Here is a 288,358-nt window from a genome sequence, read left to right on the forward strand (position 1 = left end):
GCTCATACATGACAGAGATGTGTTTTTTTCACAGTTCTGGAAAGCGGATGTCTGAATCAGGGTGCTAGCAGGGTCGAGTTCTGGTAAAGGCTCTCTCTTTTGGGTTGCAGATGGCCATCTTCTTGCTGTGTCCTCACAGAGAGCAAAAGAACTCTTTGGGGTTCGTTTACAAGGACACTGATCCCATTCACGAGGGCTCCACCCTCCTCGTCTAATTACCGGCCAAAAGTAACCTCCTAACACTACCCTAACATCATCACATTAGGAGTTAGGTTTTAACATACGGATTCTGGGGGGACAAAGTCTGTAGCAGAGGGGTGAACAGAATTTGAACATCTCCTTTATGGAATTTGGCAACATGACTCAAGAAAATAATTATAAGGAAGAGGAGTCTCATGATCAGTATAGTTGTATATATATTTTATACCACCAGCATCAGAGGCACCTCATTTTGTAACTTGCTCCGCCTTTGACAGAATTGTTTGTGCTCCTGTCTACTGGTCTGGAAGGGAGGAAAAGGCATAGGGGCCTGCTATTTCTCATTGCCGCATCCTCTGTAAATAGACTGACTTGTCAAGATGATGGGTAGGGCATCTCTGAGGGAGGAGGGGGAGTAACATGGCGGCTACACACACTCGCCTGTCCTCCCCTGCCTTTGTAACTGGGCAGTGATGAAAAATGAAAGAAGGTACTGGGGAGAGGGAACTTGCTAGACTGTCCCCTGAGGGCAGTGACAAGGGTTCTTCCATGTCAGCAAGGTGGGATGTAGGTTGGGTGAGGGATGGTTGGTGGTGTAACATGGAGGGAATGGCCCCACATGGAAAGAGTATGTACAGTTCAGTTCAAAAAGGGAGAGAATTAGGAAAAACATGCTGTCAGGATAAAGGTTGGAGCTTTGAAATTAGAGAGACCTGGGTCCACATTTTGCCTTGGTGATTAGCTGTAAAATAGGGCAGTGAAATGGGTTTATAATTATAATACCTGACTCATGGGGTTCTGTGTGTATCGTCTCTCTTCCCAATACATCAGATGCTTAATAAGTATGGTTTCTTCACCCAACTCCCCTTTTCTAAGCCGAAGCTCTGGTGTGGAATGTTTGGAATCCATCTTGCTCTGCGTGGTTGAGGAGCAATGGATTGGGTCATACAGACCCAGAAGAAGGAGCTCAGAAGTGGCCAGGCCTGGGAGGCCGTGTAGGGGCAGGGAAGGGGCACTTGTCTTCCAGAAGCTTTGTTTCCTTAAATGCAAACTGAGGGGTTTGGATATCTAAGAATCCTCCAGTTCTGAAATGTAATGAAGTCCTTTATAATTTCCGGAGGCCATGACCATCTCCCTCCACGCCCACTTTCTAGGAAGATGATGCAAGATCCACAGAAGAGGTAAAGCTCCGCATTCAAGGCTAGAAATTCTCTGGAAATCGGAATCTGTATTAAATTAACAGAACTCTTCCATCCCATTTTAAGAAGTCAGACCATCACACACTGCTATAAATAGTCAACCTAAGTATATATGAATGCTTTAAATATGTTTTTGTCACAGAAGCTGTGACACAAAATGAACAAAGAAACCAGAATGGACATAGATTTATTCTCAGAGTTCCCACATACATCTGGAAGGAATATGTGTAAGATTTACAGTAATTTAAGGCAAGGATGTCTAGGAAAAAATAGAGCTGACTTTTAAAGAAATAGTGGGTTTGTGATCCAGAGACCAGGAGTCTGTGAGCATGAAATTAGAGGTCTTAATCTTCTTCTGCATCAGAAGGAACATCACTTTTGAAAAGGCCAAGAATACTGCATTGGCCAAAAATAAAACTGGTCTCAAATTCATTCTAAAAATCAGTGTAACAGGTACTTAAAATATTAAGAACTTGTTGGAGAGCCCCATTGGACTGATTTGTCAGCCTGGGCAGAATTACCTGGATTCAGCCGCAACTTGTCTTTGTTCTGATGGGAAGAATGGGTACTTGATCTTCTTCTTCCCCTGGTAGCGTAAGTGAGGGGGCAGGGATAGGTTTCCACATTCTCTGCATGCAGGTGTCCAGCCATGGTGGCTTTCCCCACCAAGGTACAGCAGAAAGCTCTTTGTGAATGATCTTTAGAACCTCAGGGCCTCCACCTGGTCACAGGGATGGGGAGGCCCAGGTATGGGAGTGCCAAGGTCAATGCTTTTTTCCTCTTAGCGTCTTCCTTCTGGAAAATCTGAATCAGCTTTTCTGGCATCGATGCCTCAGGACCTCCCGGTGAAAAGGCTGAGGAGATGCATGTGCGTCTTTGTTCATTAGCTAGAAACTCACTCAGACAAAATAAGCAGCTGATGAAACATATATAAGGATAGTTTAATAGAGAGAGATGATTTACCTCATCGTATTTATGTGTGAGTTCCTTTTTTAAAATTAAAAAGAAATCTTCCCCAGTGATACTGAGGTATAATTGACAAAACTTGTATATATGTAAGGTGTACAACTTGATGTTTTGATATATGTATACATTGTGAAGTTTTCACCACAAGCCCATTAACATACGCGTTTCCTCACATCCTTACCTGTGTGTATGTGTGGTAACACTTAAGATCTACTCTCTTGGGGTTCCTGGGTGGCTCAGAGAGTTAAGCCTCTGCCTTCGGCTCAGGTTATGATCCCAGGGTCCTGGGATCGAGCCCCGCATCGGGTTCTCTGCTCAGCGGGGAGCCTGCTTCCTCCTCTTTCTCTGCCTGCCTCTCTGCCTACTTGTGATCTCTGTCAAATAAATAAGTAAAATATTAAAAAAAAAATCTACTCTCTTAGCAATTTTCAAGTACACAAGACCGCTGTGAACTAGAGTCACCTTGTTCTAGGTTAGAACTTCAGAACCTTGTTCTAGAACTTCATTTTGCATAACTTCAGCTTTGTATCCCTTGACCAGAATCTCACCATTTCCTCCTTGTCCCAGCCCCTCGTGGCCATCATTCTACTGTCTGCTTCTCTGAGTGTAATCATTGTAAGTTGCATACGTAAGCGAGGTCATACAGTACTCTCTGGGTTATTTCATTAGTATGATGTCCTCCCGATTCAGCCACATGGTTGCAAATAGCAGAACCTTTTTTTTTTTTTTTTTTTTTAAGGCTGAGTAACATTCGTTATGCATATGCACCGTGCTTTCTTCACCCATTCATCCACGAATGGGCATTGACGTGGCTTCTGTAGTTAGGTCAGTGTGAATAATGCTACAGTGAACATAGGAGTGCAGGTCTCCCTGAGGTATGGATTTCATTTTCTTTGCACATATATGCAGAAGTGGAATTAGTGGATCACAGGGTAGTTCTATTTATCGTTTTTGGAGGAGCCCCCATACTGGTTTTCTCAGGGGCTGCACCAGTTTGCATTCCCACCAACAGGGCACGAGGGTTCCTTTTCCTCCACATCGTTGCTAACACTTCTCGACTTCTTGATATCAACTACCCATTCAGAGACAGGCATGAGGTGGTATCTTCTTGTAATCTTGAGCTGTATTTCCCTAATGATGAGTGATGTCGAGGACCTTTTCACCTACATTTTGGCCATCTGTATGTCTGCTTTTGAGAAATCTCTATGTATGTCCTTTAACCATTAATTTTTTTTTTTTTTTTCCTGTTGAGTGGTGTGAGTTCCTTATATAGTTTGGGTATTAGTCCCTTAGCAGGGGTGTCTGCAGTAGTGAAGGGGCTGGAGGGGGTCATTGGCATCCAGGCTTTTGGAGTCTCCTGCTCTCCTTCTCCTCCTCAGGGAGAAGCTGTGCCCACAAGATTCATGGCTGCTGAGCGGTGCCCGGATGAGGAACAGACTCGCAGGTAAAATGCCACGACAGCTGATGCTTGAACAACTTGTGTTTGAACTGCATGGGCCCATAGCTGTGTGGATTTTTATTATTATTATTATTATTATTATTATTATAAATACAGTACTGTAAATGCATTTTCTCTTCTTTACGCTTTTGTTAACACTTTTTTTTCTAGTTTACTTTATCGTAAGAATACAGGATAGAATACATGCAACATACAAAACAAAAGTTAATCAACAGCTCATGTCATCCCTAAGGCTATGTAAGGTCAGCAGGAGGCTATTAATAGTTGATTTTTGGGTGAGTCATTCGTTCCTCATGGGTTTGGGCTGCTCAGAGGCTGGTACCCCTACTACCCCCCACAGTATTGAAGTGGGTCAATGCTACTTTTCTATGTGACCATCCTTGGTTTTTTGTCTCCCCGCAGGGTTCTTGCTGCTTCTCAATTTATTCGGGAGCTCCCCCCACCCCCAGCTACCTGCCTCCCTGAATGATTGTTCACTCATTGTTTTCGTGAGGGTATGAGGGCTAAGAACTCCTCCTCAGATGATATGATCTCATGTGTAGGAAACTCTGAGTGGCTCTTCGCTTCAGAGAATTTGCTTCCAGGTTGGTAGAAAGTGCTTTTTTTTTTTTTTTTTTTTTTTTTTTTTTTTTTAAATTAAGATTTATTTCACTTGTGTTTCTGGTGCTTATGCCTTGAGGATTGCACTGTGCTTTGTTGGCATAATTTCAGTGGGCTCCACCTTTGCTCACGGAATGGCATTCAAACTCCTTATCCAAATATTTGCAGCGCTGGAAATCTGGCTGTAATGTGCTTTTCTGTCTTTGATCTTCTGTTACTCCACATGGTCCTGCTGGTCTGTCGGTGTGCCTGCTGTCCCCTGAAGGTCAGGCCTCACGTGGGCAGTCTTTGCAATAGCGCGGAGGTTGTTACCAGGAAAAGAACGGCTGAGTCTGACTACAAACTAACCCATCACCTTGCCTTGAAGATAGAAGTTCCTCCGCCTTCCTCCCCACTCAGGGCACAGGGTGCTCTCTGCAAGGAAGCAGCTGGACTAGCCCTGCAGACCGCCTCAGGGAATTGCTTCAGGAATAGCATCACCATTTAAGAAAAAAAAGTTTTTAGTCTGTGGGAGAAAAATACATAGATAAAAAAGATCATGTGTCTGACAACTGCAGTTACCAAATTTCGGGCTAAATATTCTTGAGTAGTTCACATCTTGGACGGAATAGGCAGCAGATGGAAAATTCACAGAGTTTTTCGGGAGGGTCTTGGAGACAAGTCAGGTACTTCTAGGCATATCGTAGGTGCACAATAAATGTTTGTTGAATGATTTTCTGATTGGGGAGCAAAAGAAAATGTCTGAGAAATAACAGACCGACCAAATGGTTTTCTAATCATTTAAGAATAGTTTAAGAGGAAGCACAAGAGTGTGCCTTTAAATAGAATATTAGAATTTTTTTCATGCCAGGCTGTCTTCAGAGTAACTGGACTAAGGCAGATAGTTACAAAAGCGCTTCTTGTCTTGTCCCATATCCCCTCCGTAGAGGGACAGCTCGGAGAAGCTAGTGTTGGGGTAGTGTAATTTAAAAACCCCAAATCTTTTCTCAATCCAGAAAACCTCTCCACGGGATTGGGAGAGAAAGAACACCGTTTTGTTACTGAGTAGACATTAAACCAGACTGTAACATGCACCACAGGTGATCTGCTAAGAGATGGTAGAGACAGAGATGCCTTACGCACTGAAGCAGATGCCATCTCTCAGAAACACGTGTTCTCGAGATAAACAAGAGGAAGTTACAGCATCTTTTCCCACACATAGTTCATGGGAGCTGCAGAGAGGATCTGTGCTGGTTTTATCCAGCGGAGAACGGACTGGACTCCTCATATATTTAGGACAGGAGGTAGTTTTGCAAATGGAAGCCAGGTGCCCAATAAAGTTAGGTTCTTACCCTCCTAAAGGAACTGGGATGCAGGGGAGCTATCTCCCTTGAAGTTTGCATTTCAAAAGGATGGCTCCCAAGTCAGCGAGTAAACATTCTTGAATTGTGAGACCTGCAAAGATTACTTCGCCATGGTAAAGTTTTGCATATATTTGAAAAAAACAGAGAGACATTGTGAAAGAAAAGGAAGAGGAGGGGGAGAGGTCTCTCCCCTTCATTTCAACAGGGAGAATTAAGCCCCTTCTTGTTAATTTGTGTTGGTCCTCACCCTGGCTAGGGCTGGACTGACAACTTGGACCCCATCTGGGGTCAGCAATCTCTCCACAAGGGGCGGGTTGGGAGACTAACTTAGGAGGCTCCACCTATAAGCCGTTCTGAGCTTGGAGACCACCCAATAACCAGGAGAAAAAGAATTAACCAATTAAATTTAATTAACCAATTAATTTAATTAACCAATTAAAAAAGAATTCCATTTTAACTCAAGTTGCTAGGTTCTCTTTTTTCCAGTCACTTCACAGTACCAAGGCAAAGTGGCTGGCAACAGCCTCTCAGGTAATGTCACAGAGTCTGTTCTCAACTGCTTGGTGGAGACAGTCAATAACTATTTCTCTTGTTGCCAATTTGATTGGCATGATTTATAAGACACATGAGATATATCTCAAATCTATCTGAACATCTATCTAAAGATAAAGATACATCTGTCTGCCTGTCTATCCATCTTCAAATGAGTGTATCTTGTTTGAAGCATAAGTTGTTTGTTTGGTATCACTGATATGCATTTTTTCTTATTTTCTTTTATTTATTTATTTATTTGTTTGTTTTTTAGAGATTGAAGATTTGTGGTAGGCTTGCATCCACAGTGTTATTTTCTAACAGCCTTTGCTCACTTTCTGTCTCTGTCACCTTTTGGTAATTCTTGCAATATTGCAAAATTTTCATTCTCATTTTATTTGTCATGGTGATCTGTGGTATACCTATAGCTATGAACTGCACCTTATATAAGATGGAAAACTTAATATATATATAATATGTATAATATATCATGAATGTTGTGTGGGTTTTGATTGCTTCAGTGGCTGGCCATTCCCCCATCTCTCTTTCTCTCTTCCCTCTGGTCTTCTTTTTCCACGAGACACAATAATGTTGAGTTTAGTCCAATTAATCACACTACAATGGCCTCTAAGTTTTCAAATGAAATAAATTCACATGCCTCTCATTTAAATCAAAAGCTAGGTATGAGTAAACTTAGCATGCAAGGCATGTTGAAAGCCAGCAGAGGCTGAAAGCTAGTCCTGTTGCACCAAACAGTTAGCCAAGTTGGAAATGCAAAGGGAAATTCTTGAAGGAAACTAGAAGTGCTACTTCAGTGACTGCAGGAATGATAAGAAAGCAAAACAGACTTATTGGTGATAAGGAGAAAATTTTAGGGGTCTTGGATAGAAGATCAAACCAGGCACAACATTCCCTTAAGCCGAAGCCTCATCCAGAGCAAGACCCTGACTCTCTTCAATTCCATGAAGGCTGAGAGAGGTGGAGAAGCTGCAGAAGAAATGCTTGAATCCAGCAGAAATTGATTCATGACTTTCAAGGAAAGAAGCTGTCTCCATAACATAAAAGTGCAAAAGGAGGCCACCATTTATCCCGAAGATCTAGCTAAGATAATGAAGGTAGCTGTACTAAACAACAGATTATCAATGTAGATGAAACAGTCTTCTATTGGAAGAAAATGCCATCTAGGACTTTCACAGCTAGAGAAGTCAATGCCTGGCTTCAAAGCTTCAAAGGACAAGCTGACTGTCTTATTCGGGGTGAATGTAGCTGGTGACTTTAAGCTGAAGCCAGCGCTCACTGACCATTCTGAAAATTCCAGGAACCTTAAGAAAGATGTTAAATATACTCTGCCTGTGTCCTATAAATGGAACAATGAAGCCTGGATGACAGCACATCTGCTTATAACATGGTTTACTGAATATTTTAAGTCCATTGTTGAGACCTGATGGTTAGGAAAAAACATGACTATCAAAATATGACTGCTTACTGATAATGTACCTGGTGACCCAAGAGCACTGATGGAGACAGGCAATAAAATTAATATTGTTTTCATGCCCGCTATCACACTATCCATTCTGCAGCCCATGGATCAAAGTGTCATTTTGACTTCCAAGTCTTATTTAAGGAATTCATCCCATAAGGCTATGGTTGCCATAGATAGTGATTCCTCTGATCGATCTGGGCAAAGTACATTGAAAACCCACTGGAAAGGATTCACCATTCCAGATGCCATGAAGAACATTCGTGATTCATAGGAAGAAGTCTAAATAGCAACACTCACAAGAATTTGAAGAAAGTTGATTCTAACCCTCCTGGATGACTTTGAGGGACTCAAGACTTCAGTGGAGGAAGTCACTGCAGATGAGGTGGAAATAGCCAGAGACCTAGAATTAGAAGTGGATCCTGAAGATGGGACTGAACTACTACAATTTCATGATAAAACTTGAACAAATGAGTAATTGCTTCTTAAGGACAAACAAAGAAATTGGTTCCTTGAGATGGAATCTACTCCTGGTGAAGATGCTATGAAGATTGTTGAAATGATGACAAAGGATTTAGAATGTGACATAAACTTATTTAAGGAATACATCCCATAAGGCTATGGTTGCCATAGATAGTGATTCCTCTGATCGATCTGGGCAAAGAACATTGAAAACCCTTAATAAAGCAGCAGCAAGATTTTAGAGCATTGACTCCAATTTTTAAAAAATTTTTATTTCTTTTCAGCATAACAGTATTCATTGTTTTTGCACCACACCCAGTGCTCCATGCAATCTGTGCCCTCCCTAATACCCACCAACCGGTTCCCCCATTCTCCCACCCCTGCCCCTTCAAAACCCTCAGGTTGTTTTTCAGAGTCCATAGTCTCTCATGGTTCACCTCCCCTTCCAATTTCCCTCAACTCCCTTCTCTCTCCATCTCCCCATGTCCTCCATGCTATTTTTTATGCTCCACAAATAAGTGAAACCATATGATAATTGACTCTCTCTGCTTTACTTATTTCACTCAGCATAATCTCTTCCAGTCCCGTCCGTGTTGCTACAAAAGTTGGGTATTCGTCCTTTCTGATGGAGGCATAATACTCCATAGTGTATGTGGACCACATCTTCCTTATCCATTCGTCCGTTGAAGGGCATCTTGGTTCTTTCCACAGTTTGGCGACCGTGGCCATTGCTGCTATAAACATTGGGGTACAGATGGCCCTTCTTTTCACTACATCTGTATCTTTGGGGTAAATACTCAGTAGTGCAATTGCAGGGTCATAGGGAAGCTCTATTTTTAATTTCTTGAGGAATCTCCACATTGTTCTCCAAAGTGGCTGCACCAACTCGCATTCCCACCAACAGTGTAAGAGGGTTCCCCTTTCTCCACATCCTCTCCAACACATGTTGTTTCCTGTCTTGCTAATTTTGGCCATTCTAACTGGTGTAAGGTGGTATCTCAATGTGGTTTTTAATTTGAATCTCCCTGATGGCTAGTGACGATGAACGTTTTTTCATGTGTCTGATAGCCATTTGTATGTCTTCATTGGAGACGTGTCTGTTCATATCTTCTGCCCATTTTTTGATATGATTATCTGTTTTGTGTGTGTTGAGTTTGAGGAGTTTTTTATAGATCCTGGATATCAACCTTTTATCTGTACTGTCATTTGCAAGTATCTTCTCCCATTCTGTGGGTTGCCTCTTTGTTTTGAAGATTTTAGAGCATTGACTCCAATTTTGAAATAAGTTCTATATGGGTAAAATGCTTTCAAATGTACCAGATGCTACAGAGAAAACATTAGTGAAAGGAAGAGTCAGTTGCTGTGGCAAATTTCATTGTTGTCTTACTTAAGAATTTGCCACCCCCACCTCAAACTTCAGCAACCAGCACCCTGATTAGTCAGCAGCCATCAACATCGAGGCAAGACCCTCCACCAGCAAACGTTATGACTCACTGAACGCTCAGACAATGGTTAGCATTTTTGAGCAGTTAAATATTTTTAAATTGAGGTACATACATTGATTTATTTGAAGACCCAACTCTACTGCACACTTAATGGAGTACAGTGTAATTATAACTCTCATATATACAGTGGCAAACCAAAAACTTCACTTGACTCACCTTATCATGATACCTGTTTTACTGTGGTGGTCTGGAAGCAAACCCACAATCTCTCTAAGGTACATCTGTAGATATTTGTCTATCTCTTTAGATAGGGAGGTAGGTGGGTAGGTTGGTACATATAGATACAGATACCTTCTGGCAGGCTCATGACCAACTTGAAAGCACCACAGTAACTCTCATTTAGGAAGCATGCACTAAGGTCCCCCACTGTGCCAGATCATCTTTTATTCTCACAACGACCCAATACACTATCGATAATGTGCTCCATTTTATAGGTGAGAAAATCCCATCCAGGAAAGTCAGTGACTTCTGCAATGCTGTAATCATAACTGAGCTGCCATCTTTCTACAATAGCTCATGGGATACCCCAGGACTGGGAAACTTGGTGGCAGACACGTCAACTGAACTGGGTCTTGAGAAACAGAAAGATGTTGACTGTGTGGAAATGGCATTCTAGGCTGAAAAGCTAGTATCAGGGAGCCCCAGAGGTGGGAATTGGTGGGAGTTTATAGGCAGTGCTAAGAAATTCAGATTGCCTGGAGCACAGGTGCATGACAGGTGGAAATGGGAAGTCAGGTAGAGAGGCTGAGGACAAAATGGGTGGCCCTATATGGGTTTTCCCTAACCAGTGAAGATTACACAGAGTTTTGAACATGAATGGGGTTAAAAAACTGATTTTTGGAGATAATATTTTTATGTTTCATAAATAATAAATATTATTTTAAGTTAAAGACACTTGGGATTCAGCAGATGCAGGAAGAGGGCTTCTTGGAGCTTTCCTTATCTGACCAAGGCAGAAATTTCTGAGAACTGCCCAAAATTTCTCCTTCACAGTGGGTCTGTTTGTAGGAGTGAGACCAAGAGTAAACCTACTTACCATAAGTCCTCCCTCCGGGGGGATGTTACAGCCCTGAGGAAGATGGAAGACCACTCATCCCTCTGTAGACAAGCATCATTACAAACTTCTGAAAGTTTGTAATATTCTCTTGAAACCCTGTTTACGTTCCTTAAAGAAACCTATTTGTCCTTCCCATAGGAGACCTTTCTCTCCCCATCCATACTTTATCCTGTTAAGCCAGGTTATTTAAATCCCAAATTCTAACTACTCTTTGAATTATCCATTATTGGGCACTCCTACATATATGAGTATAGCATATAAGTGTGCTTCTCTTGTCAATTTAATCAGCAGGCCCTGGGTTCTTAACACAGGAGAGAAGAGGAAAAGTTATTTCTACCCTGTAGTTTATAAGTATGATGTGTACATTAATTAAAATGGGGAGAAAGACTTAGGATAGGGAGACTAATCCAGACGTGATTAGCAGGAGAGAAAGCAGAGACAAGTATGTCTTTTGGAGAGACTGTAGAGGCAGAATTATAAGATTTGGTTAAAAAAAAGGGGGGGGGGAAGGGACAGTTGACAATGACTGTGAGGTTCTGAGCCTGGACAAGTGGACCCATGATGGTGCCAGTAACAGAGTTAGGAAACACAAGAGAGGTTGAAGCTGTAAGAAAATAGAGCAAGTCAGTGGAAACTGAAGCCTGGGAACAAGATTAGAACTGGAGATATGGATTGGAGTCGAGGCAGCACTCATGGACCACTCCCAGATCATCTTGGGGTGAAGAGAAAGAGGAACATAACAGTAATTAGAAGTCACCCGAGTTTCTCGCCCATTTGGGGATTTTTCATGATTCCCAAAATTTACAACATCAACTCAATGCTAGCTACATTTTGATATAAGCACGACAAAACCCAAGTTCTTGGGGGCACAAGTAGGGAATTAAACTATTAGGAGGCGTCTTTCTTTCTTTCTTTTATTCCAGGTTTACATATCCACCTCTTTATCATTAAGTCACAATATTTTATCAAAATATACAAACAGCACAGATACTTAAAAATGTATAGCTAGAATTCTAGTTAAACAGGATCAACTGCTACCAGTAGCATGCATAGGTCTTTTATCTTGAATAATGCCTAACGGGAGACAAATGAGTCATCAAATCAACTTTAAGGGCATAATAAGAGATTGGTTTTCTCTTCTGTTGGAAGAATTGTGCACTTCCTTTCTTGTTACAGTGTGAAGCGGATGGTAATGAGTGACTTCCACTGATACTGAAGTCAGCTGAGAATGGGCGGATGAAGTAATTCTACGGGGAGGAGTGAATGACTCTATCTTGGTTCGACTCTAATGTCTGTGTTGACAAGATGGCCACAGCAGGTGTTTTATTAAACCCTCCATCTCAGTGACATGAGCTCTTCTTACTTTCCATTTCCTCCTTCCCGAGAACTTCAGGGCTAATCAGAATGAATGGATTTGTAAATCTCAAGTTACAAGCTACGTTTATTGTGAAGAATTCCCATAAACACCGATCCAGGCCTGCCCCCACCACCATTTACACTTCCATGGATGCGAACAGAACCAAACGGGTCAGTGGTTCCTTGTCTGCGTCTGGATGACGTCCACTCCTGCAGCTGGTGACATCCTGTTTCGGTCTTGAGAAGTCAGTGCTCCCTGTGTCCCTCAGGTCATTGATCAGCTGTTGGTGGCCAGGGGAAGAGCTGTGATTTAGAGCAGTATGAACTTTTCAGGTCTTTCCACAGTGCGGAGGAGAACCATCGTGCCAGTCAGTAGCTATGGTTAGTAATGACCTAGCTTCAAGAGTGACCACAGGAGAGGCACCAAAGGGCGTGGTTAGTAGTGGAGTGGAGTTGGCTTCTGCTGCGGATACGAAGTCACTGAGGAGCTAAAAGGTCTCAGCCTGTATGATTGAGTGTTTCTTTTCTTTCCCAAGGTGAAAAGGCATCCAAGGAGCGTCACTGGAACAGGTTTGCAGACGCAAGGCATATTCCCTCGTGTGTCAGGGGAGGTCCTTCAGGATATCAACCTCTCCATCCCTGGGTTAATGAAGGAAAAGTTTCTGAACATGTTCTGGTCCATACTGTTGATCAGGGCTCTGTCCGCAAACGACAGCCGGGGTTTCTCATTTAAGAATTCTTTGTCGAAGTTGCTGCAGTCATACGGTGATTTCTTGAGGAGGGTTCAAGGGAGGGGTGGAGGGAAAAGGGGAAGAAAATCAGCCACTGAATTAATGATCCTCATTTTTGTTATCTAGGCTAAGGTCGCGGTAGGACAAGGCGCGCACAGCAGGTAAACAAGGAATACTTACGGGTGGTTGCATGTGTGCATTTGTGGACTATTTCCAAGACCTTGAGGCATTCACTTAGCAATAGCACAACTAAATTCATGTAAAGGAACTTCACTATATACATTCAGATAGGATGTCCTGCTTCTGGTTAATAGTTTACATGAAACGGGGTTGGGGCACTTAGAAGCAGCAGGGAGCCCAAATTTGACCTGTTCCCGTTCAGTCTTCAGGGACAGTTTGGTGGGGGGGGCGGAGGGTGGGAACCGAGGGCGGGAGTTTCTCGGATTAGGTATTCCTGCTCTTATATGAATGTCCTCCACTACTGTTAGTTCCTCTACCTGTGCTAATTTTATTATTAACCACCTTGGACTGTCTTCCACAGACAGATTGGGACCACAGGTAGATAGATTCCCTCAAGCCACCCAGTCCACTGGTGTCCATGAGGAAAAAAAAAAAAAAAAGAAAGAATGTAAAAGCAAGCATCTATTTATAAATACTGCTTTCTGTGGTGGATGGTTCAATTTTTTGAATGTTATCAAAAAGTCCCCTTTGTATATATGAGCATAACTAAGAGTCAGCCCCTCAAGGGGGCTCTTAGCCTGGTGAGGCCAATGGCCTGTGGCTGAGCCTAAAAATAGTTCTTTATACAGCATTTGAGGGAAGTTCCTTCCCACTGGCAGAATCAAGAATTGTCCTATAGGGAAAGCATAGATCAAAATTTTTAGGGGCACCTGGGTGGCTCAGTGGGTTAAAGCCTCTGCCTTCGGCTCAGGTCATGATCTCAGGGTCCTGGGATCGAGCCCCGCATCGGGCTCTCTGCTCGGCGGGGAGCCTGCTTCCTCCTCTCTCTCTGCCTGCCTCTCTGCCTACTTGTGATCTCTGTCTGTCAAGTAAATAAATAAAATCTTTAAAAAAAATTCTGATTTTTAGGTGGACAATATCAAGTTGATTGTGATGTACCATGGCATTTGAGACAGGAGTCACATTATTCTGATGAGCTAAAACAAGGTAAAAATTCATTTTTTAAATTGTGTTATGTTAGTCAGCATACAGTACATCATTAGTTTTTGATGTAGTGTTCCAAGATTCACCCCATGCTCCATGCTCTCAATAGATGCTGAAAGGTATTCATCCTTTTATCACAAATTATTAGCTCATCGATTAGGCGTGGCACTTTCACAAATAATAAGAGTGCTCGAGGCCAGCCTGTAGAACACTTAGGGCATCCCCAGAGCTGGGGACAGACGCTGAGACGGACTCTGCTAACTCTGGGAACACACTTGCTGCTTCTGGCCACCTACTCTCCTAACAGGAGTAGCTCTTTTCTAAAGGGAAGCACTCTGCTTTGGAATCCACACGCCTATGCCCTCTCCATGCAAAAACATTTAGCAGAGATGGTTTTTATCTACCCAGGTCTTTCCTGCTTCTTTCCCAGTAATCACCAGGAGTGGGGATAGCTGGCAAACCCAGCACTTTGCTTTACTCTTAAAAAAAAAAAAAAATCAATTCTTGTAAAAATGGTGATAAAATAAACCATTTGAGCCATGCTTGCACCATTCTCAACATCCGTCTGCAGAGCTCCTTCATCTTAACCATGCTTTTTTGTCTTCACTTTATGGTGGCCGGTTCTGCATGTGGCCAGGTCGTTCTGCCTTTCCTTATGGAGCTTAGTGACTTTTGCTAGGGAGCATACACATGGGAATTTAGAGACCTGTCTTTTCCCAAGCCCCAACTGACTTTTTCCTTAAACAGAAGGACACAAAACAATCACTATCAGAGAATAGAGTTACGTGAATGAGTTATAAATGTCAGGCAGACGTGAATAAATAGCCCAGAAATGATGGTTCCCACATCCCTGACATCCAAGTCCGACTCATGTAGAGGGACCATGGCGCATGGATGTACCCATGCAAAGGCTCCATATCTTCTCAGAGAGTCCCTGGCACACGCATGTTAAGTCTGGTGCATGTACGCCCAGCAGTGCATTTTCCTGCAGGTACATGACTTCAGCCCGGAGGTTAGATATTCCCAACAAGAGTAACGTCCCCTTGCATCCTGCTCCCCCACCAGCCAAATAACTTGAACTATAGTTAAGGAAGCCCTTTCCTCTAAGAACTGAACCCAGGAGGAAAGCTGGGGCTCAGGCAGGGGTGAGGGGCGGGCAGGCAGCCCGGGGTTGGGGGAGAAGCATAGCAGGAAAGGCGGGGAGCAAAGGGTCCTGGTGGGTCCTTACCACTTTGGGCCGGAATGGTGGGTCAATCTCCTTTCTTTCAAGCTCTTCCCAGTTGATCTCCCGAAACAAAGGGTGCTGGCGGATGTCTCCCCTCACTCCCAGCCTCTTTTCTGGTTCCCTCACGAAGAGCTGAGCAGCAGCAGAAAGGGGGCCGTTACTTCTCAAGGGACTAGCTGGTCAGCCTCGGAGGACATCACATTTCTTAGTGCACAAGCCAAGAGCCACAGAATTTGACTTTTCTAACCTTAGTTTTGTACTTACCAGTTACCGGTACCAACCGTTGCCTCCAGTCACACTGGTGACAACATTCTCCCTCAAATGAGCCTTCTGAACATTCTAGAATCTGGGCTTTTGCTTCCTTGCCCTAGAAATGCTGTCTTTCAAGGGAAATAAACCTGGTTTGAAATCAGCTTTGTATACATCCTACATGAATAGGACCTCTGGCAGGTTAGGGGACTCTCTGACTCACAGTGTCCTCACATGTGAAGCGAGTGAGGTGTCCTTCCTGCGGGACGGCTCTGTGGGGGGGGATGGGAGCAGGACACACACACACAGACACACACACGCACACACACACGCACACACACGCGTGTGCACTGATGCCTGGTCTGTAAAACCGAGCCACAGAGAGTATGTGGATCATTTATTGCTTGGTTGACTGCGTATTAATCGACTTTGATTTCTGATGAAGCTGCCTTCTAAGGAAAACAGTCCTGCCATGAGGAAAAGCTCACTTTAGGGATAATATAAACCAGTCGCCGAGAGTCTGCTTTGGATAAGGCATCTGCAAGCCTGCTGGTAAAATAATATTTAAGTCAAATCATCTTTAATATTTTCTGACTTGTTCCATACACACACACACACACACACACACACACATATATATACACAAATATACATGTATATTTGTGTGCTGTTCCCTCTCCTGTTACTTTCTCCCACAAGGTCAAACTGAACATTGGCCAGGACAGGAAAGAAACTTGGAAACTCTTCAAATTCAAACACAGTAGGACAAGGGCAGTATGGAATAGGGGAGTCTAAACACGGGACCTGGGGAAGCCACAGGTCCCCAGAGCCTGCCCTGGGTGCCCCGTTTTCCTTCCCCAGCTAGACGTCTGTTTATAAAATAGCAGCTAACTACAGGGTCTCATAAGGACACCGTGGGTCTCTGAAACAGAAACCACAGTGAAATGCCGTGATTTTTTCCATGAGGCTCGGGCAGGGCCTGATCTCCATTAACAACTAATTTAGAGGGATCTCTTGTTTTTACCCTTTTTAAGAATAGCCAGTCTATGTGTTTTCCAACACTACTTGTCTTGTCTTCCTACTTGAAAATCTTCAAAGGTTCTACCAAACCCCTCCCCCCGCAAAAATCCCCAAACTAAAAGAACAAAACCAACATGCTGTAGCAAAGTGGAGATTTTTTTTCTTCTTTTTCGTAATTATGATAATTTTTTTTTTACTCCAAGTGTGATGCTGATATAACCTCCTCGTACATCCACATGGTTAGTCGTCCTGACGTCCTCCCCCGTCTTACCCTACGTGGGCAGAGAAGGCCTCTTAATGGAACTTACGGCTTTAAAGCTCTCTTAGAAAACCACTAACATGAGGCTGTCACTCAAGAGACTTCTTACCCACGTGGCCTCGGGCAGGTCGTCTCAGTGTCCTCACCTATAAAATTCAGGGTGAAGCCAGGTCATCCTATGCCACGGGGAGTCCTATGTCCTCTGCGCTTAGGTGGCCATCCCAGGCTCTCTGTGGTCTCTGCTGACACACATTCTTCCATTCCCGCCGTAACCCTCTCCTCTGTCCAGACATGTCTACTCACCGAATGCACCACCTGTCTTTCCTACCTCTGTCCTTCGCTAGGGACCTTTCCATCCGGAGAGGAAATACCTCTCTATACCCTCTGCTCCCACCCCTTCTCGCCATCTCGAAGTCGCAGCCCACTGGTCTTTAAATGCCCCCTCTTCTTTGTGAGGTTTTCTTTGATTCCTTTAACTCCTCGTGAGCTCTCCCCGCCCTTCAAGTCAAGCTCAAGGTCGTATGATTGATTCTGGGACTCAATCCAACCAGCGTTTCTTGGAGAGTCAGGCACGGTGCTAGATGCCTCAGCTGCATCATCCTGATTTTAAAAAGAGATTCCAAAAGCAGATATCACTGTCCCATGGTCAGCTGGGGAAACTAAGGTTCAGCGTAGCTCTGTCACCTGCTCAAGATCACAGATCCTGCCATCGTCAGGGGTAGATCCTAAATTACAAGCAGCCCCTCCTCGTTTTTGGTGTTGAATAATCTCTCCTGTGGGTTCCACAGAACATTCGAACATCTTCCCTTCGTTAGATAAAGAATCACTATATATAAATATCTTTTAAGAGTATTTTGGTTTTTTTACTAGAGTGTAGCTGAGGGCAGACGCCTTCTTCCGGGGGCACACAGTGCCGTGTGCAAAGACGCTCCGTGACTGTTTGCCGAATAAGTGAGCAAGTGGCTCTCCTTTACAACTTCCAGACCATATGTCTTCAGTCCTCACTTTCTGTTAGCTTCTTGTTTTTAGCATGTAGAACGGCATACAGAAAAGGCACCAACTTCACCGTGAACCTTTTTTTTCTGTAGACTCAGACACCAATGTAAATCAACAGATGGAAAACCAGATTGATTTTTTAGAAGCAGAGAGAATAAGTGACTTTCCCTATATCTCTTCCCGCGAAACAATCATAAAATACCCTATTGATCTCTACTTCTTAAGGACATTTTGATGAAACAAGATGAGAGGGAAGGTGTGAGTGCCTCAAGAATGGGCCAAAAACTAGCTCATGTTGTTATAATTAAAGGTTTCAGTGAATTAAATTAGAAGTAGCTGCCCTAGGCTGCATGTGTGCTATGCTGTTTCCCATTAGATTTTCCTAGTACCAAAGGGCATTTGTACCTAGGGCATCACGACAAAGCTTTCTGAGCCTGGTCTATGTACCTGTGAGATTTAAAAAAATATGTATTTTTATTTTTTTATCTTTTTAAAGTTAAAATGTGTAATGAGAATATAATGTGATCTCCAGCTTGGAGACGCCAGTTTCCTTCTACTATTGCATGACTTCGTTACTTCCTTCTCTGCCCTGCCACAGATCACCCCTCCTCCTTCTAGGTCACGAAGATGACGGGTGACCTCATGGGAGGCCATCGGCTCTGTGCCACGGAAGCTGCACCCAGGACCTCAGTGTCCGTGATTAAAGACGTGTCTTTGTTCACAAAAGCTGTCAGAGGGTGGTTTACATTTATAGGAAACAGCACCCCTCGTGCACGAATGGCCAGGATGCAGCCGCAGTTTGTTTAAAGTCATCGGGCTGTCTGGGCTGGAGCACAGTGCCGGGCTGCAGAGGGCGGCCACCAGCGCTCAGCGCCTGTCCTTGGAGTCTCCTCCCTCCTCATTCCCTCCTCTGATCTTTCTACACGAGCAAGGGCTGTTTCTGCTTGAGATCACTCATCTCCCAGCAGTTTCCAAATCAATGGGCAGGACATCCTGGATGAATACAGGAGGGAGAAAGGGGACGTGTCTGTGTGTCTGTCTTTGGCAAGAGTCAGGGGAACAGCCCAGTCGCGGTTCCAATGCAGGATGGAATGCAGCCTCTTCTGCCGAATACTGTGATCAGTGCCGGTGCATCCCTGCCCGCCCGCGGCTAGAGGGGCCGGAGTCCGACACGGATGCTGCGGCTGGAGCGGGCGCCGCTTTCTCAGAGGACCGATCACTTCTGGGTTGTGCGACACTTGATCTAGCTACACTTCCCTAGAGGAAGTTTCTCAGAAATGACACTACCTTTGATCGTTGTAGAAAAGGGAGCTCGAGGATGTGGGGGAAGTTGGATCAAAGTTCCCGAGCAAATGGGGAGCAGAGCTGAACCTCGAGGCCGGTCTTACTGTCAGCAGATCGCGTGGGGGACACTAACTTTTATCCGCCCAACTGCTAGGACACAGGAGAGGACTTTTCTTCCTCATGGGGCAAGGACAGGGAATTCTCACTCCCTCACATGGAAAGAATTAGCCGCACGTCCTCCACACGGATGTAAACCACTTTCACCAACTGGTCCCTCTCTCTCTCCCGCAGTCTTTATCCTCCGCTGTCCTGGTTCCTGCTCTGTTCAACCTGGTTTCTCCTCCGCCCTCACCGCACATCTTTTTCCTGCTATTGAAACTGCACGTGATTTTGGCTTGGGTATTTGCTGACATTTTTGCCTTAGATTTTATTTTGTTTATAACCTGTTCATTTTGAAATAATTATAGTGTCTTGGTCTGCTTGGGCCGCTATAACCAAGGGCCCTGGACTGTGTGGTGGCTTAAATGATCAACATTCCCTGATCACAGTTCTGGAGGCTGGAAGTCCAAGACCCAGGTGCCAGCCTGGGCAGTGTCTGGTGAGGTCCCTCTTCGTGGCTTGTAGGTGGCCACCTTCTTGCTGTGTCCTCACGTGACCTCTCCTTGGTGAGTGTACTGGAGGGGGAGGAATCTCTCTCTTCCTCTTTGTATAAGGGCACTAGTCCATCATGGTGGCCCCACCTTCATTGCGTCATATATGACTGACTATGTCCTAAAGGCTCCTCACCTCCTATAATCATCACTTTGGGATTGGGGGCAGCAATACAGCATTTGGGGTGGGCGCATTCAGTCAATACATACTGGTTCACAGGATGTGAAAAGCTAGTGCAGGTGGGGACAGCTGGGTGGCTCAGTTGGTGAAGTATCTGCCTTTGGCTCAGGTCATCATCCCAGGGTCCTGGGATTGAGTCCTGCGTTGGGCTCCTTGCTCAGTGGGGAATTTGCTTCTCCCTCTCCCACTGCTTGCCGCTCTCCCTCGCTCTCTGACAAATAAATAAAATCTTAAAAGAAAAAAAAAAAAACCAACAGGGCGCCTGGGTGGCTCAGTGGGTTAAGCCGCTGCCTTCGGCTCAGGTCATGATCTCAGGGTCCTGGGATCGAGTCCCGCATCGGGCTCTCTGCTCAGCAGGGAGCCTGCTTCCTCCTCTCTCTGCCTGCCTCTCTGCTTACTTGTGATTTCTCTCTGTCAAATAAATAAATAAAATCTTTAAAAAAAAAAAAAAAACCAACAAACCTAATATAGAGTCCTGGGTACCCTTTTCCCGGCTTCCCCCAATGCTTATATCGTTCATAACTACGGTATGATATCAGAACGAGGAGACTGGCATTGATAAAATGTGTGTCTAGCTCCTGCCATGTTACCCCACATGTAGATCTGGGTAACCACCACGGCACACAAGACCCAGAACTGTCCTGTCAGCACAAAGCTGTCCCTCAGGATACCCCTTTCCAGTCACACTCCCTACCCCCCACTGCCACTAATCTGACTTCTGTCTCCACAGTGTCCTTTCGAGAATGCTACACCAGTGGACTCACACAGGACGTGACCTCTGAGACTGGCTTTTCCTGGTCTCTCAGCCAAAAGCCCTTGCGATCCAGCCAAGCTATTTTGTGCACCAGTGATAGTTCGTTTCTTTTCCTGCTGAGTAATATTCCATACCAGTCTCCTCCTTCCTCCAACTGGGAGTGATCCTTTCTTCCTACTGTACTTCTGTCTTTGGAAACCATCCCTCCCAGCATTTCCTCCTGACTAACGCCACCTGGTCCCGAGGCGCAGCTGGCTTTGGGAAGCAGAGCTGTTGAGTTTTAGGGGACATCAGCAGTTGGAAGGTGGACCGGCTCCGGGCAGTCCCCAGACTGTTCCCTTATTTCCTCCTTCTGGTGGGCTGTGCTGGCGCAGGCTTTCTCAGGGTTCCAGCAGAATCCACATGTTGAAGCCCAACCCCCAAGGTGAGCGCCCCTGGAGGGAGCGAGCAGTTAAGGCTAAGTGGGGTCACCTGGGCAGGAACGGGGCCCAACAGATGAGTTAAGAGGAAACAGCAAGAGGCCGAGGCGGGCAGGTGCCTCGTTCTGGAAGACCGCCTCCTCCAGACGCCTGCCCTGCGGAGCCCTGCTCTTGGACTTCAGCCTCCAGAACCGTGAGTAGGTAAATGTGTTGTGTGAGTCCCTCTGTCTGTGAGCCTGTTTGCGGGGGCTGGAGTCAACCATCCTTGCCCAAAGCCGTGTGTAAAGCGGCAACTCGGGTAACACTTGAACTTGCCTTTACGTAAAGCATTCCAGTCCTGCTCACTTTATCCTCTTTTTAATTGGTGAATTTAGAAATCCACTTTCATCTTATACGTGTGTTGTCCCATCATTAAAAGTGTGTTGAACTGGCCATTCGAGCGTTTTCTGGGTTGATGGCTTGTTTGGATAACAGAGGCTGCAGGGAACCAGCTTGGGTTTTAATTGCCATCAGCCTTGGGCTGGGTGTCCTGGGAGGGCTTCGACCCCACTTTAGAATCAACATCTTGGTTCCTGAGGGAGAGCTCTAGAGTTGCCTCAACATTTCAAAGACACTGGACGAGTTGTCCGTTGTTTGCGAGCAGAAGCAGCGGCTGCCCTTCACCTGTCAGTCCGAGGAGTTCATGAGAGAGAAGCAGACTCGTGAGAAAAGGTGGGCCTGGTCCTGTTTTTTAGTTTAGGTTTAAAATCCACTGGTAAGTTCTAATGTTGGAAGGCCTTCCCCTGTTCTCCCATTTCAATAGAAATACAGCAAGGCTGAAAATTATTTTCCTAAAGGATGTTTTTTTAAAAAGCCGGCTGAAATGGGTGATGCCGGAATTCAAAACACCTGCGTGTCTGGTCGACTTCTTTCAGCTCTGTCAGCGTCTTGACCGCACCGGTACGTCTCCTTGTCCGGTTCAGGAGCTGAACCAGGGAATGGACTGAATTGCCTATGTACCAAGGGCTTCAGCCAAAAATGTTCCCATTCACCGGTACTTCCCAAAGACCCACTAGAATGCCTCACAAAAGTCAGGTTCAGAGCAGGTGGCGGCTCTACGTGATAGCCCCCCTATGGTGGAGTGCTGGGGTTTGTTTTTGCTTTATGTACTCAAAACACTGTTTTGCGTCCTCTACAACGGTAAACTGGGACTCTGCCTCAAATCCAGTCTTCAATGATGGCTCTCAGCTGCGGCTTGTCTCTTCATTGGTTTGCCCTAGGAGCTCCCGGGTCCCAGCAAGCGATTCTCTGAGCCCCGTTCCCCTCTGTGGCATTAACCGTTCTGCACTCGTTCTGGGCCGTCGTGGTCAGGGGTCTGACTTGGAGATTGCTGCAGAGATAGTGACCGTCTGAACTCTGAGTTATAGGGGGAAAATGCGTCAATATTTCCAGTGGACACAGGAAGGGAATGTGGCCGGAGAGCTGGTCTGCATAATTTTGAATATTATCTAAGAGGCTCATCCAGCAGGCGGGGGGGGGGGGAGGGGCTTAGTGAGATGGAACATCATGGAATTGGAGTTGGGTACAGGAGCTGCACCAGGGAATGGACTGAACTGCCTATGTACCAAGGGCTTCAGCCAAAAATGTTCCCATTCACCGGTACTTCCCAAAGACCCACTAGAATGCCTCACAAAAGTCAGGTTCAGAGCATGAAGGCACCAAGCCATAAAATGACAATTGTTTCTCCTCCTACTCCCTCTGTCCTCTTCCTGCGTTTAACCTGGTATGGTCTGAAATAGAAACTCAGGAGTTAGGGAGAGAACACCATTGGAGAGCACAGCTGACCACAATATAACCACATTCCCTTCTCCACAGGTGAGTGGCTGCCAGCCCTGAACCTGATGGGGGGGTGGGGGAGGGATTAGAAGTCTTTGCATCAGAGAGCAGGTTGATGTAATGACTTCTGTCTTGGGTTGAAGAGTTATAATTTCTGAACTGAGATTTTATGGCTTAGGAGTAATGAGAGATTTGTTGTTGACCTGAGTGAGCAGAAAAGTCCTATATCCTGTCCAGGTGGGAAGGGTAAGATTCACTGGACTGAGCCTGTTTAATGGGCATGATGGGAAACCAAAGGTTGAGTTTCTAACCACAAGTTGCCCTTATCAAGGTGCCAGTCACATCTCAAAGTGAGGGCATTCAATAATCCTGGGACTGGTTTTTGGACATTGCTTGGGTAAACTGTGCACATGAATGTTTATCTTCTCATTTTGGTGTTTAATGTCCATCCTGTTGGTGCCTCGTTGACAAAGATGTGCGCATACCATGTAAGCCCAGTTTGAGACCACTACTGGTTACCATATATCCATCGCAACCTAGAAATGAATGGGAGCACCAGGCAGAATGCGCAGTACTAATCCTATGGAGTCTCCTTGACTCCATATCTTACCTTCACTAGAAGGTCCTTTGCCTCCTTCTCAAGCCATCGAGGGTAGAAGGGATTGTCCATTCGGATGGAGTGGAAAAGCTCTTCTTCATCTTGTCCGTGGAAAGGTGACTGACCAATGAGCATCTCATAGAGGAGAACGCCGAAGGACCACCAGTCAACAGAATGGTTGTACTTCTGACCCAACAAGATCTGTGTGATCAAGAGGCAGAGATGTAGTTAATAATCATGAGGTAGATGTAGTTAATAAACTTGAACTTTTCGACACCACTCAGTAAATTGCTGACGGTGATGACAGTATGTGGTTTAACACAGATCGTGCCAAAAACGGTATCTTTTGAGAAGCGGACGATTTGAATAGAAATGACTGGACAGTAAACAAACTGAGCAAGCCTTTTTTGGTATTAATGTCTACTTTTCTTCTGGTCTTATGCACAACTGACCTGTGCCATTAGCTTTCATTTTCCCACCCGCGATGTGAGGACTTGTGTGGTGGACTCGGACCTAAGGAAGCTGGTGTGTGTCTATGCTCTCCTGTGAATAGTTAACCCAAACTCACCTGTTTTACTGACTTCCCTCCTGAGACTTTGCATAAACTCTGAGTACCTACTCACACCTCCAAAGAGGTCATCTGACCTAATCCATCCCATAAAGCCTGTCCAGCCATAGTTGTACAACTAAGGAGTCCCATCTATGGTCACCATTAAAGAGTCCGATTTAGCGGGGCACCTGGGTGGCTCGGTTGGTTAAGTGTCCCACTCATGATCTCAGGGTTGTGAGATTGAGCCCCGAGTCGGGCTGGGCAAGGATCCTGCTTGGGATCTTCTCTCTCCCTCTGGACCCCGCCCCCCCACCCCACTTGAGCTCTTTCTCTCTCTCAAAAAAACAAAACAAAACAATTCAGGGAGTATGCCAAGAGAGACCAGGATAATAGACTTCAGATGCAGAAATCTGCTCCCTGAGACTGGTGTGCAGCTCGACAGCAGTGCTTTGAGTAGAACTGGTCCGGTCTGTCCTTTAGGGAAGTGAGTTTAAAGCCTGGGATCTCACCTACGTTTTAAAAAGATTGCTACCCATCCACCAATCCACTCTCCTGGCGGAAAAGATTTTGTAATCCGTATTCAACCGCTTCCTTATTTAATGTTGGGACGTAGCTCGTATACCTGTGACACTGCTCAGTGCTTCAATCCTAACCGAACTGCGGCCTTCTCTAAACAGAGCCTTGTGTCCATCAGCAGATGGATGGATAAACGTTGTGATCTATACATACAGCAGAACACCACTCAGCCTTAAAACAGAATGAAATCCTGACACATGATACAACCTGGACGAACCTTGAGGACATTGTGCTTCAATGAAATAAGCCAGACTCCAGAAGACAAATACAGTATGATTCCACTTCTCCGAGGGCCCTAGAAGGGGCTGATTTATAGGGACAGAAAGTAAAATGATGGTTGCTGGGGTTCGGGGAAATGGGGAGCTATTTAATGGGTACAGAGTGTCAGTTGTGCCAGATTAAAAAAAATTCTGGGGATTGGTTGTGTAGTAACAGAAATATGCTTAACACTCATGAATTTACTCTTAAGAACGGAAAGATGGTGTATTTTACAGTATGTATATTTTGCCACAATTAAATCCAGGACATAGTAGGAACACAACAATTTGTTAAATGAAGAAAAGGAGAAAATCCTTGTCTTTCATGGCTGCCACTCCCAGGATGGGTTGGGGACAAGCTGCTTCATTACACAAAATGGAGAAGCGATAATAGTATTGAAGGACGAAATTAAAAAGCGAGACTCTCTTGGGATGGGCCATCCTCTCCACCTCTAGTTTAAAGCCAGCTCTGTGCTCCGCTCCCCCCCCCCCTGCCCCCACCACCCAAGTGAGCACATACACGTAAACCCACGAAGGTCATTTTACGGTTAGAGTTCCTCATTTGAAATGGAATTTCTTCTTAAGTGGGCCCTGGGAATGAACGGTAGAATTACAGCACTGGTGGCTTTAGGAAAGAAAAATGATGCTGGTTTTTAGACATTTCATGTCTCCATGTTGGTGAATCTTTTGATGCAGCAGAACGGGTGCACAGCTGCCAGCTCTGACTGCTACCCCACCCCACGCCCGTCCTTGGGGAAGGACCTACATCTGGAGCAAGGCTCCAGGTTATGGTGGTAGAAGTGCTTCCAACACCAGAGTTGATAAACCACAAGGAAGCTGAGATGGCCATGCAAGTTGTTGTGGGTTCCAGCTCTGGCTCAGTCCCTTCTGGTCTCGCTGGGGCAGACTCCCGTCACCCCCTCTGGACCACACTTGTGAAAGGTGGTGATCACATCTGGCTGGCTTATTACGGGGTTGTCGTGAGAACCCAGGGAAAAGTGGGGAAGACGAGTGCTGTGTCCTATGGAAAGGACTATAGATTCTAGGATAAAGACGCATCCGGATCCACAGCTGCCCATCTGTGAAAATAAAGACCAAGCTGCAGACAGATGTTGGCGATCTGGCACGGACTTCCAGCATAAAAATCCTAACCACTAGCCTGAGCTCAATTTTCAAATACTTAAATTTAATACTTAATATTTTAAAAGTTAACTTTCAGGTTTAGAGAAGATAGAATATTCTTTAAAGCAAAGTTTAAAAGTCGATCCAGGGAGAGTGATAAAGAAAACAGGGCTGCCTGTGTGAGCTCGGGCACACAATCTGGGTTCTGGTGTATTTGCCTTTAAATTGGGAGCGCCTGGGTGGCTCAGTGGGTTAAGCCGCTGCCTTTGGCTCAGGTCATGATCTCAGGGTCCTGGGATCGAGTCCCACATCGGGCTCTCTGCTCAGCAGGGAGCCTGCTTCCCCCTCTCTCTCTGCCTGCCTCTCTGCCTACTTGTGATCTCTGTCTGTCAAATAAATAAATAAAATCTTAAAAAAAAAAAAAAAAAAAGTAAATTGGGAGGGGCCGGGGAAAGGGGCTTCACATGCAATTCCCAGAGCTTGTCACCAGGGGGAGCCCAAAGCAACCAGAAACGGCTCTAAGCGACCTTCTTCATCAACAACTTCATCTGCATGGACAGATGAAAAGAAATTTGGAGGATCGCAGACGGCTGTGGTGGAAACGAAGCCTTCTAAAGCTAGGTGATGTTGATAAAGAATTTGTCTTAGGTCAGGAGGAAGAAGTACAACACAGGCTCACATTGCCTGACAGAAGTGTGCGGCCCTGCGTTAGGTGTTTGCCATACGTTTGGTGTTTTCTTTCTCTTCTCTTTCTCTCTCTTTCTTTCTTTTGTAAGAACTCCTGAGGTAGGTCCTGTGGTCCCTATGTCACAAAGGACAGTGACTAGACTTGAGGAGGTTGCCTGTCTTATTTAAGATGTCCTAGTGAGTGAGTTGAGCGATATGCTGGATGCTGGTCCTTGCTGGGAGACGGGGGGGTTACTACAAAATGTTCCTTTCATATTTAATGTCTCCTGGATTAAGCCTCAGGCTATCAGGGCCAGGCTCACATTGTCGATATTTTTAAAAGAAAGTGGTGGAGAAACCCTGACTGGAGCAGCCCCTTTCCCTGTTTCTGTCTTAACCGCTGCTGCCTTCTTATGGTCGCATCATCTTTTGTCTCCTTCCCTCCCCCAACTTGACTCAAGTGATTCCCATAGTAAAGACCTTGCCCCTTGACGTCAGAGTCTCCTTCCCCTCCAGCAGTGAGAGCCGTCTGCAATTCCATCTGCCTGGCAGAACTAGGGTGTCACATCTGTATAGGCTCACGGTGTTGATGTGCTGTCCGAGTTCATAGAAGGGACCTCCCCCCCCCCCCAAACTCCCCCCCACCCCCACCCCGAGCACCTGTTGGTCTTCAAGTGACTCCTGCTCTCCCCGGGGAGCTGCTTCTGGGCACCGGAATCCCACACGGATTTACTAAGTGGTTAGTATATACTAAGAGAGGGTGTTCCTGTGTTTCTTTCCCTAGTCTTTGTCAAAATGAGCTTGGACCTCCAATTCTATGTTCGACCCTCAGTCCTGTCACTGGAAGATGCAGAGAACCGTAGAGTTTAGTATCTCAGGAGACATGGACTGGGGATACTCCCCAGCTTTGGGGAGGGAAGTGTGTTTTTTTTCTTTTTTGTCCTGCTGCATCACTCCTGGTATTGTTCCCAAATGCATTTATTGCTGTAATTTGGGTTCTCCCGTCTGCCAGGTGGGCCTCATGGCCTTGTCCCGCCTGCTCTGTGCTCCCGTGTGGTTTTTTTTTTTTTTTTTTAATTAATATATAATGTATTATTTCCCCAGGGGTACAGGTCTGTGAATCATCAGTCTTCCACATTTCACAGCACTCACCACAGCACATACCTTCCCCAATGTCCATCACCCAGCCACCCTATCCCCACCCCCGGCAATCCTCAGTTTATTGTGTGAGATTAAGAGTCTCCTAAGGTTTCTCTCTCCACCCCCCCCACCTGTCCTGTGCCATCTTGTTTCATTTTTTTCCCTCCCTTCCTTCCAGAACCCCCTAGCCTCCCTCTCAAATTCCTCATATCAGAGAAATCATATGATAGTTGTCTTTCTTTGATTAACTTATTTTGCTTAACATAACATCCTCTGGTTCCATCCATGTCATTGCAAATGGCAAGATTTCTTTTGATGGCTGCATAGTATTCCATTGTGTATATATACTTCTTCATCCATTCATCTGTTGATGGACGTCTAGGTTCTTTCCATAGTTTGGCTATTGTGGACATTGCTGCTATAAACATTTGGGCGCACATGCCCCTTCAGATCACTATGTTTGTATCTTTAGGGTAAATACCCAGTAGAGCAATTGCTAGGTCATAAGATGGCTCTATTTTCAACTTTTTGAGGAACTTCCATGCTTTTTTCTGGAGTGGCTGTACCATCTTGCATTCCCACCAACAGTGTAGGAGGGTTCCCCTTTCTACGCATCCTCTCCAACATCTGTCATTTCCTGACTGGTTAATTTTACCCATTCTGACTGGTGTGAGGTGGTATCTCATTGTGGTTTTGATTTGTAGTTCCCTGATGCCAAGTGATGTGGAGCATTTTTTCATGTGTCTGCTGGCCTTCTTTGGAGAAATATCTGTTCATGTTCTCTGCCCATTTCTTGATTGGATTATTTATTCTTTGGCTAAAGAGTTTGATAAGCTCTTTATAGATTTTGGATACTAGCCCTTTATCTGATATGTCGTTTGCAAATATCTTCTCCCATTCTGTCAGTTGTCGTTTGGTTTTGTTGATGGTTTCCTTTGCTGTGCAAAAGCCTTTGATCTTGATGAAGTCCCAATAGTTCATTTTTGCCTTTGCTTCCCTTGCCTTTGGTGATGTTCCTAGGAAGAAATTGCTGCAGCTGAGGTCGAAGAGGTTGCTGCCTGTGTTCTCAAGGATTTTGATGGATTCCTATTTCACATTCAGTTCTTTCATCCATTTTGAGTCCATTTTTGTGCATGGTGTAAGGAAATGGTCCAGTTTCATTTTTCTGCACGTGACTGTCCAATTTCCTCAACACCATTTGTTGAAGAGACTGTCTTTTTTCCACTGGACATTCTTTCCTGCTTTGTCAAAGATTAGTTGTCCATAGAGTTGATGGTCTATTTCTGGGCTCTCTATTCTGTTCTATTGATTTGTGTGTCTGTTTTTGTGCCAGCATCACACTGTCTTGATGATGACAGCTTTGTAATAGAGCTTGAAGTCTGGAATTGTGATGCCACCAGCTTTGGTTTTCTTTTTCAATATTCCTCTGGCTCTTCGGGGTCTTTTCTGGTTCCATATAAATCTTAGGATTATTTGTTCCATTTCTTTGAAAAAATTGATGGTATTTTGATAGGGATTGCAGTAAATGTGTAGATTGCTTTAGGTAGCATAGACATTTTCAGAATATTTGTTCTAATCCATGAGCATGGAATACTTCTCCATTTCTTCTTCCTCAATTTCTTTCATGAGTACTTTATAGTTTTTTGAGTATAGATTCTTTGCCTCTTTGGTTAGGTTTATTCCTAGGTATCTTATGGTTTTGGGTGCAATTGTAAATGGGATTGACTCCTTCATATCTCTTTTTTTCTGTTTTGTTGGTGTATAGAAATGCAACTGATTTCTGTGCATTGATTTTATATCCTGACAATTACTGAATTCCTGTATGAGTTCTAGCAGTTTTGGAGTGGAGTCTTTTGGGTTTTTCACATATAGTATCATATCATCTGCAAAGAGTGAGTGTTTGACTTCTTCTTTGCCAGTTTAGATGCCTTTAACTTCTTTTTGTTGTCTGATTGCTGAGACTAGGACTTCTAGTACTATGTTGAATAGCAGTGGTGATAATGGACATCCCTGCTGTGTCCTTGACCTTAACAGAAAAGCTCTGTTTTTCCCCACTGAGAATAATATTCACTATGGATTTTTCATAGCTGGCTTTGATGATATTGAGGAATGTACCCTCTATCCCTATACTTTGAAGAGTTTTGACCAAGAAAGGATGCTGTACTTTGTCAAATGCTTTTTCAGCATCTATTGAGAGTATCATATGATTTTTGCTTTTGCTTTTATTAATGTATTGTATCACATTGATTGATTTTGCAGATGTTGAACCAGCCTAGCAGCCCAGGAATAAATCCCACTTGGTTGTGGCGAATAATCCTTTTAATTTACTGTTGGGTCCTATTGGCTTGTATTTTGGTGAGAATTTTTGCATCTGTGTTCATCAAGGATATTGTTCTGTAATTTTCTTTTTTGATGAGGTCTGGTTTGGGGATCAAGGTAATGCTGGCCTCATAAAATGAGTTTGGAAGTTTTCCTTCCATTTTCTATTTTTTGGAACTTGTTGCCCAGTTTCAGGAGACTAGGTATTAATTCTTCTTTAAATGTTTGGTAGAATTCCCCTGGGAAGCTGTCTGGCCCTGGGATCTTGTTTGATGAGAGATTTTTGATGACTGCTTCAAACTCCTTACTGGTTCTGGGTCTGTTCAGGTTTTCTATTTCTTCCTGGTTCAGTTTTGGTAGTTTATATGTCCCTAGGAATACATCCATTTTTTTCAGATTGTCAAATTTGCTGGAGTAGAGTTTCTCATAATATGTTCTTATAACTGTATTTCTTTGTTGTTGGTTGTGATCTCTCCTCTATCATTCATGATTTTATTCATTTAGGTCCTTTCTCTTTTCTTTTTGTTAAGTCTGGCCGGCGGTTTATCAATCTTATTAATTCTTTCAAAGAACCAGCTCCTAGTTTCATTGATTTGTTCCACTGTTCTTTTGGTTTCTATTTCATTGATTTCTACTCTGATCTTTATTATTTCTCTTCTTCTGCTAGGTTTAGGCTTTCTTTGCTGTTCTTTCTCCAGTTCCTTTAGGTATAGGGTTAGGTTGTATACTTGAGACCTTTCTTGTTTCTTGAGAAAGGCTTGTATGTACTTTCCTTTCAGGACCACCTTTGCTGTGTCCCAAAGATTTTGAACAGTTATGTTTTCATTTTCATTTGTTTCTATGAAGTTTTTTCAATTCTTCTTTAATTTCCTGGTTGACCCATTCATTCTTTAGAAGGATGCTCTTTAGCCTCCATGTATTTGAGTTCTTTCCAACTTTCTTCTTGTGATTGAGTTCTAGCTTCAAAGCACTATGGTCTGAAAATATGCAGGGAATTATCCCAGTCTTTTTTGTCTGTGGCAGCTGGAGCAAGAAGTTTGGGCTGGTCATATTGATTTAAACTGTAGTCCTAAATACTCATGGAGAACATATAATAAGAAAATAAGGGCATCAAGAATGGAAGAGTGTGGGACACCTGGGGGGCTCAGTAGGGTAAATGTCTGCCTTCAGCTCAGGTTATGATCCCAGGGTCCTGGGATGGAGTCCAGCATTGAGCTCCCTGCTCAGTGGGGACCCTGCTTCTTCCTCTGCCTGCTGCTCCCCCTGCTTGTACTCCCTGCCCTGATGAAAAAATAAAATCTTAAAAAAGAATGGAATAGTGTGAAGACAAGGATGCTGGAAGATCAGAGAGACTGAATTTGCAAAAAGAGAAGTCAGTCACTGATGCTAAATTCTGGAAATGGAATGAGGTAAAGGATCTGGCATAAGGCATTTGCAGAAAGAAAAGTTAAAAGCTATAATTTCTTGTTGCTCAGAGGCCAATTTTGCATTTAAAGAGGGTTAAATTAAAATTAAATACAAAATAAGCACAGGACAAAACCACAAATTTCTTAGAGCCCTGTGATCGGTCTGTGGATGTAAATTTGAGTAATGTACACTCATGTACACAAGGGATAAAAACCATGTGATGTAAATGGTATAGAACTGGATACATGTTATACCCATATCCATCCCCAGGTCTTGGTCTTGTAGCAGAGTTATAGAAGATGTGACCACTGGAGAAAACTGGGGGAAAGGTATACATAGGTGGCACGTCTGTACTATTTGTGCAACTTCTAGTTAATCTATAATGATTGCAAAATAACATCAATCATCAATAGATCATCAATAGATCATCAACATATCATCAATAGATCATCATCAATCATCAATAGAACAATCATCTGGTAGTACAGGGAGATTGATATTTAAAAAAAAAAGAACAACAACAATGAAAGTGAGTGTTGTGCTAAGATAAGGGTCAAGTGCAAAGGGGTGTCCAACCTCCTTGGAGTCAGCCATGGGGGAGGACTCCATAACAAGGGAACGGAGACATGGGTAGAGTAGGTCTGTCAGTGGCCTTCTGAGAAACTGCCATTCTTCTAAGGGTTTAGAATATGAGCTCCCCCCCTTTTTTAAACTTTCATAAGTTCCTCCATTTTACACTAAAAATAAGCTGGGTCATAAGTATCCTCCTCAGAAAAGGGGCTGTGGGTCTGCAGATCGCAACAATCTCTCTGTGGTCACACAGCGGCAGCTTGGAAACCACAGTTTAGGTGTTTCTGGTCCCAAGATGAAACCACTGGACTTATTCAGGTGGACGCTTATGAGTCTGTTTGGTGACCACCTGGTTCTTCACCATTGTTTCCTCTGGTTGGTCTCAGTGGAGTGAATACGGTTTAAGGCTGCAGTGGGAGGAGCCATGACTGAGGAGGGTATGCAGAGCCATTCAAGACTCAGAGACTACCTAATCAGCATGAGCACCACCTCCCATTAAATAATAACAGAATAAATAATAATAATTACTAAATAATTATATAATAACAGAGCCTCTGTGTGCAACTGCATGTATGAAATACTCAGAAAAACAAAGACCAATCCCGAGACAAACTATCAAAGTCTTTTGATTTCTAGCCCCCACAGGAGAAATGAGCAGTGGTGCTTGGGACATGTGGAGTTGGGCCAACGCCCATGCACACCTTTCAGGCAGCACATCCTTACCTCCGGGGCGATGTAGTCAGGGGTTCCGCAGAAAGTGTTTGTCTTGGCATCTCCTAACATGTTCTCTTTGCACATTCCAAAGTCTGCTATTTTGATATGTCCATCTCTGTCTAACAGGATGTTATCGAGCTTCAAGTCTCTGAAACACAAAAGCAAAGCAGAATCTCACGTATACATTTTTTGTTAAAATGGAATTTCCTCATGAGGAGCAGTCATTGTCCCATCACAGCCTGAGACCATCAGGAGGGCATGCTTTGCTGGTCCCCCTCTTCCCTTCCAGCTCCCTTCTTCAATCTACAGCTCTGCCCTGGGCTCACTGGCTTTTTCTTGGTGTTTCCTCCTTGACTAGCATCTTGTGTTTGGGACTCCCCCTGGCCCTTCTTGGCCCAGGTCAGCTTTCTCAGGTCCGACTCTGACAGACTTTTTATCCCCCATGCCCTGGGAAGCACTTGGTGCATCTCCAGAGCTCTGTATGGATGGCTGCATGGGTGGTGGGATGAGTAAAATGTGATCTCTTCAGGGTAGCGTCCTTTGGTTTTAAGGTGCCTTCAAGAAACAATACTGAGATGTAAGGAAACAGCCAGCGATGAAATGCCCTCAGGGGTCTGGAGTTGGGGCTGTGTTTGACATAGGGTGGTATTTAATGCTACACAACTCATACAGCTGTCTACTTGTGCAAAAGACAGTGGTGTAGATAGCACTGACTTTTCAAGGGAATGGCTGGTTTCTGATCCCTTTTTCTGATTGACCACGGAGTATATAAAATAAAATAGGAGTATATATAATAAAATAGGCAAGACCTGGACCTGAGGCTCTTTATCCCAGCACTTTTTTTCCATGGCAACGGAAGAAAGGCTTGAAACACACACTCGTGTTGTGCTATTTTCCAAGTATTTCTGTTTCTTTCTGGATAAATTGTATTGCACCAAGACTGAGTGAGGAAGGCTGCTCCTAACTAAGAATAATTCTACAACCAGAATCCATCCAATGCCAGAAATCACATCAATAAACTCCTCTTTCTTTAGAGAACCAGTAAACTTGTAGAGCACCCATTCCATTTTTAAATGGACTGATAATAAATGTGACTGATAATATTAAAATAAACCAAATCATGCTTCCCTGTGATTATGCTAGTACATTATTGCTATCCATAAATATTTGGAAAGTGACCTCAAGTTTTGTCTTGTCTTTTCACTGAGGTCAAGAATTTTGTTCCTCAGGTAGCCTGGTGTTCAGAAGCTTCAGCATTCTGATCCCTGCCCTCCAAATAGCTTGGGTTTATCAATTTCCTTCTTAAAACTTTGTACTGAGACTGGAACCAGTATCCTCCAGATGTATAATCACATTGTGCCAGTGACGGCAGCATTGCTACCTTCTGTCCGGACACCCTTGCCCCTCCCCGCTCGAGCTCCCCGCTCCCTCCCTGTTGCCCTGCTGGGTCCTGACACTCAATCACAGTAGTGGTTAACAGTGAGCTTACTGTAAACTAAAACCTCCCGGTGTCTTCTTTTTTTTTTCCTACATAAACTACCATTATGCTGGTTTCTTCTCACTCTGGACCCATGAAATTGATGTTTTAAAGATCATTCAATCATTCAAGTGTTACACTTGACATCACTTGCTTTAAACTTTTTTTTTTTTTAGTTGATAGCAGCTTATGAATTCTAGTTTGCTCTAGAACATCCCATTTTCTTTTCCTTTATGTCTTCTTCCCTTGGATTTCTGAACTTCCTGAAATCTAAGTTGAGGGTGTGGGGCTGGTGGTGACTACCCTGGTCTTCCTTATTAGCAGAGGTGGCTTGAGAGAACAAAGGAACAGCTCTCGGTTTACTCTTTTCTGTACCTCCTCTTAGACAATTTGCTCAGCATTTTCTTCTCAAAGATTTTGGTCCCAAAGGGCCTCACAAGTAGCCCTGTCCCCTCCACCTCAGATGATGGGACCTCACTGGATCATTCAGGTTTTCTCTTTGGGGATGTTGGGGCTGTGAAAAGGTAGCACTGACGTGTCTCAGTTAGAAGTCTGGTACTTAGGGTTGCTGATGGATGTCCTCTAGCAGGGCCTTATAGGAACAGAAGACCAGTTAGAGGAAAAAATGAAGTGGCTGGGTCAAGAGCAGAGACAGAACCTGTATAAACCCAAAGAGAGACAGTGATGAGAGAGAAGCTACTTTGGTTTCTGACAGGTCTGCATTCTCCATTCCAGTTTCTCAAGGAAGTGGAGATTTCACTTAAGCAAAAGTTTGGTCTTCGATATTCATATTAGCCTAAAGTTCTGATCACTGTTTTTTTTTTTTTTTTTTTTGCTTCTCATTAAACTGTGAGCTTTGTGAGAGTGGAAATGTGTATTGTTTACTGTTTGCTCTACTGTGACAGCTCTGGCAGGAGGGTACCATGTACAGAGCATTCAATAAATGTTTGCTGAATGACCCGTCACCCACCAGGAATTGGCTTGCCACCAGCAATTATGAGTTGCGACGAAGTCCCAAATACTGTCCCCTTCCATTGCTTTCTCCACCTTCTGCTGGAGTAAATTAGCCAGAGACTGTGAGCATGGAATGCAGCTGTGTTTTGGTGGAGTGACACTATTAGCAGATGTCCCTAGAGTGTCCATCTGGGCTAGCTTGGTCCATAATCTCCATAAACCAGGGCATCACAGAGTGTTCCCATCTGGCTGGGTGGCTGGGGCATCTCCAGGACACATGTCAGTATGTATTTCATGTTCACACCCCATTGGTTCTGTTTCTCTCTTCCTAACTCAAATGCTGTCACACTTTCAATCAGGACTAGCATGTCTGTCCAATATGTCTGTCCTTGGGTCTTCTACCTTCCTATTCCTTAATTTTAATTAAGTTCACTTTCATTGTGATTTATGAATTCCAATAAATCCAAGTATAGGTCCTACTCCTCATGCTAAAACTGCAGATTCGTTTTCTAATCTGCACTCCACGCAATATTTTTTCCATGTATTAGCTTATTTTTTTTACTTCGATTAGCCAACATATAGTACATCATTAGTTTATGTGCTCTATGCAATATTGGTATCATTTTGGGTTTCTGCTGTATGGAACATATTTGCATCACTTAGAGCCATGTACACATGTTCCTAGAAATTGGCCGAAGGATGGTTTGGGGGTCATCACTAGAGCGCCAAATATCCAGCTGCAGTGCTATCCGTAGGTCCTGAGGACAATGAACATTGTGTCTAATATTTGTATTGGATTTTCTTGCTCTCAGGTGCTTTTTTAATCATTTGATTCTCCCAACCACCCTTTGACTTGGAATTCTTATTTTTATTCACATTTTTCTGATCGAAAGCAAGACTCTTACGGTTTATAGGGTTTATGCCAGTCCATACAGTCAGTGGGTTAGGTTGCAAACCAAGCCTTCTCTTCTACGTCCTCTAAATCAAGCTTACCTAGTCTTTCTCCTTGAACTGAACTTGCTGAGATCCTGAGTCTCCTGTGATTACAAGGATGCATTCTCATCCTAAACATAAATGCTGTCTGGGCCTCAGGCTAGGAAAACGAGCATAATGTTTGATTTTCATTCCACCCTCTAAGGTGAACCAAGTGTTAGGGGTTGACAGAGAAAGGGTCATTGATGTTTTGAGAGATTAAGTTAGAATGCGAAAGGTCCAGAAGTCTGTCGGTCCAGAGACAGACCTCCATGAGGGTTAGGAATGAGGGCAGAGGAGAGCTAACTGGAAATGCCACAGAACCCAAAGGCCAAAGCCTTCATAGGCACATCAGCTATTTACTCATCACATATTCCTTACAGAACACCAGCTCAGCCAAGCCACATCCCTTCTAAGCCCACGGTGATTTATCTGGAAAATGGGTATAATGATGTCTGCCTTGCTTATCCCACAGGACCTCTGTGGGCACTGAATGAGGTAATCCAGTGAAAGCGTTTATAAGTGGTTTCAAATATAGGGGTTAGGCCAGTGTTCTCATGGATAAAATCTCAATTAAACTGCTTTTCAGTTCTAATAGTTCTAAGACTGGAGATTCTAGATTCTTCTCTTTCTGTGTCTGCATATTTTCCAGCGTCTCATTTTTACATTTAACCCAAACCATGGCTGAGGCACCCTTTAAGATGCCCCTACTTTTACAACACCAACAGAGATAAAAGATGATGTTGGCACCTGCTTCGCTACTTTTCTCAGACCCAATTCTTGGGACTGCTCAGCCTCAGCCTTTCCAATAAAACTGGACCCATTTATTTAATGTTCCTTGCTTGACCCTCTTGACTTCTGTTTCTGTGCCTTTTCTGGAATCACTTCCATGTGCAAAGTCTCTCCTCCTCTTAAAAAAAAAAAATCCCCTTTCTGATAAAAATTTTTTTTTGGCCAACCCTCCCCTAATTCTGAGGACACAACTTTTCTTCTTGTTGACACTTTTAATTAGCATCTTATCCACTCAGATTTTTTTTTTTTTTTAGGTGTCTTATCATGTGCTTATGCTTTTTCTCCAAAACATATAAAATAAAATAACCCAGGAAGTGACATCATTAGGTATCCAGGGATGGGGAGTTCAGTAGGTTCTGTGCACACTGCAATGCTTAACGGAGGGCTGGCCATTCTGGGGTTGGTCTGTCAATATCACCAGCTATAGTGGGTTGAAAGGTGGCCCCCAAAATAAGTTCATATCCTTATCCCTAGAACCTTGTGAATGAGACCTTCTTTGGGAAAAGGGTCTTTGCAGATGTAATGAAGGATCTTGGAATGAGATCATCTTAGGTTATCTGGGTGGCCAAGTATCCTCCTAAGAGACTACAAGGAAGACAGAAGAGGTGCAAGAAGACAAGGCTGTGGGGAGACAGGCAGACAGGAAGGACGCGGTCTAAAGCCAAGGAGCGCCCGAGCCACCAGACCCCAGCAGGGACAAGGAAGCATTGCCCTCAAGAGACTTGGGGAGTAGGGTGGCTGTGCCATCAGCTTGGTTTGGGACTTCTGGACTCCAGAAGTGTGAGGGAATAAACTTCTGTTTGAGCCATCAAGGGTGTGGTAATGCTATAGCAACACTTCAAAACTAATATACCTCTTTTGTGAATAAACCCAGAAATCCTAAACCCAAGTGGCCAGAAGGAGGAAGAAATTAATAGACTCCCCGGGTTAATTCAGTTGCTGAATGGACAGTTTAAGTCAGTAAAGTTACACATGGGGAGTTGAATGGTTTTTAATGCAAGCCCGTCTCCTCCTCGTGTTCTTGCTAGATGACCTCTCCTTGACGGTGTCTTTCAAGCATTCTCTACAACTTCAGTGAATACGCTACTAAATTAACCCAATAGTCTCTTACTGGTGCATAAAAAGCCGTAGAAAACACCACTTCTCATACATGGACCTAGGAAGGGCCCTCAACTGGATACAGTTTATGATATTAAAGACAATGAAGGACTATGGGTCTTTTTGTTCTGAGTGTCAATTTATATGATGAAATGCTAGAGAAAAGCACTGTATTGTGGAGAAGCACACTGTACTGGGGCGTGTGGGCTTTTCTCTTAAGAGGTTCCTTTGAGCTCTAAGACCTCTCTCTTTCCAATCTTATTTTTTCCTCACTCCAATTCATCTATCCTACACAAGCTACTGAGTGCTCCGGTGCCGGTATATTTTTATATGTATTGCCGGCATCATAGGTGTAAAGAGTTAAAAAACAACAACAACAACAACAAAAAACCCCAATAACCCATAGATTCTGATCAGGGTTTTCAATTTTCAATTTCTTGGAGATATAAAGAAATAACATAAAACAGCTTTTAAATATAATATTTTGTAGACAGACCAAAAAACCCACCATATATCCAAAGGTTGCTGAAGACTCTGCTTAAGGAGAATGACTCGCAAACCTCCTCTAGGATGGTGTTCTGTGATTCTACGTAGGACAGCTCTCCTGGGACTGTGCCCTCTGGGGATGGAGAGGTGTCTTAAAGTGAACTTTCAGCCTTCCCCGTGAGCATCTCAGTACTGACCATCTCTAATGGAATGCTTCTGCATTGTGATATACACAGTTTGCTGCCTTCAACACTCAGTGTGGCACATTATTTAACCTTTCTTCTGTTGAAGTATCGTTGACATACGGTATCTTTCAGGTGTACAATACAGTGATTCAACACTTACATACCTTACGCTACGCTCACCAGAGTGTAGTCAGGATCTGTCACTGTACAACAACTCCGCGAGATTGTTGACCAGACCCCCGTGCTGTAATTTTCATCCCAGTGATTTATTTACTTTATACCTGGAAGTTGGTACCTCTTAGTATCTACTTATTTCACCTGTCCCCCCACTGCCCTACCCTCTGGCAACCAGCAGTTTGTTCTCTGTATTTAAGAACCTGTTTCTCTTTGTGAGTCTGTTTCTGTTTTGGTTTGGTTTTTAGATTCCATATATAAGTGAATTCATATGGTATTTGTCTTTTTATGTCTGAATCCTTTCACTTAGCATAATACCTTCTGGATCCATTCACATTGTGAAAGGCAAGATTTTATTCTTTTATATGACTGAGTAATACTCCATCATATATGTTTATCACATCTTTTTCATTTATTCCTCTATCAATGGATGCTCATGTTGCCTAGGTAGCTTGGCTACTGTAAATAATGCTGCAATGAACATATGGCTGCATATAACTTTTCAAATCAGTGTTTTCTGTTTTCTTTGGGTACATACTAGAAGTGGTAATACTGGGTGATATGGTATTTATATTTTTAATTATTTTAGAAACCCTCATACTGTTTTCCATGGTGGCTACATGCACCAGCAGTGTGTGAGGCTTCCCTTTTCTTCATATCCTCACCAGCATTTGTTACTTCTTGTCTTTTTGATTTTAGCCATTCTGACAGGTGTCAGGTGATGTCTCAGTGTGGTTTTGATTTTCATGTCCCTGATGATTAGGGGTGTTGAGCACCTTTTTGTGTCTCTTGGTTATGTGTTCTTTGTAAAGATGTATATTCATGTACTCTACCCACCTTAATCAGATTATTTTTTGGTGCTGTAGGAGTTCTTTATATATTTTGGATATTAACCCCTTAATGCATATATTATTTGTAATATCTTCTTCCATTCAGTAGGTTTTCTTTGTTTTGTCGATAGCTTCCTTGCTGTGAAAAAGCTGCTTAATTTGATATAGTCCCAATAGTTTCTTTTTGCTTTTGTTTCCCTTGCCTTTGGAGTCAGATCTAGAAAATATCATTAAGATTGGTGTCAAAGAGCTTTACTTCCTATGTTTTCTTCTAGGAGTCTTATGGTTCCTAGTCTTAAATTTAAATGTTTAATCCATTGAGTTAATTTTTGTATATGGTGTAAGAAAGTGATCCAGTTTCATTCTTTTGCATGCAGCTGACCAGTTTTCCCCACACCAGTTACTGAAAAAACTATCCTGTGTTCTTGCTTTCTTTGTCGTAGATTAGTTGGCCATTTATGCATGGGCTTATTTCTGAGCTTTCTACCCTATTCCACAGACCTGTGTGTTCCTTTGGTGCTAATACTATGTTACCATACTGTTTTGATTACTATAGCTTTGTAGTAGAGTTTGAAATCATGAAACTTGATACATCCAGGTTTAATTTTCTTTCTCAAGAATGTTTTGGCCATATGGGGTCTTTTGTGGTTCCATAAAAATTTTAAGTTTTTTATTCTAGTTCTGTGAAAAATGTCACTGGAATTTTGATATGGATTGCAATGAATCTGCAGAATGCTTTGTGCAGTCTGGACATCTTAACAGTGTCCTTCCAAACCATGAGCAGCAAATATCTTTCCTTTTATTTGTTTTGTCTTCAGTTTCTTTCATCAGTGTGTTAGTTTTCAGTGTACATAGCTTTCATGTCCTTGGTTAAATTTATTCCTATGTATTTTTTTGATATAAATGGGGGTTGTTTCCTTGATTTCTCTTTGTGATACTTCATTATTAGTATATAAAAATGCAGCAGCAGGTTCTATATATTAATTTTGTATTTGCAAGTTCACTGAATTCATTTATTCTAATAGTTTTTGTTTTTCTGGAATCTTCAGGATTTTCTATATATAGTGTCATGTCTTCAACAAATAATGAATTTTAATTTTTTTTAACCAATATGGCTTTCTGTTTCTTTTTTCTGTCTGCTTCCAATACTATTGAATAAAAGTGGCATGAATGAACTTTCTTGTCTTGTTCATGATCTTAGAAGAAAGGCTCTGTTTTTCACCACTGCATATAAGGTTACCTGTGGGGTTGTCATGTGTGGCCTCCATTATGTTGATGTGTGGTGATCCCTCTAAACCCATCTTGAGAGTTTTTATAATGAAAGGATGTTGAATTTTATCAATGCTTTTGCTACATCTGTTGAGATGATCATATGATTTTTATTTTTCGTTTTGTCAGTGTGGTGTATTCACCTTGAGTAGCTGGTATTTAACCAATCTTGCATCCCCAGAATAAATCCTATTTGGTCACGGTGAATGACTCTTTTAATGTATTGTTGAATTTGATTTTTTTTTTTTCACTTATTCAATTTTGTTACTAGTAATCAGTTCAAATTTTCTCTTCTTGATTCAGTCTTGGAAAGATTGTATATTTGTAGGAATTTATCCATTTCTTCTAGGTTGTCCCAATTTGCTGGCATATAATTTTTTATAGTCCCTTATAACCCTATATATTTCTGTGCCATCAGTTGTAACTTCTCTCTCATTTATTTGGGGTCCCCCCCCCTCTCTGTGATTACTATGACAAAAGTTCTGCCAATTTTATCTTTTTAAAGATCTACCTCTTAGATTCACTGATCTTTTTTAGGTTTTATTTTTTTTTGTCTCTATTTCATTTATTTTTGCTCTGAACTTTATTATTTCCCATACACTGGGGCTTTGTTTCTTCTTGTTCTCTTTGGTTTAAATTTAGATTGTTTATTTGAGAGACTTCTTTCTTGAGGTGGGCCTGTATCCTTATAAATTTCACTGACAGCTTTTCCTGTGTCCCAAAGATTTTGAACCGCTGTGTTTCCAGGTTCATTTGTCTCCAAGTATATTTGATTTCCTTCTTGACTTCTTCATCTACGCACTGGCTATTGAGCAGAATGTTTACCCTCCATGTGTCTGTGTTTTTTCCAGGTTTTTTTTTTTTTTTTTTTCCTTCTGAGTTCTAGTTTCATATTGCTGTGGTTGGAAAAGACGTTTAATAAGATTTCACTATTCTTGAATTTATTGAGACTTGTTTTGTGGGCTAACCCATGATCTATCCTGGAAAATGTCCTACGTGCACTTGAAAAGAATGTTTATTCTACTGTTTTCAGATAGAATGTTCTGTGTATATCTGTTCAGTTCATGTAGTCTAATGTATTTAAAACCACTGTTTCCATATTGATTTTCTGCCTGGATGTTCTGTCTATTGATGTAGGCAGGGTGTTAAAATCCCTTATTATTGCATTGTAGTTAATTTCTCCCTTTATGTCTGTCAATATTTGCTTCCTATGTTAGACACTCCTGTGTTGATATATATTCATAATTTTTATGTCCTTCTGTTGGATCAGTTCCTTTATAATTATGTAATACTTGCCTCTGTCTCTTGTTACAACCTTCAGTTTAAACCTGATTCCGTCTGATACAATATCACTATAGTTTTTTTCTTCCATTTGCGTGGATTATGTTTTTCCACACCTTTACTTTATCTGTGTCTTGATATCTAAAGTCTCTTGTAGGCAGCATATAATTGGGTCTTGTTCTTTAATCTACTCAGTCATCTATGTCCTTGGATGAGAGCATTAGTCTTTTTACATATATAGTGATTATTGAGAAGTTTGGACTTATCACTACTTTGTTAATTGTTTTCTGGTTGTTTTGTAGTTCTCTGTTCTCTTGCTCTCTTCCCTTATGACTGGTGACTTCCTTTAGTGTTATGCTTGGGTTCCTTTCTCTTTATTTTTTGTTATCTATTGTAGATGTATAAATGCATCCAGAGTACGCAGCAGTCTATACTAGCTTAATGGTCACTTAAGTTCAGACTACATTCTTAGTCCTCCTTCTCTATGTTATATATTTTTAATGTTCTATTTTTTAAAAAAGATTTTATTTACTTATTTTGGAGAGCATGAGAACATGAGTTGGGGGTAGGGTTAGAGTCCCTGGTGGTGGGACTCAATCCTGGGACTCCAGGATCACGACCTGTGCGGGAGGCAGCTGCTTAACCAACTGAGCCACCCAGGCACTCTATGGTATTTTATTTTATGTATACTTTTATGTAAGGAATCCAAGAATTTTTGTACATATAATTGATTTTACATTTTAACCTTCAAACTAGGTTTACAAGTGGTTTTCTATTTACTTTTACCAGTGATTTTTTTTTTTTTTTTTCATTTCATCATTTTCTTCAAGGCCCTTCTTTTCTGCTTGAAGTAGTCCTTTTAAGTTTCTTGTAAGGCTGGTTTGGTGGTGATGAAATCTTTTAACCTTTGCCAGGAAAATTCTTTGTCTTCTTCAGTTCTGAATGATAACCTTGCTGGGTAGAGTATTCTTGGTTACAGTATTCTTCCTTTCCGCACTTTGAATATATCATGCCTTCTTGCCTTCAGAGTATCTGCCTTATGGAGTTTCACTTCAACATAACTAGTTGTTTTTCTCTTGCCTCTTTTAAGACTCTCCTTATCTTTAATTTCTTATATTTTAATTATTTTGTGTCTCGGTGTGGACCTCTTGAGTTCATCTTGTTTTGGACTCTGCTCCCTGAACCTGGATGTCTCTTTCTTTCCTTAGGTTAGGGAAATTTTCAGCTATTATGTCTTCAAATAAATTTTCCACCCTTTTTTCTCTTCTCTTCTAATACAAGCGTTAGCATAGGTTAAGGGACCTCTGTGATAACATCAAGTATACTAATTTTTTAAAAAAGATTTATTTACTTTAGAAAGAGTGAGTAGGGGGAGGAGCAGAGTGAGAGAATCTTCAAGAAGACTACCTGCTGAGCACAGAGCCCAACACGGGGCTTGATCTCATGACCCATAAGATAATGACCTGAGTTGAAACCAAGAGTTGGATGCTTAATTGACTGAGCTACCCAGAGACACCCATGCTAATTTTTAAAGTTCTCTTTTCCTTTTGCTGTTCAGCTTCCAGGCTTTCTATACCCCATTTTCCACATGCTGATCTGTTATTCTATATCCTTTAATCTAGTATTGATTTACTCTAGTGTAATTTTCATTTCTGCTACTGCATTCTTTGATTGGCTCTTTTTTTGTATTTTCTGTCTGTAGAATTTTCACTGAGTTCATCTACTTTTCTCTCAAGTCTGTTGGGCATCTTTATGACCATTACTTTGAACTCTTTGTCAGTTAGATTGCTATCTCTATTTTATGTAGTTCTTTTTCTGAAGTTTTGTCTTGTTCTTTAGCTTGGAACATACTCTTCTCACTCTGACTTTTTCTGTTTATTTCTATGAATTAGGGGATAAAGTTACTTTCCCTAGTCTTGAAGGAATGACTTTGTGTAGGAATGTCCTCTGTATAGACTGTGTTTGCCTGGGGTGCTCTGTGCAGTGGGCTTCTTGGAGGGATGGTTGGAGCTGATGCAAGTATAGGCTAAAGGGTCTTGGGGCATTCTGCACTATGGCTTCCCTGACAGGGTGGCTGGAGCTGAAGTGAACATAGGCTGGTATATCCTAGGGCAACTTATATCAGTTTGCCCTGGTGGATGGCTGGAGTTGGGGTGGGCATGGGTTAGGGGTGTCCTAGAGTGCTTTGCATTTGTGTTGCCAGGGCTAGATGGCTGGAGCCATAGTGGGTGCTGGCCAGAAGTGTCCTAATATGTATATACTGGAGCAGCCCTAGTGAGATGGCTGGAGGTGCAGCAGGCAGGAGTGGAGTTGCCTTAGAGGGATGGATGGAGCTGGTATAGGCTGGCACCCCGGGGCTCCCAGAAGCAGCAGCTTGACCAGAGGGCCTGGACTCTGCTCCTCTCTGCACTATCCAAGTACAAGGGGAGCTTAAACAGTGGTTCTTGCCAGCACCTCTGATTTCAGGGAGAGTTTCAGCAGTTCCCCCCACTGTTCGGTGGACATTAGTAGGATTAGTAAATGGGTCTCCTTCACTTGGAGCCTAGTTGCGCTTTAAACCACTCTTCCTCCAGGTGGGCAAGTCTGCATGGCCCTCCTCAGCGCCATACCTCCCTCTAAAGTTGGTAGTGTTGGGCTCCCCTCATTACTGTGCCTCTATGCTTTGCTGAGGAGAAGCTGTCTAGTTGGCCCTAAGTTCTTCAGGTGGAATTATTCCTCCGTATGTTGGAGTAGATTTGTGTGTCTATGGGAGGAGGTGGGTTTAGGCTTTTCCTAAGCTGTCGTCTTGGAACTCCTCTTTCCACTGAACCTTACTGATGATTCCAGGTCAGTGCTAGGAACACCTGCTACAGGAGAGCACACAATCCCACTCTCCCAGGGCCTTTTAGTTGTCCCACATCTTCCTTTTATGTCAGATTCAACACGTCCCTCTCACTGTGCTTGCTGGGCCAGCCTCCAGCAGCTCAGCCAGCCTCCTGTCTAGCTTTTTCTTTTTTTTTTTAAGTCTAATTTTTTCCCTTAGCCTGCAGTGTGTCAGAAACCAGAAAACTACGCTTTTGAGGGTTTCTATGTTAAATAAGTGTCAAACTGTATTTGGCGAAAAGAGGTTAAGGAGATTAAAGCACAGCAGCTTTCCTCAAAGAAGGATGTGAAAAGATGGTGTATGATAGAGACATTTTGGACAGACACGCATTCATGAAGGAGGCTACATGTGCGGCTTCTATCCACTTCTTTCAGGTGTAGGCAGATACGTTCCCACAGGTGCGTTTGAATGTTCAAGGAAGCATTCCTCTCCTTTCCTACCCAAGAGGAGAACATTCCATAAACCTTTCTAGCCGACCCATGCAAAACCAAGAGATGTGAAGGAGGCAGAGAGAAAGCCGTAGTAAGATGCCAAACAGAAATCAGGGCAATGGAAGGGGACGAGAAAAGTGGACACGCGAGGGGTGATAACTGTAACTATCAGAAAAAAGAACAAAATGAGGTCAGAACCTTACTGCTTTGGAGACGGGGGTTCCTGGGTTGATTGTCCTCATCATGGGCATAGAACTTCCTGCCACAAAACCACCCTGGCCCTTTCCCCTCACTACCGTGATTCAATTAACTGGACCGGGAAATCCAGATCTCTCAGCATGTGTTTCCAAAGAGTAAACTTTACCTGTACACAATTCCTTTGGAATGAAGGAACTGCAGACCGAGAATGATTTCAGCAGCATAGAACCTGGGGGAAGGAAAATCAAAGTGGAATATGGATGCATTAATGGAACGAAAGAAAATCCCCTTTTGTGTGTACACATAACTTCTGTCTATAATTTTGTTCAGTCCTAAAAAAAGAGAGATGTCATCCATTCTGTATGTGCACCCCCAGCCGAGAGGATGAAATAACGCCAGAATTTAGTCTTATCTGCACCTAGTGCTTATTCTTATACTTGAAGCTATGATTTTCCAACTGTTTTTATTTTTTTCTAATAAAACACCCATGGACACTAAACAGAATAGTGTAAGTAGTACAAGAAAATAATTTTCCCTTTTATTTTAAACTCTGCTTAGTGCCCTTAGACCTACATGCAGGATCATTCCACATAGATCTGAGTTGTTTATGGGCAAGAGATGTAGCCCGAGAGGTAAAGGAAGGATATTGGAAGATGGGAGTGAGATGCTGTTCCCCATCTCCAGTGATGACCGGCACCTGGAAGGCATTCAGAGCACGGCAGACAGCATGTCTCTGATGGCTTTCATGCCTTCCAGAGGTATGAGAAAGGCACGTTGAGAATCCTTTAGCATGAAAACTGCTTGATGATTTTTCTGCTTCACAGAAATCCCATAAAATTATCTCTGGGCACTTTGCTGATGGTTCCTGGAGGTGATGAGCTTAGTGGTATGCTAGGCAATGGCTTTGACAAAAAGTCATTTCACCCACGGGTTTCTGTAGGAGCTGGTGGGACCAGTCCATTTTTCAGCCCAGCTCAGCCTAAACCACTCAAGTGTGCATTAGGGGTGAGTGAAAGATGACAGAGCACCAGGCAAAGAAAGCTAGTTGTACCCATATTTTTAAGTGAGCCTCATGGCACAGTTTTCTCTTTTTCTGAATGTCACAGTGGTTTTATTATTGAGGAAACAGGGCCCACGGGAGGAGGAGTACCGGGGGTTTCTGTGGGACTCAGCTGCGTTACCACCTGGTAAATGCAGTCTGCCCATTTTCACTTGATGCCAGAAAAGGCGAAGATCTATTCTCAAGGAATAAATGCCTCTTCTGGTTTCATAATACTCCTGTCCCTGGAGCCAGATGATTTATGCCTTCACATAGAGCTCCCCATTAGTAAAAGCCTTAGTTAAAACCTTTAGTTAAAGGTTCATCCCCATGACCACCTTTTAAAGATCTGTGTTTCATCTGACTACTTCTATTCAAGGGCAAATATTTGCTTCTGTGTTTAGATTATCTAGAAGCGTGACGTATGGGGGTAGCTTCTTAAGAAACCAAGTTGTTGGTTTCAAAACACAAAGAAATGAAACAAAACGGACTCCAGTTTAAGCTTCACAAACGGGGAACGTTACCTTGTCTGGTATGTCCCCAGGCAGTTGCCCTGACCCGGGACAGTGGCGTGCTGAGTGAGGCAACAGGAAAAATACCACATGGGAGGAATATTCTGTGCGTAAAGTAAGTACCTGGTACCTGACAAGAACAGTGGAAAAACCCCAAACCCTTCAGAAGGCTCTTACGTTGCTCTGGAAAGATCAAACTTGTGGCAGCTTTGGATGTGGTACATTAAGTCCCCTCCATTGAGATACTCCATCACAAAGAAGAGGTTTTCCTAGAGAAAAACAAAACCATTCCAAATTTCAGCGTTTTTAAAAAAAATAAGAAAACAAGGACTACTTTTTAAATGGATTTAGATTATTTCAGAGAAACTAATTCTGTCTTGATCACATCTAAAAAGACGGTCCCAGTAACTTAGCTGACATATAGCGTTTCTGAACACCAAGAAGCTTGGGGCATATGGGAAGTGTACATGTATGTGTAACATTTGCTGGGATACTTGCTACTATGACTCAGCAGGTGGGTCACAGCCTGAAGGAGGGTCCCACTGGACTTCACCATCCGGCAGTGGGATGGTGTTGGGCACTTAGACTGCAGAAGTACTGAAATTGATGGTGTGTAGGATGGTAAAAAGAATACAGTTTGGGGCTCCAATTCCAGGTTCAGGGCTTGGAAGTATGCATTCAATACTCAGCTGGTAGTTCTGAACATATTGTACAGGTATGACACTGTGGCAAGAGTGGGGGACGTGTGTTCCTGCCTCAGCCATGAGATGAAACACAGTCCTGCCTTCAGGAACCTTATGATTAAGTATCGTCTTACTTCTTTCCAGTCCTGATTTCTCTTGTGAGTCACAGCTAATGAGCCAGCTCGCTGTTCCTAACAGAAGACACCATGCATGGTACTAGGGCTGGTTCCTTTGAATGGTGGCCATCCAAAGCAAGGCTGAGGGGTCTTCAGGTTGTGGTTATTGCAATGAGGTTATTGCAATTGCAATGAGCCTGAGTTCCCCCTACTGTGTGAGACCATACTTCTCCAATAAGTACTTTTATGGCATTTTGAGCATCTCGATTCTGAGTGTCCTCATGAACCACAGAATTAGTTATCCTTGAAGTGTGAAGACATTTAACATGTCTGTGCATGAATTTGCTCCTGAAAGTCTCACTTGGGTGATTTTTTAACAGAATTAACCTTTGAGTTTTGATGTGAGACTAACCAAGACCCTGGGGCATATGAGGTGATGGTATTCTGGTCTGACAGTGACGTACAGCCTGACATTTCTACTGGGAAACTAAATACTGGGGCTACTATCTCAATAGTTTAGGTGTTGTCCAGCTTTTTCTAAAGTGGGCCCCTGATCTAGTTTACTGGTTCCATATATCTTCAAGTGGATCCCTTGCCATTATGGATAGGCTGAAATACTCTGCGGATAGAAGTCCTAACTTAACATTGTTAATTCACACGAAACTTGAGATTAATCATTTGTCCAATCTTCACACATCTGCTTTATCAGCAGCACATCTTTCCTTTATCTCTTATTCTTTTAAGTACTGTATGGACTTCTAACTACTCTTTAACATAAAACTATGAAGGCCTGTACATACACAGTGGTAGAATTGCCTCAATGCTCAGGAGAAGGAAAGATACAAAAGCTTAAAGTAAGGTCATTTATAACAGTGCTCAGACAAAAGGATCCTCAAGAGTTAGGGAGCTTGCAAATTCCTATAAAAGTTGAAAATTTGGAATTTATATATTGTCAGCTAAGATTATAGGCAAGAGGCCAACCTTAACTTCTATACAACCATGGCATAGTAGTCCCATCAGTTCTTGGGCTTACATCAGCTCTGCACCTAGCTGTGAAGGACTGGGGGCTGAATCTGTGGTGAAAGAGTCTAAGATATCCCAAGGCATGGTCATTGTTTACTCCCTTGGGCATTCCAAGAAGACCACACTACCATAGTGGTTATTAGTTAAATGGTAATGGAGATTTAGAGCATCTTGGATACCATACTTATCCTATTAAAAGATTTTGTCTCTACAATAAATCTTTTTAAACCAATCTCTTCTAATTCTCATCTTTAGGTTAAGCCAAGGACACTGAAAAAAAGCCAGTCAATCCTCTTTGGTTATTTATGATGGTATTTTGCTTCAGTTGAAGTGCTTAGTTTGGGCAACTACCAGTTGGGCTGCTTATAGGGGTTTAGGGCAGTCCATGCCTGGAGGTCCAGCTTTTAGGTGGGCAGGATGGGAGAAACCAGTCATCCTGCTAGAAGGTGCTACTCTTTTCTAGAGTGTTCTAGAAACTGTTTGGAAGTCTTGGAGCTACTCAACCAGGGAACTTTGGGGTCCACTCTGGGCCCAAGGAAATGACTCTGTGATGAAATGAGAATCAATACATATAATACATACACAACACACAGTCCTAGGGTTTGGGTTTCAAGGATCACATTTGAAGGCTAGATAGATCTTTTAAAAATTGAGTCCCAAGTTCCAGTCATAAAAAGTAAATACAAATAAAACAGACTCAGACTTCCATAAATGGCTGAAAAAGGAGTGCTCAGAGCTGAAGGTGACCTGCCACTAACCTGGAACTCTGTAGGATCACTCTCAAAAAGACAAATCTGCCCACTGAAAAGACTCCACATTGGCTCAGACAGAACTAAACCCAGAAGGACAAGACTCAGGGTAATGGTCAAGACCAGAAGCTTTGTCCTTACTGAGAGCTGAGTTCATGGTTCCTATATTTGTGACCTTGGAGAAGTTAACCTCTCTTAAACCTCATCTTCTTTACTTATTTGCAAAATGGAGGAATAATCCCACTTCATAGGGTTGTCATGAGTATTACATGAGTCGATATATGTGGAGAGCTGGTTCAGGGTTAGCACTCACCATGCACTTGATAGTTGGTAGCTGTTGTTATAGGAAACAATTTGAAAAGCCAGTTAAAAAAATCCCAGCAGATCAGAAGAACTAACTAAATGGAGAGAGATTCCATGTTCATAAATAGGAATACAAGATTATCAAGATGTCTGTTCTTTCAAACTTGACCTATAGATTTAGTGAAATACCAGTCAAAATCCCAGTGAGGTATTCTGTGAATACCTAAAAACTGATTCTAAAGTTTACACAGACAGTCAAAAGACCCCAAATGGACAAAAAAATTTTATGAAGGAGAAGAACAACGTTGAAGGACTGACACTACTCTTCTTCAAGACTTACCATAAAGCCACAGGAATCAAGACAGTGTGGTATTGGGAAAAGAATAGACGAGTATATGAATGGAACAGAACAGAATCCAGAAATAGACCTCACAAATATAGTCAACTGACCTTTGAAAAAGAAGCAAAAGCAATACAACGGAGCAAAGACGGTCTCTTCAAGAAATGGTGGACACCTATATAAGCAATTCCACCTTTCTTAATTTTCATTATGTCTTACAGGAAGAATTAACACAATGTCCAAAACCAAACAGTAGCAGATACTTCTCAGAAAAAGGACCTGCATGGTCCTGGGGCTCTCGAAACAAAGAGGAAAGCAGGAGTCTAGATCTCCTCCCATGGTGTCCTATCTGTTCTGGTCACAAGCTGAGAGAAAAATGCAAAGCAGACTACTGAAGGATGTGGGCTTGTGAACCACACACAACAGTGTGGAACTCTCTTAATTCTGAGTAATACATGTTAACTGAAGCACGTAATTCTTTTGCGGAGGGAGACTTGACATTGTGAGGGTGTTGGGGGATGGGGTGCTCCAATCTGCCCTGGTCTCAGACTCTGTCAGCAGCTCCTGGCACAGCAACCATGGAGTCGAAATTCTTGTGTCTGTGCCATCACTGACCATCTGTGACCCGGAAGTCATGCCATCCCAGGCCTCAGTCTTTCAACCTCTGAGAAATGACGGTTATCAACTAAACTCTGCTTTAGTGGCCTCAGCACCCCCTGATTTTCACCATACATTTAATTTTTTTTCCCTTTGGGGATAAAGATGACTTAAACTACTGAGTACATAAGATCCATGGATCTTATGTACTTATGTACATAAGATCCATCCCTGATGTCAAAATGCATTTGAGAGGATGGGAAGCTTGCAAAATTCTTATGAGAAGTCCTTGTCTAGAAACAATGCATATACGAAATAAAATTAAAGAATAGAGGCGAGCCTTCTCTTGGAACTCTCCTCAAAGGAGGTAAGCGTTATGGCCCACCATGACACCCCAAAGAAGGCTCTACAATAGTGGTCGGATGACTTCTTCCCATTTAAGTAGTCTCCTGGTTATGCTCCTAGAACATGGCTATTGGTTGGGGGCAATAGGAAACATATGTCCCATGGGTTAGAATAGGATGTGCCTTAACACTGTTATGAGCAGACATTGAGTGGCAAGAGAATAACTTGCTGATTGTTCTATTCTGTTTCTGAATCATGTATTTTAGTGTCTTAGAACTCAAGCAGACTTGCTTAAAGAAGAATGTCTGTGACTTTGGAAAAGAATAGAAACAATGGAGTCGAGTCTGACAACCTATAGGGTTATTGTCCCCAGTTTAATCAGTGAATTTTTTCTTGTGTATGTAGGTGGCAAAAACACAACATTCTGTCAAGTACTCCTTGGAAATGAGAAATTTATAAAAGAAAACTTGCCTTGCGTTCCCTGCAGGAGGAAACAAGCTGAGGGTCTTGTAAGCTCTGTTGGTATGAACTCAAATGGACTGATTCGTAAAAAGAGTATTCAGTAAGCCTTCCTGGTCTTTAGAGTGAGTTCTCCAAGTGTCCTTCCTTCATCCACTGATTTTATTAGTGAAACAATAAAAACACTGAGCATATTCCCATCCTCTCAGTAAAGTAAGTTTAGCTGGGGTTTGACAGTGCAATGACATTGTAGCCACTGGAAGAAGAGCCGCCTTAAATAGTCCTGAAGCACCTCTAGCTAACAAGAAAGTATTTGACATACCATTCAATAACCTTTACCAGTGTTCAGTCTATAAATATACCTATGGCATACATGCTGTTCTGTATGCCAGACTATAAAAACGAGAGTGACAGTTATGTATTGTTTTACTGTGATTTTCTGACAACTGAACATAGTTATTGATGTTTTTACTCTTAGATGGGTATTGGAAGTTCTGTAGCTCTTTTTTTTTTTTTTTTTGGTGATTTAAAAAATGGTATTCATTATATTCTTATAAGATCACTTAAATAATATATATCAAGTACTTTCAAAAATTCAAAATAACCTAGCATTTTGCAAAGAATTCTTTGTCTTTGTGTACAAAGTACTGGGCTTTCCAGTTCCTACAAATATCTTTCATTGTGTGGCTGATGGAACCCTAAAGTTGGCTCTCCTATGTTCTTACAAAATATGAAATTGCTGTAGGGAGGCTCTACTATCTAAATACCTTTATATTTAGACGATTCTGGTCTGAATTTAAGACATTGCCTTGGGGCACCTGGGTGGCTCAGTGGGTTAAAGCCTCTGCCTTCGGCTCAGGTCATGATCCCAGCGTCCTGGGATCGAGCCCCGCATCGGGCTCTCTGCTCTGAGGGGAGCCTGCTTCCTCCTCTCTCTCTGTCTGCCTCTCTGCCTACTTGTGATCTCTGTCTGTCAAATAAATAAAATCTTTAAAAAAAAAAAAAAAGACATTGCCTTTGAACCTCTACCTTCGTGCCTCCCATCATTTTACGCCCTCGTTGAGTCTTAACTCATAAGTGGACATACGGTCCCCTTCAGAGTGTGAACGACCTCAGAAGTTTTTACTTCCACTTATTGTCCCCCCAGAAGAAGGGTTTAGTTGAGAATTACAACCTGGGAAAGTTGCCTTTCTGACACCCCCAGCTCTGTAGTCATGCAGAAATGGGAGGGGTTTCCTGTCTGGAAGAATACAGAGCTGGGGGCAGAGCTACCTGAGCTGTGTCCTCGGAAGGAGCACCCCAAGTGGGGGTGGAACTTGCTTCCGGTTGGCACAGGTGTGGGGCACACTGGGTGGTGGGCTCACCTGTATACTTACTCACATCTTATCAGTTTGGTCACCCCAACACTCAACTTCCTAGTTATGCATGTAGTTTGGAAGGGAATCTGGAGTATTATATCTATTGCTTTCTTCAATACTGAGCTATGTATTCCAACATCCTACAACAACAGGCTTATTTCCTTTTTCATTAAGGACACATCCTCAAACCCAATAGATAATCATATGTGTGCACGTTATATCTAACTAGGGAGTGTGTGTGTGGGAGGGGGAGAGAAATCCCTTTCTACAGACCAGCAAACTCCTTCATTAGGGCTGGAAAGTCTAATTAGTAAAATTCACTGCCTTTAATAGACCTATTAGTACATTTCAGAAATAATGTGCCTGAATTTCTAGAGGTCTGTATCTTGCAATGGGAACTCAGGCTCAGTTGGTATTTACTGGCTTAATTGTCCCACAGGGTCTTTTTGCATTAACTAACAAATTATTTCCTTTCATGACAAAGTACAAACAGAACTCCATTTCATGAATTTTAAAATTGTTTCCCCTGATAGGATTAGGTCTCTAATGAGAAGCCCTAGAGCAGTTAGGCCTATGGACCTCACCACTTGAACTGCCCGCGTTTAAATCCTGGCTCCCTGCTTAACGGGTGTTTGACTTTTGATGTGTTGCCTATCCCTTAAAGATCACCTCAATTTCTTTATCTGTAAAATGGGGATAAGAACAGTATCTACTGGGGCGCCTGGGTGGCTCAGTGGGTTAAAGCCTCTGCCTTCAGCTCAGGTCATGATCTCAGGGTCCTGGGATCGAGCCCCGCATCGGGCTCTCTGCTCAGCAGGGAGCCTGCTTTCCCTTCTCTCTCTGCCTGCCTCTCTGCCTACTTGTGATTTCTGTCTGTCAAATACATAAATTAAAAAAAAAAAAAAAAAAAAAAAAACCTTAAAAAAAAAAAAAAAAAAAGACCAGTATCTACTTCATGGGGGTTGCTATGAAGAGTAAATGAGCCAAAACGGGTAAGGGGGCTACTACACGGACCTGCACACAGGGAGTGCAATGAAAGTCCGCTGTTAGTACACTCACAATGGTAGCTAGTATATATGTATGATACATGTGCATAGGCATGTTGAGACATAAATTCACAAGCACAAAACGACCTCTTAAAGACCGAGTTCTAAAATAAAAGGATAGTTTTAAGCAATATATGGTTTTGATATGAAATGACCTAGTGTGCTGAAGATTTGTCACTAAATTATTAATACTGGATTTAAACTATTTGGTCACTGGTTACTAAAAAGGATGTAAAAAGAAGATAAAAATATCAAAATCCTATTTCTGAGTGCCTCTGAGTGATCTAACTTGGAACGACTCTCTCCTTTTTATAGTACTTTTATGTATTTTCCAATTTTTAATGTATTTTTTATATATTATCATTTTATAATTAGGGAAAATTTTATAATTTTTATAATTAGGAAATATTTTATATTTTTCTGAATTTTCTAATTTTGTAAAATTTTAAATTAGGGAAAATATTAATGAGACTTAGAAATTCTAAGTGGGTTTGAAAATAGAACTGCCCTATGACCCAGCAATTGCACTATTGGGTATTTACCCTAAAGATACAAACGTAGTGATCCAAAGGGGGACGTGCACCCGAATGTTTATAGCAGCAATGTCCACAATAGCCAAACTATGGAAAGAACCTAGATGTCCATCAACAGATGAAAGGATCACTAAGATGTGGTATATATACACAATGGAATACTATGCAGCCATCAAAAGAAATGAAATATTGCCATTTGGGACAACATGGATGGAACTAGAGCGTATCATGCTTAGCGAAATAAGTCAAGTGGAGAAAGACAACTATCATATGATCTCCCTGATATGAGGAAGTGGTGATGCAACATGGGGGCTTAAGTGGGTAGGAGAAGAATCAATGAAACAAGATGGGATTGGGAGGGAGACAAACCATAAGTGACTCTTAATCTCACAAAACAAACTGAGGGTTGCTGGGGGGAGGGGGTTTGGGAGAAGGGGGTGGGATTATGGACATTGGGGAGGGTATGTGCTTTGGTGAGTGCTGTGAAGTGTGTAAACCTGGTGATTCACAGACCTGTACCCCTGGGGATAAAAATATATGTTTATAAAAAATAAAAAATTAAGAAATTCTAAGTGGGGGATTTTTTTTTCCTATCATCTTATATTTATATGGTACATATTCTCAACATTTGTCCAGGGAGCTTGCTAATCCTGTTCGGATTTAAGCTACTGAAGAATGAATCTCCAAAAGTACAAGGAATGGCTAGAGCCTTGTACTCTAGCCTGTGTATCAATTTCAGAGAGGTCTGGAATAAGTCTGGTTCACTGATAAAATGAGTATTGCTATTTGTAGGGCTGGCATGGACTTTAGATTAAGTGTTTGATGTCAAGCAAGATGCTTTTTTTTTTTTTTTTTTTTTTGGAGGTCACCTAAATTGAAACTGGAAGGCTTAAACATTCTGACAAAAGTATGGCCACCCACAGGGCAGTCCTGTCTTCTGATTAGATACTTTTAAAGTCCTTTCTAATCAGAATAATATCAATAGACTCATTCTTTCAAAAGACTCAAAACTGAAAAGACCTAAAAAAGGAAGCATTGTTTAAATAGAAATCTGTAGTCACCATATGAAAGAAAGCTGATTGCATACAAGATTAAGGTGACAGATTTCATAAAACCAGTTGTGCAATTCCCATGGGGCTGTTCGCAGACCCAGATGTCATTTAGCAAAGTTAAGAATCCTAGGGCTTTCAAAACACATCCTTTTAAAATATTATCTTATGCTTTAAACATTGACATTTTGTGCATGAAAATTCTAGAATTAGTGAAGGAGGGATTCCAAAAGTTATGCTAATATAATGTATCTTCTATATGGCCTTAAGAATGACCACAATTCTTTTTATTAAGAGAATGAAAATGAAGAACACGAGAAATTATTTAGAGATGACCACTATTCAATATAGCCAAATACTAGGTAAATGAGAACAGTTGCCAAATGTTCTTAGATGAATGTAGACTTATAGCATTAAAGACATTAATAATATTATCAAACCAGTAATAACTTTGAAAATAAATGGAGAACTTTGCAAATACCCTGCAAATGAGGTCAGGAATATAGACTTCATTTCCAGGAGGAAAAGATCCATCGTAGTCCTTTTTCCTAGCTTTTTTTCCTTCCAAGGCTAGTAAGTTAATGTCATAAACTGTATACAAGAGAGGACTTGCAATGTCTGAAGAAATACAACTGGAATATTTATTACAAAGTATACCAGTACTTCCTTCAGAGTATCACATGTTAAGTCCTTAGTAAATGCTGTAATATGCAAGATCATAGTGTAACAGGATGGAGATTGAAGAATGGAATTAAACTCTTTGGGATATACCCTGATAGAGCCCATGGAAGGAGCTGGGAGGTGTATCCTGGAGAACAAAGAAGAGCTTGTCCAGACTAAAAGGAAATAATATACCTAAAGCTCTGTGCTTGGAATAGTATAAGAATTCATCACATGTTATTGTCATTATCTATCACCTAGGGAATAAAAACATTAATCTGTATTATACTCAGAGCAAGGATGGCCCCAACATTTGCAAGGTCCAGAGCAAGGGTACAAGTGGATGCCAATACCATATGCATAAAAATTTAAGTGTTAGGGGTGCCTCAGTGGCTCAGTAGGTTAAGCCTCTGCTTTCGGCTCAGGTCATGATCTCAGGGTCCTGGGATGGAGCCCTGCATTGGGCTCTCTGCTCAGCAAAGAGCTTGCTTCCCTTCCTCTCTCTCTCTGCCTGCCTCTCTCCCTACTTGTGATCTCTGTCAAATAAATAAAATTTTTAAAAATATTTTATTTAAGTGTTAAAAATCAGTTTATCAACAATTGCATTAAATATATTGTATATTTCTATACATACATACATACATACATACATACAGAGAGTGCTAGAGAGAGCAAGCTAGAGAGCTCCGCCTCTGTTGCTTGTGTCTAAGGCTTAAGTCATGAAAAGGATACTTATGTAACAAAATGAGTTGTGATTCGGATTTGGTGTTTAGGCACCTTGAAATCTCAGTGTCAATCCAAAATTAGAAAAATTATCTAGAAAAGAACACTGACATGTGATCAGCTAGGCTGACTCTTGGATGTCCATTTCCTTCCCTGCTGCTGACCCCAAAATTTCAACTCTTATGCTTAAAAAACTTCTAAAAATATATCGGTATAATTAACATACAATATTATACTAGTTTCAGGTGTAGAATACAGTGATTCGGCATTTGTATACATTGGGAAATGGTTACCACAATAAGTATAATTACCATCTGTCACTTTATAAAGTTTATACACTATTACAGACCATAGTCCTCTTGCTGTATATTACATCTCCATTATTTTATTTTATAGCTAGAAGTTTGTAGCTCTTAATCCCCTTCACCTATTTCTCCCCCACCCCCCTCCCAGAGTTCTGGCAACCACCAACCCATTCTCTGTATCCATAGTTTGGGTTTTGTTTTGTTTTGTTTTTTAGATTGCACATAAAAGTAAAATCATGTGGTGTTTGTCTTTCTCTGACTTATTTTACTTAGCATAATACACTCAAGGTCCACACATGTTGTAAATGTAAACATTTTATTCTTTTTTTCAGCTGAGTGGTATTCCATTACACACACACACACACACACACACACACACGCATATCTTCTTTATCCATGTAGCCATTGATGGCCACTTAGGTTATTTCCATGTCTTGGCTATTATAAATAATGTTGCATTAACATAGGAGTGCATAGATCTTTTCAAATTAGTGTTTTCATTTTCTTTGGATCAACAGCCAGAAGTGAAATTACTGGATCACGGGGCAGTTCTATTTTTAGATTTGTGAGGAACTACCATACTGTTTGGCATAATGGCTGCACCATTGACATTCCCACCAACAGTGCACAGTGGTTCCCTTTCTCCACATCTTCGCCAACTGCTGTTATTTTTGACTTTTTATAATAGCCATTCAGGCAGGTGTCAGGTGATATCTCATTGTGGCTTTGATCTGCATTTCCCTGATGAGTAGTGTTTAAACACCTTTTCATGGGTCTGTTGGCCATTTGTATGTCTTAATTGAAGAAATGTCTATTCAGGTCCTCTGCCCATTTTTCAATTGGTTATTTTTTATTTTTATATTGAATCGTATCTGTTCTTATATTTTGGATACTAAGCCTTTACTTGTTATCATTTGTAAATATCTTCTATCAGTAGAACCCCTTCAGTCCGTTGCCTTTTCTTTGTTTATGGTTTCCTTTCTGTACAAAAGCTCTTTAGTTTGATGGTGTCTCATTTATTTTTGTGCTTATTGCCTTGTCTGAGGACACACAAGAATGTCACTGAGACTAATGTCCAAGAGCTTACTGCCTATGTTTTCTTTTAGGAGTTTTGTAGTTTCTGAACTTAAATTTAAGTCCTTAATCCATTTTGACTTTATTTTTGTGTCTGGTATAACAAAGTCCAGTTCATTCTTCTGCATGTGACTGACCAGTTTTCCCAACCTCATTTAATGAAGAGATTCTTTTTCCCATTGTATGTTCTAGCCCCCTTTGTCAAAGACGGACTGTAAAAGCACGAGTTTGTTGCTGTACTCTCTATTTTTATTCTGTTCTATTGGGTCTATGTATGTGTTTTTGGGTCGATATTATTCTGTTTCATTACAAGACTTTGTAGTATACTTTGAATTTAAGGAGCATGATACCATCCAGTTTGTTGTTCTTTCGCCAGAATTTTTTGGTCATTTGACTTCTGTGATTTTATACAAATAAAAAATTTTTTTGTTCTAGTTCTATGAAAAATGCCATTGGTATTTCGGTAGGGATCGCACTGAATCTGTAGATTGCTTTGGGTAGTATGTATGTTTCAAAAGTATTAATTCTTCTAATCCATAAGTACTGAATACCTTTCTATTTGATTCTTCTTCAGTTTCTTTCATCAAGGTCTTAGATTTTTCATAGAACAGGTCTTTCACCTTCTTGGTTAAATTTATTCCTAGATATTTTATTCTTAATGATTCCATTTACAATTGCATCATTGTCTTCATTTCTCTTTCTGCTACTTCAGTATTGATACACAGAAATGCAACAGATTTATGTATATTAATTTTGTATCTATAACTTTACTAAATTCTGATAGTTTTCTGGTGGAGTCTTTAGGGCTTTTTATTTATATAGAGTATCATGTTATCTGAAAATGGTTTTACTTCTCCAATTTGAATGCTTTTTACATCTTTTGTTTGTTGTGGCTAGGACTTCCCATAATAGCTTGAATAAAGGTGGTAAGAGTGAACCTTGTTGTCTTTTTCCCCGAGTAAAAAGGTTTACCTTTTCACTGTTGAATATGAGCTGTGAGTGTGTCATATTATGCTATGTTCCTCCCATAACCTCTTTGTTGAGTGTTGGCTCTTGTTGAGTGTCTCACATCAGGCACGTTGGTCCCTGGGATCCACACCCATCTCTTGGTCCTTTGGGGAAAGTAGCTCTCTAATGAGATCCCTATTTCGTGTTGCTGCCCTAAGGGTAGGGTTTTGTGAGACTGTCTCTGCCTCTCCTTTAGGTCTCAACATGGCCCTTGTATCCTTTCTCGTGGTGACACCTCATCTAGTTTTCATCTCTTCTTCAGGGTAAGGATTCCTATGTAGCTGTGGATTTTATCTGTGCACGGGAGGACGTGAATTCAGGATCTTCATAAGATGCCATCTTAGACCCCTTCCCCAATGCCTTGTTTATTGAAAGTCGCTTTAATAATGCTTTATCTATGGAGTCTATCATTCTAAGAAAAACAAATGAGCACAGCAGATCAAATTAGAAGCTCTAAGCAACCAAGATGTTCCCCAGTAGGTGAATATATAAACAAGCGGTAGTCTGTCCAGACAACGGAATATAATTCCGTGGTGACTGAGCCGGTACGTCATGAAAAGACATGGAGGCACTTTACATGCGTATAACTAAGTGGCAGAAGCCTGTGTGAAAAGGCTGTAACACCGAATGATTCCAACTATATGACATTTTGGAAAAGGCAAAACTATGGAGACTATGCCAGGAGTGAAGGGAAGATTTCTAGAGCAGTGAAATGATGCTGCATGATCCAGTAATAGTGGGTATATGTCCTACATTGATCAAAACCTAGATGATGTTCAATACAAAAAGTAACCCTGATATAAACTATGGACTTTAGTTAATAATAATAATGTATTAATATTGACTCTTCGGTTGCAACAAATGTACCACACTGAAGCAAGATTTAAACACAGAAACTCCGGGCACTGCCAGGGAGGGATGAGACGGTCTACTTTCCACTCAGTTTTTCTGTAAACCTAAGTCTGTTCTAAAAACAGTCTATTAATTAAAAAAAAAAAAAAAAAAAAAAGTAGCTCTAGGCTAGCCAGTACATTCAAAGTGATGCTAATATATAAGACTAGAAGAAAAACATGCTTAAGATTCATCCTCACATGGAATTTGTACAAATATCAATAAAATAATGGGCTGAAGAATATGGAGACTAATAAAATTCTAAATTCTAATAGAGTTTATATGTCCTATAAAGGTAGAAATTTATACAAAAAGAAGGTAGAGCTCGCAGGTTTTATGTAAAATCTTCCTTGAAAATATGACTTCCAGAAACATTTTTATTTACTTTGGTTGATAGCATCTACTTAATCAAAATATTTGTAACTGCTCTTCTAGAAAAAAAAAATTAGAGTTTCATGGAGAATTATTGCTTATCTTTTATTATCCTTTATTATCTGTTAACCTATTAAACACTTAGGATTTAAGAGCTCATTCACATTCTAGCTAAATGCAAATCCTTATAAAGTGGGTAGAGGAGGTACACTATCAGTTTTATTTCAGTTTATTTCCCTAAAACCCTGCCAGTTTCCATCCTTGCAAACTCCCCTCCCCGTTTCTCTTCAGACTCTGGCCCTTTGACGGTATCTCACAGTTCGCGCTCTGTCTTGTACGCAATTGTTCCTGGTGCCCCTGCTGCTCACATGTCAAGCCTTTTCTATGTCGTCTTGTGCTCATTCCCATTTCTGTCCCTGTCATTGTCAGCCTGAGAAAGGTTCCTTCTTTCCTGGAATGGTTGCAACCATGACACACACAATCCAATTTTCTCTCCTGCCTCCAGCTTTCCGTTCATATCCTAGATGTGCCCCTCTCCTTACCACGAGTTTGCTATATGCTTTATCCCCAACCTCTTCATTTTCCAAAATCTTCCTCCATGAATTCCCGCCTCTTGTCTGGCTTCTTCCTCTGTCACCAGAGTCCTCCATTAACCCTTGAGCCATGTGATCACGCGCTGTCTGAAAGACTTCTGTATAACCACTGAGTCTACCCACCTGTCACTCAAGACGGACCTAGTCTCTCCTCCTCCCACTAGATGCTTCCTTCTGTTCCTCCTAAACAGCCCAGTCAACCCCCTCACCACTCTGGGTCCAGTCCTCTCTTTCTTGAAATCCTTCCCTGTCCATTTATCTTTCTCCTCTGATTCCCCCTCACCCCCACACTGCCCTCCCGGAGGGGTCTTTGTCATGTACATTTCCTCTTCTTTCTCCGACTACTTCCGGCTTGGAGGGGGGATGCTCTGGTTTGCTACTTGAACCTCTTCTGTAGGTTTATTACAACTCACATAGGTTCCCATAGTTCCAACTCCTGCCTGTTTGCAGAGTCTCACATGTACCCTTTCCCAGTGTGTACTCATAATCCCCTTAAATGCAATGTGGTCTTTGGTTTTGCTAAAGAGACAAAAGATGCAAAACACTCACTTGTACTAAACCCACATCAACAAACCAAGACTTAATATCTAACTGAACGGCAGTTTCAGCCTCTCTTGGGAATGTAACTTTTAACCAGCCAACCTGGAATTATGAGGCCACCACTTGGGAGGTAATCTGCATGATGGGACCCCCCCCCCACCCTTCCTCCAAAAGAAAGTGACTTTGCCTGAAACAATACACGTTCTTTGTCTTTGGAGCTCCTTTCTATTTGCTAGCTGGGGTGTTGCCTAACTTGTAAATCATTGGATAAAACCAATGTGATCTTTAAATTTATTCAGTTGAATGTTTAAGAGATTTGGTGGTAGTGAACTCCTGACAGCATTGGACACAATGGGAAAACCACAGTGTGATAACCCTGAATTCTGAGTACCCGCACCACCCCCTCCCCCATTTCTGAGAGCCCTGGGTAAGTTCCTCTCAGTTCTGTTCTTTTACGTTAAGCTCCTGATGTAACTGGCTCTCGGTCGGTTTTACAGAGGCAGCCGCTGGTACTTCAGGTCACAATGCTCATTTCATGGATGGAAACACCCAGCCCTTGATTCTGTCCCAAAATCCACAGGGGAACTGTTCAGGGTAGTTGGCAGTTCCCCACTTCTGTGGAGCTGCCAATCCACAGTCTGCCTTTGCTGAGATCTGCTGAGTCAGCCCCTCACCCAGGTCAAGGTTCCAGGGGGGACCTGGTACCACAGCACAGGAGGCTTTCTCTTGGCCAGGATGCAGTCACATCTCTTGCTTACTCCTGATAGAGTGCCCATGTTTGTTTGTTTCGGCATAGGGCCCTCTTTGGGCCAGGATGTAGTAAAATCTCTTGATTCCTACGAATATGTTAAGGCACATCTGCTTTTCGTCTCGCTTTATGTAGATAAATGCTGTTGCTAATGGGTGTCTCTGTCTGTTCCCCGATGGAATGCTTGCCACCTAACTCAAAAACTCCAACGTTAGGTTAAAACGTCTATGCAATGGGGCACACCATTGTGTGATGAAAACCCCACACAAACCCCAACCCAGCAGCTGCTCATCCCCCTTGGGTATTAGCTTGGGGCCAAGAGTCTTACTTAAAAAAAAAGAAAAAAAAGGATCCTTAAATTCTAATAAATTAAGCATGCTGCCTGAAAGCACACCTGCTTATTTTATGTCTCAAAACTTTGGCCCTGGAAGCTATAAATATCTACAAAAATGGCAAAATCTTACTACAGACAAGCTAGGATTCTAATGACTATTATGGGGAACATTACAACAGACAAGATCATTCATTTAAGAAGTGTACTTGAAAGCAAGAGCGGAATACGTAAACAGGTTGGAATAGCTATTTTAATTTATATGCATTTTTAATGCATTTAAAAAGGCTTCAAGTTTCCAAAATTGCTTTTTAAAAAAAAAATTATTGCGAATGGCTAATGAAAAATTAAAGACACAAGATAGAACTGATGGGACTCTTCCTGCTCCCCCTACTCTCCTTTGCCTGAGTGTTCTACTTGTCCTCTGTAGAGGAACTGTTTCCACTCTGGAGAGACCGTTAAACAGTTTTTTTTTTTTTTTTTTTAAGATTTTATTTATTTGAGACAGAGTGAGAGAGTGTGTGAGAGGGGAGAAAGTCAGAGGGAGAAGCAGATTCCCCGAGGAGCTGGGAACCTGACGTGGGACAGGATCCTGGGACTCCGGGATCATGACCTGAGCCAAAGTCCCTTAACCATGTGAGCCAGTTACTTTTTAAAATAAAACTACTTAAGGTTATGGGAGACTTTCCTCAGGTGCCTTTCGTTCCTTGGTCCAAGACTGAACTAAGGGCCACAGATTAAGGACTTCTTAAACCCAGGGAGGATACACACAAGTTTTCTGAACAATTTTGAGTCATTACCCCAGGTTTCCAGATCTTGATCAGCTTGTGCACCTGCTGGTGGAAAACTCAGATGCAAGAAGCAGGGTTGTGTAACCTTGTGGGTGAGAGCAAAGATTATGACCTTCCAACATGGTCCCCCAATGGACCAGAAAAAGCTGGCAGAGTACTGACTGATTTTTTAAAAAATCGTTCTTGGGGATGCCTGGGTGGCTCCGTTGGCTAAGAGTCTGCCTTCAGCTCAGTCATGATCCCAGGACCCTGGGTTCGACCCCCACATTGGGCTCCATGCACAGTGGGGAGCCTGCTTCTCTCCCTGCTTGTGCACATGCTCGTTCTGACAAATAAAAATCTTACAAAAAAAAAAAAATCCATTCTTGGGGACTTCCAAGCCCACATTGATGGGTCTGTTATTCAGACATGAACATCATTTGTTGGATGAATGTATGACAGACTTTTAAGACTTTTAAGGAAGCTCTCTTCCCAAGGCATTCTAGGTTCCATACGATAAATGAGGCCACCCAAACTGTTCTCGCTGCCCTGTTTGTAAATGGATGATCTCCTGAGATTAGCAGATTAAATAAAAGGTAGAGAATGGGAGGGGAGGCGATCAGGTTGGATGAACTTGGGACCATCAATGAGCACTTTGAAAGGACTTTGAAACGGGACTGTAAACAAAAGTCCACCGAGACACTGTGCTTCCTGCTACGACAGCTCCAAGGACACGCATCTATCCTAACACTGGGACCCTCCCCACATCACCCTCCCCTAGGGGTCCACACCATCAAAACAGTGGCCCTAGGGTCAAGCATCTGGGACACCAGAAAAAAAAAAATGTTCTCAAAGTTCTATGCAAATTCTTCCACATCAGCTCAAATGAAACAGATGTATCCTGCACAAATATTAGTAAAAAGCTTTAGCCATATGAGCAGGTAACCTCCCCTTGTTATGTCTGCTAGGAAAAACCACCTAGATCCAGCTTCTTTCTAACCTAGTGCGCTTTGGACTATACCTGATTCGTGGCAGTAATTTTAAGATGGAACCTATAAAGTGTCTCTATTTATATGTTAATGTGTGTTAGGATGGGTGGTATTTTTCTTCTCAGGATAGGAGTGCTATAATTTGTAAAAGAGCTCTATTTATTTAATTGGCTTCAAGAAAAGTAAGCACTTACATGAATCCTAAAATTCTCAGAAATGTAATGGAAATGAACCTAAATGTTTTTCAGGTTCACACAATCTGGGAAAATATTCACTACTAAAACTAAGTTTGTGGGTTTAATGAAAACAGACATGTCTTCAGCATTATCAACATTGAATATTGTGCAAACATACAACTTTTCTTCTGCCTGGGTTTACGAGTCAAACAAGTTCATATTCTTTTATAAAACTCGTCAGCAAAACAAAAACAAAAAAACTAAGTTAATTGTTGAGTACAAGTGAATTAAATAATGTAAGAAAAATAAATGTTTTTAGATGAATTTAAAAAATAGTTTTCCTAATCTTTTTGGTAACCTGAAACCTTGAAGTTAAGTAAGTTAAATTAAATGATGAATAGTCATTAAATATCTAGATCATTTCCAAATAAAATACGAAAACATTAATTATTGAACATAGGTTTGTCCAATTTTGTCTTCCTTTTACAGGGGAACTAAAGATATTTCGATTTATTAGTCAATATTTTGTGCCATGCTGAGATATATCCCTTATTTCTAGTAGTCTTAATTACATTAGAATTCTTGACTCTTAGTTTTCACTAGAAACTTAAGATTAGCAATTGTGAACTTTTTATATAAGTATTTTTTTTTTAAATTTTAAGATTTTTAAAGATCTTATTTACTTGAGCGAGCAAGAGAGAGAGAGAGAGATAATGAGCTCAGGGACAGAAGGGGAGAGAGAAGCAGACTGCCCAAGAGCAGGGAGCCTGGGGCTCCATCCCAGGATCCCAAGATCATGACTTGGGTCAAAGGCAGATGCTTAACTGATTGAACCATCCAGGTACCCTTCAGTATTCTTTCAACTAACAAACTTATGAGTGCCTTTACTGGAATTTAAATTTTAAAACTGTTATGAGGGGGCGCCTGGGTGGCTCAGTGGGTTAAGCCGCTGTCTTCGGCTCAGGTCATGATCTCAGGGTCCTGGGATCGAGTCCCGCATCGGGCTCTCTGCTCAGCAGGGAGCCTGCTTCCCTCTCTCTCTCTCTCTGCCTGCCTCTCCATCTACTTGTGATTTCTCTCTGTCAAATAAATAAATAAAATCTTAAGAAAAAAAAAACTGTTATGAGTTCTGACCTTGAACTAACTTTTGAAGGGGACTTTTGAAGGGGGTCCATAGATCGCAAAAGTTTTGTTCACTCTCTTTATAGAAAGTGAGATAGAAAAAGGATTAGGCTTTTTGATAGGTTAGCTTTGTTATATTTGTACAAGTATGTGTTATAAGTGTTCTACAAATTATATGAAATTCCTAAAAATCAGGTCTGTTCTGGTATAATGTGATTAGTCATAATTTCATATAGCATAAAATAACCATCTATTCGTGTCAATTCTGTTATAATGAACTCTCCTCAGATCTTTAACCGAGGACATTAAGTCTTTTGTCATTCACAAAATTAGCTTTACTGTGGTGCTTCTGCAAAAGTGTTCCTGCAAAAATTCTTCATCTTTGTGGCGCTTCATGGAAAGGGCTTTATAAGATCATAAGACTGAATTGGGTAAAGATTTCCAGAATTAATGAAAACAGCTGGATTCAAGCAGAGAAGGATTAATAACGGGACTGAATGAATGAGGAGGAGGATTATTATAGTTTTTATGAGTTCTTCTTTGAACAATTGCTTGTTCATTGGATTTGAGGAAACTTTCCCTGTTAAGCTGTTCGTGACTTACAATTTGGTAAAGTATCTCTTTGTAAATAAAGATGTAACATTTTTTTTCTTCCTACCTGATCCTTCCAGTGTTCAGAAACTCTCGAATATCCATTTCATGGCAGTATAGTTATTTATATAATAGGATACAACTAGAAACATTGGTTATATCATGACTCTGCTGGCATGGCCCTGCAGGTGAAATCTGATGGTGAATCCTTGGTAGCTTCCTGGCCTCAGGCTTCTGAGCGTTCAATCCCACACTCCATGTGAAAAGCTCCAGCAGAAAGTCTTTAAGAAAGAGCTTATAGGGTCAGTCGCCATGCTTGCTGCACTTACATAATCAGGCCAAATTTAATGCAAATAAATTTGTTTCACTGTGATTATGTTTGATTTAAAAATGGGGGTAATTAGAGAAATTATGTCTGCACCTTTGCAAATATTAGATTCTAGTCTTGTTCATTGCATTTGAGCTTGTGTTATGTACCTGCAAACTGGACTAGATCTAAATTATTGTAGCTTCCTTAGGTATCTGGCTACAGCTCTCCATTTCTCCCACCCTTCTTAGGAATTTCCAAGCTCTAAGAACAAAGACTGGTCTTGAATCTCCACGGAAGGGACTTTACGCTGTCCTTCTCCATCTGCCTGACATCTGGCGCCATGTAAGCCAAACCAATGAGCTTGCCTCGATGTAGACTACTTCCCCCCCCCCCCATGCCTGGCTAAGACTTCATACTTGAAGCAAAATCCTTCCTTCATTTTCTGTCCTTTATGCTGCAGCTTTCATGCTGCTCTGAAAAAACCCATCATCCATGTCTCCCAGGCCCTTGCTAAGGGAAGTAACGCTTCAGCCCATAGGATTTTGCCTCAGAAACTCTGATCTGTATGTCAGAGGCCCCTGGGTCCACTTCCCTGTTAAACTGAGATCCAAATGGGGGTGTTGTTTAAAAAGAGACCAAATCCTCCAAGTAAGAGTCACTTGTGTGACTAATGTGTCCCATTAGCAAACCAAGACTTAATGTCTAACCTAACTGCAGTTTCAGCCTCTCCCAGGAATGTGACCTTTAAGCAGTAAACCTGGAATTACCTGATCAGCACTAGTGTGGTAAGCCTCGGGACAGGCTCCTGACCTTCTTCCAAAGTGACCATCGCTAAAGCGATACCCTCTATGTCTTGCCCACTTTCCGCTTGTAAAAAGCCTTCCATTTCACACAGCTCTTTGGAACGCCTTTCTGTTTGCTAGAGGGGATGCTGTCCAACCCATGAATCCCTGAATAAAGTCCATTTGATCTTTACCTATCCTCAGCTGAATTCTTAAAAACAGATTAATAGTGGACTGCATCTCCAAGTACTCTGTTTTAAGAAACTACTGCTAAGAACAAAACGTTTGAATCTAAGTAGCCGTATACTATTTATCATGTATTTCCTTTAAGATTGTTAGCTTGATGTGCAGAGACCGGGGATGCTTTGGAGATGAAGGCAGACAGTCCAGAGAGCTGTAGTGGGCACAGGGTCATGGGGACCTGGGTCAAGGTCACAGAAAAGTGGGAGAAAGTATGCCAGGGAGACCTCTTCTCTGCACCTGAAGATCCCAGCAGACATTCTAGTCAGGGAATATAATTGACTATAGGACATTTCCTTTTCTTTTTCTACCCCCACTCTGAACATTAGCAGTCTGTGGGGAAAATATAAAAAAGAAAAGAGCAAATAAATGAAATCTTTTAAGAAAAAAAAAAAAGAGCAAACCATTTTTCTTGATATAAGGAATGTCCTATCAAACAAAGTACATATCAAAACAAAGTACATATGAAAACTGCCACAGAAAAGGCCACATGATACAGGGGGGAAAAAAAGCACCTTTCTGGGTCTTGTAAGCTGAGCAACCTGAGAAAGTGAAAGATAGTCATGATTAAGTAGAATTTAGTGACTCTGAGAGCCATTATGGAGCTTTGAGCAAGCTTTCCAAAGAGGGTATGTAGAGTCACAGAGGAGGGGCATTTTCCTGCTCTTAAAATGCTCCTGTCTTGAGGGAAGCCGGTGATGATACTTTTGGGGCTTTGAGACAACAGCTGACAGAGCAATGGACTGACAGTGTGTGCACCTAAGCCCTGAAGAAACATTAAAAAGTCAAACACAAAGGTGAGAAAATCTCTGTGAGCTTAAAAAGCAGGTGTGCAGAAAGGACATGACATTTCAGACTCACCAGGCAATGCTCATTGTCAAAGACTTCCTGAATATTTATTCACTAATTGCTGATTATCTCCAGTGTTTTGTGGAAGGCAGAATCTAAAACTTGGTGCGTGCAACCCCGATCTACCCTGACTCTATCATCTGCCAAATCACAGTTGAGTTGAGCAAAAAGGTCATCTCAAGGACATCAAAGTGAAGTGAAGTTTCTGAAATAACAATTTTCAAGTAGTCTTAGTACCAGAAAACTGCAAAAGTACTTTAAAGAAGAGAGACATATCAGTCACTATAAATGGGACAACACAAAGTTAATTCTTACTTCATGGATAAGTGTTTTTGAGGATGTGGTTTATGTGGCTTTTTTTTTTTCTTGCTAAAATTGTGCTAATTACCAGCACCCTTAACTCAAGTGCAGGGTTTATGGATTAAAGTGTTAGAGCTTCAGATGAGGCAGTTCTGAACAAAATACTTGAAATTAAAAACCGTCTGGCAATCTTGTAATTGGCCTTTAAACCATGGCAATACCAGAATGACATGCTTCAAAAACCTAGCACGTTGAAGGGGTTTGCCTTCTATTTCAAGTAGTAAGAATATCTTCTAGTGGGTACGGTACTCTATCCACAAAGGATTCAAACTTCTCCATACATGCTATTTTGTAAAACATGACTTCCTTGTTGAGAGTCACACAAAGCATCAGGCATAAACTCATACCCTGAAATCACAAGCACGGGGAAGTTAAGGTCCGGAAGTTAAGCTTTGTTTATTCTCTAAATGGAAAGTGAAACTCCATTTTCTTTTTCATAAAAGCTAATGTGCAAAGTAATACTGACATAAAAGGCTCAATTGGGTCAGACTGGGAGTGTGGAAGTCAAGGGCGGTGGTGAAAATCTATGAAGTAACACTAGTATCTTCACTCCTGACATCACGTTGGAGAGTTTCTTTACAGAGACTTGTAAAACCACAGTGCTTTCACTCACATTCAACCTGAGGGGCCCAGAGATCTATAATATACAATCTAACACTTCCCAAGTTCAAAGGAGACAAAAATGGAGCCTATAGTTTTAATTTCTAAGGAAAAATTATTTCCTTAAAACTGAGCTTCCAGTTCAAGACAGTCACCTAGGAAAACCTGAACTCATTTTCTCCAGGGACACACCAAATCTACACCTATTTATACAGCAATTCCTCTTGAAGGAGGACTGAGGGATGGCTAAACAGCTTCTATACAACAAAACCTAGACAATATAGAGAACAACAAAAGAGATAGAAACACAGTAATGAAAGGAACCCTTGCCCTTGAGGCTGGAAACTACAGTGGGGAGAGAGTCCTGAGAGCCTTGGGGCACAGAAAAAAAGCTGAGATCTAAAAAGGGCAACTAGAATATAAAGGAAAAAGCCCTAGAACCTTGATAAACAGTGGAAGAACTGCTGGAACTCTCTCTGGGTTGGAGAAGGAGGCAAGCAAGATAGATAGCTTATGCGCTGCCCCCCTCGTCATAGCACAGATGAGAGCAGGGTTTGGGTGCCCTGAAAAGCCTACCGTCTCAGTAAGCCCCGGGTCCCTAGCCCATACCAGCTCTGGATGCCCTAGGGCACAGAAAGGCTTTGAAGAGCAACTAGAATATAAAAGATCTAGCCCTCGAACTCACCCCAGAGAGATACATTCCCCTTCCACCTTCATAGCACAGATAGGCAAAGGGAGTGTCTGAGTATCCTAGCTAGGCTACCACCCCATCCCTGAGCACTCGGATGACCCGATTTCAACTGCAGCTGTCCTGGTAAGGTGCTGTCTGTACAGGGGGGCCAGTAAACACTCCAGTGTATGCCCACTTTATCTCTCACCATCCTACCAGCACCATCCCAGTACAGAGTTCCCCAGGACCCCATCCCACACCAGTTACAGCTCCGGCCATCCAAAGTCACTAGGTGCACAGTCTACACAGGGAAGAACCATACATATGACCATTCCTTTAAGTTTAGGAAATGTAGGAAACTTCTGCATAATTCATGGAAACACAAAGTCAAAAATGATAAGACCAAGGAATAAGCTCCAAACGAAACAAGATACTGGAATGAAAATAATATGTATTATCAAGGGTTTACATAATCATAAAGATCCTCACTGAACTAGAGAGAAGGGTGGATCAACACAGATCTTCTACAAAGCGTTAGAAAATATAAAAAAGAACCAAGCAGACTAAAGAATACAATAGCTGAAATGAAAAATGCACTGGAAGGAATGAAGAACAGATTAGCAGATGCCAAAGAATGGACCAACAATCTGGAAGGCAGGAGAACGGAAAATACCCCGGTTGGCCAGCAAAAACAAAACAAAAAGGCTAGGTTAAGGAATCTCTTGAACTTCAGATGAACATTCATATTATGAGGGTGCTAGAAGGAGAAGATAGAGAGAGAAATAAATGGACAGGAAACAGACTTCCAGGCTCAGGAAGCACAGAGAGTTCCAATCAAGATGAAGCCAAAGAGGTCCACCCCATAACACATAATCATTAAAAGGCCAAATGTTAAACATAAAGAGATAATTATAAAAATGGCAAGAGAGAAGCAAATAGTTGCATACACGGGAAATGCCATAAAGCTACCAGCTGATTTTTCAGCAGAAACACTGTGTCAAAAACAAATGATGTATTTTATGGTGACTAACATAACACAATAAAAATTAAAAAACCAAAAATGGAAACACTGCAGACCAGAATGGAGTGGCATAATACATTCAAACTGCTAAAAATAAAAACATACTTCCAAGAATATTCTACCAGGCAAGGTTATCCTTGAGAATTGAGGGAGTGATAAGGAGAAAAAAAACCAGAAAACAAATGGGAAATACATACCTATGAATAATTACTTTAAATGGTCTAAATGCTCTAACCAAAAAACTCTGCATGGCAAATTGGATAAAAAAAAAACCCAAACCCATATATATGCTGCCTACATCAGACTCCCTTTAGACATAAAGACACACACAGATGAAAGTGAAAGGATAGAAAAAGATACTCTATGCACATAAAGCAAACTCAAAGGCAGGGAAGCAATACTTACATCAGACAAGATTCATTTTAAAGCAAAGACCATAATAACAGACAAAGAAGGGTATTAGATAATGATAAAGGGATCAACTCAACATGAGGATATAAAATTGTAAATATACATGCACACAACACTGGCACACCTGAATACACAAAGCACATATTAACAGGCATAAAGGGAGAAATTGACAATAATGAAAATAATAGTAGGGGAATTTAACAACCCACTTACATCAGTGGATAGGCCACCCAGGCAGAAAATGAATATGGAAACAATGTCTTTGAATGATACATCAGGCCAGATGACTTAAGAGATATATACAGGACACTCTATCTGGAAACTGAATACATGTTTTTTTCAAATGCACAGGAACAGTCTCCAAGATAGATCACATGTTAGGACACAAAACTAGTTTCAGCAAATTAAAGAATAGTAAAATCATATCAAACATCTTTTCTGACAACAGCAGAATGAAACTAGAAATCAATTAAAAGATGAAAAAAAAACACAAATATGCAAGGACTAAACAACATGCTACAACGAGTCAATGAAGAAATCAAAGAGGAAATCAAGTACATGTACACAAATGACAATACAATAAGCCAAAATCTTTGGAACGCAGCAAAAGCAGTTCTAAGAGGCAAATTTATAGAATTCAAGCCATCTAACCTTATACCAGGAACTAGAGAAAGAACAAAGCCCAAAGTTAGTAAGAAGAAGGAAATAAAGATCAAATGAGAAATAGAGACTCAAAGAAATAGAAAAAAAGTCAGTGAAACCAACCTGGCTCTTTGAAAAGATAAACAAAATCGATAAAGCTTTAGCTAGATTCTACAAGAAAAATGAGAACTCAAATAAATTAAATCAGAAATGAAAAAAAAAAAAAGACAGCACAGAAATAAAAGATTATAGGACTTAAAAAAAAACAAAAAACAATCTGAGGGTTTTGAGGGGCGGGGGGTGGGAGGTTGGAGTACCAGATGGTGGGTATTACAGAGGGCACGGATTCCATGGAGCACTGGGTGTGGTGCAAAAATAATGAATACTGTTATGCTGAAAATAAATAATAAATTAAAAAAAAAAGATTATAGGACTGCTATAAGGGACGCCTGGGTGACTTAGTGGGTTAAGCCTCTGCCTTCAGCTCGGTCATGATCTCAGAGTCCTGGGATCCAGCCCTGTGTCAGGCTCTCTGCTCAGCGGGGAGCCTGCTTCCTCCTCTTCTCTCTGCCTGCCTCTCTGCCTGCCTGTAGTCTCTCTCTGTGTCAAATAAATAAATAAAATCTTTAGAAGACTAATGAAAAATTATATGCCAAGAAATTAGACTACCTAGGAGAAATGGATAAATTTAGAAACAAGTAATCTTCCAAAACTGAATCAAAAGAAAATAAAAAATCTGAACCGGACAATTACTAGTATGAGATTGAATCTGTAATCGAAAATCTCCCAACAAACAAAAAGTACAGGACGAGGGAGGAACTTGGGAAGATGGCAGAGTAGGAGGACCCTAAGTCCCATGTTAACAACTAAATATCACTCACATCCGAGTAAACCAGAGAGTGATCTGTAAAAATCAGTTAAGAGAAGCACAGAATAAAAGGATGCATAATAGGATAACAAATATCTGAAACATGGAGGGCAGAGGAGAAAAGGATAAGCTCAAAGGTAAGAGACCATCAGCTTAATATAGATTGCTATATGCTGAAGATGTTATATATAAAGTAGACGGTAACCGCGACTCAAAAAACAGTAACAGACATGCAAAAAAATAAAAAGGAACCTGAATATTTCACTAAAGAAAGCCAACTAATCATGAGAGAAGCTATCAAGAGACAAACAAGAGAGGAACTACAAAAACAGCCACAAAACAAGTAACAAAATGGCAATAAATACACCCATATCAATAATTACTTTGATGTAAATGGATTAAATGCTCCAATCAAAAGACATAAGGTGGATAAAAAAACAAGACCCATCTGTATGTTGCCTAGAAGAGACTTATTTCGGACCTAAAGACCTGCAGACTGAAAGGGAAGGGAAGGAGAAACAATCATGCAAACAGCATGATACTTATATCATGCTATTAATAATAGCAATACTTATATTGGAGAAAACAGACTTTAAAACAAAGGCTGTAACATGGAACAAAGGATACTACATAACCAAACAGAACAATCCAACAAGAAGATGAAATAGTAAATGTTTATGCACCCAACACAGGAGCACCCAAATACATAAAGCAGCTATAATAAAAACAAAGGAAGTAATTGATAGTAATATAGTATTAGCAAGGGACTTCAGCCCCACTTACACCAATGGCTGCATCATCCAAACAGAAAATCAACAAGGAAACAGTCACTTTGAACGACACATTGGACCACATGGATCTAACGTATATTCAGAACATTCCTTCCTAAAACAGCAGAATACACATTCTATTCAGTTGCACATGGAACCTCCTCCAGAATAGATCAGATATTAGGCCACAAAGGCAAGTCTCAACAAATTAAAAAAGAGAGCAGTCACGCCATGCATCTTTTCTGACCACCCCACTACGAAAGCAGAAATCAACCCCAAGAAAAAACCTGAAAGGCAAAGTAGTACATGTCCCGAAACAATGAACGGTCAACTAAGAAATCAAAGACGAAAGAAAAAACTACATGGAGACAAATGAAAACGTAAACACAGCGGTCTAAATTTTTTGATACATAGGAAAAGCTGTTCTAAGGGAAGTTTACAGTAATACCGGCTTATTTAACAAAGCAAGAAAAATGTCAAATAAATTTACAGCTAAAGGAACTATAAGAATAAATGAAACCCGAAACTAGTAGGAGGAAGGGAATAATAAAGGTTAGGCCAGAAAAAAAAAAAAAGAAATTAAAAAGTCAATAGAGCAGATAACAGATCAATGATATCAGGAGCTGGTTCTTTGAACAAAGTTCAACAAAATAGATCAACATTTAGCCAGACTCATTAAAAAAAAAAGGAGAGAGTATTTAGATGAAGTAAGAAATGAAAGGGAGGAAATAACAACCAACACCACAGAAGTATAAAAGACAGTAAGTGAATATTATGAAAAATTATATGCCAAAAATTGGACTACCCAGAAGAAATGGATGAATTCCTAGAAACATATAATCTTCAAAAATTGAATCAGGGGGCACTGGGGTAGCTGTCAGTTAGGCATCTGACTTCAGCTCAGGTTATGATCCCAGGGTCCTGGGATTGAGTCCTGCATCGGGCTCTCTGCTCGGCGGGGAGCCTGCTTGTCTCTCTCTGCCTGTGTTTGCCAATCCCCCAGCTTGTGCTCTCTTTCTTTCTCTGTCAAATAAGTTCATTAAATCTTAAAAAAAAATTGAATTAGGAAGAGATAGGGAACTTGAATAGACCAATTACTAGCAAGGAAATTGAATTGGTAATTTAAAAAAAGAACAAAACAAAACACCCAGCAAACTATGACCAAGGACGCAAGAATGTACCGCGGGGAAAAGTTAGTTTCTTCAATAAATGGTTCTTGGAAAACTGGACAGCTACATGCAAAAGAATGAAACTAGACCACTTTCTTACACCACACACAAAAGTAAACTCACAATGGACTACAGACTTCAGTGTGAGTTCTGTAATCACAATCTCTAAAACATAGGTGATTTTCTCTTTGACATTGGTCTTAGAAACATGTTTATGGATGGGTCTCCACAGGCAGGGGAAACAAATGCAAAATTAAACAACTGGGCCTACTCCAAAATAAAAAAGCTTTTTCACCGTGAAGGAAACCATCAACAAAATGAAAAGGCAACCCTTTTGCACATGATGTCCTCTAAAGAGGATAGAAATCATATGATCATCTCAATGGATACAGGAAAAAAAAAACACTATTTGACAAAGTTCAATGTCTATTCTTGATAAAAACTCTCAACAATGTGGGTTTATAGGGCAAATGATATGATATATAAGGGGTTAACATCCAAGATATATAAAGAACTTATACAACTCAACACCCAAACCCGATATCTGATTAAAAAATGGGCGGAGAACCTGAATAGACATTTTTCCAAAAAGACATAAAGGTGGCCAACTTACACACAAATAAATGCTCAACATCACTAATCATCAGGAAAATGAAAATCAAAACCATAGCGAGATATCACCTTATGCTTATCAGAATGGCTACTGTCAAAAAGATGGGGAATATCAGGTTCTGGCAATGATGTGGAGTAAAAAGAACCCTCACGCACTGTTGGTGGAAATGTAAATTGGAGTTGGTCACCGTGGAAAACAAGTATGGAGGTTCCTCAAAAAGTTTTAAATAGAACGACCTTATGACCCAGCAATCCCACTCCTGGGTATTTACCCAAAGACTACAAAAACACTCATCCAAAGAGACACATGCACCCCTATGTTTATCATAGCATTATCCACAAAAGTTAAGACATGGAAGTAGACCCAGTGTCCACTGACTGATGAATAGATTACGAAAGAGATCTTGCTATTTGCGATGACATGGATAGAGCTAGGGGGTATGATGCTAAGTGAAGTCGGTCAGTTAGAAAAAGACAAACATCATAGTTCACTCATATATGGAATTTAAGAAACAAAACCAACGAGCAAAGGGAAAAAGCAAGAGAGACAGAGACAAACCAAGAAACAGACTCTTTTAACTATAGAGAACAATCTGATGGTTGTCAGAGGAGAGGTGGTGGCGGGGGGTTGGTTAAATGGATGAGGGGGATTAAGAAATATACTTGTCATGATGAGCCCTAAGTGATGTATGGAGTTGTTGAATCACTGTATTGTACATCTGTAACTGCTACAATATTGTGATATTAACTGGAATCAAAATAGAAACTTGAAGGGGCGGGGAGATGGGGGAACCAGGTGGTGGGTATCATGGAGGGCACGTATAGCGTGGAGCACTGGGTGTGGTGCATAAACAATGAATTCTGTTATGCTGAAAAGAAATTAATAAAAAAAAAAAACCCAGAAACTTGAAAAAAGAAGTGGCATGTACATACACAGAATGGAATATTATTCAGATGTAAAAAAGAGTGAGATCTTGACATTCATGACAACATAGATGGATCCAGAAAACGTAATGCTAAGTGAAATAAGTCAGAAAAATACCATACAATTTCACTTTGTGTGGAATCTAAGAAAACAAACAAAAGCAGAACCAGACTCATAAATCCAAAGAATGAACTGTTGGCTACCAGAAGAGAGGGTAAGGATGGGCAAAATGGGTGAAGAGGAGTGGGAGGTACAGGCTTTCGGTTATAGAAAGAAAAAGTCACAAGGATGAGAGGTCAGCATTGGGGAATATAGTCCGTGGTTTTGTTAATGTTATATGGCGTGACAGATAAAACCCAGAAGAATGCATAGACTTGTTGAATCGGTATGTTGTACATTGGAAACTAATGTAACATTGTGTGTTAACTGTATTTAAAAGGAAAATAAAACCATTCTCACATTGTTAGATGCTTCTTTCCTTACCAAACTAATTTTGTAACTGACCCTCCTTATTCTTCCATAGTGTTATTAGAGATCAGAGAAATTTTGGATAATTGAATTACTGATCTTTTTTTTGTGCTACTATAGACAGGAATATTATTTTTCTCAGTGTTTTTTCTTCCCTGTAAGTATATGTTTAGTTATTACAGAGATGACATGTTGCCAAGACATTTACGGTGTATGAATACACAGGAGGCCGATATCTGGACACAGAGACGAAAGTAAGATTGCACACTGTTCCCAGTTCCCAGCTGAATGGTCTTAGGCAAACTTCATCTTTTTTAGCCTCAGTTTTATGATAAGTAAAATGAGGTTTATAACAATATCCACTTCACCTGAGTTAGTGGAATTCAGTGAAATAATATATTTAAAGTCCTTAGGAAGCTACCTAGAACAGACCAACCTTCAGTAAAGGTAGCTTTTACCCTATTTTTCTATATAAAAATTTTTTTTCTATTTTTAAAATATTTTCTATTTAAAAAAAAATATTTGTTGGGGCAGAGAGGGTTTGTTGCCTACCTTAGGGAAAAAATATTCTTGGTAGCAGTATGCCTAACTGGAAGACTAAGTTTATAGCTTTCCTTGCGGCTATAGAAGAGTCAGAAAAATGTAAATAGTTTTTTTATGGTCTTATGGAAAAGTGAATTAATAAAGAAGGAGCGAGCATGGGGTTGTTCTATCCTCTCCGTCTTCCTCCAGCCTCTTAACTGGACCATGGTTGTGAGGGCTGGGCTCCAGCAACCATATGGGACTAAGGAGTACCCTTGCAGATGGAAGCAAAGTGCTGTGGATGATAGAACAGGAAGTAGATGGTGCCTGGATCTCTGATGACACGATGGAACCGTCCCAGATGCTCTGAACTGCACATGCCTCACTCCTTTTAGATGAAGACAGAAACACTTACAGCTCATTGAAGCCAGGTCCCTGTTACCAGTAGCCAGTGGAAATTTCTTTTTTCTTTTCTTTTTTTCTTTTTGAAGGTTGATTTATTGGGAGTGGGAGGAGGGCAGATGGGAAGAGAGTCTCAAGTTGACTCTCTGCTGAGCTTGGAGCCCCATACAGGGCTAGATCTCATGGCCCTGAGATCAAGAACTAAGCTGAAAACAAGAATCAGATGCTTAGCTGACTGTACCACTCACCTGCTTCCTCACACCATGGCAGATTCTGACACGCTATTTCACATTTAGACAATCTAAATATTTGGAGATAGTTTCTAATGTATACAACTTTAAAATAATTATTTTATCAAGAAAATTAATAGTGCATAGAATTGTTAATGATATAATAAGATAAAGAAAGTGGAATATTTTTCCAAATTAGGTAGGACTTTGTTTTCTATTTACTCACTAGAATTAGGTAGGAAAGGGAAATAGCTTTGTGATTTAATCCTCATACAGTTTTAGAGTCTTGCCTATTTTGGGGAAACCTAGAGAACTTACAAATAGTAGGTCCACAATAAAAAATTTGAATTACACAGTAATCTTTGAAAGTAGGCTGTGAAATGAATGTTTTTCAAGGTTCCATGAATAATTAGTTTAATTCTAATAATTTTTAATTGACTTGTTAGTACATTAAAAAGACTTATGACAATTCTTCTTATAGATAAAACTTGATTGTGGATTTTCCTATTTTTACATTTTTTGGGAATGTAAGCAGTGGAACATATGGACATAATATATGGGCTTAAAATCTAGTAGTGTGAAGGTGGGTGGCATTCAGACTGCATTTGATACCAGGAGGACCATGCAATTTTAAGCCCTCTGGACTCTCATGTGAGACATGGAAAATATAAATATTTTTAAAATGGAAAAATGTTAGTAAAAGTAAAGAATAAAAAGCCATTCCCTCCTGCTAAGACAACTTCCCATAATCCTGATTTCTACTAGACTGATACCAATAATTTATGTCATAACCTGAATGATGTACAAAGTTATCTTGATGTATCACAGAGAAAAATTAAAAAGAATTTTTTTGAGCCTCCCTCAGATTCAGGTTTAGATTCAACCAGTATTGTTTTGCACATTTAGATCCCAAGCACTGTGATTTCACATGTGGTACCTGGTTTATACCTCCACAACCCTTTTACACAGTCATTCTTCCTCTACCCCATGCAGGGGAGGAAGGGAGCCTCAGAGCCCAGATGATAAATGGTTGAGTTGTGACTAAACTGCTTGAGGAGCCAAGCCCACAGCTATTTTCATTCTCCATGACTTCCTAAATGGCCTTGTCTTATTTGTACACTTCACATGTCACAGTCCCCTTCTACCAAGCTTTAAAAGCCTTTCAAGACTTAAACTAGTGGCCCTGATAGATGATAAATGGATAGGGTCCGTTCAAGATGGTGTCACAGGAAGTCCTGGACTCACCTTCCCTTGACATAATGAATCTATATCTACATATAAAGCAATCCCTCCAGAAAAAAAACTGAGGGCTAATTGAACAGGTTTGCTAAACAAACAAAAGTGAGACCACACAGAGAAGGGCAGGAGGGATAGAGATGCGGTAATGATGGGAACTCTACTCCGGATACAGTGATCTACAGTATATAGGATATCTGGATATCCTATATATATATATCTTGGTGATATCTCCTGGATATCACCAAGAGGCTGGTGCATACTCACTTGTCTGTGGCACAGCAAAAGTATCTGATTTAAAGGCAACTAGATTGTAAGTGAAAGAAATCCATTTACAAACCCTAGAGTGTCTGCCAAGGGGAGGGAAGCTGCTGGAACTTTATCTAGGGCTGGAGATGCCAGCAAGTGCCATTGTTCATGTTCACTCTCTACCTTGATAGCATAGACAGAAGAAGGGTTCACATGCTCCAGCCAACCTATTAGGCTTACCCCAATCAGCCCTAAGCCCCTTGCCCACACTGGCTCCAACAGTCCCCCAAGATGGTCCCAAGATCATGTGTCCCCAGGTACCCCTGCCAACACCTGCCCCAGATCAAGCCATCTCACCAAGGTACTCCAGCACAGTATGCCCCAGGGCCCTCAGCCTTTGCTTCCTGAAGCCCTTGCCATCACTCCAGGGTGACTGCAGTTCGCACTGGGATCCCCCAGCTTGCACCTGCTACAACAACTGCTGTTGTGCAAGGTAGCCTGGGTGTGGTATATCTCAAGACCACTCCTCAGCCTGCCCCCAATCCACATGTTTAATCAAGATGGCTATGGTAAAGCTCATTCCAGTGCATCCAGCCCACTACTTCAGCTCCAACTGTCCTGCCAAGGCAGCCCAAGGGAAGCATGCCTTGGGACAGTCTTGGCCATACCAGATCTAGATCCAGCCCTCCCTCAAATGACCCAAATATAGCATGCCCTGGGACCGCCAAGACTGTACCTTCTCCAGCTTTAGCAGGCCTGCCAAAGTTGCTAGACACATTCAGTATACAAGGTGATGCTGATTTTTTCAGCAGAAACTTTGCAGGCTAGGAGTGAGTGTCAGGATATATTTAAAGGGCTAAAAAGGAAAAAACTTTCAACTAAGAATACTCTACACAACAAGATTATCATTCGGACTAAACGAGAGAGAAGTTCTCAGACAAGAAAAACTAAAGGAATTTATCAGTATTCTGGCCTTTCAAGAAATGTTAAAGGATTGTCTTTAGTGGAAGAGAAGAGGTGAGAACTAGAAATGCTGAGCTCACCTCCACCCTCCACCCAACATGAACATGCAGAGCCCCACAACTCAAGTGATGCAACTCACTCAGAAAGACCTGAAGTCTAACAGTACAGATCTTCTACAGCGAAAGACACAAAGAGGAAGCCACACTGAGAAGGGTAGAAGAGGCAGAGATGAGGTCAGGAACTAAACTCTCAGTGTGGCAAACCACAAGTGGGAGGGATATCACAAGTGCTGAGGTTCTCTCTGAGGAATGAAGGGATTAAGCCCCACATTGGGCCCACACCAGCCCTGGGTACCTGTACCTAGAAGACAAACCTGCCTAATGTCTGGCTTTGAAAATCTGCAGGGCTTAACTCCAGGAGCTTTGAAAATCAGTGGGGCTTAACTCTGGGAGAGATGGAGGGCTATAGGAAACTGAGAGCCCATCCTCAAAGGGCCAGTGTACTACAGCACTTGGTTTGAAATATAGTACAGAGGTAGAATTTAAAAACCTCCTTATAGGTGAAGGAGATTTATTGACTAATTTTAGGACACGTGCTGGAGGGTGAGGGATCTGTGGGAGCTTTCTCCAGAAGGAGAAGTCCTGGCAGGCACCATTTTTCTTGGCCTTCCTCAGCCTAGCTAACCAGACAGTTGTAGGAGCCAGTTCTGACGCTTATCATCTACCTCGCTAGTTCTGTTCACTCTGGCAGACAACCCTCCAAAGAAACTTCTCCACCCAACCACACTTGGTAGGCAGGCTTGATCAGCACTGACATAGCCCTCAAAGTGACTATATCTACCACACCAGCAGGCAGCCCTGGAAGAGACTGGTGACTGATCTAGCAGAGGGGGAGCCCTGCCCACCAGTACACCCTTAGCAGTTGTAGTAGACCAGGTATGATAGGGCTAGCCACATCCGTAAGCACACCTGCAGTAGCTCTAGCTGGGCTTCTCAACTTGCCATGCCAGGAGTCAGCTCTACCAGCGTTCCTGCATTAGTCATAGTCTGTCATTGCTGATACCTGGGATGATTATCAACCCCATCAACCAGGATGCCAGCAGCAGTTCTGGACCAGTCACAAAAGGAGGGTGCATTCAGTCCCTCCAGAGGGACTGAACAGAGGGGACACCCTGTTTTACCTGATTCTAGAAAACAATGAAGAATTCTGCTACCAGGCTTCACAGGATACCTATATCATAAGACTACCACTTTAAAGATCAGAAGACATGCTTGACTTACCTAATACATAGAAACAAACCTACAGAGTCAGACAAAATGAGAAGACAGAAGAATATGTTGCAAGTGAAAGAACAAAGCAAAAGCTCAGAAAAAGAACTGAATGAAACAGAGATAAATGTTTCAGATAGAGGTCAAAATACATCACAAAGATGCTCACTGGACTAGAGAAGAGGGGGTGAACTCAGAACTTCAGCAGAATTAGAAAATACAAAAAAAGAAACAATCAGAGTTTAAGAATAACTGGAATGAAAAATATATTAGATGGAATCAACACTAATTAGATAATATAGAGGAACAAATCTACAATCTGGAATACAGGGTAGTGGAAAACACCCCAGCTGAAGAACGAAGAGAAAAAAAAAAACTTTAAAAAATGGGTTTAGGTGGGGACATATGGGAAAACATAAAGTGTACTAACAATCCTATTATAAGAGTTCCAGAGGGAGATGAGAGAAAGAGGCAGAAAATGTATTTGAAGAAATAATAGCTAAAAAGTGCTATAGCTAAAATGATGTCCAGGAAACCCAGAAAGCCCCCCAAAGATTAACTTAAGAAGCATCACACCAAGACACTTGATAATTAAAAATTTCAAAGATTAAAGATAAAGGATCTTAAAAGAAGCTAGAGAAAAGCAAACAGTAACATACAAGAGAAACCCCATAAGGCTGTCAGCTGATTTTTAATAGAAACTTTGCAGACCAGAAGAAAGTGGCATGATGTATTGAAAGTTCTCAAGATAAAAAACCTACAATCAAGAATACTCTACTTAAATATTTTATCTGGTTTTATCTATTTACTTTTTATTTAACAAATTCCTTCCTCATTTAACAAATAAATGATTTTTTTATTATTAAAAAAAGGAATACTCTACTTTGCAAATTCAGAATTGAAGAAGAGAGAGTTTTTCAGACAAACAAAATTTAAAGGAGTTCACCACCACTAAACCAGTCTTACAGGAAATTTTAAGGCTGTGGATTAAGCAGAAAGTTAAAGGCTAAAACTAGAAGCAAGAAACTTATGAAAGGAAAATTTCAATGGTAAAAGCAAATGTAGTACGAATGTTAAAAATTAAAATTAATTATATCTATGAAATTAGATAGAAAATTCACAAAATGAAAAATGTAAAGCGTGACATCATATACATAAAATATGGTGGGGGGAGCAAAAATGTAGTGCTTTTAAATATGTTTGAAGTTAAGCGATCAACTTGATATAGACTGCTACACTATGTTATAACGCAGAATGTTATATAGAAGCCTCATGATATACCCAAATGGTAAACCTATAATAGATACACAAAAAGTAAACAGAAAGGAATCCCAGTATAGTACTAAAGAAAAGTCAACAAATGAAAAGCTTAGAGTAAGAGAAGAAAGAGAACCACACAAAAAAAGAGAAAACAATAAGGAAAATGGTGGTAAGTATACATATCAACAAACACTTTAAATGGACTAAAGGCAGCAATCAAAAGACATGGTGACTGAATGAATTAAAACAATACAAAACAAAAAAAAAACCCCATGACTCATCTGTTAGCTGCCTATAAGAACATTATTTCCACCTAACGAAAGACATATACAGACTGAAAGTGAAGTTATGGAAAAAAAAAATTCTGTGCAAATGTAAATGAAGAGAAAGCTGGAGTAGTGTTATTTATGTCAGATAAAATAGACTTTAAATCAAATACTAACTAGAGACAAAGAAGGACATTACATAATGATAAAAGCTTTCAATCCGCAAGAGGATATAACAACTTTAAGTATTTATACACCCAACACAGGAGTACTTAAATACACAAATATTAACAGACATAAAGGGACAAATTGAAAGAAACTCAATAACAATAAGGGACTTTAATACCCACTTACATAAGTTGATAAATCATCCAGACAATATCAATAAAAAAACAATGGGTTTGAAGAACACACTTGATGAGACTGACCTAACAGATATAAATAGAATAGTCTACCCAAAAGGGCAGAATGCACAGTCTTTTCAAGTGCACATGGAACATTGTCTAGGATAAATGACATGTAAGGCCATTAAACAAGTCGCAATAAATTTTGAATACTGAAACGATATCAAACATCTCTTCTGACCACAACAATAGTATGAAACTAAAAATCAATTAAAAGCAAAAAACTGTAAAAAACATGAACACATGGAAACTAGACATCATGGTACTAAACAACCCATGCGTAGATGAGTAAATCAGAGAGGGAATTAAAAAATACGTGGAGACAAATGAAAATGGAAACAATGGTTCAAAATCTCTGGAACACAGAGAAAGCTGCTGTAAGAGGGACGTTTATAGTGATAAAGACGTACCTCAAGAAACAGCAAAAACAATCAAATAAACAATTTTACACATAAAGTAAGAAAATAAGAAACCAACAAAGCCAAAAGTTAGTAGAAGGGTGGAAATAATAAAGATCAGATAGGCAATAAATGAAATAATGAAATAGAGACTAAAACATGATAGAAAAGATTAATGAAACTCAGTGATGTTTTTTTGAAAAAAAAATTGATAAACCTTTAGCCAATCACCAAGAAAAAAAGAGAAAGAACTCAAATAAAATCAGAAATGAAAGAGAAATATAACTAACACCACAGAAATTGATAGTATTAGGAGTTACTACACAAAATTATATGCCAACAAATTGGATGACCTAAAAGAAATGGATAAAATTCCTAGAAATACACAATTCTATAAAGCTGAATCATGAAGATATGCAACATCTGAACAAATTACTGATAATGTAACTGAATCAGTAATTAAAAAAAAAAAAGAAATTTGCAACAAACAAAAGTCCAGGACCAGACAGATGGCTTCACTGGTGAGTTCTGCCAAATATTTAAAGAATTAATAGCGATCTTTCTAAAAATATTCCAAAAAACAGAAGAGGGAGGAATGATTCCAAATTTATTCTTCAAGGCCAGCATTACTCTTACACAAAAACCAGACAAAGAAACTGCAAAAGGAAATTGTAGACAAATATAGGTCAATATCTCTGATGAACAGAGATGCATAAATCTTCAATAAAATATTAACAGACCAAATTTAACAATATATAAAAGGGGTATTCATCAAGATCAACTGGAATCTATTCCAGAGGCTCAAGACAGTTTGACACTAGCAAATCAATCAATATGATACATCATGATAACAAAATCAAGGATAAAAGTCATGTGATCATCTCAATAGATGCAGAAAAAGAATTTGACAAAATTTAACATCTGTTTATGATAAAAACACAACAAAATGGACTTACAGGGAATATACCTCAACATAATAAAAACCATTTGTGACAGATATACAGCTAACATCACCATTCAGTGGTGATCAGGATTAAAGCAAGACCAGGCACAAGATAAGGATATCCATTTTTTCCATTTTTATTCAACAGAGTGGAAATCCTAGCACTAGCAAACAGATTAAAAAAAATAAAAGCTGTCCAAATTTGTAAGGAAGAAATAAAACTGAATTTGAAGATATATGATACTATATATATAAAGCTGTGATTACTCCACTAAAAAACTATAAGATAAATGAATTCAGTGGAGTTACCAAATACAAAATTAATATACAAAAATCAGTTGTATTTTTATACACTAACAATAAATTAACATAAAAAATTAAGAAACCAATATCATTTATAATTGCATCAAAAAGCTTAACATATTTAGGAATAAATTTAACCAAAGAGGAGAAAAATCTGTATTCTGTATTATAAACTTCTAATACACTGATGAAAGAAACTGAAGATGACAAATGAAGGGACAGATATTCCATGTTCATGGATTGGAAGAATTAATATTGACTGGATGTCTGTACTACCCAAATCAATCTACTATGTAATCCTTATGTAATCCCTATGACAATATAAATAGTTTTCACAGAACTACAACAAATAATTCTAAATTTATATGGCACCACAACAGACCTCAAATAGCCAATGCAATCTTGAGAAAGAGGAATAAAGCTAGGAGTAACACAACCCTAGATTTCAAACTATACTACAAAGCTAAAGTAATCAAAACATTATGGTACAGTGCAAAACTGGACACATATATCAGTGGAACAAAATAGACTAGAAATAAACTCATGCTTATATTGTCAATTATCTGTGACAAAGGTGGCATGAATGTGCAAAGGGTAAAATACACTGTCTTCAATAAAACTGGATGATTATGTGCCAGAAAAAGAAAGAAGAAAAAAAAATAAACTAGACCACTTTATTATACCATACACACATAAAATTTTTTTTTTTTTTACAAAGATACCATGTGTATGTATGTCTTAGTGGTTCATAAACTAAAGATGAAATGGAACTTGTGCAGTTTTTTTTTTCTTGTGCAGTTTTTTTTTAATTTTATATTTTTTATAAACATATATTTTTATCCCCAGGGGTACAGGTCTGTGAATCACCAGGTTTACACTAGATTAAAATCTTACTATAAAACCCAAAGCCAAAGAAGTCCTACAGAAGAAACATAAGCAGTAAAATCTTAGAGAGCAGCCTTAGCTACATTTTTCTGGATCTGTTTCCTTAGGCAAAGAAAACATAAGCAAAAGTAAATATTTGGACCACATCATATTTTAAAATTTTTGCACAGTGAAAGAAACCATCAATAAGACAAAAAGGCAACCTACTGAATGGAAGAAGTTATTTCAAATGATTATCCACTAAGAGCTTATTATCCAAAATACAGAAAGAACTCAACACCAAAACAACAACAACAGCAACAGAACAATCTGGTTAAAAAATGGGCAGAGCACTTGAACAAACATTTTTCCAAGGAAGACATACAGATGGCCAACAGACACATGAGAGTATGCCCAGCACTGCTAACTCTCAGGGAAATGCAAATCAAAACCACAATGAGATACCACCGCACACCTGTTAGAATTGCTAGTGTTAAAAAGACGTGAAATAACAACTGAAACTAATGTAACCTCGTGTGTCAGCAATGCTAAAATTTAAAGAAAGAACAAGCATGTCAAGGGTGTAGAGAAAAGGGAACCCTCATGCACTGTTGGTGGGAACATAAATTGGTATAGTCATGAAAAATAAAGGATATAAAAATTAAAATTAGAAATGCCATTATGATCTAGGAATTCTACTTCTGGGTATTTACCTAAAGACAAAGAAAACACCAATTCAAAGTGATGTAAGGGCCCCATATTCAATGCAGTATTATTTATAATAGCAAAGATGTGGAAGCCACCTACGTGTCTGTCAATAGAGAAATACCAAAGAAGCAGGCTGTGTGTGTGTGTGTGTGTGTGTGTGTAAAATTAAATATCAGCCAAATAAAGAATTAGATCTTGCCATTTACAACAACACAGATGGACCTAGAAGGTGTTAGGTTAAGTGAAAGAAGACAGAGAAAGACAAATACTATATGATTTCCCTTATATGTGGAATACTAAAAAGAAAACAAATGTATAAACTAAAAGCAACAGAAAAGGACTCATAAACACAGAGAACAAATTGGTACTCCACTCAGGTGAGGAGCTGTACGGATGGGCAAAATAAGTGAAAGAGATTAAGAAGTACAAATTTTCATTATAAAAGAAGTCACAGGGATGAAAAGTTCAGTGTAGGGAATACAGTTAATATTATAATACTTTGTGTAGTGACAGATGCTAACTACACTTATCATTGTAAACATTTCATAATGTGTATAGTTGCCAAATCACTATGTTGTACGCTTGAATCTAATATAATACTGTATGTCAAATACACTTCAATTGAAAATTTTTAAAAATCATAAAAAGAAAATATACTTAAGAATAAATCTCCCTGGCAAAGGTAATTATATAGTAAAGGCAGTGGATCAGCCATTTAAAAAGCTAGTATGAAAGTTGATCAGGCAAAATAGTAAAATCAATTATAACTACGATAAGTAGTTAAGGGATACACAAAATAAAGATATAAAATATGACATCGAAAACACAAGATGGAGTTGTATTTTCAGAATGTGTATAAATTTAAGCAACTATCAACTTTAAGTACATGGACCCACACAAATATATAAATATAAATATAAAAAAATATATATATATGCTGATAGTGTATACACACACACATATCATGGTACTGAGAAACCAAAAACCTACAATAGATATGCACAAAGTAAAGACAAAGGAACCCATATATAACGCTAAAGAAAACCATCAAACCACGAGGGAAGATACCAAAAGAAGAGAGAAAAAAGAACTGCAAAAGCAACCAGAAAACCAGTCAACAAGATAGAAGTACATACCTATCAATAATTAATTTAAATGTAAATGGACTAAATGCTCCAATCAATAGACATAGGATAGCTGAATGGATAGAAAAATAAGACCCACTGATGTGGTGCCTACAAGAAACTCCCTTCTGATCTAAAGACATGCAGACTGAGGGTGCCTGGGTGGCTCAGTGGGTTAAGCCGCTGCCTTCGGCTCAGGTCATGATCTCAGGGTCCTGGGGATCGAGTCCTGCATCGGGCTCTCTGCTCAGCAGGGGGCCTGCTTCCCTCTCTCTCTCTCTCTGCCTGCCTCTCCATCTACTTGTGATCTCTATCAAATAAATAAATAAAATCTTTAAAAAATAAAGACATGCAGACTGAAAGTGAAGGGAGGGAGCAATACTTCTATCAGACAAAACAGACATTAAACAAAGATTGTTAGAAAGCACACGCATACACACAGAAAGCATTAAATAATAACCAAGGGATCAGTCCAAGAAGAAGATATAACATTCATAAATATTTATGCATCCAACATAGAAGCACCTACATGTAATAAGCAAATATTAACAAACAGAAGGGAGAAATTGATAGCAATACAATTGAGACAATACAGTAAGAGTAGGGGACTTTAATACACCACCTATTTCAATGGAGACATCATTCAGACAGAAAAGCAGTAAGAAAACACTGACATTAAATGACACATTAGACCAGACTGACTTAATTGATAGTTCAGAAAATTTAATCCCAAACAACAGAATACACATTCCCTTCAAGCGCACTTGGAAAATTCTACAGGATAAATCATATGATAGGCCACAAAAGAAGTCTCAACAAATTCAAGAGCAATGAAATTATATCAAGTATCTTTTCCACCACAGCAGTATGGAACTAGAAGGCAATTACAGAAAAAAAGTGGGAGACACACAAAATATGGAGACCAAACAACATGCTACTAAACAACCAATGGAGCAACAAAGAGATAAAAGAGGAAATTTAAAAATACCTAGAAACAAATGAAAACGGAGACTTAACTTTCCAAAATTTATGTGATTTTCCCCGAAGAAGTTCTAAAAGTTTATAGCAATACAGGTCGACCGTAAGAAACAAGGAAAATTCTGATATAAACAATTTAACTTCACAAATAAAGGAACTAGAAAAAAGCAAAATTGAAAGTTAGTAGAAGGAAGTAGATGACAAAGATCATAATGGAAATAAGTGGAAGACTGGCTTAAAAAAAACACAAAACTATAGGAAAGATTAAAGATATTGGGGCACCTAGGTGGCTCAGTTGGTTAAGCATCTGCCTTCGCTCAGGTCATGATCCCAGGATCCTGGGACCAAGCCTTGTATCAGGCTCCCAGGGGGCCTGCTTTTCCCCCTCCCTCTCCAGTTAATCCATCAACCCTTTAAAAAAAAGATTAAAAAAAATCAAAAATGGTCTTTGAAAAGATAAAATTGATAAATTTTAAAGATTAAAAAAAAATGGTCTTTGAAAAGATAAAATTGATAAAATTGATAAATCTCTGGCCAGATTCATTAGGAAAAAAAGAGAGGAGCCAAAATAAAGTCAGAAATGAGAGAAGTTACGAACTGACCACAAAACCACAAAGGATCATAGGAACGTACTATGAGGAATTACACACCAACAAATTGAAAAACCTAGAGGAGTTGGATAAATTCCTAGAAACATACAGCATTCTGAGGCCGATTCATGAAGATACAGAAAATCTAAATAGACCAATTTTAATGATGAACCAGTAATTTAAAAACTCTTCCAAAATAACTAGTGTAGGATCAGATGGCTTCACTGGTGAATTCTACCAAACATTAAAGAAGAGCTAGTACCTATCCTTCTCAAATCATCCAAAGAAGAAATGAAAAGAAAGGAATACTTCATTTTACAAGGTCAGCATTACCCTGAAACCAAACCAAAGTCACCACACACAAAAAAGAAAATGACAGGCCAATATCCCTGATGAATATAGATGAAAATCATCAACAAGATTTTAGCAAACTGAATTCAATAAAATGTTAAAAAGATCATTCACCACTTTCAACTGAGATTTATTACAGGGAGGTAACAATAGTTCAGCATCCATAAATCAATGTGATATACCACATTAACAGAACAAAGGATAAGAATCATGATATGTTAATAGATACAGAAAAAGTATTTGACAAAACTCAACATCCATTTAGGATAAAAATGATCAACAGCCTGGCTATAAAAGTAATGTACCTCAACATAATAGAGACTGTATCTGACCAACCCACAGTTACTATCATACTCAATAGTAAAAGGCTCTAAGCTTTTCCTCTAAAATCAGGAAGAAGACAAGGATGCCCATTTTCACTTCTTTTAGTCGTCATAGTATTGGAACCCTTGGCCAGAGCAATAAGGAAAGAAAAAAAAAAGTAAAAGGCATCCTTACAAGATACAAAATTAACATACAGAAAGCGGTTGCATTGGTTACCATACACTAAAAAGGAACTATCAGAAAGAGAAATTAAGAAAGCAATCCCGCTTACAATGCATCAAAAAGAATAAAGTACCTACAAATAAATTTTATCCAGAAGTTGAAATACCTGTACTTTGGAGACCGTAAGACACTGGTGAAAGAAACTGAAGACAACAGAAATTGAAGATATATCACGTTCATGGATTAGAAGAATTAATATTATTAAAATGTCTGTACTACCTAAAGGTATCTACAGAATCAATACAATCCCAATCAAAATTCCAATGGTATTTTTCACAGAACTAGGACAAAGAATTCTGAATTTGTATGAAACCATCTGCGACAACATGGATGAAACTAGAGGGTATTATGCTAAGTGAAATAATAAGTCAGATGCAGAAAGACACTGTGTGATCTCACTTATATGTAGAATCTAATAAAACAAACAAACAAACCAGAAACTGACATTCGGATACAGGAAATAAACTGTGAGTTCCCCTGAGTGAGGAGGCGTTCGAGGGGTGATTGAAAGAGGTGATGGGTATTAAGAGATATAAAGTTTCTGTTATAAGATAAGTCAGTCACAGGATATAATATTTAGCATAGAAAATACAGTTAATATTGTAGTAACTCTTCATGGTGGTGGGTGGTAACTACACGTATCAGGAGGACCATTTTGTATTGTATAAAAATACTGCACCATTCTGATGTACACTTGGAACTAATAGAATATTGTATGTCAACTATACTTCAACAAAAATAATAAGTAACAGGCAAATAACTGTTCTTCAGAACCTCCTGAGTAACCTGGCATTCCAACAGCTGGGTTCTTTGGAGGCAGAAAGCCCATGAATAACTTTTCCTATAAACAACAATACCCCAGAAAAGTGAATAGTTCATTTATGTTATCTAATATCTTTCACTAGAGTGCAAAGGTAGCTGTCATTCCCTCAGAAAAGCAACTTCCAAAAATTTCCCACAGCAAATCATCATTCATTTCAATTGTTGCTTTTTACATTCACCTGTGGTATTTAGTCGGTTATTCTGTTTGACATGCAAGATCTGACTAAGTCAGGACATCTCGAAAAACAGGCAATTAGAACCTTTTTTTTTTTTTTTTTTTAAGGAATAGGTAGATCAGGAGGAGCATTACCCCAGAGTAAGAGAACCTTTTGACAGAATTCACCCTTTTACCTCACGGCGCAGGCCCACTGTAAGCCTGCGTCTCTGCTGGCCGCATGAGGGAATAGAATAGTGCGCACGCATTTTGATCTACTGTCCAACTTCTGTCTCTTCAAATACATATACAGTAGATGAACAAACAAGTATCCCGTCTTTGGCCCTCACAAAGCTCTGCTTCATTAAGCAAGTCACAGGCTGCTTAGAATCCTTGTTATATAAATAAAATAAAATTCTAAAACACAATCAAACAGACAAACCCAGAAGGAAAGCCCTTTCCCAACCAACTATGTTAAAAATTAGAAATAATGTATCAGCGGTGTTTGGAGAAGACACTCATTTGGACGAATGGAAGGTGAACTGAAAGGTAAAGGAAGATATGGAGACACTTCCCCGTGTCTCCCGGTGAGGAAGCCACAGGGGCAGCCTGCTTAGATCTCCACGTTTGCTGGGTGAGACGTGGATGAACGGTTGTCCAAGCCTTACCTTGGTCTGGAATGTACAGAACATGTGCGTTAAGAACGGATGCTCCCAGGCCAGGGAGAGAACTCTCTTTTCCACCATTGTACACTCAACATCATCGTCCATCAAAACCACGTCTTTCTTTAAGGCTTTTATTGCAAAAAACTGATTGGTTTTCTTGAACTCTGCTAGGAAGACCTAAAAGGAAAGGTAGGAAGTAACTTTATTTTGGAATTTGATCTCATACTCCTTAAAAAAGGACAAAGTCCTGAGAGAGATCTGTGTTGGCTGAGAACAGAATTTCTTCCCCAATCCGCCTCTATACCCCTTTACAGATACAAAATAGAGCATTTCAAAAACAACAACAACAACAACAAAAAACAAAATAGAGCATTTCACTGATTTTAGAATATTACCTAGTAGTTTCACACTTGCTTTGTACCTTTCAAAGGGTTCCACAAAACTCATGTACAATTGGATGAGTTATTGTCAGTCCCAGAAAAATTCTGTTTAAAAAAGTATGATCTGGGACGCCTGGGTGGCTCAGTGGGTTAAGCAGCTGCCTTCGGCTCAGGTCATGATCCCAGGGTCCTGGCATCGAGTCCCACATCGGGTTCCTTGCTCAGCAGGGAGCCTGCTTCTCCCTCTGCCTCTGCCTGCCATTCTGTCTGCCTGTGCTCGCTCTCTCCCCGCCTCTCTGATAAATAAATAAAATCTTTAAAAAAAAATTTAAAAAAAAAGTATGATCTGTCTGCCCAGGGACCTGAGTAAAATCATAATATAAATTCTCAGAAACTGAGTGCATACTGAAGGAAGCAAGAGCAAGGAGCAAAGAGCAGGGTTTGATTACATTTGAAACATCCGTGCAAATGAGCCTAAAACTGAGCTCTACGATTTACCCAGTTTTTTCAAGGTGAAAGAAAGAATACAGGGGAATAGAATTTTCCTTATAGGCTTAAAGAGTGCACACCATTTCATCTGATGGCATAGGCACTGATGCCATTTGTAGGTCCTACTGTGTGTCACATACTCTGCTTCTTACCTAATTCTTAGCTTGGGACTTTCCACAAGACAGATAGTAATAATAATAAAAAAAAGATCACTGGGTTTAAAGAGTAACTTCTCTTGGTCAAATTCATGGAACTACTCAGTGGAAAAAACACAATTCCAAATTTACTTTTTTTTTTACTTGATTTCATGAATCTTATATGAAAGGACACCAGATGGCATATAATGGAGAGTTTCTACAACTTCTGTTTTTGCAACTGATGCAGCAACAGATGACTGACAGTTGTGAGGACATGGCATTTGGAAACAGAAAACTCCAGCCTGGGTCTCTTCTCATGGACATTTACTAGCTGTGGGAACGAGGGCAAACCAATGAACCTCTCTGGGCTTTGGTTTCCTAAATGTGTAAAAGAGATAATTGTCATAACATTCTCCAACTTGCAGGACCATGGTGAAAATCAAATGACTGCCACATGGGAAAGTGATTTGGAAACTATAAAATGCTCTTGACATGACAGTTATTAAGAATACTTGTCATTTGTTTCTTGACTTTTAGGGAATGTCAAAGCCAATGAGACCAAACCAGTACTGAAAATGTATGTGTCTATATTTAAAATAATATGGTGCAGATACATAGCTTTGGGGTAGCTGGCTTGATAAAGGACACAGAACTGAGATAATATTGTAGGCAAATGGATAATGTGCATATTCCTAGAAAATAATGCATTTTTTTTTTCTGGACCTCAAAGTAAATTGAGAATAAGAATATACAGAGGCTACCATTTTGCTGAGAAGCCATACTTCCTATCTAGAGCCAAAAGAAAGAAGGAAAGCAGGTTTTAGAGTATTCTCAGGGTTGTAAGAAAGGGAAATAGGACTGTCCCATTTTGCTTTGGTGCTTTGTTCTCCTTTCTTTGGGTCCCACGCTTCAGTCTTCTCAGTCTGTAGGGATTCAGGGTCTTGATGGCAAAGGGTATATTGCTTTGGACATAGAACAGCGGATACCTGAGTCTCTCAGTTGTCCCTTGGGATATTTTATGAAGGCTTGTAGGTTTAACCTAATGTCTTTCTTATTAACCTTGTTCAAATATAGAAACCCACATGGGAACAAAGAAACATAAACATTTCGTTAACAATTAAAAGTGCTCTTTTGGTAATTGTTTCTTTCAATAAAACACCCCCAAACCAGCCATAAACTAAGAAGCTGAAAAGGCAATTTCTATCTCTATAATGGGCTTTCAATTTTTGGTAACAGGTTATAATTGCACATTAATTGATGCTAAATTATAATGAAGACTAGCTATAAAATTGCCTATTACACAGATTAACACCAAATGAGCCTGCTGTGTTTCATATTAGTGTGGAAATGAACTAAAAGAATTAATGGAGATCAGCTAGTTTGCAGGGCAGAACAGATTTTGCCAAAAGCAATGCAGTGGGGTTGAAATCCAAACCCAGTTGGAGGATAATGTGATTCAGCTGTGGTGATGCTTAGTTGCGTTCTAGTTTATTATTAAATAAACGGGGTGAGTTTCCCAGCCAAAGTCTGGTGAGCAGGTGTGGCGTATAATGCTGGTTTTGGATGTACAAATTCATAGAAGTAGTCTCTGGCTAAAATTTTCCTAGGGGTTTCATCCAAGAATAAAACTGAGAGTGTCATTAATATAATAGATTGCCTTAATATCTAGAATAATCTCAAGGCTCATGTTTCACATCATCTCTCTTTACATTCATGAGCTTGAAGGTTTTTTTCCATCACTGATAGTTGAGCGTAAATTGTGTCATCTTCCTCCTCTTCCTTTTGTCCTTTGTGACTGACAGAGACAGCCCATAACTCGAAGGAAGGATTTAGAGGGGGGACTTTCGCCATGGCATCTGTCATTTCCTGACTTGTTGATTTTAGCCATTCTGAGCCATGAAACTTTTCTCATGACTCTCAAGCTATGGCTTTGTTATGAACTGAATTGTGTCCCCTCTGAAATATTTACATGCTGAAGTCCTAAACCCCCGTTCCTCACAATGTGACTGTATTTGGAGGCAGGGTCTTCACAGAGGTAATCAAGTTAAAATAAGTTCATTAGGGTGGGCTTTCATCCAGCATGATTAGTGTCCTTATAAGAAGAGGAGATGAGGACACAGATACCCAGAGGAATGATGTGAAGACACAGGGAGAAGATGGCCATATACAAGCCAAAGAGAGAAGAAACGAGTCTATCAACACGTAGGTCTTAGACTTCCAACCTCCAGAAGGATAAGAAAATAAATTTCTGTTGTTTGAATCCCTCAGTCTGTCATACTTTGTTACATTTGTCCTAGCAAACTAATACAAGGCAGGACATTTGATAGAGAAAAAAAAAATATTGCATTCAAAGTAAAACAACACTCCAAGTTTGAGAAAAGAGCCAAAAAGAAACAAAAACCAAAAAAAAAAAAAAAACAAACCTGTAAGAAATAGAAACTGGCTGAGGCAGCTTTTCATTTCCTTGATGTCCAAATATATCAAACTCATAATTGTGTGGGATGTACATCTTTGAAACAAAATGGCTTGGCAACAATGATCCCCAGCAAGCAGAGGCCACTACTTCCTAGAATTCCTGGGTTTCCTTTTTACTCAGACCCCTCTCTACTCTGGCAAAAAAATGCACAGGAATGTCCTCTCCACCCCCATGACCATTTCTGGTCCCACGAGTTTAGGAGCTTTGCTTTTCAATTTCTCTAAGTTGGTCTGTAGAATTCTATAGTATCATACCTTGCCAAAACTTCCTTTCCCCAACATTTTGTGCAAGATAAAATCCTCGATTTTTAGTTTCATATGTACAGATGGTCTTTCTATGTTCGGTTCAGGTTCCGGACGATGGCACATTTTCTCCATCTCATCCAACGGAGATTCCCAAGAGATTCCCTGAGGCTCTGAAAATAGCAAGCTAGCAGTTAAAAGTAAACAAGAAACAATGGAGGATCATTCTAGTTATTTTGAGAACACTCTCTCTTCCACTTCCCACTCGCAGGCTCCATCCACAAAAATGGGGCGGGGGGGGGGGAGGCAGTCCCTGTGAGCCTGACATTTGGGGCATGGACTCTTATCTCTTATCTACTCAATCAACTGGGAGAAATTTCATGTTAAGAAACATATTCTAATTAGCAAAAGATCAAATATGCAAAACAAAGGAGCACTTTAAATCATGTCAAATCATGGGCAAATAGAGATTTTAACCAAATTTGAGGAAAAAAGGGTTCTCAGCTACTTGCATGGCTCACAGGCACAGTGGCAACATGTGATGTTGCAAGTGAGGGATGAGGAAATGGAAAGCAGACTGATGGAGATCTGATGCATTATCCCTCACTGTATTCAAGTCAGCCGATTTATTCCTCACCCAATGCCAGAGGAAGTACAGAAAACTTTGTTGGAAACTTTCTCCCAAGCCTTTACAACATTTCTTCTTTTTTATTGAAATATATTTGACGCACCATATTATGTTAATTTAAGGTGTACAACATGTTGACTTGATACATTTATATATATATTTATATATATTATATTTATATATATTATATATATAATATAACATATAACTAATTTAACGTTTTTAACTAATATAACTAATATAACATTATATATATATATAATGTTATATTAGTCACCACACAGTACATCATTAGTTTTTGGTATTGTTTGCATGATACATTTTTATATTGTGATACATGATGGCCATTTTGCAACAGCCTCTCTATCACATCACAAAAATTTTCTTTTTTCTGGATGGAATAATGACATTTCTTTTATTTTCAATCTCCAGATTTACCTTTCATCTTCTCCCTAAACCCAAGGGAAATCGATACAGGCATCCCCCAGGTTTTTGAAAGTTCACGTTTGCCACTTTGCTTTCATGAGTGGTCTACATTATTTCCTGTTTTTGCTAGCTGAAAAAAAAAATCTGGAGAGGATTTTCTCTTTTCCAGAAAAAAGAAAAGGACAAATAATACCCTGCATTGGTCTTGCAGCAAGCTGGCAAGAGTCAGCACACCTGAACATCGACAGTGGTCCCACCCAGCCCCTTCCCCAGGAACCACACTCAGCAGCCCAGCAGCCCCAGCATCCAGAGTTTTGAACTGTGTGAGCATCTGTGCTTGATGTCACATATGCTGTGCCTCAGTTAGCAATATGTGTTCTAAGCTATTAGAAAAGCCTAAGGTGATTTTTTGGGGTCTGAGAATACTCAAAAATTGTTCTATATAAAGTAATAGTAATTGTTCCTTTGCTTTATGCCATTCTGGCTTACAAAAAATTTCATGGGGGTATCATGGGGAAGATGGCAGAGGAGGAGGAGCTTGAGCTTACCTCGTCCCATGAGCACAACAAGGTAACAGCTACATCTATGCAACTAACACTGAAAACGACCTGAAGACTGGCAGGGCAGACCCTCCATAGTTGATCAGAGTCAGGAGGCCACATTTAGAAAGACGGAAGGAGCACAGATACAGTTGGGAACCAGACCCATGTGAGACTAACCACAAATGGGAAGGACACCACAAGCACAGAGAAGCCAGAGGATCAGATGCCACATAAGGCACCCTGGCATGGAGGTGAGAAGACAGATGTCAATAACATTTAGCTTGGAAAACCCATAGGCCTTGAAACTAGGAGCTTTAAAAATCAGCAGCCTTAACTCTGGGGAGAGCAGGAGGGTGACACAAAACTGAGTCCCTATCATACAGAACTTAAAGAACCATAATAATAACTTGGCTCAAGACAGCACAGAAGCAGCAGTTAAAAAAATGCCTGGGGGATACATCAAGATCTATGGATTAATCTTAGAATGTGTGCAGGAGAGTCAGAGATCTTCAGAGGATTTCTCTGGTAACAAAACTATTGGCAGGCACCAAGAGAAATCTCTTTTCCTTCCCAAACCTAGATAGCCAGATGACTGTGAGATCCATCTACCTTGACAATACCACATGCCCTGCCCCAGCAATCACCTGTGGACCTGCCCCATTCAACCTGCCCACTTCAGCAGGCATCCCTCTAAAGCAGCTCTTGCCCCACCAACCCCACAGGAAAACCCAGTAGGGACCAGTACCACTCCTAAGTAACTCCCCATCCTAAGTAACATCCCCATCTGCATAGAGGAGATAACTTCACATACTAGTGCGCCCCTTGTTCCAACATTCAGTCTCACCTAGTTGTGCGGAGAAGAATCAATGCCCCTCAGTGAACCTGCAGCTGTGGCAGAAAGGTTAACCCTAGATAGGCTGATTGTTGGCTCCACCCACCAACAACCCCAGAGTGGCATTAGACAGGCCTCTCAGTCGTTTGGGGAAGAAAGCCTGCCCCGTGCACCTGTAGCAGGCAAAGTAGGTCAGTGCAGCCTGCTCAGCTGAAGGCAATTATGGCTCAGCCTCCCCAGTAGGGTACACACAGTCCAGCCGGGGACACCTCTGGAGCTCCTAATTCTTATGGCCCCGGGGAACTGCACTTCATGACACTATAGGACCTCTTCTCGTCAAGGCCATTACTTTCAAGACTAGGAGATGTAGTTGAACGCCTAATATGCAGAAACAAACACAGACAAAATGAGACAGAGAGAGATCTCAAATGAAGAAAAAGGACAAAATCACAGTGAAATAGCTAAAATGAAAAGGAGATAAGCAGTTTTCTTTCTTTCTTTTTTTTTTTCTTTAAAGATTTTATTTATTTATAGAGGCAGGCAGAGAGAGGGAGGGAAGCAGGCTCCCTGCTGAGCAGAGAATCTGATGTGGGGCTCAATCCCAGGACCCCGGGATCATGATCTCAGTTGAAGGCAGAGGCTTTAACCCACCGAGCCACCCAGGCGCCCCAAGCAGTTTTCTTGATAAAGAATTCAAAGTAGTAGCCATAAAGATACAACCAGACTTGAGGAAACAGTGGATGTCTCAGTGAGATCTTCATCAAGGAGACAGAAAATATAAAATAAGAACCAGTCAGTGCTTTAGAATATAATAACTGAAATGAAAATACACTAGAGGGAATCAAGAGTAGGTCAGAGAAAGCTATCTGAAAGGGATGAGCAATCTGAAAGAGAGAGTAATGGAAAGCAAGCAAGCTGAATAGCAAAAATAAAAAATAAAAAATAATTTAGGGAACTCGGCAATACCATTAAGAATTATAACACTGCATTGTAGGGATTCCAGAAGGAGGAGAAAGAAAAAGGGGGACAGAAAATATATTTGAAGAAATAATAGCTGAAAACTTTCCTATTCTGGGGAGAAAATAAGCTTTTTTTTAGCCCAGGAAGCAAAGAGAGCCCCAAACAAGATGAACCCAAGGAGGTCCACAATAAGACCCATAATGATTAAAATGGCAAAAAGTCATGATAAAGAGAGAGATCTTAAAAACAGCAAGAGAAAAGAGAACAGTTACAAACAAGGGAAATCCTATAAGGCTATCAACTGATTTTTCAGCAGAAATTTTGCAGGCCAGAGAGCGTGGCATGATATATTCAAAGTGTTGAAAGAAGAAAGCCTGCAACCAAGAATAGTCTATCCAGTAAGGCTATCATTCAGAATAGAAGGAGAGATAGAGAGCTTCCCAGACAAACTAAAGTTAAAGGAGTTCATTACTGCTAAACCAGCTTTATAAGAAATGTTAAGGGGGAGTTCTTCAGTGAAAAGAAAAGGCCATAATTAGAAGAAAATTATGAAAGGAAAAAATTTCACTAGTAAAAGCAAATATATAGTAAAGGTAGTAGATTTATTATTTATAAAGCCAGTATGGTGGTTAGAACATAAAAGTAGTAAAATCAATTATATCTACAAAAATGAGTCAAGGTATTCACAAAATAAAAAGGTATAAGATATGACATCTTATACATCCTATACATAAAGGGGAGGAGTAAGAATTCAGTGCTTTTAGAATGTGTTTGAATTTAAGTGACCATCAACATAATATGGACTGCTGTACACATAAGATGTTATATATGAACTCAATGGTAAAAGCAAATCAAAAGCCTATAATAGATATACAAAAAGTAAAGAGAAAAGAATCCAAGTGTAATACTAAAGGAAGGCATCAAATCACAAAGAAAGAGTAAAGGAGGCAAGAAAAAAGAAAATAGAGAAAAAGTATAAAAACCGCTAGAAAACAATTAACAAAATGGCTATAAGTACACCTGTCAATAATTACCTTAAAGGTAAATGTACCAAATGCTCCAAACAAAAGGTCATAGCATGCCTAAATGGTTAAAAAAAAAAAAAAAAAAAAAAAAAGATCCATCTATATGCTGCCTACAAGAGACTCACTTCAGACCTAGAGACACATACAGACTGAAAATGAAGTCTGGGAAAACATATGCCATGCAAACAGAAGGAAAAAAAAAAAAAGGCTGGGGTAGCAATACTTACATCAGACAAAACAAGAGAAAACAGATTCTAAGACAAAGGCCGCATCAAGACAAAGAAGAGCACTACATAATGATAAAGGAATCAATCCAACAAGAGGACATGAAATTATGAATATTTATGCACCCAACATTGCAGTACCAAATTGAATAAAGCAAATATTAACATGTAAAGGGAGAAATTGATAGTAATACAATAATACTAGGGAAATTTAATATACCACTTCTATCAATGGATAAAAGGTCAATAAGGAAACAGTGGCTTTGAACAATATATTAGAGCAGATGGATGTAACAAGATATATACAGAACACTTCCACCCAGAACAGTAGAATACCCATTCTTCTCAAATACACATGGGACATTCTCCAGAATATATCACATTAGTTCACTCACACAAAAAAAGTCAATAAATTTAAGGATACTGAAGTCAGATCAAGCCTCCATTCCAACCACAATGGCTTCAGAATACATCACATGTTAGTACACACACACACACACACACACACACACACAAGTCAATAAATTTAAGGATACTGAAGTCAGATTAAGCCTCCATTTGAACACAGTGGTATGAAACTGGAAATCAATTAAAAGAAAATAATCTGGAAAAAACATGAACACATAGAGCGGAATTACATACTCCTAAACAACAAATGGGTCAGCAACTCAAAGAGGAACTCAGAAATTCATGGAGACAAATAAAAACAAAAAGACAGTGATCTAAAATTTTGGGGCCATAGCAAAAGCAGTTCTAAGAGGGAACTTTATAGCAATACAATGCCTATCTCAAGAAATAAGAAAAATCCCAAATAAATAACATAACCTTACACCTAATGGAGCTAGAAAAATAAAAACAAAGCCCAAAGATAGTAGAAGGAAGGAAATATAAAGATTAGAGAAGAAATAAATTAAGTAGAGACTTAAAAAATAATTAAAAAATCAATGAAACCAAGAGAGGGTTCTTTGAAAAGATAAACAAAATTGATAAACCTTTAGTCACAATCATCAAGGAAAAAGAAGACTCAAAATCGAATGAAGAACAACAACTTTCACCACAGATAAACAAAAGATTATTTTAAAAAATTATGAAAAATGGAGTGCCATCAAATTGGACAACCTAGAAGAAATGGATAAATTCCTAGAAACTTATTCCAATACTGAATCTTGAGGATATACAAAATCCAAACAGACTGATTACTAGTAATCAAATTGAATCAGTAGTCAAAAATTCCCAAAAAAACTCCAGGACCAGATGGCTTTCCAGGGGAAATTCCACCAAGCATTTAAAGAGGGGTTAATACCTATTCTTCTCAAACTATTAAAAAATATACAAGGAAGAAAACTTCCAAATTCATTCAATGAGCCAAGATTAACCTGATACCAAAACCAGGCGAATATGATACCAAAGAAAGAAAACCATGGGCCAATAGCTCCGATGAACTTAGATGCAAAAATCTTCAAAAAATATCAGCAAACTGAATTCAGCAACACATTAGAAAAAACAGTCACCACAATCAAATAGCTTTTATTCCAAGGATGCAAGAAAAGCTCAGTATTTACAAATCAATCAATGGGACATACCACATTAACAAGAGGAAGGATAAAAACCTCATGGTCATCTCAACAGATGCAGAAAAAGCCAGAAGAAGCATTTGACAAAATAAAAAAGAACATTCATTCATGATAAAAACTCTCAACAAAGTGAGTTTAAAGGGAACACCTCAATGTAATAAAGACCACACATGACATACACACAGCTAACATCATACTCGATGGTGAAGAACTAAAATCTTCTTCTCTGAGATCAGGACAAATAAGGATGTACACTCAAGCCACTTTAATTCCACACAGTACTGGAAGTCCTAGCTGTCGCCATCAGAAAAAAAAAAGGAATAAATAACATCCAAATTGATAAGGAAGAGGTAAAACTGTCACTATTTGCAAATGACATATTATCTTTAGAAAACTGTAAGACTGCATCAAAACACTATTGTACCTAATGAAAAGAAAGTCAAGAAAAGGCAAAATTAATATACAGAAATCTGTTGCATTTCTATACACTAATAACAGAGTAATAGAAAAAGAAATGAAGAAAACAATCCCATTTATAATTGCATCAAAAAGAATAAAATACTTAGGAATAAATTTAACCAAGGAGGTGAAACCTGTACTCTAAAAACTATAAAACACTGATGGAATAAACTGAAGATGACAGAACAAATGGAAAGATATTCTGCGCTCATGGCTTTGGAAGAATTAACACTGTTAAATTGTCCACACTACCCAAAGCAATCTACAGATGCAGTGTAATCCCTATCAATATAAGAACAGCATTTTTCACAGAACTAGGACAGATAATATTAAAATTTGTATGGAATCACAAAAGATCTTGAATAGCCAAGTCAATCTTGAGGACGAAGAACAAAGCTGGAGGTATCATAATCCCAGATTTCAAGATACATTACAAAACTATAATAATCAAAACAGTTTGGTACTCACACAAAAACAGGCATATAGATCAATGAAACAGAATAGAGGGTCCAGAAATAAAAACATACCTATATGGTCAATTAATTTATGACATAGGAGGCCAGAAAATACCATGGGGGAAAAATAGTTTTTTCTTTCTTTTTAAAAAAATAGTCCTTTCGACAAAGGGTGCTGGGAAAACTGAACAGCTACACACAAAAGAACAAAACTCCTTTCTTATACCATGCACAAAAATAAACTCACAATGGATTGAAACCTAAGTGTCAGACCTAAAACCATAAAACTCCTAAAAGAAGACACAGGCAGTAATCTCTTGGACATCAGTCTTAGCCACATGTTTATGGATCTATCTCCTGGGCAAGGGAAACAAAAGCAAAAAATAAAGTATTGGGACTACACCAAAATAAAAAAGCTTCTGCACAGCAAAGGAAACCATAAACAAAATAAAAAGGCTACCTATGGTAGAATGGAAGAAGATGTTTGCAAAAGATATATCTGATAAGGGGTTAATATCACAAATATATAAAGAACTTCTATAACTCACGACCAAAAAAAAAAAAAAAAAAAAAAACCCAACTATTAAAAATGGTCAGAGGACATGAACAGACACTTTTCCAAAGAAGACACACTGACGACCAAGAGACACATGAAAAGATGCTGAATATCATCAACCAGGGACATGCAAATCAAAACCACAATGGCAAGGATGTAGAGAAAAAGGAACCCGCATACATTGGTGGTGGGAATGCAAACAGGTATAGCCACTATGGAAAACAATATGGAGGTTCTTCAAAAGATTAAAAATAGAACCACCATATGATTTGGAAATTCTGCTACTGGGTATTTAAAGAAAATGAAAACACTAACTCAAAAAGATATATGCATTCCAATGTTTATTGCAGCCTGATTTACAATAGCCCAAGTATGGGAGCAAACTAAGTGCCCATCAATAGATGAATGCATAAAGAAGATATGGTATAAATATAAATAAATAAAATGGAATATTTCTCAGTCATAAAAGGAATGAGCACTTGCCATTATGACAACAATGGATATGGAGGGTATTATGGAATGAAATAAGTCAGACAGAGAAAGACAAATATCATATGATTTCACTTATATGTGGAATCTAAGAAACAAAACAAAACATACTTAAATATAGAGAACTGGTAGTTGCCAAAGGAGAGGTGGGTGGGGAAGCAGGTGAAATACGGGAATTAAGAGGTATAGAATTCCAGTCACAAAATAAGTCACAGAGATGAAAAGTACAGCATAGGGAATATAGTCAGTAACATTGTAACACTGTATGGTGACAGATTAGCACTGAGTAATACACAGAATTGTTGAATCAATATGTTGTACACCCGAAACTAAGCAATGCTGTATATTAATTATACTTCAGTTAAAAAAAAGGTTTCATGGAATTATTATACTTTAGGATAGTTGGGGGGGGGGAACCTGTACTTTCTCAAGTATGCTGAAATTATTCAGTTCCCAGGTTTATGTAGCCATATCCTCTCATGAATTACTTTCAGAAAGTAGGCTGGGGGAACTTCCATAGTGATAAATGTTGAGGTCCCACTATTCTTCCCCATTTCTAGTCTTAAATTTCCCAGAAAAGTCTCAAAGGTGCAGAATAAGATGGTCTCCTGGGACATTCCCTCCACGGAGATTTATGGTAGATTTATTTTTGCAAAACCTTTTACAGTGACAGGAAGTACCGTTCTAAAATTCTACGGAAAGAGACCTATCCCATTTTTTTCCCTGCCCCCACTTCCCACCCTCTTTCCTCATGGGGCACATTTTGGTTTCACTTCCAAGAAGTAGGAGCCTCTTATCTATCGGACCAGGTAAATGGAGAACTTAAATGCAGAGGACTCAGGTTAGGGTTGACCAAGCTTAATCACTGACAATGATTCCACTGAGGGTCAGGATAGCTACCTTTTTTCCCAGGTGCTGGTACACACGGCAGCCTAGCTTCACCTTTTATGGAGCACGGGAGACCGATTTCAACTGGACCTTCTCTGAAGATGTGTTCAGTATCTCTTAAGCAGCGAGCCTGGAGTCGGAACAAAGAGTCAGACCACTGACCTACCCATCCACTACAGCCGGGACAGCTCAGCCTGTTGCTCATGGGAATGAGATCCATTTAGCATTCCTAAATGCATTAGAAAACCAACATTCTTCTTTCCTTTAGCACTCCTTTAGGATTCCATACCCTGGAGGAGTCTATAGCCAGGGTTGGGGGCGGGGCGGCTAACTGGTTTTTCCTATGCTATCTACATCATTCAGTCACAAATAAGAATGGAAGGTCAATGGATGAAAAAATAGCTTTCATAGGCAACACCAAGTCTTAAAGAGGTTTTCTTCTTGGATAGGTAAATTCAACATGCTAGTGCACATGGGTAAATGGCAAGGCAGAAGTTTCCCTGGACTCCATGTTCTGTGCTCATTTTAGGGATGATTCTAGCAAGGATATAGGTATAAAGCTGGTAATGAATCCCCAATAATCTTAATGAATTTGTTTCTGCTCCTGCTTATCCCACAAAGAATTTAAGATCTTCTAAAGAACTATGCAATTCAAATGTATTAAATAAAAAGGCATATGAGGATGAAAGTCAGGGGGAAGGCAGAGGCTCAGGGACAGACCCCATGTTGTCCCACAGCTCCAAGGGCCAAAGGACTGGACTGGTCCTTGCTGAGTTGAAATCGCAGGAACTCAACCTAAATCCCTTTCCTACCTGTTGAGTGCTCTCAATCATCGCCAGTGCTTCAGCCATTAGCTTCTGGTTTATGCCACAAAGGTTGGCCACCTTTGTCTGGCATCTGTGGTGGACGTTCATGCCACATGCTGAAAAGGAGAAAGACACACTGAGCGAGAGCACCAGAACTCACTGAGTGGACTTTTCACAGGACTGTTGTAGGTACACATATGTTGAGGGACAACTGGTAAATATGTAGAGCCATCCTCCCAGCAGAAGGAGACACTGCATACAAATAAATTAGTTAGGGCAGTATTTTTATGATGCCTTTATGCTTCTACCTCCCTTTGCCAAGACTACCACACAGACCAGATGTTCCTCTATTTGATGCTGGGGAATGACTCCCACTTGAGTCAGAACCAGAGGCTTGCTGATAGGGGAGTATGCATTTACACTGTGCCCCTGCGGAGAGAAAAAACGTGATGCTGGCTCTCTGGGGGGGAAATGTGCAATGCTGGGATGCAAGGTGATTTACTCCCACTCTGGACTGGAGCTCAAACAACCCTTTTCCCACATGGACCCCAAGGAGCTTCTCTCCCTCTAGGTTGAAGCCCAGGGTGCAACCTCAGCCAGCAGAACTGAAATGGAAAGGATGGGGGTGGTCTGAGCTTAGGGGCAAGTGGGGGAGGACAGAAAGTAGCCCGGAGACCTCATCTTCATCCTGTCACAGAGTTGGGCCAGTTCAACCAAATGATTTATACAGACCTATGATCCTGGGGGAATATTCTGATTCATTAGGCCCGAAAACAGCACAAGAAAGGTTCACCCTCCACTCACTGTGATGCCATGAGCTATCTTGGATTGGGATGTGGGTGCACCTGTCCATCTGTATAAAGACAACCACAACTTCATGTTGCTAGTTTAGAATACCAAAATTCCACTTATGAAATATTGCCATTACAATAAAAAATAATAATTTAAGGTTTCCAAACTCTGGCTGATAGAATTCTATTCTCAAGTCCTATTTCATTCTATCAGGATCTCTCAGTAGGGCTTTTTATAAGGCAGTAGGCAGGACAGGCTATAAAATAATGCACTTTTACCCTCACCTGTTTATTAGCCCATTTGTGTGCAAAGAACAGCACAGTGATTGGCACTAAATAAGTACTCAACAAATACTTCTATTTCATCTTCATTACTTATTCCAATGAGATAGGTTTTAAAATATTTAAGTGAAATTTTAACAGGCTTCAGCCTTTGGTTTTAACTAGCTTACTCTTCTCAGAGAGTTCCTAATAAAAATAAACTAGCATTTTCTGTGTAAGTATAGACTAGTACTTGTCCCAGTCCATATGCACTGAGATAACCAAAATCTGTCCTAAGTGAAATCTTCTATGTATATCTAAACTCTGTAATACAGTAACAGTGCTGCTGCCGAGGGCACTCTGCCCTTCTGCATTTCGCACGACCCCTCCCGGACTTGAGGCAGGCTGCACACCGGGCAGCCCTTGCTGCATTTCCTTACTCGTTACCGCACGCCGAGGGGAGGCAGCGGACGAGGAGTGAGTGTGGGGGGGTTGGAGAGTTTCACTTTGTTTTTGAACCATGGTAGCTGGACCTAAGCTTTTCTCAGACACACTCCCGTAAAGGCAGGTCCCCTTCCCACTCTGATAATGTCGTAGGTCTCTGTTACTGACCTATTAGGTGGTAACTTGATCTCTTTGAGGGCAAACAGTCCCTTTGGATGGTGATTTTCATGGGAATGGAGGTGGGGAGAGCGAAAGATAGAGAGAGGATGACGGCCAGCCTTGTTTAGGAAGGTGGCTTAGGAGAGAACAAGACAGAGAGACAGGGCCAAGGCAGAGGAACGGAGCCCAGAGAGGAGACGGGAAGGGGAGGTAACACCAAGGGCATGGGGGGAAGGGACACAGTGACGTCTGCCGGCGTCAGCCTCGGGAGCAGAGGGTGTTGGGGAGGACAAGGAGGGGAGGAAAGGGGGGAGGGGGGGGCGGAGAGGGGCTGCCTGGCCTGTAGGAGGAGACGGGGCGAGAGAAAGAGAAGGGATGGGGAGAAAGAATGTTGGGGGATGGAACAGAGCAGGAGTGTGCGTCGCGAAACAATGGCAAGGAACCCTCATGGACGTTCTGAGCTCAGAGACATCAGTCAGGCTGTTGGCACCACTGGGCAGGTGGGGCGCTCAGGCTCCAGGGCAAAGGAACTTGCCCTGTGAGGGAGACCATCAGAGGACCCGGGGAACCCGCAGAGGGGATCCGACTGCTCAAGCCTGCTCGTTCAATTCTGAAGTTACTCTTGCCTGTAAACGCCTAAAGATAAGGATAGTCCGCAGAGGACCAGGGCCCCATGTGCTCTCGAACTGGTGTACAGAGCAAGGTGCACAGCGGGGTTCCTAAGGGATGATTAAGGAGAATTTTCACCGCATGTGAAAACCTAACCCTCCCCACCTCTGCCAAGACACCACTGCAGACTTCACCAGACACATGAGCACGGTGGGCATGAGGAAGAGAAGGCTGTTCGAGGCGACCCTCGCCTTCATCACTTAAAAGATAAGAACTGTTGGGCGCCTGGGTGGCTCAGTGGGTTGAGCCGCTGCCTTCGGCTCAGGTCATGATCTCAGGGTCCTGGGATCGAGTCCCGCGTCGGGCTCTCTGCTCAGCGGGGAGCCTGCTTCCCCCTCTCTCTCTGCCTGCCTCTCCGACTACTCGTGATTTCTCTCTGTCAAATAAATAAATAAAATCTTTAAAAAAAAAAAAATAAGAACTGCAAAAGATGAAGCCAGCGGTGTAAACCAAAATGGGACGGCCAAGAAAAAGCAAAGTGGCTTCCATATTTAATAATTTGAAATAGAAAGACCTCGGCGGCAACCGGATGCCCTCCTTTCTGAATGGCTAGCCCTGGCCCACCTGTCCTCCCAGCGCAGAAGGCACAAGTGCCCTACTGGACTTTCCCTCCCTACTGCAGAATCCTGGTGTAACAGATCTCAGTTTCCAAAGGTGATTGCCTTAGAAATTTGAACTTTGAGAGCAAGAATATGCTTTTTGCTTTCTTCAGGGCAGGTCTGAGAAGCTCAGTCAGGCCCTGCTGCAATGCCAGCCTTTAAGGAGAGGTCAAAGGAGGGGACATAATGCTCAGTGCTGGGCTGGGCCACTACTGGGCATGCTTTGGGCATCGACCCTCCAGTGTAAGCGGAACGCCTACGTGCAGGACCATCCACCAGCCAAGCAGATGTCCCAGGCTTGCTTCTCGGTGGGCTACAGAGAGAATCTTTAGGTGTGAGGAAGATTGGTGGGGGCATAGCTTGAGTGGGCAGGGTCAGAAGGGGCAGGCCAGGAACACCAGGGGACAGCAGGGCGGGTCCCAGGGCAAGTGCCATCTTCCTCTCTTCCCAGCATGAGGGTGACAGGCCAGGAGTCTTGACATGGAGCGTGAGCAGGTTTGCACTTCTCTGGGATCCCGGGATGATGGTGTTGGAGATGGACAGGAAAGAGCAGTGGCCTGCTGTCCTGGGAACTTCAGATTTCTGATCCCAGGGTCATCTGGGCTCGCCGGAGAAGTCAACCCTCTGTGCTCCCTCTTCTCCTCGTGCTCTCCATTAAAGCTGCAAAGCCACCCCGCTGGGGTTCCGTACGGGGCCCACACTCATTTCCCGCTGGACTCACCGTCGCACTTGAGTCCCTGCCTGGCCAGGCCCCACAGCAGTGTCCCACAGTGCTCGCAGAAGGTCGGGCTCTTGTAATTGTAGACTTTAAATCTATGCGGCATGTCAATTTTGAACCTCTCCTTGTGGAACTGAAAGAAGAGAGAACATGTGACCTCGTGCATGTCCCTGGTTCTCAGCCTCTGGTGTCTTAGCAGCTGCTCTAGCCTAACAGAGCACTAAAAACGCTGGAATGGTGCGCTTTAAGCCATATGCTTTACTCGTCAAGCCTTACAGACATGGCCAAAGAAGGCGAGCAGCCATTAGCTCCTCCGGGCAAGGGGACTGTGTGGCATAGACACACATCAAGTAACCAGGAATACGCTGAGGTTTGAGGCATTCTCACGGGTAGGCTAATATCCTCAGGAAGGTGGGACTGGGATTATTTTTCTAAATGGGATCTGGGCGAACACTGCACTGCCCTTCCTATTTTAGTATACATATTGCCTTTTCTTTTTCAACTCAGAACTAGGACTCTAACCTTTGGAAGATGTTATATAATGCCTCCTCTAGGGGAAACCCTGTTTCAGGTTTACTACTATAAAAGCCCAAGTATGGAGAATTTCATAGCCATTACGCATGGACTGGAGGGGGTGAGCAGCAGGTGGCAGGTCCTGCCAGGTGCTGTGGATAAATATGTCACATGTATTATCTTTTACACAGGTGATATTGCAAATACCCCCTTGCAGGAGCCTTTATTAGAGTCCTCAGTTGATAAATGAGGAACATAGGCACAGAGAGGGCAAGACACTTGTTTAGGTCCCGCAGCTATGAGCTGGGACATCTATAAGCCTGAAGTCAGAATCAGCCTATCTTTCCGTCATGACCCTTTCTTCTCTCAAAGTCAAGGTGATGAGTTAGGAGATGGGAAGAGAGGAGATGAGAGACGGGTGCTGGTAGCTGATATATTACAGGGCTTTTTGTTTTGTTTTGTTTTCCAGAGTTGAAATTCTCTCCTTTAGCCAAACATATCACGTGAACAACAGCAATAACAGAACCATAAGGTCTGATTCCTGGTGAGAATACCAATATTCTTGTGTCATATAGAAAGTTTTACTTAAGACTTATAATCTCCTCAGAAGTTTTTAATTAAACAATTTCCTGGGGAATGTGCACAGCCACGGAGCCTTAAGCTTTTTCATTAACAGTGATATATCTAATATTTCCACCGAGGATGTTGGCTAGCATCGGGTCATTAGAACAGCTGTTTAGAATTGTTCAAACGTTACTCTGAACTTATCTTAGCCATTTTCAACCAAGAAAAAATAATTTTCAGGTCTCATTTTGTATAAACATTTCCATACAAATATGAACAATTTATGTCAAGGTCCGGGCTGGAAGACTTCAAATTTCCTCAAATTTTGACCCCGAGCTCAAAATAGTTCCAAATATGTCTGGAAAAGATTATAGATTTGTATTTTCCAATTAGCCACATGGGCCAAGTGAGTCTGTGCTAGAGGACAAGACAATACGCTATCTGTGTAAAGCACATTCTGGATTCTGAAGACTTTTTATGAGAAAAATAATGTAAACTATCTCCTCAATTTTTATACGAGGATACCCGAAAATTTTAAATTGCACTTGCGGCTCTCATTCTGTTTCCAGGGAAAGCTATTGATGCTAATAGTCGTTCTTATAATCTGTGATTTTCCCAGGAAAACTGAAGGCATCACGTAGAGAGAGCAGGACGTAGGTTGGGAGGTGCTAATTTCATTTAAAGAAACAAAACACTTGTCAGAGAAAGACAAATATTACATGATCTCACTTATATATGGAATCCAAGAAAACAAAATAAAATCCCACAAAACTCATAGAAAGGGATCAGACTTGTGGTTCGCAGAGGTAGGGGGTAGGAGGAAGGTGAAGTGGAGGAACATGATCAAAAGGAACTTCTGCTTATAAGATAAGTCCTAGGGAGAGAAGGTACGGCATGGTGACCACAGCTAACACTGCTGTGCGATATACAGGGAGGGTGTTCAGAGAGTAGATCTTAAGAGTTCTCATCACAAGAAGAAATCTCGTTTTTCTTTTTATTGGATCTATGTAAGATGACGGATGTTAGCTGAACCTATTGTGATCATTTCCTAGTATACACAAGTCAAACCATCATCATGTATGCCTTCAATGGATACAGTGATGTATGCCAATGACTGCTAAATAAAACTGGGTGGGGAGAGTCTATCACACTGCTCTGGGAGACTGAGATCTGAAAGTTTGTCCCAGGCCAGCTACTTAGAGCAAACGTGACTGACTGCAAACTACTTTAACCTCTTTGAGCCTTAGCAGAGTCACTTTTAATAGGAGACTGTCCCCTTCTAACTCTAAATTTTAAAAGAAACTCTGCTCTATAGAACCCAACCAATTAGCCTTCTCTGTGCTTACCCCTTGGCTGGAGAAAATCACACACGTGAGCAGGCTGGGCCCTGAAACTCAGGCCGACTTTGCAGGGTCCTAAGCAATCCCACTCTTCTTCTCTAACCACCTTGCTTTTCCATCCCAGGATAATTCTCTCACAGGTCCTTTCTCCTCAAAGCCACTTGCGGCCTTCTCTTCTTCCTCCCCCTGACCTTCAGATGACACTGAGGGTAAGCTGTCTCAGGGAAGCTCTCTCATCTGCCTGCCCCCAAATCTACAATCCGCCCTCATCGGCAATCACCTCCTCCCTTTCTGTTACAATTGCTGAACCAACCATGTGTCTGTCGGAGACCCATCTCCACATGGGCTTTAGACACCATCCCCGCTTGCCAAGGGTGGACTTCTTCCTCCTTGACTGCTTTGGTTGTTGCTTTCTCTCTAGCTTCATCCATCGCTCCTCTCTCTCTAGCAGTTGGGATATTCCCAGCCCTTTGTTTCAACTCCTTTCAGAGACTGTCCTACTTCAATGAGCTTCAGGTTAATATTCCTGATGATATTAGCACATAAATGGTTTCCATGTCCCCAACTCTCAGTGACCATCAGTGTTGGTCAGGGAAGCAAACACCTCTACGATTTTCTGAAATTTCTTCAATCAAGGGCTCTGGAGATCTCCACGGGGTCCTCATTTTTCTCAACTTCTTAACTGCACTGAACGCAACTGAGCCCTTTGCTTTCTGGTTTCTCTAACCTCATGTACTCTAAACATACGAAGAGCCCTATATGAACTCTTAGACTTTATCACAAGCTCCTTCTCTTCTACCTAACACGCAACTTTAGATTCCTTTGGGGGAATTTATATATTTGGTCTCCTGGTTCCTCTGAATTCCAAATGCATATAATATTGTCCACTTGATACCCCCACTTGGATGTCCACGGGCATCTCAGCTGGACTTACTAAGAACTGAAATATCAATTTCTCCTTCAGTCTTACTTTGTTAATGGTTCTGCCACTTCCCCACTGTTCAAGACAGACACTAAGGCATCATCTTTATTTTCCTCTTTTTTATTTCCCACTTCCACTCCATTGACAAATCCAGTCATTTCTAACAAGAAAATCACCCCAAAACCTGATCACTTTGTTCCCTCGCCATTGTTACCATACTGGTACAAGCCAACAACCTTTCTCCTTGAGAGGACTTCTGCAGTCAACTCTGGTTTTTACGTTCATACCTCAACCCCACAATTTCCCCTATATCAGTCACCACGTGGGCTTCCCACTATAGGTCAAATAAAATCCAACCACTTCTCCAGGGTCTTAAAAAATAAAAATCTAATCTAAGTCCGTCCAAGTTCCCCAACTTCGTATTCTATTCACTTTCTTACCCTTGCTGTTCCAGCGGCATGGTCTCATTTTAGTTCCTAGAACATGCTGACTCCTTCCTCCTTGGGGCCTTTTCTGTCTGGAGGCGGCTTCCTCCTGCTGTTCATATAGCTGGCTCCTTTACCCTCAGCTCCCAGCTTAAATGCTCGCCTGGGAGATTCCCTTACCTTAGGTTTATGTAGGTCACTCAATTTTTCTCCATCACCCCACCTTGCGGGTTATTTAATATAAATGTTATTTAATATAAATATTTTAATATTAATATAAAAAGTACATTGCTGTTTATTAATTATGTGTTTCCCTAATTTTACAGGAAGTTCTATAAAGGCAAGACCAGGTCTGTTTTGTGCTCTGTTTTGCATTGTACATAGTAGTATAGTATCTTCCATGTATTACATACACACTAAATATCTGTTGAATGAAGAAAGAAAGTATGCCTGACTCTCCAGCTCTGCTTCCCTTCCCTACAGGGTAACATCTAACCTGTCCTTATGCCATAGGTCTTAAAGTTCATTATGAAAGTAACACTTGCCTCTCAACATGAGAATTGTACTTCTGCTGCATCTCACACCAACCTTGTAAATGCCTGCGTCTGTATTTTCTCATCAGTTGCCTCTCATCCTTAACTGGCCATTCTAGCTATAGATGCCACAAGATTTGTTCTCATATAATTGACCAAAACTGTTTCCTGGGCACACTCTATCATGATTTCCTGGAAAAGGTAGAGTCATCAATAGTCTCATTGTGTTTTTCATACTTCTCCCCTGGTTTTGGATCTTAGGAATAATCATTCCTGAAGAGGAAAGGGTTTTATGGAGATTGCTGTTCTTTGATAAGCTTAAGCATTCAAGCTCAGGCAATACTAAAAAGAATTAGTGGGCTGTAAAATTTAATGTTAGGATAAAATGACCATATTCCAGACATAAAGAGGAACTCGAACACCTACCATGGTTTCTCGGCTATTGATGGCTGATCCCGTGCATTTAGCTATAACTTTATCGATACACTTCTTGTGAATTGCTGCATTACACTCTGAAAAGAAATTATTGCAACTTGAGATTTTCAGAAGTTAAGGAACAACAAAATAAAAAGAATGACAATAATACCACGGAAATCCTTCTTACTTACGTCGACACTGGTAGCCTTGTTTGTTCAGACCCCTGCAATAAAGCACATGTCTGGCTTACTTGGAGGTTTGCATCAACAGCAGCACCATAAACGTTCAAACAAGATCCCATAGCTTCCTAGTATCACAGAGCACTCATTGATCAACAGCCCTGGTCTGTCACTGGATGAAAGAGTTAACATGTATTGTTTTTTGTTTTTTAACTTAAACTGCTTTGGTAAAAGTCTGATAACTAAATGAGAAACTGTGTTTCTCCTCTCATTCGTGTTTTTTCCAAACAAACGTGTAGAGATGAAAATACATGACTGAAAATGCATCACAGGCTCCTAGTAGCAAATTTCCATGTCCTACACTTAAAAATTCATTGTCTCTCTAAGCTCAGTAGAGATAAGCAAAGATATCTATACAATATGTTGTTTCCTCTTACTGAGTATCTGAGAATATTTGCAACTACTAAATTCTTGAGCTTTAGACTCATTCCTGAGAACCGCTCATTATTAGAAAGGAAGACAATTCTAATCATTCAGTGGAAACAGTTGGAGGAAATCCATCAAAATTCTATTTGACCTTTGGATTCCCTAGTTAGACTGGAGTGGTGAGTTGATGGATTCTGAAGCAGCCCAAAGTAAAAAACACCCTACGAAGAGGCAAGGAGGCAGAGACCAGAGACAGGAGTCATTTCAAGTCTCCACAGTCCCATCGCCTTTGCTGTGTGCTTACTGAGGCTTGAACCGATCTCTGTCTGAGGGCTGCTAAGATGCCCAAAAGCCCCGTAAACATCTAAACCCATTAGCTCCAAAGCAAAAGTCTTGCATTTCACACACATTAGTAACAGCACAGTTGGGCTATCAAGGTGGGAGAAGTTTCAACTGTAAAACTGTGCCAGCAGTAAAGATGCTTCCCTCTTCTGCCCTTCCCTCTTTCCCCGAGTGGCCCCCATTTAATCAGAAGCTAAAGTTCTTGAAAACTTTTTCTGCTAGAGCTGGCTTCCTTTCTCTAGAGGAGTCATATTATGAAAATACTGTATAGATTCACACTCTTTAAGCCTCATCCGTCCATGCAGTGCTTATGCCGGCACACTGCCCTGAGGTGGCGCATGCTGGGCATGACAGGTTGAGAGGACCGGACACAAGGCACAAGCTGAAGTTCGGAGTGAAATGCCAAGTTATCATACCAGACAAACTCATGGCAGACAGAGCAAAATGTGGGTTGTGGGAAAAAGGTGGCGGTGAACTCATGGCACTTGACATGGTGGACTTTGGCCTGTTTGATGGCTCCTCGGCGGTGATGCAAAGCAAAGAAGCCTTCAGTCTCAAATTCACTCATGTCCTTTGTGTCTGTGGGAACAGGACAAGGGACAAAGTGGGTGGAGGGGATGGGGAGATGGGGAAAAGATGGAGACAGACACGTAATTAGGCAAGCACTGAAACCAGTAAAATCCCAGGTTCCTATTAAGGCTGGTATAGCACTAAGCTTCTTTCTTTAATTCTAGAATACAGAATTATTGTGGGTTGTATTACTATACAGTCAAAACAGTGAGGTTGGATTACTGGCTCAATCCCTCACTCCTCTTTGACTGTGCTAAGCTATCCTCTTTAAGTTTTTAAAACCAGAGGTCAGACCTTTCAAAGTATTTATCAAACTCTCCTATTCACTGTCAATGATGAGTCAGCCAGAAAAAGCAGGAAGTGGTAAATACTTTTTGCCTGTAATTCTAGAGAATAATGTGGTGACTGACAGCAACTTAGAAACAGCTTTTTTTTTTTTTTTTTTAAATTACCCAGGATGCTTTATGTCTGGTGGTTTATGGGCAGGGTCCAGTAGATAGAGGGGAGCTGGCCAGACTTGTATGTGAGGGCAAAAGAACTCTGGAAAATTTATGCTCTGGTTCATCATGTCCACAGAGATCAGGTGCACCAGCTATAAATTTATAGACTACAACAGTCAGTGTGGAAAAAGCCAGAAATTAATAGTTGACTGTAATTGTTTTTAAATGTCTAGGTAATCCTGGATGTTACCTAGTCATCTAAATCAAATCATCACATTCAAATTTCTTCATTTCATTCTGGGCTCAGAATAGTGGTGAAGGTACTATGATAGTCACTGTTCATAGTGCCCCATGCCAATTTAACATATTTCTAAAAGGCTGGTAAAATTCTGAGAATACTAATGATTCCTGGCTGAAGCACAGACTTGAAGAAAACACACAAAAGCAAGGCAATCATGGTTTGAAAGTGTAATGACAACTCCAACATTCAAGAGGGAAGAAAATGGTAAATAAGAGATAAATATAAATGGGAGAAGATATTTGCAAAAGACACTACAGATAAAGAGCTGGTATCCAAGATCTATAATGAACTTCTGAAACTCAACACCCAAAAAACAGACAATCAAGTCAAAAAATGGGCAGAAGACATGAACAGACACTTCTCCAAAGAAAACATACAAATGGCTAACAGACACAAGAAAAAATATTCATCATCATTAGCCATCAGGGAAATACATATCAAAACCACATTGAGATACCACTTTACACCAGTTAGAATGGCAAAAATTAACAAGGTAAGAAACAACAAATTTTGGAGAGGTTGTGGAGAAAGGGGAACCCTCTTACAGTGTTGGTGGGGAATGCAAGTTGGTACAGCCACTCTGGAAAACAGTGTGGAGGTTCCTCAAAAAGTTAAAAAATAGAGTTATCCTATTACCCAGCAATTGCATTACTGGGTATTTACCCCAAAGATACAGATGTATTGAAAATAAGAGCCATATGCACCCTAATGTTCATAGAAGCAATGTCCATGATAGCCAAACTGTGGAAGGAGCCAAGATGTCTTTCAACAGACAAAAGGATAAAGAAGATGTGGTCCTGGGGTGCCTGGGTGGCTCAGTGGTTTGGGCTGCTGCCTTTGGCCCGGGTCATGATCTCAGGGTCCTGGGATCGAGCCCCGCATCGGGCTCCCTGCTCTGCAGGAAGCCTGCTTCCCTCTCTCTCTCTCTCTCTGCCTGCCTCTCTGCCTACTTGTGATCTCTGTCAAATAAATAAATAAAATCTTTAAAAAAAAAAAAAAGATGTCGTCCATATATACAATGGAATATTACTCAGTGATTAGAAAGGATGAATATCCAACATTTATGTCAACATGAATGGAACTGGAGGAGATTATGCTAAGTGAAATAAGTCAAACAGAGAAAGACAATTATCATACGGTTTCACTTATTTGTGGAACATAAGGAAGAGCATGGAGGACATTAGGAGAAGGAAGGGAAAAATGAAGGGAGGGAGGAAATTAGATGGGGAGACAAACCATGAGAGACTATGGACTTCAGGAATCAAACTGAGGGTTTTGTGCTGGGGAGGCGGGGGAATGGGTTAGCTTGGTGATGGGTATTAAGGGGGGCATGTATTGCATAGAGCACTGGGTGTTATATACATACAATGAATCAAGGAACAGTACATCAAAAACTAATGATGTAGTGTATGGTGACTAACATAACGTAATAAATTTTTTTTAAAAAATAAAAATAAATAGAAAAAATAATTATTACTAAAATAAGGATAAGGAATTTAGTGATGTAACTTCTAATACTATAATTTTAAATAGCTGGAAAGTATCTTAGATTATTTACATTTCTTATATTTTTACAAGTATTAAAAATGGAGGCTTAGCAAGAATAAGAGACTTATATCTCACAAATATAATGATTTAGCAATATTTAAACTAAATTACTTCCATTCGGGATAAGCAGTGGCAGAGGTATGATGATACACTTGAGACAAATGTTCCTGCCAATGTACTTTATTTTCCATATCTTTAATGGGGCCAGGCTAGAAATACATTGGGTAGATAAAGGGCGGGGGGCATGTGGATAGAGAGCTCTACCCCAGCAACCCATCCAAATCCCATGCCCCATTTTATGACTAACATCTTCTCTACAGTAGTCCGCAGGTCTGTTTTATGGCAACTCCAATTCTCAGATAAAGAGCATTCCGAATAACTCTAAAAAGTTCCACAGATGAGATATAATATTTTGCCCAATACTTTAAGGTTAGGTAATGTAGCTCTTTTTATATAGAACTGAGCCGGAAATAAGTTAGGTCTGGTGAATGGGGGGGTTAATTTCAGGGTCACTGAGGCAACTGCTGTTTTCTGCAAGTTCTGGTATAAGCAGATCTATTTACAACTTGTGACTAGTATAGTAGGTAGTTTGTCAGTAAGATTTGACTCATTTCTATTTTGGTCCACATGAAATGAAATAAAGTATAAATGTACTTTTAAATTCAGGCAATAGAAGTGAATTATTCTGGGAATCCTAATTTTATTACTGTAAATATATACATACATATGTATATATTTACATATATGTATATATATATGCATATTCTGAACATTAAACTATATAGAACTGTAAATTTTAAAAAATGTCAGAAAGTGCTCTATGTCTACTGTGATCTCTCTCTGTCAAATAAATAAATAAAATCTTTAAAAAAAAAAAAAAAAAAGGGCGCCTGGGTGGCTCAGTGGGTTAAGCCACTGCCTTCGGCTCAGGTCATGATCTCAGGGTCCTGGGATCGAGTCTCGCATCGGGCTCTCTGCTCAGCAGGGAGCCTGCTTCCCTCTCTCTCTCTCTGCCTGCCTCTCTGTCTACTGTGATCTCTGTCTGTCAAATAAATAAATAAAATCTTTTTAAAAAAATGTCAGAAAGCGCTAGAAATACATTTATTCTCTTGGAACTTCCTTTGATTTTTCTTTATCCTCTAACCATTTTGATCTTTTATTCCCTTGGGACTTCCTTTGATTTTTTTTCTTTATCCTCTAACCATTTTGATCATTACAGGAGAGCAATTACATAAACACTCAGAATTTCTTGAATTCTTCTAGTATTTACTATGTTTTTTTCTGAAGGAATTTGCTCTCTATTGGCTTAAATAAGTTTATTGGTTTTTATATGTTTGATTATTTCTTTCTAGCAATAGTTCCTAATCTATTATTTAGCCTAACTTATCACTTGTTTGTAATCAGTCAACCACAGGTATTTCCTGGGCAGCTCAGAGCAAACTGCTATGCCTAATGTTCTGAAGAAATATGAGATATTATCCCTAACTTCTGAGTGGCTAACAGTCAAGTCAGGAAGACAAGGCATTCACACAAGAACAGTATGTGATGGTTTGGAATGGACATGTTGATATGGACACCCATATTTTTTAGGAGGTAGTAAAAGGGATTACAAAAGAAACCAGGAAGGAATAGTTAAAAAATTAAGAGAAAAACTTTAATAGTATCACATTGGGTAAGCCAAGAAAGAATGGGCTTTGCCGCATTCGTATAGAGATATCAAGGGAACCAGAGGTTAAGAAAGCGAAATTTGTTTTGAGGAATCATACTCTTGAAGAAAGCAACTTAGTGGGTCTGTCAAAATATAAGCCAGACTTTTAAGGTAAAAAAAATATCTTTTTTCAGACTGGACAAGATGGCTTAAGTCAGTATGTCTTGGCAATGAGCTGGAAACCAAAGAGAGAAGAAAACATTGAAGATGCTACAGAGCTTATGGTAGGTAGCTGCTAGGAATTTGAGGCAGGAGACCCAGAAAGGGAGGGACTGTTTCTGAGTCCACAGAGCAGGAAGCAAGTATAGGGAGCAGGAGCTATCTCTAATGTACAGAGACAGACAGGAGACAAGAGTCATTCCTGGTTAAACTGGGGGCACAGCCAAACTCCAAAAGTGAGAGAGGAATGAGATACCCTTAGAAACTGAGGAGTAGGGTAATTTTGGAATAGCCATTGTATGGGAATAAAAGGAATTTCTAAATACCAGGGTGAGTCGGAGTAGTTCAATGAACATTTATTAAGTCCCTCCTATGTATGTGGCATGCAACCTAGTGCTGGAGTTAAAGAGACAAATAAGACATGGTTCAGCCATTGCCTTCTTACAAGAAATTTAGAGTCTACAAAGGACAATTATTACAGTAAAAGTCAGAACATAAATATTCACAGGATGCTATGTAACCAGAGATAAGGAAACTACACCAGTTAAGGCAGGTTTAGAGAGGTGGAGGTGAGAAAAAGAGGAAAGTTGGACAGGAAAGGTCTAAAAGATGACTTCTGGTCTGGGTTCTGAAGAATAGATAACTTCTACCAATGAGTAGGAGAAGGTATGGGGGTGGGGGAAGCAAAAGATGTCCTCTCTATATGGAAGGGAATGCACAAGGGTACATTCAGACAAGGTCCCTGAGGATGTGTGTACTTCCAAGCATGGAATATGAAACAGAAAACATCAGTGGTCACACACAGAAGATTTGTAGGTATCAGGTCAGTTTGAACATTTTCCTGTAGATAATTTGCAAACGCTGAAAGGCTGTAGGCAGGGGCAAAGGGGGGAACAGAAGCCTGGCATATTCAGAAACAGGTTTACATAGTTTATTCTGACAGCCATGTAGGATAATGTTTGGATTTGGCAAGAGGCAAGAATGATGAAAAGCAGGAAAAAAAATGAAAAATGCTGAAGAGACAACATGGGCAAAGACTGTTGGATTAAGGTGGGAGGTCAAGAAAAGAGAGGCTATAAAAGTTACTTCCAGGTTTCTGAGTGGCTGGAGTAATAATTAACTGGAATAGTGAGTAGAAAAGGAATAGGTTACTGGTGAAAATGGTGAGTGTTAACTTTGGATATATTGAATTTACAGTAATACAGGAAATTTACTTGGAAAGATCCACTAAGGGGTTAAGGACATGAGTCTGAAACATGAGAACATTATCTACCAGCAACAGTTTGTAATGGATTCAGCTGGATGGCTTTTTCAGGCAAAGCCTTGGAGGAGAGGGAAGAAAGCAATTTTTGGAGATCACAACATTTTTGGCAGAGGAGGGCACTCATGACAGCAGAGTGCTGAAAAGAGCTGTGGACTTCAGGGAAGGTAGGGAGTCAAGGACAGACGTGGGCTAACAAAAGGTGTGAAGAGAGAAACCAGGGTTGGGGAAGATTCCTGTAGCTAGTGGGTGAAAGAAAGGACAGAATTGACAGGAGAGGAGGATGAGCTCTGAGAGAGAAAGGTCTGACTCTGAGTTCTCAACAGTGGAGAATTCCAAGTGAAAACCTGGTGTCTGGTGTCACTGCAGGTTTTTGAATGGATAAAGAAAAGTGTAGGAAGGTGTCAAAATACGAGGTGGGAATGAAGACTAAAGTTGCCAAGACTGATTGGTAGGGAAGCAAGGGAGGAAGACAAAGTAATCTAACACAGAAATCACAGAATGAGGATTTTGAAACAGAGAGAATGGAGTGATTTGTGTGTGGAGAGCAATAGCCATCTGCTACCCTGTAGAGTAGAAAAATATCGATGCTTCCATAAAAGAGGGGTACTGGAGACATGACATTATCAGAAATGTTATCCACAACTGAATCCTGTATCTTCCCCCAAGTGCTTTCTCTTCCCATACCTCCCATGCTTAGCACTCCCATTATCATTTTCCTAGTTCAACTATTTTAAGGAGTATCATTAACAATTTTCCCTTCATTCAACTTCCACTTTTAAAGAATTATAAAGTACTTCAACTATTTACTCATAATGGGCATAACCTTTCATCTACACTGCCATGAAATCTTATTTTTGTTTGGACTCTTCCTTTTATTTCATTCCTATAACCATGCCCCAAGACCAGGTTCTCATCACCTCTCCATTGCAAAAATGAAATTTTATAGGCTCTCTCTATACCCAGTCTATTTCCCTTTCCAGATCGGTCCCATATTCATTCAGAAGCAATTCCGCCCCAAACATTGCTTTCATCATATAATGGCCTGCTCAAGAATGGGACTGTGACTCCTTGTTGGTAACTTTCCTAGGTCTACACACTCCTCTTGTCTGGATTCCAAGCCCTCTGAGATCTGTCTTAGGTTCTTCATTCTGGTTTTAGCAGATGTCCTCTGATCTTCCTAGACTGGTCTTCTCACATTTCTGCATCCATTTATATTTTTGCTCAAATATTCATGTTTTCCTCCTAGAAAGCTATCCCTTTTGTCTGCAAATTCAATTATGCCAGTCTTTCAACGTCTACTCTATGGAATTTTCTGAAATGAAGGCAACCCCTATTGATCTCTTGGTTAATTAGTATTTGTGTGGTTTAGGACTAAATTCTTCTCCAATAGTTTAGTCTGTACCACTTCTCCAATCTAGGCTTAAGTTCCTTGAATATGAGAACTCATGTCTTGGTTTTCTGAATCCTTCCAAAAACTATATATATATATATATATATATATATATATATATTCTATTTTATTTATTCTATTCTATTAAAATATTCTATTAATATTCTATTAAAAAGAATATTATATATATATAGATATATATATATAAAATATTCTTAAAATAGAATGATATCTTATAGTTCTTATCATCAATAAAGAGTTTTCTAGTTAGGCTAGTCCAAAATATTGTTTGTTAAAAATTAAAGCCTTTAGATATATAAAACTTTAGAAACAGAGTCTCAATCTGGGTCTAGATACAAAAATTTTAAACATGACAAAATTTTATCTTTAAAAAAAAAAAGTCCTGGGTTTGGGTAATTACTATCTGTGAAATATCATTGTTTTGGGGTCACCTGAATGTTATCTCTCATTCTAAGAGAAAATTAAGTTTCGAAGCAATAGGATAAATATCCATGAATTTGTTTTTCAAAGCAGTGTTCTTTGAACCATTTACCCGAAACACTTAACCCAGTTATTCAGCTCCTACAACCACTCTACCATGTGGCCAACCCTGAAGTAGTACAATGCTGGGGCACCTGGGTGGCTGTCAGTTGAATGTTTGCCTTTGGCTCAAGTCAGGATACCAGGGTGTGGGGATCAAGTCCTGTGTCGGGCTCTCTGGTCAGAGGGGAGCCTCCTCCTCCTTCTCCCTCTGCCACTCCGCCTGCTTGTGAACAGTCTCTCTCTCTCTCCAATAAATAAAAAAATCTTTTAAAAAATGGCACAATGCCACATTCTATGTACCTAGAGCCTCCACGAGATAAAAGAAAATTTCATATTGTACTGCTACCTCTTTAGGGATCCTTTTCTTCTTAAAGAAAAAAAAAGCTTTATTATGGGAATTTTTTAATCCATACAAAAGCTGAGCAAACACTGTAATCAATTTCCCAGTATAGATCATCCAGTTTCAATAATGATCGGTCTAAGGCCACTATTTTCCAAAACATGCTATCTGTGATCCACACCCACATACCAATGGGTTATTTTGAAGCAAATGCCTGGTGTTGTGTTATCTATAAACATTTTAGTATGTCTCCCTCTCTTTTTTTTTAAAGATTAATTTATTTATTTGACAGTGATCACAAGTAGGCAGAGAGGCAGGCAGAGAGAGAGGCGGAAGCAGGCTCCCCGCTGAGCAGAGAGCCCAATTTGGGGCTCGATCCTAGGACCCTGGGATCATGACCTGAGCTGAAAGCAGAAGCTTTAACCCACGGGGCCACCCAGGTGCCCCTTAGTATGTCTTTTAAAGATGAGGACCCATTTTAGGAAACAGAACCACAATACCATCACCCCACCTAGAAAACTAATAACAATGCCTCCATATCACCAAACACCTGGTGAGAGTTCAAGATTCCCTGATAATCTCATAATATCTTTTTCCCACCCCCCCGCAATGCATTTGTTTGAACCTGGGCCCAAAGACACTGGATATGTTAAGCCAAATCCCAGAAAGCACCATAAATCTCTAAACTAAAATTTGTCTCTTGGTAGTTAAACTAATTTAGGAAAAAATAAAATCAGTTTATGATCAATAAGTACATATATCCATCCTGAGGTTTAGGATTTCAGGAGTAGCAGCATTTGATTTGTTTGCATGGCACTTTGATGACAGAGCACAAATGCAACAGAAGGAATGGACAGACTGTCACAGGCACCAAAAGCCCTGCTCCTAAGCGTCACCTCTGTGACCCATGTCTGTGCGTGATGTGGAAATGACGCTCCTTAGCAAAGCATGTTTTCCTTCCGTTCCTAAAAGGATTTGAGGTGGCTAACTTGAAGCATTATTATTTTGCTACTAGCATTATGAGAAATACTTGCCCGTTTCCTATTCATTTTGTATTTTACTGACAGCGTGATCTCTTATTTAATACTCATAGAATCACGTGTCAACAGAGCCTTTTGTATTTACGTGACATTTCCAAACTAAAATAAAGACTGACTCTAAAAGCACTGGGCACATGAGTTCACACTATTGAGAAACTAATGCTATAAATGTTTTCGATTTCTACATTTCTCTGGCCCAGAGAGTAAATTTTCAACAATATTTGAACACCACTGAAAACTTTTGAGAAAACTTCCTGTGTTTCCTTTTCTCCTAATGATTTTCTCTGCTATTGCAAAAGTCAAACAGGTTGTACAGAAGGAGAAAGGACACGCCCTCCTCACCCCCAAACAAGACCAAATGTCACTTACCACTCATTTCCAGAAAGTATCTTGCATTCATTAGCATTCGACCTTGAGGTTTCAGCTCTAACTGATTGAAAGAAAGGAAAAAAGGAAATATCAGTGAGAATGCGAAACAAGCTCTACGTTTAATGACACAACTGGTGAGTGTGGTGGCGGCAGGACATTTCCAATGTAGAACCCAAGACTGCCTCCTCCTAACTTTTTACTCATACCAGTTACCATCAAAATAGTGCACCATCCATGCAATCAACCTTTTTTTTTTTTTTAAATTAAAACACCTCAGCAGCTCATTAATTTTACTTGGAGATCAAAAGTTCCATGAGGAAGAAACAAAATTCTAAAACGGTTTCCATCTGCTATTCTTGCCCTGTGCTGGCTCTCATCTGCACGGTTGTGAGTAAGGCAGGTTCAGATCTTCATCACAACAAAAGGATCCCGGACACTGGGACCAGGTAACTGGGGGCAACAGCAGGTCTTCTAGAAGGCAAGATGGATTCTGCTCTGAGGGTGCCTACCCACATGCCTCTAGGTTAACCAGGGTATGAAGTGGGAGCTGTGTTTTTCTTTGGTAAGGAAACTGTCCTTGGGAAAGTGCTAGATAATCTACCATGGGAAATTCTGATTAGATTGGTCTAAAAATGGACAAAAATACACATTCCAGTATCATTACATAGAAGGGAGCAGAGCAGAGTAGCACGGAAGGGAGGCTTCAGGTTATCATGTGATGTGACAAGGGGGAAACTGACAAATCCATCTCCCCACACCCCTCCGTTCTGCAACCCTCAGTTTGTTTCCCAGAGTCCAGAGTCTCTCAAGGTTTGTCTCCCTCTTTGATTTCTTTCCATTCTCTTTTCCCTTCCTTCCTCTGTGGATATTTTTTTAGATAGAGAAATTATTTCTAAGAAAGTGGATTTCAATAGAGCAAAGGGAAATCAAAGTCCAAAGCACCCTGTTGGCCCTTAGACACTATAAATGAAAGTAAACTAGGGAACATTCTTGGGGAAAAAAGCTACAAAATGTAAAAAGGTTGCTTAAGTAAAATAAGAATCTGAAGGCCACCAAGTGCTTATGGCTTTAAATACCATAGAATACAATCAATCAATTAATCAATCAATCAAAACTTCAAAAGGAATAAAATCAGGAGACACCTAAGCAAGAAATCAAACACAACTTTAAGAGCTATAAATAAAAAACCAACCTGCTTGTCAGGGGAGCCTAGCCAAATAATTTAAAAATTAGTTATCCGTTTGTTAATGGAGAAGGAAATCCAACAGCATGCTACTTTTCTGTTCATTTTTGTTTGTTCATTTTAAAGACTTTATTTTTGGGTGATCTCTACACCCAGAGTGGGCTTGAACTCCCAACCCCGGCATCCAGAGTTACACGCTCCACGGACTGAGCCAGCCAGGCACCCCAAAGAGCGTGCTACTTTAAAAAATTGGGGATTTGGTGACTCTTTTTTAAAAATGAGGCAGAAAGCAGAAGACAAATGGGGATGAGTGAAAAGTGGGTAACATTTGGTCTAATTAAGCTCTTCTCCTAGCTGAGCGAGGTGTTGGCCCTCCTTCAGGCCCTGAGCTGACTGGCGTCTCATGCTCCCCTCCCTCGTGTGCAGACCCTTCCACATTAAGCCCGCCCCTGTGATGATATTCAGTTACCCAGCCTCTTCTGCCTGCCTAAGCAGCACCCCCAAACAGAGATCTATTTCCAGGATCATTTCTCCAACCAGACACAGAAGCGCTCCACAGATACCGCTGGCCTACATTTACTAAACATATCCGAGCATGGGGACTTAAAAGAAAAAAAATCTTGGTATATGTTTATCTTCAAAGATTACTTTAGTATCACCAGCAAAGATGTGGATAAATATATACTCTCTCAGAAAGTACGATTACTTTAGTATCACCAGCAAAGATGTGGATAAATATATACTCTCTCAGAAAGTACTTTTTTTTTTTTAAGGTTAAAAATAGAAAACTGACACAGAATTCTAGTTGTTAGGTTTCTGTCATTCCCATTTTGAAACCAGCAACTTCAAAATCTTCTGAGTGGAGTTCTTAGAAGTTTGAGTTATAGGAAACGAGAAGTGAAAAGGTAAGATTCTCTCCTTTTGCATAAATGATAGAGCATTTGAAAACATTTTCTGAGTTTCAGATCATTTAAAAACAGTTTTTACTAGTGTTTGTGGTTGCTTTGTTTTTTCATTGTGTGCACCCCAGAAATCTTCATGAGAATTTTTACGCTTTCATATTTCACTCTTTCCTTTAACATTTCTAAACATTCACTACCCAAACAGTTATAACCTAAATTTTCAAAAACTTAGGGCAGCAACATGGATTGTGTGTGATGTACACACACAATGTGTTTAGTACAAAGTGAACTAAATGAACAGTTACGGCTAAAAAAAAAATTGACAAGGATTGACAAAGTGTGGAGAGGGAAGACCAAACCTCACAGAGATCTTTGCTGGTCTTTTCCCTTATCTTTCACCTTATCTAAGACATCTTATCAAGAGATCGCATAGATAGATACCTCAACAAATAGTCAACAGCTAGGTTCCCAAATTAAGGGGAATCTGCGATATTTCTGAGCTTATTTTACACTTATAGATCAATAACAACTCTTCATAGCCCAAGAGACCTTTCTCACCTTACACAGGAGTCTAGATATTTGAATATGTCTGTATGTTTCACAGTCCACAAGAACAGTCATCGTCATGATCAAGTTTCATCAGTGAGTAAGTGGCAGGGAATCTGTTTACCTAAGACGAGTGTGTCATAATTTCAGGATGACACAGAAACTCTGCTCTGTCTTCAGCAAGCATGATGCTTACCACTTAGTGGTGGGAACACTTTAAAAGGAGCTCACAGCCTGGATATTTACCCATATCTCTGCCTTCCCGTTGTTCTTCCGGCATCGCTCCGCCAGAGAGGAGAGCTCCACGGTAGTTTCAGATATCAGGTCCATGTTCTTGCCCTTCACAATGATCTGCATTACTCTTCCCTTGTTGATGTGGGCGTCAAAAGTGCTGTCCCAGGGCGGGTACATAGTTGGCTTTTTCTGGATATACATTTGCCCATTCTCTAGGAACAGAAAGAAATGTTCTCATTACCCCTTTAGCCAACTCTGGGAAATAATTCAACTTCACAGTGGCATCTGCCCCCTCTGTCCTCTGGATATATAATTCCATTGGGAAGTCAAAAGTAACACGTTAAACAATTAGAGACGATATAGGACAGAATGAGAAAGTCCCAAGGTCTATATGAGTGATACACTGTATCAGTATAGGAGAGATCACCTTGATACACAAGGTGATACACTGAAACTTGTAAGTCAATCTGGTCATTTAAGCAGCAAATATATGATAATGTCTTGGACTGCCGACGTTCTTTTCCTATTCAACAGTCAGTTGCTTTACTTCGAGCAAATAGACAATCAGGGGCCAAGCTTGCTATATTCAGGAGGTTAGAATGACCCAGGTCCCATCCTCTACATCATACACTTTTATGCCTTCTGGGACTTTCCTCTAATGATCTACAAAGGGTGAACACACAACTAATTAATGTCACTGTCATCTAGTTTAAAAGAGTTGATAGAAAACTACTGTGTGTTCATCTGACAGACGCTACGGCATAATTTAAAGCTTACAGTAAGTGCTCCTTAAAAAGACCTTTAAAAATTTTTCATTTGACATAAATGCAATGTGAGGTAAAAACCCTTAAAGCATAATGAGCCATTATTTCTTTCTCTAATTCTCAAGGGACGATACATTTTACATGCACCATGCACCCTATGCAAAAACTAACACGTAACTCAGAGAGGCAGTGGTCTCAGTCCGTGGGATCAGGGAAGCAGGCTGTGGACCTACAGATGAGAAAAAGGGCAGGCAGGAGAGAGATCTGGAGGTGGCTGATGACAAGAACTGTGGTCGGGGTGAAAAAGGGTAGGAAAACCTCTCCGGAACCACCAAGAGATTGGGAAAGAGTCTGTTAGTGTGATTAAGGGAGAGGGGCATATCTTTCATCCCCACTAGATTTTCTGTAGTGTTTATTCTTTAATCATTTCAGGAACAGCAAACTGCAGCTGTATTTGAGAGTTGGTTTCTTTTGATAAGCACACTAAGTGGCAGATTTAGCAATTCGGAGATGTTGGGAAAGCCAAAAGGAAAAATCCGTTTAAGCAAGGAAACAAAGCAGTTCAGACTCCTGATGGCCCCTTCTCTCTGATACACGATGGCAAAGCAGAACACATGCCTATCATCTGCTGAATTGTCCTTTGGGATGTGTATGAGCACTTGAATAAACAGAAACTTCTAATTTTCCATAAACCTGGCTCTGAAAGGGATAAACTCTGACAAGGTCCAAAGTGGAAGAGGAAGGGGAAGGTTTTGATGGCTTGCTTGAAAAGATTTAACTGGAGACTGGACTTTAAAAAAAATACAAATGGCAATTCTAATGACCACAGTAACACGCTACTTCCACAGACGGGAAGCCCCTCCTTCTCATAACTCCTCAGCTGTAAACTTTCTCCACCACCCTGCAAGGGGCAGAGAGATCTGTGTTGAGGCTCTTCTCATCTCATTCATGAGGTTTGTAATCACCTAAAAAGAGGATCAGAAATTGGGATCCTAATGACTTTCAGTGAGTTTTACCATTTCCAGAGCCTCCCAGACTCCCAGACTGACAACAATTCTGCCCTGTTGGTCCCTGTTCTATTGACTCATCATGGAAAATGCAATCTAAGACTTCCAAGATGGATACACTTTTAAATATTGGGGCAGCCCCTGTGGAAAATAGGATGGAGGCTTCTCAAAACTTAAAAATAGAACTACCATATGACCCGGTACTTCCACTGCTGGGTATTTACCCAAAGAGAACAAAAACATGGGCCTCTATGTTTATTGCAACATTATCTACAATAGCCCAGATATGGAAACAACCTAAGTGTCCAACGAAACACAAATGTATAAGATGTATACCTAATGGGAGAGCATATGTGGCCCTATGAAGGATGAGATCCTGCCACCTGCAACAACAGAATGTCTAGAGAGTATTAGGATAAGTAAAATAAAGCAAATTAAAAAAAGAAAAATACCCCATGATTTCTTACTCATATGTAGGATCTAAGAAAACCAAATTAATAAATACACAAAAAGCAGAATGAATCTATAAATATGGAGAACAAACTGATGGTTTCTAGAGGAGCGCAGCGGGGAATGGGAAAAATGGGTGAAGGGGAGTGAGGGGTCCAGGCTTCCAGTTCTGGAGGGAATAAGTCATAGGGATGAAAGTTACAGCACAGGGAATTTAGCCAACAGTACTGTAGCAGCGCTGACTGGTGACAGATGGTAGGTCTGCTCATGGTGGGCACAGTGTAACGTGTACATCACATCTGAAAAGAATAGAACACTGTGTGTCAACTATAATCAAATTAAGAAATCTAAAATAAATAAATAAATAAACTCTACTGAAGTAATACTTGAACTTTGATGTGCAGAGTGGTTCCTTTTCAGAACAAACCAAAACAGAATCAAAAGCCAAAACCTCCGAACTCCGCAGGCTAACCTTTTGGAAAAACAGAGTCTTCCTTTCTGACAAGGTCCCTTGATCCACATGGCTGATCAGACCAAGTTCAAAGGCAAGGCCAGAAGAAGAAGAAGAAATTTAAAAAGGCTCTTGGGAGGCAAATGTCAGTGAAGCCCTGTGCTTATGGAGAACGGGATCCAGGAGACCCATTAAGTCGAAAGCGGCTTTGAAAAACTCAAGACATTTTACACTTCAAAGGTTTCTGTGACATTTGAAAGGTTTTAGATTGGGAGCAAGTGCCATTCTCACTTTTAATGAAACGGGAGAGAAATCCAGGCAGAAGGGAAATCAGGATGATTCAGACCTTCTCTTCAGCTTTGATGCTCTCGCACTGGCTAGAGGGGTGGAGTCGATCATCAAGCACAAATCTTGCAAGAGAGGAAAAAGCTAGCTTGGTAGGATCTGGAAACCCAAGATTCTGAGCTGGAAACACCTCATTGGAGGTTCTCAACTGCTGAACTGGGTTCCTCCTCCATCCGTAACTGCCACTCCATTAAGAGGCATTTTAAGGACTACCCTATACGAAATAACACACATCTCTCTGTCCCCAAGCCTTCGCTCTCCACTCTGCCCTGCTTGGGTTTGCTGCCCGGTATTTACCATTATTCCAAATATTCCAGTTTGCCCAATGCCTCTCTTACTCCGCTAGAACAGAAGCTCTAAGGAAAGGGCGCTTTTATCTCCCACTCCATAAAGACTTTCTCTGTAAGGCAAGTGGAATGGCTCCTAGAGTTACTACGAATCTGCACTGGCGTTAATCACATGTCTCTACAATGTGTCTGCTAAAACAAGAGAGGTATGTAGGGAAATAGAGAAAAGTGGCGAAACGGGGAAAGAGGTAGGATGTAAACTTCCGTGGAGAGGTTTTAGGCAGAACAGGATTACTTTAATTGAAGGATCTAAACCCACACAATGAATCTTGGGATCTGTTACACATTCCCCCTTACCGTGAACTGCCTGTAAATATTTACATTTGATAAAACATGATCATTCTTTCAGCTATCCAGGGTTTTGTAAAGATATAAGTTTTCTGAAATCTGGATTCTAATGGCTAATTACATATTCTTTTAACATTTATCTAAGCTTAGCCCAAAGAAGGAATAAGCTATCTTTAGGCTTAATTGTCAGATTATGAAGACTTACCCTATCTGTAATCATGGGAAACAACCAGGGTTAACATGATGGGCTCCCCTGTTCCACGTGAGTTTACCAGTAGAGTCTCTCGGCCCCATTACCTCCTCGAATCATTTCTCCTTTCCTGTGTTCCTTTTGCTTATGTAGAAAAATGGCACAGGGAAATGGAACACGAGGTAGGAGACCTGGGTCTCCTTCCAAGTCTGTCACTAGCTCCTACGCCCTTGAGGAAGTACTTGGCTGGGCTGGGCATCAGTTTCCTGAACTGTAAAATTAGACTGAACCAGATGGCTCTAAGTTCCTGGAAGGTCTTGCCTCATAGTTCACAGCAGGACGTTCCTCCTCCCCCACCTAGAACACCGGCTCGAGCAGCTTACCTGATTCTACATATTCTTTGACAAGCACAGCACAGTAAGGGTTAACAGCCTCTCCTTGACATGCCTGGCAGGACCCACAGTCGAAGTTGGACAAACCAATTCGAAGAAATGGTGACATGATTGCTCCCTGCAAAATGGCAAAAGACAAACGCCATACAAAAAGTTATTTTGGTGTCCCATTTCCATGTACCCAGTGCTTTATCACCAGCAGCCCAGAAGCTCAAATGGTTCAGCTATCCATCTGAACAAATGCTTTTACTTCCCCTTCGACAAAGGACATTCCTGGGCTCACCCCAAACCACAGACTGACTTGCTACGGAAAGAGGTTTTCCGGACATCTGCCTATTCGACCCCATCAGAACTGTAATTCCACTCCGAATGTAATGGAGTTACATCTAATAGTTGCAGAGAGAGGCAAACATTTTCTGATATTTTATTTCTTCTACTCTTCAAGTAAGTACCCAAGAAACAAACCACAATAACAAGAACATGAGTTTAGAAAGGGTGAGTCTATTTTAGTCGCAACAGTTAAATATGACACCACAGAATTCTTATACGGGCTATTTATGTACATGACGCACTTGGCTCTGGGCATTTAGCAACTGGACTCTGTTTACTTCAGACATTTCAGAAAGGTCTACCTTCTTCAGAGTCCTGTGTAGGTGTATATATGCATGTACATACGCACACACATCTACCTATATAGAGAATGAGTCTTTGAACTTTATAAATCACTTAAAAAACCCCAAGTCATTGCCCACCATAAAGTCATGCTTTATCATCTAAAGATAAAGTATACCAATAATCACATGTATCTGGAGATACAGGAGAACACCATCATAACGCCGGCTAACACGTTCTAGGGCTCTAGTCTGATGTTTCATCTGCTGGTCCCTCCTCACCCTTCTGTGACCACTTACCTCAACCAACCTCCACTCTCCCCCGCCCCCAAGTCTCCACTTTCTTTCTTTCTTCTTCTTCTTCTTTTTTTTTAAAACCTACTTTTCCATGAGGTCCTATTAATCTGAAAACATTCTCTGGTGCTCGGTGAAAAAGTTACTTTACTTCTTGGCTTCTCCTCTCTTCTTGAACTGTTTTCTCCTCCCTAATTTTCTGTCAGTCTCAAGTAAGCAGAACGTAAGAAGAACAAAGCAGGAGCTGTCCTCTTGACCTTCGTATGAAGAAAGGCAGCTCCTCAGAATAAGAGCCCGCATGGGAGCACCAACGGCTTCACTGGAAATCTGGGGCCCATCATCCCAGATCTGGCAGAGCCATTAAAGACTGCTCGTTCTCTGAAATGATGGTGGTCTTTGGGCATGTTTTGAACCTACAGAGACAGTTTAGGGGCTCCTGATAACTGCTCTTAACTTTGTGAATTCTAAGGAAGTCTCAATTTCCCACAGCTTGGCAGGTTTAATTAAAGGAGGTGCTGGTAGAATCACTGTATTCATCAGGTGATCTCAGTCTCTGAAACACATTCTGTATAAGTCAAACGTTGAACAGCTGCTAGATGACTTCTAGATGTGTCTTTAGGGGCCTCCCTCATGCTCTGAGTTTAGGATTCTTGGACAGGAGCTGAGCTAACGATTAAGAGCTCTCTGGAGAAACCTGCCTTGACAACCCTCTTTCCTGGGTCATGTAGGTCTTCTGGATAAATCTGTAATTCTGCATTGATCAGGAAAGTTTGCCAAGAACTATCCTCATCTACAAGAGTGGTTACCATGTGTGGATACTCTAAAGATTTCCTCAACATGAGTAAAGGTGAGTAATTAATTTGGATTTGAATCTGGAGGGATCAGGGACTCATGAAGCCTGAGTCACAACCATGGTGACCTTTAGTGACAGCTGTGTCACTCTGCTATTTCCAGGCTGGCTTCAGAATTAGCAGCAGCAGCAGCAGCAGCAGCAGAGCTCAACATGCACCTGGGAAAGTCTGTCTGGGGAGCAGAGTGAAACCTCTGGGGTGACCAGGGTTTCTGGTACAGTGTGACAGAGTCGCAGAGGAAGCCTCTCTCCCCCAGCACGTCTTGATTAGACATTAGCCGACTTCCTATCCCTCTAGCAGTCCAGATTGGCTTCCCTAGCCCCTCACGGATGAGCATTCTGCCGGCTTCTCCAATGCATGCACCCATTCAATAGCCAAGCCACTGATTCACTTTTAACAGGTCCAGTCACCGTGACGGGATCTGACATTTTGACATCGAGAAGACAGAATTGGCATCTGTGTGCTGAACCTAACACATTGTTCGCTCAGGAGTGTGTTTTTAAGACAAAAGGAAGCATTTTACTACTGAGCTACTTAGAACTTTTTCCCCTCCTGTAACAGCAACGTGATCATTATGAAAAATAAAGAAAATACACAAAATTGGTAAAAAGTCTCCTCTAGTTCCACCAGCAAAAGCAAATCACTATTATTATTTTGATTTTGTTCTACATGCTAAGCTCATACTATGTTTATGGGATTACATCTGGCTTTTTATTTTTAACGTTTTACCATAAAAACTGTCCAAGTTGCTGTGACATTTTGCAAGCATCCTTTTAATTCTTGCATGACTTTCTAGTGAGGGGCAGCTCCATGATCTGGTTTACCAATGTCTTACAGTTACATATTTAGATGGCTTCCAGATCTTCCATGATAGAAATAACGCTGTGATAAGGACCTTTTTATAATTTTTTAAAAAAATTTAGGAATACTGCATCAGACTAGATCACTAGTCAATATTACTAGATCAAGTGGTATTGCTATTTGTAAGTCTTACACATTTAAAGAAAACAATAAAACCTAAAGGCAAAGACTTAGCAGGGAAAATATCCACGGTAAATACAACGGACAGTAACTAAACATCATTCTGACATAATAAGTGTACGTAAATCTGTAAAAGCAAACCAAACGAAAACGGCCCATGACCCAAGTAATTAAGTGGCAATGACACAAACTGCATGAAAGACTAAAAACAAAACCAAAAAACCCAACAAAACAAAACAAACCATAATTATAACTAGGTCTATGGGAAAATGTTCGGCCTTGTGAGCAATTTAAGAAATTCAAAATAAAACAAGATATGGGACACCTGGGTGGCTCCGTTGGTTAAACGCCTAACTCTTGCTTTTGGCTCAGATCGTGATCTGAGGGTCATGGGGCTGATCCGTACGGGGCTCTGCGCTCAGTGGAAACTCTGCTTGAGACTCTCTCCTGCCCTCTCTTTCTCTCTCATATATAAATAAATCTTTAAAAAAAAAACAAGATACTATATAATTGGGTTTATATAACATTCTTGAAAAAACAGAACTCCTTGGAGAAAACAATGGTTAGCAGTGGTTTGGACAGGGGAACAGGGGACAGGGTATTATAGAGAGACAGCATAAACAAGCTTTGGAGAGAAGATGAAGTGGTAGTAATCACAGAAATCTAGATTTAAATTCACAGAGTCATACAGCAAAAACAACCATCAATTTTGCCATATGATCATTTAAAGACCAAAATTTTAAGATATGCTATTGACATTTCAAGGCAAGGACTATAAATTCAGAGGTTATATAGATAAAATGCACATTAGGTACAGATGAATGAATATACATTAGGAAACTAGAAATTCATATAATAAAATATTAAAATCTAAAGTAATCAAGAGTAGCTTCAATTTACCAAAGGGAAAATGTCAGAGCCTTAAGAAAAATAAATAGCTTTTACTCTGCTATTTAAGCTCTCTGGAAAATTTTTGCATTTTGGAGCAAATAGCAGAGAAAAAATAATATTAGAATTTGATAATGCATTTTCTTTGGGGATCCATTAATACTCAACTCTTGATGTAAACTATAATAATAAAATAAGTTAAAATACTTATAAAATACAACACAATAATATTTTTTACCCATGAAATTAGCAAATATTTTTGAAATGCTCTTACCTACACTGGCAAGGACAACACGAATCATACACTATGATATAATGCTGTTGTGAGCGGCAGTTTCCACAATCCTGTGAAACACAGGCACACCTGTATGTACAGTATATGTAGGTGCATATATGTATATAGAGAGAGCCTAAAAGATCTGTAATAAGCATATAAAGGTGAAATTAACATGGAATATTTGTGTGGGCTGGTCTTGTGTGCTCAGAGCTCGAGGTTAAGGGAGAACAGAGATTTCCCTGTGTGCTCAGATAGAAAGGGGAATTGCTGTGTATAATACTACATGTACTGGAATGACATCCGCCAGAGATGCCTTCCCTAGTCTCTCTGTGGAATGCAGATTTCATGAGCGACCTCTCTGCTGGCCGTTCGTGGTCATCTCCTCCTTTGCAACAGACATGTGTGTACAGGACGGACCGGCCAGGCTGTTCTGGACAGTGCAGCAGTCCGGTCGCTCTACAGACCTCTCTTCTGAACGACACAATCACACATTCCGTTCCCTTCTGGACAGCTCCTGAGGACCCTCAACCTGCCAGGTCCAGGCAGAACTCTGTCCAGCCTTTCAAACCTGCCCCTTCTATTTTACCAGCTCAGCGGCGGGTACCACGGCTCTCCGCTCCACACGCAGAGGTCGCATCTCCCCTCGTGCTCCAGAGCCCATTGGCTTTGTTCCTTCCTGCTCCCCTCCCCTTACCTGGGTTTCCCGTCTCGCAGCAGCTGACCTGTCCCTCTACCCAGTCTTGGCAAGTCTCACTCCCAGGCACGTCTCTAAGCTGCAGCCCCAAAAATCTTACTTAGGACTGTGCAGAACTATTACAGTTTCTCCAATGTGTCAAGCTGTTTCCCAGCTCTGGGCTTTTAGGAACACTGTTCCCTCCCCCCGGAATGCCTTCCTATTTCACTCCATCCTCTCGCCCCCCCACCCCCACTTCCTCACCTTTCAAGTTCCTGCTCAGTCCCCACCTTCTCTTTGGAGCCTCTCTTCCCTCTACCCCCATCACCCTCCCTCCAGCACATCCTGCTGGAACCCACTCGGCCCTCCAGGTCCCCCACAGTTTCCTGGGCATGGCTGAGACAGCACTGGCCATGCTCATTTGCCCCGGCTGGCTTGCTCTTTTCCATTTCTGAGTGGGGCAGGTCCTATAACTCAAATTCTCTCTGTCTCCTATTTCCAGCCTCCAAATCAGGAAGACATAGAACAGCCCCACCAGGATTTCTCCTGCATAATTCTTAAGGTACCACGGACCCTCAAAAGAGGGATATCACTCAAACCATAGAAGTCGCACTGGTTTCATCTGCAAAGTATCTAGCAAAACCCCTCCAGAGTGAGTGCAAGTGGGTGCCTCACTTACGAGACCCAAACGGTGATCAAGGGTTTTCTCTAGTAACACGTTGCTTTGGACATTTCAGTCGGCTTCGTGGAATTGTGGAGGAGATCCAGTGCTGGTCCCACACAGCCAGATTTCCCTAAAATATTTTATTCAATCTACTGGTTCATATTTGTCTTCCCAAATAGGTCTGTGAGCTCTGAGAGCAGGGATCGAGCCTCAATCATCCACACATCTCCAGGGCTGATCCTTCTGTCTGACATGTAATAGATGCTCGATGCAATTTTGCTAAGTAACTTAATTTTCAAAAGGAAGGCTTTTGAAATAATCTCTTAATCTTTATGCATTTCTTTTACCTGCAAGGGTATAGTGTGGTCCAATGAGGCAGCAGGCAGTAGTAGAGGAAGTCACTACAAGGGAAACATCCCAGGCATTGTTACAAAGAACCAATGCCATTATGAGCTCAAATGCAGGAATTATTTAGCCTCCCTAAGCCTGTCCTTTTGTTTGGAAAGTGGTCATAGTGCCATTACTTGTCTCAAAGGGCTATGCAGACAGAATGGGCAAATACAGGGAGATGCTTAGAACGGGACTGGCACGGGGTAAACTTAAAAATGTTAGTTATTATTATTACTGCAACTCTGATATATTTTCCAATGGACTTTACTGACTTTATTAGTTTGTACCAAAAAAGGGCAGGAAGAGAGTAGAAATAGTCTTTTAGAAGCCTATCTGAGCTGAATTATGTGGTCTCTCTCTGTGCTCTGCCACTGAGCTCCCATAAAACCCCACATGTATCTCTCCAAGAGCACTTACTACCGTCTGATAGAGTCATCTCGATGCTGGCCCTTATCATGATGGACTGTCTGTCTGCCCATCCAATCTTCTGTGCTTTTGCTATCTCAGCTGCGAAATATCATCATAATACACACTTTAAATTTGCAGAGAATCTTTACTCTTATGACTCAATGTTTTCACCTTTAAGTGTGATCTCATTTGTCTTTAGCAAGTGGCTATGACACGGGGAGATGGCCAAGTATAATGGCTCAGAAGCGTGCTTAAGGTCATACATCCTTAAGTGCTGAGCTGAGAATTCTGGTCTTGACTGCCTGGGTGCTGACTCGCCTACTTCCCCAGGGTGACTCACCTATCACCATTCAAATCTGCCAAATGCTTTCACAGTAATGTTAAGCATGGCCACCACATAACAAAACCTGAGGAAGAGAAGTTCCAAAGAAATAGAAAGCAACAGAAGATCTATATGCTCTCATCAGCTAAAAAAATACCAAGACTTTCAAAACAAAAGAGTGGACAGTGTTCGTATTGCTATAATTTAGCAGGAGATGTCTCAGAGACAGAGGGGGAGTCTCAGAGAAATATCAAAACCTCAGACTTATAGAAGAGGGAACACCAATCAACAGTCAACCCAGGAATGAGAGACAAAATGTGTTCAATGGCGTCCAAGTGGGTCAGCTCAGCCAAAGTTTGGGAAATTAAAAACATCAGGCAAATGTAGGCAAATTAAGTAACATCTGTAGCTTTTACATGTCTTTACAGATAGGTTTCTTGGGTAAAAGTGACTATTGGAGAAAATAACGTATAAATTAAGGTGAGTGCCTTGCAATGGGCAGAGAAGAAAGATGGCAAATAGTGAATGATCAAAAAAGTGTTTTAGCTGCTGCGAAGACACAGAATACTTTGTATCCTACAAAGTAGTATAATAAAAGTAACCCTATTAAGTATTAGCTTCTTGTCTGCAAATATGGGCTCAAAAGAGAATTTAAAAAGCATGAAAAAAGCATATTATAATATTCTAATATTACATATTTTAATATTAATTTAATTATTTTAATATTATATATTATAATATTTTAATATTATATATTTAATATTTTAAAACAACCCCTACAGCATGTGTTATAATGATCAAAGAATGTAAGCCCAACATTCAACCATTAGAAGTAGTAATAAGGAAGGGAATTTGTTGATAGAACTTGTACTGTGCTTCTACCTGAAAATACTAACAAGACATCCCCCACCAACTGTTAGGGACTGAGCTGTGTCCCCCACAAATTCACACATTGAGACTCTGGGCCCCCATGTGACTATATTTGGAGTTAGGGTGTTTAAGGAGGTAACTAGGGTTCAATGAGGTCGTAAGGTTGGGACCCTAATCCGATAGGGTCCTTATAAGACCTATAAGTCCTCGCAAGAAGAAGAGACACCAGAAGTCTCTGTTGTCTTACTTCATTCTCTCTCTTCATGATGTGAGGACACGGTGGGAAGGTGCTGTCAACCTGTGGGAAGAGAGCTCTCACCAAAACCAGCTCTGAGGGTACCTTGACCTCAGACGTCCGGCCTCCCAAACTATGAGAGCCTCCCCGTTTGCGGTGTTCTGTAACGTCAGCCCCAGCAGAATATAACAAATATCACCAAAAATAACGTAGAAACAAAAAAAAATATATATATTGAAACATAGAAAACAAAACACCCAGGGTGACATTGTTACTATTCTGACGCTAATTTAAATGTGTGACATAAACAGATCGTCCAATGAAGCATAGCTCTGATCAAATCATACCAATACTCAAGAAAACTGTCCCAGCCCTTGCTGAATTAAATCATGGCTTCTTAACCTGTTATCTCAGAGCCTCCACACTTTGGCTCCCACTGGCCCTCCCCACTCAGCGCGCTTCTGAACACATCTGAGCTTCTCTGCTTGCTGACCATCATCCCAGTCCCTCCGTTTGGAATGTTCTGTCCTCCCCGCCCATGCACAACTGCCACCCCCCAATCCTTCTCATGCCGGGGGGTGGGGAACCTCACTCACAGACTGCCTCATTTAGAAATCTCTCCCTGTTCACCACAGAAAGAGGAATGATTTATCTGATGGGTAAGTTTTAGAAGAACAAACTGCATCTGCCACGCCCAGACTCTCCTTTCTTTTGGGGGGCATTTGCTGACTCCCAGCATGCTTCTCCACTCTTCTCTGCCATGAGCAGGGTAGGGCCCACCCCCTCAGCCCTGGGAGGCCAGCCACCCTCCAGCAGTGCCTGTGACACATGAACAAAGACCAGCCCATTTGCTTGAACACTTTAGCCATATCCACCAAACCAGCCTCCAGTTGAATTTTTTTTCCATCTCTCTGACTTCTGATCTATCTCTCCATTTGTTCCAAACACCAACAAAACCACTGAAGGGGTTACTTATGGACCCTCTACAATGCATGTGTAAATTCACATGTATGTAAAGAGCTCTACATAGCTTCTATCACTCAGTCTCCTCCACAAGTCGAGGAGGTGGGTAGAATTAGCTCCAGTCTATAGATAAGAAGCCTGAGGCTTGCTGGGGTAAGGAGCTTGGGGAGGGTCACAGAGTGAGTCAAGAGCAGAGCCTGGATTCTAGGCCTCGTTGCTAAGCATCTCCACCCATACTAGTTCATTATTTGGTGTTAGAAAATGCCTTTTAAGGTTAGCTCAGGAAGGAAGTGAAAGCATGGAGATTTCCCCACAGAGTGATCTACCAGCCCCTAATTAGAAAGGACTATCACAACAACCCACACGGGCTTTTCCAGCAGCCTCCATGCTGCCTACCTGCTTAATTACTTCAGGTACTAATCTGACGTTTCTCTTTGTCGGTACCTGTGGTTTAATGATCTTTCTACCCCACAGCTGTGAAAAAGTGGGTGCTATAATGGGCGTTGAGGTTTCCTGGAATAACAGAAGCTGTCACCTGGAAGTGAGGTCAACGCTGCTGAGCTGGGGACCATCCCCGGGATGTCGCCAGTGTGAGCTCCCACACCTGCCTGCTCCGGCCGTTCATGCGGTTGGAGGAGGTGGGTTGGGACGAGCGAGGATTTACACAGCCAGGGTCTGGAACTAACGCATCAGGTTGCGAGGCACTGGGTCTCCTTGGTACCATTTTCTGACCACAGTTAGAGTAATCACATCCTGAGCCCAAAGATGCTGCCTCGTAAAGGAAGCAAATTTAATGTACGCTCTGTCCCTGGATCAATATTTACTCTTAAAAGAGAATCTTCGTTAGATAAGCTATCTAGCTGACAGAATCTATAAAGAACTTAGCAAACTCAACACCCAAAGAACAAATAATCCAATCAAGAAATGGGCAGAGGACATGAACAGACATTTCTGCAAAGAAGACATCCAGATGGCCAACAGACACATGAAAAAGTGCTCCATATCACTCGGCATCAGGGAAATACAAATCAAAACCACAATGAGATATCACCTCACACCAATCAGAATGGCTAAAATCAACAAGTCAGGAAATGACAGATGCTGGCGAGGATGCGGAGAAAGGGGAACCCTCCTACACTGTTGGTGGGAATGCAAGCTGGTGCAGCCACTCTGGAAAACAGCATGGAGGTTCGTCAAAATGTTGAAAATAGAACTGCCCTAGGACCCAGCAATTGCACTATTGGGTATTTACCCTAAAGATACAAATGTAGTGATCCAAAGGGACACATGCACCCGAATGTTTATAGCAGCAATGTCCACAATAGCCAAACTATGGAAAGAACCTAGATGTCCATCAACAGATGAAAGGATCACTAAGATGTGGTATATATACACAATGGAATACTATGCAGCCATCAAAAGAAATGACATCTTGCCATTTGCGACAACATGGATGGAACTAGAGCGTATCATGCTTAGCGAAATAAGTCAAGCGGAGAAAGACAACTATCATATGATCTCCCTGATATGAGGAAGTGGTGATGCAACATGGGGGCTTAAGTGGGTAGAAGAAGAATCAATGAAACAAGATGGGATTGGGAGGGAGACAAACCATAAGTGACTCTTAATCTCACAAAACAAACTGAGGGTTGCTGGGGGGAGGGGGTTTGGGAGAAGGGGGTGGGATTATGGACATTGGGGAGGGTATGTGCTTTGGTGAGTGCTGTGAAGTGTGTAAACCTGGCGATTCACAGACCTGTACCCCTGGGGAAAAAAATATATGTTTATAAAAAATAAAAAATTAAAAAAAAAAAACAATAGTACCAAGAAATCAAAATGATGTCTACAGAAGTTTACCTGTTCCATGGTCAACACAGATAACAGAAATGTTCACAGACGCTGGGCTCCTCCCCTTCTCCTGCCCAAATCTCTGAAGCACACAGATAATTAAAAAAAAAAAAAAAAAAAAAAAAAGAGAATCTTCGCCACACACACACACACACACACACACACACACACACACATTCACAGGCACGAACAAAGTAACTACAAAGTGAATACATTCATTAGCTTGGCCATGCTGATATTTCCGCAATGTGTAGACACCTCCAGTCCCCGGGCTGTATACCTTACGTGTATCCACATTGAAACTGTCAGTTGTATCTCAATCACATTGGGGAGACAGACAGTTTTCTCTGTGATTCTACCTTTTTGTCAACCCAGGAACTCTCAGGAGAGGGGGGATACTCTGTAATCTTCCTAATGCACAAGAGTTAAGAGTTTCCTACTGGGAGTTAGGTCATCCGTGAGGAAAAGCACACAACCTCCTCCAGCAGTGTGAAATAAGAGCCAGGGTCCAGGGCACTCTGGTCAGTGAGCACCGTGACTGAGAAGGTGACGCTGAAGTCCCAGACACAGAGTCCACCTTCCTCTGGCCTTCGCGTGGCCGGAGATTCGGAGGATGGAGACACCCGGATGAGCTCACGGGTGTGTCAATGACACTGCCGTGGAAGAAAATGCAGCTTTTACAACTGCACAGTCTGAGACAAATGACCTCATTTCTCTGTGTCTATGTTTCCACATCTGTAACACAGGGAAAATAATAGCTCTACCTCGTCGAGTTGTCATGGGGATAAAATGAATTAACTTTTTTTTTTTTTTTTAAAGATTTTTATTTATTTATTTGACAGACAGAGATCACAAGTAGGTAGAGAGGCAGGCAGAGAGAGAGGAGGAAGCAGGCTCCCCACTGAGCAGAGAGCCCGATGCGGGCCTCGATCCCAGGACCCTGAGATCATGACCTGAGCCGAAGGCAGAGGCTTTAACCCACTGAGCCACCCAGGCACCCAAAATGAATTAACTTAAGGGAAATGCTTCCAGTCGAGTTTGGTGAATTCCCTCAGGACTCTCCCAGCAGAGGATTCTCAGAAATTCTCCCTGATGAAAATTAGTTGCCAATGATGGTAACTTGCTCAATGGACTATATTGTACACCTAAACTATGGGCTGAAGAAAGAAGTAACGTGCAGGTCCATTTTGGGTCATTAATAAGCATCTGCTGAACCTACTTGCTGTGTAAGCAGCACCATGCTGGAGACAAGAAGGGGGTTTTGAGAGCCTGGACTCTATTTTCTCATCCTTCTCTCCTGTCAGTGAAGTGAGGTGGCCAGCTAATACGGACTTTGCCTTAGAGACTGAAAAGACAAGAAATGGCAACTTAGGCTCTCACTTCTGGGTACACCATTGTCAAAACACCCCGCCCTCCCAGTGCTGCTCTGATACCACACCCCACTTCCTCCTGGGTGATGCTTTTCAAAGAAAATACAGTATTGGGTAGAATCACCACAGCAAACGGAAATAGCGATGTTCAGTCCACAGATGAACTCAGAGTTTTGTACAGAATAACACCCAGGGAATCCTCTGTGTGTGTGAGCCACGGCAGGCACTGCTGCTCTGGGTTACTGCCCATCACACGAAGAGGGCTGCCGAGAAGGGGGTGAGATGGGCCAGGGATGGGGACCAGGAGAAGAACAGAAAGAGGCAGAGCAGGGTCGGATGATCTTGGGTAGATCGGAGTACACGTGGAGTCACCCACATCTTGTTGCACAGAGAAATGTCCCCAAATTAGAAATGAGTGGGTTGTAAAAGCATGTTTGTAATTACAGCTCAGAATCCATGGAAACTGAAATTAGATACTATTTAGGTTCCTACACTAGCCCATTGTCTGACCTATTAATCTGTTCATTCAGAATGAAGTCAAAATTAACTTATAACATTGACCAGCATTTGTCACTATTCTAGGTTATGACATCCTCTACCTGTATTTCTTCCTGCGACATGTCAAATTTATTGTAGGCTTAGTGGCCCATTTGGGGTCCATTTTCTCATTTTAAAAACCACAGATCACTCTGATTCTCAGGGAACATGAGTTGTACCGCATGGGAAGAGAACGGACATATTGTCAGCCACAACGCCAGTGGCCACACACCTCAACGGCAAGAAGGGAACCCACTAGCTCAGAGGTTCTGACTGAGCATCAGCACCCATGGAGAACTCTAGAAATGCAAATGCCCCAGCCCCACCCAGTTCCACTTGAATCAGAAACTCTGTGGGCAGGGCTCAGCAATCCGGAGGCTTCCACTTCCAAGGTGGGCACTGAGGTTGGAGGAAGAGCCCACTAGCGTCAGCTCCACAAGGCCAGGCCCGTGTCCTCCTCATTTTGACCTGCTCAGTCTCCAGCACAGTGCTGGGGACTTGGGTGGTTCTCCAAGCTGGTTCTCCACCAGGTTGATCTGCCTTCAGGGATGCTTGGCAATGTCTAGAGACCTCTTTGGTTGTCACAAACACCATGGAGGGATGCAACTCACATCAGGTGGGCTGGGGCCAGAGATGTGGCTGAACATCCTGTAATGCACCGGGCAGCCACCACACAAAAGCATTAACCGTGCTAAGTTTGAGCATTCCTGTTCTAACTATACGCATGAATGTGGTGAAGTCTGAGGGTTTCCCTAACCCATCCATCACCGTCTCTCATCTCTTCCCCACAGGTAATGAATTCTAGCCCCACAGAAAGAAGGGCATGCGCAGGCCTGGGGCAATGGGTCTCTCTTTTCCATACTGCCTTCTCCTCTAGGGACCACGAGCAGCGCAGTAACTGACGAACTACACTCTCACAATTTGTCTTTCGACAAATCAATTAGGAATGAATAAATCAGTGAACAAATTAGTTCATCTGTTCTTTTTTTCTTGAAAGCTGAAAGGGCTCTTAGTCATCAAGAGGTCTGTCCTCTCTCATAAGAGATGAGAGGATTAAGGCTCAGAGAAATTAAGGCAAGAGATCAAAGTGGCCAGTCTAATTAGGGAAAGAAGTGTTGCTCCGGCTCAGGGCCCCTAGATTCTTCTGCATCTATCCCTCTGCTGTGCCTGTGTTCTACTGTTGTGGATGCCGTGCAATGAGGAAAATGATCTGGAAAAATGGTTGGGTCTATAGTCACGTAGCCTAAGCACAGAGTATTAGCACTGCTCGCAGGGAAAGACTGTGTAACCTGCCTCATGTGAGACCCGTGGCCCATGCTGATTTTTCTGTGATGTGGACGGTTTCGTGGATTTCAGCAGCCGTAGATACAGTAAGCCAGGCCCTCAGCCCGCGACTGCTCACTGCGCACATCCCAAAGGGGGTTTTCTGTATTCGTCATATACACACAAAATGTGAGAGATTAAAAATGTCGCAGCTTTGAAGAAAAAAAAAATGGTAAAAAGAAAAAGAAGCATTTGATTATGGGCTCTATCTCCTGCAAATGCCAAGCTTGACTTTACCTCGTGAATTTTTTCGTGCGTCCTTAGGACAATTTTGTGATCAGAGCCATTGTTTGAAATGTACTTCAGCCTATTCTTGTAAGACAACAGTCTCCTAAAAGGACAGCACAGCACTTCATGACTGTAATTTCATTGTTCTCCAGAGTAGAAGGTAGGTGGAGTGAATGAATATCTTCATTTTAACAAGGAATCCATTACAGATTAGTGGCAAAGAACAAGTGATAGGCAGAGAGTACTTGACAGTTTACAAATAGCTCTTCAAAAATGAAGGTAATAAGAAGGTTGCTAGTGCTAATAGGTACTGGAAATTGCTCTTGTTTTTCAAAATTGGTTCTTCATCAGAGTTGAGAAGCATTGTTTTCTTTTAAAATTGTGTTATGTTAGTCAGCCTTTGTATCACAATACTTGCTAAATTGCAATCTACTTTAATTTTCTATTTATCTTTTTATATTCACCCACTACTTGAATATAAGCTCTTTGATTTCAGAAGTAATGCCTAGTTTTTCTTTCTTTCTTTTTTCTTATTTTATTTTATTTTTTTTAGATTTCATTTCTTAGAACAGTTTTAGGGTGGTTGGGTTATGGACATTGAAGAGGGTATGTGCTATGGTGAGTGCTGTGAAGTGTGTAAACCTCGCGATTCACAGACCTGTACCCCTGGGGCTAATAATACATTATATGTTTATAAAAAAATAAAAAAAATTTTTTAAAAGAATAGTTTTAGATCTATAGCCAAATTCAGAAGGTACAGAGATTTCCCTCACATGCCCTGGCTCCCCAAAACCTTCCCCCACTATCATCATCCCCCAGCAGATGTGCAGTAGTGACAGGCTGTGACCCTGCACTGGGCTCACCACCATCGCCCCAAGCCCATAGCTCACTTCAGGGCTCATTCTCAGTGTTATGCATTCATTGCCTTTGGACAAACGTGTCAGGACAGGTATCCGTCACTATAGTATCGCCCAGAAGAGTTTTACTGTCTTAAAAATCCTGTGATCAGTCTATACATCCCCCCCTTTTCCCAGGCCCTAAGAGATATTAAAATTTGAAAAATAAGGATGTAATAATAGAAATTATGTGGTGCTGGTAGCATAAGAGTTGGGCAGATTGTCAGAATAAGACAGAGTGTCCTGAAAGACCAAATATTTACAAAAGTTTCGTGTACAATGAAGAAGGCACTTGAAGTCAGTGGGGAAAGGAACGATTGCTTCATGAATGGGGCTGTAGCCCGTCTGCTAGAACCTATACTAAAGCGAACCTCAAAATAAAATTGATAGGTTGATGATATCAACGTAGAGATAAAACTTCTCTACCACTAGAAGAACTAGACATGTAAATTAATAATTATATCCTTTGGAATTAGGGGAGACTTCTCAACTATACTACAGACCAGATCCAGAAAGGAATATATTCCTATACGATGTTACCTAAAAATGTATGTTACCTAAAACCTATATTAAAGTGAACATCAAGCTAAAATTGATAGGTTGAGGATATTAATGTAGAGATAAAATCTCTCCATTACTAAAAGAATTAGATATGTAGATTAACAATTATATCCTTTGGAATTAATGTATGATATACCCTAATTCTCAAACATGATACCACAGACCAGCTCCAGAAAGGAATAAATTTCTATACTATGTTACCTAAAAATGTATACTTTGTTATACTTAACAAAGTATAAAACAACAAAGCAGGAGACACAATTGTAATGTATGCAGCAAAATATTTGACAAATATGTGAAAAGCTATTAAACATCAATGAAAAGAGAAAAATCTAATAATGAAATACTATTTACCTACTGAAAAAGACTGACAAAGTTTGAGAGCAGACATCTCACAAAATAAATATTATGAAGGGTGAATAAAATATGAAAAAGGTCAACTTCACTAGAAATAGAAGAAATGTAAATTGGCCAGCTTCATAATCCCTTCTCTATAATTCCAAAATCTAAAATGCTGAGAAAATAGAAAAGAAATCATTCTGTAGTATGAAGTAATTTTGTAGCAAACCTGAGATGGGCTACTTATGATCGATTTTTTACACTAAATGTAACTGTTAATGTCCTTCCCCCAACATACAGATTATTGGGAATATTTTGCAATATACAGTGTATAAGTTTATTACCTTTATAAAGTATAAATTTGGAAACAGATCTGGTCATAATGGCTTGGAGAAGGGACATGTCCAATCTTTATGGAAGAAAATATGTATCAAATGACTTTAAAATGAGGCAAGTATATGAAGGCACACATACAAGAATGCCCACTGAGGCATTGCTTAATAATGATATACCCAGAAACATCCTTAATGTCCAAAAATATGATATTTCGGAGTATATTATAGCAAATAACTACAATGGAATATTTTACAACCAGTAGATTGTTATTCACTACAATAAAGATATTTATAGGATAGAGTTAAGCTAAAAAAGGGATGTACTAAACATGTACCCCTGAAACAAATAATATATCATGTGTTAATTAAGAAATGGTATGTACTAACCACAGCATATATATACTATATATGTTTAATAGGAACTCATTTAAAAAGATATAAATTTACATGCATAAATCTATTTTTTTAATTGTGTCACCATGTCATCCATCATTAATTCTCTTTTTTTGTATTTATTTATTTGACAGAGATCACAGGCAGGCAGAGAGGCAGGCAGAGAGAGAGAGGGGGAAGCAGGCTCCCTGCTGAGCAGAGAGCCCGATGCGGGGCTCGATCCCAGGACCCTGGGATCATGACCTGAGCTGAAGGCAGAGGCTTTAAGCCACTGAGCCACCCAGGTGCCCCTCCATCATTAATTTTTGATGTAGGGTTTCATGATTCATTGTTAGCATGCGATCTGTGCCCTCCTTAATACCCATCACCAGGCTCACCCCTCCCACACTGCCCCTCTCCCTTCTAAAACCCTCAGTTTGTTTCCTGGAAATCTTTGGTGGGAAAAAAATCTGAACCAAAATGCTATCACTGGGTGGACTGGATTTTAGGTGATTTTAAGTAGTTACTTTTGAGGAGTTCACAATTCAGATTTTGTAAAATGATCTTGGATAACCAAAAGGGAAAACTGCTTTTTCATATACTGGTTCCTCTTTCATTCCTAACAGTTACATAGAGTGGGATGAATGTTCCCATTGCAGAGAAGGGAGAGCGGATGCTGGTGGAAGTAAGGACTTTCTTCAAGATTACAGAAGATGTATGATGGGGCCTGTGTCCTCTGATTCCATATCTTGTCCCTTTCCATGGCAAGGCCTCTGCTGACCTGGCCCCGGATATCACTGGACCTGCATTCAGATCCCCCAGCCTTGGTAACATTCGGCAATTCAAGAAGTCATTCTTTTGTTTAATACCACCTGATGAGGGGGCACCCTATGGATGACATGTCATGGGGAAGCACTAAGACCACGAAGTCATAGCTCTTGATTTCAAGGCTATTCCAATTCTTATAATAGGGATTCCTCATTTAGGAAAGAGTAGTGGTCTCTAAGTCCATTAATAAGTAACTTGTTTAGGTCAGAGAATAGACTTTTTCCCCCATAGAAGTGTTACCCATGCTGAAGCCGCACATGCACATTTTCTAAAGTACTAGATGATACCCTGAAACCACCTACAGTGGATTTCCAATGGATTTACCAGGCAATGCATCCCAACCTCCCATTTGGAGTTGGAGAACACAACCTAAGACAGCTTGGGGAAGTCCGGTGAGAAGTTCTTTGTTTACTCAGCAGTGGGATCAGGTCCTTCCCTAGCTCCAGGACACCTGAGGGGTCCCCTGGCCAAGGGTGGTGAGAGTAAGGGTGTGGGGAAGGACTCTGGGGAGGTAGCAGAGGTTGGGAGATGAGCCGGGCAGGTGATGCTGAGCATGGAGAAGAGAGGTACAGCAGGAAAAGAGGACGGGGCTGGGAGTGGGAATGGAGACAGGGCAGGGGACAGCGATGCTGGGGAAGGTCAACTGAGAAAAATCAGGATGAGGACAAGAAGAAGAACATGTGCAAATGGTGGTCTCCAAAAAGGGGCATGTGAAGGTCGGGGCAGGCACAGAGATAGAGAGCTGCCCCCTGATCCATTCCCTTCGATTCTCTTGGAGCTGGATGTGGCCCATGATGGGTAAGTCTCGCTGACGCTCATCCTCCGGGTTGGGCCCACCTGCCTCCTGCCACTGGCTAGAATGTGGAGGTGGTGGCACTGAGTCACCTTGGCATTCATGTTGGCCACGTGTTTGGCCACCTGAGTCTGGATTCTCAGATGGGAGGGAAGTCAGCTGTCAAGCTTACACCACTGTCATTTTGGAGATCCGGAACATCAGCCAAACATAGAGACTAATGAATACTACACTTCCCAAGACTTTAGTAAGAAGTAAGAATAGAACAGAAAGCGTTTTGTGAACAGTAATCATCCTGATAACCAAACAGAATTTTATTCTTCTACTCTACAAAGTACTCCTCCCCTCTCTGCTCCTTCCTCTTGTCTGCCTTCAGAATGACCAGCCAATTCTCCCTGTCCTGCTCCCAAGAAAGAGGACGTGACAATGGTAGTCCCGTGGGGCATCTGGCATCAGTGTCATATTCCCATCCCCGCAACGAACAGTGTAAAACAACCACGAACTATCTTCTGGGTACAGATATTTTCCCGAGGTTTAAACATTTGAAATTCAAATTTGCCGGGGGAAGACCTTTGGGAGAGAAAGCAGAAGGAAACACTTTGTAGACTTAGAACCTCCGTCATGCTCTTGGGCTGCAAGAAGCAAAAGCCTGAGCTGTGGGACACAGCCCTTTCCTCCTTGAAACAAAACCAAACCTACAGTATCTTGAAAATACCCCTGCCCCTAATTCTCAATGTCTCCCTTCCCCAGGGCTCAGAGAGGAGTGAGCACTGGTCAGGTGTCCACTGCAGTAGGCTGGTCATGCCTACGGGACAGACAGATAGGTCCTGAGGCATGTGGGGTGAGGGGCGTGGAGAAGGGCTGAGTACTCTCGGCTTTTCACTGGGGGATTTGTGAATGGCTCTAGAGAAGTGGGGGATTCTTCTTCTCTCTCACTGTTTTTTTAAAAACCAACATTTCATCTTGTTCTAAAAAGAATCAAAAGTAATATGCTGTTTCATTAATCTGTACCTCAGTTTACCTCTCCAGGAAATGAATAAGAATCAGGGATAGCAAAATCTGACATTTACTCAAAACGATTTCACATACGTTTCCCCCATTTGAATACTGTGGTCTTCTAACATATTCAAGTTGGTGTTCTTACCCATTTTTAGAGACAGGAAAATAGGCTCAGGGAGGTGAGGACATATGTTGAAGGTTGCATAGCTAATCGTGGTGGAGTGGGGGACTGGAAGTCAAGTGCCACAGAGGCTGACCTGAGTGCCCTCTGCTGTAAACATTCTCTCCCCTTTACGGGGTCTTTTCCGAAAGACACATAGTTCTTTGATTTCCTGTAAGCTCAGTTCTGTTCTGTAAGTAATTATTTTTAATTACATCTGACTGAGAGAGTTATGTTGACATCTTTGTTGAGAAACCTCTGGGTTCCCACCGCGTTCTCCGCAGCTGGTCTTCACAGTGAAGACAGGATGATTAAAAGGTATTATTCATCTAATGCTTCTCTAAGGTCCTCAAGGGATACCTTCATCTGAGTTGATCCCAGTAATGAAGCCACACTTCCTGTCTTTGCAAAGTTGGTCAGGGAAGCAGGAGCAATTCTGCCTTTTCTGGTTCCGCATCCATGGTGACACCCTACCCACGCTTCCTCCTCTGGGGCCTCTGTAGTTCCTTGCTTCCACCCTGGTGATAGTATGGCTTAAAACACAGTGACAGAAACAGAACATCTGGCCTTCATACAAACAGGAAGGCAGAGATGGGGGAGAGAGATTTTCTCCCTGGACCTTCTCTCCCCAGAAGAACTGCGCACATCACCTCCGGCAGGTGCAAGACTGGGACCGTGGCTTCTGCCAGCATCCCCCAGAGTCTGCCTGTAGTTTCCTGACTGAAATGCCCTCTTATCTTGCTGGGCTGATTAGACTCTGGAGCTTGTCTAGGGAGCATATCTACTGCCATCCGACTTCTGGGGTCATAGGACCAGGACCAGGGATGGCTGACTTTGGGAGCAGCAGGACATGGGTAGGCAAGTCTGGCGCAACCCGTCTACACCAACTGCAGCTATGTCTCTGCTGGGTCTGCAGTAAGCTAAGAAATCCAGGCTGGCTTCTGACTGGAGAAGACGGCGTTCTAATGGGAATGACTCTTAGCAGACAGACGAGAAGCGTCTTACAGAAGCTGTTCCATGGGGAAACGTTCAATGCTTGGTTTCAAATATGCAGTTGGCATGACTGGGTTTGAGGATGAAGAATGGCTCTTTAAAACCAAGACTGCTCCCCAGAGTCCTCAAGACTCTGGTTCTTTCTGCTTTCAGAGAACCCAGGCAGCACAAAAACTGAGAATTTCCTTGCTTTGCGGTGATGCCGTAATGCTGTCGCCAAGGTGACGTGTGTCTCTCTCTGCTGCTTAGAGGGAGGTTGGAGTTGGAACAAGAACAAACCTCCAATGTCCGATTCTAGGCTCCCTGTCAACCTTTAACTGAACTGTTTTCAAACAACCCATCAAGGATGTACTTTTAATTTACCTTTAGTAATTGAAAGTGACGCAGTAAGCATCAGGTTACGGTTCTTCGCATGAGAGAAGAAATATTAGTGCATTTGATAATTAGTGTCTCTGCTTTCCTCTCTGTTGATCCTAAAACTTTGTTTTACCATAATTCTGGGACTCCTTGGTGATAGGCAGTGACATGTTAGAACTTGGAGAACTTTGTCCAAAGTTACATATACTGACCTTGTGGACATTCTGAGTTCAGCATTTGGAATCACAGATTGCATAAAAATTCTTTCCAGAAAATACTGTGACTCCTTAGATGCGCAGTTAGCCATGACAGTCCTATCTCTCTCTCTCACACACACACACACATACACAGAGTTTTAATTTGGCTGGAGATACTCTCCTGTGCTGAAATCTACCTCCCAGATCACTTCTCCCACTTACCCTGAGACCAACAAGGCCATTTCCATATATTGAGCAATAGGATTATTAGACATTCTGCATACGTGTCTCACTGAAATCAAAATGCTCCCTTGCCAGCCTAGTATTTCACCAGTCTGATAAACCTACAAAAAATGGAAATTAGGTGAGTTTGGTAGGAAATTTATTAAATCTGCGAATTCTGCTGATTATCACCTTTTTATCTTTTTTTTTTAAACAACTAAACAGAAAACTTTCTGCTTTGTTAAAAGCCTATTTCTCCCTTTTAAGTGAAGATCAGAAAATTGCTAGTTAGGACTCTTTTCAATTATCTTGCTTATATTGATGTGGCATATTAAAGTCACCCCCAAGCCTTCTCTTTCCCATACAAAGTAATATCTATTCTTTATGCTTTTCTCCAAAAAGTATTCATATTCAAATTTCAAATGATTTTTTTCCCCCTACTCACTGGGTAACATCTGATTTCCATATGAACTTATTAAAATGCTGAGCCCAAGGGCATTTCTGTAATATGAAGTTCAAGGTCTAGGAAAGCAAACACAATCACCACGTTCCTCGATTCTCTGCTAGAGGCAGGAACCTGGGCTATGCAAAGGGACCGAAGTCCTCACTGTGGCCAGCTCTTGTGTTCCCACCAAGAAAAAGAGGCCAGTACAAAGCTCAGTGAGGAACTGGCAAGTCTGGGAAAATCACTTCATCTCTGCGGGTCTCAACTTCTTGGCCTATAAGACCCGGGAGTAGAGATTAATCTCTGCAGTCCATTTGTGCCGCAGCCCTCTAAGGGGAGAGGGTTGCTACTTGTGCTCGCCATTCTGCTATTCTAACATACTTGCCGATGGGAGCCTGCCATCCTGGAGGAACATCCTTGCATTCCGATGTTATAGGAATAACATAGAAATGCTCTGTGCCATAACATTCACACAATACATATTCATCGAGCACGGATGATAGGCATTTCCTCCTTGCAACACTTACATTTCAGCAGGAGCAACAAAACATGGATACAGCAGCCCGACAGAAGCCAGGGGCATGTGAGTAACTTTGTGTCTATAATTTTCATCCTAACAGTTCTAAGACAGGAGGGATTCAGAAGGTCTCAGAGCTAGAAGGAATCCCCCCTGCCAAGCCGTCCTTTCCCTAAGTTAGAGTCCCTTGTGCAGGGCTCTACAAAACGTCCAGGGGTAGGAAGTGAACTCTTCTTCCGGGGAGAGCATCACTCTTTCACCGCCTGGCGGGGAGGCACCCAGAGCCTGCCGCTGTCCTTTGAAGCCGGTCCTGCAGTTCCGTCTGCTCAGTAATTGGTGCACACACCCCCCGCTGTGTTTACTTTTAAAAAGAAAAGAAGAAAAAGCCACACAGGTGGAACCCAGGCATCTGAAAACACTGTCCGCAGGGCGCATGCTTCCTGACACTTTCTGCTGAGCCCGCTCGGGTCTCTCCGCAGCTCGGAGGAAGGAGCAAACAGAGTGGGGAGGCGTGGAGCTGGGAAAAAGGCAGAGGAAGAAGCGAGAACTAGGTCTGTCTGACTAAACTCACTAGTTCCTTCTCAGAATTCTAGAGTTTATACTTCATTTTCAAGCTGGCAGCAGCTTCTGTCACCCTTATCTATTAGAAACCAACCGCTATTTTGTGGTTACATGAGAAAAGCAAACATACCCCTCCAGACGCTTGAGACTGTCATGAAGGATGACAGACACTCACTCGAGCAGAGCCCAGTTTCTGATGAGGCTGGTTTTCTGCTCTGTGCCCGCTGGGGCTACTCTTCAGGGAAACCCAGGTCGGTGCTGGTCCAGGTGCGTCCTTCCTGACTGAGGTGACAGCGATCTTGTCAGACTTACACTCTGTGTAGGCAGTTGTCAGGACTGGGAATCAGCACGTCAACCCTCCTCATTATGGGAAAAGGAAAAGTCATCTCTGGACCCATGTTAAGAGGGTTACGTGTTTTTGCATATACCTGCAAGGCAGGTGACCGTTCTTCCCTCGGGTAAGTAAAACACATTTTATCACTCGCTACGATAAGCAGAAAACCTCATTAATTCAGTCTACCCCTCATCCGTGATTAATGTGGAATATGTGTCAAATTTCACAAGAAAGTCTTAGACGGAGAGTTATCTCTGGAGAACATATCTTGGTAAACGTTTGGGAAGTGCTAACCCTATTTTGAGTCTAAAGTGGATATGTTTAAGTGTGTACGTTATAGATATTTACAATGGAAATAGCAAGTTAGAAATAACATGATTGGCTACGCTGATTGAGTACCTACTGTGTACTTGACATTCATCCGAAAAAAAAAAAAATGCCCGAAGCAGCTCTGCAAAGTGGAAATCATCACCCTACTTCACAGATGAAGAAACCAGGTACAGAGGTTAAACATCTCACATAAGGATTTACTGCTAAAAAGAGAAAGAGCCACGATTTAGCACAGAAGGCCCACTCCACTCTCCAGGCCAGCCAATTTCTATGTTCAAAGGTGGCGGCCTCCAACGATCTATTTTTAACAACTTACTTTACCTGCCCCCGAAATTGAATAACTAGAATTAAAACAAGGGAACTGTTTATTGTGATTTAATTAATTCATTTAATTAATGCAGACTTAGTTTTCTTACTGTGCATCTGTCATACAGAATATTCACAATATACATCTGGGGAGAAAGACAAGACAGCAAACACAGGAGTACCATGTTCATTTCTACTTTATCGTTATGCAGGGTGGGTCTAGAGATCTGAGCCCCTCTGCATCCCTACCTTCCCTGCCAATGACCAGGGATCTACCCTACCTTGGCTGCCTCCAAAGCCATCGCTGCTTCAGTGCTAAGATACTCTATGCTTTGGGAGCCCCTGGGTGACCCTTAAGTATGAGATCCCGGGAAGGAAAGACAAGATAGAATATTTGTACAATATTATGTTTTGTCCTTTGTTTCTAGACAAATGGCCAACTCTCTATGACCTACACATTATTTTGGTCTCCAGTTTTAGTGCAGAAGTATACCTCATTTCATTAAACTTCATTTGATTGTATTTTGGATATTGCTTCTCTTGCAATCCTGCTTCAAGCAAGTCTATCAGCACATTTTCCCACAGCTTTTGCTCATTCCTTGTCTCTGTGTCACACCTCGGTAACCCTTGCAATACTTCCAACTTCTTCATTATTGTTGTATTTGTTATGGCGATGCGTGATCAACCATTTTCGGTGTTACTATTGCAATTGTTTTGGGGTGCTATGAACCGCACCCACGTAAGATGGTGAATTCAATCAAGCAACGTGGGTCCTGACTACTCCACCAACTGACGGCTCATCCCGCTCTCTCCCTCGCCCTATTCCCTGAGACACAACAATATTGAAATTGAGCCAGTGAATGACCCTACAAGGGGACTTAAGTGTTTAAGTGAAAGGAAGACTCACACATCTCTCTCTAAATCAAAAACTAGACATGATTAAACTTAGTGAGTCCGGACTCTTGTGACAGTTAGCCAAGTTATGAAGGCAAAGGAAAAATTCCAGAAAGAAATTAGAAGTGCTCTTCTACTGAACATGAATGATAAGAAAGCAAGAGAGCCTTACTGCTGATACGGAGAAAGTCTGAGCAGTCGGATGGAAGATCAAGCCAGACAAAGCCACACGCAGAGCAAGGCCCTAACTCTTGTCAAGTCTATGAAGGCTCAGAGATGTAAGGAAGCTGCAGAAGAAAAGTGGGAAATTAGCAGAAAGTGGTTCATGAAGATAAAGAAAAGAAGTCATCTCTGTAACATAAAAGAGCAAGGTGAAGCAGGAACTGATCCAGAATCTGTCTTAGATAATTAATGAAAGTGGCTACAAGAAACAAGAGTGTCAATGCAGAGGAACCAGCCTTGTGTTGGAAGAAGATGCCATCTGCAATCTCATAACTAGAGAGAAGGTAATGTGTGGCTTCCAAGATTCAAGGGACAGGCTGACTCCCTTTTTAGGGGCCGATGCAGCGGCACACTGCAGAGGAGGCGCAAACAGCCAGAGAGCCAGAATTAGAAGTGGAGCCTGAGGATGGAACTGACCTGCTGCGATCTCATGATTAAACCTGAATGCATGAGGGTTGCTTCTCATGGATGAGCAAAGAAAGTGGATTCTTGAGATGGAATCCCCTCCTCCTGATGTTGCTGTGAAGACGGCAGAAATGAGGAAAAGAGATTTAGAGCATCACATAAACTTGACAAAGCAGCAGCAAGGTTTGAGAGGACTGATCCCAATTGTCCAAAGAAGTTCTCCAGTGGATAAAATGCTACCAAATGACATCACATGCTCCAGAGAAATCACTCATGAAAAGAAGGGCTAATTAATGTGGCAAACTCAATTGTGTTATTTTGACGAATTGCTACAGTCACTCCCACTTTCAGCAACCACCACCCCGATCGGTCAGCGGCCATCAACACGGAGGCAAGATCCCCCACCAGCAAAAAGATTAAAACTCACTGGACGCTCAGATGATGGTTAGCATTGCTTAGCAATCAAGTATTTTAAAATGAAGTATATACATTGATTTTTTTAGACATAATGCTATTGTACACTTAGCAGACCACCGTATAGCATAAACGTAAGTTTTATATCCACTTAGAAACCAAAAATTTCATTTGACTTCCCTTATTGTGATATTTGCAGGTAGTCTGGAGCCAAACCCATAAGAGCTCCAAGGTATGCTTGTGGTACAAATATAGGGTTCCTTCATTTTCCATCAGTTAAGGGCTTGGTCTTCCTGAGACATGTAGCGTATCATTTCTGAAACGTTCAGAAGCCTACTCTTTAACAAAGATGACGCATTCACTTTCAACAAACTGGAAAGCTATATTATTTTAGGTGCCTAATATTCACAAACTCTACCAGCCCAATTTTTCTTAAGACACAATAAAGTAGACTTTGACATTGATTTCTACATAAACTCATACACTTACTGCTATCTCAGGCTAGATAGGTAAGATTCATTTAAGAGAATATAGGATTTCAAAAAACTTGACTCTTCTCCCTGAGCATACCCCTATTACAAATTAGGGCTGGAGTCATTCATTCATATTGAAGAAAAAAGAAATTCTCAAGGCAAAATATTTCCGTATCAAATAAATATTTTGAGGGAGCTCTAGGAAGAGGGGTTTGGGGTAAACCATGTTTTAAGAAACAAAAGAGAATGTGAAGTAAATTCTTTCACAGTAACTTTAACAATGGTGAAAATCAATCTGAAAGAAGTTACACGGCTTGTCATAGAGTCTGTTTTTAGTTTAATTCCTGCCACTTGACATCCGTTCTGGAAATTTCCTGGAAGGCTTTGTATTTCTACCAGAATCAACATCACTCAAGGTTCTCCATCAGATTCGACTGGACTCGTTAGTGACCCAGCTACACTGTCAACCCTGAAGTATTCATTTGTCATTCTAATGGGAAGACCACAGAACATACTGGTAACAACAAGGGAGTGACACTATAATAAACTCCACAGTGATTATGTCTAATTGACTTAGGTGAAAAGATGATCACAAATTAAGATTACTGAAAACTTAGGCCTTGATGCTCTCAGCCTATCCTCACCATCTGAATTTAGGAGATAACCCGTTCAAATACTCTTTCTTACTTAAGCTATTAGAGATCCGAATCCCATGGTGTATCCCATCAACTTTGTCTACCTGAGTGATGGAAGTCTGCTATCATTCTCTCTGATATTGATTTATAGGTAGGGGTGAGGAGGAGGAGCAGAAAGGAGTGAAACAGACAGTCACTTTTATAATGCTGGGACCCTGGCAGAGGATTTCTAATTTACTAAATCAGGGGGTTCTCTAATTTGGTTGCACAGGATCATTTCTGTGCACTCACTGTTGTGTGACATAAGGAACTAGGGAAATGAGAAAGGCATATTTCTTGCACCTGGTCCTCATGAAATTTATAGAATAGAAAGGGAATGAAGGAAACTCGATCAGCCTCTTAAGTCAAAGCACTGTGTTGGGCACTGTCCGCCATTGCTCATGGTCTTGGTAGGTCTTCACAGCAAACTTTAAAAAATGGGCTTTAAAACCCCCTGATCCCATTTTAGAGAAGAGGCAACTGAAGTCCAAAAAAGTTTAAAATGGTTTTTAAAAAAAGTTTATAAAGTTTTGTTCTTTTGTTCCAAAAAAAGAACAAAATTCTAATGCATGTTACAATGTGGATGAAACTTGAGGACATTTTCGTAAGTGAAATAAGCCAGATATAGAGGACAAATATTATGATTTCACTTATATGAGGTAGAGAGAATAGCCAAATTCATAGAGACAGAAAGTAAAATAGAGGTTACCAGACACTGGGGAGAGGGGAGGCTTGGAGTTAGTGTTTAGTGGGAGCAGAAACTTTGGGAAGTTGAGAACTTCTGGAGATGGATGGTGGCTGTGGGTTGCACAAGGTGAACGTACTTAATGCCACTTAACTGCACACTTTAAAATGGTTAAGATGGTAAACTTGATGCCACACATATTTTACTACAATTTTTAAAAGGGTTATATTGTCACAGCTTGTAACTAGAATAGTAAGGAATTGAGAGACATCTAACATCAAATGCCAGGCATTACTCTTATAATTCTGTGCAAGCCCTGGTACTTAGCATTTTTGCTACCTGCAGTCTGCTGTTGTGTGCCAATTAATAGTAAGCCCCTTAGGGCGCCTGGGTGGCTCAGTTGGTTGGGCGACTCCCTTTGGCTCAGGTCATGATCCTAGAGTCCTGGGATCGAGTCCCACTCAGGCTCCCTGCTCCGTGGGGAGTCTTCTTCTCCCTCTGACCCTCCCCCCTCTTGTGCTCTTTCTCTCTCTTACTCAAATAAATAAGTAAGATCTTAAAAAAAAATAGTAAGCCCCAGGCTTGGGGTAGAACTGCCTCCTTGGATAGAGCAAGATAGGGCTGTTGAGAAGAAATCTGGGGTTTGGTGCAAGGAATATATGTAAGGCATAGGGAAAATAGAACCAGAGTTCTGAGACGATATTATACTTAATTTTACCACATTCAGCTCAACTCCAGCTTTAAAATGCCCCTGATCCATCTGTCCACTCATCCGATAATTCATGCATTCACCAGTCTTATTGTGTGCTGGCTACGTGCGAAGATCAGTGGCAGGCAAACATAAGCAACAGTGATGTTACTGGTACCCATCTTCCAGGGCTTAAATTCTAGCTGGGGTGATCAAAGAGCAAACAGAAAATGGATGAGATGAGTGATAGGCGATAGGTGGTATACGAAATAAGTGTGCTGAGTCCTCAAGGAAGCAGGGATCCAAACGACTCAGAATGGCTCCTGATTCTATCAAGGAGAATGCGGAGCCTGGGCATCCTCCAGAGCGACCCATCGGGATTGCTTCAGGTAGGACTCAGGTAGGTGAGAGGAAACAGCGGGTATTCTAGAAGGGCAGAGCTCTCAGTATGAACGAAAGTAAAAGACCAGAAGCGGGGATTCCGAGCAAGAAATAGAGTTAGATAATTCAGATTTAGTTAATTAACTATTTTAACAATAACTGCAGTGAAAGCAAGGAACCCGAAAAATTCCTGGGTCAGATGAAGCCTTGCTAGAACTATCCATTTATTGTGGTAAAAAAAAAAAACATAACGTAAAAGGTACCATCCTAGCCATTTTTAATACAGTTCAGTGGAATTAAGGATATTCACATCATTGGACAACGGATCTCTAGAACTTTCCAGCATGCACAACTGAGACTCGGAAAACCATGGAACAACAATTGCCCATTTTACCTCCCCACAGTCCCTGGGGACCACCACTCTATGTTCTGTTTCCATGACTCTTACTTTTGACCCCTCATGTAAGCGGAATCAACCAGCGACTATTTGTCTGTCTTGTAACTGGCTGATTTCCCTTAGATCATGTCCTCAAGTCTCCTCCATGTTTAGAATATGTCAGAATTTTCTTCCTTTTCAAGATCGAATAGTGTTTCATTGTACGTACGTCATGCAGCAATGGTTATTTGGGTTGTCTCCACACACGGGCTGTCGTGAATAATGCTGCTACCAAGAGAGGTGTGCAAATATCCCTTGAGCTGTTGCTTTAAGTTTTTTTGGCTCTACGCCCACAAGTAGGACTGCTGGATCATGCTGCAATTCTATTTTTTATTTTTTGAGTAATTACTATATTGTTTTCCATAGAAGGTATACCCTTTACATTCCCTATTGGACAAGGGTCCCAATTTCACTGCAACCTCACTGAAACTTCTTTTCTGGGGGGTTTTTGAGAGTAGCCATCTAATAGATGTGAGGTAGTATCTCACTGCGATCTTAATTTGCATTTTTCTAAAGGTTAGTGATGTTGAGCTGCTTCTTACATGCTTCTTAGCCATTTGTATAATATCTGCAGAGAAGTGTCCATTCAAGTCCTTTGCCTATTTTTTAATGGGGCTTTTGCTTTTTGTTTTGTTTTGTTTGTTTAGGATTTCATTTACTCATTTGAGAGAGAACAAAAGCCCAAGCAGGGGGAGCAGGAGTCAGAGGGAGAAGAAGCAGACTCCCTGCCAAGCAGGGAGCCTGACTCCAGGCTCGGTCCCAGGACCCTGGGATCATGACCTAAGCTTGAAGGCAGATACTTAACCAACTAGGCCACCCAGGCATCCTCTTTTTGCAAATCTTTTTAATATCTCACTTCATAGAAGACAGCAAGCTTTTCATATCTACTTATGCATCCAGTCTGTTGCTATCAAAACATACAGTCTCTGGAAAATTCCACTAGATAGAATAAAAATGAAAAGGTGAAAAGGCCTTAGTAGTTCTATAAAATCAGTTTTGAGATGAGACATCCCTGAAAAAGTCTTGCGTATCTCTGGGGTTCTCCCAGGAACACACTTTGAGAATCACTGCTCTCTATTTCTCTATGAAAATCTTACATTTGTTCTTCTGTTGAAGTTTGATGGGTTTTGCTTCATTTTGTTTTTGCTTGGGTTCACTATTCGTTTGTGTGCTATAATAACAATACCATTACGAGCATCCTTGTGGATCTTTCCTTTGGCACGTGTCTGAGAATTTCTATAGAATATGTGCGAAGTAGTCAAACTACAGGTTGTGTAATTGTAGTTAGTGGCAAATTGCTCTCGAAAATTTTAAATCTGTAAATGCGTCACTAGCTTCCAAGCACCTAAAAGGTCAATCATGATTATCTCTGGAAGGCAGGAAGTGTGATTATAATTTTTAAGACCAAAATATAACTAATAGTATGGAATTGTCTTTTGTGTGGAGAAAGGTCTCTAAAACACGAAGGTGCCAGTTAGCAATAGAAACGGAAAAAAAGAAGAAAAAACAGCCACAAACTCTGGCATGAGCCCCTTTAAGTACTTTTGAGGAAGAAACAGACTTATCTCTCTCTCCATCCTTTTAATGTCCAATTCAACTGTCTGTTGAATTCAGCTGTGTGACCTTAACCCAGGGACTTCACCTCTCTGGGCTTAACGTCCTCATCTGTAAAGCAGTAATGTTTCAGGATTCTGTGGATGAAAACACAGCGCCTTCAAGAAGATTATAGATTCTGGGGTGTCTGGGTGGCTCAGTGGGTTAAGCATCCGCCTTCAGCTCAGGTCATGGTCCCAGGGTCCTGGGATCTATCCCCACATCAGGCTCTCTGCTCGGCGGGGAGCTTGCTTCCCCATCTCTCTCTGTCTGCCTCTCTGTCCCTTAGATAAATAAATAAAATCTTAAAAAAAAAAAAAAGAAGAGTATAGATTCTTTGGGATACATGACTGATGCACATAAGCAGCAAAATCCAGTGGGTGCCTGAGCCCACAAAGGCTTCTGAAGGAATGGTTTCTGACGAGAGGAAACCCCAGAGCACTAGCTTCAGGAGAGAAAGAGGGCTCAAAGCCGGGCAGTAGAGATGCACTGGAATGGGATGAGAGGAGATAAGGTTGGGAGAAGAGGAACAATATGAAAGCAATTCCCCTTTCTGACAGCGTGGTCAGCACGGTTTAGAGGACGGCCGTCAGCCTCAAGGCTCCGGGAGGTTCCATGGCTGCTCACATTCCCCTTCCCTTCTCTTTTCTTTATTCAAGTAGGCTCCATGCCCAGCGTGAAGCCCAGTGCAAGTTTTGAACTCATGACCCTGAGGTCAAGACCCGAGAGTTGACCAAGAGTCGCACGTTGAACCAACTGAGTCACCGGGTGCCCCTGGCTGTCAACGTTTCTATGTAGAACCCTAAATTGAGAAGGCACCTGGCGAGGCCTCACCCCCTGGGCACTGCTGTAGGAAGAGGCACCTATCACTCACCTCCACGAAGGGAATTTTGTCGACTCTTTCTGGGGTTGGTCACAGAAAATGAAAGTGGAAGTTGACGGCAGTATCAGACATTTCTTCCAGGAAGTCTCCTATCTGAAGTTACTTTCACTGGGAATCAAAAATGATTTCCACAAAGAATAGCGGAGTCTAGTGCTAGAACGACTCATCCGCATCTCCTCGTGAACAGTAAGGATGTGTTCACATAACCTATAACTGACATTAAAGCAGAGCGGTTATCTGTTTGCGTATCTTACTAGTAGAATCTCTCATCTTTCTAAGTGATGCATATACAAGCTATTTTTAGGAGCTTCTATTTCAGACAACAGAGATGCAGATGAAGAGTGCGATCCTCTGAAACAGACTGCTAAACAGGAAAATATTTACCAAACTGCAATTCTTTGCTACCATTTGGATGAGGGAAAAAGGCACCCGTTGTTGTGCACAGATACTGTATAAACAGACATCAAAGGAGAATTTAAGGGGTTTCAAAGTAAATTTGAATTTCTTTAAGGGTATTCATTTTACCAAGTTTACAATATTATAGTTATTTTTAAAAAGATTTTATTTATTTATTTGACAGACAGAGATCACAAGTAGGCAGAGAGGCAGGCAGAGACAGAGGAGGAAGCAGGCTCCCTGCTGAGCAGAGAGCCTGATGCGGGACTCGATCCCAGGACCCTAAGAAGGGGGGAAGGCAGAGACTTAACCACTGAGCCACCCAGGCACCCCTATAGTTATGTTTTGTAAGTGGATACCACAGGGCAGATTAAAAGGGACAGGGGATGGTTTAAGAATGACCTCTTCATTACAGAACATTATAGCAAGCATTATTGCCTCCTGGTTGTTCCCTTTTTTCTCAGTTTGTACATCATGCCTTTAAAAGCCATAAATATGAGCTATCTAGAACAGGCAATCCAGACAGCCAGAAGTTCCCAGGAGTTGGGGGGGAGCTGGTCATGGGGAGTTATTGCTTAGTGGGTCCCGAGTTTCTGTTTGGGATGGTGAGAAAATTCTGGAAACTGATCACAGCAGTGGTGAATCTAATACCATTGCACTGTATGTTTAAAAATAGTTAAAAATGTAAATTTTATGCTATGTGTATTTTTACTATAAGAAACAACAAATAACACCTTATTTAGTATTAATAAAGCATTTGATTTATTACTGAATTTGCCAACAATCTTAACTTTATCTCATTCCTGGGCTGCTTCCTTCCCCATTTCCTAGCTGGCCATTCCACATTTGTTCTCCTTGTGTCTCCAAAAACATAATTCTCTCTTCTCTACCCTCAGTGGATGAGCTAGTCCGTTTTGATGAGAAAATAGAAGCCACAAGACACAGATTCGCTCAGCTTCTGTCACTCTGGGTCGACCTCTCTTTATTTCTACCTCTCTTCTCTCCAGAGTGTCCCAAGTATGACCGTGGCCCTGGCCACATCCCTGGGACTATTTTTCCCCTTCCCCCCTTGTCATTCTTGTGATTTCAGCCTCTGTCCCACTCCCACCTGCAAACATGCTCCCGCTTCCTGTCCCCTGACAACTTCTGACGTTGCTCCTCCTGCAGACGTGGCACTGACTCTTTTCTTCACCAAGATCTGCAGACCATTTTCATTTTCTCACCTTCCCTTGGCTTCTCCACGTTCTGCCCCTTGGCTTCCACCCCCCAACCCCCTGCCAGTCCTGCTCTCTCCAAGGCAGTGATGATGCCGCCTCCAGATCACTGGCTCATTCTCACTCTTCCTCCTCACTACCCTACATTACACGTCCAGCTCCCCTGCTTCCCTCCTGCTGTCCCTCCCATCACGTTGGTCACCCTCTGGGACCTGTCGGTTCAGTTTGGTTTGCCTAAATATTATGGATAACACCCAGGTTTGGACTTTTTTTTTTTTTTTTAGGGTCTTAACAGACCCTAAGTGAAAGAGAGGGAGAAAGAAATATTTGTGGACCATTGGGAAGCCACAGTGATGGCTTCAATGATGGCTTCAATGGTCGTCTACGTAATGATAACTGCAAAGGGTATGTTTTTCTTGATACATACTTGCACATCTTTCAGTCCTATGTTTTCAATTGTGTATTGGACTTCTCCAAGTGGTGTCCCACCAGCTTCTCATGCACAATCAAGATAAATATGAATTCTACCATTTCCCCAATGCCTATGCCTCTCCTCTCTCCTCTGTCTTGATCAGGGCAATCACCACTTACTGAGTCTCCCGAGCTCCCCACAACTCAACTCTGAGGACTGCTTCACTCTCATCATTTCCATCCCGCCATGCAATGAGTCCTATGAATTTTATCTGGTTACTTATTACGTACTAGATCCCTACTCTTTAGTATTTTAGTTTGAGAACGTCAGATAGTTTCTCTAAATACAGTGGATTCCTAATTAATACCAACCCTCTACCTATTCCTCTTCCACAGCAGCCATAAGAGACGCCTTTCAAAACCTCTTCCATGTTGAAAAACATAGAACATCTTTTCTGCTTCGAGCATTAGTTCTAGGCTCAAAGGCTGCATGATCTCTTCATTAGAATCAAACATCAAAACTTTTAAGGGTTCAACAATGGCTGAAACTATAGGTTTAAAAAGCATTTTGGTTTCTTTAAATGTGTTCTTCTAAATAGTTTTGAATGTGCTTTTAGAAAACCTTAAGCAAAACAAATCTTCCCTCACACAACTAAAAAGATGAAAACAGACACAGAATGCTAATTAAAAAAAAAAAAAGGCTTAGTAAACACATAGAGGAGATATATGCAGAAACCCACAACTGATTTAATTTGCAAAACCACAGCTTTAGCTCAACTAAAGTAAAGATGACTTAGATAAAACACAACCAGAAAACTGAGATGAAAGATAGGGGTTAAGAAGTTAAAGTTGATGGTTCAGCAAGTAGACATCACGGGCATAGTATGAAGGTCTGGGAAATTGCTCTGAAAACAGGTGGACTGACTCCACGGACATAATGTTCTTAGTGGAACATTAGTCCTGCTTGCTGGACTAGTGTCATCTACTGAATCATGTCCCTTTCACTTGAGAAGATACAGTCACTTGATACAGAAGCAGAGGCAAGGGACGCCTGGGTGGCTCAGTTGGTTGGACGACTGCCTTTGCTCAGGTCATGGTCCCGGAGTCCCGGGATCGAGTCCCACATCGGGCTCCCAGCTCCATGGGGAGTCTGCTTCGCTCTCTGACTCGCTCATGCTCTCTCTCACTGTCTCTCTCTCAAATAAATAAATAAAATCTTTAAAAAAAAAAAAAAAAAGAAGCAGAGGCAAGATTTTTAGGTTGAAGTTGATTTTTTCTGGTTGACGTGGGAGATCGCTGGTATTTGTGAAGGTTGTTTCAGAGCCAGAGTTAAACAGTGGGAGTCCAGAATCCTTCAGTGTAATCTTGATTCTACCACCAACCAGCTGTGACACCTTGGAATGTCCTGCCTGGCACCTCTACACCCCACTCTCCTAGCCTTGAACATGAGGATTCTGGGAAGAATAACTCATATTTGTACATGCTAAAATTCCATAGTTTACTATTTTTCATCTAAGTATTATTAAGAATTAGGGGAGAGTCTCAGAGATGGTTTTTGCCCTTAGGGTTTAAGAAAAAGGGGCAATAAGAGACCCTATTTAAAAACTGAGGACGGCCATTCTCTTCCCAGTGAAACATTTAGAGTACCGACATCATTCTCAAGCACAGCAAGGCTTGTCCCTTCAGATGTGGCATATGTGGAAGTTACAAAGAGGACAGGAAGTGAAAACATTAGGGCTGGGGCTACACAACTGGGAATTAATTAGGCAAACTTAGAGTTTCCTTCTGCTCATGTGCTTACTTGCTGAATTGTAGCAACAGGCAGTGCAAGTGAAGTTTTTTGTTTTTTGTTTTTTGTTTTTATAAGAAAAGGTGTAGCTCCAGGGTGCCTCGGTGGCTCAGTGGGTTAAGCCTCTGCCTTCGGCTCAGGTCATGATCTCAGGGTTCTGGGATCGAGCCCCGACTGGGCTCTCTGCTCAGTAGGGAGCCTGCTTCCTCCTCTCTCTCTGCCTACTTGTGATCTCTGTCTGATAAATAAATAAAATCTTTAAAAAAAAAAGAAATAAAAGGTGAATCTCCTTAGCTCCTCATTACTAACAGGAATCCTAAAGTCCGATTCCTAACAGACCTTAAGTGAGACACAGAGAGAGAGAGAGAGAGAGAGAGAGAGAGAGAGAGAGAGAGAGAGAATAGTTATGGACCACTTACTGCATGCCAGGCATGTACCAACACAGGAAGACAGCAATGGAGAAGAAGCCGCGGCCCCAGGAAGAAGGCAGAAAATGAGAATGATGCGTTATCTGGGACTGGGGAAGGTCAGAGGACACCTTTCCTATGTCATCCCGGGACTTGTCTGCACCCTTTTTTTAAAACCCTAATTTTGTGGCAGTGAGTCCCTATCCCATTTTCCTCTCCGTCACTGTCCATGAAGACAAGGCATGTGGTACTCGAAGAGCAGGCCACATTCCAGAAAGTTGCCTGTTTTGATCTTTACCTTCCTCACTATTCTTTCTCAGCACTGTCATCATCTAAATCATCTCATTTATACTGTCTTTCTCTTCGAAAAGAAAGTAAGCTTCACGCAGGCCAGGATCTTGGCCCCTGTTTTTCCCCTGTGCTCCCAACACCTAGATCAGTCACTGACCAATAATCAATTATATGCTTGATCAATTCATATCTGTTGACTGAATAAATTCCACCCTTCCTTCTCATGAAGATTCCCATCCTCTCTAAGTTAACGAGCAAGTCCCTCTAACATCGGAGGGAAACCTTGCCAGGACTGGCATTTCTAAGGGGACCTATGTGCCTTTAACTTCTAGTTGGCAGAATTTCAGGTACTGGAATAAAGTGAAGTGAGAACTTTCTGGCAGTGTCACAGGAGGTATTTTGAGATCAGGGAGGAAGTGGCATTCCAAAGGTGGTCACCCTTGGATTTGCTGGGAAGTACACTTCCAGGGGGGGAAAAAAACCACCCTCTGTTCTGTTCACAGCTTCTTCCCTTCCTCTGTGGCTGAATCCATAAGTCCTTTAAAAGTCCTGGCTGCAAGCTGGCACATCAGGGGTCCATGAAGGACAGAAGGATAAGGTTAAAATAGAAGGCATACAAAATGTAGATACTTCGTTTCTGTCTCTGAGATCACGAATCATGATGTCCTGTGCCTTGGTTGTTATTATAAGTTTCCTATTTATATATTTTGAGGGCTATTATTTAAATTCAATGAATTGCTCAACATCTGAAAATTGTCCATTGGCTCAAATATGAAGCACCTACTGTGTTTCTGATTTTATTTTGCAACCCAACAAAAAAAATGATAAAGTACAGATTTCTTGGGATTTTAAAAATTAATCTCTGGAAAATACTGACAAAAGTAATGTTTTCTTAAATAGAGGTATTGCTGAACTTTTCAGAATCTTGGGCTTCAGGAATTTGTCAAATAATAATAATAAATACTAGACCTAAAAGGATCAAAACCTTAATGTGAACCTTATTAGTGATTCACAGATGTGACAACTTATTGACTAAAAAGCAAATTACACAGTCACATCAGGCATATGCTAGAAACAATTTAAGTGTATCTCACAGTATAACAATACATCATTCTTCCAATTTCCAGAATGATCCCATAAGACTGAAGTTCAGACTTCAAAGTGATTACCAAGGAATGTTAATATGGTTGCATTTCTCACTCACTTTTAATTAAACAAACATTCTTCTCCTAGCTCTTTCCAAGTTATAGCTGTGTGTAGACATGTACATGTGTGTGTCCACATATGATAGAATTTGCCATTTTTAAATGTTCCCCAAAAGTAATTGAGATATAAAGAGAAGAGGAGCTCTCAAAACTCACTTCTCAGAATTAACACCGATGTCAGGTAGCATTTTTTAAAAAATGAGTCCGTAGCTAGAGTATACTGCCGAACTCAGGTTTAGCCAAGCAGAAGAAGAACAGAGACCAGAGCATCAAGCTGCCTGTGATGGCATTCCAGCTCTGCCACTTAGGCGTTCTGTGACCTTGAACCACCTAATTTACCCATGACCTCACTTGTAAAATGAGGACAATGAGAGGACCGACTCCAGGTGAACTAATGGACGGAAGTTGAGCAGAGCGGCTGCTGGCGTATGCAAAAATATCTCCACGTGATGATTACTTCCTTTATATTTGTTCAATCAAAAGAAGACTATGGGTTCTTTCAAGGTAAGTCTCCCTTGGTCGGGCTTAGGGGTCACCTCACCTCTCCCCAGTCACACCAGGTCCTCTTTGTCAAAGCCAAGCACATCACCGTCTGTGTCATGTTCATGAGACCCAGTCAACTGAGCTCAGGGATGAAGGCATCCGCCCAAGGGACAGTCCCACACACTTTTGCAGAAGCAGGCTCTTCCCTTCTCTCTGCTCAACTTCTCCTCTGCCCTCTTGGGATGGTTGGCCACTTGCTAAGAGTCACACATTGCTTAGATCGGGGTGTCCCGTTTTCAGGGCCAGGGCACCCTGGAGGGGCACCCCTTGCACATCTCTGCAGAGGCCACAGGGCTGGTCTGACGGAAGGCCCTCTGTGCACTGCTTTGTGCTTAACCACGACATGTCTGGCTCTCCCCCACATCCAATGGAATTTTCTCTTCCACTGACTATGCTTGTATCTCATCTAGCACATTCTCTGTCTGCACTTTGGTGGCACTGGACCCGCCACTCAGGCTCTATCACAAGCTCACCTTCCTCATCACACCCACCTTCCTCTTGTTTGGGGTTCTCCGGACTATCCAGAAGGCACCCCGCAGCTCTGCCATTGCACTGGGATGGTGACATCAGTCACCAAGCGCTCATGGAGGGACCTATTCGCAAGGGGAAGGGCTGGATGGTGGACTAAGAGACAGATGCCTGTGGGGTTGGGGTTGGGGAGGGGCTTGGGGTGGGGGCAGTGCCATCATGGCAGGACCCCAGGCACATGGGGGATATGTGAGTGTTGGGGGACGGGATTCTGGTGGGAAGCAGGGCATGGCAGCACACGGTCCCACATGGAGCGCTGCTACCCCAAAGACAGCTGAAGAACAGGGCATGTAAGCCTTCAAGTGGAGAGGTCAGAGGAGCAGGTGAGGGACAGGGTGGTAAGGGCCTGGCAAGCCATGCCAAGGGTCTGAATTGCATTCTAAGGGTGGTGTGGAGTAACCATGGACTTGTCAAGTGGAAATTTGCCTTTAGATGGTGTGTTTGTCCTCTATCAGTATAGTGTGGTGTGCATGGGAAGAGCCACATGGAGGCTACAACTTGGAAGACCAGCATAAGGTCACCCTCATGAAATGGTTTCCCTGACAGCCTAATGTCTTGGGCTAGACCACATCTCCCAAGACGGCTGTGACCATAATGCCCCCTCCACAGCTCTTCTGCAATGCTGCTTGGCCTCACCCCAGAGGGGTGCAGCCTACTGCCCCTGCCCATGACCTTGGCTGGCCTTGACTTGCTGACCAGGCAAATGGGTCAGGAGTGATGCTCTGTGAATTCTCAGTTTGCCCCCTAAGACATCTCAGCTTTGGCCTTTGTGCACTCAGAACACTCACTCTTAGGCTCTAATCACCACGAAAAGAAGCTCAAAGTAGCTACACAGAGCAAGGGAGGGCGTGGGTGGTCCCTGTCTTCTAGCCATACCTGCTTGGAGTGAACATGAGTGAGTGCATTTCCTGTCTGACCACAATCTCGTGAGAGACCCCAGGTAATGCCCTGAGGAACAGAGCTAGCCCACATGCCTAATCCATGGCATCATGAACAAATGAAATGATATTGTTTTACATCACTAAGTTTTGGGGGAAGTTCATCCTACAGGGACTGATATCCAAAGCAACCTTCTGAGCCAAATAAATACATGTCAGATAAATAAGAAACTCCGACTTTGACAACTTCAGAGCAAGAGCTCTGGTCCACTATCAATATGTGTGAACTTGTTCTTCACTATTGATGATTTATTACCAAATCTCATCTCAAGCCTATGTCACACTCGACTGATGAGTGCTCAAGTTTTTTAAAAGGCGGGTCTTAGAAAATGTAGTCCTCTGATTCTGCCTTGCAAAAAGCTAAGTAAAGGTGGTGTGTGGATTACAATTCCCCGGAGTGCCGTCTAAATTTTCCTGTTGGTAGTTTTCAGACAAATATCCCAACAAACACATGTTCCACGCATTGGACCTGCAGGATGTTTGATGATTCTTCATAATTTGCTTTCAGAGCTGTGTGGTGCAGTGTCTTGAGATAGTCCAGTACTTGAATAAATAGTGTGATCTCTCTCTAGGTGTAGATATTTAGACCCAAAGGACTAGATTATCTCTCCAAAAGAAAATACCGGCGATATTTTTCCAGGAGAAAATCGATGTTATATATTGAAATAAACACATATCCTCTCTGTGCTGAATACTTGGAGTCTGTTCTCTGAAGGGGCTTGTCCTTTTTCCCTCCTTTCTATTGAAATAATAAAATTCAAATATGATGTCTTGCGTAGACATTTCTCGTTGCCAGCTCTGCCCATGAGAAACTGCTAATAGATGCCTTTTAGTTCATCAGTTTCTAAAATTATATGCTAATTTATACTGAATATAGAAATTTTTTGTGTGCCAAATACATCGCATTTATTTCAACAGGAGACAAAAACCCTCTTCCTACTGCTCATGTGGCTTTTACTCTCCTAAAGCACGTCTGCTCTGATCTCAAGGGTACTGTAAACATTAACAAATCTCAATGCTGAGGAATTAGGAAGGATCTCAGTAGTAACATCCTTCTCTTTATTGGAACAGAGGAAAGAAGGTTCAAGAATCTTGGGCTGTGCCTTTAGCAAATACTTACACTGCCTCTGCTTCAGAATTTGGGATTATGCAAGTTCTCTCTCACTGAATTATTTCATCAACATTAAAAGGATTTTTACAAAAATCTAGGATTGGCTCAGTTATACCTAAGGGGTAGAGTGATTCGCGTTCCTTTTTTTTTTTAAATATTGTACTCATTTGACACAGAGAGCGAGCTGGAGAGCAGAAGCAGAGGGAACACAGAAGAAAAGGGAGGAAGCAGATTGCCCACTGAGCAGGGGGCCCAACACGGGGCTTGATCCCGGGACCTGGAATCTTGACCTGAGCTGAAGGCAGATGCTTAACTAGACTGAGCCACCCAAGCGCCCCGTAAGCTCCTCTTCTGAAAGAGTTTATTTATGTTTACTATCAATATCATCCCTTCTAAACAGCCTTAATGTGTATAAAAAATCCGTGTTGGGGCGCCTGGGTGGCTCAGTGGGTTAAGTCTCTGCCTTCAGCTCAGGTCATGGTCTCAGGGTCCTGGGATGGAGCCCCTCATTGGGCTCTCTGCTAGGCAGGGAGCCTGCTTCCCCCTCTCTCTCTGCCTACTTGTGATCTCTCTCTCTCTGTCAAATAAATAATTAAAAATCTTTGAAAAATCCGTGTCAATTTATTCTTGTTTTTGAATAACTAACACAGAACAAATTTTGAAAAATTCCCATTCTTAGAGGATAGAAGATTCTATCTGGCTGCTATTCCTCATTGTTTTATCTTCCAGAAACAAAATCCGCTGAGGAAGTCAGGCTGCTCCTTTTGGAGAACCAGGACTTCAAGGAAACTCAGCCGTTCGGCATTTGAGAAAATTTGGCATGTTAATCTTCACTAAGACTGAAGGAAAGATGTTTTCTCTTACAAAGTCAGAAATGTCGCTGGACGGCTTTGGAGCTCAGGTGACTAAGGTTCTGCATATGGGTGACAGGTTACACGCTCCTCTCTTGGTGACATTCACTCACCACATGGCCTAGTCACCAATGCTTACAAACGGGCTAGCCAGGGCCTGCGAACCCGACCCTTACCCAGTACTGTACCACCCCAGGTGCCCGGTGACATCTGATTGGAATATGTGGATATCCAAGGAACCCAGGAAACAGCTACACAATATTAGGATCAGGAGGAATCCGAGAAACATCCTAGAGACCCATCATTCAATTCACGTATCTTTTGATCCCTACCACAAAACTGGATTGAGAACTCCGTTTCCACAGCCATGTCTATGATCTTCCTCTCTGCCTTCACTGTCGGATGGCCGTGAAAGACTGGTGGGTGTCTGGAAAAGCAGGACAAAGGCAGGAGGCAAAGGGCGATGCCACAAGACCCAACAGCTCCTCTCCAGTCTCTTCCACTGAAAAGGAGACTCCAATTCTGATCCTTAATACCCTGTGCACGGACTACCATCTGTCCCCGTTTAGCAAGGGACCTGGACAACGATGAGCAGAGAAGGCACCAGAGAACTAGTGAGGGGAGAGAAGCAGCTGCAGATACCCGGCTAGGGACTGGCTACCAGAAGTCAGCACAGCAAATCGCCACAATGTACTTAGCTCTATGAACCACTTCTCAGTTAGGTCCCTACACCTCACCTTGCAAATACAGACAAAAACTGTGGAGGTTAGGGCCCTGAGAAATGTGATCTTGATAGAATGCTTCCCACCGACAGCTGGAGGAAAAGAAAATATATTCCCTTCCTCAGCTCCAGATGCTGCCTGAGCTCTGCGCTCTGAGCTAAAGAAAGAGAAATGGAAGACCTGTCACATGCCCGTAGGTAGGCTTACTCGAGAATTAAAATATCATTACTGATCTATGGTGATGAGCTGGATGGAAACTGCAAATCCTCAGAGACACAAGAAAGTACAAGAGAGAGAGTAAATGCATTACACGCCACACAGCAAAGGCATAACACAAAAAGACACTTTTTGTAGTTGCCCCAAGAGACTACGATTGAGAAGAGTTCTTCACGAGCAGAAGAAAGAATACACTTGGAGTTTGGGGGCTACCTTATTTTCTTATTTCCCCAAGGAAAGCAGGATACTTTGGATGGTGAAGCCATGATGGGGCTGGAATGCAGAGAAGTCTAAGTCTTACCCAGTGAGTGGTGTCGTCTCCCTTAGTCCACAAAGGTGGGCTTACCCTTAGCTGACTCTATGCCAGTACTCCACAGGAGGGAAATGTCACAATGGAACTCACAGTGGATTTTCCCTGAAACACAATGCCATTCATGTAACAAACCATACTTTGAAATCTGCCTCTGAAATCCCACAGAGGTTACACCGGCTTTTTTTTGTTATAAGCCAGAGTCCTAAACTCCAGTTTTAACATTGTTTTAGCTTTGGCTTACTTATTGGTAGGAACCTCTGCTTGTGCCCATTAAGTTTTATTAGTGTTGAGATTTATTTTTTATCTTCTTTTGAAAGATTATGGTATTTTTTCCCCTTGGTTTCAGTATTTTTGGGTTATTCTACCATTAAATGAGTCCCCCTAACTTATTATTCTTTTTCTGTAAGATTTTATTTCTTTATTTGACAGAGAGAGACAGTGAGAGAGGGAACACAAGCAGGGGAAGCAGGAGAGGGAGAAGGAGGCTTCCCGCTGAGCAGAGAGTCTGATGCGGGGCTCGATCCCAGAACCCCAGGATCACGACCGGAGCTGAAGGAAGCCACTTAATGACTGAGCCACCCAGGCGCCCCTATTCTGTATTTTTAAAACATTTTTCTTTAACTGCTTTCAATGATTTTATCTTTGGCACACTTTTATCATCTGAATTCTTGGATTTAGGCTTTTACTTTTTACCTTTCTTGCTATTACCTGCTTTAATGAATTTTTAAGATGATTATAATTTTTTTCCTGAAGTTTTCTTAAAATCTTTTATTATCTCATTAAAAATTTTTTACTTCTTTTATCCTTTAATATTTTCTTTTTATTAAAAAGAAAATACCTCTTTTATCCTTTAATATTTTCTTTTTATTAAAATAATGTGTGAGTTATCGGTATATCTACGTTTAATGTTTCCCTGTTGCCTCACTCTTCTGCTTGTAGGATATTTCAGAATATTTTAATATTGCCTTTTATTTCCTGATCATTCTTGACTTAGTCTTTTTTTCCCTTTTCTTGTTGCCATTATAGTGGTCATTAAAGTGAGAAACTGGACGGAGATTGATGGAGGGAGAAAAAAAATCACACTGTAAGGAGGGAAGATGGGAGGTATTTTGTTTTTTTGGTTTTTTTTTGTTTTTTTATCTTGCAGCAAACTGTCTTTTAGCATCTTTGGATGTTCCCATCACCTCCAACTCTTACTTTCTAGAATTTATCCAGAGAAATCCACAGACCCACAGGACTGGCCAAGATGATAAGGACGGTCTTGTGCACACATTAAAACTCTCTGGATTAGGATTCCTTTCTCCTATCACTTAGCATATAGTCTCTTAGATATGACAGGTTCTAACATTTATGGCTCATTTATTTATCCCACAAATATTTATTAAGCACTTATTATACGTCAGATATGTCAGATGCTAGGGATTCAACAGAGAATAAGTGGAAATGTGGAATCTGCCCTCATTGAGCTTGTAATCTGTTCAGGAAATCTAAAAATAAACAAACAATGGCATTACTGTGTAAGTGCTGTGGTCACCAACATTCATTATTTGCTCACTAAGTGCTACATATGGTGCTAAGCACTTTATATGAATGATCTCACATGTGTTTTAAGAACACATGGAAGGAAACAAGACCCAAATTCACAGGATGAGGAGAAGCATTCGAAGGGGAAGGTGTCTAAGACAGGAGCTGAAGATGTATAGGAATTTGCCAAAGGAAGGAGGGTTTAGAGGTTGAGCAAAAAGGTCATGAGGCAATGACCACGCATGGGACCCCTAAGGAACACAAAGAGGCTTGGACTTGGGAGAATGTGATGAGTGTACTTCTTGAGAGGACAGGGGAGTGTAGATCAACTAGAACCCTCCAGTTCATGTTACAAAGTCTGGGTTTCCTTCCAAGTACATTGGGCAGCTACTGGAGTTTAAAGCCACGAGTGACATGTTCAGACCTGGGTCCTAGAAGGGCTCTTCCAGCTGCAAGAGGGAGAACCTGTCTATAGTAACAGAGGCCAGGTAGAAAGTTCCAGAAGTAATACAGAAGAGAAATGGTCTGTAAACAGACGAGGGAAATGGTGGTGGGGAAGGGTGGATGGAATAGAGATGTAGGGTGTAGAATTGATAGAATGTGATTTGGGGTGAGCTACGGAGGCGAGGAGTCAAGTAAAAACATCCAGATTTCTGCTTGTGTGAGGAGAAGGGATGCCAATGCCAGATACAGAAAGAGTGACAGGGAAATATCTGCAGCAAGAGAAAGAGGAAGGTGATGTGTTCAGTGTGGGGCATTCGATATTGAATGTGGACATCAACTCGTGGCAGAAGAAGATCAGCAGAACTTTGGATAGGTAACTTCGGGGTAGTGGTCAGCGAGGAGACGGTTCCCAAGATGAGTGAGAAATGAGGCCGTCCTGGGGAGAGAGAGCTGAGGCTCACCAGCAGAGCAGAGAGGAGATTTCCAAGGAGAAGAGAAGGAGGAAGAACAACGAGTAAGGGGATGGAAGGGAAGCATTGCTTCAGGAATGCAGGAGAGTCCAGTGCATGGTCTGCTGCAGAGAAGTCGAGGAAGAGACTTCAGCAAGGGGGAGCACTGGGAGTGTGAGCCACGGTTGCCTAAGAGTTAGGAGAGGCAAAGCCAGACAGCTATGGCCAGGACAGAGTAGCAGGCAGAGAGGACAATTATAAGGAGTTTGGTTGTGAGGAGGAAAGAGAGAAGAAAGTACCTAGAGGAAGGGCAGTCTCTTCCTTCTAAGAAGAAAGGGTTTTAAGCACGTTTGATGCAGTGAGAAGGGACCACTGATGAGGCAGGAAAGGAATGCACAGATGAGAGAGGAGAGAATCAGGAGAATGAGAAAGAAATGGGTCCCAGAGCACCAAGGGAGGAGGAACATTAGCCAGGAGGAGGTGAGGACAGGAGGGGAGACCCAGGTGAAGTTAGATTATGGCCTTGGGATCACAAAGGCAGGTTCATCTCATCAGGAGAACTTCCATTTTTCTCAGTGAAGCAGGAAGCAAGGCAACATGCTGGGAGTAAGGGGATGGGGTACCAGAGGAAGGTCTAAAGTGCTGTAGAAAGCAAGCGGAGTTGACCGGGGAAAGCCCGAGAGCCTGGCTGAAGGTGGAAATCATGGAATCAGAGCATCATGAATTTGCATAGTTGCACAGTTTTGTCCATTCAAACTCATCAATCTCTGTATACACACTGAAGAAAGTGGACAGTTGGATTCAGGCATAGCCCCAGGGGTCCTAGCTTCAGAAAGGAAAGCACGCTCTCTCACATGGCACCGCTCATGTGCCTCATCTTCCAGCTCCGGGGGAAAACTTTGTCAGGGGACGGGGCGGGGGAAGGAGTAGCTGTTTTCACTTTTGTCAACTTCAGGCTGAATGATCCGTGGTCTGTAGAATCAACACTATTCCGTCCTAACTGATCTAGTCCTTTAAGAAGCTGATGGGATATAGCTCAAAGTTTACACTCTTCCTAACAATGTGGAATATGGTTACAACACCTGCTCCAAGAAAGTATCTCCCACAAACAGCCAACGATGAACAAACTTGGAGAATACAACCCACATATGCTGCAGAGGCATAGAAAGAATATTAAATTAGGAGCCAAGAGATTGGGGCTCACTGCTAGTAATTTGTTGTGTGACCCCTGATGGAGTGTCTTAACCTCTACCAGATTCAGTGTTCCCTCTGTAAATCGCCAGTGACCCGCCTTGATGCACAGGCTTCGGGAGTAAAAGGATCCCATGGATCCAGGCACTTGCCACAGCTCACGCTCAACACATGCCACTTTCTTTTCTATTTTTCCTTCTTCCCTCCAGCCCAGAGTTTATGTGATTCTAGGACTTAACAGGAATGCCATAAGTCTATAATTTTCCAATGTTTAGGTACGAAACAGATTGAATATGCCCCAAATCCCGTAACATAAAACATGAAATAATTACTCTCGCTACACAAAGTAGGGTCTAGTGTTTTCTGCGCCACTCTATTTCATTTTCAAACATATGTTCATCATAAATCAATAAATTAATTTCATTATCCAATAATGGATCATGTCTTGCAGTTTAAAAAACATGGCATAAGAGCCCTGTTTTGCTATCCCTGAAATCAGTCCATACATGGACCACGGAATGGAAAAAGTTGAAGGCTTACTGTTCCAAAAATGGAAAACACATGACTAAACGAACTTCTCCCAAATCTGCAAGAAAGACATTTCAGCTTATGGTCATAAAACTCTTGGCTTCTTGATCATCCAGGCTGTGACAAGTCATCTTATCTGACCATAAACTCATAGCACTTGGTTTGCTCAGAAATCACCAGTGTCCTGAGAGCTTCTACTCACTAGGCACTTTTTTTAATCCTCACTCAGGGTGAATGGCTCAAAGAGCTGGAGATGAGCAAGAGGATAAGAGAGCCAGGGACAGTTAAGGGTCTGCTCTTTATACTGTGGTAATGGGTGCCACAAACACATTTTGAGGGGAGTCCCTGGGCTTACCCTGCTCTCTTGTTCTCACCTGCTGTGCTCAGACCAGACTGTATTCCTTTCCTTGGCTAAGATGTCATGCTCACATGCTATCAGGCCATTCTCTACAAATGCCATTCTCAACTTCTGGAACACCCTCACCTGGCTTACGGCCATCTACCTGAGCCATCTCGGCCTTCTCCTGAGATATCTTCTCAGCTACCCCAAATCAAGGTACTCCCAAGTACATCCCCAGGATAGCAAGTCCACACTCACTCTGCATTGAGGGCCTACTATGTGCCAGGCCCTGCTAAAGCACCTAGAGATACAGCAATGGATGAAACACTAGCCCCATTCTAGAAAAGGAAACGGACAAGAAATAAACAGATACGTAATATAGTTACACACCATAACATTATAAACTGACATACAGCAATATAGATACATGATGAAATCATCACACTTCATTATTATTTCCTCTTGACTTGTGTGCATTTCCCCTATGGATTATACAGAACAGTGTGTGCTTCTGAGGCTCATAACAAAAGCCTGGTGAATTAAAGTACAGCCCTCAACCTTTTGGCTCTCTCCATTGTCCTGAGAATTTGTCTGGTTTTGCTTGCATGCAGGACATAATTTTTTTTAAGATTTTATTTATTTATTTGACAGACAGAGACCACAAGTAGACAGAGAGGCAGGCAGAGAGACAGAGAGGAGGAAGCAGGCTCCCTGCTGAGCAGAGAGCCCGATGCGGGGCCCAATCCCAGGACCCTGGAATCGTGACCTGAGCTGAAGGCAGAGGCTTAATCCACTGAGCCACCCACATGCCAGAGATAACGGAATTTTTAATCTGCAAAGGCTCTGTTCTACGTATTTAGAGTAACTAGCACAAATGCCATGCTTACTTTATTCTTGACAACAATTTATTTCTGAATCATGAGTAGGGGCAACCCTACTTGGAGGGACCTTTTATCTTTCAGGAGCCCTCCTGCCTATGGGCTCCCTATTCCTTCAGGGAATGTGTGGATAGTAGTTCTTCCAATGATTCTGACTAGAGAAAAGTATACAAGCACAGGAGAGGAAGGAAAAAAAAACAATAAATTGAGGAGTAGCATCAGTCCACAGACCCCTCAAGCAATTTTGTAAAAAAATTCATCAGTTACCACCTCACATTAGGATGACCACTACCAAAACAAACAAAAATCAGAAAATATCAAGTGTTGGAGAAGATGTGGAGAACCTGAAACCTTTATGCACTGTCAGTGGGGATATGAAATGGCGCAGCCACTGTGGAAAACAGTATGATGTTTCCTCAGAAAATTAAACATAGAATTACCATTTAATCCCAGTCAAAAGAATTTAAGGCAGAGACTTAAAGAGATATTCTATGCTCACGTTCAAAGCATTTTTACATGTAAACCAAAATGTGGAAGCAACCCAAGTGTCCCGGAACAGATGAATGAATAAACAAAACAGGATATATACACACAGTGGAATATTACTCAGCCTTTAAAAGGAAGGAAATTCTGACATATGCTACAACAACAATGGATCTGAAGGACATGATGGCAAGTGAAATAAGCAAGATATACGATTCATCTCTATGAGGGGCCTAGAGTAGCCAAATTCACAGAGACAGAAAATAGGAGGAAGGTTGCCAGGGGCTGGAAGGAGGGGGCAGGGAATGTGAATGGGAACAGAGTTTCAGTTTTGCACAATGAGAGAGTTCTGTGGACACACAGTGGTGATGTTTGCCCAACAGTATGAGTGCAATTAACACCAATGAACTGTACATTCCAAAATGATTAAGATGGTGAATTTTACATTATGAGTACAATTCTACCGCAATTTAAAAAAAACAAAAAACAAACACTTGTACTGGTAGGTTGTTCCGCTCGGTATCAGAATCAGACAAACCTGACACCAGCACATGCCCGCTGTGTGACACAGGCGAGTGACGTGACTTCCTTGAGTCTTAGTTTCTCCACCCATAAAATGAAATGATGACAACATCTAATTTATAAAAGCTCTGCAAAGAACTACTGGGTATTTACTCTAAAGATACAAACGTAGTGATCCGAAGGGGCACGTGCACCCGAATGTTTATAGCAACGACGTCTACAATAGCCAAACTATGGAAAGAACCTAGATGTCCATCAACAGATGAATGGATGAAGATGTGGTATATATATATATATACAATGGAATACTATGCAGCCATCAAAAGAAATGAAATCTTGCCATTTGCGACAACATGGATGGAACTAGAGCGTATCATGCTTAGCGAGATAAGTCAAGCAGAGAAAGACAACTATCATATGATCTCCCTGATATGAAGAAGTGGAGATGCAACATGGGGGCTTAAGTGGGTAGAAGAAGAATCAATGAAACAAGATGGAATTGGGAGGGAGACAAACCATAAGTGACTCTTAATCTCACAAAACAAACTGAGGGTTGCTGGGGGGAGGGGGCTTGGGAGAAGGGGGTGGGATTATGGACATTGGGGAGGGTGTGTGCTTTGGTGAGTGCTGTGAAGTGTGTAAACCTGGCGATTCACAGACCTGTACCCCTGGGCATAAAAATATATTACATGTTTATAAAAAATTAAAAAATTAAAAAAAAAAGCTCTGCAAAGATTAAATGAGATAGTAATGTTTGTCAAATACAAAATTCTGAGTTTCATAACTGGCATAAAAATATAAGGACTAATGCATTAAAAAGCTGGACTTTTTTGTTTTTATTGGCTTTATTATCATTAATCACCAATATGACTAGTTACCCCCCAAATTAACATCAACCTGTAGAAATATGTCCCACCAAAGTGAGTACATTACAAATCTGCTAATTTAATCCCAGAACAGAAGTCCATGATTCTAGGCTGGGGTAAACTAGTCCTAATTTCTGAAGTCTCTGATTCTCATTTTGTCCTAAGGATATTTTTAGATGACACAGCAATGTGAATTTGTATATTAATACTTGATGTGTTAAAACAATGAAGATGTTTCCCTTATGCAAGAAAACACCTTTTGATACAAAAGTCGGGTAATCACCCTTTCTGATGGAGGCATAATATTCCATTGTATATATGGACCATATCTTCTTTACCCATATTTCTGAGCATAAGGAATAACATTAGGAGGACATTAGGAGAAGAAAAGGAAAAGTCAAGTGGAGGAAATCGGAGGGGGAGATGAACCATGAGAGACTGTGGACTCTGAGAAACAAACTGAGGGTTTTTGAGGGGCGGGGGATGGAGGGTTGGGTGAGCCTGGTGGTGGGTATCAGGAAGGCACAGATTGCATCAGAACGGGGTGTGGTGCATAAACAATAAATCTTGGAACACTGAAAAAATTAAATTAAAAAAAAAAAAGAAAACACCTTTTTGGTTCACCTTTCTGCCTCAATGTTTTTCTGAGTTTCTCATGATTTCTTCCTTAACAAGCAGGATATGTATGAAAAGGCAAAATGAGATCTACTGCTATTTGAAAATGAAACATTAGAAATTTTAATATAATGAACAGAAACAGAAAGAAGTTAAATGCTATGTATGTCACCAGAGACTACTTTCTTTACTTTCAATTACCGATTTGATTTGGAGCAACAAAATTATATCAATACAGCATCACATGATACATCTGTGTTCTCTGGGATTTTTCATCATCTAACAATTTCTTTGTTTTAAATGAGTTAGGAAAAGTACTTCCAAAAAAGAAAAGGTTGAACCCTATACAAAGAAAATCAGCTGAGATGAAATACAACCTTATTAACAGTCACAGGCAATTACTCTAGCCACAGTATTCTCAGGGGGAAACAATATAATCAGTAAGTCTAAAACATGACATACATTAAAAACAGGAAGTATTAACTCTCCTTCCTATTTTAAAGAAGCCAAATGTCCTATCATTAAATCCTGCATTAGGAGGGGATTTGCGGATTTTACTCTTGGGTGCCAGTTACAGAGTTGCACTATAAGCCCACACTCTCAAAAAATCCTGGACCCAGTCCACAGAGAATTTCAGATAAAACATCAAGTTCATTATACAGAAGAATCATGTCTTACCCATCTCTTCAGAGAATACATTACAACGGAATGAGGGACCTTTATAAAAATGACAAAAGATGGGGCACCTGGGTGGCTCAGTGGGTTAAAGCCTCTGCCTTCCGCTCAGGTCATGATCCCAGGGTCCTGGGATAGAGCATTGCATTGGGCTCTCTGCTCAGCAGGGAGCCTGCTCCCCACCCACCCCGGCCTACTTGTGATCTCTGTCCATCAAATTAATAAATAAAATCTTAAAATATAAAATAAAATAAAAATGACAAAGACAAAAGCGCTATGCAAGGGGCCCTCCAGTACCTGCTCTGAACAAGCAAAACGGAGGGTTAGTGGAGAAAGGAATCTTTGAGATGATAAGAGGGACCAAGGTGTAACGAATTGGACAATATCCCTGCATATTTGAAAGAGAAATGGCAGAAACAAGAGAAATTACAGTCCAATGACTGACCCACATGCATTTAAAGCAGACTCCATCACGGAGTTTCTGTCCGCCGAAGGTGGACCGGGTAGGAGATCCGACAAAGAAGCTTGCCCAAGCACTACTTGTCATTCTGAGCCACCATAGCACAAGACGGTGGCGGAAGTGAACATGACGAGTGGAGGGTGGTGACAAGAGTGTTCCCTGCAACTTGACATTTTAAAAGTTTACAAGAAAAATCACAGGAGGTTGAAAACAAAGGCTGGTAATGCTGAACAGGTGACTCTCAAAATCAGAGATAACCATTTAAGAGACAGAAAAAAACAATAACAACCCCAAACCAAACCAAACAATTTAGTCTTAATCACTAACTGGGAGGAGTTTCACAGCTGAGGCTTTGAAGGTTTGAGAAGGTCGCCCTATGCCCAGGCTTTAAATACACATACATTCAATCAGCAGAAGAAAGGCACTATCAAGATCTATGTGTGGCAGACACCTGCCTCAAACAATGGCCCTGATCTCAGAGGGATTTCAAACAGCTGTGCATAAACTTCAAAAGTAATTTGCAACCAAATTAGTAAACGTCACCCTCTTTCCCACTAGACACAGCATTTTCTAAAGAGATTAAGCACCCACAGTAAGCCTTCCATTTTACCGGTTACCCAAGACCAGTTAGGAAACAAATGAAGATGGTGACTGGCAAGGTTGGGGTGGGGCAGACCCAGGAGCGGAGGAGCAGGGCTCCTGTGCCCGAACGTCCCTGCCAGGGAAGGGGTGGCGGTGGTCACCGCTTCCATGGAGGCGCAAAGGGAGCATGGGGAGAAGTAGTGAAGGGGCGGCCAGACTCGTTCTGGGGCGCGCACCCGGCGCTGGCAGGACCTTCGCCTCCCGGGGGCAGGGGGGGGGGGGCAGCACCCTCCCTAGGGACGGACGGACGGACGGATGGAGAGCAGTGAGTTCTCGGTTCTCCCCCCACATCACCCCCCTCCGACTTCGTCAGCTTGTGCCATGAGCGCAAAACGGTTTCTTAGCGCCCCTTGGGGCAGGACAACCCCAAAGGTCAAAGCGGAAAGAATCCGTTTCCAGCGGGGCCAGCCTTGGGGCTCCTCTTCATTCATGGCTATAGGGAGTGCCCAAGCCTTTGGCGTGAACAGTCCCTTTCACACTGATAACTGCGGCTCTTAAAAATCAAATAAATAAAGATATTTACCTCGAGTTCCTTAACATGTGGCCCTGAAGGCTGACTTACGAACGGGTTCACTTGAGGTTACAGGGCTGGGCGACAGACTCTTTCGTCCCTCTGTCTATCACGGAGCCGCCTCACCCTACTCCAGGCCCTCGGAAAGCAACTTGAGTTTGCTTAGACGTGAGTCCCGGCAGCCGCGTCCGCTGCTGTGTCCAGCCCCGAGAAAACGAGCGCACTGTCCCCTGTGGACCGGTCACCATCGGCATCACCCCCCTCGCCTCCAGAGGTTTGCCAAGGACAGAAAACCTGCCACTTGCTTCCCTCCCTCCCACCCACCCCAGTCAGCTCAGGTGAGGGGTGCGCGGGACCGAGAGGGAAGAGAAGGCAGCCCCCAGCCCCAGCCCCGGGGCGCCCACACGGCCAGGGGCCGCAGCATCCCGCGCCCCCCGCACGCAAGAAACCACAGGAAGCGAGTGGCCCCAAGTTCGCTGCGCTCCAGTCCCCCTGCGGCTTGGCGGTCAGCCCGCGCCCCCCGCCCCGGAACGCCTCCCCGCCTCGCCGGGCCGCGCTCCCGGCCCCGCGCAGACGCCCCCCCGCCCCTGCCCTCCCGCGGCCGGCGACGCGGCGCGCAGGCACCTACCTGCAGGCGGGGCGGCCGGGGTCCCTGCGCGCTGCTGCTCGGCGGCCGCGCGGGCTCTGGCGGGGCTCGGCGCCGGCCAGGGGGCGCTCGTCACCCCGCCGCCCCAGCGCCCGAGCGGGCTCCGCGGACGCCCGCCCCGGAGCCCGCGCCCCGCGCCCCCGCGCCGCGTCCCCTCCCACCGCGGCCGCGCTCCTCCCCCGCGCTGCCCGCGCCGCCGCCGCCGCTCGGCCCCGGGGGGACGACCCTCCGCGCGCCCCCGCCCCGGGGAGGCGGAAGGTCGCCGGAAGGGGCGCCGCGCACCAGCCGCGGGCCGGGCGCGCGGGGGCTCTGCGCCTCCCCAAACTGAAAATCGAAAACGATCCTTCCGAAGGGGAAGGATCAAGGTCGTTCGGTAAAAAGAACTTCGTCGCTTTTGTCTGTTTTTACTCTAGAAAGGGCTCGTCAACATTGTTCGGAAGTTTTCTTTTCAAGTGACCTACGCCGGGAGGTTTGGGTGGATCTTTTCTAGGTTGTGCCCTACCTACGATGTTGTGTTTTTTTCCCGATTTTGCAACTGAGGGTATGATTTCCAAAGTTGCATTGCTTGAAATCTGACAGCCCTTGAAACTGCAGCGTAACGTCCTCACACTGAAGTCATTTGAAGACTTGTACACCTTGTTGGGGAGACTAATGATAATCAGGATGAGGATAATCGGGGTGGTTTTTCCTATACTCCTTAGAGTTAGTTTTCCATTCAGAAACTTCATGTCTGCTTACTAGTATTATTACGGAGCCATTCTCTTTCCATTAGGATACTACATGATTAAAATGCGCTGGGTTCAGGCATTTGCAGCTATCATGTGCTAAGACCAGAGGAGTCTGCGAAATGATTTCTCTTTTGAGAGAGAAAGATTTAAAAGGTTTCAAAGAGCAAAACCTTGGCTTAGCAGGCTTCTGATCTTGGATGTATAGAGTGTCCGCTGAAAAGGTCCTCTGACTACAGCTAGTCTTAGACTTTTAATCTACAGATGAAAAAATGCAGACCCAGAAGGTTTGGGCGACTTGAGCGATTCACGCTGCTGCACTGCGGCAGGCCTCTGCTGGGAAGCCACATATGGTCTCTTACCCCTCATCGATAGGAACTCAGCAAGACAAACACACACCTTTTAAGGATAAAACTATAATCCCTGAAAACTAGCCCCTCTCCTACACTTGTTAACATCTAACGGCATTGAACTGGCCCTCAGGCAGAATCACCCAGCACAGAGGCTGCCACCTTTTGGAAGATTCTAGCTAGGAGGTGTGAGAATGGATGGAACCTCATAGGTGCCACTCATGATGGCATCATGAGAGCCCTGCACATAGTAGGCACTCATTGTATACTTGCTATTGAAATTTGGTGGCAAAAGGTAGGTATGCCTGGGTACAAAGTGACAGAGCTGGCAGAATTAGTCCCACTGAGAAGTTCAAAATGCCTTCCTCCTGGTTCTTCTCCAGCCATCCTTAAACAGAGCCTACCTATCACATCAAGAAGAGATGGCAGCTGCCAATGCTGCCGTGCCCCAAACATATTGAACCCACTCGTTCCCCACTGCTGGGATTTTCACTGACCATTCACATAAAGGGTTCCGTACCTATAGGAGTTCAAAGGAAATTGATATGTCCTGTTAATATAGTCTATAGTCAGTGACTTTTAAAAAGTTCCAAATAGGGACACCTGGGTGGCTCAGTTGGTTAAGCAGCTGCCTTCGGCTCAGGTCATCACCCCAGCATGCTGGGATCGAGTCTCACATCGGGCTCCTTGCTCCGCAGGGAGCCTGCTTCTCCCTCTGACTCTGCCTGCCACTCTGTCTGCCTGGTGCTCGCTCTCGCTCGCTCTCTCTCTGACAAATAAATAAATAAAATCTTAAAAAAAAAAAAAAAGATAAAAAGTTCTAAATAATGATGATCATGTCCTGAGGCCATCTATACCAAGCAATATGATGAACACGTTTGATGCCCTGTTTATTTAGTCCTTGTGACAGTTCTGGGGTAGATGTTCTATCATCACTATCATCTCTGTATTAGGGATAAGAATAATGAAACTTACAATAATAATAGAGCCTGCCTCAAACCCCACAGTTAGTAAAGTACTGGGACCAGGATTCCAACTCAGGCCCGTGTGAAGCATCCCCCAAACACCGTTGAGTATTGTCTCCCTTCTGCAGCCATTCCCTCTGTTTTCTGCTTGGCTCGCCTTTGGACCATGGGTCCCTGGGGACCCGTGCCGCTCTCCAATTCTATAGCAATTGAAAACCCATTAATCTAAAGACTGAATCTTTTAAAACAATATTCATCAGAAGTCTAGGAAGAGGTTTTTGCCTGTTGTGGGTATTTATTTGTCTTGAATCCTACCTGAAAGAGAAAAAAATCCAGATCTGTTGTTGTTCCAGGCTAGGTGTTAGGGATACCGGTAGATCTTTTTGATCTTGGTGTCCTGGGAGTGGGGGGGGGGGGGGGCAGCCTCCTCCTTCCCCAGGCTACAAGCTATTTCTGTTTTCTATCAGACTTTGTCTCATTGTTTTATAAACATGTCTGCTGCTCAGAAGCTCTCCACACCTTTGTTTCCTGGAAGAGGAAATGGCATTTCCTGGAGGGGACTACATGTGGGTGGGGAGGTTCCACTCCTTGCATTAAACACTCAAGCTTTCGGTTGTGTACTTCTTTTCCCCCTCAGTTTCTGCCCTAAAGTTTCCTGGAATGATGCTGAATTCATACTGTGGAACAGCCGTTTCAGCCCCCCTTAACTGGAACAGACATGATTCCTGCTTTGGATCCAGAGCTAAGAAATAAACAACTTCAAGAATCTTGAAGAGATGACAATCCATCTTCCTTCAACCGGGATTTTGCAAGAGGGAGCCTGAGACATCATCACCTTGCTTTTATTTTGGACCTAGCTGGCGATTATCTTCTGTCTCCAGAAGAGACCACGTTCTGCATCTGTGAGGTTCACCTTCCATAAAGGATTTAGGATAGAAATTAAAGAGACGATGTTCTTATTAAGAGCCTCAAATCGGAGGAAGATGGTATTTGGGGAGAAGTGGGACATGACAGACAGACATTTTGAACAAAGGATTATTTAACAAGGACACTCCTGTCTGTGCAGTAAGTCACCACTCAGAGGGAAACCAGTTTGGACAATTTCATGAGGAGTTGGCTCTCCCCCTGTCACTTTCCAAAAGGCCTGGCAAAGATTGTTTTTAAAGGGGTCAGCCTGAATCCCCAGAAGAACGGCATGGAACTAGAAGACAATGATCTGCCATTACCAAAGACCAGAGAAACATGTGGAGTCCAGTGTAAATTTATTCAGAAAATGTCAAAATTATTCTAGGAACTATAGGTGAAAGTGACAGATGTGCAGATGAAAAACAGGTATTTTAAATTCACAGCTGGGAAAAGGGAAAGGGAGATTTTTTTTTTCCCCTATTCAGTCTAACTTTATGCATTCAAATGGGAAAAAGGATAATTAGAAGTTAGAAATTGTTATTGCAAGAAGAGAGCTCTAAACACTGAAACCAAACTCGGTCTCCCTTAGGGACTAAATAAGCCTTGATTTCTATTGGTAAGAAGATTGATACCAATTCTTGCAAATCAGGAGGGGGAATGATGGATACTGATTTTTATCTTGAGTTAAAAGAGGAACAAGGTTCATAATGTGATGTTTTTGAAAGTCCCATCATTGTTTTGTATGCTTAGTTAAGTTAAGCTAGTTTTAAAATCTTAGACAAGGTATGGGAGGTAGGTATAATGTCTTCATTTACAAAAAGGATGATGAATGACCTCATAGTAACTAATATTTATTGTGCATTTATAACATGTGTTGGGGCAAGGTGTGCAACACTATTTATTTCATTTGATTGTTACAGTGACTCCCCGAGATGGGGAATATCCTCTTCATTTTACAGATGTAAGAGCTGAGCCTTAGGGATCAAACAGGTGACTTGCCAGGCTCACTGAGCCGGTAAGTAATGGAGTATGCCTTGACTCCTGGTCTGTTGAGCCCCAAATGTATGACTTTTATCATTATATACACAGAAACAAGAGCTGAAACTATAGTCTGATTCTTGAAACAGTAAAGGAAATGTGTATGGTTACAGATGTCTTAGTTAAGATGGTATTCTAAAAGGAATTAACATATGGATACATGGCCAATTTATAAATTATAATGTATCAAAATGCCCACTTAATAAGGCAGCCATAGAAAATAAAGCAAGAATTCAATCTTTAATGTTGTAGAACATTTAGAGGTCATTTTTTTCCTTGAACATCAATTATTCTTACATTACAGAAGAATGAAATTGAGCATGATAGTATTTCTTCTTCACCACCCCCCACCTCGTTTTTGTTTTTGTTTTTGTTTTAAGGTAGGGGAGTTATAAAAACACTGTATTACTGTCTTGTTTTAGTTGTGGCTTCTGAAATACTATAGCACTGAATTTTTTTTTTCAAGTCATCACTGATAACAAAGAGACTCTAATTGCAACATAAGTATCTGAATCATATAGCAAACAGTAACATTTTCAATGTTGTTATAGCAGAGATACAAGTTAACACAATAAACTTCTGGTGTGTTTGTGAGGTCTAAGGGCAGAATCAGGGAGAAAGGAAAGGTCCAGTATTTCTAAGGATCCACAGCTAGAATTCTGGATTTGGTGAGTCCAAGGATATCAGCATAGTAAGGAGAGCCCAAATGCATATAAAATTTTGTCTGAAACTAAAGAGTTATTGATTAGATAGAATTCTCTACAGAAACCCCCTTTTTAGTGATTCTCTACCACTGAAAAGCAAAGCAACCTGAAAGTCCAAAAGCCTGAACATTTGATGAGAAATTCTCCCCAGAGAGGACCAATAAATCTGAGAACTAATCTGTGAATCCCAGAGGAAGAAATCAAGATGAACCCTGTCATATTTATGAATTTGGTTATTACAATTCTACAATTTGTCATAATGCAGTTGCCTAGGATTTTAAAAATCTATCAGTGAAGGCACCTTACTTTAGATTAAACCACTTTATTCTCTCAATCCTCTTGTTTTTTTTTTTTTTTTGAAGCAAATACCACACCTGCCCCTCACTATTCTCTTCTTCATCCACACCCTCAAATACACACCACTGATGGTTGTATTTTGACATTAACACACACACACATACACACAATTTATGTTGTACTAAATGAGATAGTCAGGTTTATTCCAGCTTTAAAATTCTGAAAATAAATGCCAATTAAAAGAAAGTTCTGATTGTCAGTGATGGGGAATGTAATATAATTTGCTCCTACTACTCATTGCTATTTAAATATATTCACTAGAATAAAAAATTCAAATACTGTCAAGGAAGTCATACACTGATAGCACAGGAAACACTGAAAATCATTACTTTCTTCTTTGTGCATAACTGTCCTCCCTACACCAGAGTCTCAAGTCTTCACTTTCAAGTATAAATTATGTGAAACAGAAATTTAAGTAATTTTCTTTTTCTCACTGGTCAGAACAGTGGCCTAATGAGATTAAATTGACCATATTTAGCTGTTGTGTGCGTCAGTTCAAGGTGCTATGTTGCACCGTCATGCTTCATCCCCCAGCCCAGCCATCTCACCCCTGAAATGTTTGATTTTAACCCCAAATGGCAACCCTCAAGACTGGTTATTTTTTTTTTACACTTACACTGACTCATAAGTTGTAAGTAGATCCAAAGCTGACATTTTCTTCTTTTTCTTTTTTTCTGCTTGTTACTCGACAGAGTCAGCAAATAAAAGAAGTAAAACGCTGCATTTGGGATTTAACAGATCTTTGGAGAGTGGAGGTTTTGTCTCTGTTTTACACATGAAACACACGAACTCACATACACACTCAGATTGTCCAGTATTTGAATAAATGTACTCTGACGATTAAAGAAAAACCTGTGATCTCTAAGTAATCATATTAGTAGCTTCTCTTTATTTGTAAATTTATGCAACATTTAAAATCATGAAACACTAATTTTTTCACACCTCCTATTTGAACTTGATGGAGATAAGCTCAGAACCAAAGCTAAGTGTATAGAATCATTATGCTGCGTACCCCGGCATTCATTGTATGTCCACTATATTCCAATAATAATTTTTCTTGAAAAAAATCAAAGACATGTAGTATCTCAGATTAGAAGATATGCTTATTTTTCTAAATAGATGACAGATGTCATACATTATTTCAAAAATTCTGTCCTCCAAGTGTTTGTTTTAAAATTAGTAAAAAGGGAGGTAGTCTTATCACATCCTGCAGACTTCTTAGGGAGAATTGAGTAGACGAGCTCTTTAAAGTACTTTGATCCCCAGAAAACCTTAAGAAGAGAATGCTGCACTTTGAATGCTCCACTACCATTTGTAGAGCATTTATACAATGGTATTTTACATAAATCACCTTGGTGAACCGTTATAACAATCCCATAATATGGGTGTTGTTATTCATATTTTACAGATGAGAGCATTGAGGTTCAAAGAGGATAAGTAACTTACCCAATATCACACAGCAAGAGTGGTAGAGCCAAAATCAGAACCCAGGTGGGCTCATGTGGATCCACCAAGCTGTGTCTGGAGAACTCTGGCCATCATCTACAAAGGCTAAAAATGGGGGTTATAATCTACAAGCTAATTTTGAAAAATACCATTGGTTATTTTTTCTAGGATAAAAGTTACACATTTACTTGTATGCACACACATATAAACAAATACATCTAGAAATTAGAGAAAGGTAAGAACAAAAAAAAAAAAAAAAAAAAAAAAAAAAGGATTGCTTGTAACTCCCCAATCCAAGACAATGAACATTTTGTTGTATTTCCTTACTGTCTTTTAACTATGTGAAATTTGGGGAATTATTTTATTTTAAAAATAAATTTTATTTGTTGTCTGATCATAAAGTAATGGATATTCATCAGAGGTCATTTGAAAAACATAAATGTGTGTAGAAAAGAAACTTTAATTCCTTCATAAGCTCAAAATAGAAAGATAACTATTGTCTCTTGGTCTCTTATTCTTGTCGTTGAGTGAGGACACAAGTCTTGAGACACAAGCTAAAACTACCTGTATCATGTGTGTCACTTACAGTCCATGAAATCTTTTTCATTATTTGATTTTTTTTTCTTGATTTGTTGATGTTTTATTTGTCAAGGAATTGCAACTATGATTTTTCGGCAGATGATTGTAATTCTCTCATTGCTCTAAACAAGATTGGCTACTTTACTTTTTACTAAATCACACAAATTATTCCCCCCTACACAAAATACCTTCAAGAATGAACAATGCCACTGTTTGAATCTGCCCTTATAATTCTACAGAGTGGTTAATTATTTTTTTTTCTTCAAATGTGACTTGCTTTAAGCCGTGTCCCCTTCATAGTGGAAGAAAACCAACTCCCTGTTTACTAATTGGCTCATGCACTTTTACCTAGAGGAGAAAGCTTTTGGTCAGGCCAAAGCAACTGATTCTGACAGCCAGATTAAGTAAATAAGTTTAGGTGTTACATAAATCTGGGAGGGCTGCAGAAATGTGGATTAATTTTAATCCCACTAAGAAAGTTTGTCTCTAGGCAAAAGACAAGAAAGCTGTTGCTTGAGAACTTTCATGTCTTGTGACTTGACCTGCCCAGGGCACTTAAAAAGACTTAAAACCTTAAGAACTTCAAAAGGCTTCTGGGTGAAACACAGCAAGGTGCAGAAAATTCTAGTTGCTAGATGTTATTACCCAGCTTCGACTTTTCCTGGGAACCTAGTAAAACCTCACTCAAGAAACCAAACAAGAAATCAACTGGAACTGTTTACACATAGGCTCTTGAGGTCATCGTGGCCTTCTGCATGTACCACAGAGTGTCAAAGAACTTAAAAGAATTAAAAAACAAACTATCGTACGTGTATTTGTTTTTCCAAACCTCTCTCTATTTACTTACATTTTGAGAATTTGCACTCTCTTTTCCTTGCAATTTCATTTGGACAGAATGGAGACCTCTTCCATGGTTCTAAACTTAAATTCTTCCTTTTATTTCTTAGCTTAAAAAGAAAATTCCAGAAATTCCGCCATCTATTTTGTGACTCCCTGGACATAGTGAGTCCATTATGTACATGCTGGGGAGGTTGTGCAGAAAGTGGAATTCTCATGCAAATTAGCACTACTTTGGAAACTGCTTGGCAATGTCTACTGAAGCTGAGTATACACATATCCCGTGGTCCAGGCATTCCAGGAACACACAACCCACAGAAAGATATACACATATGCACGAAGAGATGGTTATAACGTATTCGTTTCAGTACTATTCGTAATCACCTCACGCTGGAAATGGTTCAAGCATCCATCAACTGGAAAGTGCATAATTAAACTGTGATATGTCAATGAACGGGCAGGAAGCAGAGATGAAAATTCACACACTACTGCTACAGCATGAACAAATCTTGTAATCATAACACCGAATGAAAGAAGTCTGGGTTAAAAGATACCGTATGATTTCATCTACATAAAGTTCAAAAATGGGCAACATGAATTCGGGCCATGAGAAGTCAGGACAATAGTTATTACATTTGGGGAGGTGGTGATGTAGTGTCTGGGAGGGGTTAAGATGGTTTGTGCTGTGTTGGTGATATTTTGATCACTTGATACAAGAAGTGGGTTACATAGATAGGTTCACTTTGAAAAATTCCATCTGGCTGCGTATTTGTGGCTTCTGTGCTTTCCTGGGTGTATCACCCCCAATAAAAGGTTTTTTGAAAGAGACTAGAAACAACAAGTGTTGGCAAGATGTGGACAAAGGGGAAGAACCCTCATGCACTGTTGGTGGAAGGTAAATTAATGCAGCTACTATGGAAAACAGAATGGAGGCTCCTCTAGCAGTTATATAAAGAATGACCGTCTCCTTCAGCAATTCAATTTCCAGGTGTCTACACAAAGAAAATAAAAACACTATTTCAAGAAGGTATCTATACCCATGTTTACTGCATCATTATTTTTTAAATTTTTATTTATTTTTTAAATAAATAATTTTTATTATTTTTAAAATTTTTATTTATTTTTTATTTTTTATTTATTTTTATTTTATTTGTATTTATTTTTTATTTATTTAATTTATTTTTATTTTTTTATTTTTTAAAAAGATTTTATTTATTTATTTGACAGAGAGAGAGATCACAAATAGGCAGAGAGACAGACAGAGAGAGAGATGAGGAGAAGCAGGCTCCCCGCTGAGCAGAGAGCCCGATGCGGGACTCGATCCCAGGCCCCTGGGATCATGACCTGAGCCGAAGGTAGAGGCTTAACCCACTGAGCCACCCAGGCGCCCCGTATTTTATTTATTTTTTAAATAAACTTTTCAGTGTTCCAGAATTCATTGTTTATGCACCACACCTAGTGCTCCATGCAATATGTGCTCTTCTTAATACCTACCACCAGGCTTATTTATAACAGCTAAGTTATGGATGTAACCTAAGTATCCATCAGTGGATAAATGGATAAAGAAAATGTCACCACATATATATATTTAAATGGAATATTATTCAGCCATTAAAAAAAAAAAAAGAATGAAATCTTGCCATTTGCAACAACATAGACCTCAAGGGCATTATGCTCCGGGAAATAAGTCAGACAGAAAGACAGATTACCATACGACCTCTCTTAAACACAGAATCTAAAACAAACAAGAGCAACTAAGCTCATAGATACAGAGAACAGATCTGTGGTTATCAGAGGTAGGAGATGGGGGTAGGAGAAGTGGGTAGACTGTTTTTTTGTTTGTTTTGTTTTCTGTTTGTTTGTTTTAGTTTAAATTGATTGAATCTTTTTAAAAAGGTTATTTGAAAATGGAATGCAATATTATCATATTCATAAAGCTCTTTCTGTGTAGGCAGAAGCAGTGTTCCTGCTCCAGGTAAGGGAGAGCTGATTAATTCAGTGCGAGTCACAGTGAGTGCAGATCTCTCCCTTTCTCTGTCTCTCTGTCTCATTGTGATTCTGTCTCTTTCTCTCCCTTTCTCTGTCTTTGTCTCCCTGCTTCTGTCTCTCTATTTCTTGCTATTTCTCTGTTTCTGTCTGTTTTCCTCTCTCTTTGTGTTTTTTAGAAAGCCAACAAGTTAAGTTTAATGACAGTGTGACCCCAAATTAGTAATACTTCGAGTCCCTTTTTTCTTTTTTTTCTTTTTTTTTTTTAAAGATTTTATTTTATTTGACAGACAGAGATCACAAGTAGGCAGAGAGGCAGGCAGAGAGAGAGAAGAGGAAGCAGGCTCCCTGCTGAGCAGAGAGCCCGATGTGGGGCTTGATCCCAGGACCCTGAGATCATGACCCAAGCCGAAGGCAGCGGCTTAACCCACTGAGCCACCCAGGCGCCCCACGAGTCCCTTTTTTCTTGCTTAATGAGTGAAGGAGTTAGTTCAAAGGGTGTTTCCAGTCCTTTTGACCCCCACCCCCTTGCTTTAATCCTAAACTCCTGCTCCTCTCCCTCTCTTGTTTTCACAGTGATGTCTCTCCCTCTATCTCTATCTCTCTGACGTCCTAGGGCACATCCTGCTAGTGGCACCCCATTGACAACCCCTCTGTATGGGTTTATGCTGCCTCCCTGGATCCTTCTGCCATGCCCCCTGTAGATCGGGCTATACCAAGTATTTGCTCTTTTAAAGGCAAAAACCCAGTGAAGGAAAGTTTGTTCCTCATGCTAATTAGTGGGTCAAGGCCTCAAATATTTAAAAAAAAAAAAAAAAAAGGACAAAATATTTTTCAACTTTGGGTGAGACGCAGTTCATGCCAATTTCTTAATCTGACCCAATCAGGAACATAAAGTGTAAATGGGATAATTATGAACCACGCAACATGAAGGCAGCATGTCCGTGAGATTCAAGGATCATGAAGTAACTGCCGTGAAATCTAAACAAAGACCACAAGGAATCATCTGGAAAAGTCTTAATTGAATCATTGAGAGATAAGGTTTACATGATAGAAAACAGGATTGATAAAGAACATTAAAAAGGAAGGTTGGATGATGAGAATTTGTCTGCTTGTCTTCTGAATTGTTCAACTCTACTTCATTGTGCTTCTTTACTTCAGGAGCTGAAAATATTTGTTCCCAAAGGGAAGCTGCTACCCTACAGAAAGACAATCCTCTCTCAGCTTGATATAAAAGCCTCTCGAGAACACTCACTTTCCTTTATTCTTGTTCTTCACATATTTCTTTGCTCACGAAGAAGCGATCTGATCTGTGGTTAGTCTCCCGGGTGATGGGAGCCATGCTGGGGACTCGTGAGACAGACCCTTCTTTAGACAGAGTGCGCATTTTCTCATCAGGCATGGATCACGCAGGCAAAATTGAGTTTCTAAAACCGCCAAACCCAGGGTCAGGGGCTGGAATGGGAATCTTTCAAGGAGCAGCCACCCGGAGGGGCCAGTTGGGCACAAGAAAAGGGGGCATCGTAGGAGCAAGGGACCTGGATGGAGGAAGGTCCTTGCTGTCCAGGCTGAAAGGGACTGCGGGCTCTGCGTGACCTTCTCCGTTCCCCTCCCCATCACAAAAGCCTGTGAGCAACGTGATGTCCGGTGCAGGGGTGGGGGGTCTCTTCATAATGGGGTCCTCTTGTACCTCTGGTGTGGGTGAGGATCTCAGAGAAAGACAGGGAATTTTCCAGCTCTGCTTTCAGAAAAGTGTAAATGTGAACTTGGTTTCTGACTCTCAGCCTTAAAGAAGCACCACCACCCATTTCTCTACCTTCAACAGCAACTAAATCTTGATCATAAAAGGCTCCCTGTGGCATTTAAAGTTCTTACTCGCCTAGTAGGTGCTCAGAACCCTTTACACCGCTGCTTCACTTCCATTTACCTACCTCTCCGGTAAGAAGTCATTTAAATAAGACATGTGGAAATTTATAAGTAAACGTGCCATGTGCACCTCTCCCTTCTTCTTCTTCTTCTTTTTTAAGATTTTATTTATTCATTTGACAGAGAGACATACACTGAGAGAGGGAACCCAAGCAGAGGGAGAGGGAGACGCAGGCTTCCCGCAGAGCAGGGAGCCTGATGTGGGAGTTGATCCCAGGACTCCGAGATAATGACTTGAGCCAAAGGCAGACACTAAATCCAAGGAGTCACCCAGGCACTCCCCCCCCACCCACCTTTTAATGTTCTCTGCTTTATTAAGATACAGAAAGGGTGGTCCGATGGAAAGTGCATGGACTTCGGAGCAGAAGAAATCTATATTCATGACTGGGCTTCACTACTTTTTTTTTTTAAGAATTTTTTATTTGTCAGAAAGAGAGAGCACGAGGGTTAGCACAAGCAGGGAGAACTGCAGGCAGAGGAAGAAGCAGGCTCCCTGCTGAGCGAGGGGCCCGACGTGGGACTTGATCCCAGGACCCTGGGATCACGACCTGAGCCAAAGGCAGATGCTTAACCAACTGAGCCACCCAGGTGCCCCTGGGCTTCAGTTGAGCATCCATGTCCGTATTGGGGAGACCCATCTCTCTGGGGCTCTGTTTCCTCCATTGTGATAGACTATAAAATGTTCATTGCGATTTTAAAAATCCAAAAGTATAAAATAACTTGACTCTGAAAATATTTGTACTTTTTATTTTTTACTCCAGATAATTACAGTTACCTGATATCAGTTAGATAATTGATTTGTATGTGTGGAGATTGCCTAAAAGTTTCATTTTCAACTTAACTAGAATTTTTTGCAACAGAGCAAGCCATAAGTAAGACATTTCCATTTCCAACGACAGCTATCTGGTATTTTAAAGTCTTGAATTTCATGGTTCACCCTACTGTTTTCACTAAAACACATGTGGTTTTCAAACACAGGAAAGAAAACATGGTAACCTGTGGTTATAATTTCCACTAGAAGATAGAAAAAAAGTGTAGCTCAGAGTGTTTGTGGGGAGTTCCTTTAAACACGAAAGCCCAGGCTTGAAGCATTTTTTTTTTCTTTTCTTGAGAACACTGTTAATTGTTGCAAGTTTCAAAAGTTGTTGAAAATAGGGCCCAAATGCCTCTACGTCCCAGTTCCAATGGACCTGTGACCACACAGCGATGAGAGCTTCAGGACCTTGGACCTTTGCAATCGTAGAGTGTGTTTTTAAGCATCGACTCGTTTCTTCTTTCAATTCAAATTCTGGGATATCTGGAGAAAATGTCTTTCCAGGTGATTATCTTTGCATTTCCCAGGCAGCCCTAAGTGTCCTAAGCAGATCCTATCTTGAAGTAAATGGACCCATTGGAAATAGCTTTTCTGTCAGCATTTGACCTTCGCAGTTACTCTCACAGCCTGGCTGTCTTCTGCTGTGATCAGTTGACTTTATAGCAAAATTAATTAATTTCTAAATAAGTATTTAAGTTTTACAGGGAAGAAATGCAAAAAAAAAAAAAAAAAAAAAAACCCCAACCAACCAACCAAAAAAAACCCCACCAAAACAAACAAACATACAAAAAACCCCAAAGAAACAAAGCAAAAATCCTTTGCATTTTCTGAAATGTAAGCATCAAAACCTATTAGAGATGTGGAGTAAATTTTATGTAAATTTTTATGTAAATTCTGTTTTCACAAGACACTATTATCTGAAGTTTGGAAGTCCTCTGTCTAGGCGGTTGGCTTACCTCCTAGTGGGGGAGGGACCACAGGACTCAATCAAAAGCATTGGTTCAAGAGGCCATCTGCTAAAGCTTCCAGGGAAAAATGTGTGAGGATAGGACTAAATATACGGTGATTTAAACTTTGTCTTGCTCTCCCAATTGGGAGTTGCCTTACTGACGAAGTAAAGCTCTTCAGTGTGTCAAGAGGAAGAAATACAGGTGATTTTCCCATGTGGGCTCAGTTTTAGAGGGAACAGCGATGTAGGTATAACAAGAAAGTCAGAGTGACTGTTCGAAGTCTGCGGAGCTCTTATCTGCCACAGAGTGAGATGTTATCAGCATGAAGGTGTTTACACACAAGCACAGATGTGTGGGGTAAATATGTCTCAGGGTCAATGCAGATGGCGCTGGGGAAGTCCTCCTGAGTGGTGCTCTGGCTTCCGTCCTGCTCCACTGGCCAGAGTGGTCCTGCCCATGCCCCCAGGCAGGTGCGCCACTCCCCTGCCCCAGCCTGCCAGGGACTCACTTCTTGCTGACGCGGTGGCCCAGCCCCACACCTCAGCCACCTTCCTGGTGCACCCACTACATTCACTTCCCCACACATTCAGCCCTCCCCAGCCCCCGAAAGGTTGTGAGATCAAGCCCCATGGCAGGCTCTGTGCTTAGCGGGGAGTCTGCTGGAGATTCTCCCCCTTCCTCGCCCTCTGCCCCTCCCCCTGTCTGCTCTCTCTCCCTCTCTCTCAAATAAATAAATATTAAAAAAATAAAAAAAGAAAATGAGTCAGATTATCTCCATAAAGAGCAGTGATAAGTCAATAAATAAGTAGATTTATTCATTGATAATTAATCGATAGTCCTGAGTCAAGGAATGACTATTTTCAAATAGAGTGCTGTGTGTGTTGACTACGGCTGCTATAACATGATCATACACTGAAAGGTTTAAAATAAAACAAATTTGTGATCTCACAGTTTGTAGGCCAGAAGTCGGGGTGGACTCAGCTGGTTTCTCTGAAATCACGGTGTTGGGAGACTCTGGAAGACGTGACTCCTGGGTCCGTCAGGCTGGTGAGGGGCAGAGTCCCATCTCTCACGGCTGTAGGTCTGAAACCTCATTTTCTTCCTGGTTGTCAGAGAGGAGCTCCCCCAAAGTTCTCCTGTAGTTCTCACCGGAGGGCCCACATCGAAGATCAGCAATGTCCTCGCCTTCCTGCATGGACGCTCCCGGACGCCCCTTCTGCCACATCTCCGGCCTCTAGCCAGAGACAACTCTCTGCCTTTAATGGCTCATGAGGTCAGACAAGGTTTGCCCAGATAATTCAGGATATTTCTATTCTAAGATCTGCGATTTTAGTTCTCTCTGGGAATCAGGGGATGGGCGTCTTTGGGAAGCGCCATTCTGTCTTCTGTAGGTGGGCTTTTTTTTTTTTTTTTTTTTTTTTTAGGATTTTATTTATTTGAAAGAGAGAGAGAGAGCACGTGTGAGAGAGAATGAGTCCGGCCAGGGGCAGAGAGAGAAACAGGGTCCCGCTGAGCAGGGAGCCCCCTGTGGGACTCAATCCCAGACCCCGGGGATCATGACCTGAGCTGGAGGCAGATGCCAAGCCAGCTGAGCCCCCCAGGTGCCCTATAGGTGCTCGTTCTTGAAGACAGTTTCAGAAAAGTTATTATCTCCTAAAATTAAAGGTTTTTGTTTCCAGAAAAGTAACTGCCAGGGGCACCTGGGGGGCTCAGTCGATTAACCGCTGGCCCCTTGGTTTCAGCTCAGGTCATGATCTCTGTGCTCAGCACGGAGTCTTCTTGTCCCTCTCCCTCTGCTCCTCCCCGCACTCAGTCTCTCTCTCTGTGTCTCTTGAATAAATTAAAAAAAAAAATTTTTTTTTTTAAAGAAAAGCAACTGTCAGTGAAAGATCCTAAATCTAGGCTTCTTCTCAGTTTTGGTCAAATTACAGGCCGGGGTTGAAAGGGAGAGACAGAAGGACAAAGGAGTAGCTCCCTTAGACTGGACACTGTGTTGTCCCAGAGTCCCCTTGCCTGTGTTCCTGGTTTTGATAGAATGAAATCTATCAAGAAAGACCAGCCCCGGAGATACCAATTTATGTTAAAGCAACATATAGGAGGCCGATTTATAAAACCGGAGAGTCAACTGATACCTTTTTTAATTTTTTTTTAAGATTTTATTTATTTGACACACAGCGAGAGATCACAAGTAGGCAGGGAGGCAGGCAGAGAGAGAGAGAGAGAGAGAGAAGCAGGCTCCCTGCTGAGCAAAAGCCTGACACAGGGCTCGATCCCAGGACCCTGAGATCATGACCTGAGCCGAAGGCAGAGGCTTAACCCACTGAGCCACCCAGGAGCCCCAGCAGACAACTTCTGTAGTGCCCTCATTCACAAATATCTATTAAAGCCTTTTTGGCTCAGGGATTATTTCAAGTACCCCTTCCACTCTGGGAAGGCAACAAGCTCACTTCAGAGCGCCGCTCTGCACAGTGCGGGAACGTGTGGCGTGGAAATCAGACTCGAAGGAGGAATCCGCCTCAGAGGTTAGGATGTCTCAGGGGGAGGCACTGAGCAGCAGACCTTTCTGAGGCAGAGGGAGCAGCTAACTCTGACCAAGGTCCAAAGTCCCTGGCTTCCAGTCTTAAAAAGGCACAGGAATGACAGAACCGTCTTCTGTCAGAAATGGCCTAAAAGCAACAAGGCCAACAGCAACAACAACATGACTTCTCAACACCAAACCACAGCACGCGGGGAAGCAGCCCTGTCAAAGGCTTGCTGTCAGCAGACAGGATGCCTGCCCGTGGGGGCTTCCGCTGGGAGAAGCCACGTTTAACTGGATCATACCCGGGACAGGATGGTAAGGATGCCTCCTGCCAGCCTGGACCACGGCTTTGGTGCTGCTCCCGCATAGAACGCGTCCGGGAACAACGCCTTCCACCTGATGCTGAGTGGAAGAAGCCAGACACAGAGGAAGAGAACCTACTGCATGTCTTCATTTATGTGAACTTCTAGAGCAGGCAGAACCTATCTGAGTGATAGACGGTAGATGAGTGGTTTCCTGGGGACAGGGGCTGGGGATGGTAAGTGAGACCGTGGAGACACAAGAGACAGAAGAGACAGATGGAAATGCTCTATGCCTCCACTGGGTGTACTAGATAGACATTTGGCAAAAGACCTTGATCGTATAATTAAAATGTATGAATTTTACTGCAGGTAAATTGTTCCTTAATACATGTGTTTAAAGTAATAAAACTACTAAGATAACTTACATCTTATACCTATTATTGAATAGGAAAAAAAAAAGGACATTATTCCAACCAATTGCATGAAACGAGTGCTCCTTTTTATTTTATTTTTTTAATTTTTACTGCAGTAAGAAAACTTGACATGATAGCTAACCTCGTAATTAATTTCGAAGTGCCTCATACAGTATTGTTAACTATAGGCAAAATGTGGTACAGCAGATTTCTAGAACAGATTCATCTTGCATTACTGAGGCTTTAACCTGTCGAACAGCAGCTCCCTGTTTTGCCCTGAGTCCTTGGCACCCACCATTCTACTCTATGTTTCTATGAATCGGATCCCTATTTTGCGTTCTTTGTGCAAGTGGAATCATGGTACAGCATCGTCCTTCTCTGGCCAGCTTATTTCACTTAGCGTGATGTCTGCCAGGTTCGCGCATGTTGTCACACTTGGCACACTATCTCAAGACTGAATCATATTCCATTGTATGTATACACCACATTTTCTTTATGAATTCATCTGTCACATTTGAGAAGGACATACAGAAATTCACAGTCCAATCTGACTCATAAATACAGAGGCAAGTTATGAGCAAAACAATTCCAGTAATATTTAAAACCTATAATCCATCGTGCCTTGTTGCAATATGAGTTTAACATTAGACAATCAGCATCACTCACCACAATACCTGATTGAAAGAGAAAAACACCCTTGTTTTAAGAAATGCAGAAAAACAATTGATATAATTTGACATCCATCCATGTTGAAACTCTCAGCTTACAGAAGAGTACTTCTTTGACAAAAACACCTAAAAAAAACTTAGAGTCAATTTAATGTTCAAACAGTGAAAACTTCACCATGTGCTATCAAGATAAAGGCAAAAGTATTTGCGTTCACCACATTTTAACATTATCCTAGAAGTTCTAATCAGCAGAGTGAGATAAGTAAAACACGTGAAGCTTGGAGAGGAGGAAAAAAAGGCATCATTAGAGATGAGATGATTGTGTACTTAGAGAATTAAAAAGAATCTGTAAATAAATTAGAAGGTTGAGTGTTTCAAAGATTATATGCACAAAGTTAACATGCAAAATTAGTAGATATTAATATAGCAATAAATAAATTTGAGCTAAAAATTATCAATAAAATAATAGAGTAATGGGGCAGAGACTGACAACTACTTTATTGAGTTTTCTTGAGGTAGAGCTGACAAATAAAATTGTAATACAGAGTGTACAACATGAGTTGCTATCGGTATACATTGTAAAGTGACTCCCACAATCAATGTAAGTAACATACTCATCACCTTGCATAATTACATTTTTGTTCCTTTTTTTTTTCTTTTGGCTGAGAAGGCTTAAAATGTAGTCTGTGAGCAAATTACGAGTGTACAATACAGTGTGATTAACTGTAGTCACTATGCTGGGCATTACATCCCAGAATTTACTCATCTTACAACTAGAAGCTTATGCCCGTTGACCTACCTCTTCCCCTACCTCCTAGCCCCTGACCCCTGGCAGCCAGTTTTCTACTGTCTCCAGGAGTTTGAGTTTTTTGTTTTGTTTTGTTTTGTTTTAAGATTTTATTTGACACAGAGAGAGAGATCACAAGTAGGCAGAGCAGCAGTCAGAGAGAGGGGGAAGCAGGCTCCCCGCTGAGCACAGAGCCCGTTGTGGGGCTCCATCCCAGGACCCTGGGATCATGACCTGAGCTGAAGACCTCTAGAGGCTTAACCCACTGAGCCACCCAGGCAACCCGAGTTTGAGGGTTTTGTTTATTTTTTTAGGTTCCCATATATGTGAGATCCTATAGTCTTTGTCTTTCTCTGTGACTGATTTATTTCCCTTATCATAAGTGCCCTCCAGGTTCACCCATGTTGTCCCAAATGGCAGGGTTTCCTTCATTTCTAAAGCTGAATCATACTCCATTTTGTATATATACCACCTGCTCTTTATCCTCTCACCATTGACAAACACGTAAGTTGTTCCCATATCGTATCTCTTATGAATAATGCTAGTTTAAAGATATTTACTTCAGGGTTTTCCTAACCCCACTAGAGTGTGAGATGGATACGTTTATCAGTACAAGCAGTGCTATCTGCTGCTCACCGTTGAGGCCGCCAGGACTCCGGCTTGCTGAAGTCCCTGATCTGTACTGAGAGTTGACTTTTGGCCTTTGCCCAAGCATCAGCTAGCAGAGCAGGAGCAAGCGTGTTCAGGAGCTGGTTTTTCCATCTTGAAATCCTCGCTTTTGAAAAATCGGATTTGTAGTTAGCAAGAAGTAAGGAGGGTGTTTCTATTAGAAGAAGGGTGACCATCTCTGTCAACGTGGCGAGTGACTCCTTTACCACATTCTTATGTCCATTCCCCTGTTCTGTCTCATTGTCAGATTTTTTTTTTTTTTTTTTTTTTCACTCAGTAAGCGCGAACTGAGCACGTATTGTGGGACTGAGGCATAGTTTGGTCTTGACTCACATTCTCATGGGAGGGGCTGGAGAAGTGGATTAACTTGCTAGGGATGCATCACAAAGTACCACAGATAGGGGGCTTAAACAATCAAGTTTTTTTCCCCTCACAGTTCTGGGGGCTGGAAGCATGAAAGCAAGGTATTGGTAGGGTTGGTTCTTTCTTTGGCTTGCAGACTATGTTTCCTGTGTCCTTATATAGTACCCCCCCCACGTGGGCCTGTGTTCTAATCACCTCTTCTTCTTTTTTATTTTTTAAAGATTTTATTTATTTAGTAGAGACAGAGACTAAGGGCGGCGGAGGCAGAGGGAGAAGTAGGCTCCCCGGAGCAGGGAGCCTTATGTGGAAACTCAATCCCAGGACCCTGGGACCATGACCTGAGCAGAAGGCAGACGCTTAACTCTCCGAGCCACCCAGGTGCCCTAATCTCTTCTTGTAAGGACGTCAGCCATATTGGATTAGAGCCCACCCATATGGACTCACTTAACTTTAATCACTTCCATAAAGACCCTATCTCCAAATACAATCAGGTCCTGTTGGGACTTCAATGTATAAATTTTGGAAGGAGGGAGGACACGAGGATTAAGTCCGTATCAAAACGTAAATGATGACTAACTGTCCTGTGACATGCCTCTGGGAGGCAGGGTATCTAGAAAGCCTTCTGAGGAAGATACTGTTGTGAACGAGATCTGGAAGAATGAGCAGACATTCTCCAAGGAAAGAAATATGCATGAGTCATTCTAGGAAGAGGCAATAGCATGGGTAAAGATGAGAAGCTGTGAGTTTATAATGGTTTGGAAGACATGGAGCTGGCCTCTCTGAGGGGAGTAGCAGATGGGTAGCAGGAAGTGGAGGACATTCAGACCTAGGTGGTTACAGCAGCAGCCACTACAGTTGGCATTATATTTGGAGAAGAAAATTGCAAACTCAGTGGGACAGCCTGAGTAATTTTATCGCATCAACTCCCACAGCCCATCCTCTATAAGGGAGTTCTTTGTAGAGTCATTTACTTTGCTAATTTGGTTGTTAAATTACCGCCTGTTCCTGCTGATGGGTTTGAAGAGAAATTCACAGATGTTGCTGATATTTTCAACCTAGCCATGTTGGTTTTGAACAGTGACTGGTTTTGTCTTTTGTGAAGAAAATGCTTGTGTAGCATCCTTGGAAGAAGACATAAGGTCAATATATTCTTGTTGGATCCCTCAAGCAACTGATCAAAATCACATTTTGCTATGTACCTTTGCCTTCCTTTCTATCTGATGGGGAAATGTCAACCGTGGGCAAACATGGTACATTTTTTTTTTCCATTTTCAGACAAAAGTAGTTCTTGAAACTAAGACTATGATGTTTCTGATGTTCTTTTTTGTTATTATTTTTCTGCAGGTTAAAAAATAGGTTAAGAGCGACCTCATAATGTCACTCTTACATATTTCTCCAGCTTGCACAAGGCTTTTCATTCCATAGAAACGCCACCACAGAACTATCAAAGACATCAGGTTTATTATGAATATGATGGAATTTGCTAATTTCTGGAATTTTTAGCCATTGTATTATCTTTGCCTAAGGAAATCTAAGTATTAAAAAGCTTTTTCCCCTGGTTAGTTGTAGAAAATTCACCAGCTGAGTTTCTGATGTAATTAAATCATAATAATCACTTACATAAAGCTTAAATAATGGAATCTTGAAGAATTAAACTCAAAACAGAATGGAAAAAGCAGTAAGAAAATTACTGCACATTTCAAGATTGCTAGAGAGAATTTTTGAATGCTTGAGAAGATAGAAAGTGGACATCCTAAGGGATCTGAGTAGAAACATGTGAAACAAAAAAAATTATTTCAGTCTGTTATCTGCTTTTCAAATCAGAGGGAAAGCAGTGAATCCAAATCCATGGAAGCTGACTTGGCCATCCCTCATGGACAAGTAAGTTAGGATTTCCTACAGAAATGTAAAAACCTAATGGAAACATTTAAGTTCTAACCAAATGTAAAAATTTAATGGAGACATTCAAGTTCTAGTCAAATGCTGAAACTCGAACTAGGAAATTCATTGATGCATGGTCATGGATTTTTAATGTTTTTTTTTTTATGAAATGGAAAATAAAACTTAAAAAACTTTAAGCTTCATTTAATTGGTCACTTACTATGGGGATTTAGAACACTTTCTAAGTCTTGGAATCTAGAGATGATTTTTGTAAAGAACAGTGACTTTGTTCAGAAAAAATCAGCCTGGCTGATTCGGTTGGTAAAGCATGTGACACTTGATCTCAGGGTTGTAAGTTCAAGCCTCACATTGGGTGTAGAGATTACTTAAAGTCTTTCAAAGAAAAAACATTGGTATCCAGGCTAGAAGCTGCAGGCTTAAACCATAAGTTCTTGGCTTTTGCTTCTCTGGTGTTCAAGCATTATTTAAAGTTCCCACACTAACTTTTCACTCTCCCCAAGTCATGGGGGGAGCAGTTGTGTGGTTTAAGAGCACACTGTGGTCTTCTTTGTGCTTTCCTATATGGCCTGAGATATTTTCTCACTGCTTCTGATCCAAAATATCAGGTGTTGTTGATAAGAATTTGAGTCAATAAATAGTAAGACCCTCTGCTTGTAGATTCTAACTCTGAGCTTCTTCTTTCTCTAGAGTCTAGCCCCACTCTATCTCCCCAAACGTATCTCCTTCTGTTTCCATAAGCATCCTCTACTAAACTTGCTGACTAATTATTCCCATGCTACACTTTGTCCAAGCCAGTGCTCAGCCTGGAAATTTCAGTCTCCTCCTTTGTCTGTGCAATCTTGCTCAGTACCTCCAGTCAACTTCCACCTCTTCCCTGGAGAGTCACCCTGAAGGTAATGAGTCTTTCTTCATGTCATTTAAAATATGCTATTTAAAATATGCTATTTAAATAGCATATTTAAAATAGCTTTTAAAATATGCTATTTCGTGGTATTATTTTAACTTTTCTCCTTGGGCCTTCTCTTCATCATTTACATGCTAGTCCTCAAGTAGGTGTTGTTGTTACTTGGAAGATCAAGCTTGATCTTCCCCAACACTTCGATCATATTTTGAAAAAGTACACACCCAGAAAAAACACCCAGATAAGGTTATTGATATTATTGATGGATGACGGGAATGAATAATTTGTCTCGGTTTTTTAAAGGTAATGAGCCAAAGATAGAGCTTGACGTTAAAACACTTTGTTGGTTCTTACCTAATGATACAACTTCAGCTGACCAGCCCTCTGGGCAGGGTCAGCTGCTCTGTTTTTATTAGAATTTAGGTCATTATAAAGGATGGAAGAGACTCTGCATGGCAACCATGGAGTTGTAACCCCTCATGAATCCTTCCCTCATGGCTGACCCTAATAATTTAGTGTGGTATTTTTTCCTAGCTTGGATTTTCAAAAAAAAAAAAAAAAAACAAAAACAAAACAAAACAAAAAAAAACAGAACTAGAAATAAGAACTTCTATGGCAACAATTTACTTTGAGAAGAGCTTTCAGAGGCTAGGAATGGGGAGTTGAGGGGGTGAAAGAGGGAATCCATGAAGGCATTATTGAGCTGGTGCCTGCTGCGGGCAACTAATGCTCCACCCTAAGGGCCGTCTGAGGAACAGTATAGAATGGTCTTTCCAAGACAGAAATGGAGTACTGGGTCACTGGCTCCCAGCCCAAGGCCAAGGGTTGCCCCAACAATTTGCCCTCTGGTAGAAAGGCTAGTCCATTTCCTGCAAACACATCAGACAACAGGAACACAGATGCCCCTGGACAGAAGATAAAAGATGCACAATGTAGGTGAACTGAGGTGCTGTCATACCTCCCCTGTGTACAGGTGGTTTGGCAGGGCAAAGTTCCATGCAAAAGATGGGAGACAAGGCAAAAATGATGTTTGACCAATGTTCTTTCCTTTTAAATTTATATAGGACCTCAGAATCTTAATGCAGGGCTCCAGAAAGATTTAATGAGTTCATGGACTTGGCACATGAATTAACCAAGTTACTCTCTCCAGAATAGATTATCAAAAACAGTGTGGAAGCAAATTTTTGCATGTGTTTATGTGAAAGTTACTAAACATGGTTGATTAATATGGTACTTAAAAACTTGTGGGTTTCCTTCATGGGTTCTCATGGGGGTCAACATGTATTCTGGAAAGATACCAAGTATTTTGCTCTCCTTATAGGACCAGGCAATGAAGCCATGCCAAAGAAGTTGTTCTTGCTACGGAGATAGATGCTATTGGCAGCTGAACGTATTAGTGCCTCTGACACTGCCCAGAAACCCTCTGGTATGTGTTCAGGGAGGCAAGAAATGGTAACATCTGATGCTTTTTAATAGTTTATGAGAATCAATAAAATATTGAAGTCAGTTTGCCTAGTCAGTTACAATTTATTTCAACCCCTCTTGATCTCAGGAAATTTTTTCCCCAATTACCACACACCACAAGCATATGTGACTAATTTCTTGATTATGAAGATAAATTATCCAGTTGATAAATATTATCTGAGAAAGATAGAAGAGAGAAGCAGATGAATAACAAAATTGATTATTCAGAATAACATCTGTTCACCAAAAAATCATTAAGATGCACAATTGTACTTTGAATCATCACTGACAAGGTGTTTCACGAAGAATTCCTCTCTGGAACTGTGTCTTAGGTAACAAACACAAGAAGATGTGCTAGCAGATTACGAATTAATCAATAGTATAGCACTGAGGAAGGAAGCTTTTAATTGGAGACAAGGCTACACATTCAGCCTAGGAAAAAGTCTTTTGTCAATTGCCAGTGTTTAAGACCCAGAAGAACCCGGTGGTTTGTGGCTAGGCTTGCATAAGCTGAGAAAAAATTTGGATACTATTTCTTTATCCAATTATCCATATTGGATTTTTAGAAATACCCAACTTGGGGCGCCTGGGTGGCTCAGTGGGTTAAGCCACTGCCTTCTGCTCAGGTCATTATCTCAGGGTCCTGGGATCGAGCCCCCCATTGGGCTCTCTGCTCAGCAGGCAGCCTGCTTCCCCCTCTCTCTCTACCTGCCTCTCTGCCTACTTGTGATCTCTGTCAAACAAATAAACAAAATCTTAAATGTATAAATAAATAACTAAAAATTAAAAAAAAATTAAAAAAAAAGAAATACCCAAGTTTACTCCTAGAGCACATTGAGTTCTAGACTGAGTCATTGGGGTGGGAGGGGGGAAATGCGGATATTTTCTAAGATTTGGGTTTGGGGGCTTAGAGGTATCTTTTTTTAAAAGGTATACAAATCTCCAATATACATCTACATAAATGACAAACTAGTCTTCCTTGGTGTGAGTGCACAGAGGGAGAAGTGGTTTGGCTGCATAGACCATAGGAGATGTCAAAACACGTGCACCCCTGTTAACAGCAATGACTAAAATAACAACCCTTCTTGTGCTTTATTGTAAAATTCTGAGGTGATTTGGTGATTTCGGCTTACATAAACAATACAAAGCTTAAAAATGCTTATGGGAAAATGGAAAGAGGTATAATGAAAAAAGAACAGTCTTAGTCACTGGAGAATCTGTGCCAACGCAGACTGTTGGGGGCTCTCAGGAACCATCGCTCTTGTATAAATCAAAAGGTTCCGTATGTTCCGTCTGTCAGACGCATGCTTGTTCTCCAGTTTCTTCACATGTGTGCTCTCCAATTTAAATGTTATATTATTTGGTTTACTATTAAATGGTTTTTCTTCACTAGTTCTCTTAGGGATTCATGGTACAATTCTGGGACTTAAAGGTAGATGTAGATGAAAGTCAAATTTGTTAATTTGCAAATGCTAATTAATTCAGCATAACTAAGCATTATCATGTGAAGATTGATGGAAACTTCATAAACCAGACATTTTTTCACGCAGCTGTGATGAGTTAGTTTCCAGTAGCAGAGGAAAACACAATTTGCATATGCAAACCAGGACAGCTTGAACAATGTCTTAATTGTTGTTATTTAAATGAGGCGTGATTAATTAGCATTCATGTGGCATGCTAGCTTTTACTTAGTTAATTGTATAGATACAAACTTCAAAATAAAAACAGTGCATATTTGGCTCGCCCATTTGCCAAAATTGAACATAAACTGAGAAATCTTAAATCGAGTAGCTGGTCGGAGGGAAATCCCCTGTGGTAGGCACGCTCGCTGGCTCTCAGCGGCTCCCCCTGCCTATCTTGAATACAGGAGCGACATTTGCCTCTCATTCTGCAATAGAACTGGAGGACTTAGAAAAATGAGATAAAAGTAACTATGAAAGAAAATCTAAAACACAAAAAGATAACAATAGAACACAATTCAGAGTCTGCATTTCTGAACTGAGGAACATAGACGCACTGAGGCCGAATTCCCTTCCTAAAATGCAAGGCAGCTGGTCCTGCCTCTTCTCAGGGCTGGTTCTGTCTCTCAGACCCCTGTCCTGAAGAGATTTCGGGTGTTATGCCCCAATAATGGGTCCGTGATTAAAGGAGTGAGACTGATACAAAGCGAAGGTCAAGCAAAGCTTTATTTCGCGCCAAGCATCAAGAATCTATGGACTCTGAAAAACAATCTGAGGGGTTTGAAGTGGCGGGGGTGGGGTGGGAGGTTGGGGTACCAGGTGGTGGGTATTAGAGAGGGCAAGGATTGCATGGAGCACTGGGTGTGGTGCAAAAATAATGAATACCGTTATGCTGAAAATAAATAAAAAAATAAATTAAAAAAAAATTGAAGAATCTAACTGAACATTTGTGGACGCACCTCTTACAAGAGAGGGCGACCCTTCTCTGTTTCACAGACTAGCTTTTAAGGGCAAAGGCCATGCGGTCGGGCCTGGCCACGCACAGGTGGCCAATGAGATTGTAACACACACAGGAAACTCCACAGTGATGCTAGGTGACCAATTGAGTTACAATTTACCCTAGTAGACATCTGAACCAGCCTATTACCATCCTAATCCCTTGATTGGGATTGGCGCCCAAAAGGCTCCCAAAGGACGGGGCCCATACTCCTTGGTAACCAGGGAGACAGTATGTAGCCCCCCCACTGATCGGATGTCTCCACCTGGCCTGACCCACCTTTGTATCTGGGCTTTGTTACCTGGAGCTGGTTTCCGGGATTTGTCTCCAAGTAAATCCCCTGGGGGAAGGGGAGCAGGAACAGTTTCAAAATAGGTCCTTACATGGGTGTGTCCCAAAGCCACCAATACAGCCATCTGGCTCTGGTGACTGGCACCGCAGTTTTCCTAATAGATCCTTGACGGCACGTCATCAGGAACCCTCCAGGGAAATGAGCCAACACGGTGCATGGCTTTCTTCCTAGAGGAAATGCTGTGAAGCTGCAGATTAAGTCTCCTAGAACGCCCTTGCTGCTAGAGGCTTTTGGTTTGGTTTGGTTTTTTTTGTTTGTTTGTTTGTTTGGCCGGGGTGGTACTGGCTATGGCTTAGGTCTGCTGAGCAGAAACATTTGCTTGGGATTTGAATGTGAGATGGGCAAAGAACCTCCTAGTGTGTTTGCATGGGTCCTAGCCCAGCAGTGTAGTTCTGGAACCAGTAGGTGCAGAGTCAGCTTTAGTCCTTCGGTCAGCAGCTTCTTCAAGTCTGACCACAGCAGAAGTGGCAACTCGCCAGGCTGCCAGGTATGCCCTGTGATTTAAAACTTGTTCTTAGAAGCACAGCCCAGAATTTGTTTCCGCCGTTTCTCTGATGATTCTAGAATGCATTTAATAGTCTGTGATAAGAGTCTTTTCTTACTTAAACCAGCTAGCGTAAGGTCTATTCTCTGCAACTGAACTTTTACCCCAAGAGTAAGTAGTATCAGTCTTCCCAAAAAAGGGGAGGGGCTGAGATCTGGGGATTGTAATCTTATCTGGTTGGATTGAAAACAATAAAGATACTATACCTTCAGAATACGAGCTCCTTGTTTTTTACTGTACCAGAAAGCTTAATGAAAACAAAATATGCTAACGCAAGGCTTAAATTCCATGTTTAATAAATAGAAAGCCAAGAAACTTCTGTGAATGCCCTTAAAAAACATTTCTCACATTTTGTAGCCACAGGCTGATGCATCTAAGAATCAGGGACTCAGTCTACCTTTGTAAGCTGCTGAAGTAAAGCAGAGGCTGTGCATTTCCAACCTCACACCGTCTTTTTTGCGAAAAGAGAACCATGTTAGGAAAGAGAAGATAGGAAGGAAGGTGTCAGATGTAAACCCGAACGGAGCTTCATTACCAGCAGAAGCAGAGCCTCTGTTTCTGTCACTTCATGTAAAGATCTCACTTGAAGTGATGATTGAACAAGGGTGCGTCAGTTCTCTCATTGCCTCCAGGTCCCTGGTTTCTCCATTCCTGACAACACCTCAGGCAGGATCCCCGCAAAGATTCAGTGGTTAAGCACAGAGTCCCACCTGAAAGGAACAGGCTCACACACTTAACAAATTGCAAGATTTTGCTAATTAAGATCAACAGAAGCCAGGGAAAGATGGGAGCGGCGTTCTAAAGGTCATAGAAGAAAAGAACATAATTGTAGATTAGGCGGAATTTATCATCTAAGGGACACTTACTGAGATTCTGCCTTCTGTGGGTTAAGCTCAGATAATTGAGAATGGTTCTCAACATTTACGTGGAGTGTTGACTGAAACATTGACTTGGGAAACTGTGGGCCAACTGAAGGACTTGGTGGTGCCAGAAATGTCTTGGCTCAGTGCACACAAAGGAATCAAAAGGGGAGATAGAAATGCTGGAGTGGATTTATCATGTCGAACTCATTCACCCCCTGTATTAATTACCTATTGGTAGTAGAACAGAGTGCCACAAATTTAGTGGTGAGAGCAGCACAAATGCGTTCGGTTATGGTTCTAGAAGTCAGAAGTCCTAAAATCAAGGTGTTGGCAGGGCTGTGTTCTTTCTGGATGCTCTGGGGAAATTCTGTCTACCCTTTGTTTTTCCAGCTTCTAGACACCATTTCATTCCTTGACCTCTGTCTCCTCTTTCATCTTCAAAGCAAATAATGGAGTATCTTCAAATCTCTCTGCTTCTCCCCCACACCCGACACACATATTTGTGCTTTTAGCACCATGTCTCCTGCTTCTTCAACTCTCAGCCTCCTGTTTCCCTTGTATAAGGACTCTTGTGATCACACTGGGTCTACCTGCTAATCCAGGGTAATCTCCCATTTCAATTTCCTCCTACTTTAGTCCCATCTGCAAAATTCCTTTGCAGAGAGGAGCACTGGGTCCTTCTGTACGAAGTTCAACAGTTTCACCACATTTCATCCAATAACCACATCCATGTTTCCCTCAGACCAGTGCAGCTTAGAGGAATCATTTATATTCCATGTGGAAACCAGGAGGCTCAGGAGGTGAAACCTCTTGCCCAAGATCATGCAAGTTCTTACCAAGAACTGGGACAAGAGTCTGGGTTCCTAACTTCCAGTCTAGAGTTCTTCTGGCAATAAGATACTATCAGATTATAGAATGACTCAAGGTGTGAACAAAGCTCACGAAATAAGACCAGTCTTATCTGCATGTTGCACAACATGCCACAGGTACCCCCAGCCCCATGACACAACCAGACACCTCAAGATGAAAAAAGGTAGAGCCCTGTGCACAGTTTGTTCTCTGCTTCTCCACCCCCATCTCCCGTAACGCACGCAAGGCATCTTGAACTGGCATCTCTGCCACATTTGACAGTCCCCCAAGGGAGCTGATATTACCAAAAGGCATGCCATTACATATCATGAATGAAGAAGAGCTACAGTGCTCCATGAGGATAGATCTTACAATGTCGCATCGGGAAGACACAGTAAGTTTAAGGAAAATCAAGATGAAAACATACATACAATATTGTATAACATGTAAAGTTTAAATTATATAAAACAGGGGTGCCTGGGTGGCTCAGTGGGCTAAGCCTCTGCCTTCGGCTCAGGTCATGATCTCAGGGTCCTGGGATCGAGTCCCGCATCAGGCTCTCTGCTCAGTGGGGAGCCTGCTTCCCTCTCTCTCTGTCTACCTCTCTGCCTACTTGTGATCTCTGTCTGTCAAATAAATAAATAAAATCTTTTTTAAAAAAATAACTAATATAAAGCAGTGTTTATAGTCTTAAGAATATGTGCATGTATAGTTTAAGTACAAAGAAAGGTGTCAAGGGATGACCACGCCCAGATTGAAGACAGTGGCTTCCTTGGGCGGGAGTTAGGTTGGAGGAGGATGGAGGCGTGAAGAGCAAGAGGGAGGTGGTAACAGTGCCTTGAATTCATGGCTGCAAATCCGATTACGAGTTTGGCTCTTTGCGGTCAGTTTTATCCGGAGTTCCAAGAGCCATTTCAGTGCTGGGATCAGTAAGGGTGGGGAGAGGGGTGGAAAATCCTGGCCTTGGCTCAGCTCTGTCTAGATAAACTGGACACTTGCCCTGACAGTTTTTTTCCCTCTATTGTGCAAGGCAGGGCCAAGTGATGTCATTGGGGCATGCAGATGTCTCTGTCCTCTTCTTTGACAAGTGCCAAGAAAAATGATCTCTGCAGTCAAGTGATGCTCCTTCCCCCAACCCAGATCCAACAGTCTGCTGTTTCTATACCTGTGGCCACGGGCCAGATTCCTGAAAACCCCAGAACTCCTTTTATTTAGAGAAATGATGTCCTGCTGCTTTCAGCTTCAAAAGGGAGTGCTGGCTTATCTCCAGGTTATTAGAAAGGCTGATTTGCTCCTGGCTTCTGTTACTAGGGGGCACACACACGCATACCAAGCAAATTAAGTCATTCCTTCTTGCCTTCTTTTATCCACTTACATATTCATTCATTTAAGGAGAAATATTTACTGAGCATCTATTCAGAGACTCAGAAGCAGAGAGGAAAAACAGGGGTCCTACGCTACTGGTAAGTATAGACACCAAAGGTGGTAAACTTGGGAGCAGATGTCTACGGTACAACATTCTGCAGCCATAGAGGTGAGAAGAGAGGGAGACAGGAGCCCACAGAATGGAATGAGCACCTCACGCAGGTGCAGGAGGGCCATTGGGGAAAGGGTGAAGAAAGGGGTATTTAGTATTTAGGAATAAGTGGGAGTGAGCCAGATAGAGAAGGGGCAGCAGCAATTTCTGAGAGAGCAGGAGGTGGAAAGCCAACGGGCCACAGGAGAGTGTGATGTAGTCTGGGAACGGTGGAGCAAAGTCAGGGCAGCAAGGAGGAAAGCGGATGGGTTCTCATCAGGACAGTGCTGTCCTGGCCTTCCTGAGAAAGCACACACACAACCGAAGCTCCCGTATGTGGAGTAGCTATGACTGCTAGGCATTGCCCATGGATTTTTATACAACTTCACGTTTAAGCTCTCTAAAACCCCACTTGACAGACAAGAAAGCCTTCTAGCCAAGATCTGACCCTGATTTACCTGCCTTCTTTCCACTCTCTGCCCTTGACGACATTGCCATGAGGGACTGTAAGATACATCCTGTCTGCTGCACAGGTTACTGTGGTAGTCAAAAGATACAAAGTAGGTTAAACACTTAGAGAACTAGCAAATGCTTTACATGTTTATATATATATATATATATATATATATATATAATTACACAAACTTTTAAGAGGGAAGCTGGGATTGATTATAACATACTAAAAATTCAAATTGTGCTTTAAACTGTGTGAGACCAGGGACCTGAGGCTACAGAGAGAGGAGGGAGCCGGTTTATGTTATTTCACACACCCTTTAATATCATCCCCAGAACACGGGCTGCCCCTGCCCTCATTTATGTTGCGCAAGACCATCTTTGGAGGATCTGTTGGTTTGTGACCTTCATTTTGGGGAATTTGAGCCAGCATGAATTCCCACCCATGCTTATTGTGGAGTAGTACTGAAGCTTCTGGTAGTGGAGGGCAGGGGTGGAAGTTTTAGGAATGGGGAAGAGTTCTGGGTCAGAGCACTTTCTAGATTCAAACTAATAGAAGAAATTAACAGTGAATGAAAATTTCATTCCTAATGAGACCTAGGGTTGGGAAGGACATATTACATTCAGCATCATATAGAATTACACTAAAAGAAAGACTGGTTTTATCATTTGCAGGGTCTAGTACAAAATAAAAATGCAGTACCCCTTGCTCAAAAGTTATTTGCATTTCAAGATGGCAACAGAAGAATGTGAGGTCAAGTGTGTTTCTCTTGTGAGCTGGGGTCCCGTACAACTGTGCTGGCTGTGCACCCACAAAGTCAGCCCCAACTACAAGCAATGAATTCCCCACATTATCTGCTGAAGGGTGTCAATGGAGACTAGTCCTTTTAGTGAAAATACTTTGTTTTGGGGTCCTTGAGAACAGGCGAGTAAACAAAACAAAACAAAACAACAACAAAAAGAAAAGGGACAAAATGTAGGTCAGTTTGAAAAACCCCATTTCCTTACACCTCTCTTTTACTCTTAGCTCCCAAACATTCCCTTCCCTCATCTAGAGATAGGGTTGGTAGATGTGTTACACCTCCTTGTTAATGTAATCAGTTCACGGACACATGGTTTTTTTTTTTTTTTTTAAAGATTTTATTTATTTATTTGACAGAGAGATCACAAGGAGACAGAGCAGCAGGCAGAGAGAGAGAGAGAGAGAGAGAGAGAGAGAAGGAAGCAGGCTCCCTGCTGAGCAGAGACTCGATCTCAGGACCCTGAGGTCATGACCTGAGCCGAAGGCAGCAGCTTAACCCACTGAGCCACCCAGGCGCCCTGACACATGGCTTTTATTGGAACATTTTCTACTGGCTCAACTACTTCTGTGCTAGTACACCAGAAACTAACCCTTTCCTGGTTCTCAGGGGCAATCAGGTTGCTCTGGATGCTGTGTTTGGCTTTCCGAGTGTCCATAATGAGAACATATCTTGCCTATTTCCATGTCTTCCAGATAGCCATTTTCTGGGTTTTTTTCCCCCCAGATAATTTTGGCTCTGTTTCTTAAATTTTTCTTAATGCAACTCTGGTTTTGGTGCTACGTTTAACATGAAGGCAAGAAAATTATTCTCCTCACTGGGCTTCTCACGCACCTCCCCTCTCCCCACCCAAACTCACAATTACTGACCCAACACTTACTCAGTCTGAAATTGATTCTTTTGTGGATGAACCCGACCCCTCTTGATGGAATGAGGCGGCTCCATACAGCATCCCTTCCATCCATATTTATTCAGCATTATTAAATGGTGGGAGTGGCACTAGGTCATATATATGAAATGATGAACAAATTATGAAGCTTGCGTTCTGTTGATGGAGACAGACATAAAACAAATAGCCCCACAAACAAACATACAGTGAAAATTATAATGAGTGCAACAAAGGAAAAGAAAATAGTGCTGGGAACAAAGGTCAGTTGCTATTTTGTGTGGATAAGGAAGCCCACTCAGTGCAAGAGATAATTTAGCTAAGATGTTAAAGATGAAAAGGAATGAGCCAGGGCAAAAAAACAAAACAAAACAAAAAACAAGCCAAAAAACTGGCACAGGGCTAGGGAAAGGTCCACGTAGTGTGTAATGATCCTAACGCAAGAATTTATTATGTCGGGGCGCCTGGGTGGCTCAGTGGGTTAAGCTTCTGCCTTCAACTCAGGTCATGATCCCAGGGTCCTGGGATCAAGGCTGGCATCGGGCTCTCTGCTTGGCGGGGAGCCTGCTTCCCCCTCTGTCTCTGCCTGCCTCTCTACCTGCTTGTAATCTCTCTCTCTTCAATAAAAAAAAGTAAAAAAAAATAATTTATTATGTGATTTGAGGATCTGAAAGAAAGTTAAAATGACCAAAGTCTCTTGAGTTCAGGACTGAGTTTAGAGGCTCAGGTAAGGTTCAGAGCACATAGGTAGGAGCAACGGGAGTTCTGGAACTAAATGAAGAGTGGAGTGTCCTGGCTATTAAATTACTGTTTCTTAGCTTTAAAGCCACACTTCCTCATTCACTTTTTTGATGCTGAGACAGAGATTCTTCAAATCCACATGACTTCGTCAGCTCCCAACTTGTGCTCTGCCAAAAGGAGCATTAAAGAGTTACTAGAAAGCTAGAGGGGTAAGAAGGGACCTGCTCTTTCCTGTTCCTGTCAACATTGCTCTAGTCAGCATTCTACACCTTGGCTGTGACGATGAATTTCAGTTTGTTTTATGTCTGTCTCCTAATACTGCCAGATTCACCTTCATTATGATCCCCACCCTCACCTCCAGGTACCAGCAACAGCCAGTAGTGATCCCTCCTTAGAAATCTGAATCCCTGCTCCATGGAATACCTCTCCCAAGCTTCTCATCACCCCAAACTTTTAATAATTCCAACCGTGGGGCACCTGGGTGGTTCAGTGGGTTAAAGCCTCTGCCTTTGGCTCAGTTCATGATCTCAGGGTCCTGGGATGGAGCCCCGCATCGGGCTCTCTGCTCAGCGGGGAGCCTGCTTCCTACTGTCTCTCTGCCTGCCTCTCTGCCTACTTGTGATCTCTCTCTCTCTCTCTCTGTTGAATAAATAAATAAAATCTTTAAAAAATAATAATAATAATAATTCCAACCTTATCCCTGGGTCTCCACAGGCGTAGGGCTATACTTGTGCCCTGCATTTACTATCATTATGATAGCTCAGAACTTCTTTTTTGCCTTTTCATATCCTCTAATATCTGACTAGAATTTTTTATATTAAATTATTTCTGTTAAAATAACTAGTGAGGTGTCTTTTGATTAGATCCTAACTGATGTAGATGAAGCTAAGAGAGGGAGACAAGAATGATTTTCAGGTTTCCAGTTTAAGTTGGGATGAGTTGGATCAGAAATTTTTGGTGTGTGACAGGAGCAAAAGATTAGTTTCAGACACATAAAGTGTGAAACACCTATGCGATATCTAAGTAGAGTTAAGCAAGTTTGTTAGACAAATGTAAATACTAGAGGATGCCTGGCAGAAACAGATGAACCTACATAGGATATAGAAAGTTTGGAGAAAAACAGGGAAGTTTTGTGATCTGGAAGCCAAGAGGATAATGTGTTATAAGAAGATGTGTGGAATTGCCATAAGAACACGTATATAGGTCAAAAGAATAGAACTAGGAACCTAGAAGCAAACCTTCACACTTAAAAATCAATTGATTTTTAACAAAGTCACCAGAACAGTTCAAAAAAGAAAGAATAGTCTTTTCCACAAATGGTGCTAGGACAACTGGATATCTACATGCAAAAGAATGTAGTTGGATCCCTACCTCACATTATACACAACAATTAACTCAAAATGCATGTAAATTGGAGAGTTAAACTATTAAACTCCTAGAAGAAAACAAAGGGATAAATCTTTGTCACTTTGAATTAGGCAATGATTTCTCAAATATGACCCCAAGAGCACAGGCAACAGAAGGAAAAGAAATAAATTGAATTTCATCACAACTCACAAAACGGGAGAAAATATTTGCAAATCATTTATCAAATAAGGAACTTGTATCCAGTATATATAAATAACACACAATTCAATAATAAAAATATCAGTAAATAATTTTTAAACTGAGCAAAGGATTCAAACAGACATTTCTCTGAAGTAGATATAAAAATGACCTATAAGCACATGAATAGTGCTTATTAGTCATCAGGGAAATGCCAGTCAAAACCACAATGATGTACCACTTCACATCCACTAGGATGGCAATAATCAAAAAGGTGGACAAGAACCAGTGTTGGTAAAAAGGGGGGAAATTAGAACCTTTATTGATTGCTGGTGGGAACATAAATTGGCATAGCCACTTTGGAAAATAGTCTTGTGGTTCCTCAAAAGGTTAAACATAGAGTTACCATTTGCCCTGGTAATTCTACTCCTTGGCATGTACCCAAGAGAAAAGAAAAAAAAAAAAAGAAAATATTATATATCCACACAGTGGAACACTATTAGACAATCAAAAAGAATGGAGTACTGGTGCACCTGGGGGGCTCAATGGTTAAGCCTCTGCCTTTGGCTCAGGTCATGGTCTCAGGGTCCTGGGATCAAGCCCTGCATTGGGCTCTCTGCTCAGCAGGAAGCCTGCTTCCCTCCACCCCCTCCCCCTGCTTGCTGCTCTGCTTACTTGTGGTCTCTCTCTCTCTGTGTCAAATGAATAAATAAAATCTTAAAAAAAATAGAATGAAGTACTGATCCAGTCTATAACATGGATAACTTTGAAAACATGCTATGTGAAAAGATAATAAATTGTATAATTATATTTAAATGATACGTCCAGAATAGAAAATTCTATAGAGATAGAAGGTAGATTATTTGATGCCTTGGGCTGGGAGGGGAGTTGGAGAGATTAGAAAGTGATGGCCACAGTAAGAGTGCAGGGTTTCTTTCTGGGATGATAAAAGTGTTGTAAAAATTATTGTGGTGATGGTTGTACAACTCTGAGAATATCCTAAAAACCATTGCATTGTATGCTTTAAATGAACTATTTGTGTGGCGTATAAATTGTATCTCAATAAACCCATTACAAAAATAAATATTCTTGTAGCAAAAAATAAATAAAAGATGGGAGGGTGAATTACACAAAATGCTGCTAAGAGGAGGTGTAGAATCAGCCTATCTGGTAACTAGAAGACAGTGGTCACGTGGACAAAAGCAGGCAGAGTGAAGTGACACAAATGTGTATTAGTCTGAGGAGAGCTGACAGGTGAGGAAGTGGAAAGAGTTTGTGGGAAGCACTAGTTCAAGTGGTTTTACTGTGAAAGAGGTCATAGGGCTGGATAACATCTGGAGGCATTTTTCACTTTGTTTTTACGTTGAGAGATATACTACAGTACATTTTCATGTTGATGGAAATGACCCAGTTGAAAGACAGGCTGGTGTAAGAGAAATGGGACAACACAGATGAAAGTCTTGAAGGGGAAAAGACTAGACAGGATGCAGACCAAGCAAAGAGGTTGTCACAGTTAAAAGGAAGGACACCTCTTTCATGATGGCAGAAGGAACTACATGAAGGTTGAGGCTAACTCAAATAGGTTTATTTTAAATTTTGCTGAGGAGGGTATGAAGCAGTTCTTGAAATATGAGGGACGTGGCTAGAAACTGAGAGCCTTCCGGGAGAAGGCATAAGAGGGAGGGTCGATGTGTGATTTGAAGACAGAAGGAAAAGTATGAAACTGTCCTTGGGGAAGCTGGCAGAGCAAGCTTACCAGAGATGCCCCTTACAGTTAGCAGACCAATGGGAGGTACCAACCATCAGAAACATCCCTACCACAGCTGGGTCATGTGAATTGTTTCAGAAACCCTCCGATGCCCAAGGACAATCATAGGAAAGTGGACACTCACCAATCATCTGTTATTTACGTCTAAAACACTTTAGCATAAACAGTAAGATATAAATGTGCATGTTCATTTGTACTACACATAGACGAGGGATCTTGTGAGACAACACTCGTGATTCTGCCAGAGATCTTGAACGAAACAGTAAACACCATTTTTGGAACTTCACAAACCCCATGATGCTAGTGTTGCTAGTGACCCAGCTGACTCTTCAGAATTTTGGTAGAGGTTCTTTTGCCCTGCTGGATGGCGGTGAACAGTGGGAGTGTGTGCATTTGCGGAAGGCTGTTAATGACGGGTGGGTGCCATCTTGCATGTATGGAGAGCCTTAGACAAGAATTACACAGCCTTCCCCAAACCTCCCACACTCCTGGCTGATCCATGGAGCAGACAAGTTGAACCCAGAGTGGCAATAGAAATTGGAGGGAATTTTCACTTTAAAGAAGGAATTTTCATTGTTTCTACTTGGCTGCCTTCCACCACCACCCCTGCCATTTTGCTGCTATCACCCTTTTGAGGCAGCACCTTGTAGGTTAGAAGGGAATTTTATTGTGACCTTTTCATATTTTTTTTTGCAATTTTTGTTCAGTTATTCGTTATACATCCTGCATAATAATTCATTGGGATTTATGTTTCCAAACACGTCTGAGGGGCCGTGTGGTGATTTTTGAAAATGACATGTGAGATGCAAGAGATTTCTAGATCTAGACTTACAGACAGTTCTGATAAAGCGATGGAGTGACAAAGAACCTGTCTTCTGAGTCATTTCATCACATTGAAGGGCACACAAGAAGCCTACAGGTTCGTACGTACAATGGAAACTGCTCATCAGTGGATGGTACAGCTTGTCCAAATTGTTCTACCCCATTTCACGTTCTCCATGGTAAACAACTTAATGAAAGCTACAGTGACTCTGGCAAATGGAAAAGATACCTTATAAGAAGCCTGACAAGGACAGATGTTGACTATTTTAAATTGTCATTGGAATTTTGAAACAGTGTAGTGTATTTGTTGAAGACTCTCTTTCAGAAAGATGGCTCAGGAAGCAACTGTTTTTAGTAGCAAAACTTATTGCCCCCAAAAAGTAAAAAGATCAAACCTTTGGTGAGAACCTAATAATCCCCAGCACATAAAATTATACTGATTTAAATGCTAGGACAATTTACAGCACAAAAAAATAGGAAAGGTTCTGCTCTCTCTCTCCTACATTCTGCTGTATGATGAGTTGACATATTGGTGAGAAGCCACTTGATGCAGGAAAGGTTTTGTATAATAAACTGATAAAAACAGCTTCTTCATCTAGCTTGATACCAATTGTGTCATTTGTAAGGTTTGTAAATAATGACAAAATCCAAGAAATATTGTCAGCTACAACAAGCTGCTCAAACAAGCCAAGGCCAAGATGTATTTTCATTTTTGTTTTCATGTCTCGAAGCAAAGCATCAGTTTTAGAGGAATCGTGTTGGCATCTGTACTGGTAAGGCGTTTTCCATGGTTGACTCTGTGAGAAATTTCCTCTTTTGTAAAAAGAGAGAGAAAATCCTGACATTGTCACAACATTGTGATTGGTTCATAAAGAGGTGCTTGGATCAAAAACTCTTGGAGAGGAAATGGAAAAACTTTTGGATGCCACAAATATGGTTAGCTTCATTAGACAAAGGTCAGCTCCATTGAAAATTTTTTAAAAATTGTATGAAAACCCCAATGGAGAGACATGATCTCCTGCAAAAAGAAATTTCACTAGTGCACTTGAAGGAAAATTTCAAGAACACAGAAGACCACATTTCGCAGAGCGCTTCCGAGATGGAAGATGCCTACCGACCCTCGCCAAATCAGCAGATGTTTTTCATCACACCAATCAGTTGAACAAGTCTTTGCAAAAAAACATTTTCATGCCAAATGTCAAGATTTTTGAACTTAGGAGGAAATGGCATTTTGGAAAAAATCATGTTGCAAAGAAAATCTTGAGATGTTTGCATTGTTAGTTGAGCCTAAGGCTACCTACAGATGTCTATCCTTATTGAAAAAAAGAACCAGAAGAACCAAAAGAAACTTGAATTATATTTTCCCTCTCTTTAAATGCAAGTGCGTGACCAGGTGAGGGAGCCTTTCTCTCAATCTTTTGCTCAGCCCGACAACACAGTTTTGGGAGAAGAGGAAAAAGTCTGGGAGCTGTAGAGATAACACAATTTTACACTCTTGATGTCTTTCTCAACCAGAGCTGGATTTCTGCGTAAAAGGAGTGTCCCGCCAGTTAAGGGGAAAGAACAGACATTTGGCTGCTGATTTCAATTGTTCTCAAACGTGGAGCAGAAGCAAAAATTATCCAATTTCAGTTGAAAATGAAATCTGTGTGTGTTTGTCTCAAGTTTGACGCAGAATTGAATTTTGATGCGACACCGTGCAAGCAGTTTTGAACTAAAGAGGTAAATTTCATCCTTTATTTTCAGTTTCAAAAATAACACTTTTTAAATGCATATGTAGGTTTCTCAAAAAGATGAAGAAATCAACACATATAATTTTGTAGTTCCTAAGCCCATATTTGAGCTTGATTATATCACTTTGTAAGAAACACTTGTCAAAGGGTGATGTTAAAATTATTTCTTAAGCTATATTTTTATTCATTTTGCTTTGGCTTATGATTTTAGAAGCTTTGCTATTTATTATTTATTGTTCTATTGTTTGCCTATACATTATCACAGTACAAATAACATTAATTAAAGTAGATTTATAATCTTTCTTTAAATTTTCTCTATTGAACCAGATTTTAAAAAATTAAATTCCATTTTGGTTTAAACTAGTTATTTAACAGAAATGTATTATATTTGCTTTATGAGAGTTTAAAATTTCTAGAAGGAAAGGAAGAGTTAAATTTTAACAAAGGTAAATTAAGCTTAACTGTTCTAGCTTTTATCCAACAATGATTGAAGTTATTTTTAATTTCTTTTTAAGATTTTATTTATTTATTTGTCAGAGAGAGCGAGCGAGGGTGCACAAGCAGGCAGAGTGGCAGGCAGAGGCAGAGAGATAAGCAGGCTCCCCACTGAACAGGGAGCCTGACGCGGGACTCCATCCCAGAACCCTGGAATCATGACCTGAGCCGAAGGCAGACATTCAACCGATAGCCACCCAGGCGTCCCAAGTTACTTTTAATTTTAAACAAGAAAAAAATGTACATGTTCATATACCATATGCCCCATATATCATGCCTCTTGAATATTTTGTATCTGAAAATCATTTAAAATTTCCTCCAGATTAAAAATATTGAGAGTCTGCTAGAGGAGCAGTCAGTTGTCATTTTAGGATTTGCCTTTCAAGGGTGCCAGACAGGCCACACTCCTGCATTCACTACAAGAAATGTAGCACTTTCTGTTCCTGATTGACACTAGGATTTTTTTTCTTTATCAGCACAATGAATGTTAAAACGAATTTTATTTGCAAAATTAAAGACTTGTGAATTAACATAATTGTTGGATATGGGCTTTCAGTGGTGAAATCAGTAGTCTTCAAGATAATGTGAGTTGCCTAAAATATTTTGAAGACATAGGAGCAAAATATATCCTTAAATGGACCCATGTCTAGTCATTGGTTAAAGAGTTTCTGATCGTCTAACGACAAACGTAAGGGTTGTGCCCTTTGTGTCTGTGTCAAGTTAGTTTCATGCCAGAGGTAGACAGACCTCTCAAAGGCCAGAACACTGAGCCTACAAGAGCCTCTGTCACCTGCTTGGTAATAAATAATTGTACATAAGAAGTCTATGTTTGTGGCAGCATTTAATCTGTGCCTCGATTTTATTATAACCAAGCAGTGGATTTGTGAGGGAAATAGCCAGCTTTCACCTACTTCAAACTGTCCATACTACTGTTACCAAAAATAACCAAGGATTTTGCATGGTTAAGTAAAAGCGGGCATGGCTCTCCATTTGCAACAGCTGGGTTCATCAACGGGTGGTGTTTTGCAAGATAAGTGGCATTCAGGAAGAAAAGAGCAAGAGATTTGAAGGGTTAGCAATGGCAGTGCCTGTCAGTCATCATCACTTTTTAAGATTTATAGAATATGAATTGATCTATAGAATATGAATTGATTTATAGACTATGAACTGAGTAAGGAGGGTGGAGGACACCTGGGTGGCTCAGATGGTTAAGCATCTGCCTTCGGCTCAGGTCATGATGTCCAGGATCCTGGCACTGAGCCCGCATTGGGATCCCTGCTCAGTGGGGAGTCTGCTTCTCCCTCTCTCTCTCTGCCTCTCCCCCTGCTTGTGTGCTCTGGCTCTCTTTCAAATGAATAAATAAAATCTAAAAAAAAAAAAAAAAAAAAAAGAAAGAAAGAAAAAAAGAAATAGTGGAGTCCAATGTCTGGTAAGGAGAAAGAGTTGTTGCCATGTTCTTTTTAATGATTTTCTCCTTCACATCCAGAAACACAAACAAACAAACAAAAGATTTCAGCAGTGTAACCCCAAATCAAACCTTGAGAACATCCCAAATAAAGAGACCAGAACTTTGACATAATTCTTTGTTATTCATCATGCTATGTAGTTTCTGAAGTCTGCAAATGTGGATTCTCTAAAGAGAAGTTCAGGCTGACTTCTTTCCTTCCCAGTTCCTTTTCTTGTATGCACACACGGGAAGTCCTAAATGAACACACGGAGATTTAGCAGCACTTTAAGCACTTTTACAAAATAAAATTTGGAATTGAAATTTCTTGCAAAAATTAATCCTAGAAAGTTTCCATGGAAGCAAATTTTGAATTAACCACTATTTTATTTTACATTAAAATCAGAAATTCACACAGTTTATTGTCCACATTAGTGTGACTTTTATTCCAATCTGTTCATCAACACAATTTTGTTCTAGGAAGCTCTCGCTCAGGAAAATGTAAGAGGCAAGTTACCTTAACACTCAGTTCAAGGATTCCCTGAAAGACCCATCAGCTCTCCTCAGAGAAGAGCAAATGATAATTTATGCCCCGAGTCTATTTGAACCTCTTGTCTAGAAATCTTTGTACCACTGTTGTCACCAATCTTGAACTATTATGTCTTGGTCTCTACCCTCTTCTACTTCAGCCCCACACTGGAAAGACCTTATATCAGGCTTCAAATCTTAGAAATGCCCTAAATCCCTCTTCTGAGATGCTAATAGTATGTAATAAGAATAAATATAATTATAAACACAGTTGTATTAATGTTCAATTTTTTTTTACACCAGATTATCATAGTCCTCTTCATAAAACTGTAAGCTAACTTGTGTGGAATTTTAGTAAGTATCGTGGCTGAGTACTTCATAAGCACTGAGTTTTCACAACACTGTGATGTGATAGGAGTAATTATTATACCCATTTTACAGAGTGGGAAAATGAGGCTTGAAAGAATCCCATATTTCTCTAAGATTACACAACTAGAAGGAGAAGAGCCAGGAATTGAGCCCTGATGATTTCTCCTCAGAGCGTACCTTTTAAACCACTAAGTCTCCCTTTCAATCCTTTTACTTTTTTGTTTTATTTTTTAAAGATTTTTAATACTCACTGCACCCAACGTGGGACTTGAACTTGTAACACTGAGGTCAAGGGTCATACAGTCTACCTACTGAGCCAGCCAGGCACCCCTCCTGCCATCCTTTTAAACATAAATGGTTACCAAGCATGTGGCATATGTTCTGTGGACTTCTCTTTTCACCCTTCTCTTGATCCGTACCAGGAGAAGAAGACCTAATTCAATACCTAGTCTCCTGACGCAGACGAAATGGTTGTGGCTCTGAAGCAGAACAAGGATCCAACGTTGTTCCTGAGTAGTAATCCCCAAGAGCTATCAATCGTCCGGTCACCTTTTAGAGCGCGCAGTGGCTGGGAAGAAAAGATAGATACTGACATTTAAAGTAATCTAGTCTATCCGTAACGCATGAACTTGCTTTGATTTAAAGCAATTTACAAAGGGATTTGTACACCTCATTTTAACGGTTTCACCAAGGTCTTGATTCATTGCTTCAGGTTGTATAATTAGTCACATTAATCCAGCAAATGATGGCAAAATGCTTAGTAATGATGTCTAACTGGGGCATTTCCAGAGAACCTTTGTTGTTTAATTAGGAGATAATGGATAGAGGGTAGAGAACACAGGGGTATCAAAGGCACTTGCCTGTGAATGTGCTTATGCCCAGTTCAATACAATGGCTTTTTAAGCTCACTATTCAAATAAATTGACATCATTATTGTACATGAATTTAAAAGGGGTTATTATTCACCAACTAATTTTATTTTAATGTATACTTCAGAGCAACCAATTACTACAGGGGAAAATAAAAGGTGCTCCATGAACAAGTGTACTCAGGACAAAAGATAGTATCTATGGTCACTACTAGGCTTCCACTTACCTACCATCTTCCCACTTGGAGTAATAGGTTTGGAAATTTCCCTCTTCTATATGAAACACCAGATCATTAAATTGTAAAATGGTCTTGCGTTTCTTATTTCTTGTTGAAGTTTTGTTGAAAACAAATGACGAATTTGTCCCCTGGTTGTGTTTGTACCGTTTGTTTTCAAAAGGTCATATTAAAATTTACACTTCAGTTTAGTTTCAAACCATAGGAAAGCAAACCCAGACTGTGATAAACAAAAAGGGAGATTTATTGGCTAAAGGCAGAGCAGGCTGCACTGTTTGATCAGAGCTCTGGTTGTAGTCTTTTTTTTTTTTTTTTTGCACTGCTCTTGTTTTTTTAAAATTAATTAATTTCTTTATTTGACAGAGAGAGAGATCACAAGTAGGCAGAGAGGCAGGCAGAGAGAGAGAGGAGGAAGCAGGCTTCCTGCCGAGCAGAGAGCCCGATGCGGGGCTCCATCCCAGGACCCTGGGATCATGACCTGAGCGAAGGCAGAGGCTTAACCCACTGAGCCCCCCAGGTGCCCCTCGGGTTGTAGTCTTGAATGTTTCTTTCCACTCTACCCTCCTCTGTATGTCAGTTCACCTTCAGGCTGATGGCTCTCACTGCAGGGAGAGGGCTAACAATCATAGCTGTACCATAGATACAGCGCTCCTGAAAAGACAGTGGGTGACTTCTCACTGCCACCCAGCATAAGCAGAGTGTGTCCTACACCTGGCCCACACCTTTGAATCCATGTGGCTAGGGGAATGGTGAAGGCTGACTGGCTAAGACTGGGACACTGAACCAAGAGGGAAGGAACTATCCTTACTGATTCAGACCCATCAACTTCCCCATCACCCCCAACCCCCATTAGCTGAGAATGGGGTCAGACACACTCAGATCATATGGATGCTACACATAGAGGAAGATAGTATGGATGTTGTGAGGACAATTTCAACATCTGCTACTGTCTACAGCAGTAACCTAGTTACCATGTTGGCAATAAATACCGTATGTATGTTAGTCACGTGGGGACACTGATGTCCAGGGCTGCTTGGTCAATCTTACTATTGACAGAGACCCTCTTTTTGACCAAACTCAGGCTCTTCTGAGCTCTCTTCTTGACTAGACTAATAAGGACTGCAGACTCTCAGCAAAAAGATTTTGTCCAAACACCCACACTAGGAGACTCAAACACAACAGAGCATAGATTCTTACGGCTCAGGTTCCTCAGGAGGACCCCAGTCTTCCTTATGTTCCTACTGTGAAAGCTCAAGATTCGCTGTTTGCTCCAATCCACTCCATCCCCACTCCCGCCCGAACCCCACATTCTCCCTTTAAAATGCTCAGTCAGTAACTTCTGTACAGATGGAAGATGAAGTTGGCTTATGCTAGACTCTCTCCCCAATGCTGTTTTTTTTTTTAATTTTTTATTTTTTATAAACATATATTTTTATCCCCAGGGGTACAGGTCTGTGAATCACCAGGTTTACACACTTCACAGTACTCACCAAAGCACATACCCTCCCCAATGTCCATAATCCCACCCCCTTCTCCCAAACCCCCTCCCCCCAGCAACCCTCAGTTTGTTTTGTGAGATTAAGAGTCACTTATGGTTTGTCTCCCTCCCAATCCCATCTTGTTTCATTGATTCTTCTCCTACCCACTTAAGCCCCCATGTTGCATCACCACTTCCTCATATCAGGGAGATCATATGATAGTTGTCTTTCTCTGCTTGACTTATTTTGCTAAGCATGATACGCTCTAGTTCCATCCATGTTGTCGCAAATGGCAAGATTTCATTTCTTTTGATGGCTGCATAGTATTCCATTGATCCATTCATCTGTTGATGGACATCTAGGTTCTTTCCATAGTTTGGCTATTGTGGACATTGCTGCTATAAACATTCGGGTGCACGTGCCCCTTTGGATCACTACGTTTGTATCTTTAGGGTAAATGCCCAATAGTGCAATTGCTGGGTCATAGGGCAGTTCTATTTTCAACATTTTGAGGAACCTCCATGCTGTTTTCCAGAGTGGCTGCACTAGCTTGCATTCCCACCAACAGTGTAGGAGGGTTCCCCTTTCTCCGCATCCTTGCCAGCATCTGTCATTTCCTGACTTGTTTATTTTAGCCATTCTGACTGGTGTGAGGTAATATCTCATTGTGGTTTTGATTTGTATTTCCCTGATGCCGAGTGATATGGAGCACTTTTTCATGTGTCTGTTGGCCATCTGGATGTCTTCTTTGCAGAAATGTCTGTTCATGTCCTCTGCCCATTTCTTGATTGGATTATTTGTTCTTTGGGTGTTGAGTTTGCTAAGTTCGTTATAGATTCTGGACACTAGTCCTTTATCTGATATGTCGTTTGCAAATAACTTCTCCCATTCTGTCAGTTGTCTTTTGATTTTGTTAACTGTTTCCTTTGCTGTGAAAAAGCTTTTGATCTTGATGAAATCCCAAGAGTTCATTTTTGCCCTTGCTTCCCTTGCCTTTGGCGTTGTTCCTAGGAAGATGTTGCTGCGGCTGAGGTCAAAGAGGTTGCTGCCTGTGTTCTCCTCAAGGATTTTGATGGATTCCTTTCTCACATTGAGGTCCTTCATCCATTTTTGGATGTTCATTTTTGTGTGTGGTGTAAGGAAATGGTCCAATTTCATTTTTCTGCATGTGGCTGTCCAATTTTCCCAGCACCATTTATTGAAGAGGCTGTCTTTTTTCCATTGGACATTCTTTCCTGCTTTGTCGAAGATTAGTTGACTGTAGAGTTGAGGGTCTATTTCTGGGCTCTCTATTCTGTTCCATTGATCTATGTGTCTGTTTTTGTGCCAGTACCATGCTGTCTTGATGATGAGAGCTTTGTAATAGAGCTTGAAGTCCAGAATTGTGATGCCACCAACGTTGGCTTTCTTTTTCAATATCCCTTTGGCTATTCGAGGTCTTTTCTGGTTCCATATAAATTTTAGAATTATTTGTTCCATTTCTTTGAAAAAGATGGATGGTACTTTGATAGGAATTGCATTAAATGTGTAGATTGCTTTAGGTAGCATAGACATTTTCACAATATTTATTCTTCCAATCCAGGAGCATGGAACATTTTTCCATTTCTTTGTGTCTTCCTCAATTTCTTTCATGAGTACTTTATAGTTTTCTGAGTATAGATTCTGTGCCTCTTTGGTTAGGTTTATTCCTAGGTATCTTATGGTTTTGGGTACAATTGTAAATGGGATTGACTCCTTAATTTCTCTTTCTTCTGTCTTGCTGTTGGTGTAGAGAAATGCAACTGATTTCTGTGCATTGATTTTATATCCTGACACTTTACTGAATTTCCGTATAAGTTCTAGCAGTTTTGGAGTGGAGTCTTTTGGGTTTTCCACATATAGTATCATATCATCTGCGGAGAGTGATAATTTGACTTCTTCTTTGCCGATTTGGATGCCTTTAATTTCCTTTTGTTGTCTGATTGCTGAGGCTAGGACCTCTAGTACTATGTTGAATAGCAGTGGTGATAATGGACATCCCTGCCGTGTTCCTGACCTTAGCGGAAAAGCTTTCAGTTTTTCTCCATTGAGAATGATATTTGCGGTGGGTTTTTCATAGATGGCTTTGATGATATTGAGGTATGTGCCCTCTATCCCTATACTTTGAAGAGTTTTATCAGGAAGGGATGCTGTACTTTGTCAAATGCTTTTTCAGCATCTATTGAGAGTATCATATGGTTCTTGTTCTTTCTTTTATTGCTGTGTTGTATCACATTGACTGAACCAACCCTGCAGCCCTGGAATAAATCCCACTTGGTCGTGGTGAATAATCCTTTTAATGTACTGTTGAATCCTATTGGCTAGTATTTTGTTGAGTATTTTCGCATCTGTGTTCATCAAGGATATTGGTCTATAGCTCTCTTTTTTGATGGGATCCTTGTCTGGTTTTGGGATCAAGGTGATGCTGGCCTCCTAAAATGAGTTTGGAATTTTACTTCCATTTCTATTTTTTGGAACAGTTTCAGGAGAATAGGAATTAGTTCTTCTTTAAATGTTTGGTAGAATTCCCCCGGGAAGCCGTCTGGCCCTGGGCTTTTGTTTGTTTGGAGATTTTTAATGACTGTTTCAATCTCCTTATTGGTTATGGGTCTGTTCAGGCTTTCTACTTCTTCCTGGTTCAGTTGTGGTAGTTTATATGTTTCTAGGAATGCATCCATTTCTTCCAGATTGTCAAATTTGTTGGTGTAGAGTTGCTCATAGTATGTTCTTATAATAGTTTGTATTTCTTTGGTGTTAGTTGTGATCTCTCCTCTTTCATTCATGATTTTATTTATTTGGGTCATTTCTCTTTTCTTTTTGATAAGTCTGGCCAGGGGTTTATCAATTTTATTAATTCTTTCAAAGAACCAGCTCCTAGTTTCATTGATTTGCTCTATTGTCTTTTTGGTTTCTATTTCATTGATTTCTGCTCTGATATTTATGATTTATCTTCTCCTGCTTGGCTTAGGGTTTCTTTCTTGTTCTTTCTCCAGCTCCTTTAGGTGTAGGGTTAGGTTGTGTATCTGAGACCTTTCTTGTTTCTTGAGAAAGGCTTGTACCGCTATATATTTTCCTCTCAGGACTGCCTTTGTTGTGTCCCACAGATTTTGAACTGTTGTATTTTCATTATCATTTGTTTCCATGATTTTTTTCAATTCTTCTTTAATTTCCCGGTTGACCCATTCATTCTTTAGAAGGATGCTGTTTAGTCTCCATGTATTTGGGTTCTTTCCATATCAGATTTGACTTCCTTTTGTGGTTGAGTTCTAGCTTCAGAGCATTGTGGTCTGAAAATATGCAGGGAATGATCCCAATCATTTGATACCGATTGAGTCCTTATTTAGGGCCGAGGATGTGATCTATTCTGGAGAATGTTCCATGTGCACTAGAGAAGAATGTGTATTCTGTTGCTTTGGGATGAAATGTTCTGAATATATCTGTGATGTCCATCTGGTCCAGTGTGTCATTTAAGGCCTTTATTTCCTTGCTGATCTTTTGCTTGGATGATCTGTCCATTTCAGTGAGGGGAGTGTTAAAGTCCCCTACTATTATTGTATTATTGTTGATGTGTTTCTTTGATTTTGTTATTAATTGGTTTATATAGTTGGCTGCTCCCACGTTGGGGGCATAGATATTTAAAATTGTTAAATCTTCTTGTTGGACACACCCTTTGAGTATGATATAGTGTCCTTCCTCATCTCTTATTATAGTCTTTGGCTTAAAATCTAATTGATCTGATATAAGGATTGCCACTCCTGCTTTCTTCTGGTGTCCATTAGCATGGTAAATTCTTTTCCACCCCCTCACTTTAAATCTGGAGGTGTCTTCGGGCTTAAAATGAGTTTCTTGGAGGCAACATATAGATGGGTTTTGTTTTTTTATCCATTCTGATACCCTGTGTCTTTTGACACGGGCATTTAGCCCATTCACATTCAGAGTAACTATTGAGAGATATGAATTTAGTGCCATTGTATTGCCTGTAAGGTGAGTGTTACTGTATATGGTCGCTGTTCCTTTCTGATCTACCACTTGTAGGCTCTCTCTTTGCTTAGAGGACCCCTTTCAATATTTCCTGTAGAGCTGGCTTGGTGTTTGCAAATTCTTTCAGTTTTTGTTTGTCCTAGAAGCTTTTAATCTCTCCTTCTATTTTCAATGATAGCCTAGCTGGATATAGTATTCTTGGCTGCATGTTTTTCTCATTTAGTGCTCTGAAAATATCATGCCAGCTCTTTCTGCCCTGCCAGGTCTCTGTGGATAAGTCAGCTGCCAATCTAATATTTTTACCATTTTATGTTATAGACTTCTTTTCCCGGGCTGCTTTCAGGATTTTCTCTTTGTCACTGAGACTTGTAAATTTTACTATTAGGTGACGGGGTGTGGGCCTATTCTTATTGATTTTGAGGGGCATTCTCTGAACCTCCTGAATTTTGATGCTTGTTCCCTTGGCCATATTGGGGAAATTCTCCCCAATAATTCTCTCCAGTATACCTTCTGCTCCCCTCTCTCTTTCTTCTTCTTCTGGAATCCCAATTATTCTAATGTGGTTTCGTCTTATGGTGTCACTTATCTCTCGAATTCTCCCCTCGTGGTCCAGTAACTGTTTGTCCCTCTTTTGCTCAGCTTCTTTATTCTCTGTCATTTGGTCTTCTATATCACTAATTCTTTCTTCTGCCTCATTTATCCTAGCAGTGAGAGCCTCCATTTTTGATTGCACCTCATTAATAGCTTTTTTGATTTCAACTTGGTTAGATTTTAGTTCTTTTATTTCTCCAGAAAGGGCTTTTATATCTCTCGAGAGGGTTTCTCTAATATCTTCCATGCCTTTTTCGAGCCCGGCTAGAACCTTGAGAATTGTCATTCTGAATTCTAGATCTGACATATTACCAATGTCTGTATTGATTAGGTCCCTAGCCTTCGGTATGTCCTCTTGTTCTTTTTTTTGTGTTGAATTTTTCCGTCTTGTCATTTTGTCCAGATAAGAGTATATGAAGGAGCAAGTAAAATATTAAAAGGGTGGCAACAACCCCAGGAAAATATGCTTTAACCAAATTAGAAGAGATCCCAAATCGTGAGGGGGTAGAAAGGGGATAAAAAGAGGTTCAAAAAGGAAGAACGAAAAAAAAAGAAAAAAGAAAAAAAAAAGAAAAGAATTAAAAAAAAGAAAACACATAAGAAAAATATAAAGAAGAAAATATATATATATTGGATAAACTAGTTAAAAAATGTTAAAAAAGAAAAAGGTAAAAGTTAAAAAACAATTTACCAGAAGGCAAGAAAAAAAAAAACAAAAAATGAAAAAGAAAAAAATCAAATTAACTGCAAGACTAAAAAAAATCACAGGGAAAAAGCCATGAGTTCCGTGCTTGGCTTTCTCCTCCTCTGGAATTCTGCTGCTCTCCTTGGTATTGAAACCGCACTCCTTGGTAGGTGAACTTGGTCTTGGCTGGATTTCTTGTTGATCTTCTGGGGGAGGGGCCTGGTGTAGTGATTCTCAAGTGTCTTTGCCCCAGGCGGAATTGCACTGCCCTTACCCGGGGCCGGGGTGAGTAATCCGCTCGGGTTTGCTTTCAGGAGCTTTTGTTCCCTGAGCGCTTTCCGTAGAGTTCCGGAGGACGGGAATACAAATGGCGGCCTCCTGGTCTCTGGCCCGGAGGAGCCGAGAGCCCGGGGCCCCACTCCTCAGTGCGCCCTCAGAGAACAGCGCCCAGTCACTCCCGTCTGCCTGATCTCCGGCTGTGCTCCGAGCTCACCGAGCCTGCGACCGGTTCAAGGTAACACCGAGCTGTGAGCTTACTGTCAGCTCTGTCTCTGTAGCCAGCTTTCCCGTTCCAATACCCGCAAGCTCTGCGACACTCAGACACCCCGATCCTTCTGTGACCCTGCGGGCCCTGAGGCCACGCTGACCCCGCGTGGGCTTCGCCCCAGTTTAGCCTCTGGCGCGATGTCCCTCAGCGGAACAGACTTTTAAAAGTCCCGATTTTGTGCGCGGTTGCTCCGCCGCTTGCCGGGAGCCGGCCCCTCCCCCTGGGGTCTATCTGTCTGTCGCTTTGGATTCACGTCTCCGCGGGTCCTACCTTTCAGAAAGTGGTTGTTTTTCTGTTTCCAGAATTGCTGTTCTTCTTCTCTTCGAGCTGCCGATGGATTTTCAGGTGTTTGCAATCTTTAGATAAGCTATCTAGCTGATCTCCGGCTAGCTGAAGTCGTCTCAGCCTGCTACTTCTCCGCCATCTTGACTCCACTCTCCCCAATGCTGTTTTAACCAGTGCCCAGGCATTGCTGATCTTGGGTACCAGGTCCTTGAAAAATGCCTTCCAAATCCCTATTCCTTCCCTGTCCTCCCTTTATTGCCATTTCTCTGGGTTTATACAACACAGATTTTATAGTAATACTCATTACTTTGAACTTCAGAGAACTGCTAAAGCCCTTGATGTAACAATACCTTGGAAAAGTAACTGTCTACAGGTCAGAGATGTACTTTGACTTAGTTGTTTTTTAAAAAAGCAATGGCATTTTGATTATGAATAAATATACAATGTATGACTTTATAAATTTTTTATGACTTTATAATTTAAAAATGCTCCATAAGGCTTTCACATCCCTCATCCCTGATTTGTGGGTTTACTTTTAGATGACAAAATCCTACTGAAATATGTCTCCTGAAGTTTGTCCGGAGATGGGACAACATCTTTTTTTTCTGGAGAAGAGGGCAGGTTAAATGCTTTTTCCCTGTAATGGCTTTAGAAAATTGTAAAATTCAGGATATTAAGGAATCCCAAAGCAGATAATTTAGGAAATGTTCATGTGAATTAGTTCATTTTTTTCTGTCAATGCTCTTCAGCCAAGGACCACCAAAAACACCAGTAGTGAAACAAGTTGAACTTATTACTTATTGCAATGAGCAAGAATACACACCATGAGGGAAAACGGGGTATCCCCATATGAAGTATTGAAAAGAACCACTTCTAGAATTAGGGTGAATTGGAAGAGGGTCTCAGGAAATGGAGGTTTTCTCTGGGTTGGATAATGTCTAAGATTGAGCATCTCAATAAATCTTACATGAAGGAAGGGAACACTAAAATGAAAATAAAGCTGTAAGGTCCCTTATTTTAGGCAAGAAGGAGGAGTATCTGGTATTTGTGGGTGGCATAGGGACCTTGCTCTGTCCGTGCTTAGAATTGCGAAGTTGCTTCATCTCCTTTTACCATGGTATCAGAGTAATCTTGTTTGAGGTTGGTGTTCTATGAGGTTGTTTATGTCTAATGGGAGAATGAGATGTCTTCCCGGTGAGCGCCAGCCGTCTTCTGAAGGTCCGTGGTTGCTCTTTTTCCTTTCTCAATTCACTCCACATTGTTAACTGTTTGCTGTGTGCTGGGACATCATCACAAATTAGAAACAGTTTCTGTTTCCAAAGAATTTACCACTTTGTGGGGAAAAAAAACAGGTAAGAAATAGACGAGTGGCGTTTATTCATCAACAAGTAAGGATTATACACATGCCGCGTATCTGGTTGTTTTGGATGTGGAATAAATTAGTGAGGAAAAACAGCAGGGACTGTTGCTCTGTTAGAGCGCTCATTCCACCAGGAGGGGACAATGAATAATAAATGATCTAAAGAAGTACATTATCAGTTTTTCCAAAGGTAATTATGGAAAATAGGAAAAGTAGACAGAGTTCGGTAATGAGAAGTATGAGAGGGTGCAGTGGACTGTGTGTCATACCAGGTGACAAGGAGGAGTTGGTGTGATAGACTCATGCTGGGATCACTGAGAAAGAGGAATAGATGATAATTCAGTATTAATTTGGGGATATTTTACCCAGTTTTCTTTGATAATATATGAATGAAGGAAAAGTAATAGCTGGGTTGTTTTCTTTTATACTAGAAGTCAAGTTGATATGTTGAATCAATATGGCTTTACAGAAACATTACCTATATTTTTAATGTAAAGAGAATAATTCTGAGTATGTTTTCTCATCTATCTACATTTTACAAGATTTCAAAATTGCAAAGCAATATTTTAAACTTTGTACTGCAGAAAAGGAGGAAAATACTTAATTGGTTCTTGTTTATTTGCTGATACTTATGTTGACCAATTTTTTTCAGGTATGGATGTTGGACTATGAAGTGAATATGACACTTCCACTGTTACCACACTCATTTTGTTCTCTGTCAGCTTTAATGCCCTGGGCTCCTTCTCTTCTCCAAGATTCTCATTTCTGCCAGTTCTTTTAAAATAGTGGCATGTTGTGTTTCCTTTCAGTTCATCTACTGTCTGTCAGTAATGATGTTTCTCCTAACAGGACTCTTCTGAGGTGGAGAATGAACCAATTTTATACTTTTATGAGGAATATAGTGGATAAAGGAAGGGAAGTATGGGGAGCTAGTTTCTCCATTTAAATGTGTAGCAAAGAAAGAGGTAACTGGAGGACTGAAGAGGTAACTGGAGGACCATCTTTCTCCTGTCCAGAAGAGAAGCTCTCCTTCCCATTCATTGACATGTTATTAGCTTAATCCTTTGTTTCCCTGCTTTTCATCTCAGCCGTTAAAGAGATTTCCTAAGAATAACAACCACTTGCTTTTTAAATGTTAGTTGGTAACTCCTATGTCTTTGAGATATTGCATATTTTTCAGATTTCATCACAAACAGACATAGTCCTGGAGAAACAATAAAACAGTACTGGGTGAAGTCTATCTCCTGTTTTCCTAGCTTCCATACCCTTTCCTTAAGAAACAGAGAATCTCAGCACAGGAAGGGACATGAAAGGCCTTTTGGGCTACCCTTCCCATCTACACCCAAGACCCCAAATGGTCATGAAATTCTATGCTGAAATGCAGCCAAAGAAAGGAAAGTCATTTCTGCACGAGGTAGCCCATTCCATCTTTCCAATCTTGCCACAACTTTGATTGTGTATGTGTGTGTGTGGCTTCTACCCATTTATTATAGCTCTAGCAATAAGGCCATGAAAAACAATGCATTGACTCTTTGGGCAATAACCTTTTAAATAATTGAAGACTCTTCTGATGTGTTTATTTCTCTGAGCAGGGAGCCCAGCATGGGCCTTGATTCCAGGACCCTGGGACCATGACCTGAGCTAAAGGCAGATGCTTAACCAACTGAGCCACCCAGATACCCTAAAACCAAATTGTTTTTAATGTGAAGATGATACTTCTATGAAATAGATTCCTTTGAGCTCATCATGCCCACATACCTTGATGCCTTCTGATAACCTAATTCTTCTACCAATTTTCCTGTATATAAAATGAGGAATGCAAAAAGAAATCTGTCTCATCGTGTTATTGTGAGAATTTTATGAAATCATGTATGTTAAGAACAGTTCTTGATGCAAAATAAAGTTACAATGGCACCTCTCATTATCAGTATAATTTTTATTGCTGGTGCTAAGTCCAAACTGGTATGTAATAGCCACTTACAGATTTGAATGAAATACAAGATGGCTTGGCTGATAAACACCTTCTAGGTTTAGGGCTAGTTTCCAGTCCTCAGGACAGCTTTTGAAATTTGCTCTGAAAATTCCTGGTCATGAGTCTTCCTAAATTAAGCAGACTTGCCAGTTGCATGCTAGAAAGCAGGTTATCTCATGCAAGCAAAGCCAGGGGAGAGTCCTAATAACATATAAAGGACACTCCTTGCTTCATTTCACTCAGTCAGCCCTGCTACTTCTATCAAAGAGCTGAAATGTTATGTTCAGAATGAAGAAAATATTATTGACCTATCTTCATTACCTTGGCGGCCTCAAGATGGATTAAGTTTTGATTTTCTTTGTCTTTGGATGTAATAAATGGCCACAACCTGAAGGTTAATGAACTGCTCACAGAGTTTTGGTGTAGTGAAACTCTATGAACATTTCTTTCCGTCTATGCCACAGCAAAGACTAGATTGATAGTTCTACTCTGGGTCCTGAAAATGCATTACTTCCTACTAGAAGTAAAACTTGACTTTAATTACACAATGAAATGAACAAAAATGTTGTTACTTTTAAAGATCTTATCAAAATAGAGTTCATCTCCTTGGATGCATTTGTCTTTTTGAATTATGTTATTTTGAATCATAAAGTCATATCAGCTCCTATGCTCAGGTTTTTACTGTGGAGCAATGGGATATATTGACTGAACACCCATCTTAGGCTGGGTCTTTGTGTCCAGATGTATCAGTAGAGCCACCATATTAGACAAAATTTGACTAGTACAAAAATACTCAAAGTTGTACTGTCAGCTCAGCTGCTAGTTTTCTTTCTTATCCAGAAGATGTGTATAAAGGCACACTGAAGAAAACACACACACAGACACACACACACACACCCCACATGGCTTTCTGATGTGTAGCTAAAATGAAACTAAAAGACCTTGGTTGTTTTGAATCTAGTTCTTTCATAGTAATTTCCAGTAATTGTTTTTTTAAATGTCTCTTTCAGGTCAAGAGAACCGGGGAAGACCTGTTTTGCCCTGGCCCATACTATTAGAAGTTATATTTCTAGATTTTTTATTCAGGAATAGTGTAATTTACAATTTCCAAACTGGGGAATGTGGACTACATGAAGACTTTCCAGGTGTTACATGGACCAGGTCATTTTTGAAGAATCCATTTCCAGATTCTGGACCTCTCTGTGTCCTTCTTCCTAAAGATTATTTACGAATGCAACTGGGACGACTCTTCATGCCTTTTCCTTGTCCTCCGTCCCCTTCACGACCCCTCTCTGTTACCCTGAAGTTTGAAAACTTCTGTGCCTTTAATCAAACGACCAATTAAAAATACTGGTTTCTGGAGTCACCCCTCAAAAAAGGCACAAGAAACCCATGAGGATGGTCCGTGCTGGTGAAGCAAGGCATCACAATGAGGATATTTGGACCTGAATAATATTTTGAACTCAGCTGCATCACAGAAAGTGGGTTGGCCACAGTGAAGACACTTTGACACTTTTTAAATTGTTGTTTCACCTTTTCTATTCCCTGAGCATTGTCAAGGAATGCATTACTTCTGAGGGAAAATTTCTAAAAGGATGAGGTAGAGAGTCTGCCAAGTCCATAATAGAGAACAACCACAACAATACTGTGGGTAGCAGCACTTTAGTTGATTCAGGGGAAAAACTCTTGGCCGAGCACTGTGCCTCCCTTGTCTGTCCATTTACTCATCTATCTTAAAATATTATAACTTCAAAAAATTATTAAACGGCTACTATACACACCCCTCTGTTGAGTACCCATGCTCGGTCATGACTCGATGCTGGCAAATCACCTCATTCATCCCTGTCTCTTTCTGAACCTCACCGTATATTTTGCTGGATTGCACAGTAGAGGCAGGAAACAGCTTCACACTTTTTTTTTTTCTCCTAAAGATCACTCTTTTAAAGAAAATACATTTGTTTCCTATGCTGCATAACAAATTACTACAAATTCAGTAGCTTAAAGCAAAACAAATTTATTATCTCATAATAAATGAGGTGGTTCAGGAATCAGGGTATAGCATAACTGGGTGTTCCGTTCAGGGCTGAAGTGAAGGTGTTGGTAGGGTCTGGGACACTCAGCCAAGGTGCAGAGTTCTCTTCCAGCTCACTGGTTGTTGGAGAAATTCCTTTTCCTTACAATCATATGCTGCTCTCCTGCTGGTTATTACCAGGGACTATTCTTGGCTCCTGAAGGCCACCCACGGTTCCCTGTTTTGTGTGGTCACAGAGGTAGATCACAAGATGGCTACTTGTTTTCTTTCTTCCAGGCCAAGAGGAGCATAGCTACTACTGCTTCCTTTCTCTATAAAGGCCTACCTAATTAGATGAGACCCACCCACAACAATATCTCTTTTGCTGAACTCCAAGTCACCTGACTTTCAGTGGATCATGGGGACACACCATCTTATTCTCCAGATCAAGGCTATAATTAAGGAAAAGGGTTTATACAAAGTGTGCATGCTATGGGGTGGGAATCTTGGGCATCATGTCAGCATTCTGCCTACCACACTCCACTCCTTCACTCTTAATCATTTAGGTTCCTCCCAAATGCAAAATACATCCATCCCTCCCAAATTTCCCAAGAGTCTCATCCCACTACAGTATCCATTCAAAGTCCAGAATCTCATCTAAATTTTATCAGCCCATATACAGAATCGAAACCAGTGCCAGGTGGGAATCAGGCAGCTAGATGTAATCCATGGAGTGTAGAAGGACACAATTTCTCTTCATCTGTGCAGATGTGAAACTGAAGATGTAAATTATTTGCTCCCAACATGTCATGGTGCGACAGCCATAGGATAACACATAGTATTGTGGTTCCAAAAAATGGGAAAATGGAAGATAGAACCTACCTCCCGGTTAAATGCAGTTTGGAACTCCAGCTGAGAAAGTGGGAATTTTCTGATCAGATTTCAAGGCCTGGGAATAATTCCTCCCAGCTCCCAGGTATGTGCTCTGGGTTTTTGGTTTTATCTTCTGCTTCCTCCCTCCTTTTGCGTGAAGGTGGCTGTTTACAGTTGGGCAGTTTTAGTAGCCCACTTCTCATGGAGAATTTGGGGGAGTCCCCCTATTTTCTTTGTCCCTTTTAGACCAAGCTGGCAGTGTTTCTGCTGAAACAATTTTCTTATGTTGGTGGGTCTTTAGCAAATTTTACTGATTTCACTCCATTTGATAGAATCCACACCTACAAATGTTTTCAAGATGATCATTTCCCAATCTTAGGCGTTGGGTGAGCTGGTTGAAGTATAAAACCTACAACTTCCCTAGAGGCCCTCTCAGTTGACTAGAACCTGCCTTTACTCTCTATAACTGAACACCCTCACCTTTTAGTCTTCCCATGGTTGGTTTGCTCATCCGTTGATGGACTTCAGGTTGTTTCTAGCTTGGGGCCATTATGAATAAAGCTTCTATCAATACTTGTTTATGAGTCTTGGTGTGGGCACATGTTTTCATTTCTTTCCAGTAAATACTTAGGAGTGTGATTGCTGGGTACTAGGGGAAAAAGATTACATGAACCTGCTAATTTTTTTCCAAAGCGATTGCAGTACAAGCAATTTCCAATTGCTTGGTATTTTAAATTTTACCATTTTAGTAGGTGTGCAATATTATCTCTCTGTCATTTTAATCTGCATTTCCCCAATAACAATATATTGGGAATTTTTCATATACATATTGCCTATTAATACAAATTCCTTTGTGAAATGTCCATTTAAGATGGTTTGCTCATGTTTTTAACAAACCATCTTTTTACTATGGAATTGGAGGGATTTAAAAAAATATATACGTTCCGTAACAGGCTCTGTTTTTGCATATAGGTGTGCCAAATATTTTCTCCCAGTCTGTGGCTTTTTCCCTTCATTTTCTTCTTCCTTCCTTCCTTCCAAGATTTATTTGTTTGAGAGAGAGAGAGGAAGAGACAGAGCAGGAGAGAAGAACAAAGAGAGAGGGGGAGAAAATCTTAAACAGGGTCTTCACTGAGTGCCAGGCCCGATGTGGGATTCCATCTACCACCCTGAGATCATGACCTGAGCTCAAACCAAGACTCAGACACTTAACTGACTGTGCCACCCAGGAGCCTTCCTCATCCTCATTTTCTTAAGTGTTTGTGATGAGAAGTTTTTTATTTTGAGGAAATATATCAATCAAAACCTTTTTATAGTTAGTAATTTCTGAATCCTCTCTAATAAAGTTGTGTTTACCCCCCAGGTCATGAAGATATTCTCTCATGATTCTTCTAGAAGTTTTATAGTTTTATCCAGAAGTTTTTATAGTTAGGTCTCTAATCTACCTTAGATTAATTTTTGCATGCAGTGTGAGGTGCGCATCGAGGTACCAGGTGGTCACCCAATTGCTCCATCACCGTTCATATAAGGGCTTACTATTCTATGGGTCCTGAGGCTACTGAGGGTGGCACACTCAGTTGGCAAGGTCCACAGCACCCTGCTGGACACACATCACTCACACAAAGGTCCCCAGACGTTTTTTCTACTGTGGCCATTATTTATGGTTGGTCTATCTCTTATAATCTTTATTATGATCAAAGGACACACTTTAGCAAGTTATCGTTAGGATATTTTGAGGAAGAAGATTAATTACTAACAAGTCCTGGAGGGTGGAGGACATACCTGAGAGCCCACATGGCCAGTTCTGGGGGGTAGAGAGAAGACAAGAGTGTGAACCTGGGGTTATGCCTTTATTATGGTCCAAAGGTGTCTAAGGGTTTTGTGGTCCATTCTTTACTGGTTAATTTAAGGCATGAGTGTGGGGGTTAGGAAGCAGGAGGGGAGAAGTGGGCTCACTCACACAGTCGATTATCTAGATCACCCAGAACTTTCTTAAAAGAAGGAGTTTCATGGGAGGAGCAATTTGGTTCCTCATCTGGTTGTTTTGCTACTTACAGCTGACAATATGTTTATTCAAGCTGGATGTCTTTTGAAATGGATGCCTTGGCAACAAAAAGCTTAATTTCAGGTCCTTATAGATGGCACACATTTTCCCATATAATTGCTTTGGTGTCTAAGTTGAAAACCAATTAATAGACCACATAAGTTTGTGTCTCTGTCTGGACTCCCAATTCTGTTCCATTGATCTGTTATTCTATGTTTATGCCAATGTCACTCTACCTTGTCTGTTGTAGCTCTATAAAAATCTGAGAATAAGGAAGGGGACTTCTCCAACTTCATTTTTTAAAAGTTTGTTTTAACTACTATAGATCCTTTGAATTTACATGTACTTCTTAAAATCTGCTTGTCAGTGACTGCCAAAAAAATTGCAATTTTGATAAAGCTTTATGAGATCTATAAATGAATTTGGAGTCAGTTAACATCTTGATGATGTGTTCTGATCCATGAACATAGTATATTTCTCCCTTTATGTACACTTCCTTTAATTTTTCTCAGCAGTGTTTTATAGTTTTTGATATACAATTGTTACATGTCTGTTCTTAAATTCATCCCTAAATCGTTTGTATTTTTTACACTATCATAAGCAGGAAGATTTTGAGAATTTACTTTCTGATGGTATAAGGAAACAACTAATTTTTATTGACCATCTGTCCTATAACCTTGACAAATTGACATAATAGTTGCAGTCACTGCATTAAACATTCCTTAAGTGTTTTAAAAATCGATTTTAATTTTTAGACTAGTCTTAGATTCACAAGAAAATTGAGCTGTGAAAAAATATGCCCCACCCCGCCTCTACACATGTACACATCAACAGCCCTCACCAGATGGTACATTCATTCCAGCTAATGACACTGCACTGCTGTTCTCTTCTGTACATTCTCACCAGCACTTGTTATTTCTTGTCTTTTTAATAACAACCATTCTGACACACGAGAGCTGATACATCCTTGTGCCTTTGATGTGTATGTCCCTGGTGATTAGTGGTACTGAGCATTTCTTCATGTGCCATTTGTATGTCTTCTTTGGAAAAACATCTACTCAGTTCCTCTGCCCATTTTTAATTGTATTATTATTACTAGTAGTGTTTTGCTATTGACTTATATGAGTTCCTTATGTCTATTAAATATTTATTGCTTACCAAATATGTCATTTGCATACACTTTCTCCCATTTTATAGAATGTCTTTTCCTTTTGTTGATTGTTCCTTTTGCTGCACAGCCTTTTAATTTGATATAGTCCCACTTGTTTAATTCTGCTTTCAGAATCATACTCAAGAAATTATTGCCAAGACACTTATGTCAAGGAGTTTTCCCCTATATTTTCTTCCAGAAGAATTATGGTTTCAGGTCCTACATTAAATTATCTATTTCATGTTGAGTTCATTTTTGTGTATGTTGTAAGATAGGGGTACAGTTTCATTACTTTGCCTGTGGATATCCGGTTTTAAAAAGACTATTTTTTTTTTCCCCACTGAGTAGGTGACTGTATATTCATGGGTTTGTGCTCTCAATTGTGTCCTATTGGCCTGCGTCTGTTTTTATGGCTGTACCATACTGTTTTGATTACTCCAGCTTTGTAATATAGTTTGAAATCAGGAAGTATAACGTCTCCAGCTTTGTTTCTTTTTCAAGATTGCCATAAATATTCAAGGTTTTTTATGGTTCCATATGAATTTAGGGTTGATTTTTTTCTATTTCTGTGAAAAAATGCAATTAGAATATTGATAGGAATTGTACTTAATATGAAAATCACTTTCAATATTAAGGGCATTTTAACAATATTCTTCCAGTGCATGAACACAAGATATCATCCCATTTATTTTTTTATATTCTTCAATTTCTTTCATTAATGTCTTATAGTTTTCAGGGCACAGATACTTCACATCCTTGGTTAAATTTATTCCTAAGTATTTTATTATTTTTAATGCTATTGTAAATGGGATGGCTTCTCTTTGTAACACTTTCAGATAGTTCATTATTAAAGTATAGGGATGAGACTGATTTTTTTCAATTTTATATCCTGTAACCTTACTTTGTTTGCTTATTCTAATATGTTTTTGGTGGAGTCTTTAGTGTTTTCTGTATGTAAGATTGTATGTCATCTGCAAGCAGAGACATTTTTAGTTCTTCTTTTCCTATTTGGGTGAATTTTATTCTTTTTTTCTTTTGCCTTATCAGTCTGAGTAGGACCTTCAGTACTATGTTGAATAAGAGTGGTGAGAGTGGGGACGCCTGGGTGGCTCAATTGGTTGAGCCGCTGCCTTCGGCTCAGGTCATGATCCCGGGGTCCTGGGATCGAGTCACACATCAAGTCCTGCATCGAGCTCCTTGCTCGGCAGGGAGCCTGCTTCTCTTGCTGCCTCTGCCTGCCTCTCTGCTTGCTTGTTTGTACTCTTTCTCTCTATCTCTGGCAAATAAATAAAATAAAAAAAGAGTGGTGAGAGTGGATGTCCTTGTCTTTTGTTCCTGATCCTAGAGGATGGTGTTAGATATAGGTTTGTCATATTTGGCCTTTACTATGTTGAGGTACATTCTCTCTATATTCAGTTTGCTGAGTTTTTATGATGAATGGATATTGAATTTTTTCAAATGCTTTTTCTGCATCTGTTGAGATGATCATATGGTTTTTATCTTTCATTCTATGAATGTGATGTATCACATTTATTGCTTTGCGTATTTGAACCACTCTTGAGTCCTGTGAATGACTCCCACTCGATCATGGTGAATGATCAATCTGATGTACTGTGGATTTGGTTTGCTGTTATTCAGCTAAGAATTTTCACATCTATATTCATCAGGGATATTGGACAGTAGTATTCTTTACTTGTAGTATTCTCATTTGGCTTCCATAGTGTTTGCTCCCTTCTCTCAAGTTTTTTGAAGAGTTTTGGAAAGATTGGCATTAATTATTCTTTAAATATTTGGTAGATTTTACCTGTGAAACCATCTGGTCCTGGGTTGTGCTTTTCTTTTTTGGGGAGTTTTAGATTACTTACCAGTATTTGATATGTTCAGATTATCTATTTCTTCATGATTCCATCTTGGAAAGTTGTATGTTTTTAGGAACTTATCCATTTGTTCTAGGTTATCCAATTTGTTGGCATACAATTGTTCATGCTTGTCTCTTAATTTAAATTCTAAAATCAGGTATCTTTTTATTCTTCTTTTCTCTGGTCTGTATAATTTACCTCAAATTAATTCCTGTTTTTGAAATTTGATAATCATAGACATTTAAATGAATAAAGAACAGTTTTTAATAAAGATGACATGAATATGACTTTCGATATATGCTATAGCCTTACGTAATGCCTTGTATCTTTTTTTTTTTTAATTGTGTGTGTGTGCCTCGAGGGCATCAAATTTATTTTTTATTTTTTTTAACTATTTTCACTAAGTATATATATATATATTTTAATTTTTTATTTTTTATAAACATATATTTTTATCCCCAGGGGTACAGGTCTGTGAATCACCAGGTTTACACACTTCACAGCACTCACCAAAGCACATATCTTAACAGCATTTTTTTTTAGAGGTGGGAGTCTAGTTTATAGCAGAAGCAGATAGCCTGATCTTTACCTGTTGTCGGATTTTGAATTTTGTTATCAAGGACTCCTTCTTGGCTTATAATTAATGTTTGGCAACATTCTTTGTTTTGGATCACATTTTCTTTCACTTCTCACCCCTAACCACTAACACGCTTATCCTCACAGCATCTCTTAGTCTGTGCTGGTCCTCACCCTGCCCCTGTTCCCCCCATCCTCTGACTTCCACAGGATGTACTGCTCAAGCTGTCTCTGTCAACTGGCTTTCCATCAGGTGCAGCTAACTGATGAGAGACTGAAGGACTGGGGAGGGAACAAGACAGATCATTGCTTTCCTACCCCACAGTCTTAGATGGCGTGTCTGGTAACAACTGCACCTTCTCGAGACTCAAGCTCTTACCAAACAGACCCGAAGTGATTATAGTTTCCATTAGGTGGTGCTGGTCCCAGGTCTCAGGTGTCACTGCTTTTCCCTTCGTCCAGGCCTAAGGGCAGTACTGGTTTTCTGGTTGTTGCTAATTTCTGGGTCATCTGCTGCCTCCTCCATTTGGCTTTTCTGCTCTCTTACCACCAAGTAACCACTTCCCTGCAGGAAATTCCCTTTGTTGTAAGACTTGGGGAAATTTTTGTTCTTCTGGTCAAAAAATAATGGGTACTGATGGATCACTGAACTCTCTATCTCTGAAACTACTAATCCATTGCATGTTAATTAATTGAATTTATATTAAAAATAATAATGAAAAAAACCCCAATGGGTACAATCACTTACTCTGATTGTCTAAAAGGGTATCTATTATCACAATCTTGATTCTCAGTGGGTCAACCACCAAAAGAAATATTCAAGATTTTCCTTCAGTTCTTACAAAACATAAAATGGAACTCCATAAACACATTTTTACATATAATAAGAGCTACTTACTCGTAATTTAGGAGGTGGATTATGAAAGGTCAGGAACATTCAGTATAGGTATCGCAAAACGCACTGAATAACATTACTAAAAATATTTTAAGTATTGTAGATATTAATTCATAGTGGTTTGCTTATGTATGTTGGATTTATCAATATAGTTATTAATGATATGGGATGAGATCACTATGATCAGCTTGTGAACTTCAAATCTGATCATGTATTAAGTTGAAAATTAAACTAAATTAAAAATTTTTTAAGCTTTTGAAAAGTGCAGTTTCCTGGAATCTAATCCAGGCTCACTGGGGTCTCGTTGGAGAAGGCGGACCAGGAATTTGTGTTTTTAACAACCTTCCCAGGTGATTTTTCTCATTTTCATTATTGGTGCTTGGGAAGACAGAATGGCAAGCAGAAGAAAGAGCACAAACCTCATTTTTAAACATCCCAGTTGATTGACTATTTGATTGTTGCTCTTTACCTCTGAAAAACGTTCAGGGGCTGGAACACTGGCCCTGGTATTTAAAGTATCCAATTCCAGTTAAGACATTGATGGTATAAAAAGAAGGGGAGGGCCTCCAGTTATTATTATTATTATTATTTTTTGAGGCTATTATCTTCTGAGGTTGACGACAAAAACAGTTAGTCATTCTGAGGTGTGACTATTTCTGTCTGATGGGCAGGAAAGGGGGAAAATTTTACTCACATTAATAAAGAAGTTCTGGAAAGACCTTACATTTCCAGAAAGTAAGTCAATCTAGTAACACCACTAGTCCTCCTTGTACTTGTTTTGCATTACTTGCAACTTAAATTCTGTCTGGGTGAGAAAAAAGGGTCACAATACAATCGTTTCTGAATATGAATCTATTTTCAAAGTTTCCGTAAGCTCCTCCTTGGGGTTCTTTGTATATGCTCACTGTGGGAGAGATTGCAAGCTGCCCTTCATTGGCCACACTCCTCATATGCCTTGGTATCAGAGGCACAGAACATGTCTACGGTTCCCAGTCTTGCTCTCAGCTGGGTGCAGCTGTGTGACTTAGCTCTGGCCAGAGGCAATGTGTGCAAGTGATGTCTGTCATGTCTGGGTTCATAAGGGGAAGGTCCATGCCTCCGACCCTCTTTCTCCTTTCCTCTTTTCAGAGGTTGGAATGCAGGTGTGGTGTTGGGGATAGAGGGGACTAGGGTGAAAGAGAAACTAAGAAGGAAGAATCAGAGGTTTGGGGGTCTTCGCAGAGCCCAGCCACTGTGCCAGTTAGGCTTTTGCAAGGAAGAGAGATCTTCTCTTTCTATCCAATCTGTAACATCTATCGCATCTGTAACATCTATCGCATCTGTAACATCTATCGCATCTGTAACATCTATCGCATCTGTAACATCTATCACATACGAGCCAGTGTTATTGGACCTTTTCTTTCCTCGCTTACACGTCTTTGAAACAAATTACATTGTGCTTTGGGTTAACCCTGACAGCCAGAGAAAAAGTTACCCTGGAATTTTGTTGAAGACAGTCAGGAGGAGGAAAGATGTAGAGAAGAGGCTCTCTTCTCTTTGGCTCTCTGGGCGGAGGAGGAGAGAGGCACTCAATCGTTGTACGATCTGACACCCTTGACACTGGTTCTCACTTCCCTTCCTGCATCAGAGCTGTGGAGTTTGCTGTATCACAGGATGAAAAAGCAGTCCTCCTTCTCAAAAAGAAACCCCACCGAGAACACCTCTCCACAACTTAAAAGAGAGAGAATGCTAGACGTCTAGTTAATGCGTGAATAACAGATCGCAGTGGTGTATGCCTAAATCATCTGAACTTCCAGCATTTTAATGAAATAACTGATGTTGCCATTATCACTCTGGAAATTGTGTGTAAATCAAAATACATTCGTGAAGGTGTGCCCAGTCTGTGAATATCTTCTATCATATACACACATGAGGAAAGATAAGGAAAACCCTAATCCAAGACATAGAACATAGATGAAATTTAACCTTCAAGGCGTCTTAGGAGCTCAGGAAGTATCTGAAGGTACGTACTTTCAGAAAGAAAAAAAAATTCATCTGTTCATGTCATCGACCTGAATCAATTAACCCCTGCCTAATTCCTAAAGAACTCAGGAGGGGCTGGTTAGACGCTATCATTTAATAGATACACTGACCATTGTTTCTTTAAAATAAAGTTACCTCCAGGAATGTCTCAGACCAGCACGTGGGATACAGTTCAAGAACAATACCTAATAAGAGGTAATTATTTTCCCATAGATAGATACCCACAGGCACAGTTAGAACTGACCTCCATAATCAGTCGGATCCTTTTTTTGGTCCCTTGACATTAGATGAACAACACAGATTTGAACTGTATAAGTCCGCTTGTACAGCTGTCCACTTGTACAGACTCTTTTCAGTAAATATATTGCAAATTTTTCTTGACATCTGTGACAATTTGGGAACACTTGCAGACAAACCATGTAGCCTAGAAATACCAAAAAAGAAAAGAAAAAGAAGAAAAGATAGTTAGCCATTCTTCTAAAGATAGAGGATATAATACATAACATTAAAAAAAAAAATGTGTTCCTCAAAGGCAGAATCAAACCTTTAAGTACAAAGAACAAACTAGTGGTTGCCAGAGGGACGAGATGGAAAGGGCAGGCAAAATGGGTGAAGGGGAGTAGAAGATACAGATGTCCAGTTATGGAAAGAATCTGTCATGGGAATATAAGGAACATACTCAAAGGCAATATGAGAATCTCTGGTGATGGAGGGTCTCTTGGGGAGCACAGCCTAACATAGAGACTTGCTGAATCACTACATTGTGTACTTGAAACTAACATAACATTGTGTGTCAACTATACTCAAGAAATAACTTGGCAAAAAAATAAAAAAGCATGTGGTCCTTGACTATTTATGCTATCAGTGAGGCTTCGGCCAACCAGAGGTTAACTTAACAGCAGTTAAGTTTTGGGGGCGTACAAAGTTATACTTGGCTTTTGGGCTACATGAGGGTCAGCACCCCTAAACCCCATTTGTTCAAGGGTCAGCTACATATTGTGAACATTATGGAAGTCTTGTGAAACTCTTCAAAACCTCTCCTTTTAATGGTTGTACCCTATTCCATTGAAAGGCAAGACGCTATTTGTTCAAGTCCTCCCTTATCATTGAGTATTTGATATTTCGGTCTGCATTATTCCGTATCGCCTGGAAGAGGACAGAGTCTGGGGAACGTTACCATCACCTGGCTCACTCACGCAGGTTTGAAATGCAGCCGTAGTGAGGATGATAGCAAAGAATTTCCCAGAGCTGAGAGCGGCTGCAGTGGCTGCGGTGGAAAATACACACTAACTAGCACTTTCTACCTCAAGTTTTATGAGCTTGTCTGCTTTTTATTTGCAATAGAATTATAATTCAATCATTGCTTCTGAAACCCAGAAGCCCCACTGGGGGTGCATTTGATGAACTCCCGGCAGGAAGTTTGATGGCCAATAGCTGTACTTTTTTGTGCCAGGGATAGCTGTAGATGTTTGACACACCTTAGATTACGACCTCCAACAGTTTGTGAGATGCTGATATTATTCCCATTTTACAGAGAAGAAAGCCAAAGTTCAGAGAGTGAGTCACGGCCCAATGTCATAACTAGTAAGTCACACCAGCGACTGTCTTGAGTCTGAACCCCTGTTCTTGGTCTCCATGCTCTCCTGCTGGTGCTGCTGCTGGATCTGGGTGGGCGCTCACATGTCAAGTTACTGGTAGACTGAGTTTAAGAGGACCTCCAGCCTCCCAAGAAGGCAACCAGGGAAACAAGTCTGTGTTGACTGATGTACTACTGGTCACCCTGAAGGAGAGCTATGACTATGCTAGTTCAGGGACAAATGGTGGTGGCTGGCCTGTGTTCTGGTTCTTCAGTGTGTCTCAAATCTGGCTGCATATTAGAGTCAATTGGGGAGCTTTAAAAGAATCCCACTGTATGGTCTACACAGAGGGACCCTGGTTCAATGAGTTTACAAACTCTTCAGATGAATCCAAGGTTGAGAACAATGAATGCTCTAGGGTCTTCTGAGGCTTGGAACTTTAACAGTTGATAAAAGTACCAATGTGTCCTGTACAAAGATGCTTTGAATTATGTAAATTAATTTTGCAACCTTAACAAGAGTCTTGGGAGGAGATAGCAGTTGCTAAAGGTGTGACATGGGGAAGAACCCTGAAGCTGACTTACCTGTTTTGAAGTCAGAGGGGCATGAATCCAACTGCACAGCGATGTTGGAGGTAGAAGTGGAGAAAGGTCTCTCTGGGACTCATGGATTTCTCCTTTCAGCCTAGAATCTCCCTTAGCAATGAAACCCACAGTCTGCCCAATTTGAGATCCGATAAGTCATGAAATCACTGCCACCTAGTGTTACTGATTTTCTTTCTTTTTCCTTCCCTTCCGTCTTGACCTCTATTCTTCCCCCTCTCTTTCTTTTCTCTTTTTCTTTCTTCCCTTCCTATCTCCTATTCTCCTTCCTTTCTTCTCTGAAAGTGAACTGATGTTTTAGCAAGGCTGCGGAAGTTAGCTCTGGCTCAGAGAGAGGAACAGCATAAGCTCATCATCTCAGTTCTGTCGTCAGGGCTCCTGCTGCTGAGAATTCCTCCTTCCCTGAGTGCCCATATACACTGCTCTCTATCATTCCTTCCTCATGTAGGGCTTCCTTCCTGTTTGAGTAAGGTAGCCCATGAGGAATTTCAGGATATTTTATGTCATCCATTAATTTTTCAAGAAGAAATATGGTGCTTAGCACGCATTTCCAGAATTTGCCTGATTTTGTTTAGGGTTGGCATTTCCTTTACCTGTTGTTAATCCAACCAGAACAACCTTGCAGGGAGACATTTATATAATATGTATAGCATTCTGGAGAATGATTAACTTCTGGCTAAAGAGGGAGGGTTATTTGGGGGGTTTTGACTTACTCTGTTCTTTCTTCATTCCCCACATCAGGTCTACCAGCTGCTCCCGTCAGCCCCACCTTGAGTCCCTAATCAATCACTTCTTTTCACCTCAGCCATAAGCACCTTTTGCATGGCCAAAAAAATAGTGACTTAACCTGATCTCTTTGCATCTACTCATGTGTCCTGACAGATTCTTCCTTACACAATAGCCAGAAATAGCATTACAAGTTGAAATCTAGTCATGTTACTTCCATATTAAAACCCACCGACATCTTCCCTTATCATAACTGAGAAGACTCTGTGTGATCTGAGCCCTGCTTCCACTCTGATCTCATCTCCCATCACGAAGCCACACTGGTCTCCTCAGGGCCTTTGCACCTGCTGTCCTCCGCCTGGAAATCTCTTCCCCTGAATCACACAGCTGCTATCATGTCAATCTCAGTATCTCAGAGTAGGCTTGATTTTCCCAAATTCCTCTCTTTTATGTTTTACCTTTTTTATTTTCTTCAAAATACTTATCATCATCTGAAATTCAGATTTCAAAGGGATTGGCCTCTCCATCTCCCCATGGAGAGGAGAAGGGAGATGGAGGAAATTGGAGGGGAAGACAAACCATGAGAGACTGTGGACTCTGGAAAACAATCTGAGGGTTTTGGAGGGGCGGGGTGTGGGAGGTTGGGTGAGCCTGGTGGCGGGTATTAAGGAGGGCACGGATTGCATGGAGCACTAGGTGTGGTATATAAACAATGAATTCTGGGACACTGAAAAGAAATTAAAAAAATAAAAATAGAAAATAAATAAATAAATAAAATGGAATGACCTCTCTTTGCAAACTCTGGCAACCCCCCAATGAATGTCATACCTAGACTCTGGGGAACCAGGATGGAGATCTCCACACCATCCATTTAACCATCTCCTTTGCTGTTCAGAGCTATTGTTTTCATGTCAAGTGGGACACGGTTGAGAACCAAATGTGGACATCCCTAGAGGCTGGCAGCTTCCTGAGGCTTGCAAGGGGAAGCGGATCACTGGACCTCACTGACCTTACATTCTTTTTCTTCCCACTGTTTTCACAACCAGCACCCAACCATCTCACTCTGCTCCCCTCGAGTTTTGACATTGAGAGTTTAAGGGAAAATTGGAATCACACACTGGTGTCTGGCCTCTTTTCCCTGTATTTTCCTCTCCCTCTCCAGGAAACAAACATGAGAGATTGTTTCCCCTATATCTCTATGTGTGTCATATCCTGAAGTCTCCCTATTTTTTATTTATAATTAACTGGCTATTCACACACACCAGATCTCATTCTTAATATAAAAAGGGAACCTAAGAAACGTAGACAACCATTTCACTTTTGAAAAAGCTTGGCTTTCTAGGTCATTATCAGAGTGCACACTTGAAAACCTCAACATATCTTCTTTGCTTTCCTGCTGTAACATTCATAACCATTCCTTAGGTAAATCTATAGCTGTAGCAGAATAGGGCAATAGGTCATGTAGAAAGAAATGAGAAAGGTTGAGGCATCTTTACGTTTTAAAAATATTAGCCCTACATGGCATATACATCTTTCTTAAAAATGCATCAGATATTTCTAAAAACTAGGACTTCTGGACTCAGTACCTATGGTTTCCCACTTGTATCTTCCATTTTCTACCTCCTCATGTTTGCAATTAGCTTCCAGAATAGTTGAAGGATAAAACTAAGGAAGAAACTTAGAGTAATAACATTAAAGGCACAGCAAATAGGATGGAAATAAATAAAATAATTCAAGAAGTGGTTTCCCAGATCCAACATCTCAATAATGGTGGTTTCATAAAAAAAGGAAAAAATGGAAGAATAGATTCTCAAATAATATAAAAAAGATTTTCTAGAATTCTAGGACATAGAACTCCAGACTGAAATGGCCTGGAGAGTACTAAGCATATAAAATGAAAATGAAGTGAAACAAAAAAGCAAAGTAAGGCACATCTAATGAATTTGCAAAGAAAAGATACTAAAAGTTTCTTGAGGAAAATAAGTCCATATAAAGAGTTAGAAGTTAGGAAGTCTGAGATTTCTCAACACCAGCAGATGCTAGAAATAATGGGGAGGTGTCTCCAACAATGGAAAAACACAGTTAAGTACTTCAAAAATACATCCTTCCAAATTAGGATGTACATTTTTTTCTCAAGGATATATGAGCTATCCCCCTCAAACTGATCCTATAATAGTCTCAAGAAAATTTTTAACAATTTCTGAACTGACATTATACCTTCATTTACTCAGATGAGACTATACTAATAATAATACTAATAATAGAAGAGAGACAGTAACCAATGATAAACACGGTAACTAAATATGTCCATTATACTTCTACTTCGGCCATGAAGAAATTACAGGAAACTACTCAGTTTGATGGATTCTCTGTTGTAGGTAAAAAATATTCTTATATGGGATCATCCTTATGTTCTCTATTTATGATTTTCTCTCTAATCCTTTTTCTTTTTAATCTTCATTAGGTGCTTCTTTTATGTCATTACTTGGATTTTCAGTGATACTTATTCTGTTGCTTGCTTTTTCTAAATAATTACTTCCAAAAAAGATGTGGGTTTGGTCAACAATTTCTTATACTTCCAATCTCCTTGTGTTGTTTTATAACTCATCTTTAGGATGTTATTTTATCAAACCAATGTTATTTTTATGTTATGTATAGCAGAACTCAACTGTGAAGAATTCAGCTTTATGTTCTTCTAAGTTTATCTCTTTATTTGTCCTTGATACATTGTGTGTGTGTGTGCACATGTGCATATTTTAGCTGTGTTATAGTAGTATATTAGACTATGTGCCATGGGTTTTTTTTCTACATTATTTATAATTAGAGGGACTGATCCCAACCTCTTATTTTCTCACAAATATAATAATATTTGTGATAATAATAATAATATAATAATATGACTGTTTGATCCTGTTCCCAGTTTTTTATTCTTTTCCATAAGTTCAGTGTAAGGATGTTTTGTGTTCTGCCTACTTTTATCTAGTTCAAGAGCATGGGTCTGGGAGAAGGAAGGCTCACAAATTAGTCCACTGGTAGAAGGCAGGAGACCTCAAGTCAGCAATAGCTGTGTAGTGGTGGTGAGTAGCCAAGTATAAGCAACCTGTGAGTTTCTTCCCCATGCCTTGTTCCCATTGGTCAACTCAAAGGGGGGCCAGGTGGTGCTTGGACATGAAATGGATTATATTACAGTACAGGAGCCCAGAGTTTAGGAAACCGAATCTTTTATAATGGGCAGATATGTCTGCCCTTTGCTCTGGAAGAAAGTGCTATTTCTGTCTTGCAAGACTACCCACTATTAGAAAATACTTGAAAACATGGCCTGCCCAAGGGGGTCAGAGCCCTGCTTCCAAAATGTGTAGAAACATAAGACGTAGTGGAAATTATCTCCCAACCGTGCATTGAATAAATAGATCTTTGAGAATCCATGAGTAGTACATCAAACCTTAGCTATCAATTCCCTGACAGCCTGAGAAACCAATTTGGAAATATGAGTATTTACACAAAATCATCCTGGCAGTGTCTTATGTTGACATGAACCCAGACATCAGCACAGAGCCACACTTGAGTCCTCAAGAAACCATAGTTACAAAAATGAAGACTTTAGATGAATGAATAAAGAATTTTGACTTTTTAAAATAACATATAACTTTTTATGTGCCTTGGTTTTTACCCCCATTAAACATAGAACTTGAGCCAAGTGATTTTTTAATAAGATTTTATTTATTTATTTTTGGTGGGAGGGGCAGAGGGAAAGAGAGAACCTCAAGCAGACTCCCTGCTGAGTGCAGAGACCGACGTGGGGATTGATCCCAGGACCCTGATATCATGACCTGAGCTGTAATCAGGAGTTGGACGCTCAATTGACTGAACCACCCAGGTCCCCCAAAACTAAGTGATTTTACCGATCTCTTCCTTTATGATTTTTTAAAAAAATTCTGAATCTCCAGAAGAAGAATTAGCTTTTATATTAAGCATGGCTCTTAGGCTATTAGAATTATAACACCGAAATTTTAATGTCAGGAGTTTTGTTGGTTTCTCTCAAGTATTTTTAAGCAATGGCAACCTGCATTCCTGCAGTAGTTTAAAAATAGTTCAAATGAAATGCACAGTGTATTGATGAATGGTTCTCTGTGTCTCTATAATCTCTACAAAGTCTAAGACATTTGCTCAAACCTAAAGATCAGCTTTTTTTTTTTTTAAAGATTTTATTTATTTATTTGACAGACAGAGATCACAGGTAGGCAGAGAGGTAGGCAGAGAGAGAGGAGGAAGCAGGCTCCCTGCAGAGCAGAGAGCCCGATGTGGGGCTCGATCCCAGGACCCTGGGATCACGACCCGAGCCGAAGGCAGAGGCTTTAACCCACTGAGCCACCCAGGCGCCCCTAAAGATCAGCTTTTTTTTTAAAAAAAAAGCAAGTAGGTCTGGATTTTGACCTACTTCTTTCTTCCTTTTTTAGTGCATTTATTTAAAAAAAAAGAAAAAAAAAGTGGTGGACGGAGAGAAGCAGCCCCAGCCACCTGTCAGTTACTGAGAGAAGATGTGTTTGCTTGAGTTAAGGTAACACTGTAGCAAAAGTGAAGCCAATGGTGATGGGCTTTACAGAGCTCCAGGCTCTCCCAGGCACTGTGGTCTTGTACTTACTTCTGGTTAGCCACAGAGTCTCTGATCATTAGCTTTATGAGAGAACCCCAGGGAAGGAGCTCAAATACCTCCAAATGGATTGCAAGGTGAAGAGGGAGGGGTGTGAGGGCAAGTCTGAGTGGAAAGTGGGGACCAAGTGTTTCTGGGTGACTCTGTGTGCTGTGCCTCATGGAACCTTCAGGGCTACATGCTCAGCCTGCCAATCCTCCTTCGAAAAGTCAACTGGCTTTCATTTTCATCCATCAGCAAAGATTTCACTTGAGGAAAAGGGCTCTGGTTCAGCCGAACACTTTCCTCCTTGGCTTTCCCTGCGTCACGGAGACTTTGTGGCTCACCTCCTGCCGTCCGAGAGCGATGGCATGTTCTTGTAGCAATTAGAGTGCTTTGTGAACGATGACCAGCTTCTTCTTCTAGTTAGAAGTGAATTTTCTTCTGTTATGAACTATAGTAACAGGAATTAGAAGAGTGATCATTTGTTCCTGGCATCAGTGTGAACATAATATTAATTATTACTGTAATAACTAACATTTATGTATAATTGCAATGTCCACGGCATTGACCTAAGCAGATTAAGTGTATTAATTTAAGTGTTTAATCTTCACAGTAATCCTCTAAGGGAGCACTACTATTATCCCTGTATTACAGACAACAAAACTAAGCACTGAGAGGTTAAGCTATTTTGTGAAATGGAAAACGACAAGTCCACGCTGGTACTGATTCTGCAGGCGAAAGCCTAATTTCTGTTCCATTTCAGAAAAAGCTTCCAAACGTGGCAAAGATGGAACCGGTTTACAAATGATCCAATGAGAGGCAATTGCAGTAAAGGTACTTGAGGATTTTATTACATGTCATTGGGATCCTAAGGCATATCTGGGTACACTACCTAATTTGCAAAAATGCCACAGATATCTCTATTTTTATATCATTGTCTCCAGCTGAAAAGAAACCAATGCCATCTGTTTGGTTTGTACATTGAACTTCCGCTAACAAGGAGAACCTTGCAAGGGTTCCACGTGACACGGTGGTTGAAGTTTGGACTGTCATTACATGACTTAGGAAAGATGGCTTATCTTTAATGACTTCTTTTTATTGTCTATAAAATAGGGATAATAACAGGACCTACTTCCATTATTTCTTTCTACCCTGTAAAGTGGATAATCCGGTGGCTCTAGGGTATTCACACAGGTGTGAAATATCACCATTATGTAATTTCAGAACAGGCTCATCATCCCCCAAAGAAACCCCTTACCTGTTAGCAGTCGTTCCATATGCCCCCGCTTGGCCCCATCTCCTGGCAGCCACTGTATTTTCTGTCTCTATGAAGTTGCCTCTTCTGGGCATTTTGTATGAATGGAATCATGCAATGTGACATTGTATGTCTGGCTTTTTCACCTGGCTTGATGCATTCCAGTTTCATTCATTCATTAACATCGATCAGTATTTTTTTTTATTATTATGACTGAATCACATTCCATTGTGTAGCCACAAAGAATTTTGTTTATATGTTCATCAACTGGTGGACATTTGGGTTGTTTCTACTGCTTGGCTATTATTAATACTTCTGTGAATGTTGTGTACAATTTGTTATGTGGTTGTATGTTTTCCGTTTTCTTGGACATCCACGGAGGGGGGTGGTTGTGGTGGTGGTGAAATTGTGGATTCTACTCTAGGTTTAAAGTTTCAGAAACTGCAAAAGCGTTTCCCAGAGCAGATGCACTATTTGACATTCCCACCAGTAACAACCGAGAGTTCACGTGTCTGTGCCTCTTTGTCAACACTTGTGATTTTCTTTTTGATTATCGCTATCCTAGTGAGTGTGAAGTAGTGTGTCAGTGTGGTTCTGCTTTGCATTTTCCTAGTGACTAATTATGAGAACATATTTTCATGTACTCTTTGGAAATGTGTATATATCTTCTTTTGAGAAATGTCTATTCAGACCCTTTACCCATTTTTAAATTATCTGTTTAGAGGTAGTCTCTTATATTTATTGTTTTTGCTTATTTTAATGATAATATGCCTATATTTTCATGTTTGCTTTTCAATCTCACCTACTGCTATAAAATTCAAAACATTTATTATTTTGCTCTTATTATGAAGTTGGTAGGTTGTCTTCAAGATAACAAGTGATCATAATTTAGAAGAAAAATATAAGGACACAGTGTTTGTGAGTAGACAATTAAGGAATATTTTGGTTAAGTAAGAAGTAATAATGCAGCTAATATTTTCCTTTTTGTAATGCTCAGAGGCATCTGCCCTAATCATTATTTTTAGATGATATAAATATTGTGAATATGTAATGTGTTATTCAGTATTCTAAACTATGCTTTTATAATAAAAAGTTCTTTGAAAAGGGTGATCAATTTCAATTTCATTCAAATACTTCATATAACTCAAAATATATTCTATCTAGATGATAAGATGTCCAATCAACCTAATGATAACTTGTGAGAAAACCTTATAGTCTTGATACTTGTAAATATTTTGTTAAAAAAGGGAGAAAGGTGTTTGTACAATATAAAGGCATGTTTAAATCTGAAATTATTTTACTTTTAGTCTGCCAAGTAATAAGAAAAATTCATTAGTGATATTTTGAGATATTGACTTTAAAGAAAAAAGAGACTGAGAAAATTAGCAGTGATAACTCTTCGCCCATGAGCTTATACACCCAAGTGCATCACACACACTCCTCGCAGCTAGCCACTTACTGTTATTTATTTACTTATTTATTTATTTTTAAGATTTTATTTATTTGTTTATTTGACAGAGACACAGCAAGAAAGGGAACATAAGCAGGGGGAGTGGGAGAGGGAGAAACAGGCTTCCCGCTGAGCAGGGAGCCTGATGTGGGGCTCAATCCCAGGACCCTGAGATCATGACCTGAGCTGAAGGCAGATGCTTAACAACTGAGGCACCCAGGTGCCCCCACTTACTGTTTAAAATAACATGCTCTGGTTCACAGGCAGACCTGACCTGTGCAAAGATAGATCACTTCCAGGCTGGGTTGATACCTCTTCCTTGGGGTGTTTGGTTTGAGACAGAGTCAGCTTGGTGTCTGTCTTGTAGCCAAAGCTATAAAATACAAAGCTCAAGAGATGTTGTTAGTGATGTTTCCTGTCTTGTGGTTCTGCAGAATGAGAAAGAATGAAAAATCAGATGTACAGCTCTAAGCAGAGAGGATAGACAGAGAAAGAGGTCAGTGCTCATTCGGGCTCCTGGTTCTTATGCTTCCTGAGGTCCAACTGCATCCCCATTCTCAGGTTCCTGAAGACCTGTCAATGTTCTCATAATAATTTATTTTCTTCTTGAGCCAATTTGAGCATTCATTTTTGTAAGATAGAATTTGAGGAGGGAGTGTTAGTATGTATTTGGATCTATTTTAATAGATCTGAAGTGCGAGTCCAGTTTGGAAGAGCTGGAGACCCATCTGAAAAAAAATGAAATGTCAGCTCATTTAGTAGGCAGTGAATTTGGACAGCTCATAGGAAGTTACGCTACCTTTGATCAGCCCAATGAACAGGACAGCACATCAGAGGCGATCGTCAGAACCTGGTTTTGGAAAAGAACCATGGACAGAAGACACACAAAGGCAGTTAAAATAGCTCTGATGTGGTTTAGGAATTTTCTTCTGTGTGGCATTTTCAAATAAGAGCCCGTGAAGTAGACACCTGACATTTAGGAGGGAAAATTTGTAAGAGATGTGTCTAGAAACCCTTCAAATACTGCATTCCTGAAACACTGCTCTAAAATACTCTTTTTAGTCCCTTTGCCAATGTGACAGGGTTGATAATTTCTACTCCCTGGATCGACTGTACGGGCAAAATGAAATTGTGTTGTGAGGGGGACCTGGATGGGGCCAAGGTGGTGGGACCGCGGGGGCTCCCAGCGTCACCTGTCTTCACATCAAGACTGCGCAAAAGGACATTTAAAATTTCCCTCATGTGTGGCTTACAAGGAGCTGAAGCATGAGTGTTTCCTCATGATGTCACATCTGCACTGTGATTCTAGAATTTGGAAAGACTCCAGATGTTTCTAGATGCGGGACACTGACATACTTCATGATGTGTGGTGCCTCTCTCTAAGCGGGCCACTTCCCATGTACAGGCTCTAAGTCCCCCAGATCAGATGCATCTAGCACATATTTTTCTCTGAGAGTAAGACATTGGGTATGTTGGAGAGGGGCCATATTCACATCATGGCGCCAGAGAACCACCAGGGAACTGCTGTGTAATCCACTGAATGGGACCAGGGTGGTGACGTGCATGAATTGGGAAGATCTACTTCTATTTTCCACTTGATATTTGTATTCATCAATATGAAATTGGAGGGACGCCTGGGTGGCTCAGTTGGTTAAGCAGCTGCCTTCTGCTCAGGTCATGATCCCAGCGTCCTGGGATCAAGTACCGCATTGGGCTCCTTGCTCAGCAGGGAGCCTGCTTCTCCCTCTGCCTCTGCCTGCCTCTCTGTCTGCCTGTGCTCGCTCTCTCCCCCCCTCTCTCTCTGATAAATTAAAAAAATATATATATGAAATTGGATATCCCCTTCATATTTACATTTTCAGAGTCAGAGATGGAGAAATCATCTTCTGGAGCTCCCTTTCATAATTATGGTCCTACGTCACTCCTGCATATTGAAGACATGACCCTCCAAACTATCCAGAAATGTGTTAAGATAGGTGCATAACCTTGAAAATTATACAGTATGATTTTATGTCTATTTTGCTGAAACTATTGAACTAGGGTTTTTCTTCTTCTTCTTCTTCTTCTTCTTCTTCTTCTTCTTCTTCTTCTTCTTCTTCTTCCTCTTCTTAAGAGTTCTAAGGTTAGGGGTATTCCAAGAGTATACGTATTCTGTACTTCCAGCAAAACCAAATTTATATTTTGGTGCTTTAATCCAGCCACCGCTATGAAGGATTCGGTTTTGGTAGAAGAAAGTCAGCCTCAATGCCAGAGGATTGCCACTCCCTCCTGGTCCTATGCGGACTTCTAAATCCTGAGGGTTTTTTTTTTTTTTTTTTTTTTTCCTATTCTCCTCTTTTCTGCATTAGACTCAAGCGCTAATAAGTACAAGGGAAACTACTCAAGGGATTCTCGATCTCCATTCTTTGGGCCATTGATTATGAACTCATCAGAGTCAAGGAATGTCACGTGAAATGCAATCTCCCAGGAGCGTTGTCTTTTCGTACTTTCTGCGATGACAAATGTTCTGTACGTGTGCTCTCCACTGCGGTAACCAGGAGCCCCCGTAGCTGGTGAGCACTCATCATGAGTCTAAGGCAACCCGGGACCGAATGTTTAGTTTTCTTTAGTTTTAATTGATTTAAATGTAAGTAGCTATTTGTGGCTAGTGACTACCGTATTAGTCAGTACAGTTGAGTCACGAATAACTTCTCTCTGTAAATGCCTCTGAACTGCTAGAGTGTTGCTGCTTCCATCAAATTTACCAGTCGCCCTATGGTAAGTCGCAAAGGGACACTGAACCGCATGCTGCAGAAGCACCTTTTGTTCTGTCCATTGTGTTACTTCACAGCTCATCTTCAGAGATGAGGTCTTGGTCGTACATGCACCTTAGAGTCCGTTTCTGCTTCACGGCACAGCTTTGCCCTGGCATGATTCAAATAACAAAGGCAGATAGGACCTTTGCAGATGCAGGAATCTGTAGAGAGCTACTGGCACTGGTTTGGGAGATGGGTTTAGTGACCACAAAAATACAGAGAAAAGGGAGAGTGGGAATTGTGAGGATGGACATCTTGACTTCACTACCGTCTCACCGAGTTTCGTAGCGGAAGTGAGAGATAGTTAATGATCATTTCAGCACTAGTGCCAAAGGTGACTGGAACTGAGGAGATCCTTGAACACACCTGCCGATAGCATCAATAACTGCTCCCTAAAGCCATTCTGCAGAAACCTATGGTCTGTGAAGGAGCAGTTGCCAAGTCTCCAGCCTCTGCTCCCAGCTAGACTGTTACCATAAGACCCCTTTACCTGAAAATTCTAGAGCATTCTGGAGTAAACCTGATCTACATAAAAAGTGGATTTTAAATCAGCTAATAACGAAGAGTCTTTATTTGCTCTAGAAAAATGATTCATACTAAAGGCTTTCTTTAAAAAGAAAGCCCTTTCAAAGCATGTAAGGATGCAATAAGCAGCATGACTTCTCAGAAACGTCGCAACCTGAACAGGAAGGATACATCTGTACTTTATACACCAGTGACAAACGTCCTAAAATAGACCCAAAGCCTACCACGGCTGTCGCATTCCTTCCGCTTCCTGCAGAGAAGTGCTCATCACTTGGTACATTACTTAATACTGAAAATTGTTTTGAGACAGTGGTGCGGAAGACCAGAGACAAAAGAAGGCTTATTGCATTGTGTTGTATTGATTTAATCTTATTCTACAACATCCTGAAATTGTTGCTTTTAAAGAAATAGATACATTTACTAAGAGTTTCAAGGGATTTGAGGTATGCTTTGTGAGCAGATCAAATTTTCAAATTCAGACTTTTCCTTCACTTGGATGGAGAAGAAATGGAGCAATTTATAGCATGAATAAAAGGGGAGATAAAGAAGGTAGAAAGGCAGCATGCAGCTCTTGGAATTGTCATTCCCAGTCTCTGACACAAGAGGGAAGCAGGAATTAACTCAAGATTCTTCCCTATTTGTTATCCAAGTTCTCCATCGATAGACAATCTTTATATAGTAAAATGGACAGACATTCAAATGAAATGTTCAAAACTCCCATTATGAAAGATTTTGTTTTTATTTTCCTAGTGGAAAGAGAACCCACAGCATCTGTTTTTGCTGCCGGGGGAGGTTACAGAAAGCAATGCACACAGGACCTGAGAAAGTAAGACTGGAAGTCAAACCAATTCAGGGTCAAAGCAGGGCTCAAGTTCATGCCAGCAGGGTGACCTTGGACAACTCCCTTAGCCTCACTGAAACCCAGTTTCTTCATCTGTACAAGTGGAATAACCATATCTTCCCATTTCCCAGAGTTGCTGTAAGAAGTCCATGAGATAATGTGTGCAGGAGGCACAGAGTCCCAAGCAAAATCCCAATAAATGGTAGAAGCTAGGATTTCTTTTTGAAAATTCTTGACATAAGCCTGGAGTGGTTTGTCACTCTTATGAGAAGTAAATACAAGCATTTCTCTAGAAAGTATTTTTTGTCTTGTGTGCAGGACTCAGTTGCTACTTTCTGTCATTGTGTGTGCGTGTGTGTGTGTGTGTGTGTGTGTGTGTCGGGGTGGACATTTCCTGTGTCTGGGGAAATTAACTCTCTTTTTTTTAAAAAAGATTATTTATTTATTTATTTGACAGACAGAGATCACAAGTAGGCAGAGAGATAGGCACAGAGAGAGAGAAGGAAGCAGGCTCCCTGCTGAGCAGAGAGCCTGATGCGGGGCTCGATCCCAGGACCCTGAGATCAGGGCCTGAACCGAAGGCAGAGGCTTAACCCACTGAGCCACCCAGGCGCCCATGGGGGAATTAACTTTCAACTCTGACTTTATGATGCCCCTGTCATCTGTTCTCTGGCCTTGCCTTCTTGACTCCTGGTAAACAAAAAGAACTCTTTCATTTTCAGCTATTGGTGTTTACATATTATCTGAGTAAGGAAGTTTGGGGCAAATACCTCTTAAAAATATAAACAGTGATTTGCATCCCAAGGCGGGATTTGGGAAAATCTAGAGTTGGTGACTGGGAGTTACTTGGTGTAAAAGGAAGACAATTGAAGTATTAATAGCTTAACTAAGTAGCAAATATATTTCACAATTAAACAAACTGACCAAACCATAAAGTTTTTACTGCAACTTTTAAATATGAAAAACTTCATGCTAAAATAAAAGTTACTCAGGTTTATTAAAATTATTCATGATAGTTCTCCCTTTTCAGAAAATTCTCTGATGTATAAATATAATATAATATATAAATACATTATATAATAAATAATAAAATAATATATATAATAAATATAAAAAATCAAAAGTGCAAAGAAATCTCCAGAGGATAGGTTTCAAATATTAAGAATAGGAATTGTTTAAAAGTAAGTATAGTACAGTGTTACTCCCCACAAAAGTTAACTGTTTAAGGGGAGCAGAATTTGCCCCCTACTGTGTCTCTTTGGTGTGGGGATTATTTTAAACTGGTTATTGTTAAGAAACAGTAGACACAGAGGAAGCTCTGAAAATTGAGCAGAAGTTACCCTTTTGTAAGAGACATTTACATTTATAAGGGAAAAATCTCCATTTGTAAGAGTGTCTCAGGGGCGGTACCAGCTGCGGAGAGGGAGGTGGGTAGGTGGGGGTTGAGGGGCATGACTCCTAATCTCTAGAAACTCTTCCCAGTGGAGAAGATGGTAACTGACATCTGCATAACAGCCTCGCCCTGTTTTCCCCGGCTTTTCCTGCCCCCTCCCATAAGTGACTCCCCACCCTCAGCATCTCTGAGCAGAAGATGGTGTTGAAGATGACAGTTTCAGCCATGTCCAGAAGTTACTCAGTTTTCTTGGGTCTCTCCAATGTCTAAAGGAGGTACGTTATTAAACTTTTGTTTGTTTTTCTCCTGTTAATCTGCCTTATATCGATTTAATTATTAGACCAGCCAGAACCAAGAAGAGAAGAGAAAGCTTTTCTGCCTCTACACTGTGAATCATTGTTTTCTTAATCATCAGAAAAGATTCTAGAGAGAGCCTGTACTCCGCAAGAGTTGACTATGTATGCCTGCAAAGAAGTGCTGATTACTTTATATAATTGCAAAGAACTTACACTGAATTTTTTCTATAAACTACCACATCTCCTTACATTCACCAAGAATTAGTGAGCTTTTACTCAACTGTATTTGTCCTATTCAGTCATAAATCATGTCATTTCTCCCCTTCAAAATGTGGTGGTATCCTTTTTTTTTTTTGGTTCTACCAGAGTGAACCAAGCTACTGGTTCCCAATTTTTACCACCTCTTCTAGATAATGTATAACAGTCTCCTGATTCATACACCAAGTTACACTCTCTTTCATTCCCCAAGTTTCCTCCACGTTTTGTCAAATTAATTCTGATTGGTTGGAGGTGGTAGGGTTCAGAGCCGATAGCCAAGAAAGAATTCTTCAGATGTCTTTGGAGCAAAATGGTGGTTTTATTAAAGCCTGGGGACAGGACCTCTGGGGTTGTGAGGAGTGGGTGATTATTATACTTCCAAGCTGGGAGTAGGTTAGGGACAGCACAAGCCTCCAAGTATTTTGGAAAGAAGGTTTCCAGGACCTTGAGGGGGTTAGCTATTGTTAGGCAATGTCATTTATGACTGTCTAGTAAAAACTCTGTCTTGAGACCCTTCAGATGTGTATCAGTGGATCATATGCTTGGAGGGAGATTGCTGATATATCCTGGGGGGTAGCGATAAAAGAAGTTTCCAAAGGAATTTTTATATGTTAAAAGTAGACTCACAGGATCCTGGGAGCTTGGGCTAAGATTGCCTCTTGCCTTAGCAAAGTATTAACATTGAGGAAACTGAATTCCTAGAGGAAGGTCACTCTGCCTGTTTCAAGGGCTTGTCAACGAACTCTAAGTAGTGAGGAATTACAACTTGTTCTTTTGCTTTGTTTCCCACATCAGTTCTTCAGCTCATATTCATTGTATCTTTCCGTTTTTAACATCTTCAAACCTATCTTATTTTAATATTACTGCTCTTAAGCAAAATATAGTGCCTCGCTAGAACACTTATGACCTTTGTCTCTAATCTTACAATACTCCTTTAAAGGAATATACCCATTTTAGACATGAAAAAAAAAATGGCCAGGGAGGTTAAATAACAACAGGTGAGTGATATGTTAAAACTAGGATTTACTTCGAAGCCCATTTTATTTCTAGGTATGCTACATACCATGGATTAAATGGAGGTCATGCTTACACCTGTCTTTCAAGACCTTCCAAAGATGCCTCAGGGCTTACTACCAGTTCCACTCTTTCTTCTTTAAGAAAGATCTTTCTCTGTCCTTTCAGACTATTATCTATTGCTCAATAAACGAAGCATGCTTATTCCCTGCTTAGATGGGTCAGCTTATAATAAATGATCATTTGGTTTTCCTGAAGAATGCTTCCTTGCTTGTTCATGTTTGTTATGGTAGAATATCTTCATAATTCTCATAAGCCAGCTGTCATACTTTTCAAATTTAAGATGGTATAAACACTTCAAATAAGATGGAGTAGACATACTTCTCCCTATTCCTCCTGCTAACTATAGCTAAAACTCCTGAACATTATGTATAAAACAAACATAAAAACACTGTTTAAGGTGGGGAGTAGGCAGACCAGTTCTGGAGCCCTCAGGATACCAACATGGTTGTAAACTCTATTTTCCTTTCACTTCATGTATCCCAGACTGGACCCTGGACAAGCCAGCAATTTGGAAGTCTTAGTGTGCATAGACAAAACAAGCTCCAGGAAAAATTTGCTCTCTAGTCAAAGGACCATGTACAGTGCAGCCTACCAAGACAGAAAAGTTTTAGACAACCACCACCATAACTAGGCTGAGCACCACAGGGAAAACTGTGGTCCAATTTCCATACCTACAAGCAAAAGTTGCGTAAGGAGTTAGTTTTCCATCCTGGCCAGGCTGTTAAGCAGGCCCTCTGTAGTCCCTCCTGGAGTAGAGAGAGAAAAGGCCAAGTGGGGAATGGAGACATCCTTAGCAGAGGCCACCCAGAGAGTTTGAACTTCCATCCACAGTGGGAATGATGGGCCTGCCCCTTCCTCACTGGTGGTATTGCAGGAGGCCTACTGGAGAGTCAGGATTGATGTGGGGTGATGAACCTCCTCCTTCAACATGCACACACACACACACACACCATGGTGTGGAGGCCATGTAGCAAGAGTTACCCCTATTTCTCCTGCCCAAATGGAGTCATTAGAGGCTTCATGGGAAGCCTGAACTCCCACCCTTGCCCTGTAGTTATAAGATGGCCCCTCCCCCACTGCATCAACAAAGGCTGTGACGAGCCTGAATTTCTACTTCTATGCAGCAGTAATGAGGTAGTTCCTTCTTTCACCTGCTGGCACAAGGTCAGAGGAGGTCTGCTAAAAAGGGATTTAAATAAGATCCAGATTCTCATAATATAATACCGTAAATGTCCAGGATATAATTGAAAATCACTTGCCATACCAAGAGCCAAGAAAATCTCAATTCAAATGAGAAAAGACAATCATCAGATACCAACCCCAAAGTGACAAGGGTACTGGAGTTATCCGACAAGGATTTTATGGTCATTATGATAAAAATGCCTCAGAAAGCACTTATGAACACACTGGAAATGAATTAAAAAATATAAAGTCTCAGCAACAATACAGAAAGTAAAAGCCAACTGGAAATTTTCAGTCTAAAAAAACATTAACTGAAATTAAAAAAAAAAAAACTCATTAGATGGGCACAACAGTAGAATAGAGAGGACAGAGAAAAAAAATCAGGGAATTGAAAGACAGAACAATCACAATCATTCAATCTGAAAAATAGAGAAAAAAACGACTTAAAAAAAAAAAGAACAAAGGGAACCTTATGGCCATATAAAAGATCTAACACTCTTGTAGTCAAAGTCCCAGAAGGAAAGGAGAAAGAGAGTGGGCAGAAAAAGTATATAAAGAAATAATTGCTGAAAAATTTCCAACTTTGGCAAAAGACATAAACCTACAGATTAAAGAAGCATGTGACCCCAGACTGGATAGACCCAAGGAAATCCATATCAAGACATTATAACTGAACTTCTGAGAACTAAAAACAAAGTGAAAATCTTGAAAGCAGTGAGAGAGAAACAATACTTACATGTAGGGAAAAATAATTCAAATAACAGCAGATTTCTCACTGAAATCATGGAGGTCAGAAGGAAGAATGCATAATTAGTGAGGACAGCAATGCTGCAGGACAAAAGAGCAACATACAAAAATCAAGGGTCTTCCTTGTTCAAAAACACAATTTAAAGGACAATTTAAAATTAATCTAAAATGAAATGTTTGGACATAATCTAACAAAATATGTGAAGACTGTGTATACTGAAAATTCCAAAACCCTGAAGACATTAAGGATCTAAACAAATGGAGAGACACATGGAGTTCATGGATTGGAAGGCTCAACGTAGTGTAGATGTCAAGTCCATGTCCATTTAATCCAGTGCAGTCCGTGTAGGTATAATGTAAATCCTATCAAAATCCCAGAAAAATCTTTGTAGATGTAGTCAAGGTGATTCTGAAACTTACATTGAAAGGTAAAGGGACTAGAATAACTAAAACAATTTTGACAAAGAAGAATGAAGCAGGAGGAATCACTCTACTCAAGGTTCAGACTTGTTACATAGCTACAATAAACATGACTGTGTAATAGAGAACAGAACCAGAAGTAAATCCATACAGGTATAAAAGGGTAAAAATAACTTAATGGAGAAAAGATAGTCTCTTCAGAATGGTGCTGGAACAATTGAATATTCACGGCAGGGGGAGCCTTGACCTAAATCTTATTCCTTATACAAGAATTAAGACAAAATGGATTATAAATTTAAATGTAAATTGCAAAACTAGAGACTTCTAGAGAAAAATCTCTCAGACCTAGGGTCAAGTGAGGAATTTTTAGACACAACACACCAAATACATGATCCACAAAAGAATAAAATTGGAAAATTGGACTTTAACAGAATTAAAATCCTTAGCTCTGGAAATTCTTCTGGCGAGAGATTAAAAAGATGAACCACAGACTGAGAGAAAAGTTTTCCACATTCTCATATCCAACAGAGGTTTCATATCTAGAACTCTTAAAAGTCGACTGTGAAAACAACCCAAGCAATCCAACTGGAAATTGGATAAAAGATGCAAAGTGACATTTCACTGGAAAGGAGATAAGGATGGCAAATATGAATATGAAAGGAATTCCAACATCATTAGCAATTATGGGAATGGAAATTAAAGCCATGATGAGACATCACTACAAACCTAATAGAAGAGCTAAAAGAAGAGAAAGAATTGATGACAACAGAAAGAGCTGGGAAGAAGCAGAGAAATGAGATCCATCCTACGTTCATTGTTATAGCCACCTGGGAAATAGTTTGGAAGGTAAGTATGTACTTACCAAAACCCCACACTTACACTCCTGGGCATTGATCCCAGAGAGGAGAAAATTCACATCCGTACAAAAACCTGTACACGATTACTCATAGCACCTTTATTTTTAGAAGCCAAAAACTAGAAAAAAACCTGAATACCCTTTAATAGGTGAATCACTAAATAAACCGTGGTACATCCATACCAAAGGTACTATTCAACAATAAAAAGAATCTAACTATTGAAGCACACAACAGCTTGGCTGGGTCTCAAGGGCACTGTGCCAAATTAAAAAAAAAAAAAAGCAATCTTAAAGGTCACATCCTATGTGATTTCACTTATATACTTATATAACTCTCTCAAAATGACGAAAGTGTGGGGATGGAGACCAAATTTGTGGTTTCTGGGGATTAGGGATGGTGAGGATAAGGGGATGTGTCCTACTACAAAGAAGGAACGTTGTGGTAGGGCGTCTGGGTGGTGGAGTCAGTTGGGCATCCAACCCTTTGTTTCATACAGGTTGTGATCTGGGTGTCATAAGATTGAGCCCTGCACAAGGCTCCTTGCTCAGTATAGAGTCTGCTTGAAGTTCTCTCTCTCTCTCTGCCATTACACACCCCCATGCTCATTCATGTGCTTTCTCGTTCTCTGTCAAATAAATAAATAAATCTTTAAAAAAACAGAGCAGCATTGTGGGAATGGAATAGTTTAGTCTCTTGACTGTGGTGGTTACATAAATCTATACATGTGGTAAAATAGCTTAGAATCATACACCCACCTTTGCTCCAATGTCAGTTTCCTTCCATTGATGTTGTACAAAAGCTATGTAAAATGTAACCATTGAGGGAAACCAGATAGAGTACAGATGACCTTCCCATACTATCTCTGCAACTTCTAAGGAATCTGAAATTATTAAAAAAAAATTAATGATATAATACCTTTAATTTGGAAAGATGGGGAAGGAAGACCCAAGGAATGGCACCACCTACCAGAAGCTTATCACTCCATCCTAGTCTCTGGGGTGCTGAGACCCATCTGATGCAGTGTCCCACTAAGCCTCATCCTTTGCCCGGGTCTCTCTCCATCTAGAGTAGAACTGGGCTTACCTCCCAGAAGTTCAGCTCTGCCTTTGTGCTCATATAGTTAAGAAAAAAAAAAAAGGTCATGGTGGAAAGGGATGTAGACCTTTCTCGGTTACTCTCTTCCTTGGGAAGCAGAGTCATGTCCTCTGTCAAAGTCACGGGACAGTGAGAATCTACACTTCTAACAGGTGGGAAATCAGTCTGGTTCCAGAGGGCAAGTGGAATGGAATGAAGCTTTGGGGTATTGTCTTCCCTCGGCGACAGCGTCCCTGGGATCTTCTCTGGCACTTGGTCCCAAAGATAGTAGAAACTGGAGCCTCCTGGAATGTTCCAGCAACAAAGAGTGGCTGTTCTTTGGGGGTGCCTTAAAAGGATTCCCATTTCTTTTTGGGTAAACGGATGAGGAGGGAGGAAATCGGGCCAGGCAAGACAGGTCCCGGTAGACTGGTCTAGCTGTAGACTGAGAAGACTGCTCAGGCCCACCTTGGGCAGGTTTGTATCTGAAAGATCCAGCCTAAAATGTGGGAGATACAGGGTGGGTGACATGGTGTCAACTGAAAGGCTGTCCTGTTAGGATTATAACCCCTGCATAGACGAGAGTTTGGAATCTAGCCAAGTGGGCTGCCCCCAGAACACTGCTTTGCCCCGAACATGCATGGGATTGCTAGCTAGGGAGACGGAAGCCCGAGCCCGCTGTTATGGACTGGGTTAAAATAGCAAGGAGGGAGGTATGTCCCATAGGCACTTTGAGGTTCTCTTAGACTCACTAGTTCTTAAACAGATGAACAGCAAGATGTTCTTGCCGCTATTGGGGTTGGCCCGGGAAACAATAGGCAGATCCATGGGGAAGTAGCTGGAGGAAGCTAAGCCAGGAAAAGATGAAAGAGACCGACCCTTATGCCATGGTAATTACTCCCACCGCAAAGATCGGTTCGCCCAATTTGTTTTCTTGCGGGATAATCGAAGAAGCTCTTATTTTATACTCGTGAACATACACAGAATTCTATTCCTTTCATTAATGGTCAAAAGGGAAAATGAACAGAGAATCAGTCTTCACAGTTTCCATCAAGGATGTAAAAGGGGTTCCCTGGCCTCGGATCTTGCGGGAAGGGTAGGCAATTTAATTTTGCGTGATCGGTGCTTTTCACTCAACAATGAACTCAAGGTACAGGTTGCACAAGGTATGGGATCTGAAGTTAAACTCCCAAAGTCACCACCATGGTATGTGAGAATGAAGTCAAAGATGGGGTGATTTGCACGATGCATTGACCTTTGCAGATTGGCTCATTCATAAGTGCCCTGAGTCCTGTCATAGTTTTAAGGGCAACAGACATGACCCATGGCCTGTCAATGTGCTTACCCACTGTTTCTCTGTACATAACTTGAGTCCTCTTTGTTAAGGAAAATCCTGACTGCAGTCATGTGAATTATAAGCCACACTTTGCTCATTCACCGCATTATCTATGGGGTTAGGAACTTTCCAGCCAGTTTTTGATCTTTTCTCTGGAAATGAGATACAGAAGAATTAATCAATCATTTCCCTGGAGATACCCGAAATGCTGGAAGGAAGACTGTATTCAGAATCCAGATCTTCAGAGCCCTTGGCCACTCTCAGGGGGAGAAACCCAGATTTGGGTGCCCATTTTTGCCTCTTTATAAAATATGGGAGCTCTTGCTTGTCTCAACTCATTTAAGGCATGACTAATGCAGACACATCAGGACTGGGCAGGAAATACACAACAGGGTGTCAGAGTCGGAGATTTCAAATAATCAGGTCAGCTTGGTACAAATACCTATAAAACTTGGTTCCTGGGACACCCAGAAAGGAGATGATGGAGATGCCACGTCTCGTGGGAATCTCAAATCCCTTCTAGCGCAGATCCCTGGACTTTAGGGTATCTTAGACCAAATGTAAAGTTCTATGGCTTCAGTCTCTAGAAACCTAACACTTTCCCTTTTTGCTTGTTTGGTTTGTTTTTTTTTCCTTTAGCTCCCCTCCCCCACCCCAGTTTTCAGGCATGTCTATTAACTAGCAGCTAGGACTGGTTTTGCCAGTCCTAGAAATTCTTCCTCTTTAACCCTTTTCTAAACAGTCTCCCTTCCCTGCCCCCACCATTCACTGGACTTTGATCCCCTTGAGTTCCCATCCCTGAAGATATAGAACCCACGAAACCATCCATCTATCAAGTGAATGAGAACGGAGTGTTTTGCCAGAGGTAGCCACGTGAAACCGGTGGTGGTTGTCACTATATCCCTACCCTGGGAGCCCATTTGCCATAAAAAAAAATGAGATCTTGCCATTTGCAATGAAGTGGGTGGAACTAGAGGGTGTTACTGTCAGAAAGACAGTTCTATGATCTCCCTGATATGTGGAATCAAGAAACAAAACAGAGGATCATAAGAGAGGAGAGGAAAAAAATAAAACAAGACGAAATCAGAAAGGGAGACAAACCATAAGAGACTCCTAAGCTCAGGAAATAAACTGAGGGTTGCTGGACGGGAGGGGTGGAGAAAGGAAGGGGAGATTTGGGTGATGGACATTAAGGAGGTGACATTAAGGATGTAATGGGCACTGAGTGTTCTATGCCGCGGGTGAATTACCGAACTCTACATCTGAAACTAATAATATACTATGTTAATTGGATTTAAATAAAAATTAAGAAAAAATAAAACAGTACATTTTCGTTCTTCTAAACATAATTTGTTTTCCTTGGGGTGCCTGGGTGGCTCAGTCAGTTAAATGTCTACCTTTAGCTCAGGTCATGATCCTGGGGTCCTGGGGTCCTGGGGTCCTGGGATCCAGCCCCTCATTGGGATCCCTGCTCAGTGCGAGTCTGCTTCTCTCTCTCCTTCTGTGCTCTCTCTCTCTTAAGTAAGTAAATAAAAACAATTTTTTTTAAAGATTTTATTTATTTATTTGAGAAAGAGAGACAGTGAGAGAGAGCATGAGCGAGGAGAAAGTCAGAGGGAGAAGCAGACTCCCCATGGAGCTGGGAGCCCGATGTGGGACTCGATCCCGGGACTCCGGGATCATGACCTGAGCCGAAGGCAGTCGTCCAACCAACTGAGCCACCCGGGCGTCCCTAAAAACAATTTTTTTAAAGATTTATTTTTATTTATTTGACAGAGAAAGAGAGATCACAAGTAAGCAGAGCAGCTGGCAGAGAGAGAGAGGGAAGCAGGCTCACCGCCGAGCAGAGAGGTTGACTCGGGGCTCGATCCCAGGACCCCGAGATCATGACCTGAGCCAAAAGGCAGAGGCTCAACTCACTGAGCCACCCAGGCACCCCTAAATAAATAAAATCTTTAAAAAATAATAAAATAATTTGCATTCCACTGGACCACTCTCAGCATTTCTACTTCGAGTATGTGCTTCTGTCTAGTCCCCAGTTCGTGGGCAGAGCAAAAGACAACGGATTATCAGAGTCTGAGAAAAAAAATCAAGCCCTCACTGGCTTGGGTTACCACCATCAATTATCTTGGTTCTCGCACTGTCATTATTCAGTTTCTCTCTCCCTCATGGGAGTGGTTTTATACAGTCTCAGAACACTTCAAATACACAGAAACATTAGCAGTCAAAATTTCCATCAAAAAGAGAAAACGAAGTTGCTTTTCCTTCACTCAGTTGGACTCAACATTGTCACCCAGTGTAGAAAATATGCTGTCCCTGCAGTTCTTGCTAATTACCTTTTACTGCGGCTGCCTCCTGCTCTAAAGAGGAGACGGGAACTATTCTGGAAACGATAATTGGATAGTAGGTTATTTCCAACTGAGGCCAGAGGTAATCATTAGTTGTAGCAACTAGTGGTTCAATAAAAACTCTGTCACTATGCACTGGGAAGCTATCTCTTTCAGTGAACACAATTATTTTTTATTCAATCCCCGTTCTCTCTCTAAATATCGTGTCAGTAGAAATAAAAGCACATTTCTGGAAGAAAAAAGATTTTTCCCCCCCTTTGGGCCCACCTTGCTTCGTTAACATAAGCCCTATGGAGGCAAAGTGGAATTTGAGGTCCAAGGTGACAAAGGGGGTCAAATCTCAAATGGCCTCCTGCCTGAGCCCCGCATCATTTAAAGGTTTGTTGCAAAAACAGCAGACATTTGGAGAGAACAGATGAACTTACAACTCCCTCCTCTTCTGGGCAGACCCTTGAAACTCACAATTATCGTAGCTTAGATGCCTCCGGGAAAGTCAGGAAGGGTTTCGTGTTGCAGAATGAAACACAGCACAGAATTGGAAGCATGGCAGGACCGGGCGCTGCTGACCTTCGAAGCAGGTTTAAGACACAAACCAAGCAAAAACCTGTAAACATTTAGCAGGAAATGTTACCGATTTTTAGAAGGGAAATAGAATGAAGTCATTAAATGGTCATTTGCTTGGGGACAGTGATGACCTTCAGAACCCAGCTCCATCAACCCAGCTGTCCCTGGGGAAGTCCCTACAGGGTGCCTCAAGTGCCCAGACCAGCTTGAGGTCAATTTTACCCTTTTGTGGGTATTCTATAGTTTGTTTCTGGCTTTAAAAAGTGACTTTAAAAACAAAAGCAAAACAAGCAGCCTGCCTTTCTTCTTCCTATTCCTTATTCCTGAACAGCGGCCCCCTCCCTTTCTGCTCTTGTCTACCTTTACAATTTCTGGCACATATGTCCTATGCTGGATGCCAGTTGCAGGTCAACAGATGTTGTCCTGGAAAATAAGGAGGAAATTAGAAAATCTCACTGCTTTGCAATGCTTATTAGCACACACCCGCAGCGATATGCTCTATATTTTTTTTAGTAGAGGGGACCTTGTCTTGGGGACTTAATTCTTACCAAGAAATGGGTTGCTCTGTGTAGATCTGTTTAATTAGTTAAGAATTGTGCTTTTGTGACTTAAAAAAAAAAAAAAAAAAAGAGGCTGAGACACTGGGATGTGATTCCTGAGTTGACTGTGGAAACGCTAAGAATTTAAAGAGTAGTAAGATCTGAGTCATCTGGAACATAGTCCAGTCTCTTCCGATGTAGAGACCCTTGTGGAAGTATCAGGTATCCCTGAGTCTGGGAGCAGAAGGCATGTTAGAGACACGACAGTATAACCCCTTAGAATGTACGACTAGTGTTGAAATTCTCTTTAGAACATTCTGGTGAGACGGTTGCTTAGCAACTGCTTATTAAACTTTCCAGGATGGAAGCATGGACAAGGTATACCATGACGTTTGGGAAAATCTCAATATTCAGAAACAAATTAATTTTAGGGAGCTGATTTCTAGCCTTTGATGAATCCACATACTGGGTTCTGAAGTCACAGAGAGCAAAGCTGACACTCCTTTCGCACACCAGACTCTCGGGGGGTGGAAGTCTACTGGTACAGCTCCTGAGAGCGCCCTCTACTTCGAGATCAAGGACCTTCACTCGTTTATCCACATCACTCTATCGTCCTGGCCACGATGCTCTCTCTGGGGGTAAGCCACAGACCGGTAGGGCTCTTCTGAAGGAAGCTCACGGGGTGTGACCTCATTTGCAAAATGTATCCTTTCCATGGGATAAAAATGTACACCAAATTGCTACATTGCATTGACAACATCCTTCTCACAGACAGTTACCGTTCTGCTAAGAACATTTCCAGGGAAGAAATGGTTTTCCATGAATTCACACATCTTCGCTGGCTGTGGCTGTGCTGCTTTCTGATTCTCATTTTCCTTCAAACCCTCTCCTTCCTTGCTAGATGGCTGTTTGGTTTCCTTTGAGGGAGGGACAGGTTTGTGAAGTGGTACTCTGGTGCTTCAACACTCCAGTGATTGAAGACTCGGTATTAAAGAAGAGACAAGACAAAAGGCAGAGATTTTATGGACAGAAACACATTTTTAAAGGCCTGCTGCAAGGCGTTTGAGACAAACAGTGGTAAAACACCACAAGTATTAGGTAAACCAGTAGTAGTCCTTAAAGACACACTGAAGCAGGAAAAATTGAGATTTTTCCAGATAATCCAAACTAGGAACATCCTGTTCTACAGTTTCTTTTTAGATTCAATTTTATGACAATTGTAGACAAAAAATATGTGCATTGGTGAATTAGCCTACAAGAAAACATAACTAAATGTTGACAATGATTAAGATATGAGTCAAATTTTTTCTAATTATATTTGTATTTTTTTGAACTTTCTCTTTTGAATATTTCTTATTTTTGTGATGGGAAAAATATTTACTTTGGAAAGTGTAATGGCCTTTTTATGGACTTCTCTCCAGCCTAGTATATGTGATAAAGTCTTATGTAATATACACAAGCGTATGGGAAAACCATGGGTACTAACAAAAAGGCTTTCAGAGGAAAGATGTTTCTGAAAATTTTTTTTAACTCTGCAGTTTTGAAAATATTTCCAGCCTTCCCTTTGCGAAACAGGAAAATGCTTTGAAAACTGACTAATGATCTCAAAAACAGTTCAGACAGATTTATAGGAAAAAATATTTGGATCCTATCTTAAAATAGTTTCTTTGTAAATAAAGACCCTGAAACATTTTTGACTCTAGACTCAAATAATTTCAAAAGCGTTTAGATTAGTTTGCTCTGTAAAAGGGTGACTCAAGTTTTTAGAAAAAAGCTTGGTCCCAAGCCTGATGCGATTGTCCCCTCTGACACTGAATTTCCAAAAGCAAGATAGCTGCTGTGAAAGACCCGTGATTTTCAATTTGAAGCTGATGTTCCGGAGAGCAATACCACTCCACTTGCCGGGTCTGCAAAGATAATAGCTTGCTGAGCCCACACTGGCCTCACCCACAGTCACCAATGCCCCCACCATGAGCCATCACCGTAACCCTCATCTGTTCTCCTTGAGTTGGAACGAAGGGAATAGATTTCCGGGTCTGGGAAAGCATTTGTTACTTTATCTGCATCCTGAGGGGTTTGGACTAAATCCTTTCCAAGACCCCTACCAGATATAAAATTCGGAGCTTCTTACTTTGCAACATGTAATTCTGGAACTGCTCACAGACACATGTGCCCAGGAACTTCTGGCAAAACACCAGACGGAAGGTCAGGGTGTGTGAGATCACGGAGTTCTTAATCTTTGGCATTTGTAATGCATAGCCTCATCCGAATAACTTCTGTTTCTTTAATTTTGTCTTATACGAACAGATTTGTGCCTGCTGATTTCTGAGGCATCTTTATCTTCACTCTTTTTTTTTTAAATTAAATTTATTTTCAGCATAACGGTATTCATTATTTTTTCACCACACCCAGTGCTCCAAGCAATCCGTGCCCTCTCTAATACCCACCACCTGGTTCCCCAACCTCCAACCCCCACCCCCGCCCCTTCAAAATGCTCAGACTGTTTTTCAGAGTCCATAGTCTCTCATGGTTCACCTCCCCTTCCAATTTCCCCCAAAGCCCTTCTCCTCTCTAATACCCCTTGTCCTCCATGCTATTTGTTATGCTCCACAAATAAGTGAAACCGTGTGATAATTGACTCTCTCTGCTTGACTTATTTCATTCAGCATAATCTCTTTCAGTCCCGTCCATGTTGCTACAAAAGTTGGGTATTCGTCCTTTCTGATGGAGGCATCATACTCCATAGTGTATATGGACCACATCTTCCTTATCCATTCGTCCATTGGAGGGCATCTTGGTTCTTTCCATAGTTTGGCGACTGTGGCCATTGCTGCTATAAACATTGGGGTACAGATGGCCCTTCTTTTCACTCCATCTGTGTCTTTGGGGTAAATACCCAGAAGATATGAACAGAGACTTCTCCAATGAAGACATACAAATGGCTATCAGACACATGAAAAAATGTTCATCATCACTAGCCATCAGGGAGATTCAAATTAAAACCACATTGAGATACCACCTTACACCAGTTAGAATGGCCAAAATTAGCAGGACAGGAAACAACATGTGTTGGAGGGGATGTGGAGAAAGGGGAACCCTCTTACACTGTTGGTGGGAATGCAAGTTGGTGCAGCCACTTTGGAGAACAGTGTGGAGATTCCTCAAGAAATTAAAAATTGAGCTTCCCGATGACCCTGCCATTGCACTCCTGGGTATCTTCACTCTTTTTTATCCTTGCATTTCTTTCTCTTTGATTCGTTTGGAGTTTGTACTTTTTAATCCTATTTCTTTCCTCTTCTCTGTCCTCTTTTCTTAATTTTTTATTTTTTTAAAGATTTTATTTATTAATTTGACAGAGAGAGAGAGAGAGATCACAAGTAGGCAGAGAGGCAGGCAGGGGTGGGGGGAAGCAGGCTTCCCGCTGAGCAGAGAACCCAATGTGGGGCTCGATCCCAGGACCCTGAGATCATGACCTGAGCCGAAGGCAGAGGCTTTAATCCACTGAGCCACCCGGGCACCCCTTCTCTCTCCTCTTGTTTTCTCTCTGCTAGAGAGTTTTTGAAATAAACACCGAGAGAATACTGGCATTCTTGGGTTTAAAAAAAGACCATTAATTTTCACAGCACTAAATGAAAATGTCCTAACTGGAGAATCTGTGCTGTCTCCTGTTAGTGCAATGAACGCGCCATCCTGACTGTCCTGGGTCACCAGGCTGTCTTCCCTCTTACTCTTCGAGGATGTCCCTTGTACGGTCACCTTTCCCCGAAACCTCCTTTCCTGCGCAGCCCCGGTGTTCTGTACGAGTTCCATGCTACTTAAGACCTGATATTTGCACTACCAAAACGTTGCTTGGAGAAAAGCTTCCTGGTTTCCTAAATTATTTTGTTATTTATACGGTCAAACCAAAATAACACAAAGGAAAGGAGCAAGGAAGTCCTGCATTTGGAAAATGGAAGTCACCGTCCCCTCTCTCCCGAGCCCCACACATCTAGAGTCCGGAGGATGACTGGGCCATTGAATGGGTGTGTATAGAGGTTTAGAAATGTGGAGGTGGCCGAGGGTGGGGGATAATCCAAAATGTCTTCTGAGCGACTTTGGAGAAAAGAACTTGAAAAGAACTTGAAAAGAAAATTGTGCTGAGCTAAATGTTCAATGGCTAATTCTGTCAGACTAATGGAACAGGCCATCAGAAGACAATAAAAACAGACAAACAGAAAAAGTCTGGAGAATGACTCACTTGTAATTTTGTAGTTTAATATTAAATACAAAGTAGCAATACATAGACTGATTTATTGGATAGGGAATGAGAAATCTTGAAATTCAGAAAAAAGTCATAAATACTTGCCTAGAGTAATCTAGGAATCAGGTCTCCAAACTCCTTTTCTTATAAAAGCCTCATCACCGAAAGGAATTTCTAAACTAGGAATTTTTAGGAATTTTTTTTTTTTTTCAGAAATACCCTTGGTAGAAGCACGGATACATCGATGAGGAGGGCAATAGTGAAAGTTTGCTAAAAATATATTTTTCAACTGGGAATTTCTTTTAAAGAACAACAAATCTTGGAACACTGAAAAAAATAAAACAAAATTAAGATGTTAAATAAATAAATATATAAATGTGTATTTTTGCTGCCCCCCCCAAAAAATAAATAAATAAAGAATAGGTCTGTACCTTTTCCCCACCTAGAAAATGTCTAATGCCTAGCAATTCAACAGCTACTTTTGGATTCAAGTGACAAATTGGGCATATGCTCCCCGGGCCACCTGTCGGAAGGCTGGTGTCACAAGCACAGCAAGAAAGGAAAATCTTGGCATAACACATTTGAAATGTCTTCCTCCCCACGCCCCCTCCCCAAACCCAGCCTTGCTTCAGAAAGCTGAGGGGGCTTCTGGTGAGAGGTACGCTCTTCAAGGGAGGAGTCACCCTTCCACTCTAACCACAAGGACAAAGCATGTTTTCACCGTTGATGGGTATGGATTACATACATTTAATAGGTGCGGAGACAATTAGAAAATCTCCAAGTCAGTACTGACTCCCAAGGTGATTTGGAAACCCCTGGTGCTTTCAGGCTCCTCACGACGCAAATGACAGGAGGTTCTGGCCATGGACACCTACGGCTTGTATGGTGAGGTGACAAGCCTGGAGGCCACGGTTTTCACTGAGACTCCAAACCTTTACTTTATGGGTCTGAAAAGGCTAGCCGACACATGACAGAATGGCTGCTTTTCAATCTTCTCTGGCCTCCCAAGATGTTGGTCAGCTTGTGCCCCTTCCCTGTCCATCTGACACAGAAAGCTTCTAGAATGTGTCGTCTGCCATCAGGCATTTTATACTTGTGGACTCAGCGTCATGCCTGAACCACCCTTGCATCTCCTTTCCTTCTCCAAACGAAGGTGGCATTCTGGGTCCCCGGAGTTTACAGCTCTACGGCGGGCAAGAGGATGAGAGGAAGTGGGGGACAGAAGTGCTTCTGGGGGATCCTCTTGTTCCCATTCAATCTTGAATTGAGAGCAGTTGCCTGGGAAACGGAACCTAAAAAAATGTTTATATCATTTTTTATTTATTTTTTTGCGTGTATCTACAAATCTTCCAATGGCAGGTTGTGCCTCTGGGTTGAGAGGAAGCCCATCGGTTCTGAAGGCCCAGTAAGGTGAGGCTTATTATCTGCCCAACCCAGCTCAGCATACCAGATACTTTCTGTCACCCTGCTAATCGACTAGAATATGTATATGTGAAAAACAGAAACGGAAAAGGTTAAACTACTCTTCTCTGGTCATCTGAGTTGAGAGGCATTAGGGAGCAGCAGCAGGATGCAGCGATGGAGTCAGAGGACTTGTTCTGGGAACATGACTCTAATCGGTTACTTAGGTTGTGCACTTGGGCTGTGTGTTGCAAATAAACCTCCCAAACTCTGCCACTACAGCTAATTACCTCAGCCTGTGTATCTTAAGACCGCGTATCTTAAGGCTGCTGGTCAGTGTCTTTCAGCAAACATTTACTGAGTTCTGATGTCACCAGGATTGGGGTGGAAAAAAATTTCCTTTATCCTCTTATGTTCTGTGACTGGGGCCTGTGAATTAAACTGACAAAAGACAGAGAAACAGGAGAAAAGGTTTACTTTGTTTGCGCATGGGACCTTCACAGAAAAGAGGGGAAAACTGAAAGAAACTGCCTGGCTTGAGAGTTTATAGGCCATTTTAACAAAGGATGATAAATTGTGGAGAAATGACTAGACAAAGGAAAAAGGGATTTGGGCCTCTAGGGGCAGTAAATATATGGGGGAAACAATTGAAAGATAAACAGTTATTTAGTAATGTTTGTTATGCAGACTCAAGTTGGTGTGTCCTCTGTGGTGAGAAAGACCCATTCTCTTCTTCCTACTACAGGAGAGGGAGACACTTCTATGTAAGGAAATGTTTGCCCTGCTCTCAGGCAGAAAAGGGAAGTACAGTCTGTTCCTCCTGAATCTGCTGTTTCTTAGTTGCCTTCAGTTCAAAATAATCCTTATACCAAAGTGGCATATTTTGGGGTGGCATGTCCTAATCCCCTTCATTGCCATTTCATTAGCATACTGTTTTTATTTGTTTGTTTGTTTGTTTGTTTTTCTGGGGTCCTCTTATGCATAGGCTACCTTGTTGATTTGTTACTGACAAAGCATTAACAAAGGCATTAATTACAAAAGCAGACACTTCTGCATTGAAAGCATCAAAGAAAGGTACTAATTTTTCAGACATCTTACCAGCTCAAGTCTATATATGTACTAGGACTTTTTTTTCCCCATTCAGAAATACATTCTGTAGAAATGTTGATTGTGCTAGAGATGATCATTGTAAAGAGAGTGCGTGTGTGCATGTGTCACCTAAATTGTATGAACACAAATGTTTGGAGTGAAAGCGACACTTTCCTTCTAAGGGGTCATATTAGGTGTTTTATTCCTCAAACGCATAATCAAGTAACAAGAAAGCCTCAACAAGCCTGTGGGAGGGGAGAGCTGTTATTCTGCTGGTTTTAGTATTCTATGAATTATGTAAACAAAAGACATTTATCTTGGGGATGGTCTCAGTAATTTAGTCATTATTAAATAAGTAACAATTTGCACTTTTGTGAGCAGTGCATTTTTTTCATGTTCCCAGTCTTTTTTTTTTTTTCTTTTCATTTTTACTTATTTATTTATTTGAAAGAGAGTCTTTTTAGAAAAACATTTTATGTATTTGAGAGAGAGAGAAGAGTGAGTGCATGAATAAGAGGGAGGGGTAGAGGGAGAAGGAGAAGCAGATGCCCCCCGGAGCAAGAGGCCTGATGTAGAACTGGATCCCAGGACCCAGAGATCATGACCTGAGCCAAAGGCAGGTGCCTAACCCACTGAGCCACTGAAGTGCTCATTTTCCTGGAGTGTTAGGCATAGACTAGGAGTGTTCTCAGTGAGCACACTTTCTTCAGGAGCAGGTAACTTGCTTTCAGATGAACCCCACTTCCTCTGCCTGGTATTTATTTACTTCTTACCTCCCAACGTCCAAATCCAATCCACTGCTTCACACCTATTTCACATGCTGTCTCACACATAACTTCCTTTGATGACTCTCTACCCTCTTTGAACTGCCGTGGCATGCAATTTTTTCTCTGTCTCCCTCACAAAACTATCACTGTTTATCATGCTTGTCACTTAGTTGTGTGCCTTACATCTTCTACCAAAGTGTGAGCCCAGAGAACAGTCGCGGAGACTAGCATCGTGCCTTGACCAGGGCAGAGCTCAGTAAATTTTTCACAAATAAGTGAAAAGGCGAGAGAACATAGCAAGTTGTCGATTATTCTTGGTTGGATTAGCCACTCTGTTGATTATGTTGGAAAACCTTGCATTCACTTATTTTCAATTGGTAGATGCTTGAGGAACGTAATTTAAAATTAATAACAACCTAAGCGGTGGGGGGCGGGGTGAGGGGAAGCACAGTAAACCTTAGGCAACATCACAAACAATAAACCCAAACATTATTAGTGCAACGTGAAATATTAATAGTTTGGGGATTGCTCTCTGCTTTTGGATTCCTTATGGAATACAACTGAATCCAATCTGATGTCTTTTCATAGGCAGGAAGGCATACAAGTTGACTGTAGTTTATGGGTGAGTTGGGGGAAGGGAAAAATCATTCTGGAAATTAAAGAGATAAAACTCTTTTTGAAGGATTGCTTGCATTCAGTGGATAAGATGTTCTGACTTACCAACATCAATACTATGACCAGGAATTACCTAAAGGGCACCTTTTTGCAGAGAGCTGGAGATGTCTGGGCATCTTGACAAGTGAACTTTTTCAATAACCAAAAGAAAAGAAAAGAATTGCAGGGAGCATTTCTGACACACAGGGAAATAAAGCCTCCATGTAAAGGGTAAATTTCCTAATCACGTCGCAGTTGCCAAGGGAAATAAGTCACTCAGATGGTATAACCTGCTTTAAAAGAAAGCTCCACCAAAAAAAAAAAAAAAAGGGAAAGATCAACAAACCCGTGTTTAGGTAATAAAGAAGCCATCACAGAGATCCAAATGCAATCTAATAAAAATAATAACTGCTAAGCACAATCACAAGAAAGAAAACTGTGTAGAAGACATAACCCACTCCATAAAAAGATGTCTATTCTCTATTTCAATAGAATGACAGTTCACTTTGCACCGACAGTAAAGTTTCATTGCGCTGTCAGTCAAAGAAAGTAACCAAAATATTGACCTTTACCAGTTCCCTACAGATTAGGAAAGCTGTTTCTTGTAATAAAGATTCTGGCCATGAGAAGTTGAATTTGCAGCAAATCTATGAACTTAAACTTGTCCTCATATTGGAGAAATGAATAATTAAGGAGATTATGCCCTTCAACCCAGCATCCTTTTTATTGTGGAACAGATAGGTCAACACAATACTCTCCTTGTATCAGTGAAAAATGATGTGAGTTGCAAATTCTACCCCATGTAGGCTTCTGATGACTACAGAGCTGAACCTTGAAACACACAGGTGTAAAGTTCATGGGCTCACTTATGCAGAGATTTTAGATAAACACGGTATAGTAATTCAGATGGTTTTTCTGTTATGATTTTCTTAATAACATTTTCCTCTAGCTGACTTTACAGTAAAAATACAGCGCATAATACATACAACAAACAGCAGATGTGTTAATCAACTATTTGTGTGATCGGCAAGTTTTCTGGTCAACAGTAAGCTATTATAAGTAGTTAAGATTTTGAAGAATCAAAGGTTATACATCATTTTACTGACTGCATGAGGCATCAACACCCCTAGTCCCCCACATTGTTCAAGGTTCAACTGTATATTAATATTATTAGTAGTTGCTGTATACATATACAAGATCTCTATGGTGGGTTCCATAATTCTACACGTGAGTCCTACTGCGTCCAAGCTTGACATTCTATTTTCAGAGGGTGTTTTCTTGGATCCAGGAGAAGCCCAGCTGAAGGCATCAGTCTGAACTATTTACTAGGAAGCCACTAGCCACATGTGGCTATTTAGCTCAGAAAAGTGGCTAGCCTCAACTGAAATGTGCTATCAGTGTAAAAATACAAGCCACATTTTGAAGACTGAGGCTAAAAAAAAAAAAGAAAAAATGTAAAATATCTCAATATTTTTAATGTTGATTGCATGCTGAAATGACAAACTTGGAATATATTTGATTACAGAAAATATATTATTCAAATTAGTTTCACCTGTTTGTTTCTACAGAAATGTGGCTTTCATATGTGTGGCTTAATTTACCGTGACTATTTGAATTGAAAATTACATCTGTGCCTTGCATTTGTAGTCACGTTCTATTTCCATTGGACAGGTCTGGTAAAGGGGAAGACCTTCTTTTTCAAAGAAAAGCCTGTGGCCACATACAGGCTCTAGCCCATGATCTTCACCATGCCCAAGGCTAGGACCAGGAGGCTCTGGGAGAGTCTTTTGGCATTTGGGAATGTGCATGAGTTGCTAAGCCAGAGATAAAATAGTAATATCTGGTCTTGAGATATATGCTCCTCCTATCTCTCCTCCTAAATCATGGACTCTTTAAAACAACACGGTATGAAGATATTTCTATAAACAACCCCTGTCCTTCAAAACAGTTCCTTTAGGCTGGGGTCTTTGGGGCTTGGGATCTGGTCTTCCACCCTATGCCACAGATGTACTGTCCTAAGGAACGAGGCTTGAATGTTGTGTATTCATTAGAATAAAACTGGTACCATTGATGTCAAACATTATGAAGCTGTTACTAAATCCAGTGATGACTCATGACCCCAAGAAGGAAACTACTCTAAGGGTCATTAGAGATTCCCTCATTAGCTTTCTTTCACTATATTTTTTCCTATGAATAAACCTCCCTGTGAGAAACCAAATATATTTAGTAGGCAATAATATTATTTAGGGGCTATCTTAAGCCTGTTGGGGCTCCCATAACAAGTATCAAAGACTGGGTGATTTATGAACAGCAGACATCTATTTCTTACCATGTCCAAGGTCAGGGTGCCAGAGTGCTCTGGTCATGCATGCTGACGCTCCTCTTGTGGGCTGCAAACAGCCAGCTTCTCTCTGTGTCCTCCCACAGTGGAGACAGAATGCTAGCTCCCTGGCCTCTGTTGCAAGGGCACAGACCCCATCATGCGGCCCCGCTCTCATGACCTCCCAGAGGCCCCACCTCCAAATACCATCACACCGGGAATTAGGTTCCAACCAATGAACTTTGGAGGGACCCAAACATTCATTCCATAATAACTGCCTACTTTTAAAGAGCAATTTGTAATCTGTATTATCGTAAAGATTGTCCTATTTGAATCATACGAGAAAGTCTTAAGAAGTCTTTAGAAAGGATATTATGGGTCCTATTTAATGGACAGGGTCACTCGAGCTTTGACCCATTTCCCCTAATTAGTAAAGGTAAATGTGGAAGTAGGACTTTGGCCTCGGCACCCAGACGCTCAGTTTGGGGGGGTGGGGTGGGTGGGGCTGCCATATTGCAATGGTTAAGGATAAGGCCATAGAGTAGAACTGGATCCCAATAGCCCACTTCCCCACTACCCTGGGAGATGAACCATACTGAACCTCTCTGCACCTCAACCTCCTTATCCATATCTTCTTCCTGAGAAAAATCTGGGGAATAAATAACCCAACACCTGTCTGAGAGATGACAGAAACCGAAGTCCAGGGACATCAAGCGACTGGCCCAGGCCACACAGCTGAGCAGGAGGAGATCCAGGTTTGAAGGGAAGTCCAATTCCAGAACCTGTACTCTTTTATGTATTCCTATTTTCCTAAGTGGGACTAAGTTTTGCTGTATTCTCCACTTTTGGCAAACATCATGAATTTGCTGATTGAGGTGGACTTCCTGGAGCACAATGAGAAAGTCACCTTCAAGTCCAAGTTTGGGCCGATTCTCGTTCTGTCCGGACAGAGAGAGAGTCTATAGCCTTCTGATCCCTTTTTTTATA

The 288,358-nt window shown here is 41.2% G+C and overlaps 1 protein-coding gene and 1 long non-coding RNA gene across 7 annotated transcripts; one reads left to right on the plus strand and one right to left on the minus strand.

Annotated features, from left to right (window-relative positions):
• Positions 1-11,700: 11,700 nt before the first annotated feature.
• On the minus strand, positions 11,701-185,343 carry PRKCQ (protein kinase C theta). 6 transcript variants are annotated; one of them, XM_059183748.1, is made up of 19 exons: positions 185,199-185,343; positions 163,499-163,714; positions 132,473-132,599; positions 128,260-128,459; positions 125,383-125,443; positions 116,127-116,289; positions 114,955-114,986; positions 114,773-114,858; positions 110,053-110,182; positions 106,415-106,524; positions 105,615-105,732; positions 96,557-96,717; positions 92,824-92,997; positions 47,561-47,652; positions 45,999-46,061; positions 32,832-32,970; positions 23,514-23,702; positions 15,280-15,408; positions 11,701-12,928 (listed from the first exon to the last, which is right to left on the minus strand). In XM_059183748.1, exons 3-19 carry the CDS (start codon positions 132,588-132,590, stop codon positions 12,773-12,775), a joined length of 2,121 nt encoding a protein of 706 aa, XP_059039731.1. In that variant the 5' UTR covers positions 132,591-132,599; positions 163,499-163,714; positions 185,199-185,343; the 3' UTR covers positions 11,701-12,772. The 6 variants fall into 6 exon arrangements, with proteins under 6 accessions (XP_059039731.1, XP_059039727.1, XP_059039729.1 ...); XM_059183744.1 differs by lacking the exon at positions 163,499-163,714; XM_059183746.1 differs by lacking the exons at positions 163,499-163,714; positions 185,199-185,343 and adding an exon at positions 184,583-184,867.
• A 100-nt stretch (positions 185,344-185,443) lies between these two features.
• LOC131838076 (uncharacterized) lies at positions 185,444-191,130 on the plus strand. Its single transcript, XR_009356461.1, has 2 exons — positions 185,444-185,589; positions 187,894-191,130. It is a non-coding gene; the product is annotated as an uncharacterized LOC131838076 (long non-coding RNA).
• The last annotated feature ends 97,228 nt before the right edge of the window (positions 191,131-288,358 follow it).

Source organism: Mustela lutreola, chromosome 8 (genome assembly GCF_030435805.1).
Source record: "Mustela lutreola isolate mMusLut2 chromosome 8, mMusLut2.pri, whole genome shotgun sequence".
Classification (NCBI taxonomy): Eukaryota; Metazoa; Chordata; class Mammalia; order Carnivora; family Mustelidae; genus Mustela; species Mustela lutreola.

What these genes read in the sequence shown, in the direction of transcription:
- PRKCQ (XM_059183744.1), bottom strand. Translation starts at nt 132,590, where the DNA reads ATGTCACCATTTCTTCGAATTGGTTTGTCCAACTTCGACTGTGGGTCC. An exon ending in ACGGGAAGGCAGAGATATGG is followed by an intron (nt 125,444 to 128,259) that starts GTAAATATCCAG and finishes TCTTTCAATCAG; the next exon opens with TTAGAGCTGAAACCTCAAGG. An exon ending in TCAATAGCCGAGAAACCATG is followed by an intron (nt 110,183 to 114,772) that starts GTAGGTGTTCGA and finishes CTCTTCTTTCAG; the next exon opens with TTCCACAAGGAGAGGTTCAA.